A 256,854-nucleotide genomic window follows, 5' to 3' on the forward strand; every position below is an offset into this window, starting at 1 on the left:
TGAGGAAAGCCACTGCCACGCCATGAGGACTCAAGCAGCCCTGTGGGGAAGCCCGTGTGGAGAGGAATTGATCCCCTAGACCAACAGCCGGCAGCACCAGGTTCCAGTCACGGAAGTGAGACACCTTGAAAGCGGATCCTCCAGCCTCAGTCAGGCCTTCTGATGACCGGAGCCCTACACGACTACTGAGGGCCACCCCACGAGAGGCTGTGATCCAGGACCGCCCCGTTGGGCTGCTCCAAATTCCTGGCTCACAGAATCCATGAAAAATAACAAATGATTATTGTTGCTCTGGGTGACTTGTCATGCAGATACAGTAAGTGGAACAACAGTGGGTCCAGAGGAAAAGTGATTGCCTTCCTTTCTTCTCCCTGTTACTTCCAGACTCTTCTTCACTCGTCCCTAACACCCTAGCTTTGAATTTCATGTCAGAAAATTATGCCACCAACTTCCTTTCTTTATTATAGTCATCTGCCTATTCATAATTCACGTTCCTCTTTTTTAATATTGAAGATTTTTGCTCCTTGCTCAAGGTCACTTTTTTCTACACTACTCTTTCTCCCCCCACCTCCAACCCCTTAGGCCACCCTAGCCTCAGATACACTATTCTTTTTACACTTGGTGATTTCAGTAGCCACCAAGATTATACTTTCAATCCACCGCTTCTTAGTTCCCTGACTCTCCCCCAACAATCTTAACCATCACTCTAGTCAGCCACTCAGAGAGCCTCTGTCAGGCTCACATCAGAGAACTTATCATTATAACTACAACTTGTCTATAACCTCACTTTCAAGCACCATTTCTATCTTTCTAACTCATCACCTCTGTTTATGACCAACAATACTTCAACCCCAATTAGATTTACAAACCTTTGATCCTAATACTTTTCATTGTCCTTCATACTCTTATAACCTTATTTTGCTTCTTACCTGGCTTGGATTTCAGGTATAATGATTATTGCCGCATACCTGAATACATACTCATCTCCCTTGCTTCTCTTGTGCCATAGTTTACTCACCTGGTAAAAATCAACCATAAATAAATAGGACTCTGTCCATTCTGTGCTTGCACTTGTGCAACAGCAAAAAACAAAAACAAAAAACCCCCCAGAAACAAAAAATAAGACATCACACAACTGTGCAAGCTGGTTTCTCTTTCTTGTTTTTTTTTTTTTTTTTGATGGATTATAATAGTTTTTAATTCTTATAAAGAAGGTTACAAGAATAGCACAAAGGCTTCCCATATACCCTTTGCTCAGATTCTCCAATTATTAACATTTCCATGTTTGTTTTATTATTCTTTCTCTCTGCACATAATGTTTTTCTGAAACATTTGAGAGTGAGTTACTCCGAAATACATCAGTGTATACAGTCATGTGTCACTTAACAACGTGTCATTAGGCAATTTTGTTCTTGTTCCAACATCATAGAGTGTGCTTACAGGAACCCAGACAGTATAGCCCACTACACACCCAGGCTCTATGGTATTGCCTATTGCTCCCGTGCTATAAATGTGTGTAACATGTTACTGTGCTTAATACTGTGGGGAATTGTAACACAATGAGAAGTATTTGTGTATCTAAACATAGAAAAGGTACAGTAAAAATACAGTATTATGATTTTATGGGGTCACATTCATATATGTGGTTCATCATTGACCAGGACATCATTATGTGGTATGTGACTGTATTTTCTAAAACAAGAACATTCTTAGACCTAACCATAATATAATTATCAAAACCAGGAAATTAACATTGAATCAATACAATAATCAATCTGTACTTTATCCAGAGTTTTCCAGTTGTCTCAATAATGTCCTTTAGAATAAAAAATAAATTTTTTTTTTTCTGATTCAGGATCCAATCCAAGATCACACATTGCATTTAGTTGCCATATGTCTTTAGTCTTCTTTAATATGAAGCAATACTTCAGTCTTTGTCTTTAATAAACTTGACGTTTTTGAAGAGTTCAAGTCAATTATTTTCTATAATGTCTCTTAGTTTCAATTTGTCTGATGTTCCTCATGATTGGATTCAGATTATGCATTTTTGGCACTAGATGTAGTTTTGCACCTGCTTTTATTATTTGACAGTATTTCTTGTAGATATTTTTATATCAGTATATAAAGAGTTTCCTCATTCTTTTTTTGGCCATTGTTTCTTCAAATATTCTTTCTCTTCCTCTCTTTCTCTCCTCTCCTTCTGGAGCTCCCATTATGTGTATGTTGATACCCTTGATAGTGTCTCACAGATTTCTTAGGTTCTGTTCATTTTTCATTCTTTTTTTCTTTCTGCTCCTCAGACTGTATAGTCTCATTGACCCATCTTCAAGTTTAATGATTCTTTCTTCTGCCTGCTCAAATCTATTTGAATTCCTCTAGTGAATTATTCATATCAGTTCTTGTACTTTTTAACTCCAGAATTTCTATATTTTTTTTATAATTTCTGTCTTTTTATTGATATTCCCTATTTGGTGAGACATTGTTCTCATGATTTCTATTTTGTACATGGTTCCTTTTAGCTCCTTGAGCATATATAAAACAGATGATTTAAAGTTTTGTCTGTCCAATGTCCAGATTCATTAGTGACTGTTTCTATTATTTTTTTCCCTATATATGGACCATACTTTCTTGTTTGTTTACATGCCTTGTGATTTTTTTATTGAAAACTGGACATTTTTGTTTGTTTGTTTGTTTTTTATTTTTTCACCATATTCAATTTTTATTTTATTTATTTATTTATTTATTTTTTATTTCATCTTATTATTATGGGGGATACAGAATTTCAGGTTACATACGTTGCCCATGTACCACCTGTCCCCCCAAGTCAAAGCTCCAGGTATGTCCGTTCCCCAGACAGTGCGCGTTGCACCCATCATGTAGGTATCTATCCCTCCCTTCCCCACCCCCCCTTCCAGAGTCAGCACCTTCAAGTGTGACCATTCCCCAAATGGTGCGCAATGCACTCATTATGTAGGCATACACCCATCCCCTCCCCCCACCCCCCACCTCAGTCTGATATCTGATTGGTATCGTTCCCAGATGTGTATTTAGGTGATGATCAGGGAAACCAATTTTCTGGTGAGTACATGTGATGCTTGTTTTTCCATTCTTGGGATACTTCACTTAATAGAATGGGCTCCAACTCTCTCCAGGAGAACCATAGAGATATTGTATCTTCTTTTTTTTTTTTTTTTTTTTTGAGACAGAGTCTCACTCTGTTGCCCAGGCTAGAGTGAGTGCCGTGGCGTCAGTCTAGCTCACAGCAACCTCAAACTCCTGAGCTCAAGGGATCCTCCTGTCTCAGCCTCCCGAGTAGCTGGGACTACAGGCATGCGCCACCATGCCCGGCTAATTTTTTCTATATATATTTAGCTGTCTATATAATTTCTTTCTATTTTTAGTAGAGATGGGGTCTCACTCTTGCTCAGGCTGGTCTCGAACTCCTGAGCTCAAACGATCCGCCCACCTCGGCCTCCCAGAGTGCTAGGATTACAGGCGTGAGCCACCGCGCCCAGCCGAGATATTGTATCTTCATTATTTCTTATAGCTGAGTAATATTCCTACTAATCCTATTGGATTAGTAACAGCCTACTAATCCAATCATGTATGGATGGGCATTTGGGTTGTTTCCACATCTTTGCTATTGTGAATTGTGCTCCTATAAACAAACATTCGGGTACATGTGTCTTTGTTATAGAACAACCTTTTTTCCTTTGGGTATATGCCCAATAATGGGATTGCTGGATCAAATGGTAGGTCTACTTGAATCTGTTTAAGATACCTCCATAATGCTTTCCACAGGGGTTGCACTAGTTTGCAGTCCCACCAGCAGTGTATGAGTGTTCCTGTCTCTCCACATCCACGCCAACATGTGTTGTTTTGGGATTTTTTGATAAAGGCCATTCTCACTGGGGTTAAGTGATATCTCATTGTGGTTTTGATTTGCATTTCCCTGATGATTAGGGATGTTGAGCATTTTTTCATGTTTGTTAGCCATTCTTATATCTTCTTTTGAGAAATTTCTATTCATGTCATTTGCCCACTTTTTGATAGGGTTGTTTGATTTTTTCTTGCTGATTTTCCAGAGTTCTAAATAGATTCTTGTTATCAGTCCTTTATCTGATGTGTAGCACACAAAAATTTTTTCCCATTCTGTAGGTGGTCTGTTTATTCTCCTGACTGTTTCTTTGGCTGTGCAGAAGCTTTTTAATTTAATCATGTCCCATTCATTTATTTTTGTTGTTGCTGTGATTGCCTTAGGGGTCTTCTTCATAAATTCTTTGCCTAGGCCAATGTCTGTAAGAATCTTTCCTACATTTTCTTCTAGAATTCTAATCGTTTCATGCCTAAGGGAAAACTGGACATTTTGAATACCATAATGTGGCAACTCTGGAAATCAGATTGTCTCCCTCCCTAGGGTTTGTCGTTGCTACTTGTTCTAGTATTTACTGGTTGTTTGGTTAGTGATTTTTATGAACTATTTTTTATTATGGTGAAATATACACAAAAATTTACAGTTTTACCCATTTTAAATGTACAGTTCAGTTGCATTTAGGATATTTATATTGCTGTCCAACAGTCACATCTTCAGACCTTTTTCATCATCCCAGAGTGAAACTCTGAACCCATTAAAAAGTAACACCCCATTCTGTCCTCCCCATTGCCCATTGAAACCACCATTCTACTTTATTTCTCTATGAATTTCACCACTCTAGATACCTAACACATGATGAACTAATTTTGCAAAGTTTGTATTCTTTGTCATGTGTGGCCACAGAAGTCTCTGTTCTATTAGATTAGAAAAAAAGAAGGAAAAAAATAAAAGAAAAATAAAAAAATAAAGAGTGATCTTCTAGTCTTTGCAGATGGTCTCTGTGTGTTGGGCACGCTTTTAATACTCAGCCAGGGAGTTTGTAACTCTGCCTTAGCCTTCCTTCCTACATGAGCAGTGCAGAAAGTCAGCCAGAGGTGAGAGTTTAGGACCTTAAGTTTTTTCTCAACGTACTCCAAGGTCTGGGCATGGGTGTGGCCTTCTGGATTCCCAGGAATTTGTGGGAGGTTTTTGAAGTCCTTATGTTCCAAAGCATCTTATTCTCTAGGTTTTCCTTCTAAGCTTTTCAGATTGTCTGTTATTTGCCTTAACTCTAATCCCTTGTCCCAAGTGGCAGTGGCTAATCCATTTGCTTTCAAATGTTTTCAACAAAATGTCCCTCTCTCACCTCAAGGCAGTAGTCCCAGCCTTGAGAAAGTTCTGAGTTAGTGAAATAAAGGCAAGTATGTCCTTGAGCCTTCAGTCACCAAACAGGTCAAAGCAAACAGCCATGATGCTTTGAGAATAAAGTCTGTACTGCTGCTTCAGATACTGGGAACCAGTATTAGGAATGTGGGCTACTGTGGAGTGGGGGATGGTACCAGGGTAAGTTAGAATAAAATGTCACAAAGCTCTCTTACTGAGACTCAGCTGTTTTTTCTTAATTAAGAGTTCCTAAGGTTTTGGTTGGTTTCTAAAGTTCCAAATAAATTGGTTCTGACAGTTCTTGACAGCTTATTTGTTGCTTTTGTGGAAGTATGGACTTTTGGAGTTCCCTACTCTGCCATTTTTGTTGATGTAACTCCTTCTTTTTCTTTCTTTCTTTCTTTCTTTTTTTTTTTTTGAGACAGGGTCTCACTCTGTTGCCCAGGCTAGAGTGCTGTGGCGTCAGCCTAGCTCACAGCAACCTCAAACTCCTGGGCTCAAGTGATCCTCCTGCCTCAGCCTCCCCAGTAGCTGGGACTACAGGCATGTGCCACCATGCCCAGCTAATTTTTTCTATATATATTTTTAGTTGGCCAGATAATTTCTTTCTACTTTTAGTAGAGACAGGGTTCTCGCTCTTGCTCAGGCTAGTCTCAAACTCCTGAGCTCAAACAATCCACCCACCTTGGCCTCCCAGAGTGCTAGGATTACAGGCGTGAGCCACCGCGCCTGGTCTCTTTTTCTTTATTATTATTAAACTGCATAGAATTCCAAATTATGATGGATGGAGGTACATGATTTACTTAACCAGTCCCCCATTGATGATGATTTGTTTCCAACTTTTACTAATACAAACTATTCTTCAATGAATAACTTTGCACATTATTTTGCATGTGTGCAATTAAATCTATAGGAAAAATCCCAGAAGCTGGTATTGCTGCAAGAATATATGCATTTTAAATTTTTATAGCTATTGCCAAAGTTTCTGTATCACTTTACACTCCCATCATGAGAATTCCTGTATCCCCACAGTCTTATCAACAGAATGCATTATTCAACTTCTGTACTTTTGTCAACCTACTAGGGGAAAAATAGTATTTTAGTGTGGTTTTAATTTCTATTTTATTCTGAGTGCAATTGAGGATTTTTAATTTTTTCTTTTATATTTTTCTTTTTTAATTTAATAACTTTTTACTTATTTAAAAAAATTTTTTTAAAGTATGGAACTCTTCATGAATTTGCATGTCATCCTTGTGCATGGGCCATGCTAATCTTCTCTGTATCGTTCCAATTTTAGTATATGTGCTACCGAAGTGAGCATGAGGATTTTTAATTTTTTAAAGGAGACATTTTATTTCCATTTATGTGAACTTTCTGACATATACTTTATCAATTTTTTTACGTGACCTTGGTTTTTCCATATTGATTTCTAGGAGCTTTTTATATATGAGTGTGATGTCACTTTAGATACATGATCATTAATCTGTCTCAATTAGGTATTTGTGTTGCCTAGCAATCCTACTCTTTCCCTTATACACTAGTCAGTTCATTTTTTTATGCTCTTAATTATTTCATAATTTCTTCTTCCCTTAAAATTTCCAACACTTTTCCTCTATATTCACTTTCTTTCTTTAAGTTTTTTATAGTCTTTATAATTTTTTTTTGTGTGTATGAGACAGTGTCTTGTTCTGTCACCCAGGCTGGAGGACAGTAGCTTCATCATAGCTCACTACAACCTCAAACTCGTGGGCTCAAGCAGTCCTCCTATTTCAGCCTTCCGAATAGCTGGGACTACAGGCTTATGCTAAATTTTTCTATTTTTTGTCGAGACAGTGTCTTGTGCTTGCTCAGGCTGGTCTTGAACTCCTGGCCTCAAGTGATCAAAAAAATGCCCTTTAGCCAAAGACCATCAGAAACAACACCTATAGTTGACCAACATTGGATTTATTGACTTACTGCAATGAGAGTGAAAACACACCATGGAGGACCATGAGGACATCTCAGTGAAAGGGTGTTAGAAAGGATTTACTAAAGGATTTGGGTTTGTGTTTTGTGATTTTGGGGAGAGGATTCAAGAAGTGAAGCTTTGTCCTGGATTAGATGTTGTGAAGAAGCTGTGGCAATTCTATGATTGGGAGTATTAATAAATCTCCTCTAGAAGGTAGGAGGAATAAAGTGACACTAAAGCTGTGATTGGGAAAGCAGCAGCAGTCATCTTAGTCAACATCAGGAGATATTTAGTCATTTTTGTGGTTTGAATCATGACCATGTTTTTGTCTGTGTTTAGACATGATTACACAGTGACCTTGTTTTTGTCTTGCTTTAACGTGATCACAGAATGGCCATTTTTAATACTGGTGTTCTGTGAAATTTTTTATGTGGAACACAGTTTATGCAAAGTTTTGCAGGATGAGGGTAAAAACCTGTTTTTTATTGATTATCTTATTAGGTAATTTGTCCTTTAAAATGCAATATACATTTTGAAAATATACCCAATATCTGACTTTTTGTGGAACTGGATTCAACTCTTTCCCCTCTCCTCAACTTTATGTGAAGATTTTCAAATATACAGAAACAGTAAAAGAATCACTGAATAGTGTTATACTCTCCATTTTGATGCAATAATTGCCAACATTTTGCTCTCTCTGTATTTATCTGTCATTATTGAAGCATTTGAAAACAAGTTGCAGACATTATGCTACTTGATCTTTGATATACCCCAAATACTTCAGTACGAGTTTTCTACTAACAAAGACATTTTCCAATACAATGACAAATTATTAATTATCCGTAAATGAATATCCATAAATTTATCCATAAATCATTAATTATTCCATAACACACACTGTAATAGACACTTCACGTTGAATCTTTCCCAGTTCTTCTAGAACGTCTTTTTTATAGATCTTTTTTTGAGAATCAAGGATCCGCAAAACTCAGCGGCCTTTTATCAACATCAATCCCCTATTTGAAGGAACAAGACTTTCCCACGCAATTCACTTTTTCGCACATTTGGGCAGGGTATGCCATTTCACGGCAGGCATGGGAGTTTGAGGTCGGGAGGTAGGTGAGGCTCTTTAGGAGCCCTAGCAAAGAGTAGCCTCCGGGCTAAGAAATTAACCGCCATCCTTAGGAGTTCGCCAAAGGCAGGGGTCCCCAGTTGCCGCCAGAGGGCGCACGGCGCGCGGCAGGACCCTAGGTGGTACCCGGAGGGCCGGCGGACCAGGCGGCTGGGCCGGGAGCCCGGAGCGCGCGCGCCGGGCCGCCCCCTCCCCGCGGTGGGGGGCGCGGGGGCGCGCGTGCGCGGTACCGCGGCGGCGGAGGGAGCCGCGATGGAGGGCGCTCTGACTGGCCGCCAGGTAAGCGGGCCTCGCCGGCACGTTCCCAAGCGGCGGCTTTACACGGCAGTTTGCCTCACGATCGTTGCTTGAACTTTCTCAGATTACGACAGTCAGTTCCTTCCTTTCCTTTTCTCGGTGCTCTTTGCAGTAATTTGGCAAGCTGTTACCGAGGAAACGGGTTCCTGTGCTGCCTGCGAGCCTTCGCAGACGTCTGGGCGGTGGGGACGTCGCTCCCGGCGGGCGGGGAGCGCTGGGTCTGGTCCCGAAAAGTCCTCGTGCAGCTGTCTCAGCCTCAGGCCCCATGGAGTCAGGCTCCGTTGTCGTGATTCTGACACGGTGTCACGTTTTTCCAGTCTCACCCCCTTCCTTCAGTATCAGCCCTTGAAGAAAGGGCCCAGATGATTTAAATCACTGTGCTGCCAACCAAGTTTTTTTGTTTCAGTTACTTTTGTTGTTTGTTTACTACCTTAGGTGACAAAACTTAAAAACTTTCTTATTACACTTAAGGGGGAAGCCTACTTCTGTTGCAGGGGTAGCTGCATTTTTGAACACTATCCTCATTACTTTTACATTGGTTGTGTGTATATATTTTATTTTTAGAGAATTGCATTCAGTGTTATCCCTTTTGAAGAGCATTTTATAGTTTACGGATCAGTAGAGGCATGCAATTAATTGTTAAAGGAACAAATGAATATCATTTCAATTGATTCTCAAAACATTACTATGAAATAGGCAAGATAGATGTTCATGAACCCAATCATTCATTCCACTATGTTCCTGGCATTGAGTGTTCTAGAAAAGATGGTAACACAAACATGATCCCTGCTCTCACTAAGCTTATTGTCTAGACTAGAGAAAATTATTACCTCTACTGTAGAGTCAAGGATTTAGAGAGATTGAGTGACTTTGCTGAGCACCACAGAGTCAATAAGTTAGAGAGATAGGACTCTGTTGTAGCCACCCTAGAAAGCCAGAAAGGACCCCTGCCCCAAATTTGATTCAGGTGTAGAAACCGATCATGCCACACACACACCATGAGGGTATGAAAACGTCTGTTACTTACATACATACGTGAGGTCTCTGGGAAGAGCAGGGCAGGCCTCTAAAGCAGCATGGAAATGGCTTAACAGAGCAAGGAAGGGAGACTGGCTCCAGATTTTTATTGCAGTTAGGGAGTGGGCTGGGGTGAGGGTTCCTGTGTGTGGACAAGGGCTTGCTTGGTTTGAATCTCCCACCCATGACAATGCGAAGAGCACTCAGTCTTATCACCTTGCCCAGAGGAGGGAGAGGGAGTTGTGAGGGTTAAAAGTTGTCGGCAGGCAAACAAAAAAATTGAATCAGACTCCTTATTAATACTATTCACCCCAGATATTTGGTGGCTGAAATGTACCATTTTGCATTTAATTGAATTTGAACTTGTGTTAGTAAGCCATTGTAGCTCTTACTGAAACCAGGAAGGAAGGTGAAAGTTCCATTTTTCAATGTGTTCAAAAGCCCTAAGTTATATTTTGAGAAATAAAATGAGTGCCTTGGTCACTATCAGTAATGTTTGGAACTCTGAAGGGGATAGTGAGTGTCATGGTTAGGACTTGCATTATGGCTTTATTATGTGTAGAGACATATGTGACCTTGATCTATATTTTGGGTATCTGTGAACCAAGAAAGTCCTAGAGTTCTTTACCCTAAAGGCGCCAACTTCCAGGCAGTGGCCCAAGAGTCTAAAAATGTGCGAATGGAGCCAAATGTTGATCAGAGAATTCAATGTTAAGATGACTTCCTGAAGTTCAGCCAATTGTGCTTACCCTTGGGTCCTGTGCTTTATCAAGGACATCCTGGTTAAGGGATGAAAAGCAACAGGTTTACAGTGAACTCCGTCACATGTAATGGTGGTGATGCTCTCCACAAAGTATACAAACTGCCATTGCGGTTCACTCAGTTGACCCAAGTTGCTACCGAGGCAGATGAGGGGTCCAGGAGAGGAGTGACTTCTTCTAGCACCATGGCATCTGCCTAGACAATGAGGACAGAGGAGGCCATGCTGTCCTGCAGGTGGGAGATGCTGGAAGGCCCACATTTAACTTTATCTTCTAGTAAGGAGTTTTTGGTGGCTGTGTTGAGCTTGCAGGGTACTGCTTCCATGACCCAAGGCATGATGGGCAGGTGGGTATGGAGGGTCATGGGCTCAAGGCTTGTGAGAGCCTCTATTTTCAGAAGAGCCCAGCCTGCCAGCAGTTGCTGCTATAATGGCATATAGTGTGGGGCTGAGGAGATAGTTTCTTGCACCAGAAGCCTATGGACCTTATGTGTGGTCTAGAGACTCATGAGTCATGAGAAGAGATTGCTAAAGCCTCTACAGTGAAGGATTCTGTGTGTGTGTGTGTGTGTGTGTGTGTGTGTTTGTTTGTTTTGGGGATGGCATGGGAGGATAGTACCAATGGGAGTGTCTGTTTTACAATTTGGACAAATCTAGAACCTTTTCTTAGAGGGGGCTGCATTCAGGGTGGACTGATTTGAAAGTAACAGCATAAATGGGCTTAAGTAAAATTTGTAATTGAGGATGATGTTTCCTCCAGAACCCAAAAAAGTCTAAAAGATATTGGACTTGTCTTAATGTTGTGGGTGCTAAGAGGGTCAATAGCTGTTTCTTGACAGTGTCAGGGATGGAGTGGCCCTTGTTTTACCAGATAATTTTCAGAAATGTAACCAAATTGGCAGGCCATATACAACGTGTGGGGCAATGGCCCAACCCCCTTTTGTGAGCTCCTTTGTGAATGAGTCAAAAGACTGCCCTCAGAGGAGGATATCATCAATATAATGTCACTCCTGTACTTCTGGAGAAAATTGGATGCAGTTAAGATCTTGCCTGTAAAGGCTGCATATAATGTCAAGGCTGTTGAGGTATTCCATGGACAGTCAGGTAAAGGTATATTGTGTGCCTTTGAAGGTGAGGGCAGTAATTTCAATAGTACTGGGTATAGGGGCCTTCATGGGTTAGGTGGCAGCGTGAAGGGTGCAGTAATCAACCATGAGGCACCATTCATTCTTTCCAAGTTTAACATGCCAAACTGGGCTGTTCAATGGAGAAGTGGGGGTAATCACTCTTTCAGTAAGTAGGTCTTATAATGAGTTCCAATACTTGAAGGCCCTGTTTTATTTGGCATTGGGGTGTATTATTTTCACTAGGGGTTGAGGGTGGTGGTCCATGGGATCCTACTTTTTAAAAAGCCAATTTGTAAGCTCCAAAGACTTGATTTCAATTTAATTTATTACTCATTGGGTCAGAGTGACCATGGCCACTATGGGATATTTTAGGGCAATGTGTACCCTGACCATGGAGAATTTAGGCAAAGCAATCGTTCTGATGGTTAAGGTGAGGCATGCCTATTTGTTGTCTATTTTATGTTGAGTACCTCTTTTAAGGTTACAGGGGATACCTTGTTAAAATTTAGTGGGATCTTCAGCTATAACTGTACTTTGAGCCCCAGTGTTGATTAAAGCCATGAAGATTTTCCAGTGGATGCATTTTAGCAGATGTTGAAGTTAGTTCAGGACCTACATTGTAGAGGCACAAAAGCCAATCTTTTTTCTTTTGTTGTATAAATTATTTTAATAAATTTTATATGTCCAACTAGGTCAAATTATGGAATTCTGTTTCAGTGTTTTTGTTTGTTTGTTTATTTGTCTGTTTCCTCCCCCCTCTATCTAGGTTTGTTTGTTTCTCTCTCTTTGGAGAGTATTGGATATACCTCAGGTAGAGGAGGTTCTCTTTTTATATTTACAGATTTCTTCCAGAGAGCCTCAAATCAGTATCATCAGGGTTAAGGGCTTTCCTCAGGACAGTGGTTAGTTTACAGGGTTTAAGAACCCCAAGTTTAAGTTGGGTTTGACTTACCTTTCTGCTGCACCATGGGGGTGCCATGGGTGCTCTTCCCTATAACCCTGAGGATCAGGGTCTTTGTTATAACAGAGATACAGGTGATGATGGTGGCGGCGGCAGCAGCAGAGGCATTTAAACATCTTGGTGAGCCGTGTGCTCTTACAATGGCTCCTCCTCCCCAACTCCTCTTCTGTCTCTTCTTTTATTAACTTCCTAATGACTGCTCTTTCATGAGCAACACCTGACTGGGCATATATATCTTGCAGAGTATAATCATTGCCCTGAGTGCTCTACAGATTGGAGGCCAGTGCCTGGTTGAGACATCTGGTTCATTCATTTAAACTCCACTGTTTGTATAAATATGAACTTTTCTACTATTTTCTCTATTGGTGGATAATGAGGTTATTTTCACTTTCCTAGTATTGCAGACATCCTTGACTCCATGTGTACGTTAAATTGCTGTGTTGTAGTATATGTCTATCTTTGGCCCTACTGGGCATTGTAAATTGTTCTCCAAAGTGATTGTACCAACTGACACTCCCACTACATTGTGTCTTTACTATTTATTTATTTATTTATTTATTTTTGAGACAGAGTCTTGCTCTGTCCGGGCTAGAGGGCCGTGGCATCAGCCTTGGCACTCACAGCAACCTCAAACTCCTGGGCTCAAGCAATCCTCCTGCCTCAGCCTCCTGAGTAGCTGGGACTACAGGCATGTGCCACCATACCCAACTAATTTTTTCTATATATATTTTTAGTTGGCCAGATGATTTCTTTCTATTTTTAGTAGAGACGGGGGTCTCGCTCTTGCTCAGAGCTGGTCTCGAACTCCTGAGCTCAAACAATCCACCCACCTCGGCCTCCCAGAGTGTTAAGATTACAGGCGTGAGCCACCGTGCCCGGCTGTGTCATTACTATTTAATTATTCCTCTAGCAGACTGTGAACTTCTGGAGACTAAGGACTTTGTTTTATTCTTCTTTGCATCCCTAGTGCCAACTAAACTACCTAACAGATAATAGTAGTTGGAAAATCTTTGTTGCACATATAAATGTATGAGCTGTAGAAGCAAAAACATATTTATTACTGTCTTCTCAGTACTTAAATACTGTCTTTTTAAAATTATCTATTTTGAATATTAATTCTTTTATTTTTAAAATGGCCATTTCTCAATAGGCAATTTAAATGGTTTGATGTTTGTTTCTAGGTGATAAATGAAGGGGAGTCAAGCCTTGCCACTGAGTTACAGGAAGAAGTAGAGGAAAATCCTAGTCCAACTGTGGATGAAAATAATATAGTGTCCGCTAAAAAACAGGGACCAAATTTACACAATTGGAGTAGTGACTGGAGCTTTTGGGTAATAATCTTTCCTTTTTTATATCTTCATTTTAATCTTGCATGCAAATTTTAAATCTATAAAAATTCATATAATATTTATAATATTTTCTTCTTAGCATCTAGATTTTAGATGTTTAAGTTTTTGCCCAGAATCCCAGACATTGCTGATTATGCTCTCCTTTGGCCACTAGAATGCACTGTTGTCTGGTTTGATGGAGTGGAATTATCTGCTTCAATTTCCTCGTGAGAAAACCACACCAGAGAATTGGACTCCACTTACACTGTTGTTCACTGTATTGTCAAGAGACTAACATTACACAGAAACTGTATTTTTAAATGTTGCTGAGAAACCATAATTTATATAGTTTTTGATTTAAAAAATTAGTTCCTATACCTAAAAGGAAGTTTAACAATGTTTGACCTATAGTGTATCATGACTATATGATGAGTTTTAAAATCAGGAGTTTCATATTCTATTTGCATTGTGCTCACTTGGTTGCATAACCTGGATGTGCTTCAGGTTCCCACTGTAAAATGAGACTAGTGCTTGTTGATTAAGCACATTAAGATCTTAGAGTCTTCTTTGAGAACACTGTTTTTGTTATTGTATGAATGCTAACATTTGTTGTATCAAAGGGCTCACTCTAAATCTAGCAATTCCTATGAGAGTTATGAGCCATTTGATAAAATCTGGTATAATGCAACTATAAGTAAAGTTTATATAAGATTATAAGGCATATAGACTTCCAATTAGTTCATTAGAAAGCTGATCTCTTGAGGACTAGATATCCTTGGTAGCAGATTTTCTTACAATTTTAGAGTAGACTAAAGACATAAATTAGCAGCTTATAAAGATTAGGTACAAATACCATCATTTTTTTCATAATTAGCAGTTCAGTTCATTGGAATGTTATTTAATCTTGACATGACTGAAAAATTCTGACTTCCTAATAAGAAACTTAATATCATAAGGTTTTTGAACCATATCCTAAGGAAAATATTTAATTGCTGAGAAATATACCAAAATAACAACACATCCTATATTGACTATATTATTTTTGGTCACATTCAGGAAAAGTTTATGACTGTTATAGTGTTTTGACCCTTCTGTACTGTGAGTTTTATAGCTTATGTTATTGTTAACTAAAAAAAATTAAAAAGGTTTATATTCTGGAAAAAGGAGAGCTTTATTTCTCACAAAGGGCAGCAGCCTTTTGGGTGACCATTCCAACAGGTGGGGAAGCAGAGCCCCAGCCAGAAGCTAGGCTCATGTGCTTCAAAAGGAACAAGATTTTATACTGAGTGGGGTGGTCAACAAGCTATAGGAGGAGTCATGAATATTTATGAAGGAAAATCATGCCCATGTGTGATTGTGCTTTATCCTTCCCATCCCATCATGGCTGGGAACTCAGTTTTAAGGTGTGTCTGGGGTCCCCTTGGCTGAGAGGGGTCTATTCAGTTAGCAGAGGGCTTAGGATTTTGTGTTTAGTTCACATTGTAGATTGGGGAACCTTCATAGGTCCAAGGACTATCTACAGGGATAAGTAGTTACTGTGGTTACTCTTGGTAGACTTACGCAAGAAAAAATGTAGTGCAAGAAAAGGAAAAAGTGAAGGAATGAGAAAATTTAGAAATAGATTCTTGCTACTAAAAGTGTAGCATGTGGGGCCAGCAGACTTGTCATCACCTGCCAGATGATAGAAATGCAGAATGTTCGGCCCAACCTCAGACCTACTGATTAGATTTCCACAAGATTTCTAAGTGATTTGTATGAACATTAAAGTTTGAAAAGCACTAGTTTAGAGTGTCAAAGGTTTACTCTGGCTCAGTTTGTGTCAGTTTGCTGATTGCAAACACTTTAATGAACTTTTATATGAATTCACATAGAATAGACTTAAAGGCTAATACAGCATCTCAGAAGTTTTACAGACTTTTCCAGAGGTCCCTTACCCAGAAACTAAAACTATCAAGAACTCAGAAGCAAACAAAACCAAAAAGACTCTGAATAGCTAAATCAGGGTTTATGCTGATATATCTGGAGAATTCCTCAAATTTTCATTTGTATACATTTGTTTTTAAAAATTTATTTATTTATTTATTTATTTTTTGAGACAGAGTCTCACTTTGTCACCAGGCTAGAGGGCAATGGTGACATCAGAGCTCACTGCAACCTTAAACTCCTGGGCTCTAGCGATCCTTCTGCCTCAGCCTCCTGAGTAGCTGGGCTACATGTGCCACCACATGCAGTTAATTTTTCTATTTTTTGTAGAGATGGGGTCTTGGTCTTGCTCAGGCTGTTTTTTGAACTCCTGGCCTCAAGTGAACCTCCCGCCTTGGCCTCCCAGAGTGCTAGGATTGCAGGCGTGAGTCACTGCACCTAGCCCAAATTTTCATTTGAAGTTTCTTTAATGTATTTTTTCCATGTTTTTTTATAAGCTTAAATAAATTGAATATTGGAGTTAGGGGAATTAGTTGATAATAACACATGCATAGAAGCAAGAAATGATAACAGAAGGTCAAAAAGTTTAGCAACCTGGGCCTCTTAAAGTGGAGGCCAAAGGTCTATGCAGCTCTAACACAGTACTATAATTGGTAGAAATGATGTTTAAAAAGTGTGGAAACTAATTCATTTTTTTCTCTGCTATTTTAAATTCATGTGCATCTACCATGGACTCCACTATGTTGCTATTTTCTGTTTTTCATTCTCCCCACAATAAAGTAGGAATTGGATAAAAGCAATAAGATGGGGGAGTTCACTGAGGCATCCAAAGCGAACATGAGGAAGACAGATAGCATAACAAGCAAGTATTCGTAAGACACACAACCTGGTACTTAAGCAAATAATTAAGAATGTTAGAGCCATTTCAGTGGAACAATCCAAGGAGTCTGGAGTTTGCTTTTTCAGTTTAGGAAAGTTTCTACCAAAAGGATTGATAACTTTTTAAAGTTTTGGTATTTAAAGAGTCAAGCTATAGGGATCTAGAAAATTCACTAATGTAGAATAACTCATATATTCTAGTCTGACTAAATCAGTTGTTCCACAAGAGTGAATTTAGAGGGCAGCATGATATAATTGAACAAATTGGAGATTGGGGACAAAACATCTGAAACAGAATGTCTGCTCTGTCCCAGGTGAGTTCAGTGTGCAACGATCTTCAGTATGTTGCATAACCTGTCTGACGTCAGTTACCTCACCTATAAAATTAGACATCGGGTCATAGCATTAAAACACTGGCGTATCTTGAATCAGTAGTAATCTCATCCTGTTTAACAGACTGATTAATAAGTGTCTAGTAAGTGTCTTTCTGACAGTAAGAATTTAGTTTAAAGAATTATGATTAACTCTTCATAGCTATTGTTAGTGAGATCAACAGCTTGAGATTTTCTACATGAATCTTGTAATACAAAGATAAGAACATAATTGTGTGTTTTATTTTTAATTTAAAAATTAAAATACTTAATCCTAGTATGTGGGAAATGAGTTTTATTATTAACTTTCAAACCCCAATGAAACATTAAGCGTGTGAAATTAAGAAATGAAATTTAAAATAAAGTTAATGGCAAATAAATACTTACGCTTTTGCCCTTTAAGTGTTAGTGAAAATATATAGCAAAAGTTTAAAAAAACTTCAAAAGTCTTTTTTTCCTGACTAAAATAATGGTATATGCCAAGTGGATTAAAGTCCTGGAGGAAAAGCAGAGAGAAATCTGCAGCAGATGCATTTATTTAGTGCAACTTCTTTTAATGATGTAGAGTTAGCAACTATTGGGAGTAGAAAATAGCTTTTAACAGTTTTTATTGTATATATTTAGAAGATGACATACTTAATTGGATTTTCTGATAGAAGTAATGGTGCTTTGGATAGTTAATATAAAGTATTTTTGGCCGGGCGCGGTGGCTCACGCCTGTAATCCTAGCACTCTGGGAGGCGGAGGTGGGCGGATCGTTTGAGCTCAGGAGTTCGAGACCAGCCTGAGCAAGAGCGAGACCCCATCTCTACTAAAAATAGAAAGAAATTATATAGACCACTAAAAATATATATAGAAAAAATTAGCCGGGCATGGTGGCACTGCCTGTAGTCCCAGCTACTCGGGAGGCTGAGACAGGAGGATCCCTCGAACTCAGGAGTTTGAGGTTGCTGTGAGCTAGGCTGACGCCACGGTACTCACTCTAGCCTGGGCAACAGAGTGAGACTCTGTCTCAAAAAAAATAAATAAATAAATAAAATAAATAAAAAATATGAAGTATTCTTTTGTAATTTGTCTTCACTAATTTTAAGTTTCTCCTTTAAAAATATTTGTCATTTGTATATACTTATTTCTTTAATAGTTGGTTTAGTTAATAATTGTATTTTAAGAGGGGAGGGATTTATAAAGTTTTCTGAATTGTATAACTAAATTTGTTCAGGGGTCTTTTGTGTATTTTTTTTGAATAATTGTGTATTGGAAAATCTTGAAAAATATACACAGAATAAAGAAGATATGACATCCCAGATATATCTTTGATTTAGGAAGGGAAATAAAAAAAAAGATGAAATAGGAGAATTTTGGAAGAGGTTAGAGTTCACCAATCTGTCATTTCTTTTATTTTAAAAACATTTTAAGAATAAAAAAAGTCTAAATTTTCAAACATTATCTACATATATTCAAATAATAACTGGTGTAATTATGGTTTTTTTTTTTTTTTTTTTTTTTTTTGTTGAGACAGCGTCTCACTTTGTTGCCCAGGCTAGAGTGAGTGCCGTGGCGTCAGCTTAGCTCACAGCAACCTCAGACTCCTCGGCTTAAGCGATCCTACTGCCTCAGCCTCCCGAGTAGCTGGGACTACAGGCATGCGCCACTATGCCCGGCTAATTTTTTCTATATAGATTTTTGGTTGTCCATATAATGTCTTTCTATTTTTAGTAGAGACGGGGTCTCGCTCAGGCTGGTCTCGAACTCCTGACCTTGAGCAATCCACCCGCCTCGGCCTCCCAGAGTGCTAGGATTACAGGCGTGAGCCACCGCGCCCGGCCTGGTGTAATTATGTTTTAATGGAAAATATTTAGATTTGAATTTTTCTAGATCACAATCAAGTTTTCTTTAATTATATAAGAAATCAGAAGTCTTGATTCTGTACTTTATCATTGATTCAGATTTATAAAATGATCATAGTCACATTATTCACAGGTAAGTTTTTGTACTTATAAATGGAGGATAAAACTTACCACAAGCCTGATTTATAGGTACACCTTGAGGATTAATTAATGTTGTACTTTAAAATTTTTTTAAAAGCCCAAGGGGATTAATTAGCATGTTTGTAACATACTTTGGCAACTTTGGCGAAGAAGTTTCTTACAATCATATTGTCCTCCGGAACAACATATCTTGGATTTATTCAAGCTTGTAAAGGATATTTCAGATTTTCACTTTGGTGACTAATAAACGAGAACAAACTCATTTTCCAATTTATATTAGATTAAAAAACACATTTTATCCAATTTGAAAAATTTTAAGTATAGGTAGTTAGATACTGTTTGATAAACCTAGATAATCTTTTAACATTTTTACATTTACTTATAAAGGAATAGGAACCAACACTTCTGGCATTGTGGGGAGTGGACTATTTAACTTAAATGCTCTTCTGCTAAAAGTACCTAGAAATGCTGGATAAAATGTTTCAAACATCTTTTTATAATGTGTGTCTGGGCTCACAGAATAGCAAGGGAAATACCCAAGGGCTAAAAAAGAAGAGGGAACTGATTACCAGAGTTGTAAGCGCATGAGCTGCTGCTGAGGCAGCCTTGAGGAGTTTGCTCAGCTTTAGTGGCCACATGGGTATAGGAGACAGGAGATGATACCTTAGACTTATGTGGGTTGGAACTGAGAACTCTTCATACAGCCACGACTCTTGATGAGTTATACCCTCTGTGAAATGTAGACTAGGGAAAAAATCCACCCGAGTCTGCAGGTTTAAGACAAGGAAGCTTGTCTGTCTAAATCTAGGCTTCAGGTAAGGGGTAAGTTTCTCCTGAGAGTACATAATTATAGTGCATCTCTAACTATAGTCCACCTCTCATGAAATTTGGGGGCTTGAATTTAATACTCTGTGAGTGAACAAAAGGATTCAATAAACAGGATATTAGACCCTCTAAAACTTCAGATAATTAAACTACCAAGTAAAGACTATAAAAGTCATATGGTATTATTAAAGACTTCATAGAAGGAATTAAAAATATGATAAATAGATAAGAAATTCTTGAAAACACTAGGCAGATTTGAAAAACAACCAAATATAACTTCTAGAAATGAAAAATATGGTCATTAAAATAATAATAATTAAAAATGTCATAGACTTGGGAAAGAGAAGCTGAAGAGAGATCAGTAAACTGAAAGATACATACATATTAGGAAATTACTCACATTGTATCACTGAAAGATAAACATAGAAAGTGTGAAAGAGAACAGTTTAAGATATAAGGGGAATAGTAGAGAAGTCCATTATGAAACTAATAGGTGTTTCAGAAGATGAACATAGAGAATGAGCAAGAGGCAATATTCAAAGAGAATATGCATGAAAAATTTTCAGTCTTGATGAAAGACTTCAGAATCAGGAAGTACAGTGAGCTTCTCACAGGCTAATTAGAAGAGTATGTGAGTAGAGACAATATCTTAGAAGTGGCAAAGTGACATGAACTAAGATGGGAATGGTCTTATTAGCTGATTTATTTGAGTGTCTTCTATGCACCAGAATGTTTTAAGTGAACAGGACAATCTCTCTACCTTCTGGAACTGACAGTCCAGAATGGGAGATGAATAGTATACAAATAAATAAGTGTGCCATAGTATGTTCGGTAGTGATAGATGCTATGAAGATAATAAAAGTACGTGAGGGTACAGGGAATCACATGGGAGGGAGTATCATTTTTAGTTAGGATAATCAGGAAAAGCTGTTTTGAGGAAGTGCCATTTGAGAGAGAGAGGCACCTTAATGTTGGGGGTTGGAGTGGAGAAGAGAAAAAGAACATACGGAATCAAATGAGAGAGGAGAAAGGGAGTCCTGAGGCAGGAATGGGATTCGCTGGCTTGACAAACAACTTGCTGAAGGGATGGATGTGATGAGTGAGGGAATGAAAAAGATTAAGGATAATGATTCCTAGGTTTCCAGTCAATGCAACTGGGTGCATGGAAGTACCATTCAGGAGAAGAAAAAGACGGGAGAAGTAGTTTCTGGGGGTTGGGGAAATCAAGAAGTTAGAGCAGCCATACCCTTCTTGGGTGGTGGCAAATCCATCCTTTCACCTGCTCAGATTGATCCAAGCCCTCCTCATTTCCAGGAAACCCCATTCGCTCTGTCAAAATACATCGGGATCTGCCCACTTCCCTGCCTCGCTGGCCTGGATTACTGCAATAGGCTTACCTTTAGGCAATTGGCTTACCTTTAGGCCATTTTACTACTAATTCGTTTTATATATTGCTGGATTATATTTACCAATATTTTGTTAAGGATTTTTGCATCTATATTTATGAAGGATATTGTTCTGTAATTTTCCTTTTTTGTAATATCTTTATCTGGTTTGGGTATCAGGATTTTACTAACTTCATAAAATGAATTGGCAAGTGCTCCCTCTTGTTCTGTTTTTTGGAAGAGATTGTATAAGATTAGAGTTAATTTTTTACATGTTTATAGAATTATTCAGTAAAACCATCTGGGCCTGGAAATTTCTTTCTTAGGAAATTTTAAATTGTGAACTAAATTTCCTTAATCATTGTAGGTCTATTCAAATTATCTATTTCATATTGAGTGAGTTGTGGTAGTTTGTGTTTTTTTGAGGAATCAGCCTGTTTCATCTAAGTTGTCATATTTATATGTGCAGAGTTGTTTATAGTATTTCCTTATTTCCTATTGAGTATGTAGGGTCTATAGTGCTATCCCTGTTTTAGTCCTGATATTGGTTATTGGTAATTTGTGTCTTCTCTCTTTCTTCCTCCTTCTTCTTCTTCTTCTTCTTCTTCTTCTTTTTTTTTTTTTTTGGTTAGTCTTGCTAGAGATTTACCAATTTTATTATTTTTGAAGAATCTGCTCTTTATTTTATTGATATTCTCTATATTTCAGTTTCATTGGTTTCTACCCTTAACTTTATTATTTACTTATTTTTGCTTGCTTCAGTTTATTTTACTTTTTCTGTTCTAAATCCTTGAGTTGGACACTTAGATTATTGTTTCAGACTTTTCCTTTTTTTCTAATGTGGGCATTTAGTGCTATACATTTCTCTCTCAGTTTTAGCTGTGTCCCACAAATTTTAGTATGTTATATGTTCATTTTCATTAGTTCATTATGTTTTTTAATTTCCTTTGAGACTTTCTCTTTGACTCATGGATTATTCGGAAGTATGTTGTCTAGTTTCCAAGTATTTAGAGACTTTTGTGCTTTCTGTCATTGATTTCTAGTTTGATTCCATTGTGGTCAGAAAACACACACTGTGTGATTTCAGTTCTTTAAAATTTGTGGAAGTGTGGCTGAGCATATAGTCTATCTTGGTATATGTTCCCAAACAGTTGATATTATCAGATTTAAAAATTTTGGTGACCTTATGCATTTGAAATAATACCTTAGAGAACCTAAGTGAACTAGATAAATTTATAAAAAATACACAAACTACTGAAATTGACTCAAGAAGAAATAGAAAATCTGAATAGACCTATGACAAGGGAAGAGATTAAATTAGTAAAAAACCAAAAACCCAATCCCTCTAATCCCCAAACCAAAACAACAATAACAAAAAACTTTTCACAAAGAAAACCTCAGGACCAGATAGATTTACTGGTATATTTTACCAAATGTTTAAAGAAGAATTAACATAAATTCTTCAAAAACTCTTCTAAAAAAACAAAAAAGGAGGCAACACTGTCCAAATCATTCTGTGAGGCCAGTATTACCCAGATCTCAAAATCAAAAGATTAATTGTAATTCTATATACTAGTAGTGAACAACCTTAAAATGAAATTAAGAAAACAATTCCAGGAGCAATGGCATCAAAAGAGTAAAATAGTTAGGAATGAAATCAACAAAAGTTGTGTCATACTTGTACACTGAAAACTATAAAACTTCATTGAAAGACATTTAAAAAGAATAAATGGGAAGACATCCCATGTTCATGGATTGGAAGGCTTAATATTATTAAGATGGCAATACTACCAAAATTAATCTACTGATTCAGCACTATCCTATCAAAATCCAAATTGGCTGTAGAAATTGATAAGAAGAACCCAAGTTCATATGGGAATGCAAAGGACCAGAATAGCCAAAGTAATCTTGAAAAACAATGAAGTTAGAAGATGAACACTTCCTGATTTCAAGGCTTAGTATAAAGCTACAATAATCAAGATAGTATGCATTGGAATAAGAAGAGACTTGTATATTAATGGAATCGAATTGAGAGTCCAGAAATAATCCTCTAAATTTACGATCAGTTGATTTTTGAGAAGGATGCCAAAACAATTTAAAGGGGGAAAGAATAGTCTCTTCAGCAAATGGTGTTACGACAACTAGATATGCACATGCAAAAGAATGAATATGGACCTTTACTTTACACTATGTACAAATATTAACTCAAAGTGTATCATAGACCTAGATGTGAGAGCTAAAACTATAAAACTCTTAGAAGAAAACATAGGTTTAAATCTTCATGACTCTTAGATTAGGCAATAGTTTGTTAGATGTGATACCAAAATTCTCAGTGGCAAAAGAGGAAATAGATAAATTGGACTTCATTAAAATAAAAAATCACTGCTTTAAGGAATCCATTAAGAAAACGAAAAGATAACTCACAGAGTATGAGAATATATTTGCAAATCAAATATCTGATAAGGGACTTGTACTAGAATGTATAAAGAACCCTTACAGCTCAAAAATAAAAAGATAAATAAACCAATTAAAATGGGCAAAACTTGAATGACATTTCTCCAAAGATACTGAAATGGCCAATAAGCTCAAGAAAAGATATTCAGTATCAATAGTTATTAAGTAAGTGGAAATCAAAACTACAATGAGATGCCATTTTATACCCCATTAGGATGGCTATAAATAAAAGGATAGACATTAGAGATTGGTGAGGATGTGGAGAAATTAAAACTGTCATACATTGCTGGTGGGAATGTAAAGTGGTGCAGCCAATTTGGAAAATAGTTTGGCAGTTCCTCAAAATGTTAAAAACATAGAATTACCATATGACCTAGCAATTCTACTCTTAGGTATATACCCAAGAGAATTTAAAGGTATTCACACAAAAATTTGTACATGAATGTTCATAGTAGCATTATTTGTAATAAGCAAAAAGTCAAAATAACCCAAATGTTAATCAACTGATGTATGCATAAAGTAAGATAAAATGTTGTATATTCACACAATGGAATATTATCTATAAACTGGAATGAAGTAATGATTCATGCTACAACATGGATGAAACTTGAATACATAATGGTAAGTGTAAATGACAGATACAAAGAGCCACAATAGTGCATGGTTCCATTTATATGAAATTTCCAGAGTAAGCAAATCTATAGAGACAGAAAGTAGATTAGTGATTGATAGGGCCTGGGTGGAGGAGGAAATGGAGTGTCACTGCTAATGGGTATAAGGTTTCTTTAAAAAAAAATTTTTTTTTATTCTATTGTAGGTAATAGTTGTACATATTTATAGGGTACAGGTGATGTTTTGATACAAGCATACAATGTACATTAATCAAATCAGGGTAATTGGGCTGTCACATTTATCATTTCTTTATGTTAGGAACATTCCAATTCCATGCTTTTAGTTATTTTAAAGTATACCCTAACTTGTTGATTATAGTCACTTTGTTCAAATCAAATATTGTTCATTCTATCTAACTATCTCACTATATTTTTGTACCTATTAACCATCCCCACTTTATCCCCACTTCCCTGCTACCCTTCCCAGCCTCTGGGAACCATCATTTTACTCTCTGTCTCCATGAGATCAATTGTTTTAATATTTAGCTCTCACATATGTGTGAGAACATGCAAGATTTATCATTCTGTGCTTGGCTTATTCATTTAATATAATGTTCTCCAGTTCCATCCATGTTGTTGCAAATGGCAAGGTTTCATTCTATTTTATGGCTGCATAATATTACATTGTCTATATGTACCACAATTTCTTTATCCATTCATCCATTGATGGATACTTAGGTTGGTTCCATATCTGGGCTATTGTGAATAGTGCTGCAATAAATATGAGAGTGCAGATATCTTTTTGATATACTGATTTCCCTTTTGTGGATATATACCTAGCAGTGGGATTGCTGAGTCATATAGTACTATTTTTAGTTTTTGAGGAATCTCCACTGTTCTCCATAGTGGTTGTACTAATATATATTCCCACCAACAGGGTATGAGAGCTCCTCTTTCTGGTATGGGGTTTCTTTTTGGCATGATAAAAATTTTCTGGAATTAGATTGTGGTGAGGGCTCCACAGCTTTTTGAGTATACCAAAACCATGGAATTGTAAATTGCAAAAGAGTGAATTTTATAGTATGTGAATTTTATCTCAATTTTTAAAAGTGAGTGTATAGTTGGTATGGAACTCTAAGTAAATATTTTCTTCTGCATCTAATGGGTATTGGTTTGGGAGAAAGGGTCTCTCTGGACAGATTCATTGTAAGTCTAGTAGTGTAAAAACTCTTGATTCAACCAATTTGGTAAACTCAAGTAATCATTAATCATATTCATCAATATCTTTATTTCTTTTTATTCTGGGCCCATGGTTATTCTAGGTTCCTGAAGTGTAGCCACGTGACTATTTTTTGTCAATAAAATGTGAATAAAATGATGTGTCTCATTTCCCGTTGGAAGTCCTTAAGAGTTAGTACGCTATTTGTCATGTTCCTGTCTCCAGATTGTGTTGCCTTTATTAGCATATATTTCTGTGTTAGGACATTGTGGAACTAATACTTTAGCCAGCCCACATGGACATGTAGTATGAGTGAGGAATAAACCATTGTTATTGTAAGCACTGAGATTTTGGAATTGCTTATTACCAGGGTATAACCTAGCCTGTTTTGACTGGTGTACCATGTTAATTTATTTTAATGTTTTCATTTTCTTTTATTTCAAGTTTCTATGGTTTTCATCCATTTTCTGTTGCTATAGCGGAATATTTGAGACTGGGTAATTTATAAAGAGAAGAGGTTTATTTGGCTTACAGTTCTGGAGGCAGAGAAGTTCAAGATTGATTAGGGCAGATGCCATCATATGGCAGGAATACATGCAAAAAGGGCAAAATGTGAGGGACAACTTTGCTTTATAATAACCTCCTGTCTTGGTAAATAATCCAGTCTTGTGAGAGTGAGAATTTACTCACTTCCTCGAGATGACATAAATCCTTTCTTGAGGGTTGATCCTTCATGACGCAAAAGCCTTTTAAAAGTCCTGTCACCTCTCAACACCATTGCATTGGGGACCAAGCCTCAACATGAGTGTTGGTGGGGACAAACCATATTAAAACCATAGCATTCCACTTCTGGCCCCCCCAAAACTTATGTTCTTCTCATAACGCAAAATATAATCATTCCATTCCAGTAGTCCTGAAAGTCTTCGTTCATTCCAGCACCTGCTAAAAAGTCTAAACTCCAATGTCTCCTCTCTGAGACTCAAGGCAAACTCTTTCTAGCTGTGAACCTATAAAACCAAAATAAGTTATCTGTTTCCAAAATGCAATGGCAAATATCAAATGGCAATATGTGGATGGTTTTATATCTGGGTTCTCTGTTCTTGTTCCATTGGTCTGTCTCTATTTTTGTGCCGGTATTGTGTTGTTTTGGTTACTGTGGCCTTGCAGTATAGCTTAAAGTCTGGTAAAGTGATGCCTCCAGATTTATTCCTTTTGCTTAAGGTTGCTTTGGCTATTCAGGCTCTTTTCTGGTTCCAAATGAAGTGTAGAGTTATTTTTTCTAGAGAAATGATGTTGGTATTTTGATGGGGATTGCATTGAATCTGTGAAACACTTTGAGTAGTATGGACATTTTAACAGTGTTGATTCTGTCAATCCATGAGCATCATATGTTTTTCCATTTGTTTACATCATCTGCAATTTCAGTCCTCAGTGATTTGTAGTTCTCTTCATAGAGACCTTTCACCTCCTTGGTTAAATATATTCCTAGGTATTTTATTTTCTTTGTAGCTATTGTGATAGGTATTGAGTCTTTGATTTGATTCTCAGCTTGACTGTTGTTGGTGTATAGGAATGCTACTGATTTGTGTACATTGATTTTGTAACCTGAGACTTTGCTGAACTTATTTATCAATTCCAGGAGTCTCTTGGCAGAATCTTTGGGGCTTTCTAGATATAAGATCATATCGTCAGCAAAGAACAATAGATATTTTGACCTCCTCTTTCCCCATTTGGATACCCTTAATTTCCTTCTCTTGCCTGATTGCTCTGGCTAGGACTTCAGCACTATGTTGAATAGAAGTGGTAACAGTGGGCATCCTTTTCTTGTTCCAGTTCTGAGTGGGAATGCTTTCAATTTTTCCCCATTCAGTATGATGTTGGGTGTGGGTTTGTCATATATGTCTTTTATAATTTTGAGATATGTTTCATCTATACTTATTTTGTTAAGAGTTTTTATCATCAAAGCATACTGTATTTTGTCAAATGCTTTTTCTTTGTCTATTGAAATGATCATATGATCTTTGTTTTTGCTTTTGTTTATGTGGTGTGTCACATTTATGGATTTACATATGTTGAACTGCTTACATCCCTGGAATGAAGCCCACTTGGTCATGGTGGACAGCAATATACACCAGGGAAAAGAATCCCTATGGAATAAATGGTGCTGGGAATTGGGTAGCCACATGTAGAAGATTGAAACAGGATTCATATCTCTCACCACTCACAAAAATTAATTCAAGATGGATAACAGACTTAAATCTAAGACATGAAACCATAAGAATTCTTGAAGAAAATTTTGGAAAAACTCTTCTAGATATCAGCCTAGGGCTTAGAACCAGAATCTACAAAAAACTCAAGCAAATCAAGAAAAAAAATCAAACAACCCCATTAAAAAGTGAGCAAAAGACATGAACAGAATCTTTTCAAAAGAAGATAGACTAATGGCCAATAAACATATCAAAAAATGCTCAACGTCACTAATCATCAGAGAAATACAAATCAAAACCACAATGAGATATTACCTAACCCCAGTAAGAATGGCTTTTATCAAAAAGTCCCAAAACAATAGATGCTGACATGGATGGGAAGAGAAAGGAACACTTATACACTGTTGGTAGGACTGCAAACCAGTGCAACCTCTATGGAAAATAGTATGGAGAGTCCTCAAAGAACTAAAAGTAAACCTACCATTCGATCCCCAATCCCACGATTGGGTATTTACCCACAGGAAAAAAGTCATTTTATTAAAAAGACACTTGCATTAGAAAGTTTATTGCAGCACAATTTACAGTTGCAAAGATGTGGAATCAACGCAAGTGCCCATCAATTCATGAGTGGATTAATAAACTGTGCTGTATGGATACCATGGAATATGAGTCAGCCATTAAAAAAATAAATTAATACCTTTTGCAACTATCCGGATAGAACTGGAGACTATCCTCCTAAGTGAAGTATTGTAAGAATGGAAAAACAAACACCACATGTACTCACTATTAAACTGGAACTAACCGATCAGCACTCATGTGCACAGATGGAAGTAAAACTCAATGGAAATCATGCAGGTGGGAGGGGGGAGGAGGGGATGGATGAAATCATACCTAATGGATATAATGTATACTATCTGGGTGATGGGCACACTTATAACTTTGACTCAAGCAGTACAAAAGCGATCCGTGTAACCAAAACATTTCTACTCCCATAATATTCTGAAATTTAACAAAAAAAAGCAAGCACACACACATACACACAACAAAAAACCCAAAATGCAATGGCAGGACAAACAGGGTAAACATTCCCTTTCCAAAGGGAGAGAGAGGCAAAAAGAAAGGAGTAACCGGGTCAAAGCAAATCTGAAACCCAGCAGGGTAGACATTAAACCTTAAAGCTCCCAAATAATCTTTTACTCCATGGCCACCTCTGGACACACTGAAGTATGGGGTGGTGTGGGGGTCCCAAGGCCTTGGGCAGCCCCACTCCCATGGTTTTTCTGACTGTAAGCTGATGCCAGTGCTCTTACAAGTTAGAGCTGCACACTGGTACCTACGGCTTTCCCAGGCAGGCATTGCACACTGCCAGTGGCTCTGTCATTCTGGGGCCCCAGCAGTGACCCTGACCCCACATTTCTGCTGGACATTGCTCTAATGGAGGCTCTCTGCAGCTCTGCCCCTGCAGCAGGCTCCCTTTTAGCCATATTAATCTTCAAATAGTCTCTGGGTCACTTCTGTGGTTTCCTTTCCTGAAAATGCTCTTTCATTCTCTACAAGTTTTCCAAATTGTTATGCTCCATTTCCCTTTTAATTATAAATTCTGTCTGTAAATAAATTATTTTGTCTATCATTTTACTTTAAGTAGCTAAAAGCAGCCATGTAACATCTTGAATACCTTGCTAGTTAGGTATTTCTTCTGCCAGAAATTCTAGTTTGTCACTCTCAAGTTTGGCCTTCCACAAAGCCCGAGGGCATGAACACAATGCAACCAAGTTCTTTGCTGCTTTGTCTTAATAATAAAGATGGCCTATGCTCCTGTTCCCAATAAGATATTCCTTATTTCCATCTGAGACATCTTCAAAATGGCCTTTACTGTGGACATATCTTACATGGTTCACAACCATGTAAGTAATCTTTAAGAAGATCCAGACTTTCCCAAGTCTTGTTTTCTGAGCCCTCACCAGAATGGTTTTTAATCTTTTGTTTATAGTAATCTAGGCTTTTTCTAGCCTGCTACTCCAAATTCTTCCAGTCTCTACCTGTCACCCAGTTCCAAAGCTACTTTCACATTTTCAGGTATTATTGTATTGTTAGTAACAACCCTACTTCTTGCTACCAATTTTCTGTCTTAGTCCATTTTCTTTTGTTATAGCAAAATACCTGAGACTGGGTAATTTATAAAGAAAAAGGGTTTATTTGACTCATGGTCTAGAGGATGGGAAGTCCAAGATCAGGTGGCCTCATCTGGCAAGGGCCTCATGTTGCATCATAACATGGCAGGAGCATATGCAAAAGAGACACAACATGAGTGCTGACCTTGCTTTATAATAAGCTTCTCACTCGGTTATCAGTCCAGTCCCATCAGAGCAAGAATTTTCTCCCCTAAGATGGCATTAATACATTCCTGTGGGCCGATCCTTTATGCCCCAAGCACCTCTTAAAGTTCCTATCACTTCTCAACACTGTTACAGTGGGGACCAAGCCTCAATAATGAGTTTTAGTGTAGACAAACCATATTCAAACCATAGGAACTACCAAAACTCATTTCAGAATCTTCTTGTGAGGCTATGGAGTGGGCCACAGACACTGAGTCACTGAAACTCTCCAGATCATTTTTGATTAGATGCCAACTGTTAGGATTTTGGGATGGGAAGATGCTGGTTTATTGAATTTTACTGTATTCACATGTATAAATATGCACAAAAAGTGTTGGAATCACTTAGAATGAGAAGATTGTTATTTTGGAGAATGATTTTAGAGAACTACAAGCAAAGAAGAAATTGGAGTCTTTAAAGACAGAAACTTAAATGTTTAAATATTTTTTATTTTTATTGCTTCAAATATTGTCTCTACCTCATTTTTCTCTCTTTTCCTGGGACTTTGGTTATGGTTATTTTAGACTTTCTGCCTGTATCCTCAATCTCTTATCCTTTATTCTCCATTTTCTGTCATTTTTGTAGAAACATTTGAAGTGCCAGAGGGGTACCTTCTTCCAGAGAGGATTTTCTATATATATATCTGTCAAGCAATCTGGGATTATCCTATTCCATTTTTAAGGATTAAGATGATTTGAAGCTGGGCTCTTGTCTTTATGTTGTTGACCTCTGATATTATTCTGTTGTTCATAGAGAACACACTTTAAATGGTATCAGGCCTTTGAAATTTTTTTGAACTTGTTTTGTAGCCTAGCATATGTTCTATTCTGGAGAATGTTTCATGTGTGTTTGAAAAAAATGTGTATTCTTCAGTTGTTGGATAGAGTGTTTTATAAATGCCAGTTAGGTGTACTTGGTAGATAATGTTGTTCAAGTCTTCTATATTCTTTACGATTTTATATCAGTTATTAAGAATGAGATACTGGTATCTTCAACTTATGTTAAATGGTCTGCTCTTTCAATTCTGTCAGTTTTGCTTCATGCATTTTGGGGCTCTGTTGTTAGTTGTGTATACATTTATGATGGTTGTATCTTCCTGATATATTGACACGTTTATCATTATGAAATCTCTCTCCTACTCTAGTAATATTTCCTATAAAATATATTTTCGCTGACAGTAATATAGCCACTCAAATTCTCTTATGATTATTGTTTGTGTAGTATATCTTTTCCTCATCCTTTTACTTTCACCCATTTTGTGTTTTGGCAACTAAGGTGTGTGTCTCTTGTAGACAATATATAGTTGTTTCTGTTTTTATCCAGTTTGACAATTTCTGTGTTTAGTTCATTTATATTTAATATAGTTATGCTTGGATTTACAGATAGCCACTTTGCTATTTATTTTCTATATGTTTCATATCTCTTTTGTTCTTCTCTTCCCCCTTTGCTTCTTTATGTGTCAAATTAATATTTTTTAGGGTACAACTTTAATTCCTTTTGATTTTAAAAAAATATTTTTGAGGTTTTTTTTAGTGATTGTACAATAGATTACAGTGTCTATCTTCTCACAGTACACTTCAGATTTCTACTAATTTAATTTTGCTAAAATTTTAAACCTTTGCTCCAACCTAACTCTATTACTTCTCATAAACACAGCAATACAGTGGTATAATTATTGCTTTATAGACTCATGTCTTTAAAAGATGTTAAGAGAGAAATGAGAAAATAGATTTATATAGTCTTTTTTATATATCCATGTATTTATACTTCTGGTGCTCTTCATTTCTTCTTGTGAATTTGAGTTACCATATGATGTCATTTCCTTGCAGCTTGAAGGACTTTCTTTAGCATTTTTTTAATTTTTAAGTTTTTTATGAGACAATGTCTTGTTTTGTTGCCTGAGGTAGAGTGCAGTGACATTATCTTAGTTCACTGCAACCTCAAACTCCTGGAGTCAAGCAATGCTTCTGCCTCAGCCTCCCAAGTAACTGTGACTATAGGTGTGCACCACCATGCCTGGCTAATTTTTTTCTACTTTTTGTAGAGATGGGGTCTCACTATGTTGCTCAGGCTGATCTTTAACTCCTGGCCTCAAACGATCCTCCAGCCTTGGCCTCCCCAAAGTGCTAGGATTACAGGTGCAAGCCACTGCGCCTGGCCTCCTTTAGTATTCTTATAAAGCACATCTACTCTCTCCCTTGTTTGTGATGAGAAGTCACCTGTTGTTCACCTGTATGCAATGAGTCATTTTTTATTGCCACTTTCAAGATTTCTGCTTTGTCTTTCAACAATTTAACTATTTTGTGTCTAAGTGTGACTCTCTTTGTGTTTAGCCTACTTGGGATTCATTGAGTTTCTGTGATCCATAGATTACTGTTTTTAATCAAATTTGGAAAGTTTTGACTATTACTTCTTCAAATGTTTTTCTGCCTTCCCTTTTTTCCTTCCGATACTCCCATTACATGTATTTTGGTTCACTTGATGTTGTCCCACAGGTCTCTGAGAGTCTGCTCATTTTCTTCAATCTTTTTCCTCTTTCTTCTTCAAATTTGATACTGTCTACTGATCTGTCTTTAAGTTCACTGATTCTTTTTCTGCCATTTTAAATTTGCTTGTGAGCCTCTCTAGTGGATTTTTTTTATTTCGGTGATTATAGTTTTCAACTCCAGAATGTCCATTTATTTAAAAAGTATTTTTTTAGGCCGGGCGCGGTGGCTCACGCCTGTAATCCTAGCACTCTGGGAGGCCGAGGTGGGTGGATCGCTCGAGGTCAGGAGTTCGAGACCAGCCTGAGCAAGAGTGAGACCCCGTCTCTACTAAAAATAGAAAGAAATTATATGGACAACTAAAATATATATATATACAAAAAATTAGCCGGGCATGGTGGCGCATGCCTGTAGTCCCAGCTACTCGGGAGGCTGAGGCAGTAGGATCGCTTAAGTCCAGGAGTTTGAGGTTGCTGTGAGCTAGGCTGACGCCACGGCACTCACTCTAGCCCGGGCAACAAAGCGAGACTCTGTCTCAAAAAAAAAAAAGAATAAAAAGTATTTTTTTAAATCTATTAGTTTATAATCTCTACTTGTTGAGTTGTTGTTGTTATATTTTCTTGTAGTTCTTTAAGCATGGTTTTCTTTAGTTCTTTGAACATATTTATAATAACTGCTTTAGTATCTTTGCTAAATCCAGTCTCTGAGGACCCTCAAAGACTGTTTCTGTTGCCTGTTCTTTTTTCTTTCCTTAGTATGATTCATATTTTCCTGTTTCTTCACATGTCTTATAATTTTTGTTGCAAATTGGACAATTTAGATAATATATTGTAGCATCTCTGGTTTCTGATTGCTTTCCCCTTGCTGCCAGTGGTTGCCATTGCTGATTTTTGTTGGTTGGTTTGTTTAATAACTTGTATAAAGTAAATCTATGAAATGTTTGTCTTGTCCTGTGACATGTGAGAACTAATATCTTTGCTCAGTTTATTGTTGTTGTTATTATTTTTATTTTGAAGGCTGGATTCCTAGAAGTCACCTCTCGTGTCAGCCAGTGATTGCTCAATGAAGTGCTCAAATACATAGAGCCAATAAGGCTTTTCCCTTCTACTGACAGGTCTATGTGTAGATTGGGGAATATATTCAAAGTACTGGCTGTTTTCAAGTTTGTCCCAGTTTTAATGTTCTCTTGATACTTCCTGTGTCTCTAACCAGAAATGAGTAAATAGCCTCTCTCTAGTCTGTGCTATACAGCTTCTGTTCAGCCAGGTATACATAGAGAGTTTATCAAGCCCGTCGTGGCTGCCTCTCCTTCAAGATCTCTCTCTTAAGTCTCTTGCTAATCTGCCAATCTGCTTGTTCCGAATGGAACTATACCCTCACAATTGCCTGGATAGCTTCAGTGTTTTACATTTCACTTCTGGGCATAGATTTTCTGCTTTCCATTCCAAATCAGCTCCCCACTCTCTGTCAACATAGCAGTTAGTTTTCATGGTCTATTTCACCCTTGTAGAACCACTACACTGACTTAACTGGTGGAGGAGGAAGAGTAATGGGAGCAGGCCCAGGAAGGAGTGCCTCAGTCTTCCAATGTCCTTACTCAAGTTCAGTAGATTTTCTTGAACAGATAGTTATCAGTTTATTGTATGCCTTTAGTCAATTTCCAATCATTTAATATGATTATTTTGAACAGTCTTTTTCCAGCTATATATTTGTTTTTGCATAGAGGACTGACTGCCAAACTCCTTACCTCATCATGCTTCTTTTTGGTATTTTTTGAAATGTTTATGTGCCCCCTAAATCTATTTTTTTTAAAAAAAATGTTTATGTGGATTTTTTTCATATAAGAACATGCAAAATATTGGATAGAAAGCATATGATTTTAAATTTGTTTTCTAAGACACTACAATTATAATTAAACAGAAATTTAATCTTTTTATCATTGCAGACTTCAGGTTCCACCTATAAAGACAGGAATGAGGAATACAAAAGACAGTTCACGCATCTACCTGATACAGAGAAGCTGATAGCAGGTAAAAAAGACAGAAATTTGCAAAACAGTGTTTTATTACCTCATTATCAAAATAGGACTGATTAGTGACAGTGTATATAGAAAATTTAAGCCTTTGTGCTAGACAGAAAATAGTTTTCAAGATAAGCAACATTTTATTATTCACAATTAGACAATATAAAACTAAGTTGTAATTTGGGGATGAGTGATTTCTGACTTATGAGAATATTAAGTACTAAGAAAATAGAACTAAAAAGAAATGATTTGTCACAATTTATTCTGGTGCATGTTTCATATGGTTTTGGAGGGAAAATTTAAACTTGATATTCAATATATATTAACTTTCCCCAGAAAAAATATACTTTTTAGCAGTTATACTCATAGAGCAATTTAATAAAATGGTCTAGGGCTAAATAATTATTCATGTAATTGTTCATAAGGATTTTTTTGAAGTAGGCTTTAAGAGGAAAAATTTAGTCATTTTTTCTTACAAAAGTGATTTATTTTCATATAAGTTTAATATAGAGTCAAGAAAATAAAAATATAGAACTAGGTTTTCATATTAGTACATATTTTAAACATTTATCTATAGGAATTTCTCAGATTTTTGGTACTATTGGGGACTGTTTAATTCAATGTAACAATTTCTAGGCAGTTCAGCTCAATAAATATCATAATAATGAATTAAAACGATTTTTAAAAACATTGTTTATTGAAAGTAATATATTCTTATGAGGAAATTTTCAAATACTGTATAAGATCATACAGTGAAAAGTGAGTGGTCTTTCCAACCAAGGCCACTTTAATGTTCTTCCTAAGAGATTACTGTTGTTAGCAATTTCTTATGTATATTTCCCCAAAATTTCTGTATATATTTAAGAATATATATGCAAAAAAGAACTTAAATGGGAACAAACTGTGATTATTGGTTTGAATCTTTAGACTTTTTTTTTTTTTTGAGACAGGGTCTTGCTTTGTTGCCTGGGTGATAGTGCAGTGGCATCATCATAGCTCATTGAACTCCTGAGCTTGAGTGATCCTCCTGCTTCAGCCTCCTAAGTAGCTGTGACTACAGGCACACACCACTATGCCTAGCTAACTTTTCTATTTTTTGTAGACACAAAGTCTTATTATGTTGCTCAGGCTGGTCTCGAACTCCTGGCCTCAAGCAATCCTCCTGCCTTGGCCTCCCAAAGTTCTAGAATTACAGGCGTGAGCCACGGTGCAAAGCCTAGACTTCTTTTTTATTAGCACTACTTATAGTTCCACTTCATTGTTTTAATGGCTTCCTAGTGTTCATTTGAATGATTGTATCATAATTTATTTAACAAATCCTCTATTGATGGCCATTTTGGTTGCTTCTTGTCTTTTACACTAATGTCACGTTGAAACTTCTTGTACATTATTTCTACCCACATGTTCACACATATTGTAGGACAAATTCCATGAAGTGGAATTGTGAAACAGAAGGTAATGATCATTTAAAAGTTTTACACTGTTGTTAAGTTACCCTCCAAAGAGGCTATACTGATTTTCATTCTCGTCAACAATGTATGTTAGTACCTGTTTTGCCACACCTCAGGAACTCTGCTTTATCAAAGTTTGGTAGGTAGAAATGGTGTTTAATCATTGTTTAAATATGTATTTCTTTAAATATGTATTTCTTTAACTATGAGGAACATCCTTTGCCCATTTCTCTAATAGGCTATGTCTTTTTTGTGTACCAGACATCTTGTTAGATGTTTAAAAAATTAGGTCTTTTTTGCATGTGTTACAAATGTTTTTTGCCAGTCTGCCACTTAAAATTAAATACTTTTCATATAAACCTTTCCTAAATGTATCCTACCCATCACTGTATTCTTAAAAGAAATTAATCTGATTATACAGTGATATATATACTCTTCATAAAACATTAAAACTAAACAGAAAAGTATAAGGAAAAGAGTAAAAATCATTGGTAATCCTACTACCTATATATAATTTTGGTTAATATTTTTTGGCTATCTTTCTAGATGTTTTCCAGTATATATAATGGCTTTCAAAAATACACATTTTTGTATTTTTTTCTCACTGCTACAATAAACCTGTTCAGTATAGGACATTTGGAAAATATAGATATTTCCAAAGTATAAAATTGAAACCACCTGTAATTGCACCATCCAGAAATAATATCAGTCACACACATAACCATATACATAAAAAAATATAATTGGGATCATTCTGTGCAAATGGCTTTGAGCTCTAGATTTAACCACTATTTTCTAAATTTAATTTAACCTTTCAGTTTTTAAAACAACTCCCTGGCAGTATAAACCTATAATGTTGTACTTTATAGATTAGTTCAATAAATATTTATTGAGCACCTATTATGTGCCAAACACCATGCTGTTTTTGAAGAACTCAGAGTCTGGTGGGAGATATATAAACAAATCATTGTGACTCAGGGTGACATGAACAGCATTAACAAGGTACAGAAGTATAGTACAGAGGAAGCTATAACTTACCATCTTGGAGAAAGATAATTATTTTGATTTTGGGGGTTGATTTTGAGATGCCCAAAATACCCAGTATGTATATACAAAATATTATCTGAAAATAAAGATTTAGTATATATCACAATAGCCTTCTAACTGATCTCTTCCTCGGTCTTGCATGGCTTCAGTCTATACTGTAGCCATAGTGGTTTTTCAAAAATGCAAATCTGATCAGATTAAAACCGTTCATGGATGGCATTCCAATGACCTTAGAATAAAGCTCAACCTCCTAACTTATAAAGCCTTTCATAATGTGTTAAATATCCTCTCTCACCATAACTTTCGAGTTTCCTTCAATCTCTAGCCCTTCTAACGTCTAAATTCTTTAGACATGTAGTTTCTTTTTACTTCTAGGCCATTTTACTTTATTCTGCCTGGAACTGTTTTCCCTCCTTTGTACGTAGTTATCTTTTATTTATGCTTTAAATATTTAAATATCACTTATTTAGGGAAATTTTCATTCTTTATTTTTTTTTTCTTTTCTTTATTTCTCCGCTTTTGAAGGATAAAGGGAACCCTTTAACTTTAAGCTTGACTGGGTTCAGTTCAGGCCTGATATTAAGCTACCACCCACCAGAGCAGCAGTAGTGATTGTTAAAATACTGAAACACTGGCTGGTAAATAGCCATGGCTTTAAGCCTCTCATGTGACTCCTCCCACCTTGGCTCTGCTGGCCTCTTTTCTAGGATTTCCAGGATCTTCCCATGATCCAGCAACTAAAGAATTTATATTTGACATAGAAAAGTCCCTATAGAACTCCGTTTCAGCACTTTCCACTCTGATCCAGTCACTTTCCACTGTTGTTACTGTAAGCATCATCTCTGGATGGGTATCCCTGCTATGTGTTCCAATAAGTGCCTTGTGCTTTTTTCTATCATATATTTACACAACGATTATCTGTATTTGTTGTAACCCTGACATCTAGGCCAGTATTGGACTTATAATTAGGTACTTGAATAATGAATATAATTGTCATTTAAAATTAAGAGAATAGATGAGCTTGACCATGGATAACATGTAGAGTTAAAAGGACACTAAAAGAATCATGGCATCAGTAGAAAAGGAGAATCCAGTAAAAGGTTCAGAAGGAAAAATCAAGGAGTCTATGAAGATCCAGAAGAAAAGAGTATTCCAGTATTCAAGGGTACAGAGAGTTGTAAGAATTAGGATATAGTCAACAATGTGAAATGTGGTTGAACTAAATGAAAATGAAAATACAAAATAGCAATTTGTGGGATGTAGCTAAAGTAGTACACACAGGAAAATTTATAGCATTAGATGCCTATATTAGGAAATAAAATGGAAATAAAGTCAATAACCTAAGTTTACAATCTCATAAAACTTTATAGAAAGAAGAGGAAATTAAACCTAAAGCAAACAGAAGGAAAGAAATGATAAAGATTAAAGCATAATTCAATGCAACTTGAAAAAAATGCAACAGAAAAAAATACAGAAAAATCATTGAAACCAAAGCTGATTCTTTGAAAAGATCAACAAACTTGATAAACCAAGACCCTAGTTGACCAAGGAAAAAAGACAGAAAACACAGATTACCAATATCAGGAATGAAAGACAGATCATTGGCCAGGTGTGGTGGCTCATGCCTGTAGTACTAGCATTCTGGGAGGCTGAGGCAGGAGGATTGCTTGAACTCAAGAGTTCGAGACCAGCCTGGGCAAGAGTGAGACCTCATCTTTACTAAAAACAGAAAAATTAGTTTGGTGTTGTAGCACATGCCTATAGTCCTAGATACTCGGGAAGCTGAGGCAGGATGATTGCTTGAGCCTAGGAGTTTGAGGTTGCAGTGAGCTATGATGACACTACTGCACTCTACCTAGGGTGACATAGCAAGACTCTGTCTCAAAAAAAAAAAAAAAAAAAGAAAGAAAGAAAAAGAAAGAGGGATCATTACTACTAAGCTCATGGACATTAAAAGGATAATAAAGCTGGGCCTGGTGGCGCATCTGTGGTCCCAGGTACTTGGGAGGCTGAGTTAGGAGTATTGCTTGAGTCTAGGAGTTCAAATCCAGCTTGAGCAACAAAGTGAAACTCCATTTCAAAAAATAATTTAAAAAAGGATAATAAGGAATACTATGAACAATTCTATACCTGTAAATTCAATTACTTAGATAAAATGGACCAATTCTTTTTTTTTTTTTTTTTTTCGAGACAGAGTCTCGCTCTGTTGCCCAGGCTAGAGTGAGTGCCGTGGCATCAGCCTAGCTCACAGCAACCTCAAACTCCTGGGCTTAAGCGATCCTCCTGCCTCAGCCTCCCAAGTAGCTGGGACTATAGGCATGCACCACCATGCCCAGCTAATTTTTTCTATATATATTTTTAGTTCACCAGATAATTTCTTTCTATTTTTAGTAGAGACAGGGTCTCGCTTTTGCTCAGGCTGGTCTCGAATTCCTGACCTCGAGTGATCCACCCGCCTTGGCCTCCCAGAGGGCTAGGATTACAGGTGTGAGCCATCGCGCCCGGCCTGGACCAATTCTTTGAAAGACACAAACTACCAAAACTAACAGAAGAAGAAATAGATAGCCTGAGATAGTCCTATGCCTATTAAAGAAATTGAATTTGTAGTTAAAAACCTATCAAAAAAGAAAACTCTGGGTTTAGATGGTTTCAGTAGTGAATTCTACCAAACATTTGAGTAAGAAATAGTACATCTCTTCCAGAAAATAAGAAGGATCATATCTCATCTCATTTTATGAGACTAACGTCACCATAATACCCAAACCAGATATAAACATTACAAGGAAACTACAGGCCGATATCTCTTATAAACATAGACATGAAAAGCCTAAACTAAGTATTAGCAAATCAAATTTGCCAATATATAAAAAAGATAATGCATTATAACCTGGATCATTTACAGGAATACAAGGCTGGTTCATCTCTTAAAAATCAATCAGTATAGTTTATCATATTAACAAACTAAATATGAAAAACCATGTAGTCATCTCAATAGATGCAGAGAAAGTATTTGGCAAAATTTGTCATCCATTCATAATGAAAACTCTCAGCAAGCTGGGAATTTCTTCAACCTCCTTAAAGGCATCTATGAAAAACCTACAGCTAACATCATACTTTGTGACGAGAGAATGAATGCATTCCATGTAAAATTAGGAACAAGGCAAAGATGTCTTCTGTCACCACTCATACTCAACATTGTAATAGAAGTTTTAAGTGTAAAAAAGTAAAATAAGACTAGAAAAGGAAATAAAAGGCATACAGATTGAGAAAAAGAAAAAGGATAACTTTCTTGGCAGAAGATATGATTATTCATATAGACAATCTCATATAATCTACAAAAAAGCATCTGGAATTGATGAGTGAGTTTAGCAAGGTCACGGGATTAACGATTCATATAAAAGAAACAGTGAACAATGAAAACAAAAAATGAACAGTTTGAGTAAAAATACCATTTATACTGGACTCTCCCCCAAATGAAGTACTTTGGGTATAAATCTAACAAAAAAGTTGAGCCTTCTGCATGCTGAAGACTGTGAAAACACTGATAATATAAGTAAAGAAGACCTAAATAAATGTTCATGGATTGGGAGATTTAATGTTGTTAAGATTTCAACTCTCTGCAGTCAAAATCAAAGCAAGCTTTTTCATAGATACCGACAAGCTGATTCTAAAGTTTATACAGAAAAGCAAAGGAACTAGAATACTCAAATTCTGAAAAAGAACAAAGGTAGAGGACACACATTACTCAATTTCAAGACTTACTATAAACCTATAGTAATCAAGATAGTGTGGAATTTGCAAAAGGATATACAGGTCAATGGAACAGAAGAAAAAGCTCAGATGTAAATTCATACAATATGTAAAATGATTTTTGACAAAGGTGCAAAGACAATTCAATGGAGAAAGAATAGTCTTTTCAACAAATGATGTTGGAACTATATTAGATATCCATATACAAAAGAAATGAACTTTGATGCTTACTTCACACTTTATACAAAAATTAACTCAAAATAGGTCATAGATATAAATGTAAAACATAAAACTATAAAACTTCTACAAGAGTAACATCTATGTTTTTCTGCAGACTATCTCTGTAACTTTGGGTGTGGTGATGAGTTTTTAGATACAACACTAAAAGTATAATTGGTAAAATAAAATGTTGATAAATTGGACTTTATAAAAATTGAAGTTTTTTCTATGCAAAAGATATTAAGAGAATGAAAATACAAGCCACAGATGGGAGAAAATATTTGATAATCATATATCTGATTTAAAAAAAAGCTTGTATCTAAAATATAACTATTACTAAAAGTCAATAATAAGAATGTGAACAACCCATTACTAAAACAGGCAGATACCTTACCAGAGAAGAAATATGGATGGTAAATAGGCATAAAGATACTCGACATCAGTTACCATAAGGAAACATAAATTAAAAGCACAATTAAACACACTTCCTAGAATTGCTAACATGAAAAAATAAATAAAAACCTGACAACACCAAATGGTGATGAGGCTGGAAAGCAACAGGAACTCTCATCCATTAGTGGTAGGGATGCAAAATGATACAGCCACTTTGGATGGCAGGTTGGAGATAAGCAAGGTGTCATTGAACAGGCGAAACAAATTGTGGTACATTTATACAATGGAATACTATTGAGTGATAAAAAGGAACAGGCTATTGATATACATAGCAACATGGACAATTCTTAAATGAATTTTTCTAAGTGAAAAAACTAAAAAGCCCTAAATCTACATATTGTATAAATTCACTTATAGGACATCCTGGAAAAGGTAAAACCATAGGGATAGAAAACAGATCTGTGGTTGCTGAAGTGTGAAGGGGAGAGTGGCCACCCGGGAATTTTTAGGGTGATGTAATGGTTCTATACAGTACTTTGGTGGTGGTTACATAACTCTGTGCAATTGTCAAACCTTTACAGAGGGAACTTTGTTGTTTAAAAATTTCAAAATCAGCTTAGGATATCAGGAGATCCCAGGATGGAGTGCTGACCATATGAAAAGAAACTAAATGTATTACAAATGAGTGACATAACTGCACCCAAGGACAGGTTAGTTTATTTACATTTATTCCCTAGCTCTGTCTACTGAGAGGGTCTTGAAATGATAATGCCACAGTGGCAACAAGCATGTCCAGGGCCTAGATCTTATCTTGGTCTATGAATACCATTCCCCAACAAAACCAGGGCTCCTTGAAGGAATGGCCCAGTCTAGGGCTGGAGCAGTGAAAGTACAAGATGAGTGAGTTTGGAACATCTTATGGTAATAAAAAGTAAGGAAATGCTAAAAAAAAAAAAAAAAATACTGAAGTCAACTTGAAAGCGTTCCCAATAGTCAAAGTTGAAATAACTTGAGCAACAAGATAATAATAAGATTGGATTATAACCTGAAAAATAAAATAAATATCCTCAAGTCCATATTGATATAAATAAATGCTTGAAAAATAGTTAAATAAATGGGGAGAAGGCACAAATCTTCCAGAAGAATTCCAAGCATCCCCAGGTAATTTATAGGTACATTAAAGTTTGAGACTCTCTGATCTAGGGAATTAAACACACACCTAACTAAGTTTAAAAGCCTTACTAGGTTTTCATATGGTGTACAAGCAATAGTGAAAAGGGTCTCTAAAACATTTCAATCAATCCATGCATACTGGTAAAACTGGTTTCACCAATGTGACCCCCCTGTTGAGTACACAATATGCTGATGAACAAGCCACTTATTTCACCAATGAAAACCCTTTTCTAATGCATATATGCTAATTAATCAAACATTTGAATAGTGATAAATATATGAATAGTTGAAGGGCTTATAGTTCCCTCTGATGGAGTGTAGTCCTTTTAACTAAATTGTTAGCTGACCCATCCCAAGTGTGAATCTGTAATTAGGGCAACTATCCCCAGAATATTTCTAAAAATCTACTTTAGCACCAATATATATATCTACTTTTTCATTCCTAATATTTATTTATGCCTTCTCTTTTTTCTTGCTTAATCTTGGCCAAAGAAATATATATTAAAATAAAAAATACATTTGACTCAGCAATTCTACTTTTAGAAATATGGTATTAATGGGGATACATTAATTTGCTAAAACTTCTGGTCTACCATTAGGATGCGCAGAGTGAGGCTCTGATAGAGAAAGAGTTTTTGATTGAAATGCTGGTAGTTGGAAATTGGGCTGGAATATATTGAAATGCACTAGGAGGAGCATAGTGTGTTACTTAAAGAATCTATAATCCTTAAAAAAAAATTATTAGACAAAACTCTACCCAACAAAAAGACCGGTACCCACATGTTTTTTACAAATAATTTTATTCAACTTTCAAGGAATAGATGGTTCCTAATTATACAATGGGAAAATAGTACACTTTTTCTAATTTCTTCTTCTTTTTTTTTTTTTTGAGACAGAGTCTCACTCTGTTGCCCAGGCTAGAGTGAGTGCCGTGGCGTCAGCCTAGCTCACAGCAACCTCAAACTCCTGAGCTCAAGCGATCCTCCTGTCTCAGCCTCCCGAGTAGCTGGGACTACAGGCATGCACCACCATGCTCGGCTAATTTTTTCTATATATATTTTTAGCTGTCCATATAATTTCTTTCTATTTTTAGTAGAGATGGGGTCTCACTCTTGCTCAGGCTGGTCTCGAACTCCTGAGCTCAAACATCCGCCCACCTCGGCCTCCCAGAGTGCTAGGATTACAGGCGTGAGCCACCGCGCCCGGCCCATACCCAATCTTAAATGCCAAAATGAGACCTTTGTTCTGGGACATCAGTATTTATATTAGGAGCTGTAGCCTTTCCTAGGGCTCTGCTAACATTTTACTTTTTTCTTACGTTAGAGCTTGGAGGTAAATACTGGCACTGTGTTAGAGGAGGTGCTGAGTGTGGCTGACCTCTACCACAGGAAGCCTATCAGTCGGGTACCGATATCTGTCCCTATTCTAATCATCCCTCTTTGTACCTGCTGATTCTAAGTGTTCAGTCTTTGCTTATTCTAAGTGTACAGATGTGGGGAAGAATGGCTTTATCTCTGCTGCAGACTTTACCTATATGTTTTTTGGGCTCAGCCTTTCTCCACACTCTACTTTTTCCACTGGTATACACTTTCTGTCTTTCAAAAATTTATCAAAGCTTTTAATATGTAGTTATTTTTGTACTCACCCCTTATCACTGTTATGAATTTAATTTCTTATATGTCTTCCCTGTCACCTCAAAACATTTTTTGAGGAGGGGGAAATAAATACATGTCTAGTATTCCTCTCAACTTGTACTAGAAGTTCTGTGTACTGATTTTTTACTAAAATAACAGAATTCACACTTCTAAATTTGTTTATCCCTCTGAAAATGTTTGGCTTGGGAGACTATATACTTTCTTAGTGACGTCATTGCTCACATTTTTTAATTTCTCTGATTACCTAAGTGAACAAGGTGAATGTATAAGCTGGATAATGTTGAATTGGGGAAATATAAATAAGTATAAAATCTCCTACCAACTCAGAAAATCGCTCTACAAAAGTAGAAGAGAAAGAAAACAGATTATTATTGATTAAGCATTAAACCAGAATGTAATATGTATCATAGGCATTCTGCAAAAGAGATAGTGAAGACAGCAAGAAATCTCACCCTGTTATATAGCCAAACAGATACAACCCATTACATATAAGTTCTAAAGAACGATAACTCATCCTCAAATAAGAGGACCTGACATCACCATTTGTCACACATATGGTGTGAGTTCATCCAGAATTGACCTGGTAATTGGGGCGACCATCAGTGTTAATTAATTGGCTTAATCCAAAGGAAAAATAAGCTCAGATCTTTATGACAAGAGTTAGTTTTGCAATTTAGAGCAAGGCACCCACCAAAGTTAGGCTCCTACATTCTTAAAGAAATTGGGAGATTGGGGAGTTAATTCCCTTGATATTTACCTTTCAAAGAGATGGCTCTCAGGTCCTTAAGAAAACATCCCTCCATTGTAAAACTGACAAAAGGCCTATATAACTTTTAAAAAGATTCACATACATCTCAGAAAAGCAGAGTAAAATTTACAAGTTTTCTAAAGAAGATGCTCTAAGAAAAGGAAGGGGAGATGTCTCTTTACTTTTTTACATCAGGGAAAATTAATTTTTTTCTTTTTCGATTTGCATTTAATCTTACAGTTGTTTCAGGTAAAAAGCAAACAAAATAAAAACAACACAAAGTATAAAAAAAAGAATGGTTATCTCTTGTAATTTAATTATTAAATCTGAAAGCAATTCTAAAAATGTTGTTCCAAAGCATCTTTTTTATTTTTGTAATCAATGTCAGCATTATTGGGCTCCCAAAGATGACTGATGCTAGAAAGGAATACTTTGGGATATTTCCTGACATGATTGTTTAAAAAAACACATGCTCTTAATTTATTGTCACTTCCCTATGGGTAGATATGCCTATATTCTTGGTTAAAACACAATAGTACATCTTGTTTATGTAAATACATATATACTACTTATTGTGCAAGCTTATTCTAGAAGTATATGGTACTGATTCACTCCATCTGTATTCTCATAGCACTTTGTTCTGTATCCCTTGTTATATTTTAGTTACTAAAATACATCTTTAGGAGTTATGTATGGGTCATTCACTTGTACCAAAAATTGATCATGTTAAATAGCTAGTAAGTTGATGTTAATGTATGCATCAAAGGGACCTAAGTTACTTGGTTAATTTCTTTAATTTTAACTCTAACTTTCTAGTAACTTACAAAGTTATAAAATCCATAAAATAATTTTTATTAAGATTATTTTCTTATTCCATTCTAAATGAATCAGATTTTTAATATGATTCAAATCAGATAGAATACTGTATCCTGAAATGCTGATTATTATTATGGTACATGTTTGTTTATCAGTAGGTAAATTGGGAACAAAAAATAGAGTAAAATCCCTTGGCTTTTTAAAAAAAAATGTTCTATTTCTTACATAGGACACATTGCCAGGAAGCATTTTTTTATTTTTTTATTTTTTTTTCGTTTTTTTTATTTTTTTATTTTTTTATTTACTTGTGCTGCTATGAACATTCAAAGGAAGCATTTTTTTAAAAATCAGTTTTACTGAGGTATAAATTTATTATGATAAAACACACCCATTTTAGGGACACCATTTTTGAAACAACTGAAAAAAGTCTGCCAATATATATCAAATAGTCTTCAGTTAAAATAATCCAGGTGGTTACTATAGCTTTGTATATAGTTAATGTAAAATAACGCAGTGGTTCTCAAAGTACCAAAGCGTGGTTCACAGACTAGCAACACTGGCATCACCTGAGAGTTTGTTAGACATGCAGACTCTTGACCTCACCCCAGACCTATTTAATTCAAAACTGTTGGGGGAGCGGCCTTGCAATCTGTGTTTTATTAAGTCTGCCAGGCATTTCTGATCAGAAGTTTGAGAAGCACTGAATTGATAAAATGTTTTGGTAGTTTAGAAAAAACTTTGAGGAACCCTCAAGGTGACCTTTAGCCTAAACTCTGTTTTAAAGATGCATACTAGTTAATGAGTAACTTAATCTGCTTAATTATTTACTAGGAATTTTTGTTTTGTGGCATCTCAGTTTTGTTTTGCTGAAGGAAGCATTGTGAAACACTGAATTACTTTGCTCAGTTTTTAGTGTTTGCTTAGACATAAAAATTGCTAATTACTTTATAGAGCTTTGAATTTAGCTAAATCTCCTCACAGCAGCTCTTTATATTGTGCATTACTGATAATTTGACAATATGGTTTATACTAGCCACAGAGCCAGATCTTAACCTTGGAGGCATGGTGTTATGGTGTTAACTTGTTTCATAGGCAGGCTCTTGATTTGCTGGATTTCAGTGATGAGGTAGAAAGGATCAACTTTGAAACTGATTTAAAATGTATACAGTTTTCTGAGTCATCTTTGACCCCTCCCTTGTTCAACATCTAATCAGTCACCAATTCTCCGTGAGTACTACTGCCTAAATACCTCTGAATCTAACTACTCTGTCTCTTAATATTGTCACCTCCTAGTCTGAGCCACCATCAGCTTTTCCCTGGACTTCCAGCTGATTTATCAGAATCTATTCTCAATGTGAATAAAGTGGTCTTTAATAATACAGATCCCATCCTGTCCCTTCCACATAAAGCTCATCAGTGGCTTCTCATGAAGTCATGGCCTGTGAGACCATGCATGAACCAGCTTCTCCAGCTTCTGCAGCCCAGAGATCTATATTCTTATAGTTCCTCCAGTGTGCTCTGTTTTTTTCTATCCAAGGGCCTTTGCATGTGCCCTGATGAGCCTGCTGACCCGTTATTGATCTTTAGGTCTTAAAGACCACTTTTTCAGTGGAATCCTTCCTAGTGTACTCTCTTTCTGCCCTGCCCCCTGTACCTGCAGAGCCCTTGTTATAGGTTCTTATAGCTTTCTCCACACTTTGGTTATTATCATACTTATTTTTGTATTTATTTATTTTTTGCTTTTCCACTATGCTGGGTCCATGAGGGCAAGAGGCATTTCTGCTAACCCTAGTGTACTGCAGAACATCTGGTATATGGTGTCCAGAGTATATGAATGAATGAATGAACAAACTAGTCAGCAAAAAGTGATGACTTTCCATGTGTTGAAGTAGTATAATGTTTATTAAGTGCCAGATATTTGTGAATAAGCTGTTTCTCATTTTTTGTGTATATAGATTATGCTTGTGCTCTTCAGAGGGACATTTTGCTTCAGGGGCGACTATACCTTTCGGAAAACTGGCTATGTTTCTATAGCAATATCTTCAGATGGGAAACGACAGTAAGACATATTTTGCATTTGATTTGTTGATGCAAATAGATAGAAATATATACAGTTCTTCTAAAAACAATGTATTTTAGAAAATTCCAAAGTAAATTTACATGTTATATTTATATTTGTGCATCTATACTTATATATGCATAAATACATTTACGTGTTGTATGTATAAGTTTGTAATATATTTTTCTAACTGAATACATTGAGCTCCATTTGTACTTATTTAATATAGTTAGAGAAAGAGATTTCAGGTTGACAAAAGCTTGAACATATATCTGTTGGCTGCCAAAAACCGTGTCTTATGTGACAGACTGAATTTTGTTTGTGTGTTTGTGTGTTAATGTGGAACATGAACACTCACGTGTCTTTTCACACTTTGTTCTAATGTTAAATGTTGGAGTTGATGGGGGAGATCACTGAAAAAGAGAATGTCTGACTGCTTGCCCTGGTTTTCTCAGAGAGCTCAAGTATGTGCTTATTAACTCCTTCAGGTTTTTCAGTGGAATATTCTGGATTGGATTGATGTAATACTTCGCATTTTGTGTTATAAATGTGTCTGAAAAATACATTTTCTTTTTTATTCGTTTATGAATTTAGATTTCTATTGCTTTAAAGAATATAACCTTCATGACCAAGGAGAAAACTGCTCGACTCATCCCAAATGCTATCCAGATTGTTACAGAGGGTGAAAAGGTGAAAAACTTTTCTGCCTTTGCCTTATTTCTTAATGTGAAGAAAATCTACCTCATACCAAACATCAATGTTGGGAATATAGGCAATTCTTCTTGGAGTTAGGAATATCTGATAGAGATACAATCTATTTCATACTAGATTTCTGCATGCATAAATGGTTATTAGCGATAAAATTTAAATGACTGCTGACTTTTTTGTGCTTTATAGTTTGCAAAGAACTTTCACTCACATTTTTCATTTCTTTATTGTAAGAGGTAGGTAGGGTAAACATTAGCAAAATGTCCCTGTTATTTCTAAATACTCTAATAATAATAGAATTTGCACAATAGCAAGTAATAAAAACAAATGGTTCTGGTCAACAGAGATTTAGGTAGCATACCAATAAACACATAATAATTATAATCTTTTGGGGTTTTTTTTTAGAGTGGCAGTTATCTTTAATTGCCATCATTTTTGTTATTTATCTATAATATCTGCCATTTCCTAGTGGAGATATATGAAGAATATTTCTATACCCACCTGAGAAATTGGTTAGGGCTCTGTGTGTAACATTAGAAGCATAGTGCTGAGAAAGAAAAAGAAAGAAGGAAGGAAAAGCAGGAAATGAGGGAAATAAGAAAAGGAAAGAGAAAAAGGAGCAGGAGAAAGGGAGAGAGAGAAACAGTACCATGACATTAAATTTTTATAATTATACTTTTTAATCTTATAAAGTTTCTTTTGAATGTACTTTAATTTTTATTTTATTTTATTTTTTTAGAGACAGGTCTTGTTATGTTGGCAAGGCTGGCTCAAGCAGTCCTCTTGAGTAGCTAGGACCACAGGCATGTTGCACCTGGCTGGCTATTTTTATTTTTAAACAATCTCATCCCTATAGAACACTTCCAAGTGTCATACAAAGACCTTCTCCCTCTGAACTATTGAGAGTAAATTCTCACCCTCATCCCTCATCACCCTAGATATTCCAGCATGTATTTCTACCCAACAAAGACATTCTCCTATAAAACTACAATATAACCTTCAAGATCAAGAAATTAACACTAATCTGTTACCATTTTTCAATCCTTAGACCCTTCCAATTTCCACAGTTATTCCAATATTATTATTTATAGCAAATAGACTCAATTCAGAATTACACGTTACATTTAGTTATCATGCTCTTTACTTTCCTGGAAGAATTCCTTAGACCTTTCTTGACTTTATGCCCTTGATACTTTTAAAGATTGTGGGTCATTTTGTAGGATATCCCTCAATTTATGTTAATCCGATGTTTCCTTGTGATTAAATTTAGGTGTTGTAATTTTGGAAGAAATATATGGAAGTGATGTTCTGTTCTTTCCATTGCATCCTATCAGATGGCACATGATTTCAATTTCCATTACTGATGATATTTACTTTGATCATTTGATTAAGGTGGTGCCTGAAGGCTTTACTATAAAGTTAGTCTATATTCCTTTGTAATAATAAGTATTTTGTGGCAAAGTACTTTGACACTGTGTAAATATAACATTCTAGCCAAACTTTAAATGTATTCATTCATTTACTTATATCAGTATGAACTCATGGTTTCTTATTTTAGTCAGTGATTTTTAACCCATTACTATCATTATTTATTTTGTTGCTCAAATTGTTCCAAATTTGTCCTTCAAGCTGGCTGCAGTGTCCTTTTAACTGTTCTCAGTGTGTGCTTTTTGGCATAAGATGTTTTAGGCTTTCCCTGCCCTAGTTCTGGAATAGGCTACTTCTCCAAGGAGTCCTGGTTTCTTTTGGGGGAAATTGATATTTAGAAGACAATATATTCATGGCTTTTGGGGTGTCACTATTTCCAAACCCTCTAAGTGAGCAGAACAAAAGTATATATTATATGTAATCACACACCCATATACGTAATGCACACTCATATATATACCCACTTATACATCTGTTTATCTATCAAACCATCATCCATCCAACCATCCCAAACCATTAATTCATACCAATACTTTCAATTCCAGTCCAACATTCATTTTTATTTTCTCCCTTTCCATATTTATAGTTCCTTTCCCTGGCAGTGAGAAGCCAGGTTCCCGTTATCCTCAACCTAGTTACTTATTTGACCAGTTGGCCTGTATGACCAATATTCATCTCCGCTGCCGCCCCTCCCCGACATGGATACCCTTTTATCCAACTGTGTTTCTGCTGCCCATCCCACCACGACCTAGATGCTTTCTTTCACAGTGTGAAAACTCTCTTCACCCTGCTTGGGCCACCACCCCACTCCAAGCCCTTTCCATGTTCATTTTACCCTGCACTGGGTAGCTGTCTACAGAGACATCTTCCATTCCCTGCTTGTGTTCTAACATTCTGTGCCATTCTGCCACTAGGTGTGGTCACTGTCCCCACCCTGTTCAGACTCTGATACCTCAACACAAGACCACCCTCACGGACTCTGTCACACCATGCTGCCCTCACCTGGTCTGGCTCTGACATGCCTTTGTAGGTTGCCCTCATTCGTGGCCACACTCTGCACATGTTTGAGCTTTGACGCCCAGTACCGAGCTATCTCTTTACGTGGTCACCCTCCTTGGGCTTTGACTCATGCCTCTCTCACATAATTTTTTCACCCCATTCTTATTCTAATACTGCACTTCATGTCACCCCTGTATGTGGCAGCCTTTCTTACTTGGGTTCTGACACCTCATGCGCGGCAATATTTCTCTTCATTCTTTTCTGGTTCTGACACCCTGCTTTGGGCTACTGCAGCTTCTCTGCCCCTACCTGTACCCCTAATACGGAAGCCTACTTTTCTCTGTTCCAACAACAGGTTTAGGGCTGAACTGATCAGGAAGGGAAGGAGAAGAACTAAAATATACTTATTCTTAATTATACAATTCATACATTTCATTGTTTACCAAAATCATCAAACAATTCTAAAACTAACATCTTCATTCCATGCCCATAATCCTCAACTTGTTTTTCTTTCTAAAGGCAAATGCTGTTATCAGTTTGGTGTATATCTTTTCAGACCTTCTTCCTTTGTATTTACATCCATGTATGCATATACATAAACATATAGTTTTAATCTTTTTTTACAAAAGTAAATGCACTTTTATATGTGTTGTTCATCAGCTCTCCTTTTTGAAAAATAACAGTATGTCTTGGAGTTGCAGGTCAGCACATTTAGATAGGCCTACCTCTGTTATTTAAAGTGTGTATAGTATTTCATAGAATGGATGTACCATGGTTTCCTTGACCATTAGGTTATTTCTAATGTTTTGTTATTATAGACAATGCTGCAATGAACAGCCTGACCTTGCCTTCTTAAGCTCATATGTGACTGTTTCTCACATATATAATGGAAGTTCAGGGTCAAGAATTTTGATTTTAATAATGATAATAACAACTAGCATTTACTGAACACTTACTGTGTTCTAGATGCTATTTTAAATTCTTTATATATATTTTCTCATTTAATTCTTACAAAAATCTGCTACTGTAATCATTCCCATTCTGAAGGTAATGGAAATGACCCAAAGTCATAGAACTAATAGGTGATAAAGCCAGAACACGAACCCTCGCAGTTTAATTGCAGAGACCCTGGTCTTAACTTCCTCACTATGTTAACTCCATGATTTCTTTCTTTATAATCATGGGGAAAATCTTTGTACTACTAAATATTTATCCCTTTTATGTATTCTATGACTAAAGGGAGGTTAATCATGGTACTCGTAGTTGTTTTAGATTCTAGAATATGTTCTATCCTAGCTGCTTAGAGATATCATTATACAGAAGTCTTTCCCAAATTAAGAAGGCTATTATTGGATCAAGATTTATTAATACATTTTTGAAGATGGTTATCTAGCAAAGAGTAAGGGAAGGTAGTAATTTATGTAGATTATCCAAAAAGCTCAGGAGTTGGGAATGTGGTGGTTGTGTAGGAGAGTGGATGAAGTTAATAACAAGGTATTTAGTTTAAGAAGTGGGAATTAGCAAGCATAACGTGGTGAAAATGAGGTAGATGAAGAGATTTTTTAAATCTACATATCTGAACACAGGTTGTAAGATTATTACAATTAGGCAAAACAATTTGGCCTAAGAAAAGGGAATAGGTATAATAAGTAGTGATCGTTAGGTCATATATTATGTATAGAATTCTGTTTGGAAGAGCTCCTGGATATATCTTCTTTGTAAAAAGTTTGCTTATGAAGAATATATAGCAAGGTTTTAATTTAATGACTGGGAAAATAGCACTTTAAAGTCTTTCTACAAAAAGCATTAACACCCAAATTATTATTTTTTTTGACATCTTAATACATTTAGCATAGAACTGAACTTCTTCCTTTGTAAAGGAAACCACTCAGTCATGAAAGGTCACTAACTAGGGGGTGGAAGAAATGAAACACTGAAAGACTGTATTCAGGGCTGCCTCTTGTTACATTTTTCATAAAAGCCTATTTTAAAATATGACTTTGCAAAAATCAATTAAATGCAAACATAGAATTATAGATTGAAACATGCTACTTTTCTTCTATAACATTCAAAGAAAAGTTCAGTGTTAATATGGGTGACTTACATCTATAATTAGCAGAGATTATGTATTACTAGAGTTTTTAGAAGACTGAAAGCTAATGTAACTTAAGATCTTAAAATAAATCTATCTCTGAAATCCATATGTATTTTTTTATTCTTTGTGTATACTTGGCTCAAATAGTAACCAATTCATATCTCTTTGCAAAGTTCAGAATAAAATGAACTTTTCTTTTTTTCATAATTTTATTTAGATTGATTTTAATAGTTAAACAATGAACATAAATAGCTACCTATTTCAAGCCCCTTTTCCTAGTATATGATGACAAAATTGTATTTGTTGTAAGATACTATTTGTTGTAAGATATGATTTGTAAAGACACCTTATTCACACAATTATCTGTTTTTCTTCTATTGTAGCAAAAAGTTAAGTAAAAATAGTATGTAAGTAGGCAGTGGTGACCTACTAGTTTGCTTTGACCATAATAATAAGTCCCTGAAGACCTTCATGACAGCTACTTTCCCCTTATTTTCCATGACACTAAAATTGTCCTATTATTTTTCTTTGCAGTTTTTCTTTACATCTTTTGGTGCCAGGGATAGAAGTTACCTCAGTATCTTTAGGTTGTGGCAGAATGTATTATTAGATAAGGTAAGTATTCATAGAGGCAGTTGCTTATTATAATAAGAATCTCCTACTATGTACCTAGATAATATTTATGAATTGAAGAGCTCCTTTTTATTTTTCTGAACTTATTTTTTACTACATTCAAATTCCAAGTAAAAACTTCAAGCAAAATAATACCCATAGTTACAAGTTAAGATGTTAATTGTAATCTCCAGGGTAACCACCAAGAAAATAACTAAAAAAATATAAAGTAAAAGAAACATCAAAGGAATTAACATGCTACATTAGAAAATATCTTTTTAACATGTAAGAAGGCAGTGATGAAGGAATAGGGACAAAAAAGACACAAGACATAGAAAACAAATAGCAAAATGGTCGTTAAACATAAGTAGATTAAACATTTCAACCAAATAGCAAAGATAGGCAGAATGAAAAAATACACAATCCAACCATATGCACATTAGATTCAAAAGCACAAATAGGTTGAAAGTAAAAGGAAGAAAAATTATGTACCATACAAACAGTAGCCAAAACAGAACAGAAATGAATATAATAATATCAGACAAAATAGACTTTAAGACAAAAATTAATAGACACAGGGAAGAATATTTTATAATGATAATAGGGTCCATTCATCTGGAATTCATAACAATCATAAACATATATGCACCTAGTAACAGAACCCTAAAATATATGAAGCAAAAACTGGCAGAATTGAAGGGAAAAATAGTTCAACAATAATAGTTGGAGATTTCAATACCCCACTTCAATGATGGACATAACAACTAGACAGAAGATGAACAAGGAAATAGAAGACTATCAACACTGTAAACTAACTAGAACTGAAAGATGTCTATGAGACACTCCATCCAAAAACAGCAGAATGTACATCCTTCTCAAATGCACATGGAACATTTTGCAGAACAGATCATATGCTAGGTAATAAAACAAGGCTCAATACATTTAAAAGGTTTGAAATAGTACAAAATATATTCTCTGACCACAGTGGAATGAAATTAGAAAGCAAGAACATAAGGAAATATGGAAAATTTATAAAAAGGTAGAAATTAAATAGAACAGTTCTAAATAACCAAGGGTGAAGGAAGAAATCAAAGGGAAATTAGCAAATACTTAGAGTTAAATGAAAACAAAAGCACAGTGTACCAAAACCTATGGGATGCAGCTTAAGCAGTGTTTAGAGGAAAATTTATAACTATGAACACCTATGTTAAAAAGAAGAATTATCTTGAATTAATAACCTAACTTTTTGCCTTAAGAAATTAGAACAAGAAGAGCAAACTAAACTCAAAGCAAACAGAAGCAAGGATATAATAACGATTAGATTAGAGATAAATGAAATAGAGGCCGGGCGTGGTGGCTCACGCCTGTAATCCTAGCACTCTGGGAGGCCGAGGCGGGTGGATCGCTCGAGGTCAGGAGTTCGAGACCAGCCTCAACAAGAGCGAGACCCCGTCTCTACTAAAAATAGAAAGAAATTATATGGCCAACTAAAATATATATATAGAAAAAGTTAGCCGGGCATGGTGGCGCATGCCTGTAGTCCCAGCTACTCGGGAGGCTGAGGCAGTAGGATCGCTTGAGCCCAGGAGTTTGAGGTTGCTGTGAGCTAGGCTGACGCCACGGCACTCACTCTAGCCCGGGCAACAGAGTGAGACTCTGTCTCAAAAAAAAAAAAATGAAATAGAGAATAGAAAAATAGAAAGACAATCAACAGAATCAAAAGTTGTTTCTTTAAAAAAATCAATAAAATTAACAAATCTTTAGCTAGATTGACCAATAAAAAAAGAGAAGACTAAAATTATAAAATTCAGGCATGAAAGTAACATTACTACTGACCTTACAAAAATAAAAAGGTTATAAAGGGAATATTATGAACAATTGCATGCCAACAAATTAGTTACCCTAAATGAAATGGACAAATACCTAGACAGTCACATACTACCAAAACTGATTTAAGTAGAAATGGAAAATCTGAATAGACCCATAACAAGGAAAGAGATTGAATTAGTAATAAAAAAACCTCCCCACAAAGAAAACCCCAGGCCCAGGTGGCTTCATTAGTGAATTCTACCAAATGTTTACAGTAGAATTAACACCAATCCTTCACATAGTATTCCAAAAAATAGAGAAGGGAACATTTCACAGCTTATTCTATGAGTCCAGTATTATCTTGATACCAAAACCAAATAAAGAACACCACAAGAAAACTACAGACCCTGATGAACATAGACACAAAAGTCCTCAACAAAATGTTAGCAAATGAAATTTAGCAGCATATACAAAAGGTTAGATGCCAATATCAAGTGGGAGTTATATGAGTTGAACTCAAAGAAGCAGAGAGCAGAATGGTGATTGTCAGGGGCAGAGGTAGGTGGTAGGAGGAAATTGGGAGATGTTAGTTAAAGGGTATAAAGTTCCAGTTATGCAAAATGAATGAGTTCTGGAGATTTAATGTATAGCATGTACAGTTAACAATACTGTATTGTATACTTGAAATTTGATAAGAGCATAGCTCTTAAGTGTTCTCACCATGAAAAAAAATGAAAGAAATAAAATGAGGGCCGGGCGCGGTGGCTCACGCCTGTAATCCTAGCACTCTGGGAGGCCGAGGCGGGTGGATTGCTCAAGGTCAGGAGTTCGAGACCAGCCTGAGCGAGACCCCGTCTCTACTAAAAATAGAAAGACATTATATGGACAACTAAAAAATCTATATAGAAAAAATTAGCCGGGCATAGTGGCGCATGCCTGTAGTCCCAGCTACTCGGGAGGCTGAGGCAGTAGGATCGCTTAAGCCGAGGAGTCTGAGGTTGCTGTGAGCTAGGCTGACGCCACGGCACTCACTCTAGCCTGGGCAACAGAGTGAGACTCTGTCTCAACAAAAAAAAAAAAAAAAAAAAAAAAAAAAAAAAAGAAAAGAAATAAAATGAGAACTATGTGAGGGGATGGTTATGTTAATTATAGCTTAATTGTGGTTATCATTTCATAATGTATACATAAATCAAAACATCAAGTTGTATACCTTAAATATATACTATTCCTATTTGTTAATGATACCTCAGTAAAGCTGAACAAAATTTAAAAACAAACAGAAATGCTTTTGAGGATGCGGAGAAACTGAGGATGTGGAGCCCTCAAATATATTGCTGGTGGGATTGTAAAATGGTGCAGCCACTTTGACAAAGAGTTTGGCACTTCCTCAAAATGTTTAACAGAGTTATTACATGATCCAGCAATTCCACTCCTAGGTATTGAAAGCATATGTTCATATAAAAACTTGTACCCAAATATTCATAGCAGCATTTTCATAATAGCTGGAGACAACTCAAGTGTCCATGAACTGATGATGGCTAAATAAAATGCATATCCATACAATGGTATATTATACAGCAATAACAAGCAGGGAAGTACTGATATGCACTACAACATGGATGATCCTTGAAAACACACAATGTGAAAGAAGCCCATCACAAAAGAACACTTACTGTATGATTCTATTTTTATGAAATGTCCAGAATAGGGAAATTCATAGAAAGTACAGTTATTGCTGGGGGAGGGAGTAATAAGGAGTGACTTCCAACGCATTCAGGTGTCCTTCTGGGTTGATGAACATGTCCTAAAATTAGTGTTGATGGTTGTACAACTGTGGATATGCTAAAAACCACTCAATTGTACCCTTTAGAGGGGGTGAATTTTATAGTATGTCAATTAAAGCTCAGTGGAGCTGTTATTAAAAAAAAAATGGTTTACGGGGAAGAGTAGAGTTTTCCCTCGGAGGACTTACACTGCAGGGGGAACTTGGCCTCGTCTCCTCCCCACTCCCCAGCTAAGTCCCTCACTGAAGTGGACAAATTTTGGCCTCCAGAGCTCTTGGGGTTGAATGGCCTTTTGAACTCAACGGCTGAGGACAGGTTCTCTCAACCAGTGCCCTACTGGGATGCTTTCACTTTGCCAGAGTGAGGGGGATGCCTGGAGAAGTGGCCTGTAAGTTGGGAGATGGAGAGGGGAGAGGGGAGAGAGGAGAAGGAAGACAGGAGAGAAGCGGGTGGGGGTCGGGGAGCTTGCCAAGCCAAGCCCCTCCAACCCTCGGGAAGGGAACAGACACGCGACTAGCTGGGAAGTCCCAAGTCCAAGCCCCTGCATAAGTCTCTGGGCGTTTGGGCGCCCTGACTCCCCGGAGCCCTGTGTCCATGAACCTGGCCTGGGCGATGCTCGGGGCGTGGGAACGCGGACGGCAGGTCTTTCCGCAGCTCATGGCATCCACCTAGGAGGGCATGGAGAGGGTGCACAGAGGCGCGCTGCCCCCGGCCCCCACCCCGCGACTCTGTGCCGCCTTTCCGGGTCGTGCTTCGGGAAGGAAGCCTCCTTCACCCACGGCCTGTCGCGTTCAGAGCCATTTCATAATTACCGTGGGCTGCTCTTACTAGCACCCGTTGAAAACTCCAGTGTTGCCATAGGGACCTGGCTAAGCCCGCCCAAATACCAAGTTGGGTGCTCAGGGAATCCCCGAGGTGCGTTCCTTCATTCTAACAAGGCGAAAAGCCTACGCTCGGTCATACACTGGATACGAGTGTCCTCCCAAACTTGCATTTGCAGTGATTACACACGAGTGAGTTGGACACATACTTATAAAAACAAATACCTTCAGAGAAGTGATAAAGCTCAGATTTACAGAAGAGCGGAGGGAGAAACTGAGTGCTGGACTTTAATGGAAAAGAAAAGAGCTCTCTGAAGTGGGAGGAAGAAAGGGAATTCCAGGATACTTTGGAAGCCACCATACTGAGAAACCATGCACCTACTGGCTGGGAGTAAAATTTACCCCTCTTTGAAAAGATCCTGATATCTGTGTTTTTGATGAATGCATGTAGAGTTTGACCATCTTCCTGGTAGTTTTATCGTTTAAATCTTTGTATCATTTGGTTATCTTTAACACTGAACGTGCAACTCAATTTCAAGTGGACACTATACTCTCATTTTAATTAACATTTAATGTCTGTTTCTGCCCTATAAGACAAAAATAAATGTTTAAGCATGTATTATGTGTTAAGCACTATACAGAACTTAAAGTTGAAGTGAGATCTGAGTTTTAAAATTGTCCTAATTTGCTGACACCACAGCACCCTAGCCTGGGTGACAGAGTGAAAACTCTGTTTCAAAACAACAACAACAATAACAACAAAACTGTCCTAACTAGAATTTTAAGCACGTAGCATTCACTCATAAAAGGAACTAGAAAAATCAACCAAAAACCATGTCTCCTGTATTCTCCTAGTGATCTTTAAAGAATAATGTTTTTATTTTTTAAACATACTTCTGTCTATAACAACAATAATGGCAACTCCCATTTATAAAGTACTAAGTGCCAGGCACAATGCTAGGTGCTTGGTATAGTCTTGGTATTGTCTATAATTTTGTGAGCCTCATCTGCCTTCTAGTTTTTTAAAGTCATAATGCCACATTGGTTAGATTTCTTGATCTTGTATAATGTTGTATAAAAAATCCATGAAATACACAGCATAACTATAAGATTCTATTAAAACAACCTTATAAATAATTGAATAATGTATTTAATGTATATTCAAAATATTTTTAGACAATTTAAGAATATTCACATTTACGTGTAATTAGGGAATCTGACAGTAAAAGTAAATGTGTGTTACTTCTCACATTTTGCATGAGAAGGCCTTAAAAACAAAGCAAATTAATCCAGAAAAAAGATTATTTGATTAAATACTATAAAATGATAGTAAAATCGTATTTGTGTACGTGTGTTTTATTTATTTGTCCAGTAAAATAAATCCACAAAAGAGGGAAAGAACTGGAGCCAAATCTGTTGCCTTTGAAAAAGAATGTTTTTAAAAGAACCATTTTTTTTTTTTAATCATTCATAAGACTCCTTTGATGCATTGCTTCGGAAAAGACAGTTTATTTCCAATATTTGACATAGTGAAATATAAGTCCTCAATGTTTAGACATGTATTTAAACTGTCAGTGTGATCATTCATGAAGTAATTTATAGCACTTCTGCTGAGTTCACAACCTTTGAGTTTAGCACCGTTTTATAGACAGCACACTGAATATCTGGGGTCTGTAGGGCCAGGGGACAGTGGCAGCACCTTTCTTTAATACAAACAATTGATGTTTTCTCAGTCTTTTGTAAAGAACTGTGCAACCATGATTCATGGTAAGTTTTAGGCCCTTCCCCACCCCACCCCTTAGCTCTTTTGCTTGGTTTAAGCTAGCTATATCCCCTTCCGGGTTCTCTACCAGAGCCAAACACAGTCCTGCCTTGTTTTTGTATGGTCTGCATACAAGGAATAGTTTTACATTTTTAAATGGCTAAAAAAAAAAAAAAATGAAAAGAATAATATTTCATGACACGTGGCAATTATATGAAATTCAAATTTCAGTGTCCATAAATAAAGTTTTATTGGAATACAGCCATGCTCATTTGTTTATGTATTTCTATGGCTGCCTTTCACACAACAGCAGAGTTGAGTAGTTGCAATAGAGACCATATGGCCCACAAAGCCTAAAATATTTACTATATAGCCCTTTACAGAAACAGTTTGTTGAACCTTGGACAATACTACAGCCAAAGTTATCTTTTAAAAAAAATGCCTGCTTATTTTAGCTTCCTGCTTCATACCCATTGCCCTTGGAATAAAAATCTAAAATTTTATATAGCGATTGTATAATCTAGCCCACCACTCCAGCCACATCTCAATATACCCTCCCCTCTTGTCATCTTAAATGTTCTACATTTATTTTCTGCGCTAGGTCTTCAAACATGTTCTTTCTGCCTGGAAGCTGTGACCATCTTATTCCTACTCTATTTCTAACTGAAACTCTTAGTAAACTTGAAGTCTGGTCCATTCTTTCACCTTTCTATAGCATCTTGCACTTCTCTTTTATAATATTTATTATAATTTCAATTCTTTATTATACTTCTATTCTCCTTGCTTGACTAATAAACACTTTGAGGACAAGGACCATGTCTGTCTTGTTCATGTTGCTGTCCGTTGACAAGCTCAGTGTTTACCACATAGCTGGTTTGGCAGACATCTTGGTTTACCCAGTAGTCTGGAACTGTCTGGGTTTAAGCCTTGTCAGAGTTCATGTTAATTGTGCCCCCTTTACTCTCAAAAGTGTGCCATTTTGGACAATAAATTATATATTATATGTAGCAGATGCTCAATAAATGCTTTTTGATTGACTCAATTTAGTAGAAGTTCAAAGATTTAGAGTCCACTACTCTTAATTTAAAAGACATTTTAAATTCTTTTACCTCAGGGAAAAGGTAAAAGTTGGGAAGAAAACAGAAATTCAGTTTCAGAAACAGCATTCAGGGCATACCCTAAGTTCCATGTATATTTAACTCAATTTCTTTAACCTTCAGTACGTACAGTGAGACCTAATGATTATCTTGAAGCACTATAGTATCCTCAGTTGCCAAAAGAAAAGTTATTTTCTATAAACTTGAATTACAAAGAAAATAGGGTTTATAAGGTTATCAATAGTAACAAGGGTTAAAATTTAAAATATTTTTTTTTTTTGGTTAAAGCTCAATTCTTTCATATCCCTATTGATATTATTATATTTAGAATTACTGATATTAATAATACAGGCAGGATGTATATAGAATCATAATTTACTACTTGTTCTATTTTTGTGTCAGAGAGATAATAGTGGTCTCTTTTGCCAGTCATTGGGGGCTCTGGAAAAGCTAGCTCTCCTGAGAAACTTCAGAGTATGTTCTGAAAGTGAATATTTATAATCCAGAGCCTAATAGAGCAGAAATCTGCATGCATTTAAAATTTTAAGGTTTAAAGAGACAGGGCCGGGCGAGGTGGCTCACACCTGTAATCCTAGCACTCTGGGAGGCCGAGGCGGGTGGATTGTTTGAGCTCGGGAGTTCGAGACCAGCCTGAGCAAGAGCGAGACCCCGTCTCTACTAAAAATAGAAAGAAATTATAGGGACAGCTAAAAATATATATAGAAAAAATTAGCCGGGCATGGTGGCGCATGCCTGTAGTCCCAGCTACTTGGGAGGCTGAGGCAGAAGGATCGCTTGAGCCCAGGAGTTTGAGGTTGCTGTGAGCTAGGCTGACGCCACGGCACTCTAGCCTGGGCAACAGAGTGAAACTCTGTCTCAAAAAAAAAAAAAAAAAAAAAAGAGACAGAATGGCTTTCAGACTTATTCTCAAATGGCAGAAGAAGGTAGCATGTGTTAGGGTCAGAGATGAGGTGATGAGGGGAGCTTTTGTAATGTATGCAGACCTACCTTTCCAAATTCTGATGCATGTCACTGTAGCTTCTATTTGGGGAATCACTAAATAAAAGAGCGATGGAAGGGTGTCCTGTTCCTCAAGTGTGTTGGGGAAAAAAAAAAAGGTTTAAAACATTTGATTAAATATGTAGTATATATAAAGAAAGAATATGTTAGTCTGAAGAGGGCTTGGTCAGACTTAGGCCAAGAACTTAACATTTAGGACAGTAAAGTAGAACCACAGAGGCAGACTTTAATCAGTAGAGAAGTATATGGAGATGGGTCAGAGATGAAATCATGCCCCACCAGTCTCCCTTTGCTCTGATTTTATGTTTATCATGCAATTTTCTGATTACTAATCTGACTTCCAAGGTATTCAGGTATTGTGGGTAGTAGAATAAAAGATTACTCATCACTAGAAGGGGATACTCCCCACTATGCATTAGTGTGTTTCCAACTGAGTGAGTATGTGCAGCTTAAGAGTATGGCTTTTTAAAGTTAATCTCTCTGAGCCCAACTCTAGGACAGTGACAGCGCTGAGGCCATTCTCCAAATAGTGGTCAGTTTACAAAGCTGATGTCACCCTCTGAGACCTTTTAAAAGTGTGTCATCCAGGCCGGGCGTGGTGGCTCACGCCTGTAATCCTAGCACTCTGGGAGGCCGAGGCGGGTGGATCGCTCAAGGTCAGGAGTTCGAGACCAGCCTGAGTAAGAACGAGACCCCGTCTCTACTAAAAATAGAAAGAAATTATATGGACAACTAAAATATATATATAGAAAAAATTAGCCGGGTATGGTGGCGCATGCCTGTAGTCCCAGCTACTTGGGAGGCTGAGGCAGTAGGATTGCTTGAGCCCAGGAGTTTGAGGTTGCTGTGAGCTAGGCTGACGCCATGGCACTCACTCTAGCCAGGGCAACAAAGCGACACTCTGTCTCAAAAAAAAAAAAAAATAAAAAAATAAAAAAAATAAAAGTGTGTCATCCAGCCTTCTCCTGTAGACTACTCAACCTTATGAAATCCCCTTTTTCTTCCTCATGCCACTCTCCAAAGATCATTCTTTTTGGAGTTACTTGGAATTCTAGAAGTTTCCTAGTAGTGCTATAAATCTAATAAATGCAACCTTCAAACCTATGTGGAAGAAATAAATGTAAAATTGCTAACTATTTTAGTCACATGTGCTATAGAATAGCTTGGCAGTATAGAAGTGTTTGTATTCTTATATTGTTCCCTCGTTTTTACCTTGCTGATTAGCAGAACTCCTCCACCTATTTTCCTTTGGTTGGTGGGCCACACCACCTCCTACCCAGTCACCTAAGCTAGAAACTTGGACCTTTCCTGTTTCTTACCTCTTTGCCAACCATGTCTATCTAGTTGGTCACCAAGGCCCTCATCATGTCTAGCTTGAACCATCATGGTCTCCTAACCATCTCTTTTAAACACCCTAATCTGTTCTTGAGGTTGTTACCAAGTAGTAGTAATAGTTTTAAAATCATTGCTTTTAAAATCACAATTCTGAACTTGTTATTTTCTATGTGAAACCACTAGGTGGCTTTTTATATTTTGATAATTCTTTAGCATGGCATACAAGGCTCTTCAGGACCTGGCTGCTTCCTCCTTCCCCTCTCCCGCCTGCAACATATACATGCACACACTCAAGTCATGCTGAACTGGCTTGCCAGGCTGCTTCACCACTCTGGATGCTTGCATTTGCCACGCATGTGTTCATCATGTGCTCCTCTTACCTGACCTTTCAGCAGCATTTGACACCATTGTACACTTCCTGCATTTTGAAACAATGTCTTCCCTTGACTTCAGTGACATCGTTCTTTCTGGATTTTCCCCTTACCTCTTTGGTATTTCCCTTAATATTTTTTGCCGGCCACTGCTCTACTTACCCTTTGCATGTCAGACTTTCTTGGGGCCTCAGTTCTAGGTTCTGTTTTCCCTTGATACTCAATTGACCTCTCCTCCATGTAGCAGTGATTTAGTAGAAGCATTTTTATATTTAGAAAAAAAGTATATAAATATCAATTATAATACAGTTAATGCATATTTTTCTTATAGCTATTTGTTCACCATAGTGTAGAGTATGTTATGTATCTACAGTTTCAATGAAAACTACCATAATATGCTAAAAGCCCTAGTTTTTAGCCAGTGGAAGCTAGTTCCCATAGTGTGCTTTCTTCATTTGAGTGAGTGGTATTCCCTAGTGTTAACTCTGCTCTCTCATTCTGCCATTGTATAAAATAATTAGATTTTAGCAGCCCCCAAAAGGTTGATTCTTGTAGTTCATCAAGTAGCATTTAACCTGTCTACATACTTTACAAAAGTTAAGTGGAACAACTAGGTAAAAATTAGAACAAGTTCTGATTTTTTATTTAGAAGAAAACTTTTTTTCTGAGACATAAATTGGAATTGGTAGATGAGACTCTCTGTAGTGTTTATTATAGTCCAGGTGCCTGCCAGGAAATTATTCTGATCAAACTACAGTCAGAAATATTTTCAAAGGAAAGAATTATTGGGTAATCATGAGGTTACCTTAAATTTTTCAATGATGAAAGATTTGCCAAGTGCTTTTAGGAATTGCTCCATCCAAACCTCTGGCTCTTCCTGATGTTTCCTGATGTTCCACTTACAATACTCAAAGAGAATCCTTGGTAGTTACAAAGGGTTAATGCAGGAGTCTGAGGGGAATGCTGCATCAGTACTAGAGAAGTGGCATGTGAAAAAGTAAAAATGACATTGCCAGATTGAATAGAAGGTACTGGCATGGAGAAGAAAATTTAACCCTTAATCTAGTTCATTTTAAAAAGGAGATTAAAATAATATTGCAATAGGTGTTTTACATTAATTGAGCATAAGCAAGATATTTTCATTTGCATTTTGTTATTCCTAATCTCTGTGTGGAACAGAAAAAAATGGGAACTGTCCCTTTAATGAAACCCTGTTTACCTATCTTCTTCTTGTAGGAGTGGCTTAGGAACCTGTAGGGTGAGGTATAACTTCTAATTCTGCATTCTGACCTGAACCTTGGGGAGAGTGCTGATACTAAAAACCAGGAAGTGACAAATAATGTGCTTTAAACTACATTAGAGCATGTCTTTTATAAGGAAAAGTTTCTCATAACAAAATTAGAGATTGAAGCAGTGATTTTACATAGCTGTCATTAAATATTTGGAGCTCTGCTTCAAGTAAAGACTTTGCAACATACTTAGAATACAACGCTTTCTGGGCCAGAAATTGATCTTCTGACTTTTTAGCCTTATCTGATCACTGCTTGGTTCATCTTTATTTTGTTAAACTACGCTGTAGGCTGAAACGGAGAGACTTCTTTTGTTCTCAGGTAGGTGGTCAGTTTTTGTTTAAAAAATAGGTTCTTTTTTAAGGTTACTCAGATTGGTTCAGCTGCTGATTATTAAAAGAATTATGAATATCAGGCTGAGCATATGTTTTAATGCTTGAATGTTCGGCATGGCTGTAATTTTTATAGTGACTGAACAACTTTGTAGAAAAAAATCATTTTTAACAAATTAGTAAATCTACAAGATGAATTAAATGAGTTCACTTTGTTTTCCATTAACCTGTTGTATATATATTTAATAGATTTAAAAGTATATTAAAATTGCCCTGCTATTAACTTCTTAATAGTATTTGATAAAATATTGAAAACATTTATGTAGTTAAATAGAATTGCATTTTTGTTAGATTTTTCTTATAGTGTAAGTTTCATTTCTTTCACTGCTAGGAAGTTGTTTGAGTATTTATCATCGGTTTATCTAATTGCTTTAGTCTGTCTTGGGCATAGTTTGATACCTATTTTTCTGAAATGTTTTCATAAAAGATTAATCTCACACAATTGAAATATTGCTTGTTTCTCTTTATAAAACTAACCATCCTTTTATTACACTAAAAATATTTTAAAGATAATGTTTTTGGAAGATTGAATTTATTAGTAGTATGAGCTGTTATTGTAAAAAAAAGTTTACAGATGACTTTTCTGGAGTGGAAGTCAGAAAAGAAATGTGTGCATATGTTCCTTTGGGGTTAAGGACAGTTCTTTTAGGGTCTCTACCTATAATGGTCCTTTTATTTTTCTTCTATGAACACTATGCTTCAAAAGACTTTGTCTACCAAGTAAGTGATATGTATTAAATAATAAATATTAGAACATCACTATTTGTTAGACATACATTATTTCCAATGAGAGTTCTTACCCGCCTGAGATATCCACTGTAGGTTAGTATAATTCAGCTCAAAACAGAGGCTTGCCATTTTGCTTAGCTTGAATAGCTTTATTGTAAGTAACTATTTGAATATTTTTGACTTTTTGAAATAATATCCGAATTTTCATCACCTACTCTTGTGGAATCCTAATCTGAGCACTGCAGATTAAGTATTAGCAGTCTGAAATGCAGATATTTTGTTCTTAATCTCTTTAAGGTCCTATGAAATGTAATGAGGGTCATCTAGTATGACATAACAAACAAAAATACCATAGCTACTAGACAGAGAGAAGAAAGAAAGAAAAAGGAAAAAGGAAGTTGTATTTGTTGTAGGGAATATTGGGAAGGAATTCAAGGCATCTGTATGTTTTGGCCCCATCAAATCTATATTTATCTGTACTATTTCCCAACTTAAAATTTTTACTCCAATTAAGCTGATAAAATGTTAACTGACTTCAAAACAAATATTACTTATGTTCATGTATTTATTCTGTATTTTCAGTTGGTTTCCCTCTCCCCAACTTTTCTCATTTCTCCATTCCCTCATTCATGTCCTTCTTTCAGCTCAGTTGAAAACCCTTCTCCAATGTAAAGTCTTATCTGATTGCCTTTAATCCACAGTAGTATTTCCTTCCTTTAGATTTTCCTTTTTCATTCTACCACTACTTTAGTGCATAATCATATTATATCTTATCATGTAACTTAAGAGCATCCTCTATCTCTTTAAGTTGTTTGAGGGCCAGAAGTTTAACTTCTACATCATTTTTATCCCCCTTAGCATCCAGTGCAGTAATACACATTTGTTAGGTACTAAATAAATATCTGTTGAATGAATGGGAGAGATAAAGAATCTTGCCAACAGTTGCTTCAAGTGTTATGCTGCCTCCTTCTATCTTGCTTAATAATGTAATTAACTATCTATAATATTATTAGAACTCAGACCATTGGTTATCATAATATTGTTTTTGTTTTGCTATATAATGTATGAATTTGTTGTACTTGATGATTTTAATACTGATATGCTACCTACAAAGAAAGAACAAGCTGGATTTTATTAAAAATAAATCAAAGGAAATATTCTGAAGTCTAGCCTCTTGCATTTTATATTTTAGAAAAACATAATTTAAAGTTTATTGGCATATAAGGTTTTAAAAAGAGTTAAAGTATTCAGATACATTATGGATCAAGAGGATGAGCTGACATTTAGGACTGAATAGTGATGCAGTGATGATAGACTGGTTGTATTGCAGAATTTATACTGCAGATCAGTAACTGCCAGAAATTAGGAACAAATTATTTTATACAAAGAAAATTTTAAACATTTTTACTTCCCATTTATAGTTGTTATTATCATATGTATTTTAAAATTATTTTATCTATTCCTTGCATATTAACTCTGGAAGATAGGCTTTATTAGCTCATTTTTATAGATACTACGTAAAGCAGAGGATATAGATTGGTCAAATAACTACAGAAGCCACACATCTAGTAGCTGTACAACAGGTCATTTTGACTTCAAAATTCATACTTTGAATCACTATGCTGTATTATTTTTTATATTTTCCAATACTCAGTGTAATTTTTCTGTCATTTTAGAGCCTGACTAGGCAGGAATTCTGGCAGCTGCTCCAGCAGAACTATGGCTCTGAGCTAGGCTTAAATGCCGAAGAGATGGAAAATTTGTCACTGTCGATTGAGGATAATGTGCAGCCAAGGTACAACAACACGTTTTGAAATGTAAAGATTTATTAATCATTAATCAAAACAGAATTAGTTTAGATCCTACTAATTCTGAATTTTTATTAATTCATCCTTGGGTGCAGTTTGCCTCTTTGTTCTCTGTGGTTGAATGGGGTAAAAGGTGGACAGAAAATTTGCTAAATAGGTAAGCAAATACTGGACATACAAGGAAATGTTAACTGTGCAACTGTTTCACTTAGGATTTGCTTAAAGCCTAGTTTTAGTAAGCCTTTTTATTAAGGATCTGGAGAAGTACCTAGTGAAATCTCTGAGTTTAGAGGTAACAAGAAAGTAAATTAGATGGTAGGTGTTTAGAAAGATACAGTGATAACATGACTTTTCCTCGAGGATTCCCTAGCATAGTGCTTGGCTTGTAGTTGGCACTCAGTAAACATTGAATACATTAATGAAAGGAGTGTGTAGTACTGTGGGAATACAAATAATTATTATACAAGGTAGAAAATGGCAAGAGTCATAAAGGTGTAACAGATAATGTGATAAACAAAGTAAGAATAGGGAGAGATTATTTTTGACTGATGAAGATTCATTTAGAAGAGTAGACATTTTTATTAACCTGTACAAGTAAAAGTACATTTTGTTCATTGAAAATTGAGGCCATAACATTAAAAGCAATTAAGGATAATACATTAAAATTCTACAGTGAACATTATGTTGAGTGAAAGAAGCCAGTCACAAAGACCACATATTGTATAATTCCACATGATGTGAATGGAGTCTAGAATCAGTAAATTCAGAGAAAATAGGTTAGTAGTTGCCAAGAGCTGAGAAGAAGGGAGAATGGGGAATGACTGCTAATGGGTACAAGGTTTCTTTTTGGGGTGATGAAAATGTTCTAAAATTAGACAGTGGTGATAGTTGTACAACTCTGGAAACCACTGAATTGTACACTTTAAATAAGGTGAATTTTATGGTATGTGGATTATATCTTAAAGCTGTTATTAAAAAATTCTTTAGCAGATAAGTCTTAAAATGGAAATATTTTGAAAGTTTCAATGAGTGTACAGAAATTTTACTCATCTAGGTAGTCTTCTAGTTATTCTGATCCTATGTATACTGTTTCAGGTTAGCATCAATATTTCATAGTCTTTTAAATATGGTTGCACATGTATATTTTATTAGTTTTCTGGAAAGTTTAAAAATTTCTATTGTATTGCTCCCCTTGTAAAGTTTACTAGACTCTCAGGTACTGGCATTGGATAGAAAAGTGATTACTTTAATGCAAAGAGCCTTGGATTGTGGTAAACAAGATCTAGATTCTAGTCCGGGCCACCAAGTACCTAAGCAACCTCAGGAGCATCTTTTAACCTTCTTGATCCTTAGTTTATTCATCTATGAAATGAAGCAGTTGGATTAGATGATCTTTAAGGTCCCTGCCAACTTGAAAAGTTTCTAGTCTTCAAAGACGGAAAGAATAAATATTTTTGATTGCTTCATACACTCTTGGGACCAGCTTTTTGAAGTCACCAGCAAAGCTGCTGTTTTTTTCTTCTGGTGATTGAATGTTTTTTAAGAAAATATGTGGCAGGATCCTCATTCTCTCTTCGACTTCTGTTCTCATTTTTCCAATCTCTGAAAGAAGCATATCTGTCTCAAACCTTTATTTCCTCAGCTCTTCCATCTTCTTTCTCTGCATTCTTAATCTCTCTTTTCCTCTTCCTACTACTTTCCTCTCTATTTCTCCACACCTCACCTCTATCCTTAAAGTCCTAAAGTACAGACACTCAGCTAGTGGGCTAATCCCAAGGAGCCAGGTTTTTTAATTTGGTTCCCTCAGAGCCCTGTCATTCTGCCTGGCCAGGCTTGGTCGCAGACCTTCCTGTTACTGGGGCAGAGTTAAATAGGGTTGAAATACCCTTTAGCTTTTTTAATTCCTTCCTCAGGATAATATAACTTAAGACATCAGGCTGCTACTTTATTTTAGGAGAAGAGTTTTAAGTCTGTACATAGCAATGATTTTCTGGGAATAATAATTGTTCCATAAGGTTGAGCAGTGGAAATTAGATCAGTTGTGCTCCTTTTGTGTTTTATACACTTTTCTTTCTTTTTACTCCCTGAGAAAGGGAAAGCGGATCCCAGGACATTTATTGTAGTTTTGACCCTGTGATCATTTGAGCTGTTTTTTAAACCTTGTTCTTAGGGCTGAGAAGAATGAGAAGGGGGCAGGACTGGTTAATGCACTCTATGTGCAGACATGAGTTTCCACTTCTGGGAGGGATTTGCCATCTCAGCTGGGACTGGGTCACAAGGAAGATCTAAAACTGCCTTTTGGTGCAGACTGGTATCCAACTTACACATCCACTCTATTCCTTTTGAAGCTTTGTGGTTGTCCACAAATGAAATTTAAACAAGCAGTATTCATTTGATTAGTTGCTGTTGTGGCCACATGTACTTTGTTAATTTTTTAATGGTTTCTGAAATTTATAGAGTCTCATGTGAGCATATCTTAATTATTTTCAAAAATGAAGTCAATTTACATGTGATTTAAGAAGATAGCCTAATTATAAGTAGAGGCTTATTTGTTACGTTATAATAATCCATTTGTTGTCAGAATGCTTTATAATAGAAAAGGATCTCAATGAGGAAACCAAATCACTTATTTGTGTGGAGGTGACCTTACTTTCCTATGCTGATGTGTTTCTTACAGAAGTCCAGGACGAAGCAGCTTGGATAACTCTGGGGAGAGAGATGAAAAATTATCCAAGTCAATCAGTTTTACCCGTGAATCAATTAGTCGGGTTTCAGAGACAGAGTCACTTGATGGGAATTCAGCAAAAGGAGTTAGTATATAATATCTCTTTTAAAATATATTTTATACTGCTGTGTGTTAATCATGATATAAGATCAAATAAAAATACAATACATAAAATGTTTAAAAACTTGAGATGTCAGGCTGCTACTTTATTTTAGGAGAAGAATTTTAAGTCTATAGGTAGCAGAGGTACTGTTGGAAAAATGTGTGATTTTGTTCAGAGCTGGATCAAGTACAGCAGAGCTACCAGGCAGTTCCCTGAGCATCAGTCTATAGGAGGGATAAATATAATTTAAAAAATAGCAAAATGGAGAAATGTGTAGTTAGCAGAACTTTTCCCAGGGTGAGTAGTGTGTGTGGTGGAAAGAGTAAGCTGCCTAATAGAGCAGGCAGGTCCAGTTAAATACTGAGCTTTAGAGTCAGTTAGTTTCTTTCTTTAATTTTTCAAGTATCATTGTAAGTGTATCAATTTTTTATTTCAATAAGTTTTGATCGCTTGGAGTCATATTATTTTTTTTGGTATTCAGTTTGTCCCCTCTGCCACTGGGAGCCCCTTGAGGTTGGCTCCCTTGTCTTTTTGAAATGAACGATACCTTTGATGACCTCCTTTCTTTCAGGCACATTTTCTGCCCCAGATGTAGCATCAGCCATTTTCCTAGTGAGCCGTAGATTTTTCTTAGTGAAGAATGGTATTAGAGACCACATTCTGAATGCTCAGAGTGCTCCTACTGCACAGCTTTTGTTCTGTTGATTGGGGGTGCCAGTCTGGGGCCACAGCTGAAATTCTTGGTTTAGAGCAGGGCTTTGGCTTCGAATTCTACCTCTGCCACTTGCTAACTGTTTAATTTAGTTTAATTGCTTAACCTTTGCCTTTGTTTTCTCAACTATAAAATGAGGTAATACCTCGTAGGGTTTTTAATAAAAATTAAAAGAATTAATATATATGAAAGCACCACATAATGATGTTTCAGTTGGGGGCACTGCCTATACAACAGTGGTCCCATAAGATTATAATGGAGCTAAAAAATGCCTATTGCCTGATGACATCATAGCTATCGTAACATGGCAGCACAATGTATTACTTAAATGTTTGTGGCAATGCTGGTGTAACAGCCTACTACACTGCCCGTCACATAAAAATGTAGTACAGACAATTAGGTACAGTACACAATACTTAATAATAAATGACTATGTTACTGGTTTATGTATTTATTATATTATACTTTTTATTGTTATTTTAGAGTGTACTCATTCTACTTATTTAAAAAAGTTAACTGTAAAACAGCCTCAGGCAGGTCCTTTAGGAGGTATTCCAGAAGATGACATTGCTAACATAAGAGATGACAGCACCATGCATGTTATTGCCCTTTTAGTGGGACACAATGTGGAGGTGGAAGACAATTATATTGATGATCTTGACTCTGTGTAGGCCTAGACTAATGTATGTGTTTGTGTCTTAGTTTTTAACAAAAAAGTCTAAAAAGTAAAAAAGAAAATTAAAATATTTTAAAATAGAAAATAGCTTGTAGAATAAGGATATAAAGAAAGAAAATATTTTAATATTTTTGTACAGTTGTACAATGTATGTTTTAAGCTAAGTGTTATAAGAGTCAAAAATTTAAAGAAAAATTAAAAAGTTTATAAATTAAAAAAGTTACAGTAAGCTAAGTTTAACTTATTGATGAAAGAAAAATTTTATATAAGTTAAGTGTATCCTAGGTGTACGGTGTTTATAAAGTTTATGGTAGTGTACAGTAATGTCCTAGGCCTTCACATTCGCTCATTGACTCACCCAGAGAAACTTCCATTCCTGCAGACTCCATGCATGGTAAGTGCCCTATACTGGTGTACCATTTTTTATCTTTTATACTACATTTTTACTATACCTTTTCCATGTTTAGGTATGTTTAGATACACAGATACTTACCATCGTGTTACAGTTGACTACGGTATTCAGTACAGTGACATGTGGTCCAGGTTTGTAGCCTAGGAGCAATAGGCTATACCATATAGCCTAGGTGTGTAGTGGGCTATACTACCTAGGTTTGTGTAAGTACACTCTGTGATGTTGGCACAATGACAAAATTGGCTCATGACACATTTCTTAGAATGTATCCCTATTGTTAAACAATGCATGACTCTACTTAGAATAGTCCCTAACACACACTAAGTATCTAATAACCATGAACTGTTATAATTTGTGGCCACCAATGATCCTTTTCCACCCTCCCCAGGGAACTCCCAGCATCTCTTCTGTGTAAATGTTGGGAAAACCCTGAAAGAGAATATATTTAGGTGAAAGACTGCCAAGTTATCAACTTGTTTCAGGCAATAGTCATGCAACTACCTCAGCCTGTCTTTATGTTGTGGATTTCTTACAAAATGTATTCATCTAGAGACCTTAGTGACTTTCTACTGGTACAAAGGAGGTGAATTACTTAAAGTTTTAAGATAGATCATACATTTGTCAGTGTTTAGATTGGTGTTATAGATGTCTTCAGGTTATGGAAAACAGATAATATAGACGTTTTGGTCCTTTTTTCCACTGTTGCATTCAAGTGTAGTATGGTGAGATTCACAGATGTCAGCAAATATCAAGTATGTCTTACTTCGCTTCATTTTCACTCCAAGCAAAGTTGGAAATAAGAAAAAGTCAGAAATAACTTTTTTCCAAGATGAAAATGTTTGTTGTACTATTTGGAAAAATTCAGATAGAGATATAGAAGAGTATGTGAGAAAATAAAAATCATCTAGATGCCAACCACTAAAATATAGTGACTGCTATTTTTCTTATAAGTCTCTATCTATGTTTTTTATAATAGGAAATATAACTTAATTTGCAATAAGAGGAGAAACATTGTGGAGCTACAGAGAAACGTGCTCTACTTAGTACCTGTTAAAGAGGCCCTGGGTCAACTAAATAAGCATATGGCTTTATATAATAGTTGGAACTCCCAAATAAATCATCTTGATTTTAGCAGTGATCTCTGCTTGAAGAATCAGTCTTCTGACTAGGTTAATCCTCTAATAAATTGTCCTGGGTCCCAGTTGTTATTCTGCTTTCTGAGTGGCCAGTGGAAACCTATATCCTCCCTGGAGCTGCTGCTGCTGTTCAGTGCTGCTCAAGGATCTCATGGGACAGGAAGTATAAGGATTGTCTCTGTGCTTTTTGCTCTTTTTCATCTGTGCACACATAGACCATGCAAGAAAATATTTTGCTGTACAGTTTATGTAGACTTTTATACTGTTCTACTAAGCCTGATAATTACATCCTACTTAACTACTAACATTAACAGTAGCATTTGTACTTAATTCCTACCGTTAAATTTATTGTAGAAATGACATATCTTTAACAAACCATCCCAGAAAGTATAGACAGCATATGTTGAATATATTTTAATGCCTAATGCTTTAGTCCCTTTACAGCAAAGCCAATTGTGTTCTTGTGAATTTGCTGTGAAATTTAATTTCCCTTTTAATCTTCTCTCCCTCACTGTGCTCTTATGTGACTTTTATCTCTCCATTTTCTTTCCGTTTTCCTTTCAGGTCTTGAGATATGGGTGAGTTCTCTTCCTTGAGGTGATGGGGCAGACACTGGCTGGGGAAACTAACTGGGTTTGGCTCCTCTCTCTTGGCCACCCCAGAAAACTGAATGTTCCATTATTTTTGTCCACTGTCCCTTTTCCCTTCTGCTTAAGTGATTCACATGATGTTAACTATCTGTGAGTTCTTTTTATATGATTTGTAAAATAAATTTGTTGTTCATTACTGTGTAAGAAAAGGACTTCAGAATGATATATATTATTTACTAATATTTTATGGGTTGACATTTAGTAGCATTGGAAATGTGATGTAAGTATAACAAAAGGCTGTGAATATTTTTCAAAGAGCTATATTTAAAGCATCTTTAATATCTAAGTTCTCACTGTAAAATTTAAGCTTAAAGATTGTGTTTTTTTAAAATTTTTAAACTGGGTTGTTTGCCTTTTAGGGGTTAGGGAAAGAGGAGCCCCAAAGTGAGAAACAGATCAAAAAGAGTCCTTTACTAACTTCAGAAAAGAGGTTAAGTAGAGTGCCATCAAAATCACTGGACTTGAATAAAAATGAATATCTTTCTCTGGACAAAAGCAGCACTTCAGATTCTTTTGATGAAGGTAAAGGATTTCTTATAAATTTTAATAAAATTTCATTTATATCTTTAAATGCTTATCTTTGCATTTGGTATATGCAGATTGAGAATATAGTTGCATTAGATACAGTCTTACACTATAAAGAACCAAAAAAGGATTGGAAGTTTATAGGAAATAGGAGAAAGAGACTACTGAGTCTAACCTATCTCCACTTCCTTCTGAAGCCTGGAATTTAAAAATCCTCATCACATTTAGCTTTTAAAATTCCAAGCCTTAAGGCAACGGAGGTGGAACAGTGCCAATGGAAAAACCAACCTGTTAATAAAAATCTGCATGCCCACTCCTATACACCAGGCAGTGTAGTGTGCTCACATTTTATAGGTAGAGTTACCTGTTGCTCATTTAGGCCACCCCTCATTTTACTGGTAGGGAAAATGAGACCTGGAGGGGCTAAATCTGAAATCATGTAGCTTAACTCTGCAGAGCTAGGATTAGTTACCAGGTCTCTCAGTCCAGTCTCTTACTTCACCCCAATACTTCCCAAATTCTTTTTTCTTTTCCTCCTTTTTTAAAAAGACACCTTAGCAAAGGTTTCTCTAGGCCTGTTTTGTGTATAACTATGAGAGCAAGTAGTCACAGCAGGACACATTCTGAGATGAATATTAATTTAAATTATTGTATAGCTTCCAAAAAGGAATAAAGAAGATTCTCAAAATTTCTAGAAAAGGAATCATTCTATCAGTAAATGATTTTTAAAAAAAATTTACTCAGTGATGTTACTCTGAAGAATATTATTCAACTTTCTGTATCTGGAGATACAAGCTTTTGACAGTGGTTATATTTTAGAATAATGTGATAAATTTTTGAAAGCAGAAAGTCAGTTCATCATAATTGTTCTTGAATTTGATTTATTTTTATTATAGTCCTTCCATTTAATTTTTTAAACTTCCATTTAATTTCAATTCACTTTCTATAGGAACATTCTATAACTGAAATTTATTACAAAGACAAATGATAATAATATTCCATACGGCATTAAAAAGCAACTTATTTGGTTTTAGAAGGCCAAGAAAGATTTAGCCTAATTCTAATATAATGATAAATAATAATCAGAATCATGACCCAAAGGCCTTCTGAATTTCAAAAGCATTATATTCTGGATGATTTTTTTATTACATGTTTTGTATTATAATCCATGTATACATGAGGTCTTAAGTGGGCTCAACAAATAGCAGTCTTTCTTGACCACCCTGTTGTAACCAAATTGGGAAAGATAATAAAGACTAAGTCAGAGAGGGACCAAAATATCACCTCTGATACTAATAGTGATGAAGTTAGAGGATGTAGGTGTGCGTGAGAGATAAGCGGGCTGCTGATGGACTTGAAGAATGAGATAGACTTACCCATCAGTCAGAGGCCATATTCAGCCTCCTCCCCAGGTAGAGGGAGGGTTGTCCCTGGAGGAGCACCAGCTTCTATGGGTACTCACATCCCAGAAAGAAGGACAGAAGTTTGCCAAGCCTGCCCAGCCTACTCCTTCCATATTTACTAACTGTATTAATTAGCTCTGGCTGCCGTAACAAAATACCACGGACGGGTGGCTTAAACAATGGAAATTCATATTCTTATAATTCTAGGGAACAGAAGTCTCAGATCAAGGCTCAGCAGAGTTGGTTTCTGGTGAGCAGAAACCTCCCTTCCTGGCTTGCTTCCTTCTCACCATGTCCTCATATGGCCTTTCCTCAGTGCTTGCTCCCAGAGAGGGGGCGGGGGGGGGGGGGACAACAAGAGGGCAGGTGTTCTGGTGTCTCCTCTTATAAGGACACTAATTCTACCAGATCAAAGCCCCACCCTATGACCTCATTTAACTTTAATTACTTCCTTAGAGGCCCCATCTCCAATTACAGCCACACTAGGGGTTAGCTGCCCACCAGGCTTCAAGATAAGAATTTTGGGGGGGACACAAACATTCATTCCATAACACTAATCTACTTCCTATGGGTGCAGTGAGTAAAGGGGTAGAGAGAGGCCAGGAATTATACTAACTGAGCACCTTTAACTTGAAAGGAGTCAAGAATAGGCATCCCAAATGTATTACAATAATATTGAACTAGTCAATGTGAGCCATTTCCCAACTATTTGAACATAAACATAAGTTTACTATATTAATATGAGTTTCCCTTAACATAAAATTTAATTTTTCTAAACATATTTTTAAAACTTCCAAAACAAGAATGTTAGTTTGCATGTTATGCTTCTTTTAGGGCTGAGAAAGAGATCAAAGTTTCAGTATTTCTCATGTTTCAGGCTTAAGAATATGTTACGGGGGAGGGAGAGAGATGCAAAAGTAGAGAATATAATCAAAAGGAAAAGTAGATATTTAAAGGAAACTTTATAGCAAACCATGTGCTTTCTACTTTCTTTAAGTTAGTACCAATAACTTGGAACTTGTCATACTTATTAAGTAGGCATTTTAAGGATTTAAAAAAAAAACTGTAAGATTATTGACGTTGAAGTCAGTGCAGTGGGAGACATTTGGAGAGATTAAGGGTATCGACTGTTAGTGTCCTTTCCATTCGTGCTTTTAGTATGCAGCAGAGCATGAATTAGTCATACCCTGTCTGGCTGTAGGAAGATCTACTCTGGCCCCCAGTGGCCAAATAGGTAAGTGACACCAAAACAAGGAATTTTTGTTTTTTTTTCCTCTTTCTCACCTGCTGTTTTATAAGAATGGTCCTTAAAAAGTAGTTTCATTATTGAGTTCCTATAAAAATATCATTAATGATAAGTTACATAAAGAATACTATTAAAACTCATAAAATCCGTGTACATATCTAGAAATAAAGAAGGAATAATAGTAGCATAGTTTGTGTATTGCATGTGAGCTCTGATCACATTTTACTCCTTGCTGGTGCCCCTTTAAAGACCATTTGGCCTTGGAGAAGTATGGAAGGAAGAATTTACATCTAACATTCTGCCCTCTGTTTATAGAGGTTTTATTTAAGGTGAATGGGGTGATGATTTTTTTCTTACTGGATTATCGTTTGATAACAAATCAAGCACTCCATGTTTTCTCAGGCTTGTCATATATATTAAATGGGCATGATAATGAATCTATTTTTTATATTTTTAAAGTTGTGATGTTATAAAGATTCTTGAATTCAATGAACTGGAGAGACAATGGTAAAGGTCAAAAGAAGTAAACCATCCCAGGAGATTTGGAAATATGTGGGTGGGTTTAGAGGGAGCTGGGTGGGTGGCAGATCACTTTTTTTTTTTGAGACAGAGTCTTACTTTGTTGCTTGGGCTAGAGTGCCATGGTGCCAGCCTAGCTCACAGCAACCTCAAACTCCTGGGTTCAAGTGATCCTCCTGCCTCAGCCTCCTGAGTAGCTGGGACTATAGGCATGTGCCACCACACCCTGCTATTTTTTTCTATTTTTAGTTGTCTGGCTACTTTCTTTCTATTTTTAGTAGAGACAGGGCCTTGCTCTTGCTGAGGCTGGTCTCGAACTCCTGACCTCGAGTGATCCTCCCACCTCGGCCTCCCAGACTGCTAGGATTACAGGCGTGAGCCACCACGCCTGGCCTAAACATCATTTAAAATGATAGTATTTTGATCTATAGTGAACAGGCTGAGTGAGAAAATGAAAATATTTCTTTTTTCCCCTTTTCTACTACCTGTAGATTATAATTTTTGGGAGGAGGGGCACTGGGATGTTTTGATGTAGAGACTCCCTCTAGACCCATGTATCCCTGCCAGGGATTAACCAAGCAGAGCATCATGAAGTGTCTCATGAAGGGACTTGAAGGAACTTCCAGCCCAGTCCCTTTGATGTGGAGTTTAACTGAAGCCCAGACAGGGAAAGTTAGACTAGAATCTGCTTTAACTGGCTTCGTTTGTTAAAAGCTCTTACTCTATACTAAGCAGTTTAGAACCCACCAAGATTGAAGGGTGCCTTTTTAAGGAACATTTTGGTACTTCCAGAAATGGGCTGTGGGTGCCCAGCTGCTGAACAAAATGCTAAGCATTGTGTTTTAATATGTCAAACCATATTACTAATGTGAAACTCTGATATATAACAATTTACAGAAGAAGCCACAGAACTTCTTCATTTATCGAAAGGGTCATTGCTGATAGACTTTCCCCAGCCAGGGAAAGCTAACAGACTTGGCCAGTTTGGGGGAGGAGTTTAGAATATCTGAGTTTCCTGGCAAATGAAGACAAGTCGACACAATGTATTCATGTCCACAAGTACAAAGAAATTTATGGCTACATTTTAAAGTATATATTTCTGCTGCTGTCAGGATTTACTTCTTCCAACCTTCCCTCTTCTATCATGTTATGGGAAGCCTTGTGAAGCATCTGCCTAGGAGGTAGAGCCATGAGTGAAAGCTGACAAATTGTCTGAGCACATGAGATACCCGGCTATGTCATGGTGACAGAACTTGGTGTGACAGGATTTCCTAACCACAGTCACTGGTGCTGAGAATGGAAGCTAAGTCTGAAGCAAAGATTAGGCAGTGGGAGCGACACATGAGAATAGCAAAATTGAAATCCATGATCTATAGCTGACAGAACAAGATGAGTTAGAGGCAAAGCCAAGCAAAGAGTAACAGGAATAGGAATATCAGATGATACTTACTAATTAATAAAGGTGAGGACAAATAGACCTCTGGGGAAAGCCAGAGGAAAAGCCATGAGATAGGCTGGCATGTCAGGGCAGCAGCCATGAGGCTAAATCACGTAACTGTGACACCGTTACTTTAGTCGGATTTTTGAATAACACACTCCAGTTCAACTGGTTTTTCAGGTGTAAAGAATGCCCTGAGTCAAGAAGATAGCAGGTTACCAGTTTTTGGAAAATGGAAGATATAACAAATTATATGTCCTTAGTTACTAAGTTAAACTGCAAATCAATTGGTTTTCTGGCATACCTACCTGGTACATTTTTCATGCACCCTCAAAAGATTGTCAGCATGTTTTCAGTGTTTTTCATGTTCATGTATTTCTATGTTTATTTGTCTCACTTTACACTATTTCTGTTGGCCACTTTCAAACTGATATGTTTGAAATAGTATTTCCTGTTTATTGGAAATAATTAGTAATCTTCTACTGAGTTGAGCAGTATTCCTTTCCCCATTTTTAAAATACCACCTGCTATCTTAACATGTTACAGCAATACTATTGGTGATGTTATTTGGATAGGAGGCTTTTAAGTATCATGAATTTCATAAATTACTAATCCCAGATGGAAATAGTTTATTTCATATATTTATTACCTCGAACAAATTTATATATAAAAGATATTATTGTTAATGTCTGGTGGTGATATTATAAATTCTATTTTTATCAGTCATAATTCAGAATGTCTTATCTAACAATGGGGTTTAAAAATAGGAAAATATTGTACTGAGATACATATATATATGTGTAATTTGTTTCCTTTTAAGTATGAACAAGAAGCTTACTTTTGAAAAATTATAGTTCCAGGGCTCCATGGAGAAATGGCTGATTCTAGGGCTGAGTAGGGATGATATAAGATGAGACTGGAGCATGTTGTAGTGCTAGAAAGTAAGGAAGTGCTTAAAAAAAAAGAAAGAAGAAATGTTTCAAAAGAATTTAGAATATAGGAGTCAACCTGAAGGAGCTCCTAATGGCCAAATCAAATAATTTGAGCAACAAAATAGTGATAGTTTTGGATTATTACCTGAAGAATAAAATAACTTTTCATGAGTCCATACTGATAAAAATAAAGGATTGAATAAATGCACAAATAGAAGAGAAAGCACAAATCTTCCTTACAGAGTTCCAGATGTTGTATGTAGATACTCCCCCTTTCAGGAGCTGGAGCTTAGTTCTCCCCTCTTTAAGTATGGGCTGAACATGGTGACTCATTTCCAACGAATACAGTATGGAAAGGGACGAACATTAGCTTTACAGTGAAGAAATCTTCCAGATGCTACCTCAGCCAACCGATTACAGTTAACACTATCATAAATCATGTTGCTATCCTGTACTCCCTGAGTTTGATAATAAGAGCACTTTGCTTTTATGATATTCTTTCCAAAAATCCATAATCCTAGTCTAATCATGAAAAAACACGAGACAAACCTAAATTGAGGAGCCTTCTATAAAATACCTGACCAGTATTCTTCAAATGTTAAGATCATAAAAACAAGGAAAGAATGAGAAGTTGTCAGAGGTCAGAGAAGACTAAGGAGACATAACAACTAAATGCAACATGGTATGGTGGATTGGATCCTTGTACAGAAAAGGATGTTACTGGAAAGAAAAAAAAAAAAAAGATAAAACCTAGTTTAGTTAATTGTAAATCTCAAATTATTCCAAAATAAAAAAGTTTTCAAAAATTTGGTTGCAAATTCAAAGTTCTAGAAATAATGTAGACCCTAAGATATTTTTAGCATTTTCAGTAGTAATTTATTCACTCAAATATTGTTATTTAATACTTCCTATGTGCCAAGCACAGGATATACATAGGTGTTTAAAATCAACATGGTCCCTACTCACAAGGAACTTAAGAGTCCAGTGCAGGAGAGAGATAATAAGCAAGTCATCTAAAAACATAATTACAAATTGGGTTAGGTTCTGTGAAAGAAATGAGCAGGATCAATAGAATCACCTATAGTTTTTTGCTTTCTTTGTGAATATTTGAATTATTTTTACAGTGAACATATAATACTTCTATGTCAGAAAAACCTGTTTCCCAAGACTAATTGGGAAGTTACCTCACAAAACCTTAGCAAATTGCCCTACTTTCATGATCTATTTCTACACTAAAGGAGCCATTATTTGAAATTGCAGTGAATAGTTTTTGCCTACATATAGTATTGTTGCAGGGAGAAGGAAAATCAGTATCTACCCGATATCCCTAAGTTTTTTGTACCTGTAACAAAATAGAGAGAGACAAATCATTTAATGAGGGAGAAATAGAGATAGTTGGGGATGAAGCAAGAGCTAGAAGAGTTTTTCTGATCAATAGATTATTGCCCTTTTACTTAACCAAACTGAGTAATATTGACAGATGCTTTACATAGATAATTCTTAGGGCTTGATTTCTGTAATATGGGGAGCTTTGCCACAGTTTTCATTCTGTGTTGAGGGGGTCATAATTCTTGAAATAATAATAAATAATCCCAGCTCTGAAATCATTAAAATTTCATATTGGATTGCTTTATGCTACTTCTTTTATTATACTTCTATTCCTAGCTGTTTTTTTTCTTTTCTTTTCTTTTTGATTCTTCTAAGTTAAACTCCTTCTGGCAGTATAAAAAAGAGGTTAAGTTTGTGTGCTCTGGAACTAGAGTGGGTTTAAACTCCAGATTGGTTACTCACTAGCCATGGGGTCTTGCTGATCCTTTCTGTGCCTCAGTTTCCTCATCTGTACAACAGAGATGATGATGATAATACTACCACTTATCTTACAGGATTGCAATGAGGACAAGATGAGTCAATACTTGTAAGATGCTTAGCACAATGTCTAACGTATAGTAAGCACCGTATTAAATTTGGGCTATTTTACATAATGTTTCCAGGGAATATGAAAAGAGGTGTGCAGATATTGAGCTTCTTCCTTAGCTACCAGTAGATTTTGACGTAATTATCATTATCGAGTTTGCAGAATAAATGTAATATTCTATTTGGCATTTTTTAGCTTGGAAGAATACTTCTCAGAAGGATTCCTTCTTTTAATGTGTGGTATTGAGAATAAGTTGTGAATACAATGATTCTTGTCTTGGGGGAACCGACATTATTAAGTCAGGCTGAAATATAACTCAGACTGACAAGCTAGTGAGTGTAGCAGATATAGCCACTGGTGACTTGCTGAATGTATAAGCATTCAGAGATAAGACTTGCTAATTGTTGTGGTAGAAACCATCCTATGTGTCTCCATATTACCCTTGTAGCTTTTGAAATATTCTTTTGAGTGATATATGCTGGAGGTTTGATATCATTCAAGTTAAATATTTCTATATCTTTTGGGTTTTGGCAATTGAAATATTGATTATATGTACTTTAGTTAACTATATGTAGTTATGTATAGTTATATATAGTATATATGTATATAATTATAGTTTAGAGTTTTAATACCATCCTGGAATGTGGTGATCATTGTAATCACATTTAAAAACCATTTTGTGCCAAAAACAAAACAAAAACCCACAAAACCTTAAAATTACCTTTCTTTGATTTCATCTATTTTTGGTCTGTGTTTTTGTTCTTCTAGAAAATATTCCTGAGAAAGATCTTCATGGAAGACTTTATATCAACCGTATTTTTCACATCAGTGCTGAGAGAATGTTTGAGTTGCTGTTCACCAGTTCACACTTTATGCGGAAATTTGCCAATTCTAGAAATATAATAGGTTGGTTTTTGCGTTCTTACCTAATGATAAATTTGGGAGGATTTTATTATCCTTAGAGGGTTGAGCCTACTATGAAAACTGATTTGTGTTGCGAGGAGGAAAAAATAGACATGCATTGATTTTATTTTGTTGATATATAAACTGGTATTTACGTTTGGTTAAATTCACATGAGAACAGTATAATTGTTTAATTAGGCATATGCTACTCATAATTAAGTTCAGACCCTTTGAAAACTTAAACTAAATTTATTCATTAAGGTACCAGTTCAGTTAGGCTAAACCCAATTCACAAGGGTTCTATTGTGAGTTGTATTCTGTGTATTCAGATACAGCTGACTTCTGGTGGAGTATAAGTTGGAAGAACCACTGTGCTAAATGGTTTGGCGGTATCTACTAGAGCTGTGAATTCTGTAGGAATCAACAATTTTACTCCTAGGTATACACCTGTCAGAAATGGGTACCTGTGTACTCTGAATGACAGGTGCTACAGTGTTCATAGCAGCATTATTTATAATGGTTCAAAACACAGATCAGTCCAGATAGCCATCAGTAATAGAATGGATAAACAAATTGTATGTTCCCACAAAAGAATACTATATAGTAATGAAAAAAGAAACCACAACTATTTATAATGATATGAGTAAATTTCACAGACACAGTGTTAAGCAAAAGAAACCAGATACAAAAGAGTACATGCTATATAATTTCTTTATATAAAGTTAAAAACCAGGCAAAATAAATTTATGGACATGCAACAGTCAGCATAGTGATTACCACTGTGGAGAGTCAGGTAGGTAAAGACTGAGAGGGGACTTTTGGGATGCTGGTGTAAATTCTGTATCTTGATCTGAGTGGTGGTACATATGTGCATTTCCTTTGTGAAAATCATGGAGCTATATCCTTGAGATTACAGTATCTATGGTATACTTCAATGAAAATACAAAAAAAGTTCCATTTAGGAAACTGGTTGTATTCATAAATCAATTATGTGTTACATAGAAGCCTACAGATGAGCCAACTTTTATTTTACCTTCTAAAAAACAAGTATATTAATAGAAAACAATTTAGAAATAAATGGATCAGAGATGGGGAATATGTCATATACAAAAAGCGTGCCTAACATCTAATCTTTCTTTTCTTTAGTATTCAACTTATAACACATAGTTACAAGGAGGTTAGGACTGGTCAAAAAAAATTTAAATAATTCTAAAACTACCTCTTTGATTCCATTTAAAGTCATACCCTTCAAATTTCTAGACTAACTCATTTTAATTTGCTGTGATTAGATGTAGTATCTACCCCCTGGACTGCAGAACCTGGAGGTGATCAACTGAGAACCATGACGTACACCATCGTCCTTAATAATCCACTGACTGGAAAATGCACCACTGCCACTGAAAAGCAGGTACGTGTGCTCTGTCAGTGTTCCAAAAGAATCATGCGTGTGGAAAGAGAGAAGATGCCTGTCATATTCACCAATTTACAAGACAATTTCAACATATAAATGGCAAGAAAAAAAGGAGAAACTGTTACAGGTTAAAAGATACTTAAGAGGCAAATAAACCATATCAACCCAATCCTAATTCAAACATACCAACTGTGAAAGAGCTATTTATGAGATTTAAGGAATTGTTAATTTTTTATATGTAATAGTGGTATTGTAGCTATGTTTTAAAGAAAATCATATATTTTTAAGAGATATACTTAAGAATTAATTTATAAAGAGATATACTGAAGTATTTATGGATGAAATTACACTGATGTCTGGGATTTCCTTTAGAAGTAATCTAGCCAGGTAGAGAATGGTGGTGAAGGGAGGGGATGTAGGGGTGGGAAGAGATGAAACAAGACTGAGCAGGAGTTAATTTTATTCAGACTGTTTGATGAGCTCAGGAGGGTTCATTATACTTCATTTCTATTCGTATGTATGTTTAAAGCTTTTCATAATATAAGATTTAAAAAGAACACTACAGAAATCTGATTGACAGGATTCTGTCAAGGGTTAGGGCCAAATAACTAGATGGCTGCTGTGACATGGGGAAGAGATTAACTATTCGAAATTAAATACTGTATGAGCTATTTAATGCTCCTCCTCTGTGGCCAGTGTGACACTGTCATATGGTAGAGTGTGTTTTTGGCCAATTTGTGTTGAAATATCTGTTTTGCAAATAGTCTGAAAATATCTCTTAACATCTGATCTCGTTGTGCTCTTGTAGTTTTGTCCGTCAGTGTTAAAAAGAACTTATTTCCTTACCTTTTAAAAACACCTTAAAAATTGTAAAACGTTTAAGGAAAGTTTGGTATTTTGGTATTTGGGAATCTTTGATAACCTTGGAACCTCCCACCCCCCTTTTTTTTTCCTTAGAGGCTATTTAGAAAAGATATGGTTAAAATGAGAAAGGTTTGGCCAACAACCATTTTAAATTCTGTTTAGGGTAAGCAATATTTTGTTTGATTACCTCCCTCCTTCACTTTTTTGGTGAAGGGTGGTTTTGTCAAACTTTGGTGAATTTTGTGGTGGGGTCTTTACTGTGTTCAATTGATTTTTGAATTGTTCTCCTAACAAGAACATTTAAAACTCTTTATAAACTAATAACATAATGTACACAAGAAATTATATATGTTCCTTTCCCCTACTCATACCTAAAAGAAAGAAATAATCATACAATGAAATGACAGAGAAGCAGCCAATACTATTTCTGTAGGTCCCTTCTTAATTCACAGACAGCAGAGCCAACATGGAGGCTCTTCTAGCTTTGTATACAGGTTTCTCATTCTTGTGTAATTTCCCAGAAGGAATCCTAGTATATATGTTCTAAATTGGCAAGAAACTTCATACATGAAACATGTACATAGAAAATTTTTTAAATCTTATTTTGGCAGACACTGTGTAAAGAAAGTCGGGAAGCACGGTTTTATTTGGTAGATTCAGAAGTACTGGCACATGATGTCCCCTACCATGATTACTTCTATACCCTGAATAGATACTGTATCATCCGATCTTCAAAACAGAAATGCAGGCTAAGGTGAGCGTAAAGGAGTGTGTTAGAGGATAGGCTAGATTATGCCCTGTTAATTTATTAATCCTGAATTGTTAGTGGCAGCTTTAGACAGCAAAGCTTTATTTCTTGTTCAAATTATATATCCAGTAGTGGTCGGCAGAGAGGTGGGGCTTCTCCTTCAAGGCCCCAGCTGAAGAAGGGCTTTTGAGCTATATGTTCCAGAATATGTATTGTTTCAGTTGCCCTGGGAAAAGAGCTGTGGAATTGTGCTCACAATGCATTGGCCACAGCCAGTCATGTGACCCCGTGTAATGGCCAGGGGCCTGGCAGTTCTTGGGGAACACACAGTGAGCAGTAACTCACTTTGCTGCGGTGGGAAATGGAAATGTTGGTGCATTAAAGAGAGTGATGGCCTAGTCTTAGTTAATGTAGTTACTTTCAACTAATGTGTGACCATTAGAGGTTTTTATACAAGGAATTTAGAAAATTTAGCATGTATTTTGAGCCTTTATTTCTATTTAGGTAAAGAAAATTCAGGGCTAGAGAAAGAAAAGGGATAAAGTGGCAAGTACTTAGAAGGAAAATTTGATGGAATTATTAGCAGCACACATTAATTTTTAAAGAAGTCATTATCAATGAACACATTTTCTTTTATAATCTTAATGAATTTTAATCCTTTTGGCTTTCCACTGAATACAATCTTACATTTAATTGCAACATTAATATAACTAAGTCCTTTAAATAAATATTCTTCTTTCCTTCTTATTCTATTAGAGTTTCCACAGATTTGAAATACAGAAAACAACCATGGGGCCTTGTCAGATCTTTAATTGAGAAGAATTCCTGGAGTTCATTAGAGGACTATTTCAAGCAGCTTGGTTTGTAAATTTTTTGATTTATATATTTTTGTAAAGATAGTATTTATTAACAAAATGGATTGATTCTTCATTTGGACACAGAGCAGGAGCTGATAGATGATGTTGGAATGACTCCCACTGAAGTGGTTCCCACTATTCCACTTGCTCTACCACTTGTGGGATTTCAAAACGTTTAATTTTCGTTGGTCTAACAAACATTTATGGAATGCTTATTATATGCCAGACATATAAATAAAGTTCTATGTGCTTTATAAATATTAACTATTTCATATACATAACAACCCTGTTATGTAGGTACAATTATTTTTTTCCATTTTACTAAAGAGGAAATTGAAACACAGAGATGTTAAGTGACTTGTCAGGATCACACAGTTTAGAGCTGTCATACACCCTCTGCAAGGAGCCAAGGAGGCTGGCTGCAGTGAGGGCCTGCATAACCCGCTCATAGACGCACACTTGTGCTAAGATCTGGAGTCCTCAGGCCCACACCCCCTCGTCGGATGCAGCTTTCCTAGCCTTATGCAGGCCCATGTAGCAATGGTATTATATATATGTGTGGTTTGGTGGAGGTGAGCATGGGAGGCTCACTGGGGGAAGTGATACAGTTGTTCTAGTTGGGTATTTCTTAATATATATGTGAGAAAAAATGTGTATGTACATATGTGAGCATAATTAATTTTAGTTGAAGAAAAGCTGGTGGTCAGTCAACGCAAGGCAATTTAAGGCTTTATTCATCTGATTTGTTGATTATTTTCCTTGCCTTTTTTCCTTTGGCTATTTCATTATTAAATTCCTCATCAGGAGCAAAGAAAATGAAACTCAAAAATTAGCTTGGCCACTGAATAATGAGTTTCTAATAAAAAATCTGGCAAAGGAAAAGGTTGAAACAAATGACAAAAATAAGGTTTTTAGGTTATTTGCAGATTTTCTTTACTAGTATTCCTTTCTTGCAACCCCTCATTGAAAATGAGAACTATTGTATGCTACTCTTCCTTTAAATTTAACAAATACCACAACCTGTCTTGGAAATCTTTCTAATGATCCAGTGTGAGTAGCCTGTTGTTTCCCTAACTGAAATCATTACATTAATATTTAATATAGCACATGGCAAATTTGCCCTGATGAGCCCATCATTTATTAATATATATTCTTCCTGGAATAATAAAACCCCTCATTATGGGGTCATGGTGTTCTCTAAAGCTTTTCATTAAGAGTAAAGTTGAATCTAGGTCCTAAGAACCTAAGGAAGAGTTAAAGTTACCAAGGCTTAAACAAAAAAAAAAAAAAAAACAACTCCAAATCCCTGTATCTTATAGTTGAGAAGGTATCCACACTATATACACAATATCTAATGATTTTCTTTTTTTCCTTCTTAGAATCAGATTTGTTAGTAGAAGAATCTATATTAAATCAGTCCATTGAAGACCCTGGAAAACTTAGCAGCCTACGAAGGAGAAGGCGACCATTCAACCGAACAACAGAAACAGTTCCTAAACTTTCTTCTCAGCGTTCCTCTGGCAATGTGGACTTAGAGACCAAAATGGGTATTACAGGTAGCTGTCACCTGGTAAACAGAGATGAAAGATTCTAGTTCAGTTGTATGAAGCAGAATGTGCCTCTTGTTTGTAAGATATATCAGTTAGGAGGTTTCCCCTCGTTCTCTCCTTTTTTGATAATGTTTATCAAACTGAGTTTTTTAAAGGTAACTAATAAATAAATACAAAGGAGTGCTTGCAAATGGCAGACACACGACCAATAGAAGCATTTTATTTGGCCCACATGGCACTTTAAAAATTGGACATTTTTATATAAAAACTCAGATCTGACAACCCTGGACCCAAATCCTTCATAGCAGCAGTTGGCTGGAGCTTAGTATAATAGTAGCTGCCCCATCTGGCAGAGTGTGTGTGCCCCAGCTCACCGCAGCCCCCGACATAGTTACCACCCTCCTTGCTTCTGGACTGCTTTGCTCATTTATTTCCTGCCTACATTTAAAGACATTTGCTTTCTACCCTTGAATATGCTGCTCCTACTCCTTATGTACTGTCAGGGCCAGCCTAGCAAAATTGTAAAGATGGAATTTGACTTTTATTATCCCCACTCTCAATTTTGAAGACATCTTGTTTCTACTAACTGTTATTCCCTCCCTCTCAGAGTATAAAACTGTCATGCCTTCTCACCCACCTACCTTATCAAATCTTCTTCTGAGACTTATATCTTAGCGTGAACATGTTTATCTACTATTTAAGATTAATGGCTCTTTAATTTTGAAATCAAAAAGTTTGGGCACAGGAATGAATAGATGAGGATGATTTTTTTTTTTTTCTGAGGAGGGAAGCATTGTATATAAGCCCAGCTCAAATATTATTTGCAGAGATAGTACTTAGCTAGATATCATGCTTGATGTATAGAATTGCTTATTTAATTTTAGAGTAAATTAATTTGTAATATAAGCCAAATTTGAAGGACTGCTGTAGGTTTTCTCTTTGTAGATTTGTTTCATATTACTCAGGATATCAGAAATCAAAAAAGAGGTGCAGAGAATTCACCCTAAATCTTTTTGTCTTTACAAATAATTTAAAAAATTGTATTTTTAGCTCTTTTCAAATGAATATTAAATTGTTATCAGCTGTAATCACAATCTTTATTCTAATATAGTCTTTTTCTTGTGATCTGCAGGGAAGAAAAAGGAATTGGAAAGCTGCAGCATTGCTCTTATTGTGGTGATGAGTATTTTGTAAGTATTTGCTGTGAATTCATTATTTTGCTGTGTTTTCTTCTTTTAACTAATTTCTAAAAGAGTTTAAATGTATCTGTATATTATTGTATAGAAATTGCTACTATTTGACCAATGTTGGCCTACAAAAACAGCAGTTTTATAGGTTTCAGTCTGATAGTTTTTGATGTATGATTTTTCAGAAGAATTATTAAATTTGAGGAAATACAAAGTATACATTCATAAAATGTTTTTATTTTTTAACTAATCTGATTTATTTTCTACCATCATAGGTTTTTATGGGAAGTTCCATAAATTTAAAGGGAATATTTATGCATTCACACTGGTGAAGTCTCAAAAATACTAGTTTATTTGATTAGACCAGGGGTTCTTAATCCTTTAATGTGCATAAAAATCACTTGGGGAGATTGCTAAAATGCAGATTTCTCAGACCCAGTCCTAGAGATTGATTCAGTAGGTCTTGAGTAGGGATAAGGAATCAATATTTTTTTTATATATACATATATGGTACAAGTGGAGTTTTGTATGGATGAATTGTATAGTGGTGAAGTTAGGGCTTTTAGTGTACCCATCACCCTAATTGTACCTGATAGGTAATTTCTGATCCCTCCCCTCTTCCCACCAGCCCCCTTCTGAGTCTCCAAAGTCTGTTATACCACTTCATGTGGCCATGTAATATCCATGGTTTAGCTCCCACTTATAAGTGAGTACAGGCGATATTTGATTTTCTGTTCCTGAGATACTTCACTTGGGATGATGATGGCTTCCAGATCCACCCAAGTTGCTGCAAAAGACATTATTTCATTCTTTTTTTATGGCTGAATAGTAAGGAATCAGTATTTTAAAACACTCACCTCAGGTTATTCTGTTGCAAGTGATCCAAGCATCACATGGTGAGAAATACTGGGGCAACTGGTCTGAATCTCAGGATATTCGATAGGAATCTACTTAGCTAGTTTTATTGAGAGTACTAATATCCACATGGCTCTATATGAATCTTGATGTAGTCTCTTAGATTTATTTGAATTGGTTCTGACTCAGTGATATGCTCTAGGTGATAATTTTTTGGAATGAAACTCCTATATTAGCTGTTTTTTTTCCTAATTATAGGTTTTAGAACATAGAGAATGTTTGTTGTTCTTTTGAGTTTTATAAAAGGCTTTCATATTCTGTTCAAATCAGTTTGCTATGACAATTTTGAATAGAGGATATTATCAGTGTTTTTTTGCATCACTTTGTGGGAAATTTATACTCAAATGTTGAAATATTCACCTATATACTATTTCAATGCCATAATAGTTTGATAGATTTGATTTTCTTACTACTACCTTAAGTTTTTTTTTTTTAAATCCTCTTCTCAATGAATAAAGGTGAGTACTATGTATTTTTAAGGGCAAGTCAATATTTTAACAGAAAAAATAAGTAGAGAGATACGATGCCAACTATATATTTGCATATATGTATAATTAGGTATGTATCTATTCATTTGAAAGGCTGCTGAGAAAAACCAATACATTAAGTTCATTTAGCAGGGGATATTTCATATGTGACACCATTAATGTAAATCTGGGATTTGATACTTCCTTTGTCCAAGATGAATTAGAAGAAATTTTTGCTGAATGGTCTTTTTTTTTTTTTTGTTAGCTTCCACTGGGAATAAGAGATACATCATGATCTACCTACGATCAGCTCCATATTGATCTTCATTTCCTTTTTGAAATGCAGCATTATGGGTGTATAATTGCTTAAGCCAAAGGCACCCGAAAATAGATCCTGAAAGCTTACCTGATAGATTTCTAAGGTGGTAGTTGCACATCAACACTGACTGGGATTTTTAGCAGAGAGGAGAAAGGTCAGAGACAACCCCAACCTGTGAGTTGGAGTCATTCGAGGACTTCTATTGCCACTCTAGTTACTTTCCATCTTTTTCCTCAATACCCAGTAATACTTAAAAGTAATTATTTCATGTAATAAGATGGGGATAACTGATTTAAACAGTAACAATAACTGTAAAATAGTCTAGATAATATATATTTTTAAAGCTTTTGCATGTATATTCTGCATTAGTAATGCTTTAGGTCTTGATAAGTGTGGATTAACTAGTATGATTTGCTCTGCCTAGTGTGCTGTTGCTAGTTTTGTTGAATGTGTTGCTGTTTCTGAAGCTGTCAAAGATAGAGTATGCTGCTCAGTCCTTTTACCGTCTCCACCTCCAAGAAGAGAAATCTTTACGGTAAGTCATTCCCAGCCCCCCTGGCCTATATTCACCATCTTATTTCAATAATTCTTTAGTTGCAGAAAATTTAATTCTAGTTTCAGAGATTTGGGTCTGCTAACTATCCTGTAGTCATAAACGTCTTGTTTTTTGTTTGTTTAATTTTGTGCTTTGTTTGCCAATTTATGGAGTACTAATGATTTCTGGAAATGAAAGATCAGAAGGTATTCTCCAGATTTTGAAGATTATATTTTTCTTTCAGTTTAGCCTCTGATATGGTGTCAAGAGCAGAAAATATTCCAAAACACAAAGATCAGACCCATCGTTTAAAAGGAGTGCTCCAAGACTCCATAGTGATGCTTGAGCAGGTGGGCAACTCTATATATCAGAGTACTTAGTACCTTCACACCAGTATGAATCAGTTGCTCTTCTGATTATGAAAGAATGTTTACTATACCATTATTTGAAGAAATGCCCCTCCTAGAGGCAACTACACTTGCTATTTTCTGTATTATGCATATTATGTATATAGCCACTTGTGTGTTTTTTTCTCGAAATGGGAGTATGTAGTACACACTGTCGTATACCCTCGTTTTTCAATTAGTAATACATTTTGAAGATGTTTTTGAATTAGCATGTATACATCTATTTCATTTTTATTGATCCTTCTAGATCAAATTTGATCTTAATAAACTTTTTATAGACATGGTAGCTACTATGTACACTGTTCATTATTTTGCTTTTATTTATTAACTGTATATCTTGGAGATACTTCCATATCAGTATATAAAACACTTCCTCTTCTTTTGACAGCTGTGTTAAAAGATTCAACTGCATAAATGCATAATTATTTTGCTAGTATTTTTTCCAATATTATCAATTATTTTTACCAGTATTTACAAGTGTTTCATCCCCTAATTCTCTGCTTATAAATGTCCTCTCAAAATCTTCATCCACTCAGGTTTTCTGGCGATGGAGCCTTCCAGCGGGCTCCGTCAGGTCCGGGCCCTCCGTGCCTGGTGCACAGCTGTCATCCTGGGGATTCCTGATTCTGTCACCTTTGTTTTCTATATCCCATGTTTTCCTTTCTTAGTTTACTTCCTCCTAATGGAGCACATCAAATAGTAGCTTCCTGAGAAAGAGAATTTGGAGGTAAATATTTTAAGAGTTCACCCTATCAGAAAATTTTTTGTTCTACCATTTCCCTCAGTTAATTGTTTGGCTGGGGATAGAATTCTAGATTGGAAATAATGTTTTTTCAGAACTTTGAAGGCAGTGGTCTGTTGTCTTTTGGCTTCCAGTGCTACTACTGAGAATTCTGAGGCTATTATCCTTCCTGGTCCTTTAATCTGGAAACTTATGCCTGTAGTTCAGGAGACTTTCTCGTGTCATATAGTTGATGATTTCCATTTTCTCTCCTGACTTTCTACAGCTCCTAGTATTCTGATGTCAGCCTTTTATCAGATGGGCTGTCTAGCATTCTTATCTTTCGTTTCCAGCTTCTATCTCTTGGCTTTTTGTTCTACTTCTGGGAAATTTCCTCAACTTTATCTTCAAATTCTTCTGTTAGTTTTGCAATTTTTGCTAACAAGTTTGTAATTTTGAATAGCTATTATTTTTTTGATTTATTTCTTTGTGGTGTTGCAATCTTTTTTAAATGGCTACAGTATCTTTAGCTCTCTGAGGATATTACTGATAGTTACATTTTTTTTTTTTTCTTCTTGCATACTCATTTTCCATCAAGGGCCTTTCCCTCCATTTTAATTTCTATCTTTAGGGTTAGAGAATTTCTTTAGAAATCTGCCATCTGCCATCTGCTTGTGTGAATCTGAAGCTCTTAACATGTGAATCGGGCTGGTGTACCAGGAACTTTTCTATAGATCTGGCCAGGCTATTGGTTGAGAAGTCCTGATAGCAGTATCTTTAGGGCAGTTTGTCACGGGATTGATCAATCCCCACAGAGGAGACTCTTCCAGTCTCCCACCTGGAAGATTAAGGGCTAGCTGTAGGATTTTAGGAGCTGAGTGGAAGAAGAGGGATAGGAAGGGCAGGGAGAAGGGATGATTTCAGCATTCAATATATACTTTTTCATGTAATCCCCCTGTTTTTGCTATGTACCGCTGTCCTTATCAATGACTTGGTGTCCCCCCTGCCAAACAACCAAAGCCCCTCTGTTTTATCCTGTCCAGAACATAAAATTCCAGATGTCTGCCTAAATCTCCTCCAATCCTTTTTTGACCCCTTCCTCTTTATTCTCACGTTTAGAGATTCCTGGCCATCAATGCCTGAGCCTTGTGAGGTTTCTTTGGGGTTAATTTTGTTGGTTCTCAGCATTCATTACTGTTAGTTTAGGATTCCGCTTTTTCAGGCTTGCTAAGTAATCCATCTGCTTTCTAGTTTTCGAAGTTGTGTTGCTATTGTCTCCTTTTCTGTTCTCTCTCTCCTTATGGATTTATGCCTTAAAAAATCCTTTTACTGTATTTTTAATGGGGGTTTCAGGAGGGAGCAAAGCTGGATTCTTGTATTTAATCTACTTATTTGCTCTTCATCTCACTCCTGTGTGGTTTTCTTCACCCATAATTCCCTACACTAATATTGCTTGAGCTAAGGTCCCCAGGGACATCTGGCTTATAAAAATAATGTTCCTTTTTTTCAGTCTTCATCCTACAGTGTCAGCATTTGACAGAGCTGACCACTCCTTTTTTGAAATGTATCTAATCTTATGTTCTTTACAACTATTTTTTTTTAAAAACAAACCTTATTGTGATATAATTCCCATACTATAAACTTCAGCCTTTGAAAGAATTTTTAGTCTATTTACAAAGTTGTACAACTGTCACCACTAATTCCAGAGCGTTTACATCACCCCAGAAGAAACCCAGTACCCCTTAGCAATTTCTCTCCATCCATTCCTCCCCTCAACCCCTGGCACCCACTACTTTCTATTACTATGGGTTTGCCTATTGTGGACATTTCATATAAATGGAATCATACAATATATGGGCTTTTGTGATTGGCTTCTTTCACTTAGAATAATGTAAAACTACCTTTTGCTATTAATAGTTAAAACCGTCTCCTCTACCTGACTTCTTCCTGGCCCAAATGTTCCAGGGCTCTGTGTTAGATTCTCTTCCCTTCTCTACTACTTTTCCCTTAGGTGATCTCTTCCACACCCCTAACTGTAAATAACCACACGTGCCAATGACTCCTGTCTTAGTCTGTTTGTGCTCCTGTAACAAAATACCTGACCTTGGGTAAATTTATAAAGAATAGAAATTTATTGCTCACCATTCTGGAAGCTAGGAAGTCCAACATTAAGGTGTCAGTAGGTTCAGTATCTGGTTAGGGCCTGTTTCTCACAGATGGCACCATCTAGGTGTCCACACATAGTGGAGGGGACCAAAGGGCAAAAATGGGGTCTAGCTAGTTCCCTCCAGTCCTTTTATAAGGGCACTAAGCCATTCATGAGAGCAGAGCCCTCATGACCTAATCACCTCCCAAAGGCCATGCCACTTCATACTACTGCATTGGGGATTAAATTTCAACATGAATTTTGGAGAGGACACAAACATTCAAACCGTAGCAATTCCCAAATCCGTATCTCTCATCTCCACCTCTTCCCTGAGCTCTAGACTCATACAATCGCATGCCTACTTGGCATCTTCACCTGGGTGACTAACAGGCATCGCAGACTGATCACGTCCAAAAGAGAATTCAGCTTTCCTCCGAGCCAAAACTTAATTCTCCTCTAGTGGATCTCATTTCAGAAAATGACACTACCACCCTCCAATTGCTCAAGTAAAACACTTAAAACAATAACTAAGTATATATTTATGCATGTGATTATTTGTTTTAGTTTTGTTTCCCTCACTAGTCTATAAGCCCCAGGAAGGCAGGGCCAGTGCCTCTTTGCTTCACCATTGTATACCCAGTGCTTAGCACAGTGCCCAGCATGTAATAGGTGAGCAATAAGTATTTGTTGAATGAATGTCTGAATACAAGAAATAATAAGACATAATTCTTGATCTCAAGTTGCCTATAATTTTATTAGAGAAATCAGATATCCATGTGTATTGTTAAAGACTATAAAAAAAATACAAAATTCAGTGTCAAAGCATTAAGTAGTAAGGATAATGCTTTGGGATTTTCGAGGCAGGACGATTAGGAAAAACAACGTGGAGGCAGTGAGCATGAGTATGTTTTAGATAGGTGAAGAACACGAGCATAATAGCATGCAAAAGCCCAGAAGTAGAACTGGAGTTGTTTAGGGGATAGTGAGGAGACCACTGCAACTTCAGAAACCATTTTTGCTTTGGATAATCTGATTAAGGGACCTATTGGGAAGTAGAATATACTGTAGTAGGAAGAAGTATAATACTCCAACAAATGGGAAGAGCCCTGCAGGGGTGGGAAACCCGTGGCATTACGGCCACATGTGGCCTTTTAGGTCCTTAAGTGCGGCCTTTTGACCGAATCCAAATTTTACACAACAAATCCTTTTATTGAAAGGAGTGCAGCAGAGAAAGACAAAGTTTTTCTTGCTTTTCTTGCCTCGTTTGGTGCTTTAAAAAGAACAATCTTGAAATCAGAGGGCCACAGGTTCCCCACCCTTGTGAGGTGTTTTATATTCAGTGTTTAATTTGGATATCAATACAAACAAAATTATATTAAGTGTAATTGTAAACTTTTGGCACAAAAATGATCAGAAAAACGTAAATAATCTGATTTTGAAAATTAATCTTGTTTGCAGCTGAAGAGCTCACTCATTATGCTTCAGAAAACCTTTGATCTACTAAATAAGAATAAGACTGGCATGGCTGTTGAAAGCTCGTGATCCTAAGGACTGAAACTGTGGAGACACTTGGAACTAAAAGAAAACAATTGGAAGAAAACCAGAGGATGAAGGATTTTGTCATAGGAATATTTCCATTTTCTCATTATTAGGATTTCTAATGTGACCATTCTTCAATAACATTTATTTGGTAATTAGTTTCTGATGGCCTTAAGAATCCATCTTTTCACTTCTTATACATATTTTTAAGCTGTGAATTTCCCCAGTGAACCATGAAATATATTGTGGAATTAAATTTCTGTGATACAAAAAGAAAGTGAGACACTCTGAATTGAGTGGTACAGTCTCATTTCTACAGTGAGGTTTAAACTTTGATACTTTAAGTTTATCTGGTAGCACAAAATTAGTATGGGTCCAATAGGCTGCTTTCACAGTTGAGATAAGTTCAAGAGGCTAAAGTAGGCAATATAAGAAGAAACCTTGGCTGGTCAGAAGGTAGTGAGTTATCTCACTTGATTGTTCACAGTCAGTTACAGATTAAACTCCTGTTCTACTACTTTCCCCCCTTTTCACTACTGCACTTGACTAGTCTTAAAAAAAAAAAAAAGAAGAAACCTCTACATCATTACTAATTTTAAAGGATTAGTTTTCAGGCATTTATCATAACATTTCTAGGTTTGTATATGGTAAGTATTATAATGTCTTCGTTATTTAGCATGTAAATTCAATAGTCAAACTTTTTGAATCTGCGTGTTGATTTTTATCTGAAAGGTTCTTCAGCCATGTTGTTGTATCTTTATGAAAGAAATAGTTGTTTTTTCTTAAGGTAGCTACCACATAGCTATCAGAGGTGAGATTATCTTGCCTCTTCATACATCAAATGGCAAAAGAGTCAATTTAGGAGAAGGGAGACATGTAGGATACCAACATTCAAAAATGAAGAACCCTCCTCTGAGTTTTCAAAAGCAGATTATGTTAAAATCTGGGTATTTAGTGACAGATCAATAACATCTTTGAACTAAGCCTGGCTTCAGTTTAGCAATCTTTCAGGGTGGAAATAACCCATCAGATGGAAAATAATCTGTCTTTCCAATAGCTATGTATGGCTTCATTCTTTATATTTGTGCGTGGCTTGTTTTAGTTGGTAAGTTATAAGTCAGAGACAAACTTTAGCTCTCTAATAAAAACTTGTGGGCCATGTACGTCCCAATACAAGTGCACTGACTTTAAAGTTGTAAGTCAGACACAAACTTTGGCTCTTTCATGAAAAATTTTTAGACATATGTCTCAATACAAGTGGTTCATGAAAATAAGAACTTTGTAAACTGACTTGAAATCAATTTTTTTTTCAGGAGTTAGGAAAAGTTCACAAAGTGTTTTATTCTTTTGTCTCCTGAGCTCTTTCCCTGGAACACATATATAATGTGGTTATATTCTTACTGTTTGAACAACTATTACCTTTAGTTAAATGTTTCCTTTTTTCCCAGAGTCACCAAAGCTGCCTGGCATTGTTAAAGTCATTTTTGAGATGCAGGTAGATAATCAAGGTTATTGACTCCATTAGAGCGAAAATGGGTTTCTCTGGGTGAATTCCAGCTAACCTGGGGGTACCTTGTTTTCTTTTGGTAAGGATTTATGTAGTATCTGGTTGTGCACCGGAGTGACTGGATTAAAAACTTGAAACTTTCTCTGTTAAATTCACAAAAATGATCATTTACAAACAATATTTTTGTGATGTTTCCTTAACACTTGTACTTTATAACATACCTCAAAGATTACCGAAGTAAGTTGGTTTATAAATTAAAACTAAATATGTATGGATGCAGAATTCAGTTTATAAAACTTGAGCCTGTTATGTAAATTGAGTATCAATAAAACTGAAAATGTCTGAGTTGTAGTTTTTTTCTACTTAAAAAAAAAAACACACACCAAACTAGAAAGCCTTCCATAGTGAAAACAGGTACATGGGCCTAAACTCTATTAAAAATTTTATGCAAAAAATAAAACCCAAAGAGGACTCACATCTCAGCAATTTCATTTCAAATATGCAGACTAAGGGAACAAAAGTAGTAGAGAGGCCTGCTGGTCTAATGTAAAGACTGCTCTCTAGAAATCATGAAGGGGAACAAACTGCATAAATTAACAGATCTGGCAGCAGTGATGGGCCTTTAAGGGAAGGTCAGCGAATTTGGGGGAGGCACTTGGGTAACATGTTGCGGTGAAGATCTCTCCCGCAACGCCTGTTGCCGGCGTCCGCATGAAGGCTGGTTCGCCCACGGTCTCACGTAGTTCGGAAATCCTCCGGGTTCCCGGGTTTCCCGTATTTCCGTCTCCGCACTTCGCCCGCACCCGAGGGCTCAGGAGGCTGCCACGCTGACGCGCCGCCCCCAGGCACAGGCGGGGGCCGGGCCACCGCCTCTAGGGCGGGGCGGGGCGGGCTGGAGGTGCGCGGCCCGCCCTGGGCTCCCACCTCCCGGACCCGCTCCTGGGAACCCGTCCTTCTGGCCTCCCGGCTCCAGGGCCGAGGGCCGGGGGGAGGGGCCTGTCCGCGGGCTCCGCGGGGTGCAGGCGGCGCACGTGCGGGCGGGCGGGGATCCCCGGCGCCGGGGGCGGGGCACCCGGAAGCGCGCGTGGACCCGCCGCTCCGCGCCCGGCTGGTCGGGGGGCGGCGGGACGGCGCTGGGAGGTGGGCGTGCAGCTGGGGTCGCGGCGGGCTGTGGTCACAGGTGGGCGGCTGTGGCGAGGGCGCGGGGGCGGCGGCGAACGGAGCCGGGGTCCCTGAGACTCCAGCCGTCACACCCGGGGCCCCGCGGAGCAGAGATCTGAGACGCGTCCGCGCCCCTGAAGGACCCAACCCTTCTCCGCTCCGCCTCCACCTCTTCGGCTGCGGCTGCACCTCCGGCCGGAGGGCAGGTAACTTCCCTCCCAAGGTCATTCTCCTGGCGGGGCGGTGCTCAAGGCCCGCCCACGTCCTCCCGATTGGCAGGGGCGAGCGAGGCGCGCCCCGCGCGGGGCTGGAGAACCCGGGCTGGACGACAGCCCCGCGCGCTGCCCGGGAGCCTGTTGGCATTCCCGGAGCCGGGTCCCCAGCCGCGGCAACCGAGCGAGTCCGTCGGCGCCAGCGCTTAGCCTCTCCCCAGTGCCCAGGGTGAGTTTCCACCCGCGCCCAGGCTTGGGGCGGGGACCGCTCGGCTCGCCGCAGCTCGCACCCGCAGGTGAGCGCTGCCGCCCGCGCCCGGGCTGTCCTGGGCGCGTGGTCGGCTGTCGCTATGGGAACAGTTGGTGCCCAGACGGCGCCTACCCTGGAGGGGAAGGGACGGTGAAGGCAGCTCGGAGCCCCGAGAACCGTGGAGCCCCCTGCTTGGCCAAGCGGAGCCACAAAAGCCTGTGGAAACGAGACCCCCTCCCCCCGCCTTTCTTCTCATTTTTGATTGCTCTGGCGTTGGCGGTTAATCAGAGGAGTGGATGTGTTTACAAGATGTAAGTTGTGTTCTTTCCACCTTTACCTTCTGAGGGCTTCTTACGCCTCATGGTGACAGGTGCAAATCATGACACAGAAAGGCAGCATGAAGCCAGTGAAGAATAAGAAAACCGAAGAACCTGAGTTGGAGCCCCTGTGCTGCTGCGAGTACATAGATCGGAATGGGGAAAAGAACCACCTGGCTGCTTGTTTGTGTGATTGCGAAGATCTGGACGAAGGGTGTGATAGGTAAGAACGGAGCGCTTCCTGCGGCCGCCCCACCTTCCCTTCTGAGAACTGCCGTGTAGACTTTAAGCTTAGCCACCAGAATGCTAGAATTTGCTCTTGATTCTATTTCCAAGCATCTAGAATGAGAGTTGGCTTCTGTGTGAAGTGTGAGGATTTTGTAAAATGAATTACGCAGTAGTGCACAGCCGTCACTGTCCAGCTCAGTTTACTAGGAGATTATCATTTTTCATTTAAAGAGAGAAGATGACAGAACAGGCAGATAAAAGGATAGTCGGCAAGTTAGTATAAAAAAAAAACAAAGGCAAGCCAGTAGAATCTGTAAGTTTAAAATGAACAGATAGTTCCAGAAAGTTCCTGCATCCTCAGTGGTCTCAGCATTTAGAGACTGACTACTGGGGACTGAGTTGCACCTGGCCACAAAGGGCTTTGGGGATTGAAAGATCATTTTCGTTTTGTTGGTGCTGGTCTCACCCCTTGTTGCTGGGGAGAAACTCCAGCCAGAAGGCCTGTATCTCCCCTGGACTGACTGTTTTCAGTGTGACCAGCAACACTGTCTTGATTGATCACATTATATTAATATTTAGCTTTTATTTTCATCATGATCCCAGTGATGGAAATCACTATTTGAAAAGATTTTGTACCAAACAGTAATAACCTTGTTTTTATCCATTTTATAAATAATTACATATTTAAGAATTATTGTCATCTGGAAGGCATAATGTGAGGAGTATAGGGACGTTGGAAACTTGCTTTCCCATTAATAATTCTGATTAAAAAAAGTCATTGCAACTGCATATTGCTGACTTAGCGTTTGATGCATTAATACAGCCATAAAAAGCATCCCCTGAGGACCCCTGGAGTCTAGTACCAACCTTAACTCCTAAAGACCCCATTACCTCTTTGTAATTCTTCCTTTACAGTGTCTACTGTATAGTGTTTTTTACAGGTGTTTTGAAATATAGGTACTTTAGATTTAGTCTAAAATGTGTGCTGAGAAAATGGAACACTTTGCACTAATGAACGGAGAAATGACGGTGTTTCCATAACCACCATCACTCAAGACTGCAGCTCTTCCATTAACCTTGCTAACTCTTCCCCCCTCCTAGCCCTGGGCTGTCCCCCGAGTCCTCTCCTCTGCTCTCTCCATATCCTTCTCCTCTGGAGGTAGGTGTCCAGCGCTTCCACTGTTGCTGCTGCTCTGTATCACTCCCATATAGTTATCTCTGGCTCACTTCCAAGTTCTAGTCCTACTTTTTAAAATTGTCTGTCTAAAATCAAAGTTATCTTTCCTTAAACTCTACTTTTCCTTGCTAGCTTGTTTTAGTTCATTCAGGCTGCTATAATAAAATACCTTACACTGGGTATCTTATAAACAATATAAATTTATTGCTCACAGTTCCAGAGGCTGAGAAACTCAAGATCAAAGTGCTGGCAGATTCACTGTTTGGCAGGGCCTTCTTCCTCACAGATGGGGTCTTCTTGTGTCTTTGCACAGCAGAAGGGGTGAACAAGCTCCTTCAGTCCTCTTCTATGAGGGTACTGATATAGTTTCTATGTTTGTCCCCTCCAAATCTCATGTTGAAATTTGATCCCCAGTGTTGGAGGTGGGGCCAAGTGCAGGTGTTTGGGTCATGGGGCAGATCCCTCATGAATGGCCTGGTGCCCTCCCTTCTATTAGTTCACTGGAGACCTGGTTGTTTAAAGAGTGTGGCATCTCACCCCCACCTTGCTCCTCTCGCCATGTGACACCCCTGTTCCCCCTTGGCCTTCTGTCTTGGTTGGAACTCCCTGAAGCCCTCACCAGAAGCAGATGCTAATGCCGTGCTTCTTGTACAGTCTGCAGAACCATGAGCCAAATAAGTGTCTTTTCTTTACAAATTACCCAGTCTCAGGTATTTTCTTTTAGCAATGCAAACAGACTAACATAGGTACTAATCATGTTCATGGGACCTCCACTTTCATGATTTAATCATCTCTTAAGACCCCCATTGAGAATTAGGTTTCAACTTACAAATCTTGGGGGACACACATTCAGGCCATAATATTCCACCCTTGCTCCCTCAAATTCCCCAAAATCCTTGTGCTTATATGCAAAATACATTCATTCCGTACCAATAGCCCCAAAAGTCTTAACTCATTCTGGCATCAGTTCAGATGTCTAATATTCAGAATCTAGTCTGAATATCATGATCTAAATCAGATATGGGTGGGACTCAAGGTACGATTCACCCTGAGGCAAATTCTCCCCGAAATGTGAGCCTGTGAAATCAAACAAGGTATGTGCTTCCAAAATACAATGGTGGGACATGCACAGAATAGACATTCCCATTCCAAAAGGGAGCAACAGGAAAGAAGAAAGGAGTGATAGGTCCCAACCCTACGGGCAAACAACATTAAGTCTTAAAGGCTTGAGAATAATCTTTGACTCGATGTCCTGCCTTCTGGACATACTGGGATGGAGGTTGAGCCCCCAGATCTCCAGTTGTTGCCACCCCCACAGCTTTGCTGGGTGCAGCTGATGCTGTGGCTTTCCCAGGCTGGAGTTGCACACTGGAGGCTCTACCAGTCTAGGGTTTTGGGAACGACCCTGCCCCCACAGCTCCACTAGGCACTGCCTCAGTGGGAGCTCTCTGTAGTGGCCCCATACTCATGGATCCACTGGGCAGTGCCCTAGTGGGGGCTCTCTGTGGTGGCAGTTCTCTGCCTCAGCCCTGAGGCACTCCAGGGTATCCTTTGAAATCTAGGTGGAGGTAGCCATGTACTCTGTGTCTGCAGAGTTGGCACTATATGGATGCTGCTGATGCTGCTCTTCAGAGAGGTGGCCACTGTGGCCTGCACTCTACCTAGGCCCACTGGAGCCACACCCGGAGCTGCTATGGAGCACTGCAGCAGAATGTAGGGGGCGGAGACTTGAGGTGTGCCAAGCAGCAAGCCCTGAGGTCCCATGGGTGCCCTTAGCCCCTCCTATGAAACCATTCTGCCCTCAAGGCCTTGGCACTCTGGGCTTGTGATTGGAATGGTAGCCCCAACAAGCTCCACAATGCTTCAGGGTCGTTCTTCCATTGTCTTGATGAATAAATAGCACAGGGCTGATCCTTACTGATCTTATCCACAGCCTTGTCCTTCTCTCTCAAACACACTTTATTTGTTACTACATATACAGGTTGAGAAGGCTGAGAATTTTCTGCTTCCCTTTTGATTATAAATTGTCTTTCAGTCATTTCTCTCTTCTTGAATTCTACTGTAAGCATTCTAGAGAAGCCATGCAGCACCCTGAATACTTTGCTTAGAGATTTATTCTGCCACATACTCAGTTTTATGGCTCTTGAGTTCTACCTTATATGAACACTAGCACACAAACACAATTCCACCTAGTTCCTTGCCACTTTAAAACAAGGATGGCCTTTGCTCCAGTTTCCAATAGCACGTTCCTCATCTCCATCTGCGATCTCATCAGAATGCCTTTAGTGTTCGTATTTCTACCAACATTCTGCTCATGACCTCTTAGGTAATCTCAAAGATTGAGGCTTTCTCTGTACAGCCCTCCTCTTCTTCTGAGCCCTTACCAGAATCGCCTTTTATGGCTTATTCACAATGGTATAGGTTTTTTCCCAGCATATACTTCAAAACTCTTAGCCCCTACCCATTACCCAGTTCCAAAGCCGCTTCCATGTTTTTAGATATTTGTCATAGTAACACCCCACTTCTCAGTATCAATTTCTTAGTCCATTTGGGTTGCTATAACAAAATACCTTAGGCTGGAAAATTTATAAACAACAGAAATTTATTGCTCATGGTTCTGATATTTAAGATCAGGGCACCAGCAGATTCATTGTCTGGTGAGGGCTCACTCCCTGCTTCATAGATAGCACTTTCCTTGTATGGTGAAAGGGCTGAACAAGTTTCCGTGGGCCTCTTTTATACAGGCACTAATCCTATTTATGAGGCCTCTGCCCTTAAGACCTAATCACCTCCTAAAGGCCCTACCTCTTCGTACTATTGCCTTGGGGATTAGGTTTCAACATGAATTTTGGGAGGACACAAACATTTAGAACATTACATAGCCCAAGTGTCCAAAAAACGTGAACCAGCGCCGTTCTGTTCACCTATCTCAGTCGTTTGACTCATACTATTACTAGTTTGATCTTCATTCTTCCCTCTGCAGACCCCTGGCCCTGATAGACTTTTCTTCCCTGGGCCCAGGCCAGGTTTTGTGCGGCACACATTTCTTTCCATTGGAAAGCTGCCTTCCGTCCCTCTCCATCCATACAAATGCTGGCCGGTCATCAAAGTCGAGCACAAATCCCACCTTTTCCGCAAAGACCCTTCTGATGATTCCTCCCAGAAGTATTGACTCTCTCCTCCGAGCACACTTTGTAATGTTTGATCATAGGAATTCATTGATTATTGCTGCTTTGTCACTCAACTAATATTTCTTGAATTCCCATGTTGTCTTCACAACTAGATTGTGAATTTTTTTGAGACTCTTAGGACTGTACAGGTCATAAGATCTGAACATTACTTATATGGAGTATGGGTACATACCTATATATTTGATTAGTAGAGAATAATTTATTTAGTGGAGACTGTTAAGTTTGTAACATTATCTTCTCGTTCCTATTAACAAAATGACATGTGAATCAGAAAGGCTTGTGTTTAGCAGTAAGGAAGTAAAACACTTGGCTTTTCGTCTCTTTTATTGTTTATCCTGCTGTTTGGTATTCAGTGTTCTGTGGTTGATAATTCAGCAAACCCATACGAAGTCCTTTCTCTTTGTGCTCTTTCTGAATAGATGGATTACATGTAAATCTGTGCGGCCAGAGACTTGTGAAAGAATCATGGATACAATTTCTGATCGCCTCCGAATTCCTTGGCTTAGGGGAGCCAAAAAAGTTAACATCAGCATCATTCCTCCTCTCGTCCTCCTGCCTGTCTTCCTTCACGTGGCGTCCTGGCATTTCCTCCTGGGGGTGGTGGTTTTGACCTCCCTCCCTGTGCTGGCCCTGTGGTACTACTACCTCACTCACAGAAGGAAAGAGCAGACTCTGTTTTTCCTGAGCCTTGGCCTGTTCTCCCTGGGCTACATGTACTATGTGTTCCTGCAGGAAGTGGTCCCCAGAGGGCGTGTGGGGCCCACTCGGCTGGCTGTTCTCACCTGCGGGTTATTTCTGATACTCCTAGCCTTGTACAGAGCCAAGAAGAATCCAGGCTACCTCAGCAATCCAGCCAGCAGTGACGGATCTCTAGGTGGCAGCCACGTGGAATGCCTGCACAGAAAGGGGCAGGAGAAGACCAAAGGGTTCCCTGGAGCAGACACATCGGGAAGCCTCAACAACCGCGCGTTGAAGGATGACCTTAAGGGCTCCTGCAGGGTGTCAGCTGGAAGTCCCACCAAAGTGAAGGAGGACTGGTGTGCCAAGTGCCAGCTGGTGCGACCAGCCCGGGCATGGCATTGCCGGATCTGTGGCATCTGTGTGAGGAGAATGGATCATCATTGTGTCTGGTATGTTGGAAAAATTTGGAGGCTTCAGAAGTGTAAATTCATGTCAGACTCTAGCCATATTTGATCCTCCTTTGTGCTATGCTAAGATTTCTGTGCTTCCCAGCTTTACACCTTGTAGATATTTGTGGGCTGGTATGATGTTCCCACTTAGTCATCAGTTTTTCGAGTTTCACAAATTTAGTTTCTTCAGTCATTTCCTGAAGAAGAATAACAGAAAAGTGCAATTTTCTTTTGAATTGCACTTCATTTATCTTTTCCTTTCTAATAGAGAAGTATCTACAGTTGAATGATTTTTTTTTTTTTTTAAAAAGAATTTATCACAATCAGTATAGGCATATTTCCCTGGGCTATTCTTTTTGAACATAGATAGAGCTAAAAAAAAATACCCCTATTTTTAGGTGACTGTTTTGTCTTCTTGCCATACATCCTTGATCGTTTTTTTTTTTTAATGCTACCAGTGATTTCCACTCAAACATTATCGAATTGGGGCCCTACCAGATAAACGATAAACTCTCTATTTGGTTATTTGCGGCGAGAGGGGCTTCTTTCATACCTTCCATCTGGCCAGTGGCAAATGAAGACAGATAAGGCCCATAAGATGCAAAGTGCAATGTTTAAAGATAATGTTGCAGTTTTACTGAGTAAATCTAAACTAAAGGGGGTGTAATTAATTTGGGTGCGAATGCTCTAAGTAGCATGTTTGTAGGTTATTGCTCTTCGTGCAGTCATGGTCAGCGAATCATGCCTTTCGTGTCTAGGACTGTGCTCATGTAGCACACCTCCCCCTCAGAAGGGGGCACAGGAGAGGGTGAGTGTGCAGGAAGGGCCGAGAGGGCAGCAGAGTAGACTTAAGTGCATGGCTCAAGTACAAGGACAGCTTTTTTCTGGGACTTTGTCTTTAGAAGTAAACAGTTGTTTTCATTTTTAGGTATTCCACTTCTATGTCTTCATCATTTATTCCCGTGTGTGTGTGTGTGTTTGGGTCGGGGGAGGGCAGTTATTTACAAATGCTGGTTTGCAAAAGTCCTGAGAACCGCACCTAACAGCAGATCTCCCCTGCCGGCCTCAGCATCCCGGTGTGCAGTGGGCAGGAGGGACTGCCTGTACCGCCTGCCCTGCAAATGGCCGTGACACAGAACTATTTTTACCTGACAAACGGCTTGCATGTTATCAAGTTGTTCTCCACCTCACACCCTGTTCCTAACCTCTTTGGATCTTTTTATTACTCTTTACATATTTAACACGCCTTCCCATACTGTGGTGATGCTTCTGACTTATTAGCATGTTTTTAAGTTTTTATAATTCTGCTGTTTGTCTCCCTTTCCTTAGCATGGTAATGACAATGTTGACTCTCTTCATAGATGGGTAACAGACTTCTCTTACTAATATTTAGGAAGATTCGTTAGCCAGATTCTTCTTTTTTCCTTAGTCTTGTCCTTGAACTAATGGTAAAATTCCACTTTGCAACGAGCAGAGAATGTAAGATTGCATACCTCTGTGGACAAGTGTTTAATTCCTTAAAATTGAAAAATAAGAGAACATGCTTTTTAATAAGTGAAATGCAGACTGTCCCTATTTTTAAAGCTTTCTTATTTATTATGTGGGTTATATAGAGAACTTTTAAAAACATGTTTGCTTTTTTTCCCCCTCTGTGCTGTTTTGAGGATAAATAGCTGCGTTGGAGAATCCAATCATCAAGCATTTATACTTGCCCTTTTGATCTTCTTGCTCACCTCGGTGTACGGGATCACACTGACCTTGGACACCATTTGTAGAGACAGAAGTGTCTTCACGGCTCTCTTCTATTGTCCTGGAGTTTATGCAAATTATAGGTAAGTTGCGGATACCACAGTGTAGAGACCCCCAGAGGAAGTCATGGATGTTGCCAATAAAAGGGCCTGTCACTCACTACTGGGCTAGGAGTTCTCAACTAAAGCATAGGACAGGCAGTGGGGATGCTGGGTGTCCCTGAAATTGCAAACAAAATAGAGCAGTGGTTCTGTGTGTTTTTCTAAGGTCATGTCAAAAGGATTGTCGACCCTTAAAATGTGAAGAGCCAGTAGCCTACCAACAGAACCAGGCTTTAATCAGGGGCTTCCAGGGTTATGACCACTTACATGCCCAAGGTAGCAATAGTGAAACTAAAACAATAACTAGCGGTTCCAGGTATGTAATGGGGTATATTTTGCCATAAATATCAAGAATCTCTCCTCACTTCATTGTTGCTTTCTGGTGCTTTTTAGCCCGATCTTCATTTAGTACTTACTGATGACCCTTTTAAGAGGTGCTCACATCTCTGTAACCTTTCTTTTCTTTCTGATCTCCTCTTGGTTTTCCCTGTTCTACATTTTTTTTTTTTTTTTTAAATCACCACTCATGATTACTGTGGTATGTAGGTCAGAATTTCCTTAGGCATTGTTAGGTCGGGGCCCATTTATGTGTTGTGAAGATCCCCGGGCTGTGGCACAAGCGGGGATTCTTCAGCTTCAGCTCCGGTCCCGGCCGCCTCCCCTGAACGCCAGGGCGCCCTCGGCCCGTGTTCTTTCTTTCCTTTCCTCCACCCTTTTCCTCTGACATGACAGCTCTGTGGTTTGATCCTTTCCTTTCTTGTCACTCTTCATTGTCAGAACAATCCCTGCTTCCTCTAGACAGTACCCTGTGCGGCATTTGTTTTTATCAGCCTGTGGACAGATCTCCCATTGCCGTTCTAGATCTAGGCGTTTGTGGGCAATGTTAGGATAGATTGGTCCTCTTCTCCGGGTAAGTTTCTTTCCGAGCTGTGTGGTGCATCTTGCTAGGTTGTGAAATTCTTCACTAACACCATGGGTGAGGAATGTCCTAAAGCAGAGCAAGTCGCTACCCTCAGCGGGGTGACTTCAGTGACTGAGGAACACAGTCCTGCCATTGGTCCTCACCCCACTTTGCAGGGCATTCATATGCCCTCATCTTTATGGTTAGGTCCTTGGATTTAATCATTTCCAAGGCTCTTCAGCTTTCCCGATGAAGATTCTGAATGAGTTTATTTCCCACCAGCTCTTAATTGGCGATTGTTTGAATGACAGTAACCAAATGGCGGGCGCTCATGGGCAGCCCCTCCTTGCAGTCTTACTAATGAGCCTGAAGGGGCTCTCCTGCCCTGTGTGATTCAGTTTGGCTCTGGGAAGCCACGTTTGGAATGTTGTGCTGTTCCTGCATCTCTTGTAAGCGAGCAGAGGGCTACCAGTGTTGGGAGTTGTCTTCTTTGTGTTCCTCAGCATTTGATTGAAAAGAGTGGAGATTAATAACTTTAGCACTGTTCCTAGGTGCCCACTTGCAGCTTCTTTGAGGACATTTATAGCACTCTCATGCTGCCTTTGTTTTCTCATGCATTAGATACAATTTAGGAATTATTCATTCAGCAAACAAATGTTGAACACCATTATGTCAGGCACTCTGCTGGTTGTATGGAGCACACAAAATGCAAAAAAACCAGTTCTTGCTATTCTGGTCTAACATACTAGAAAAAGAGGCACCAATAATTTAGAAGAAAATAGAATATGTTAATTCTCCTAAGTTAGGTTATTGGCACTCTGAGTATCTTCCATAGGGTTGGGGAAGGTGCCAGAGTCCTTAGTAATAAGTAAAAAAAATGTATGAAATGTTAGCATGATGATGGGTTTCTCAATGTGACACAAACGGCAGCCCTGACTGGCCTTTCCTCCGTCCCAGCTCGGCTCTGTCCTTCACCTGCGTGTGGTACTCAGTGATCATCACAGCGGGTATGGCCTACATCTTCCTGATCCAGCTGATAAACATCAGCTACAACGTGACCGAGAGGGAAGTCCAGCAGGCCCTTCGCCAGAAGACCGGGCGCCGGCTCCTCTGCGGGCTCATCGTGGACACAGGCCAGTACAATCGGGGTTTCCTGCGGAACTGGCACCAGTTCTCCACCCTGGGCACACGCGCATTCCACCACCCTGCCGAGGACATTGTCTGAAGTGCCTTCCGTGGGCCTCGCTGAGGGGTGATGGCTCCTCCCTTCGTCTCCCTTCCATCTTACACTTCAGTGTCTACGCAGGATGTTCATTTTATCCCCAGTTTCTTAAAGGGATTATAGGGCCATGCTCAGGTTTAGAGACTGGACTGGGAAGAAGTTAATTTTTCTGACTTCACAACTTAAGAGATTTTTATATTGAAGCAGTAAAAGTGAGCCATTCCTTGCCAGTCACCTTATTAATTGACTCAATCACCGGAAATTAAAAAGGATGTGGATTGCTAACGCACAAATTGATAGAAGCAATTCTCGTCCATTAGTTTGGGGGAAAGAGTTTTGGATTAGGATGGTTTCTAGTCCCTCTTTCAATTCTTAATGGCCATGTGACCCTTAGTTGAGTCACTTCCCAAGTCTCAGGGTCATCTGTAGAGTGGGGTACCGATGCCTGCCCTGGCTACCTCACGGAGCTGTCATGAGGGTCACGTGAGGGATGAGGGATGAGGGATGTGGAAAGCACTAAAAAATAACTAAAGCACCACGAGGTATGAAGTATTATTAGGAAAATCCTAAGACTGAAGAAAAATGTAGGTCAGAATACTGAAGCCAATATTATTAGGGTAATCAGTTTTTAGCATATACTATATTGTACAATTATGAGAATTTCAATTTCTCCTTAAGTATTAGATATTAACTACTCAAACAGAGGAGAAGATGACCAGATGAATTCATGCTAGTCATCTGATCTTGAAAGGACAGTTGATAACAATTATAAAGATAATTATTGCTATTGTAACGTACAGTGGTCATGAGTTTCGGTGATGAGTTCTTACATTTTTTTATGTGTCTGTTTGGATTTCCTATAAGTAACTCCACTAGAAATTAATGTTTTTTCCTCCCTTTCCATGTTTTACTGGGTAAGGTGCTAGCACACTTTTGACGGTGGCTACAAGAGGAGAACAGACACTCCTATGGGAATACTTTACTCTCTTTCCTGGGTGGGGAGGTTGATTAGTATCAAGGGCTTGCATTTTTTGTTCTGATATTTCCAATGCTGTCACTTACAGCACTCGATCGCAAAAATCAGTCTTCTGGCATTAGCTTTATTCTGGCATGAACTTTCTGTGAGGAGTTGATTGACATCTTCCCACTTAACTTGCACATTACTTCTCATTCACCCTTCCCTAAATAAAAGTATCTCACTAGGAGAGAAAAAACAGGGTATATGTAATTTCCACTAATTAATGGATTACTATTCTTTCTTTCCGAAATACCAAGTTGTTCTTTTACTCATATCTCAAAACTGAAGATGTATAAAAGATTAAATATTTATATAGAATGGGTCATTCTGCCATAGAATTAAGTTGAGAGAATTTCAGATGGGAAAAATACCCTCCTGAAATGTTTGGTCTTATACATGTACTGTTTTGCAATCCCAAAGGTAATTCATGAGTCCTTATACTTTAATTTGCCTTGGCCTATAACTTGATTTAGGGAAAATAATGCCAGCTTTTTCAGTCACTCTGTGCATTTTGCTTTAGCAAGAGATTTATAGATGTTAAGAGGAAATATTGCTGCTTCCTGCAATTCTACCCTCTGCAGCTGGCACCATCCCTAGTCTTGCCATTAATTGGTGCTGTCCCTAAGATGGTCACTGCGTTTTTATTCAGGCTTGTCGGTGCTCTCTCCAGAGATGGATTGTTTAACGAATGATAGGCCCTATATTCCATTGGGATGAACCAAAGAGCAAGCCTGGGGATGTTAGCAGACGCTGTGGTTTCTACAGTGATGGCCTCTCTCTGGCCCAGAATGGAATATTCATTTAGAATGAAAGTTGGATCTAAAATAACTAATTTCCTTCTATATAGGTTTTGGTAAGAGAGATAGTAATAATGTCAAGGACAGCACGTAGGGGCAGAAATTGGTAGTTGTGTCTCTTGAATGCCGGCTGCACAGCCAACTCAGATTGTCTAGCAGTTGAAAAAATAATAAAAATTCATAGAAACATTAGTATAGTCAGTATTTTAGCTTCTTGCCAAATCTTTAACAACAATCAAAATGTGATGTGATGAAGATGAGTAGTTCAAAAAGACCAGGGTCATTGGGAAGCATTAGGAATGATCACCATCTTTATAACAACTCACCCCTAATAGGGTTGAGGTGACTCAGTCTTCCTCATTTGGGTAGGGACTCCCTGTATATTATTCTGGCTTATTGGAATTAAGAAGCTTGTTTTAAGTTTCTTGAGACTTATGATTGGCAGTTTACAGAAGAAAAGTTCAAACCTGTGAAAAGATCGGTGGTTTTGTGTGGTAAAAGCCATCTGAAGTATTTGTACCAAAAGGAGCAGCAAATAAGGGGCCTGCCAAGAGCAGTGTTTCTATAGGCCCTGGGACATCATTGTTCTACACTCTTAGACTGTTGAGCCTCTTTATGACCCGGAACTATTTGAGTGATTTTATTATAGGTCTTGGTTGTCTCCAGAGGGCAGAAGAGTTTAATGTGAAGTCTTTGAAAGGATAAGGCCTTTGCAAGTGACTTAGTCCCAGAAAAACATTTGGTGGGGTGCAGTGGACAACTGCCCCGCAACCTGTAAACCAGCAGTCTTGGCCAGAGGAGCAAGTCCCCCGAATGTGATTCCAACAAGCAGGTCCCCTTCTGTACTGCACATCCTCATGCTCTGTTAATAAACATACTGGATGTGGAGCTTAATAAATTACCTGCTATATTCTCACCACTTACATTATTATCACACCACCGTGTACTATTCCTGGGGGAGACAAATTTGAAAGATTCACGGGAGAAATAGTTAAGGATCAGAATTACATGAAAGGAGACAATCCTTCAATATTTAAAAATGTTTCTTATGATACTCACAGAGTACTTTTGTGGTTCTATCTGGGCCCTCCTGAAATGAACTGACCATTAACAATGCCTTTTTGGTAGGTTACTCTGATGCTGCTCAAGTAAAGCCTTAAGTGTGTTTTGGGGACAGTGCTGTTTATTTCACTTCAGCCACATGTGCTTGTGTTTAGGATACTGTAAATCTTTGGTATCCAAGTAGCGTTTTCCTTGGTGAATGGAGTAATTGTTGTCTTCCACTGTACCATCTGCCTAAGCAGAAAGATTGCTTACAAACTTCTCTTATGCAATAGTCCTTGGTACTTCTAATATTTTTAGCAAGAGAAAATTTTCTATACCAGACTCTTCCACTGCCAGAAAAAACAATGCCAGTAAGATTCTACATAATATTGACCATCTGCTTAACAGACTATATTTCCTTTAAATAGGACCATAACTTTTTATTATGAAGCTCAACTAATATAAGCAAAAAAATGACGTCTAGGAGCACACTTTTATCCAGGATGTTTAAAAATTAATGTTTTGTGAGGTGTAAGGGTCTCTTTCAACTAGGGAAGTAGGTTTATATGACTTAACTTCATTTTAGCCATGTTTTGGTACCCTGCATTTTGGGAGAATTTTTTTAAACAAGCAACAGATGATGAGAGACACTTGCTTGAGGCACCAAACAAGAACCTGGTTTTCCCAGCAGCACCGTGACATGTGTGCCATTTTATCTTAAACACTGCAAAGGTCACACAGGGAGAATGAAAGCCATGCTAAACTTACTACGAATACAATTCATATGTTCGCATAGGTGTTTGCTGTGATTAATATAAACTCTTTGCAGAATCAGCTAAGTGTCATCCTGTTGCTAATGGACTAGTACCCACACTTCAGCTGGCACTGAGTGTTTCACTGCATTAGCAGCAGCAGGCCAAAGACTGTGTGAATGCTTAGTGGAGACAAATTTCTTAGGGGCTGTGGCCATCACCGAGTTGGGCTTGTGACTTACTGGAACTCTAGCCCTCCCGATGGCACCTTTCACCTCTAGAAATTCATACTTAAAAGGCAAAGCTTTAAAACCAGAGCTAGTCTGTTCTAGTTATTGATGCAGCTAAAATTCTGTATTTCTTCAGATGGAGCCACTGACAAAATACCATGTTATAGAGCTTGCGAGCTCAACCTGTTGTGATCCTTTGGTCTGGGCGATTTGATGGTTAGAATTGTTAGAGCTCTTGAGCCTTTTCATTTGATTACATTTCTGGGTCTGATGTTAGACTAAAGGAAACCCAGGAATATTTATTTAATATTTAATGTAACTGGCCCAGCCAGCAGCATTAAAGTGGACTTCCAAAGCCAACCCTGGAGGCTGTGGGCTAAGCATTTTGCACTGTTTTTATACTTGTATTCCTATCCTCTTATCGCCTCAGACTCAAGACACAAGGCCTTTTAAATGGAGATTTTACAGATTACTGCCATTTATGTAAAATAATGTCCTGTGACCAAGTTGTTTAAATGGAAAATAAAGTGCTTTCTTTAAGGAAAATAGCCAGTGTTTCTTGGTGTGTCTCTTGAACTCTTTTGCTTTAAGAAAACCCTGCATTAGATCTGTGCTGCCTCTTTGGCTACCTGGATATCCCATCCTGTGGACCTGTCTCTAACCCTAAACTGTCATTTTCCTGGGGGTTATTTTTCCAGTTTTGCAGGTCAGAGATACTGCTTATTCAGGCATTATGTTAGCAGTAACATTTTAAATCGTGTTTGCATGATGGTCCAGCAAGAAACAACATGAAAATTATTTTCCTTATATCCCTTCAGAAGGGGGTAAGTAGGTAAAAAGGCTAGCTGGCCCAGTCAGAATATGGGCTGCTAAAGGCTCAATTTCTAGTTGATGCTTAAGGAGAGGCAAAAATAAGAGAAAGCTTAAGAAAGAAAACGTAAGCTTTATGGTTTTATTTAGGCCCCTGGCATGTATATACTTAAGGAATTCACCCTTCCCTACCTACAGACTTAGCATTAAAATCAAATGGGTATTTGGCTTGTTTGTGGATGCTAATATCAGCCAATATTCTGTAACTGTAATGTAGTTAAGTAAGTATAAACAGCAATTTAGATGGAAAGAGATTAAGGGAAATTACTTTTATTTTTTTTTTAGTGGCCATTAGTCTTAAAAACACTTTTGAATTTTTAGATGACAACTGTACAATCATAGTAAAGGAAAACGTGTGGGAACAGGGACATTGCAGAGGAAATAAAGTTCAATTCGGATATTTTGTCTTAGTCACACATCTTCCATGAAAAAAGGATATAAATCATTTTGCAGGTAGAGTAGCTAGATATCCCTTCTCATAAGTGTTAATACAAGACAATAACAGGAATATTCATTTGAAAAAAACCACAGAATTTTATTTTGCCAACTCAAATTTTCAACATACCGAATAATAGTAGTTACCTCAGGGCTACAAAGCACATTCTCATTTTACTGTGTGCATTTATGGACTACTTGAATTTGTTATAATAAACATGTATTTTGTAATGAAAATTTTTTTCTAGCAGGTAATTCTCTAAGACAATTCTCAGAAGAGAGCATTTTATCAGTCTTTATAGCACCTTAAAGATTAAAACATTCTTTGAATTCAAGATAGGTATCTCAATATCCAGATCAAACTAACCAGAGGACTAGAAGACAAATTGAGTATATAATCCGGCAGTTGCAATTGGGAGTGTGAACAGATGTTTTAATGACTTGCTGGGCTGTCTTTGATAGAGTTTGGAGTTTCCTTCGTGCTTATCAAGGTGCACTGAAGAGAAGTATCTTTGGTGCCCCAGTTTCTCTGAAATCAGGATAAGCTACTGCCCTCTGTGTGGAATGCCTTTTGGTCAAAAAGGACAGGGTCTGGTAGATGCCTGTCACTGCAGCTTGGGCACCAGAAGACTGACCACTCATGCTTCCTTTTGTAAGTATTCATTACTTTTTATTTCTATTTAATTAAAGTTACATTTATCAACAACTCATGTTAAGCTATGAGGACACATTTTTCTTCACAGGCTCAGGCAGGCAAACACTTGTCCTTTGTAAAGATTACTATGCTAAAAATATATAGGATACAGTTGAACAGTGGAGCTCTATACTGTCCCTTTGGATGATCCCACTGTGATAAATGCTGTAGTGAATGACCAGCAGTCCAGGAAAAAAATCAAAGAAGGAAATAAAAATTCCCCAAATAATTCTTTTGATATAAGAACTCTCTCATAGAAGATAAACCAGGTATCTGTAGGTGTGTGGGTGGGTGGAGAAAACACTAGTCTGCGTTCACGGGCACACCAAAGACTTATCTTACACAGGGGCCAATCATCTGATTGCTGATATATAACTAATAGTCACTTCTGGCTGCCCGCACTTGGAAGTCTGGAAGAATCTCAGCTACCTTCCTACGGAGCTGCTCTCGCCGTTCTTCTTTTACTCTTTCCTCTTTCATGAGTTTTGCAAACCTTTTCCACGTCCGAAATGTGATCCAGAGAATCCTCCTTTAAGAATAAAGAAGAAAAGTGAAATAACTAAGGAAAAGTTGACTTTTCATCTGAAATACATTAAAAACTTTATAAAAATAATTCTTACGTGAATAAAATATTTTGTAAAATGTGTGGAAATCACAACTGGGATTCAGACAGTGAAGTGCTATGAAGAACATAAAGCAACAAAAGCGGATGAGAGTGACTAAGAAGTTATTTTTATTTTCGATTGAATGGTCAGGGAAACTCTCTGAGGAGGTGACACATTTGAGCAAAGCACCCAGTGGCCTCTGATAATGCAGGTTGTGAGACGCGTGCCTCCACTGATCTGATCACAGCCTGTATGTTGTACCCAAGCAAGGGATCCCTCTTGCAGCCGCAGCCCTGGGAGCAAAGAAAACTGCAGGCAGAATGTGTCATCGTTACAAGCATCAAGGCCCCAGTGCATAGACTTATTTTAAAAGCCTGCTGGTAACCTCACCTCCAACAACAACAAAAAAGAACAAGTCTTGAATTTCAGTTGAGAAAAAGTACGGTAAGGTCACCTTCTGGAAACATGGTCGTGAAGGGTCGCATGTGGAAGCCGAGGGTTTCTGTGGTCACGGGGAAGCATGCAGTGGCCTCATGCAGTGGCCTTTCAGGATGTATTAGAGCCCACTCCAGCTGAACCCAAGGGCCATCAAGGTAAGCTGGAGTAGCGGCTGCCCCAGGAGGGAGTGAGACTGGAGAACAGTTTCGAGACAGTGGGAGGGTGCGGTGCGGGGGGTAAGCACAGGGCACTTCCCGGCCTGGTGCTGAGGAGCGGGAGTTTTTGAAGGAGATGTCTGAATTTTTGCCAGGCAAAGAAAAGGCTTTCTAGGAGAGGGCATGTCTTGAGTAAAGGCAAAGAGGCAAGAATAGCATGATGTGTGTGTGTGGAATTACAAGTGGAGTTACGTCGTTGAAACAAAGTACTGACTAGTTCATCTTTTTATAACTAGAGGCAGAGATGGGATTTGTTCTGGCCTTTTGACCATCTAATGAAGCCCTAGAATGCGTGTCAGTCTTCATTAATTTTATGACTGTTGGTTGTTTCATGTTTTTGATGATGTTGATTTTTGTTGGTTGAGGTACTAGTTTTAAAAAAAAGTCTCCTGGGAGTGGAACTGCTTCATTGATTTCTTCTTTTATCCATTCAGTCCACCATTGACAGCTTCCTGTGCTTGGCTGCATGGGCCACTCCCAGCCCTGGACCCTGTCTCCCACTCTTCCCTGCTGTTCACATCGTCTCTCTCCTGGCTACACTACGGTTTTCTGACTTCTACATTTTAGCTTCTACTGTTCAACCCTAATTGACATGCTCTGCCTTTGGGGGAAGTCTTCCTCCCAGCATCCTTGCCTACATTTTTCTTTCTTTGCTCTGAACTCCTAAAACATGATTATGATCACTGGTTTGGCACTTATTTAGTCTATGTACAGCTATCTTTTTAAAATAATTTTTTATTGATATGTATGTATTTTTGGGGTACATGTGATAATTTGATACATTCATATAATGTGTAAAGATCAAATTAGGGAAATTAGGATATTCATCACCTTAAATATTTATCTTTATTCTAGGAACATTCAAATTATTCTAGATATTTTAAAATGTATAATTGTTAACAATAGTCACCCTAATGATCTACAGAACACTGTCTTATTTCTTCCAACTGTATATTTATACCCATTAATCAACCTCTCTTCATCTTCCTCTCCTCCCTACCTTTCCTGGCCTCTGGCAATCACCAATGTATTATACTCTCTATCTTTATGAGGTCTCCGTTGTTAGCTCCCCCATATGAGTGAGAACATGGGATATTTGTCTTTTTGTGCTTAGCTTATTTCACTTAATGTAATGACCGCCAGTTCCATTCATGTTGCTGCAAATGACAGGATTTTATTCTTTATTGTGTATATACTACATTTTGTTTATCCATTCATCCATTGATGGGTACCTTGGTTGATTCCGTATTTTGGCTATGGTGAATAGTGCTGCAATAAACATGGAAGTGCAGATATCTCTTTGATATACCGATTTCGTTTCTTTGGGATATATACCTACTAGTGGAATTGTTGGATCATATGGGACTTCTAACTTTAGTTTTTTTTTGAGGAACTTCCATAGTGTTTTCCATAGTGAGTGCATCCTCACCAAAAGTGTACGAGGATTCCCCTTTCTCTACATACTCATCAGCATCTGCTATTCTTTTTTGGATAAAAGCAACTTTAACTAGTGTGAGGTGGTATCTCACCGTGGTTTTGATTTCCATTTCTCTGATAATTAGTGATGTTGAGCATTTTTTCATGTATCTGTTGGTCATTTATATGTCTTCTTTTGAGAAATGTCTATTCATTTTGCCCATTTTTAACTTGGATTATTTGGTGTTTTGCTATTGAGTTGTTTAACCTCCTTATATATTTTGGTTATTAATCCCTTGTCAGATGGATAATTTGCAACTATTTTCTCTCATTCTGTGGATTGTCCCTTCACTTTGTTGATTATTTCCATTGCTGTGCAGAAGCTCTTTAGCTTGATGTAATCCATTAGTCTATTTTTGCTTTTGTTGCCTATGCTTTTTGAGATCTTCCACACAAAAAAATCTTTGACTAGACAATGTCCTGGAAGGTGTCCCCAATGTTTTCTTCCAGTAGTTTCATAGTTTCAGGTCTTAGATTTAAGTCTTTAATCCGTTTTGATTTGATTTTTGTATATGGTGAGATATAGGAGTCTAGTTTCATTCTTCTGCATATGGATATCCAGTATTGCCAGCACCACTTATTGAGTAGACTGTGCTTTCCCCATTGCATGCCATTAGTCCCTTTGTTGAAAATGAGTTGGCTATAAGTGTATGGATTTATATGTGGATTCTCTATTCTGTTCCATTGGTCTATGAGTCTACTGTTATGCCAATACCATGTTTATTTGATTACCAGAGCTTTGTAGTATATTTTGAAGTCATATAGTATTGTGCCTCGAGCTTTTTTTTTTTTTTTTCGCTTGGGATTGCTTTGGCTAGTCAGTCTTTTGTGGTTCCATATAAATTTTAGGATTAAATTTTCTATTTCTGTGAAGAATGTCGTTGGTATTTTGATAAGGATTTCGTTGAATCTGTAAATTGCTTTGGGTAGTATTATCATTTTAACAATATTAATTCTTCCAGTCCATGAGCATGGAATATCTTTCCATTTTTTTGTGTCCTCTTCAATTTCTTTAATCAATGTTTTATAGTTTTCCTTATATAGATCTTTCACTTCTTTGGTTAAAATTTATTCCAAGGTATTTTATATTCTTGTGCCTATTATAAATGGGATTGCTTTCTTGATTTCTTTTTCAGATTATTCTGTTGGCATCTATAAATGCTACTGATTTTTGTATGTTGATTTTGTATCCTGCAACTTTACTGAATTCCTTTATCAGTTCTAACAGTTTTTTGGTGGAGTCTTTAGGTTTTCTAAATATAAGATCATGTCATCTGTGAACAAGGCTTAATTTGGCTTCTTCCTTTTTAAATTTGGATTCCTTTTTTTTTTTCCCTCTTGACTAACTACTCTGGCTAGGATTCCTAGTATTATGTTGAATAAAAGTGGTGAAAGTGGGCATTCTTGTCTTGCTCCAGCTCTTAGAGGAAAGGTTGTCAATTGTTCCCTGTTCACAATGATGTTCACTGTGGGTTTGTCATATATGGCCTTTATTATTTTGAGGTATGTTCCTTCTATACCCAGTTTGTTGAGGGTTTTTATTGTGAAAGGATGTTGAATTTTATTGACAGCTTTTTTGGCATCTGTTAATATGGTTTTTGGTTTTGGCTCCATTAATGTAATGTATCATATTTATTGATTTGAATATGTTGAACCATCTTTGGATCCCTGGGATGAATCTCACTGGATCGTGGTGAATAACTTATTCAATGTGTTGTTGAATTTGGTTCGCTGGTATTTTGTTGAGGACTTTTGCATCTATGTTCATCGGTGATATTGGCCTGTAGTTTTCTTTTTTTGTTGTGTCCTTGTGTCTGATTTTGGTATTAGGGTAATGCTGGCCTTACAGAATGAGTTTGGAAGTATTCCCTCCTCTTTAATTTCATCAATGTTTTTGAACATTTTGAGTAAAGTTGGTATTAGTTCTTTAAATATTTGGTAGAATTCAGCAGTAAAGTCATCAGGTCCTGGACTTTTCTTTGATGGAAGACTTTAGTTATCACAGCTTTGATCTCATTACTTGTTATTGGTTTTTTGGGGTTTTCTGTTCTTTCATGGTTCAATACTGGTAGGCTATATGTGTCCAGTAGTTTACCCATTTCTTCTAGGTTTTCCAGTTTGTTGGTATATAGTGTTATTCATATTAGTATCTAATGAGTCTTTGTATTTCTGTGGTCTCAGCTGTTATGTCTCCTTTTCATTTCTGATTTTAGGTCTTCTTTCTTTTTTTCTTAGATTTTGCTTATCTTTTCAAAAAACCAACTTTTGTTTCATGGATTTTCTGTATTTTTTTAGTCTAAATTTCATTTATTTCGGCTCTGATCTTTATTATTAATATTTCTTTCCTTCCAGTAATTTTATGTTTAGTTTGTTCTTTTCTGGTTCCTTGAGGTACATCATTAGGTTGCTTATTTGAAGCTTTTCCTTTTTTTTTTTTTTTTTTGAGACAAAGTCTCACTGTGTCACACAGGCTGGAATGCAGTGGCCTGATCTTCTCTCTCTATAACCTCGACCTCCTGGGCTGAAGGCATCCTCTAATCTCAGCATCCTGAGTAGCTGGGACTATGGCATGTGCCACCATGCCCATCTAATGTTTGGTAAAAGAAATGTTTATGGAGATGGGGGGGCCTTGCTGTGTTGCTCAGGCTGGTTTCAAACCCTGGCCTCAAGAAATCCTCCCTCTTCAGCCTTCTAAAGTGCTAGAATTACAGGTGTGAACCACTGTGCCTGGCCTCAGCCTTTTTGATATAGGTGCTTATGGTATAAATTTCTCTTTTAGGGCTGCTTTTGCCATCTAAGATTTTGGTATGTTGTATTTCCATTTTCATTTGTTTTAAGCAATTTTAAAATTTCCTTCTTAATTTCTTCATTGACCCATTGGTTGTTCAGGAGCATGTTGTTTAATTTCCTTCTGTTTGTGTATTTTCTGAGGTTTCTCTTGTTATTAATATCTAGTGTTATTCCATTGTGGTCAGAAAAGATACTAGATATGATTTCTACTTTTTGAATTTGTTGAGACTTGTTTTGTGGCCTCGGATATAGTCTATTCTGGAGAATGTTCCATGTGCCGATGAAAAAGAATGTGCATTCTGCATCAGTTGGGTAAAATGTTCTGTTACTATCAGTTAGACCTATTTTGTCTAGTGTGTGGTTTAACTCTGATGTTTCTTTGTTGATTTTCTGCCTGGATGATCTGTCCATTACTGAGAGTGGATGTTGAAGTCCCCCACAATTATTGTATTGCAGCATATCTCTCCCTTTAGATCTATTAAAGCTTGCTTTATATACTTGGGTGCTCTGGTGTTGGTATAGATATTTATAATTGTTATATACTCTTGCTGAACTGACCCCTTTATCATTATATAGTGGCCTTCTTTATTTCTTTTTGTAGTCTTTGACTTGTAGTCTATTTTATCTATGTATAGCTATTCCTACTTTTTGGTTTCCACTTTCATGGAATATCTTTTTCCATCCCTTCTCTTTCAGTCTATATGTGTCTTTATAGGTGAATTGGATTTCTTATAGGAACCATATAGTTGGATCTTGTTTCTTTATCCATCCAGCCACTTTGTGTCTTTTAACTGGAGAATTGAGTCCATTTACATTCACTATTATTGAATAAGTAAGGACTTACTACTGCCATTTTATTGCTTATTTTCTGGTTATTTTGTAACTCTTCCTTTCTTTTTGTCTTCCTTTGTTGTTATTTTCTCCGGTAGTATGTTTTAATTTGTTGCTTTTATTTTTAGTGTACTATAGGTTGTGATTATCATGAGGGTTACAAAAATCATCTTATAGACATAAGTTATTTTAAAGGGGGTGACAACTTATCTTAGATCACACACAAAAAATAGAAACAAAGACAAAACAAAAAAAACCCTCTGTACTTCAACTTCATCCCCACACTTTTGACTTTTTGTTGTCTCAATACACATATTTTTTGTATTGACTATCTCTTAACAGGTTGCTGTAGCTATTAGCGTTTTTGATAGATTTGTCTTTGGGGCTTCATACTAGTGATATCAGTGGATTGTACACCACCAATTACAATTTTAGAGTATTCTGGGTTTGTCCATGTACTTAATTTTACCAGTGGGCTTTATATCTTCATATATTTTCTGTTTGCATGTTGGCATTTCTTTTCTTTCAGACTGAAGAACTCCCGTTAGCACTTCTTGTAAGATGGATCGGGTTGTGGTAAATTTTCTCAGCTTTTGTTTGTTTGGGAAAGACTTTTATCTCCTCTTCATATTTAAAGGATAGCTTTGCTGGATATAATGTTCTTGGATGGCAGTTCTTTTCCTTTCAGCACTTTGAAAATGTTGTCTCACCTGCTCCTGGACTGTATGGTTTCCTTTGAGAAGTCTGTTGCCAGATGAGTTAAAGCTCCTTTATATATCATTTGCTTCTTTTCTCTTGCTACTTTTAGGATCCTCTCTTTGTCCCTGACCTTTGACAGTGTTGTTATTACATGCCTTGGGGTAGTCTTATTTGGGTTGAGTCTGGTGTTCCCTGACCTTCCTGTACCTGGATATTTATATCTGTCTCAAGTTTTGGAAAGTTTTCTGTTATTATTTGCTTGAATAAGCTTTTTACCCCTTGTTCTTGCTCAACTCCTTCTTGAACACCAATGATTCTTTTGTTCTAATTTGTTCTTTCGAGGTAATTGTCTCTATCTTGTAGGTCATCTTCCTCCCTTTTCATTCTTTTTTCTCCTCTGTGTATTTTCAAGTAAACTGTCTTTGAGATTGCCGAATGTTTACTCTGATTGATCTAGTCTGCTATTGAGAGTGTCTAATGATTTTTCAGTTCAGCAGATGTACTTCTCAGTTCCAACATTTTTTTTTAAATTATTTTAATCTCTTAAATTTCTCTGATAAATTTCTGAATTGCTTTTCTATGTTATCTTAGAGATCACTGAGTTTCATTTTTAAAACTTCTGTTTTGAATTCTTTGTCAGAGAGCTCACATGTTGCTGCTTCATTAGGGTTATTCACTGGTTCCTTACTTTGTATTTTTGGGGAGGTCATGGTTCCCTGTTTGATATTGTTTCTTATGGATGTATGTCTATGTCTTTGCATTGAAGTGTTGGTTATTTCTTCCAGTCTTCTCTCTCTGGCTTGTTTTTTATTGGATATATTTGCTTACAGATTCTTTGTAATTTGCCTATTTTGTTCCCCCTCTCCCCACCAATAGATTGCAGCCTCCTTTTGGGCACTATATGGTGCCTTAAGCCTAGGTTTGCCTTAGCTGTAGTAAACAGAGTGCTGCCCATCCCTAATGGGAGAGATCCCCAAAAGGATATCCCAGTAGTGTGGGATGGCTGGCTTAGGGTTTGTGCCCAGTGGACCTGTGGAATCAACCTGCTATAGTGTGGTACTGCTGAACAGCCACTATGATTTGGCATCTCCTTTGCTAAGTTACATAGCAGAATTTTCAGGGCTAGGGATAGTAGTCCTGTCTCCCTACTTTGTCTCTGGCTGTCCTTAGGGATATTTTTCCCTTTAGGCACTTGTGATGCTTCCTATAAGGTTGAGGCAGGGACAGGTCTCCTGCTAGGGAGCCCAAGATGCTGGGGAAGCTGGTTGTCCACCTTTATCTCACTCTTCCAATGTAGAAACTATGAGTTGGGGGAAATTTTTCCATGCACTTTGTGCTAGGCAGATTGGGGGTTGGGGTGCTGTGGATATGGAAGTCTGATTCTCTTACCATCTGCTCAGAGTTTTTTTCATTTCTCTGTGGCCCCAGGAACTGTCTCATCCACATATTTGAGTCCTGGCATATTGCTGGTGATAATCTCAGTGCTACATATTTGTTTTGGGTTTGCTGTGATGGGGAGTGAAGCCAGATTGCTTCTATACCACCATTCTGGAACCAGAAACCTGTATGTATGTACATATGTATATATGTATCTCTCTGATATGTTTTCTGCCAAATCATGCGAGCCAGGCATCATGTTATTAGGTATTTTTTATGCTTGGCAAATATGTCATGATAAATGTGAGTCTATTGTATAATAAATATGATTTAAGTCACCAAGATAAGGGTTATTAACCTGGGGTCCACAAACTCCTTGACATTTTGTGTAAACTTGTACGTGATGTGTATGTGTGCATTTTCTGGGGTCCAGGTCAGTGATTTTCATTACTACCTACTTCATGGTGGTACTGTGGTTAAGGACCACCACAACAAGCAATATCAGAAATACTGATCCAGCTGAGATTGAGACAAGTGCATAACCAAGCTCTGTCTGTCTGCAAAACTGCAAAATAACTGCTGATAACAAGAGACTGGTGACATCTGTTAGTCCCACCATTTATAAATGCCAGATTTATAAAATTATGTAGAAGTGATATAGATATATAAAATTAAACTTCATGTTCTTAGGTGGGAATCATCTTTCTAAATATTATTGCAATTTAAAGGTCAGGCCTAAGACCAACAGACATCTCGCCTTTCTTCCCTTTTACCAACAGCTCTTCTATACAGCAAGAAGACAATGTTTTAGAGTCATTTCATTCATATAAAATTGAGTAATAACTTTGAATATCAATTTTTTAATGTTAAAGGTTTTAAAGGTCCTGTGACTTTAAATATTATGGCCTCCTGCAATAAAATCCATCTATTCATTCATTTACCAAATACTTACTGCAAACCTATGTATTAAGCACTGTCATGCAGTGAGAACACAAGTACTGAGCAAGATGTGGCACTTCCACTCTATTGAAAGGGACAGATAATAAACATGTAAACAGTTTACAGAGAGCCTTAAGTGCTGAGGAGGAAATAGGGCAGGTTAATGGATAGACAGTGATGGAGTTAGTTAGGGTGGTCAGGGAGGGGACATTTGAGCAGAGAGCTGCATGATGAGAAGATCAGGTCAAGTGAAAGCTTTGAAGCATGAGTGAGCTTTGTTGCCTGAAGAACATTATAGGAGGCCAGTGGGGCTGGAACATGGTAAACAAGAAGCAAAATGGGAAGAGATGAAGTCACAACAATGCTTTTATGTCAAGTAGACACTGGCTGAGAATTTCTTTCTCGCTGACTGCATGGATTCCTGTATTGATTTCATAACTTCAAACTCTAAATAGGACCACTACCTTACTATTATATTTTATGGTTTACAAATAAGGGTGAATTAGAAAAATGGGGAGAAAGACTGAGGCAGCAAGAAGACAGTGTTTTAGAGTCAGAAAACCTGGTTTGGAGGCCAGGGAACTGCCATTTGTTATTTGCGTACCTTAGGCAATTCACCTACCCATTTGTAGCTTGTTTCTTTGCCTGAAAATGGAAATCATGACATCTGTCCGCCACCCCCACTACACTGCAAACAGACAAGATGGTTTGTGTGAAAGCCCCAAATGAATCTCTAAGCCTGTATACAGTGGCTGAGAGACAGAAAAAGGACAATTAATAACACATTCCCAAAGACACTAAGCCAAAAAAGTATTAGCTATTATTTTGGGATAAGCAGTGCATTTAGTGAGTTACTATGTTACCTCATTTTGTCTTCAAAATAACTCCTTAAGATGGGTTCTTTTGTCATCCTCATTTTATAAAAGAGGAACGGGGATTTCAAAACGTTAAATTATTTCTCCAGAGTACACAGATATTGAGTCCTAACTTCAAACTCTAGAGCGCAAGCATTTTATTCAAAGGGAAGTCCTCTGAATACCCTCACTTGTTGCATATTTATTTTAGACAAAACTATAATCAACTTAGCTGTTTTCCCAGCCCACTGATTTCCAGTTACTATAAATGAAACAAAGACGAGCAGGTTTTGGTGGAGGTGGGCACCCTAGTGGCAGTAAGATGGGAAAACAATTATAAGGAACAGAGACACACACACAGACACACACACACACACACACACACACACAGGTGCGCGCACATATACACAAATGAAAACAAAGCAACCAAAAATGAATCTGAGGGTAGTGAGAAAAGGGGCACTTTTCTACATGTACACAACAGTCTGAGAACCTGGAGGCATCACTGAATATGCCCACTGCATTAACTGATGCTCATAAAGAATGACACCAAAAAAGAATAGATCGTTTGTTTAGTCTCAAAGGGAAGTGCATAATGAAATTAAGAACATTTCTGTTCAAAATGCTTAAAATTAGAACTTACTTATATGGAATACCTTATTTCCCAAAGACACGGGATTAAATAAGACATGTTGTATTTTAAATATTAATATAGCCTAAGAATGATTCCATATATATAAAGTTCCAACCAGGCAAAACCAAACTATAGCACTGAAGGCTGCACGCTTAGGAGGTAAAAGTAAAAAGAATAGGAGGGAGGTGTCCATTGTAAATGTCAGGAGAGTAGTTTATCTTTAGGAGAGACCTGTGATTGGGAAGGAGCCAGGGGTCAGCAATGTTTTACGTTTTCACCTCACTGGTGACATGGGTGTCTACTTTATAGTAATTCATTACGCTGTATTTGTATGATTTAAGCACTTTTCCATATTTGTATAATATTTCACAATAAATGTTCAAAAAGAATTTGAACATAAAAAGTGAAACTGTATGACTAATAAAGAACATAGTACATTTGCTTAAGTGTGTTTCACATCTTTCACGTCATTTTAGTCTCTTGCCAGCCCCTGTGAGGGAAAGAGGGCAGGCCTCTTCCTCCTCCTCATTTAAAAGATGGGGATCCTGGAGTCCCAGGGGGCTTGCTATCTTGTCTTCACTCGTGTGCTCAGTGGGTGAGCCGAGACTCCCACTCCTGCCCGGTGTCTCTGAGTGCCCTGCTCTCCTGGCCTCGACCCCTTCTTTTCAGACACATTCCAGAAGCAGAATATATTGTTGAGCAATTGTGAAGTCAGAGAGTGAATTTTCATGGAGATCAAAACCTCACCTGTCGCTGTGCTCTGCCGCAGTCTTGTGCTTGCTCTGATAATCGATCTTTGCCTCCCTTGCCATGTTAAACCAGGCCCTGAAAATCTTCTTCTGAAGAAAATGTACACAAAGTTTTCTTACTTCTTCCTCCAGATGAGTCAGGTGCTGGGGATGAGGACAGGAATAGAAGTGAGACAAATATCTTCAGTGGACAAAGAATTAGAGCAAATAAACAGTACAAATAAGACAGAATTGAAACAGAAACAAAACAGGAACAAAGGACACTATAGGAATAAAGAGGAAAGAATAACATAGCAGCCAAGACAATATCCTCTGCAATGTATTATAAAAATAACAACAGAACCAGTTACAAGATTGAAGGGGTAGGTTTCTAATAAAATCACTCGAGCACTGTGAGACAAGAAACAAGAAATAAGAAATGAGGCCGGGCATGGTGGCTCACGCCTGTAATCCTAGCACTCTGGGAGGCCGAGGCGGGTGGATCGCTCGAAGTCAAGAGTTCGAGACCAGCCTGAGCAAGAACGAGACCCCCATCTTTACTAAAAATAGAAAGAAATTATCTGGCCAATTAAAAAATATATATAGAAAAAATTAGCCGGGCATGGTGGCACATGCCTGTAGTCCCAGCTACTCGGGAGACTGAGGCAGTAGGATTGCTTAAGCCCAGGAGTTTGAGGTTGCTGTGAGCTAGGCTGACGCCACGGCACTCACTCTAGCCAGGGCAACAAAGCGACACTGTCTCAGGAAAAAAAAAAAAAAAAAAACCCCCACAAGAAATGAGTATAATAACAAGAGCTGATGTAATGATATGTTACAGTTTATATACACACACACTCTGTGCAAAAAGAAATGTGCTTAAGAATTTATACTAACAAAATCGATTTGAGATTTTCAAATTTATTTCAAAGCAATGAATTGGACTGTCTACTCCTTTGTTCTTGAAAAAACATAATGACCATGGAAATTCTAGATTCCATTTAGTTTTCTTTCATAGGATTGAGCAATCAGATGTATTTAAAGCACCTTCCCCTGTGGCCTTACCTGTAGCCAGCTCTGGATGACTCTCCTAAGCAATATTTGGGAAAAAAATTGATCAGCCTGGGCCGTCTTCCTAGCCAGACTTTCCTGACTATACTGGAACCAGGTCAGCAGGCATTTCCTCTGTAAGGCCAAAGAGTGATGTTCTTCTGCCACCTGGACAATTTTTTAAATGAGAAAAGGAAATTATTCCTTAAATGTTATATCATTTAAAGAAACACACATTACCTTGGTGGATAATGCTGTAAACCACATTTAGGCAGTTACTAGAGAAGAATAATTTTAAGATACATATAGCTTATGTCATAAAAGCTCTAATGACACTATCATATGGAGGTTATAGATTCACATCATACATGGCTTCTCAATGCTGACTCCCTGAAGATCAAGGTGACTGGCTGGTTATGGAAATGGAATAAACAGCCTCCAAAGCCATCACTTCATGTCCACTGAATTTTGCAGTGGGTGGCTGGCAGCACTCTCAGTTTGCTTTCCTGGAGCTTAGATGGCAACCCCATAACAAACCTTTCTGTATTACGTACTTAACCACTGTCTAATTGAGGAAATGCCAATACTTTCAATTAGTTTTGTAGAATAAGCTGTCACTAGCATTGAAATTTAGACATTATCAATAAACCACAAAGCCATTTGATAGAAAACTAACATGAATATTTTAATGTCTTATCAATTTTAAAAGGCTCAGAGTATCATTCTATCAAAATAAACAGACAACAGAGTTTATAGATTTTTAAAAGTACTGTTGTATTCTTTTAAGAGGCAGCGGGAAAACCCTTCCTTCTTAGTCCTCTCCAAACTATCACACATTTTTCTAAGCCTTGTCTAGACATCTGGCACTGTGAATGTGACTGATACAAGTGAGTCTCTCGGCAGTCATTCTTATTGGCCAAAATGACCACCTCAGGAGGTCTCTGTGGCACCGGAGAGTTATGCCTGTCCTGATTCATCCAGCCTGGGAGCCAAAAGCCAGGCTATCATTTGATCTGTTTTAAACTTCTTGATCATTTAGTTGAATGCCCTTTTCTACGCACTGGATAAATTTGTTAGGGAAATTACATAAATTTCAGTGGTGTTTGATTTCATATATCTCTGTGTGATAGAGTGGATTACTGTTCCCTGTAATAGAATTCTACACCCATATCATTTCCTTGTGCCTCCATCCCTGGACTGGATGGAGCTGCCTTCTCCCTTCAATGATACTGAGCTTGGCCCTCTGACTTGCTTTGACCAGTGGAATGTCACTGGACACAATATAAGCAGAGGTTTCATATGGGTTTACATAATTTGTTTTGGCCTTTTGTACCTCTGACAATTGCCAGGTGAAAAACATGCCCTGAGTAGCTGCTAGAACCAGAATGAGAGGCTTGCAGGGGACACCCAAACCCAATCTACAACTGGTCCACAGACATGTGCATGAGAAATAAATATTTGAGTTTAAGTCGCTGATATTGGAAGGTGTTTGTTATGCAACTTTATCATAGCAGAAATCTAACCATACCTTATGGTAATAACATTTTTCTTTCCTAAACTCTGCTAAAATTGAGAGAAGCCTCTATTCTGCTTACCTTGGAGCTCTCTAATCAAAAATGTACTCTAGATTTTTCCAACCTGTTCAATTACAAGTCTTTCTCTACCTTAGAAGACCGTTTTTTTTTTTTTTTTTTTTGAGACAGAGTCTCACTCAGCTGCTCTGACTAGACTACAGTGGCACAATCTAGCTCACTGCAACCTCCAACTCCTGGGCTCAAGCAGTCCTCCTGCCTCAGCCTCCTGAGTAGCTGGGACTACAGGTGTGCACCACCATGCCTGGCTAACTTTTTCTGTTTTTAGTAGAGATGGGGCCTTGCTCTTGCTCAGGCTGGTCTCGAACTACTGACCTCAAGTGATCCTCCCACCTCAGCCTCCTAGGGTGCTAGGATTACAGTCGTGAGCTGCTGTTCCTGGCCCCAAATCTAAACTCTTATCCAAAACAAATAAATATACACATTGAATTCATTTATCTTTCTGGCATTAAATCACCAAACTCCCCCAAAGCCTAACTGGGCATTTATCATATTTGGAAAAGCCCATTTTCTAATTTTGGGGGGTAGCAGTGTGACACTGTACCTGCATGTTTTGCTTGCTTTGCATTCTCAATCTCTTCCAAGGCTCTAGACCTTTTTTTCTTAGCAAGACCTTTTTATAGTGTTCTTTGGCTACTGCTTCCAGCTGCTGGTTCCTCTTAATTCTCTTCTGCTTCTCTAGTTCTTTCTGGGAAAAATAAAGAAGTAAAATGCCATGACCAAATAGCTCATGAGTGTGATTTCAATAAAAAGCTAATGACTTTAATTTGAACATGTAACTACTAAACAGTATGTTAATCATGATAACAGAGCTCTGGAACATTAAAAAAGAAAAGGAAACAGTTCTGCTAAGAGGATTAGGAGAAGTTGGTCATGAGTCCTTCAGGAATCAGGGGTATGCATATTCTTGGGTTTATTCAGTATTGTTCACATAAATGACTCACCTCTCACCAGGTTACTAAAAAGTAAAACATCGATTTAGGAGAGTGATCAGGAGTTTTTCCTCTTTATGAAAAACCCAGCAATGCAGCCCCTTCATTTAAATTATGGGAGATTAGACATAAATAACCCTATTCAGATGTAAAGATCTTCCATTAAGAGTCTAGAAAAATATTCTTACTACTGAGCTGTTTTCTTTTTAAGTGATGAACAATAGGTTGAGAGGCAAGATAAAAGTATTTGATCATCATTAAGCAGCCCTCCCCCCTGAGGAGGAGAAAGATTATCCCTGGCGGTGCACTGAGAAAAGACACCCCGTGCCCCTCAAAGAACTGCATCCTGAGGAGTGTGCCTGAGAAAGATGACAGAGACTTAATGGTCTACCTTACAGGTATCATTATTTCTTTTTTCTCTTTTAATAAAACTAGCCTATAAGAAAGGTGAGAAAGGAAAAAAAACCTACCTAAAAATGGTGAGTGGTGGCAAGTGACACCTGCTGTGAAAGATACAAGAGCAACAAAGACTGCAGACTGCCTTCACAGTTGTCATCTTTGCGGTATAAATGCAAAAACATTTAATTTAAGCTTATTTTTCTTTGCTCCCCATAATTTCTTGTCAGGAAAAGGGCAGTAGTGAATTGTCTGGTTCTGAAAAGCTAGTGTGCCTGAGCCTCCTGTGAGGAAAACATTACAGAGACAGCACTGGAATATCGCTAACATGGAAGGGAGAATTGCTCTGATCTTCCTATGCAAACTACCTATTTCTGTACAAATTCCTAAAAATGAAATGTCCATATTCTCTAAAGCAGTAAACCCAAATAAACCTTATAATCTTTACTTTAGGAACTTGAGGTACTTGTGAATGAAACAGCCAGAAAAAGAAATTATTCACAACAATTTTCTCATGAGTAGTAATAGGAAGCTGAGGGTTCAGTGAAAAGGAAAACAGAGAAACTGACCATTTCCACATCCACTGAAATGTCCCTGTGGCATAAAGGCAGCAGCTGCAACTTGCAGACAGAAGTCTACCCCAGACAATAACCCTTTGGAAAAGCCCTCAAGCTTGGCCAAAAGAACCTGTTCACATGTGCATATAAGTCATGGTGTAACTGTCCTCCGAGAATTATAACTCTATGGCTATGTTCTGGGCTCCCCAAAAAATTATCTTCAGACTTTAAAAAAAATCTACATTTACATGGAAAATTATAAAGAAAAACATTTACTAAGAGTTCTGTTTGAGTCAGAATTTTGTATTCTTACACAGTGATTTAATTCCTCCCTCAATTAAGGATTCCTCAATAGAGCTGGTTGTATTTCATCACTATCACATTTCCCATTCCCTTTTATATAAAATATCTATAATAGCACCTGTATGTACGATCTGCTGTGAGGATGACATATGATGCTGTTTTGAGACAGCACTTCACTTATATTGGGGATATATGCAGCTAGGGTTTCATAGAGCACATAGTTCATTCAGGCTAAAAAGGGATACAAAATCTGGGTTTCTGACTTAAATTATGTTTTACATAATTACAAATGACATTCAAAAAATAAGACTCATTTAAATGTGTATCTTTATCAGCCACTATGCTTTGAGAGAAAGATCAGGAGTTACAGCTACGTAAAGGAAAGTACAGGGCAGGTGACACTGCCCCCAAACTGTCTGCCTTCCATGCATTATAAGCTACCTTCCATCTGCTCCGGAATGTATTCCTGTTACCTACTCTTGTAATTTATACCCTTTGCTCTCTTGTATCATGCATTTCTCTCTCATTGCTGGGGGCATTCCATCCATATGCCAACATATGCTTGTATCTCCCATCTTTAAAAAACGAACAAAACAAAAAAATAATCACCAATTAAAAAATCCTTCTTTGAACCCATGTGACTCCATCTGTACTCTCAGTATCTATTTCCTCACCTATTCTCTCCTCTGGAATGAGGCTCCCTTCCCAGCACACCACTAAAAGCACTCTTGACTAGGTCATGAATGATCTCCAGGGTCCCAAGTCTAAGAGTCGCTTGTCTGTGCTTTTAATTGAACTTGGTAGCATTTAGCTGGGTTCTCCAACACCCGTTCTCCCCTAACAGAAGTACTTTTTTCTCTCAGTGTTTTGATTGTAAACTCCGCTGTTGTCCTAATACCTTACTAGCTCCTACAATCCCCTGAATAATTATTCGTATCCTTTAGGACTTGGTCCAGGACTCTCATCTCTTCTCTATCCAGTCTCCCAAGTTGATCTCAGCTTCTTCCAGAGCACTAAAAACATTGACATGTTTTTGATTTCCAGATTCCTTACTACAGTCTATTATTCAGGCTTACAGATCCAACCACATATTTGATATGTTCATTTGGATGTCTAATAGGCATCTCACATTTAACATGTCCGTATATTGCAGGGACAGGAGGACACTGCAGAGGCCTCCTCAGCATCCAGCAGCTCAAATATCACCTCTTCAGAGAGGTCTTTCCCATCCTACTTTCCCATTATACCTTTCTCTCCCTACTTCTTTTATTAACATATCTTTTGCCCCAACTAGCATATAAGCTTTCAGAGGGCAGGGCTGTTGTCTGGGTCCTTCAATGCTTTATTCAAACACTTAGAACAATGGTTAGCACACAGTAGAAGCTTTACAGATAATTGTTCAATGGGCAAATATACTTGTTAAGCAATTATGGAAGGCTTCAAATCTTGCCTCGTCTTCTCTGATAAAATTATCTTTTCAACCACCAACGTCAACTATCCACCAATCAAAAGCATATTTATACAGCCACAAAAGTTATTGCCCGGTAGGTATAAGCATTTAATTAAAAAATATAGCAATGGGATGTTAAAAGGAGGTCAGATCTTTATTTTCAGAAGGTCACTGAATGAAACCCCTGAGTGGCCATCTTACTGCTACACCTGACAGCTCCTCCAGGTTCTCCGCCCAGGTCACAGGGACACTAAACTGTAGCCATGTCTTGCCCCTGTACCATCTCTTCCTGAATAGAGAAGACAAGTTTGTCAAAGGGTTTTTCCTGAGGAATTCTTCCTGTTCCTTTAGGATAAAGGAGCAGGACCCTGCATACACATAACTGGGCCTGTATTTTCTATCCAAAGAAATACACATAATTGCCCCAGAGGCCTTCTCTATGGCATTAACAGTGGGGTTGCTCATCTATGTAATTAGAAAATTACACAGAGGTTGGACAACTTTTTGGTAAAGTCAGTGAGCAAAAAAACTGCTCAACTAGAAGAGGTAAAGCAGACTTTGATCAAACACATCTAAGATGCAACTGATTCAGAGAAATCACCGTAGGCACTGGTTTGGAAGCGCCATTATCACGTCCAGAGGAATCACATTGTTATGGCCCGGGAGGTTGTTTATTGGGAATGGCTATATAAAGCATATAAGGAAGTAAAGAATTGCCTGGCAGAATATGGTGCATCAAAAGGAGTAAGATCACAAGATAAATTGGGTGGAGAAGCACAATGTGCAGAGCATCTTTGCCCAGAAGGAGACAACTGCCATGTGCATTTTAGATCTAAAACTGCTCTTAAAGAAGGCCCAAGCACAGCCAGTTTATAAATGTATCTATCTCAATTTAGATAGCTACAGTTGACTAACTAAATGGAAACTAGACTATGTAACAAAATCTTTTTGTCCACTGCTATGGACAAATGTTTCTAAAAAGAAAAGTTTGGGGTTTGGTATAATGAGAGAAATAAAATAATCTCTTAGCAGTAATGTATTTTTCATCATTCTTGATCTGCATAAACAGTCTACTTCCAACAAGAAAATAGCTGGACAGACAGCACATTAATGACTTTTTGTGAACTGATCAGAGACCTGAAGCTATCCCCAAATTCAGGAAGGCACATGACCCAAGCATTTAGTCACCCAAGCCACAAGCCACCAAGACAATTAAACTAGAAATTTTGGTGAATTGCTGGAGGCTGAGAGTGGGCCAGCATGAGCTGGGTGGAGCTCCTGGGGATCACAGTCGTGGGGGTAGTTCCCGTGGTTTTGTAAGCCTTTCCTCTACGAACCCTACTAAGGTTTCAAAGAGAGGATCAGGGAGAATACAGAGAAAGTTCTCACCATGGTTTTGGCTGGGGAAAAGGAGAAGCAGCAACTGTAAAATCTGTCCAGAGCATCCTCCCTTAGGAAACAAAAGGCTTCATGTGCAGTAACACCATTCGGCTGGGAGAAGGGCATGCAAGGAACTCTTCCCAGACAAGTCCTCCTTTTCTCACCTAAGAGTGGGAGGAGCCTTATGCTCCCGAGGGAAGGGCTTTAAGGTCCCAGGCTGAGACAGTGGTGGGTACTCTCTGCAGCTGAAAGAAGGGAAAGGGGGAGGGCAAAAATGCTCTACCTTTAGAGCAGGAAAAAAAATTCTTGTGAGTGCCCAGTGCTGTGTGCTCCAAAGACTAAGACTTAGAACAGAGAATGCTGCCCCTTGGACCCTATCACCACACTTATACAAATGTCCAATAATAAGAGTGGGCTATAGCTGGGAGAACTGTAAGAGACAGATTCTCTCTGGGGAAGACCCAAAGCCTGGTGCCCACAGGAACAACAAACCTCAATAGTGGTAACCGCAGCAGTAACAAACTTGAAATGTAGCCCAATTCCTGGCTAGATTAACACAAATCTCCACACTCCAGGCCTATTTATCTCAGTTTCTATTGCCCTGAACAACAAATCTAGCTTTCAACAGCAACACAAAAAAGCCATACCAAATGACAAGAAATAAACACAGCCTGAAAAGATAATCAATCATCAGAACAAGATTCAGATATGACAGAGATGTTGGAATTATCAGAGAGAGAAGATTAAATAACTTATAATAACAATGTTAGAGGCTCTAATGGAAAAAGTAGACATCATTCCAGATCAGATAGGCAATTTTAGCAGAGACATGGAAACTATAAAAAAGATTCAAAATAAAAAACATGGAACAGAAACGAAGAGGGACTTCAACAGGCTTATCTCTAGACGAAACAGCTGAGGAAAGAATCAGGTAACTTCAAGGTAAAGCAATGGAAATTACACAAGCCGAAAGGCAAAAGAAAAGAGTGAAAAACACAATAGCACGTCCAAAAGCTTTGGGACAACATGAAACGATGTAACACTGACATAACTAGAATCCCAGAAGGAGAAGAAAAAGAATAGGGCAGGTGAAATATATGAAGAAATAATGGGTAAACATATTCCAAAATTAGTGACAAAACACAAAACCATATATCCAAGAAACTTAAGACCACTGAAGCAAGATCAACCAACCAACCAACTAACCATACCTAGATATATCATATTCAAACCGTTAAAAACCAAAGACAAACTCTTGAAGGTAGCTGGGTGGGGGCAGGGGGAGACCTATGTTACCTACTGTCCATGGACTGAATGCCTGTGTCCCCCCAGATTCATATGTTGAAGCCTCAAACCCTGAGGCAGTTGTATTTGGACATGAGGCTACTAAGGAAGTAATTAAGATTAAATGAGGTCCTAAAGGTAGTGCCCTTATTGAATAGGATTAACGTTGTTATAAAAAGAGGTATCAGAGAGCCCCCTCCTCTTCATACATACGCACCAAAGAAAGGTTATGTGAGGACACAGTAAGAAGGAGCCTGTCTGCAAGCCAAGAGCCCTAACCAAAACCCAACCATGTTTGTGCCCTGATCTTGGACTCTTCAGCCTTCAGAACTATGAGAAAACAAATTTCAGTTGTTAAGCCACCTAGTCTATGGTATTTTGTTATGGCAGCCTGAGCAGAATAGACACTTACAAGGGAACAAAGATAAGAATTATAGCAGACTTTTTGTCAGAAACCAGGCAAGCAAGAAAGCAAGAAGACAATAATGTCTTTAGAATGTCGGGGAAAAACAAAAAAAAGCCTGTCAACCCAGAATTCTATATCCTTCAAAAGTGAAGGAGAAATAGAGATTCCCAGACAAATAAAAACAGGGAATTCACTGCCAGCAGATCTACCCTACAAGAAATGTTAAAGGATGTTCTTTAGGCGTAAAGAATATAATATAGGTTAAGAACTTAGATCTATGTGAAGAAATGAAGGTAATGTATAATTACTTTTAATTACACTAAAAGAAAACTAATTGTATAAAGCAGTTACTTTAACAAGGTATTAGGTATTTATAGTAAAAATAAAAGTAAAATATGACATATATGATGATGGCAAAAGCAATGGGGGGAGGCAATGGAAATATACTGATATAAGGTTCTTTCATTATATGTAAAGTATTATAATATTATTTGAAGGTAGAAGAAAATTCTTTTTTAAAATGTATTGTAAACATTAGGCCAACCACTAATAATGTTTTTAAAAGAGATGTAAATAATAACTTCATGGATAATATAAAACAGAATCATAAAGTTGCTAATTAAAACCACGGAAGGTGGGGGAAAAAAGAGAATCAAAGAACAAATACAACAAATAGAAAATAGCTAACAAGATGGTATGTTTTAATCGAATTATATCAACAAGCACTTTAAATGTTAATGGCCTAAACATAACAGTTAAAAGATAGAGATTATCAGACTAGATTCTACATCAAGACACAGCTATACGATGTCTACAAGAAATTCAATTTTACAAAGACTTAGATATGTAAATCTTTTCTAAACATATATGCACCTAATAATAGATCTTCAAAATATATGAGGTAAAATCAGATAAATATGAAAGGAGAAACAGACAAATGCCCAATTTTAGTCAGAGATTTCAACATTCCCCTCTCAATAGCTAATAGAACAAGTGGGCACAAAATCAGTAAGAATACAGATGACCCAAACAACACAATCAAACCACATGATTTGATATTTACATAGCAGGACCAACAAGAGCACATGGAACATTCACTAAAATAGACCATAAAACAAAACTTTACAAATTCATATGATGTACAATACATTCTTAGAATATAATGAAATTAAACTAGAAATCAATAACAGAATGTTACCTGGAAAAATTCCCAAATATTTAAAATTTAAAGACTACACTTCTTAATAATCCATGGGACAATGAGGAAGTCTCAGGGAAATTAAAAATATTTTGAACTAATGAAGATAAAAGTAAAAGAGAACTTAGAGGGAAATTTATAGTCCTAAATTCATTTTTTTTTTTTTTTTTTTTTTTTTTTTTTTTTTTGAGACAGAGTCTCACTCTGTTGCCCAGGCTAGAGTGAGTGCCGTGGCGTCAGCCTAGCTCACAGCAACCTCAAACTCCTGAGCTCAAGCGATCCTCCTGTCTCAGCCTCCCGAGTAGCTGGGACTACAGGCAGGCGCCACCATGCCCGGCTAATTTTTTCTATATATATTTTTAGCTGTCCATATAATTTCTTTCTATTTTTTTAGTAGAGGTGGGGTCTCGCTCTTGCTCAGGCTGGTCTCGAACTCCTGAGCTCAAACGATCCGCCCACCTCGGCCTCCCAGAGTGCTAGGATTACAGGCGTGAGCCACCGCGCCCGGCCTATAGTCCTAAATTCATATATTAGAAAAGGAGAATGATCTGAAATCAATAATTTAAGCTTATATCTTAGGAAACTAGAAGAAGAGAGCAAAATCTTAAGGAAGAGGAAGGAAATAAAAATTAGGGTAGAAATCATTGAAACTGAAAATAGGGAAACAACAAAGAAAATTGATGAAAACAAAAGTTAGTTTTTTAAAAGGAAATAAAATTGAAAAAACTATGAGGTCATTAAATATGAAATGTCTGATTTCAAATCAAAAGTATAGTTTATTATATCTCAAATAAGAAACAGTACAATTAATCAAAGTATGCGCCTAAACTATCGACACAGTTTTGCCATGTTAAGGGTAGCTTATTTACAACAGCTGCAAAGAAGCCTGGAGAGCAAGTGGCGATGAAATTGTAAAAGGCGTTTTCCACAGCATGTTGAGAATTGAATATTTTTCCTAGCAAGATGTGGGCCAAAGCCTGGAAGAAGTGGTAGTCGGTGCAAGGTCTGGTGAATATGGTGGATGACAGAGTTTCCAAGTCCAGCTTCTGTAGTTAAAGCAGTGTTGTTTCTGGTGCATGTGGTCTTACAAGAGGATCGGCCTGTTTCTATTGACCAATCTTGGCTGGTTACTCACAAGCATCCTCATCAATTCCTCCACTTGTTGCAGTAGACATCCCCTGTAATCGATTGACCAGGTTTCATGAAGCTGTAGTGGATAATACTGGACCACCAAGCAGACATCATTAGCTTTTCTTGATGAATATTTGGTTTTAGACTGTGTTTCGGCACTTCGTCTTTATCCAACCATTGTGCTAAATGCTTGTGATTGTCAAGAAGTATCCATTTTTCATTGCACATAATAAAACGATGTAGAAATGGTTCGCTTTTATGTCGTGACAGCAAAGAAAGGCAAGCTTCAAGACGATTTCTCTTCTGATGCTTGTTTCATTCATGCAGTACCTGTCTATTCAGCTTCTTTACCTTGCCCATTTGTTCCAAATGGTCCAATATTGTTGGAATAGTAATGTCAATCCTTGCTGCTAATGCACGTGTAGGTTGAGGTGGATTCGATTCCACTACAGCTTTCAGCTCATGATTATCCACCTTGGTCTCAGGTCACCCACATGGCTCATTTTCAAGACTAAAATCACCAGAAAGGAACTTCTCAAACCATCAATGTATCGTGTATTCATTAGCCACATCCTTCCAAAGCACCTCATTGATATTTTAACCTGTCTGCATTGCACTGGTTCCACAACAAAACTCATATTATCAAAAATAACATGAATTTGACTTACCCATGGTTTCACAAAAATTGCTCTAAAATAAATTTGAAAGATAATCACGAGCCAAAACATGTGTTTGAAAGAATGAGGATGTACCTTCACAATAGAAAAAAAAAACAAAAAACAAAAAACCCAAGAAGTGTCAAAGTGAAATGTCAGCGATATCAACTGTCAAACTTAGTACTTAAGGAAATCAAACATTCCATACTTAATAACCTAATATATCCAAGCAAACCAAGAACAAAAAGAAAAGACACAAATTGCCACTATCAGACTTTAAAGAAGGGACATCAATATACTGATCTCACAGACTTTAAAAGGTCATAAGAAAATACTATGAAAAATATTCCAAGAAACTTGAAAACTTAGAAAAAATGCTCAAATTCCTTGAAATATACAAACTAACAAGGTTCACTCAAAAAGAAAGAAAACATAAATACCCCTGTATGTATTAAAGAAATAGAGTATGTTATTTAAAATCCTCTAATAAAGAAAATTCCAACCCAAATGTCTTCACCAGTGAATTCTACCAAACATTTAAGGAAGAAGTAACACCAATTTTATATACTTTCTTCCAGAAAATAGAAAAAGGAACACTTCCCCATTTGTTTTATGAGGTTGCCATTATCCTAATGCCATAAGATGAATACAGTATCAAACTGCAGACAAATATCTCTCAAGATATAATATTCTTAACAGAATATTAGTAAATCAAACCAACAATATATTAAAAAGATAATACACCATGACCAAGTGGAACACATCTCAGGAAAGCAAGGCTGATCATATTAGTAGATGAATTAAGAAAACTATACGAACATCAGATGCAGAAAAAGCTTTCAGTGAAATTCAGAATAAACACCCTCAGTAGTCTAGGAATAAATGGGAATTTCCTTACTCTACTAAAAGGCACCCATGAAAACTCCACAGCTATCCTTATTCTTAATGGTGAGAGACTGAATGCTTTCCCTCTAAGATCTGGAACAAGGCAAGGATGTCCTCTCTCACCACTCCTATTTAACCTTGCCCTGGAAGTCCTAGCTAGTGTGATAAGGCAAGAAAAAGAGCAACAGGCATACATATTGGAAAGGAAGAAATAAAACTGCATTTATTGCCAGATAACATGGTTTTCTATGTAGAAAACTCCAAAGAATCTACAAAAACACTCCTGGAACTAAAAAGTGAGTATAGAGGGGTTGCAGGATACAATATCAACATACAAAAATGATTGTGAGGCCAGGTGCAGTGGCTCATGCCTATAATCCCAGCACTCTGGGAGGCTGAGGTGGGAGCATTGTTTGAGGCCACAAGTTCAAGACCATCCTGGGCAACATAGAGAGACCTCATCTCTACAAAAGTTTTAAAAATTAGCTGGGCGGGAGGGCACATGCTTGTAGTCTCAGGTACTCAGGAGGCTGAGGTAGGAGGACAATTGCGTGAGCCCAGGAGTTTGAGGTTGCAGTGAGCTATGTTGATGTCACTGTACTCTAGCCTGGGAGACAAAGCAAGACTTTGTCTCAAAAAAAAAAAAAAAAAAAAAAAAAAAGACACAAAGATCAATGGAACAGAACAGAAAGCTCAGAAATAAATGCACTCGTATATGGTCAATAAATCTTTGACACAGGTGCCAAGCATACACAATGGAGAAAGGGTAATCTCTTCAATAAATGGTGCTAGGAAAACTGGGTATCTAGATTTATAAAAAAAAAAAAAAGAAAGAAAGAAAGAAAAAAAGAAATGGCATCTGTATCTTACACTATACACAAAAAATCAACTCAAAATGTATTAAAGACTTTAATGAAATGTAAATTGCTAGAAGAAAACATAGGGAGAAAGCTCCATGACACTGGTCTTGGCAATGATTTTTTGGATAAGACACCAAAAGCATAGGCAAAAATAAACATCAAACCTAAAAAGTTTCTGCACAGCAAAGAAAACAATCCAGAAAATATTTGTGAGTCATATACCCGATAAGGGGATAAGATTCAAAATACGTAAGGAACTCACCCAACTCAATAAAAAAAAAAACCTGATTAAAGAATGGGCAAAGGACCTGAATAGATATTTTTCCAAAGAAGACATACAAATGGCCAACAGGTATACGAAAAGGTGCTCAGCATCACTAATTATCAGGGAAATGTGAATCAAAACCACAATAAGGTATTACCTCACATCTGTTAGGATGGCTATTATCAAAAAGTCAAAAGAAAACAAGTGATGGCAAGGATATGGAGAAAAAAGAGCCCTTGTACACTGCTGATGGGAATGTAAATTAGTATAGCCATAATGAAAAACAGTATGAAGGTTCTACAAAAACTTAAAACTACCATATAATCTAGCAATCCCATTTCTAGGTATATCCAAAGGAAATAAAATCACTATCTTGAAGAGTTATCTCCACTCCCATGTTCACTGCAGCATTATTCACAATAGCCAAGATATGAAAACAAATTAATTGTCCACAGATGGATGAATAGGTTGAATGGATAAAGAAATGGTGATAGACACATACACACAAAATGGGATATTGTTCAGCCTTTAAAAGGAAGGAAATCCTGTCATTTGCAACATGGGTGAATCTGGAAGACATTATGCTAAGTAAAATAAGCCAGACACAGTAAGACAAATACTTCATGGTTTCACTTACATGTGCAATCTAAAATATTCAAACTCATAGAAACAGAGTGTAGAAGGGTGGTTACCAGGGGTCAGGGGGTGAGGGAAGTGGGGAGATGTTGGTCAAAGGATAAAAACTTTCAGTTATAAGGTAAGTTCTTAAGACCTAAGGTACAGCATGGTGACTACAGTTAATAATAACGTATACTTGAAATTCACAGAGTGGATCTAAGTATTCCTACCACATGTATGCACACAAAAGTAACTATGTGAAGTGATGGATATGTTAATTAGGTTGATTGTTGTAACTATTTCACAGTGTATACATATATCAAAACATCACATTGTACATCCTAAATACATTCAATTTTTATTTGTCAATTATACCTCAATAAAGATGGGAAATAAATAAACAAAAAGATATACTGTGTTCATGGATTAAAGACTCAATGTTGTTAAGGTGTCAATTCTCCCTGATTTGCTCTATAGATTCAATACAATCCCAATCAAAATCCTAGGAAGCTTTTTTGTACATATCAACAAGATTAGTCTAAAATTTATATGGAAAGGCAAATGAACTATTAATATAATAGCCAAAACATTCTGAAAAAGAAAAATAGTGTAGGAAAATTCACATTGCCTATGATACCACAGCAATCAAAGACTGTACGGTACTTGCAAAAGAACAGACATAAAGACCAATAGAACAGAATAGAAAGCCCAAAAATACATCCACACAAATATAGTAAACTGGCCGGGCGCGGTGGCTCACACCTGTAATCCTAGCACTCTGGGAGGTCGAGGTGGGTGGTTTGTTGGAGCTCAGGAGTTCAAGACCAGCCTGAGCAAGAATGAGACCCCGTCTCTACTAAAAATAGAAAGAAATTAGCTGGACAACTAAAAATACATATAGAAAAAATTACCTGGGCATAGTGGCGCATGCCTGTAGTCCCAGCTACTTGGGAGGCTGAGGCAGTAGGATCGCTTGAGCCCAGGAGTTTGAGGTTGCTGTGAGCTAGGCTGATGCCACAGCACTCACTCTAGCCCGGGCAACAGAGTGAGACTCTGTCTCAAAAACAAAACAAAACAAAAACAAATATAGTAAACTGATTTTTGACAAAGATATGAAAATAATTCAATGGAAAAAATGATACTAGAACAACTGGATGTCTACATCAAAATAAAAAATGAATTTGCCACATACTTTATACCTTATATAAAAATTAATTCCAAATGGACCTAAATGTAAAATGTAAAAATATAAAAGTTTCTTTAGAGGGATAAGAGAAATTCTGATTGATCCTGGGTTTGGTGATTAGTTTTGGATATAACACTAAAAGCACAATTCATGAAAGAAAAAACTGATAAACTGGACTGTACCAAAATTTAAAACTTTTCTCTGTGAAGCACACTGTTAAGTGAATTAAACTATGAGCTACAGACTGGCAGAAATATCTGCAAGTCACAAATCTAATAAAGGACTTGGTCTAGAACATATAAAGAACTTGTGGGGGCCAGGTGAGGTAGCTCAGGTCTATAATCTTAGTACTTTGGGAGGCTTAGACGGCAGAATTGCTTGAGGCCCAGAGTTCAAGACCTGCCTGAGCAACATAATGAGGCTTCATTTCTCCAAAAAATAGAAGAATATCGGGGCATGGTGGTGCAGGCCTACAGTTCCAGCAACCTGAGAGGTTGAGGCAGGAAGATCTCTTGAGCCCAGTAGTTTGAGACTGCGGTGAGCTATATTGACGGCACTGTACTCTAGACCGGGCAACAGAGTAAGACCCTATCTCCAAGAAAAAAAAAGAACTCTTAAAACCCAACAGTAAGTAAACAATTCAATTAAAAAATGGACAAAAGGGCTATGATGTTTGTACAATGAAATCACATAATGATGCATTTCTCAGAATATATCGCTGTCATTAAGTGACACACGACTGTACATGAGTCCATACTTGAATAAAGTAGTAAATGAAGGAAGAGAAACAAATTTTCCTCACAGAACTCCAGATAATATATGTAGATACTCCTCCCTTCAGGACATGGAGTGAACTTACTTTTCCCTCCTGCCTACTTTGAGAGTACACTGGACTTAATGAATTACTTCCAAAGAATAGGGTATGAAAAGAGAAAAACAGTAACTTCACAATGGAGAAACTTGTCAAACACTGCCTTAACCAAGTCATCAAGATTAACGTCACCAGACATAAGTCATCTTGATATTACACACCCCCTGCTATGATGCAATTAGGAGGGCACTGACACCTTGGTGGCATGCTTCCAAAAGAACCCCATGGCACCAGAATAATTACAAGAAAAACATCAGACAAACACCAATTAAGGGATATTCTACAAAACACCTGACTAGTAACCTCAAAATTGTCAACATCCTCAAAAAATTCATGAAAAACAAGAAAAGACTGAGAAATTGTCACAGATCAGAGGACGCTAAGGAGACATGACAAATATGTGGAACGTGGTACCTTGGATTAGATCTGAACATTAATGGGAAAACTGGTGAAATCCAAATAAAATCTGGAGTTAACAGTAACGTATAATGTTGGTTTCTTAATTTTAATACATGTACCATAATAATATAAGATGAGAACATGAGGCGAAATAAATGGAATGAGGGTAGGTACACAGAAATTCTCTGTACTACTTTGTAACTTTTTGTAAACCTAATTATTCCAAAATAAAAAGTTAATTAAAAAAAATGAGGCCAGGCACAGTGGCTCACTCCTGTAATCCCAGCAGTCTGGGAGGCCGAGGCGGGGAGGATCGCTTGAGGTCAGGAGTTCGAGACCAGCCTGAGCAAGAGCAAGACCCCTGTCTCTACTAAAAATAGAAAGAAATTAGCCAGACAACTAAAAGTACGTAGAAAAGATAGCCAGGCATGGTGGCGCATTCGGGAGACTAAGGCAGAAGGATTGCGTGAGCCCAGGAATTTGAGGTTGCTGTTAGCTAGGCTGACGCCATGGCACTCTAGCCCAAGCAACAGAGCAATACTCTGTCTCAGACAAAAAAATAAAATAAAATAAATAAATAAATTTAAAAAATGACAGTCTTCATATAAAATAAAAGGCCTTGAAGAATTCTGGATGGCAAGTGAATACACTCATGACAGAATCTTAAATGAAAGAAGCAGCTTAAAAACTATATACACCTACATACATACAAATGATGAACCTAACTATTAAAAGAGAGAAATGTGCAGAGAAGACCAGAAGTAGATACACTGAGATTTTAAGAGTAGTTAATTCTTAGTGCTGAGCTCAGAGATTTTTACCTATTATTTTTTTCTCAAATTTTCTACAGTGAACATGTATGAGAGGGGAAATTTTTTATACTGTATATTTTTAAAATCGTTTCACTGAGTTACAGCAGCATGACCCCAAATTGTTCTATGAGGTGTTACTGGGTACTAAATAAAAAAAGGGTTCTGTGGTCAGATATATGTGACTACCTGGCACGCTGTGTCCCTCCTCTGGGGACTCATAATGCCTGGTAGCATCTTAAAGGTTCCGAGAAGTCAACTATTTAGTAATAAAGAAACTTATTTTACTTTATTTTAACTGGCATTTACCAAACTTATTTGACAACTTATTCTCGGACAACTTAGTATCTCAGAAACCACTAGGGTCATATGGAACACATTTTGGAGAAATGCTATTATAGAGCCCCTCACCATAGTTTTTAAGGGAGGAAACTGAGCTGTTCTTAGAGATTTCTTAGGCTGACTTAGAAAAGGATGAATTATATATGCCTTGACATTTTTGCTCCACGGACAGGATGACCTGGGTACCAGTCAGCCTCTTCCCTAGCCACCCCTGTCATCGCCCAATGGGCTCATGAACAAAGTGGCTATGGTGGCAGGGCTGAAGGTTACACAAAGGCTCAGCAACATGGACTTCAACTCGCCAATGCTGGCCTGGCTAAGGGCACTGCTGAGTGTCCAACCTGCCAGCAGCAGAGGCCAACACTGAGTCCCTGATCTGGCACCATTCCCCAGGGTCATCAGCCAGCTACCTGGTGGCAGGTTGATTACACTGGACCATTTCCATTACGGAAGGGGCAGTGTTTTGATCTTACGAGAATAGATACTTACTCTCTATCTAGATACGGATTTGCCTTTCCTGCACACAATGGTTCTGCCAAAACCATGATTTGTGGATTTACAGATTTGCCTTATCCACCATCAAGGTATTATACACAGCATTGCTTCTGACAAAGGAACTCACTTAACAGCAAAGAAGTGTGACAATGGGCCATGCTCATGGAATTCACTGTGATTACCATATTTCCCACCATCCAGAAGCAGCCGGCTTGGTAGAACAGCAGAATGGCCTTTTGAAGACTCAGTTACAGCACCAGCTAGGTGGCAATACCTTACAGGGCTGGGGCAAGGTTCTCCAGAAGGCTGTACATGTTCTGAATCAGTGTTCAATAGATGGTCTGGTTTCTCTGACAGCGAGGATTCATGGGTCCAGGAATCAAGGGATGGAAATGGAAGTGGCAACACTCACCATTACCTCTAGTAACCCACAAGCAAAATTTTTGCTTCCTGTTCCCATGCCTTTATGCTCTACTGGCCTGGAGGTCTTGGCTGCAGAGGGAGAATACTTCCACCAGGAGACAAAACAATTCCACTGAACTGGAAGTTAAGACTGCCACCTGACCATTCTGGGCTTCCTGTGTCACTGAATCAACAAAGAAGGGAGTGACTGCCAAGGAAAAATTGAACTACTACTCCACAATGGAGGTGAGAAAGAATGTGTCTGGAATACAGGCGATCCCTTAGGGTGTCTCTTATATTACCATGCCCTGTGATCAAGGTCAATGGGAAACTACGACAACTCAATCCAGGTAGGACTACATAGCAGCTGAGGTGCTAGCTGAAGGCAAAGGAAATACAGAGTGGGTAGTGGAAGAAAGTAGTTATAAATATCAGCAGTGACCATGTATTAAGTTTTAGAAACAAAAACTGTAATTGTCATGAGTATATTATCATTTTGCTATGAATAAATTTGTGCATTTTCTTTCCTCTTATTCCCTTATCATGTAACGGAAGATGTACTGACTTTACGTCATAGTATTTAAGTATTGCTAATTTTACATCATAGTATTTAAGTTATGGGATATCAAGGAGAAGAGTAAACAATACTCAAGGACTTTACTTCCTCTTCTGAGGGAGGGGTTAGTACGTTTTCAGTCGTGCATGGGATAGTTGTATCATTTTAGGTAAGATTATGGTCTTGCTGTTGTCCTTATTTGCAGATTAAGTAAGGTTTAAGAAGATGTGTGTAGGTGCCAAGTTGACAAAGGGTAAACTTGTGATGGCTAATTTTATGTGTCAACTTGACTGTACCACAGGGTTGCAGATTAAACATTATTTCTGCGTGTGTCTGCAGGGTGTTTCTGGATGAGATTAGCATTGGTGGATTTAGTAGATTGTCTTCCCTAATATTGGTGGGCATCATCCAATCCATTGAGGGCTTTAATAGACTAAAAGGAGGAAGAAGGAGGAATTTGCCCCTTTTTGCTTCCTGCCTGCCAGCTTGAGCTGGGATATTAGTCTTCTTCTGCCCTGAGGCTGGATTTACACCATCAACTCCCCTGATCTCCCCCAACTTCAGACTTGGACTGGAATTACACCCCTGGTTTTCCTGGGTCTCCAGAAGGAAGATGGAAGACCATGGGACTTCTCAGCTTCCATAATTGCATGAGCCAATTCCTTATAATAAATCTTTTCCTATATGTATGTCCTACTGGTTCTATTTCTCTGGACAATCCTGACTAACACAATTCCCCATTCAAATTTTCTTTTCATGAAAATGCCTCTAATTTCTCCAAAATCTTCATGGATCTTGCCTTGTATGACTCCCTTGATCTCTTTTGGTCTGTGTAGCACATGATAGCAAATGCTCTACTGTACTATTAATATATTGTCTCTGACAGGTGAGTGTGTTTTTTGTTTTTTTGTTTTTTTTTTTAGAGATGATGTCTCACTCTGTAGCCTAGGCTGGAGTGCAGTTGCACAATCATAGCTCACTGCAACTTTGAACATCTGGGTTCAAGCAATCCTCCAGTCTTAGCCTTCCATATGGCTAGGACTATAAGCACGTGCCAGCGTGCCTGGCTAATTTTTAAACTTTTTTGTAGAGACAAGGTTTCACTATGTTGTCCAGGTTGGTCTTGAACTCCTTGCCTTAAGCAATCCTCCTGCCTCAGCCTCCTAAAGTGCTGGGATTACAGGCATGAGCCCCCACACCTGGCAAGGTGTGTAATTTTAGACCTTATCTTCTCAACTAGTGTTTAATAACCTTGAAAGTAAGATCTTTGTCTCTTATTTCTTCTATATGTTATTTTCATTTGTTTATTCACTTGTTCATTCATATATTTGCTCATTTAACATATATTTGCTGAGTGCCTACTATATTCCAGGCACACTGCTAGCCAATGCAATAATGATCAACACCAGACTGCTCTCTTTATTCTTAGAATTACAGTTTGGTTGGGGATGTAGAAATCAATAAAACAGCCATAAAACAGATGTACAATTATAAGCATCAGTAAGGGTCGTGAAGGAAAGATACTTTATAAGAATCTACGAAGGGGATCTAAGCTGACCTTGAGTGGAGAGGAGGCTGTGCAGGGCAAGAAAGGCTAATCTGGAAGAAGTCACGTTTGAGCTAAGATCTGAAGAATGAGTAGCTTTCCACTAAATAAGATAGAAAAAGAGTTGGAAATGAGAGAAGAGTATTTCAGAATCAAGTTCTGGGTTGGGGAAGGTGACAGGACCACAGTGTCACACACAGCAGGCCTCAAGAGACAGGGACTGACCAACCAGATACAACTAACCATTTTCCTCAGTCTCTTCTCTTCTCGTTTTCTCTCAAGTTCTGCCTTCTTTTCTTCTGCCTCCCTTTTCTGACGCTCCTCCTCTTGGGCCTTCAACTGGGCCTGATTAAGATTAGAACGCACAAAAATCAGAACCCTTGAGTTGTATAGGAATATGATCTTTTATGTTCAGGATAGTCAAGTGTCTACCAAAGTGCCTGCCCTGTCTCTGGAAAGCGTCTGCACTTTCTGATAAAAGTAGAAAACCCAACTAATATGTTATCAGTTATATAACTTAGAAATTTCTCTAAAAGGATTCTTTTCTACTTGAATAATAGACTGAGCATGAATAAGACCATTAATTTTCATCATAAGATGATTACTTTTTAGTTCTTACTTTCATTTGTGAAAAGCTAGGTCTAAATTGTAAACAATATGGGGGAAAAAAAACCTTTCATTTCATTTTACCAAAAAAACCCCAAAACTCAAACTGTTAGAACTGTTTATTTTTTCTTGGTAGGTGCAAAATTAACTTCTGACAGTCTAGGTCAAAACTTTGGAAGACAAGAACTATCCCCCTTTGCAAATTTATTAGGTTGGACATTTACCTACAATGTGCTAATCTGATTATGTATAAATCTTCCAATCTGTTAGCGTCCATCAACTTTTGTAACATTTCCTTCCTGCTATGCTAATGATATTGATGTGTTTTCCCTCTTTTTCCCTGCTAAAATTGTCACAGAATTCAGGCAAGTAGGCCAACAGCCATTTCTAAAGTTGATATAACTCTATTGTCTCAAGAGGCTTGAACGAGCAAGGTTTAATTTTTTAAGAAAGACCTAGACAAATCCTTTTTCTTGACTCAGTTTGCAGTCTGAATTTATTACCAATTTCTCTTCTTCTTGTTTTTTCTTCCTTTCTGCCAAGATTCGCCTACGTTCAGCTCGTTGAATTGCTCTCTCTTCCATAGCTAGAAAATAGTAACAGAGTTCCAATATTTTTAATATTTCAAAAATATAAGGAACATTGCAAAGAAATGTCTCCATTTCATAGTAAAATTTAGTATTATTGTTAGAGTTTTCTTGCAACTTGAGTGTTTACAATCTCAGAAAATATATACAGAGATAGATCATATTATATACACTCTATCCATTAAAGACCTACAGTCTCATCCTCAGCAATGATGAACAATTTATTATGTTTTTATTTACATTTTTATTAAAAGAATTGTTTACTGGTTTAAATAAGGTAATGAGCCTTAATGATAGACTTTTATGTGAAACGCAGAAATCAGAATTTTAATTTGATTATACCTTTGATGAACGTAGAAAACTTTAATTACATCTAACAAATACTTTGAGAATAGACTCATTCCCCAAATCCCATTAAATGAGTCTGTTAATTTTTCTTAAGTCACTATACATATGTCTGTATATGTAAGAACAACAACAAACAAACTAAAGTTTGGGGTCACGATGAATATATTTTAATCTAGTTTTAAGGCCTAGAGATACAGATGGGCAGGAAATGGAATTGTACCAGGCATTTGGAGAACTGGCATCTGAACAAATTTGAGTGTCAGACTCCTGTTCTTGACAGTCTATTAAATATCAATCCAAAAGAAACAAATGTGCAAGATGGTCTGATAATATGACTCTATAATCAGTTGGGGCTTTCATAGGAAGAGGGGCACGGGTGGGAGGAGATTCAAGTTCTGCTCACCTAAGCCAGCCAATTGTTACTTTCAGTTCCTTGTGCCATATTATAGAGAAGAGAATGTAAGTCCAACTTTTAAGAATTAATAAACATCTCCCTGCATATCCTTTGGGGATAAAAAAAGGAAAAAAGAAAAAAAAAAAAGAATTAATAAACAAAAAACTCACCAGGCTATTTCTTATGATATTAAGTATCTGCTTTGCTGCAAAAGAATGGTGGTACCACAGACGGTGGGAGTGAGACTATCTCTAAGAAAGCAGAAATAGATTAGGGGATTAAAGTGAGAGACTCCTGAGAAGCAGAGTCTCTGGTAATAAGCCCCTTCCCCATGCATTCTAGATCTAATCATTAAAGACTACTTGAAAAGTAGACTGGTATCCTAAAATAGCAAACTCTTTGATCAAACAATTTTTTAAAATAATCACAGCTAACTGGGCATTTCTTCATCAGCGTCAGTGGTAGGCAAAGTCAGCATAGGCTGCTGTCCTAGCAGATAGTTAGTGCAAAGACTGCCAATTTCTTTACTAGTAGAAATTGACTGCAGGCACAGTGTCTTTCAGATGTCATTACTTCTTGTTAGAGCAGCGATCTTGCCACAGGTAAAAAATCAAATTTATAAACCACAATATAACTGTCAAAGGGCTGACCACTACATGCAAACATATGTATAGTGAGTGACTAAGTACACAGTAAAAACAATTAGCAGATTCACTAGGTGTGGTCCGAGGAATGCTTCTCATAGTATTGTTCAGTTTAAATAAAGGTTTCTATGTGCATCAAAAATGTTATCAAATTAAAATATCTGGTTTGTAGATTTCATTATTAAAATCCTATCACCAAGGCATAACTCCTTATAAAATGGTATAATAACTTGCCTTGCATTGCTGGAAACTGATGGATATTTGAACATTAACAAAGTACAATGATAGGTGATCTTTATCAGGGTTTAGCCTTAGCACCTATTCAGTTTTCTCATTTGTATAATTATCCCCCCCCCTTTTTTTTTTTGCCACAATCCAAATCTTGAATTACAAAAAAATGATACACCTTTCAGCAATGTTTTCTTGTGTTGGCTGGGAAGGCCAAAAAGTTTGGCAAGAAGGGCAGGAAAAAAGTAGTGGAGCTTTCTGGCATGTTCTGTTCCACTCCTCACATGTCTATTCATTTGAGATTTTGACCAGGTCTACCAAGTCTCAAGACCTTAGAGTTGCCCGGATTCAATCCCAGCATCTTCTATTCTAGAAAGAAAGATCACCACCACCAAGACAGCCCTGCCTTTCAGTATGGGATGCGTTGCCATCAGCTGCTTCGGGCTCCTTCTGGGTCCAGAAAGAGAATTGCAGGAGTCACTTCTACTGCCTTCAGTCCCAGCGGAAGCAACAAGCGAACTGAGGGAAAAATAAAGGAAAAGAATTCAATCATCAGGGAAATGCAAAATAAAACCACAGTGAGATTTCCCCTTTCCCCAGTCAGAATGGCCTTTATTAGAAGGTCCACAAACAACAGATGCTGGTGTGGATGCAGAGAAAAAGGAATGCTTATACACTGTTGTTGGGATTGTAAATTAGTACAACCTCTATGGTAAACAGTATGGCAATTCCTCAAAGAGATAAAAGTAGACCTGCCATTTGATCCAGCAATCCCACTACTGGGTATCCACCCAAAGGAAAAGAAGTCATTTTATCAAAAAGACACTTGCACTCAAATGTTTATCACAGCACAATTCACAATTGGTAAGATGTGGAATCAATCCAGATGCCCATTAATTGTACAACCTAGCTTCTCAGCATTAAACATAATCAGAAACCCAGAAATCTGAGGGTTACCCAGAGCAAGTAAACATTTTTCTCTTTAACTGGCATAGTAACAGAGCTCCTCAGACAAAGACAGCCATGACCCAAATGCTAACTGTGTAACTGGATCCTTACAGGCAGCCACTTGCCTTAAATATCTATTTATACCTGTCATATGCCAGTCATAACATATGGGGCTTCTTTGCTTTGAGAGTGTAAAATAAAAGAAAAGATCATGGATTTTAGAAGCAGGGCAAAGCAGTTCAGGAGCCTCTCTATCTCAAAGTGAAAACCCCCTCAAAACGAGTCCAAAGAGAGTTCTGATACAATTGACATACTTTGGAAGCATCTGGCAGGTTCCCTTTGGTTCCTCTTCTCCTCTGGGATTTGACAGCAGGCGCCTGTGTTTGTCTGTGACTGCTGTGGCATGCTCTGCTGCCCACTGAGCCTCTGTCAGCCGCTGGTTTTCCTTCAGCTCGAGAATTGTTTTCTGCTGTTCCTTAAGTTTCTTCTTTTGCTTTTCAATCAGCTGTTGCTGGAAGACAAGGCGGTTGTGGAAATGACCTATGCAGATAGGTTCTGCTTTCTGGCATGTAGTTCTGAGCTCCTCACTGTTGCCAGACTGTTGGGAGGGCTCCACACCCAGGATCTTGTGCTGCTTATTGTCAGGTGTGTTCAGAGGGACATTCTGAAGGAGACCCTGCAAGTTGCCCTTTGTTGTTGTTCTTAGGGGAGGGCTGAACATACAACCATTGCTCTCCAAGGTAGGCTTTTCCCACAAAGAGGGCACGGCAGTCACCTGAGAGAGAAGGAACATGTTATAGCTCAACTATTTAAAGGATGTGCTGATGAGATCCAACGTTCGTCTAGTTGGTATTGTTTTGTTCTTCCCTGCACTGCAGCTAGAGTTGCTCTGTGCTCCTGGCCTGGCTAACTCATAGGCCACCAACCTTAGCTCTCTGAGCTACTCTTAAAATGTGGACTGCTGCTTACCATGAAAACTGGGTAGGAGAGTGGCTACAGCTGCATGAACCAGTGCCATAGGCCGGGACAGTTGCGACAGGAAAAATGTTCTCTTATAAATTTCTAATTTGGACAGTTCATTTGTGAATTGGACAAGATTACTTCACATATATACATATAATAGGAATTTTAAAATGCAGGAATTCTAAATTTTGCAGAAATTTGAAAATGTTGTGTTAAAGGATATATCCTTTCTTAAGAATGTTTGAAAACTAAAGAATACCTTTACAAATCAATAATTGCTCTGTTCTTTCAATGCCTCTCCTGCCAATGGTAAGTTAATCAATCATTTGCCGCAGTACAGGGTATTTATTTTAGTATCATGGCCTGGTTTAAAGCCTACCTTATAGTCTCCAGCTATTCCTGAACTATCTAATGGTAGAAGATATTTGAAAGCCCAGGATCATTGGGAAAATATCTGCATTATGTGAGCAATGTTACCTATTAATATTTTGTATTAGCATATGACTTAATAGTTTTCAAAGCTTTAGCATATAAATCCCATCTAATTAATAGACTAAGGTATCATACTCAATTACAAATTCTATACAGAGGAGAAAGAAACAAGAATTCTTATTTGGAAAAGCTTACCCTGGCCAAGGTAATGTCAAGTTAAAATGTCTCTTCTAGAATGGTTTGATTCCATGGTCTAAGATCTGACCAGTTTTTGATTCTGCCATTTGCAGTGGCATAAAGAGAAATATACTCAAAGCTATCTAATATCAGAAGCCTCTAGCTCTAACAGGATGCCACCTTCAAAGTACTCAAAAATATTTTTCATGATGATGGAAATGCTTTCTACAGACTGAGCTGAAGTGAAAGATGTGATATATGGAAACTCTGACATGTTAAAGACTTTTGAAAATAACCTTTTATTTCAGAAATGTCAGTGAACACTTATTCATGAGAACACCTGCTTAAGTAATTTAGCATCAAGCCAGGTATGTGTTTTAGGCTCTTTTAAACTTTGTGGTAATGACACGTTATTAACCCAGCAAGACTGTGTAAAAAGCCTTGAGTAAAGCAACAGGATTTCTTTTAGATCAGGGTAACTTTTTAAGGTGAAAATAAGAGAATGAAAGAAAAGCTTAACGGTACAGATTGTACTCAATAGAACAAGAGTGAACAGTCTGGCTTAATTAGAGAAAATCACCTATTAGCTAACTGGTAATTTTGAAAAATTTCAAGGTACAATGTGTGTGTTCTTGGTACATGGTACATGGCTTTCTATGATTGTATAATTAATGAACATCTAACTAAAGATTTTATATTTTTATTTGTTCATATTTTACTGTATACTCTGGAAAATATTGGTTTATTTAATAACCTGCAGAGTCTATTGAAGCTCTCTGCTTTCATTTGCTCTATTTTTTAAAATATTATCCTTTCTTGAAAAAATCTTTTGTTCTTGATTTTGGAGATTTGGAGGCTTTTTTCCTTGAGTCTAAATATACACACACACACACACACACACACACACAGAGTGATTTTTTTGTTTTGTACAGGTTAAAAAATACTTTCTGCTAACTTTTCTTCATTTAAGGATAATAGCTGTGGAACTTTGTAAGGTAACATGTTCCATACAGCTATTTCTTAAGATAGACGTCTCTTTTGGGTCTCAATGGAGATAAAATTATCTAACTGACATAAAGGTAGATTAATTGCCTAGGGGAAGGGACCAAAATGTTACATAAGTCCCAATAAGCATCCTCATGATGCCCCTTTGCTGAGAGAATAAGCTTAAATTAAAATCAGCCTACTTACTAGCAATAATCAGGATAAAAAGCAAGGCTGGGGACCCTCCAGTGCCCTATTTAATTTTAAGTATTTAACAGCATTACATGGAGGGTAGAGGGGAGCAGGTAAAGGATCTTCTCCAAGAGCCTTTCTAAACATGACAAGTGAAATGATGAAAGAAAACACTGACAGGAGTGACTTTATAAAAACTTAACAGCTGTGTATAGTACCAAATACCATAACTAAGCCAAAAAGACAAATGAAAAAGTGGAAAAATTGTTTGTAACATATGTAAAGGCATTAATAGTCTTAAAAAATATAAAGAGCTCCTATAAATAAGAAAAAGATATGTAACCAAATAGAAAAATGGACAAAGGCATGAAGAGAGAAGTCACTATGCACCTGTATCTATCTTTCTATATCCATATATAGATATATACATATAGTCATGCATTGCTTAACGATGGGGATATGTTCTGAGAAGTGTACTGTTAGGCAATTTTGTTGTTGTGCCAACATCATAGCATGTACATACACAAACCTAGATGGTATAGCCTACTACATACCTAGGCCATATGGTATAGCCTATTGTGCCTAGGCTACAAACTAGATAGCATGTTACTGTACTGAATACTGTAGGCAATTGTAACATAGTGGTAAGATCTGTGGTTTAGATTTGTATGTCTAAACATATCTAAACATAGAAAAGATACAGTAAAAGTACAGTATAAAAGATAAAAAATGGTACACCCTGTATAGGGTACCTACTATGAATGGAGTTTGCAGGACTGGAAGTTGCTCTGGGTGAGTGAGTGAGTGGTGAGTGAATGTGAAGGCCCAGGACATTACCATATACTACTGCAGACTTTGTAACCACTGTACACTTAGGTTTCACTAAATTTATTTTTTAAATATTTTTTCATCAATAATAAATTAACCTTAGCTTAGTATATCTTTTTTTACTTTATAAACTTTAAAATTTTTTTTAACTTTTTGACTCTCTTGTGGTAACACTTAGCTTAAAACACAAACACACTGTATGCTGTACAAAAATATTTTTTCTATTTTTAAAATGTTATTGTGGGTTTTTTTTTTTTAATTTTTAAGCTTTTTTGTCAAAAACTAAGATACAGACACACACATTCGCCTAGGCCTACACAGGGTCAGGATCATCAGGAAGTCACTAGGTGACAGGAAGTTTTCAGCTCCATTATAATCTTACAGGACCACCAGCAAATATACAGTCAGTTGTTGACCAGACCATCATTATGCTGTGCATGACTGTATACCCAATATAAAAATGTTTAACCTCACTAGTTATCAAGGAAATGCAAACATTGAAGCAATATTAAGATGAAAATAGAACACATATTCTATTTTTAGGTATCATCCTAATAAAGCATCATGGATATGTACAAAGATTTAGCTACTAGGATATTCACTGAAACATTGTTTATAATAGTGGCAAACATGAAACAACTTAAACTCCGACAATAGAAGAGTTAAACAGATTCTAGTTTATGGTTCATTACAGAATATCATGTAGTCATTACAAAATGATGGCACAGAATGGTAGTCCTTAACCAGGGGATATGTCTTAGGTTCACCTGTGAAAATTTAAAAAAAATACAGCAACCACACACCCAGAAGTTCTGATTCAGTATGTCTGATTCTGACGTACATTGTCAGTTGAGAACTACTGTTGCAGAAGTATATGTAGTGATACAGAAAATTCTCATGTTATATTGTGAAAATGCAAAAAATTTTCACAAACAGAATAATCACATTAATATTAAAAAGAAAAAATCATGGCCTTCCTTTTCCTGAATTACAACAGACTAGATATCCTCAAAGACCTGACTAAAGAAAATTTAAAAGCTAAATAAAATATTAAAAGAGACAAATTTTCATGTTCTTGAAAAGAAAAGAGACTAAAAGACTATACTTTAACATATTATTAGTGGTTATCTACAGATGACAGAATTTCTATCCTCTGGGATTTTTTCCCTACCAAATTGTTACAATTGGTACATATGACTTTTCTTATTAGAAAAATAAAAATTCTAAAATTCTTATAAGTCACAAGCTCATTTAGAAAGGAAATGTCCAAAGATCAAAAGAGAGGAGTTCAAGAGTTGTAAACAGTGCTTTATCTATCCGTGCCTAAAGGAGAATTTCACTTAGTTGTTTTAAGTCCCCTCTCTGTATTACGTCCCTACTAACTTCCAAAGTTTATATGTGATTATAAAAAGAAGATTCTGTTCAAGAAAATAAATACTGCCCGAAAGGTAAGCTTTGTGCATGGTAGCAGCTCTAATATTTTGATAGCCTAGACAACGCAATCTGACAATGGCTGACTCATACTAGCTATAAAGGTGCAAAGGGCAAATGCAAGTGCTTAATAAGCAGGATGATCAAACAAAGGAAAAACAACGTACCTCTCCATTTCTCACCAGTGGACCCACCGTGGCTGTTGCCTCCTCAGGTAGACTGATGCCTGATGACCCATTTGCACTGAGTTTCCCTAGTGACACTGCCTTCAGCAGCTCATCCATTTTCTTCCTAGTTTCCTCCTTTGTTTGAGCGAGCTCTCTCTTCAGGAGCTCTGCACCATGCCAATGCTGCCATTCCGTAAAGCAGTGTCGGAGAACTCGTTTCTGGTTATACTCAGTGGCCAGTTGCTGTTTTCTAAGTAACAAAGCACTTTCATTAAAATAAAGAAGCCATTTACATTTTGTTAATTGACAATATGAATAAAGCACAAGTCCAAAGTAGTACCAGAAATGTTCCCATTTAGCTCTAGCTTATCCTTCTGTATTAAACTAACTGGAATTACTTTAGAAATTCCCCAGTGCAAAGGGTCTCCTCATAGATGGTATTGGTACCTCAAGACATTACCTTGAAAAAGAAAAACTAACTGCTCTGTTCTATCATGTCACAAAGACATATTAAAGTTTTTGATTACCATAACATAATTTCTGACAGCTTCTGGAGCGGAAAGAGCAAAAAGAATAGGTATATAAATAATTACTTTTAAAAGATAAATGCATAATTGGGAGAGATTCAGCTATGCATGGAAATCCAAGAAAAGCAGAGGTTTGGGGAAAAAGAGAAAGGAACAAAACTATACTAATTAACAAATGAATTGTCAATAATTAAATGTAAGACTTATAAAAGTCAAAGTAAAACCATAAGAGTGGATCTTGTCAAAGGACTTGGTCAGAGAAAAGACTGCTAAAGAGAAGGACTCATCTAGCAAACCCTTGAGCTGAATGCACAACTGCCTTGCGCAGATACTTGCTAGACACTAGATGTGTGAAAGACAAAGGGAAGGCACTTGCTCTCATGGAACTTACTTATCATCTATACCTTCCTAAGGAACAGCTCCCTTTGATTCCTGGAAACCTTATAAACATTAGGGGACAAGACTGAGCGGAGTTGGGAAGTGGTGTTACTGCCAGGCACAGTCCATTCCCAATGGGAACCTCCATTAGGAGACAGTTTGGTGGCAGCCAGTCGAGAATTCAAGCATAGAAGTCTCTGAGATACATCGTTAAGTGGATGGTTATTATCCCTGAAGAAGTGGGTTGTGAGCTTGGAACTTGTTATGTGGCATCAGGGATCAGTTTTGAGGTTTAAAATCTAATATTATTTAGACACACACTTGATTTTATCTTGTAAAGGTGACTTGTATCAAGTTCTCCATAACACTCTTTGCATATTTATTTCTGTTAAACATATATAATGCTTAAAGCTCCTCATGGACTCTTTGGGGTCATATCAAGAAAATCATAAAGTTCTTAATGAGTTAGGAGAACATTTCTATGGTTCTTAAACATTTACATGACTTTTAAACCTTTTCTGACTTCCACCTACAGTAAAAAAAAAAAAACAAAAAACAAAACAATGTTACACTGTGACTTAATATACAAGTTTAAGTATATATGAAACAAAAGTATATATAATGGAAACAAAATTTCACCAAACAGTATTTACCCTTACTACTAGAGATATACTCAGATATTTCTGTTCTATTTTATATTTGTTTTAAAAATAAGCAACTCTGCTAACAGCATATTTCATTATTTTTAATTGCTTCCTACTAATGCATTGATAGGTACTCAAAAAATACTTGATAGGCTTGCTAATGGTTTTTGTAATAAAAGTATAATAAAGGTGATAATATTTATACATAATATTTCACTTTTATGGAAATAAATAACATGTCTAATATGAGACTGAATAACCTTGAAATAAAAATTTTAGAATAATAATTAGGTAGCAACACAGGTAAGAACAAAGCTTCCCAGCCTGAGCAAGAGCGAGACCCCATCTCTACTAAAAATAGAAAGAAATTATATGGACAGCTAAAAATATATATAGGCCGGGCGCGGTGGCTCACGCCTGTAATCCTAGCACTCTGGGAGGCCGAGGCGGGTGGATCGCTCGAGGTCGGGAGTTTGAGACCAGCCTGAGCAAGAGCGAGACCCCGTCTCTACTAAAAATAGAAAGAAATTATCTGGCCAACTAAAAATATAAAAAAAAAAAAAAAAAATTAGCCGGGCATGGTGGTGCATGCCTGTAGTCCCAGCTACTCGGGAGGCTGAGGCAGTAGGATCGCTTAAGCCCAGGAGTTTGAGGTTGCTGTGAGTGAGGCTGATGCCACGGCACTCACTCTAGCCAGGGCAACAAAGTGACACTCTGTCTCAAAAAAAAAATAAAATAAAATAAAAATAAAAAAATAATAATATATATAGAAAAAATTAGCCGGGCATGGTGGTGCATGCCTGTAGTCCCAGCTAATCGGGAGGCTGAGACAGGAGGATCGCTTGAGCTCAGGAGTTTGAGGTTGCTGTGAGCTAGGCTGACGCCACGGCACTCACTCTAGCCTGGGCAACAGAGTGAGACTCTGTCTCAAAAAAAAAAAAAAAAAAAAAAGAACAAAGCTCCAAAAATATCAATGTGTTAACAGTGAAACAAACAAAAAACCCTGTGACACTTCATTCAAGTGAGTAAAAATCATAAATTTCCACAGGATAGAAGATGTATGTTGCTCTGTCTGATTAATGTGAAATTCAATTTACATCAATCTGCTCAGGAAGGAGGAGTGTGAAATTTACCTGATACATTAATTTCGTATTTTACGGCATAAACAGCCAAACCCAGAAATCAGGAGTACAGGAAATTGGAATATCTGACAGTCTATTTTCAATTCAGCCTCGCTTCCCTGCTGCACCTCCGGGCAAGCCTGGCAGGTTCCCCCGACCTGTTCCCACACGAGCCTGCTTATGTACTAGTTTACCAGTTTTTCCTCAAACTGAAAACTACACTCTTCTACTTAGCTACATTCTGCCTCTCTCAGAGGTGGGCCCATGAATTTCTATTTATAAAAAGTTCCTGAGCAGATTATAATGCATGATAGCCAAGTCTATTTCACTCCTAAGTATTTATCTTATGGTGTCTTCTGTTGCAATTATTTTTAATATTTAGGTACAATCTTTAACTTCCTTACTTAGATTGAAAACTTCTAGAAGGCAAGATTGTTTAATACTTTTTTTGTCCCATTCCTAGTACCTAGGAGAGGGTCTAGTATACAGTAAGCATCAGTAAAGCTGGTTGACTGAATGAATTCACTCCATCAAACAGAATGAATGAACGAATAAATGACATCGTTTGAGGCATGTCAAAGGGCCACTTGTTTCACTGGCATGCCACAGTACTCTCAAATTACTGTAAATTATGTTTTAGGCACTATTTTCAGACAATGCCTGTTAAAGTATAAATAAGTTTCCTGGAAGGGATAACGTATCAATTGAGGATTGCAGTAACAAAGAGTGAGGGGCTTAAGGGACAGAAGGAAGCGATAAAAGTATGTTCTGGGAAAGTCGCAAAGCACTGGTGCAAGAGGGGGCAAGACAGAAAATGTGAAGGGCAGAGGCGCTTCCTAGGAAAGAACTGAGAAATCAGGGAAGCAGGGCTCAGAAAGGGTTGGCAGAAGACTTTGAATTTTGTCTTCCCAATTTTGTCTGGGGCTGGCCATAAATTCAAGGAGGAAGGGAGAGAGAAGGAGTGGAAAGTCTGGAACCAACTTTCAAAAGTGAACATGCTAAGGAAATAGAAAACACAGTTCATATTTCAATAACTACTATGTCAAAAGGTCTAACTTAGCGTATGTACTAGAATGTTGTCGCATTACCCAAGTAAGCAAATCCTCAGAATTTGGAAATATTTGTTAATGTTGAAACTGTATCACAATATTATATTGAAATTTTATAACATCATTACCATTACTTCTTTAAAAAGAAGAGAAGGACAAAAGGAGAGTGATCACAATTCCTATTAGGGAAAGCAAGATGCATTTTTAGAAGAAATAAGTAGATAAATCCTTGGAGTGAAGGTGAAACTCCGAGCACAGGGTCAGTAAGAAAAGGTGGTTGCAAAATTTTAAATAATAAGAAGAGAGGGATTTGTTACTGCTCCAAAGAGAAGGTGTGGAGAACAGAAAGGGAAAAGGAAAAAGAAAAAAAGCCCAGCATGGGGCACAAGCCAGTATGTGGAAACCCCAGATGGCAAAACAAATGTGGATGCAGGAGCTGGAGGATGAGGTCACAGCTGACATCTGAATAAGGGACCTAACAAATCATTTCAATGTCCAGGTGAATGGGCCACAGAATCACCTGTGTTTTGTCAATCTGTGTGAGAGTTAAGTTTCAACAATGAGTAACCTCTTATAATAAATGCCGTTTTCCATCCCTTGAGCTCACTATTTAGAAAGAATGTTTGAAAACCCAATCAAGTTAAATAATGAGAGAGGAGGCAACTGAGTTCTTCATTCATCACAGACTCGCTTATTTTTCAAGTGTTTTTGGTGTCCATTGAGGCACTGGGAGAAACCCTGATGAGCACAGCAAAGAGGGTGCTGGCTCTCTTGACACTCTTAAGCCCATGAAATTTCTTGGTTTCTGCTTGTAGCAGCTACCTGTGAGCTTTTTTCTCCTCCTTTAATATCCTAACCATTTTTAAACAAAACCCCCCAACTTAATTTCCTAAAACAATCTCTAGAACAAAGTACAACATACAGAGAGCCAGGGATTTGTAGGAAACCAACACAAAGGAAAGTTTGTTTTTAATAACTCCTTTTTCCTCATACGTTTCTAGTATGACTTGCCGTTTGTTAACTGCCACTTTTATTTTCCATCTGCAACAGTCTAAAGTAAATTGCAGTATAACTGAAAAACATGGCTGTCTTAGGGAACCATGACCTAGATGCTATTTGTTTTAACAGATTGAGCAGTGTGGTATAGGAAAAAGTATCTGACTCAGAATCAGACAGACAAGGCTATAGTCCTGGTCTAGCTTCTCTTATCTCCATGACCTTGAGAGAGTCATTTATTATCTCTGGGCCTTACTTTTATCATCTGGAAAATGAGGGGCTGAATCAGACAATCTTTGAGGTGCTTTCTTGCTCTAGGATTTTTTTGCTCTAAGGCTTTATAGTAAAAACTTATTATAAGTTAAATATTTTCTAACTGTGGCAGTTTAAAAAAGTTTAGTACTCATTCCGAACATTTAAAAATAGACACCTGAAAATAATTCACAGATACGAGACAAAAAGTTCTGAGAAGATCTTTTTTAAAAAAATTGGCACATCATGCTATTATGAAATCCCCATTTAGTGCTTTTATATTTAAACAGTTTAATTGGAATGGCATCTTAAATTCTCCAGATTTTTCTTATACAAGTTTCTTCTAGCATGTAAATCTCACAGGCCACTTAACTTCAACATCTTAATTTCCACTCACCTATGCCCTCACTCACATTGCTTCCACTTTACAACAATTCCAGTTTCCCTTCTTTATCCAAAAAATCCTGCCAGCTATTCCTTTTTCAGTAAGCTATCATCCCAATTCCTTATATCAATCACTAGGTCCTCAGATTTTGGAAACAAACTACAGGAGAGTTTTTTATATTGGCCTCTTTTTTTCTTTCCATTGAAGATCTCTCCCAGCATACTGTAGGAAAGGGAAATTGACTAGGTCACCCTGCTCCTTAAAAACCTTCAAATATTCACCTTTAATTACCAAAGAATATCTAAACTTCTTGTCCTGGCATTCAAGGGTTTCCAGAAGCTGATGAACTTGACAACCATATGCCTGATGATCTCCAGCCAATCCAGATGGCCATACTTCATGCCATCACCTCCATCTCCCCATCTCTACCTAGCAACATCCTATTTACTGTGCAGACCCCAGATCAAGACCCCTCATCTTGATAAAGGCTTTCCTGGCACTCTTTAGGAGCCTCCTGGGCCACAGCAACACTTCCCTCTCCCACGTCCTCAGCAGCAGATGGGAATGTATTACTCAGTTCGCAATACTGCTCAACACCTGTACTGTCTCTAATTCCTGTTTTCCCATACAACTGTGAGTTCTTTGAGGACAGGAAGCCATGTATCAGTCTCCAGGGCCTGATGCTGTCACAGGATCACACAGCTCCAGGGAGTGCCATACCCTTCTACGTAATAACACTTCCATACGCCATTCACTCAATTTTTCACCCGGAATGAATGATAGAATTGTCAGTAGGGAACTGATTACACATAAGAACATGAATCCCCCTACCCAAAATAAACAAATGGTTCCTTCTATATCTATGATTTTGATTCAAGAAAGCAAAGTTAAATTTGAAAATGGGAAAAAGAAATGTATTTAATTTTAAGATGATGGAATAAAGCAAGCTTCATTTGAAGATAAAATTCTGTGTCATTCACAAGCATAAGAGGAAGCTGATATAAAGACGTCAAAAACCTCTAAATAAGGTGTGGAACAAAAGAGAGCATAGTGGGAGGAATCACTCCTGGCAGGTCGGCCCTCCCAGATGGATGCTCCCTGTGTACTTAATTAACATTCTATGTGCAGACAGTGATTTCTATCAATGAGAATTATTGGCATATAAACCAAACTCCCTCTTTTGAATTGTAAGATGGTCCAAAGTACAATGCTGCTACACCAGAAGGCAAGGGAAAAGCCTAATACTTGTTTCCTTTAAAGAAAGAAAATCATGTGCGTTAGTATATTTTAATCAAATAATTTTGTTTGCTTATAATTTTCAGTGAAAATTTTCTAGTTTGAGATGTAACATAGAAAAACTGTGATTACTATATTTCGTAAGTAGATAAGATGATTCCAGGCAACAGCATTTTTAAAGTTTATTTCTGGATTCTTCAGGAGGAAAATGTACCAGATAAACATACTATAGGTATTTATAAATAATAATGGTACAAGTAATGGTACCTGTTTTCTTCTCTAAGATCATGTTCCAAGGCTTGAGTCTCCCGCTGCAACTTCTGGGATCTTGTGTGGTTTCTCCAGGCCCGCAGGACCTTCAGTTGAATCTTCCAGTCGGACAGAGTCCCAGCTTTCCCCAGCTTCATCCTATGATCGAGAATCAGCTTGTGCCAGGCAGAGAAATACCGCTTTTGACACTGCAGTGGAAACATTTGGAATATCACCACCCATCAGCGATAGTGTTTCTAATACCTAATATTGAGAGCCCTCTCCTCAGATTTTCCCCACATGCTTTTTTAACCTAATCTAGGAAGTGTTGTCTTGATGGAAGACAACAGACAAAGCACAATTCCTTGATGCTAATAGTGACAAGAAATATTCAAGTCATGCAACTGAGGGATTGTCAGCCTCATGACTTAAAGTAAAATACTTAATTTTCATTGTAAGACATCAGTCCTGTGGGGAGCCGGAATAACAACTTACATCTAAGACATGAAGTAAAGGGCTTGTTTGAGAAGCTTGAAACACTTGCTTCCGATATGACTTCCCCTGCCAGGCTGTTTTGGAGCTTAAAATACCAACGATTTAATTCATTCCTGTTACTGACAACACTGATGTCCTACACAAGTAAGCATGGGAGATCCCAAGAGGATAGAATGGGGTCTCTGGCACTTGAGAATAAAACAGCTAAAAAGCAATAAATTCAGCTCAGCTGCTATTGACCACATCAAAGCATGAGTGAGCCTTGAGAGAAGAGATGTTCAGGCTGCCTGCAATCTTCCACTATATGCAACTGACAGCAAATTAGACAAAGTCTACTGACCGTAAGGATGTCCCCAGAGTAGTACTTTACTCATAATCCTAGTCTAAGAAAATCCCTGAGACCTAGTCCTTGCCTATATCTTCTACTTTCTCAGCAAGTTTTATGCACCTTCTAGATGAAATTACTTTCAGCTTTCAGCTTTAACACCAAACATGCTGTTTCACACTTTCCTATCAACGTTCATACTAATTTCTCTGTCCTTCTTTTCTGCTCTCTCTCTGTCTGACTACTACTTCAGGAGTCACCTCTCTCAAGAAGCTCTCCTATTCCTTTTAAAGTATAAAAATAAAAAAAATATAAAAAAAAAAAGAGAAAGAAAAAAAAAAAAAAGAAGAAGCTCTCCTACGACCAACTCCTCTCCCCAAATGTAAGCCCCTAATCCACTGTGTTCCCAGAGCAATCTATGCTTTCTTAAGTCAATCACTCATCATACTATGCCATAATCACTGGTTTACTGACTTCCACAACACTGTGAGTCTCCTGAGAGAAGGGAATAGGTCCCACAAATGGGATGGCAAATCTAAGAGCGGCACAGAGTGTGGGAGCACAAAAACAGAAAGTAACCACACAGGAAGTGACTTTGTGAGAAGTATGGGGGATGCCTGACAGCCAGCTTCAAGAACTTGGCAGCTTTATCAGGGTCAGCTCCATTTACTGCTTCCTCCTCTGTAAAAATATTTAACTTTCACCATTTCAACTTTTACTAAGCACCTACCACTGTGTTTGAATTTGCGAACTCTGAACACAATCGTTTAAGATATAATCTCTACTTTTGGTAGGTTACAGGAAGAGAGGATATATAAATAAAAAGACCAATAACATAAGAAAGGATATGCTAGAATTCTTAGCAATAGCCCATTTGGCCAGAATGGAGATCAGTTATATTCCCATTTAGACAAACTACACAATATTCTTTATTATAATTTCTCACTAGGAGAAACGATGGTAAATTTTAAAAAGCCCTTATTCCCTTTCCTTTATGTCAAAGGAGGACACATTTTCCAGACCTTCACTTTAGATCCCTGAAAGGAAGGAAGAATGGAAGAAAGGAAGGAAGGAAGGGAGGAAGGAAAGGAGATATACTATTGGGTAAGCCTTCAGTCATAACAAGAAGCTGCCAGGTTGAGGGGGTATGCTTTTTCCATTATTTATCTGCTCCATAAAATATGACATAGAAAAAAATGGTGTTAACTTGTGTGCCATAGTCAAAGGAAAATATCTGGCTTCTATTTGCCAGATTCATTAAGAGATTCTTCTTTAATGCCTTGGTGAAATATTCTATGCATAACTATTTCTAATTTTAACTCTTGGATTATTTCTAATGATGAAACAGTACAAACATAATCCACCTTGACAATAACAATACTATAAATAGTGTCCTTGAATTTCTATGGTCCTTTTCTCTGTAAAGTTCAAAGCAATTTACATGTACCATTTTATTAATTTTGAGACCATAATTACAAAATAGAAATTGTAGATATTATTATGATTTATCTTACCAAACTAAAACTTTAAGTACAGGAAGGTATAATGGCTAAATTCACAAAGTAAAGAGTTAGTGATACACCTAAGGAATTAGGCACCCTGATGACTCTAATATATTAGGCAAAAAGTCTCTCCCAAAAAGGAAGGGCAAATTTTTTGCTCCTTTTATAATGGAAAACAAACAAACAAACAAAAAAAAAACAACCCCTACATATAACTTAACCATGGTAAAAAAAGCATTGGTTAGGAACATATCTGAGTTTAGGTAGGAAAATTTTGAGTTGAGATGTTGAGAGTAAAATGCCTGGTTTTAAAGGTATAATGCCATTTTACCACTCAGAAGTTAACAACAGCAAAGTGACAGACTCATACAGCAACTGCTTTCTTGAAATTGACTTGCTATTGGTTTTTTCCTGCCTATTCAAAAAAGCAATCCCATTAAAATTTTTTTGATTTTTATTTTTTATTGATACATATTTTACATATTTATGGGGTATATATAGATATTTTGTTACATTTATTGAATGTATAATGATCAAGTCAAGGTATCTGAGATGTCCATCACTTTGAATATTATCATTTCTATGTGTTGGAAACAATTCAAGTTCTCTCTTCTAGCTACTTTGAAATATACTATAGTCACTCTACATTGTTAACTATAAATTTGAAATGTACTACAGTCTACATTGTTAACTATAGTCACTCTACTCTGCCGTTGAACAACAGAATTTACACCTTGTATCTAACTGTATGTTTTTAACTGTTAACCTACATCTCATTCACTGCTCCCTGCCACCCGCCCACCCTTCCCAGCCTCTAATATCTATCATTCTACTCTCTACCTTTATGAGATCAACTCTTTTAGCTCTCACATATGAATAAGAACATGTAATATTTGTCTTTCTGTGCCTGGCTTATTTCATTTAACATAATGACCTCCAGTTCCATCCATGTTACTGCAAATTATATGATATCATTTTTTTTTATGGCCAAATAGTATTCCATGCAGTATACACACTACATTTTCTTGACCCATTTGTCTGCTGATGAACACTTAGGTTGATTCCATATGTTTGTGAATAGTGTTGCAATAAACAATGTGAGAGAGGTATCTCTTTGATATACTGATTTCTTTTCCTTTGAATAAATACCTAACAGTGGGAGCAATCCCATTAAAATTTAAATAAAAAAGCAAAGCATGAATCAAGAAAAGCTGCTTAGTTATTCTTGATTCGTAGCAAACATTATTCAGGTAAACACGAGTCCCATAAATATGCTCGGAAGAAAATATTTGGGAAAGGAACATACTCTCAGTCCTGTCTCCTCTGGAAGAAGATGCTAGCTCTCTGTTTTTATTTAGAAGGGCGGAGAAGTGGCACATTTCCACAGACATGATCTATTTATTCTCTCTACTCCTCCCGCCCCCTGCTGCTCCCAGGCCTGCTTCTCCTCTTCAGTTCTACATTCTGGAACTACAATAATGCTCTATCTTTTTGCTCTTTGAACAAGAACTATTATTTAAAACCGTAACTGGGTTGGAAGAGGATTACTTTTTTTCTTTTAAGCCAAGAGAACTTAAAGTTTTAACTAGCCAGGTAACTATTCTGACTCCCCTCCAGTTCTCTCCTAGTTCATTTATTTTTGTACCATGTTTTTATTCTGGTAGATTTTCAAATATAGCATTCTCTTCCTAACTTCTACCATCTCTTTATCATTATTGTGGTGATAATTCAAGTTTGATATAAGTAAATAAAATACAGAAAATCACTGTGGGAAGAACTGTTCCTAAGTATATGCCTATAATAATTTCTAAAATAAAATACTACAAGGTGAAATTTAGAAAGTTTTAAAATGAAATGGTTTCCTCCCCTCAAAATCTTCCACAAGACATCATTTGGTTGTTAAGGATTCCACTGAAGAGAAGAAATGACAGCTTGCCCTGCTAAATTTATTACCTGCACTGGAGTTGCCCTTGTTCTGTTGGCAAGAAAAGCTCTTTCCTGAAGTGTAATCACACTGCTGTCACCGGGAATGATTGACACTAGGTGGAACAGCAATTTGCTATCTAATCTTCATTGTAATTCTAACCCTGTCACTAGAGATGCTTGTTCTGATTAATGAAGTGGGTAACTCATCAAAATTTCTTAGCTATTTCCCTTTTGTCAGAAAGCTCAGTGATAATTGCATCAAAATTCTCTGTCACAGAAAAATAAACAATGAATTGTAAAGAGGACAAAAATGTCAACAAGTTTACAAGTTATTTTTGCTGAATGGAACTAACTGTGGTACAACTAGTGGTCTAGGGGAGTTGGCCAAGGCTTGAATGTCAGGCAGAAAGCTTCATTCCCTCTCAGCCCCCACCCCCACCCCCCAAGTAACTCCTTGCTGTTCCCAGGCCAAAAGGAAAAGAAACCCTACGGCTACAAAAGGAAGTAATAATCTCCAACTTTTGTTTTCTTTTTGGGGACAACTATAGCTGGGCAAAATACTCTACAGACACCATGAAGTGCCTGGGGGCTGGAGAGAGGAGGATCTTTATCATGGCAAAATAAATCTTCAGTGGGAAGGAGAAGCACTGAATTTTGCCATGGAAAAGCAGTATCCTATGACCCATTCTATTCCTGATTTTCATAATAATCTTGCCCCAAAGAAAAGAGAGGAAATCACAGCACCCCTGTAGCCCCCAACCATATACACTCCTATAACTAATTACATTAGAGGAAATACATTCAGTTCCCAGAACACAGTGCTAAGACTTGCTGCTGGGTTCCACACAAAAGCCTAGAGGTCTTAACTTTGATGACCACGGCTGTGCAAAATGCTACTACTGGCTATGGACAAAAATTACTTCTGTTATATCCCAGAAGATGTGATGCCCACTTTACTTCTGTATTTAAAATTTTTTTCTTTCCTCTTTTAAACTTTTTTTAAAAAAGACTCTTATTTCAGAAATTTAACAAACACACCTAACAATAGAACAGAAGAATAAACCTTCACCCAGCTTCAAAAATTATCAACATTTGCCAATCTTGTTTTGTCTCTTCCCTACCAACTTTTTTCTTCTGTCATAGACATCCAAATATTACATCATTTTACCTATAACTGTGTCAACATGTACCACTAACATAAGAAAGTTTTGTAAATTCTGCTAAAAAGTTTCAATCAATAATATTGCTGTAATTATCTAATGGTTATTCTGTTTCACTCTAGAATAAGTAGAATTTCTGGAAGCAATCACTTAGTCTCACCACATAGTAAATTCTTAATGAGTAAAACTCTCTGGGCTCTTTTAAAGAAAAAAGACTGTAATGCAGCCTATAACCTGATTACTCATTAGGATAGGGCTCCTTTCCCAACACAGTCTGGAACCGTTCTCATGATCTCATGATTTTAGGAAAGGAAGATCTACTGTCTCCCATCGTCTTCTCTTTCCCTTTCTCTTTACTTCCTTTGACACTTTCTTCCCCTTCTCCACCCAAATCCCTATTCCCTGCCCACTCTTCTCCACCCTTGGCCACAGACACAAACTATGCCAAGAACACAGCTTACCTCAGAATATATCAGACAAATACCTGGTTTACCTCTAGAGTAATCTGACAGTAAGACAATGATGGGATGTCATTTGTTCCTCACCCACATGGCTCTCAAGATCCTTATAAATATTCACCTGAAACATCTAGTATTTAGGAGAAAAGATACTCTACTCTGTAAAATTTTAGAGAATGGGCTTCATTTATACCAAAGACCCTTTTCTCAGTTTTTTAATTTAGTAAGCATTTTATTAAATAGTAATACCACAACATTACATTTGTGTAGTTTCCTATGAGTTTTACAAACATTATTTCCTTTGAGTCTCACCATCATCCTCAAATTTGAGGTCAAATAGGAAAAAATCTCATTACACTTAATTTTGAACAGTAATTTTTGCTTCCATTTCTCTCTGCAAAGTGTATACATACACACATGCACTGTTCGTGACACTGTACCTATGTCAATGTTGTTTCCTATTCCTAAAAAACCTTTTCTCTGCTAGACCATCCTTTTCTCAATTTTTTAAAAGAAAGATTTAATTGCTACTTTTAAGAAATTTGCTACTTTTTTTTTCCAGAAAAAATCATATGTCTAAAAATAAGAACCTCTGGGATCAAAAAAAGCTTCACAGCACTTTGAAAAGCAAAACACCAGCCCAGTATTTTGGTAACTTAGCCATCACTGCCCACTCTGTGAGAATGGGAAATCTGGGTTACTCGTAGGGTGAGAGAAGAAAGAACATAATAAGACAATAAATAAAAAACCTCCTTAATAAATGGATACAACTGTAGATGAAAAATTTCTATACAGTTGGATACAGAAAATAAAATAAAATGCTTCAAACCCCTCCTAAAATGTATACCATACATTGTCCTTGGCAGTAAACCTAGAGAGGAGAGTTATATGAATCCCAATATTCTTCTCATGGGTATGCTGGCATTTCTCTTTCTTTGCAGTTTTCTTTGTGAAGAGGCTTTTTTCCTTCATCTCCCTCTTCAAACATAAGATAACATTGCTGAGAGGATGGTTGTTGCTATGTGTCAGCTCAGAAATGGTTTTGCTTCAGTGGTGTGCAGGCAGTCCTGATAAAACTAAGATCTTTTGAGAGGAATCATGGGCTATAAATGAGGTGTTTAACTACAGTTTCCATCATCCTCAGAAAAAAAAATACAGGCCTCTTTTCCATACACAGTATCTCCACATTTCCTTGGTTTAGTTTGAGGTGGACTTTGGAAGGTGCTATGCCACAAGCATAACTTTTAAGAATGAATGATTCCTTTGGGTCATTACTATCCTGCTCTGTAATAGAAAAACTCAACCAAATAAGGAAACCAAAACCTTCCCCCAGAGAACTAAGATGTAGGTTATTGTCACCCATCTTTCGTTGTTCCCTTCACTTTTCACAAGCAGGAAAGATCATGGAGTTTCTAATCTTATTAAGAAAACAAAAAATGTATTTCAAAATAAAATGAGAATTAAGAAGGCCATTTTCCAAATAGTGTATGAATTTCATAGTTAATCCCTTGTTGTTTCTGCTAATTAGCAGAGACACGTGGAATGCTGAATCTCCCCAAGAGATTTCAGTGCAAGATCAAAGAGAAAATAGGATAGGCTGGAAGCAGAAAGTTTCTATACAAAACACAGATGTTTTTGATAAAGCAAAGAGACTTGACAATTAAGTATGTAGGAAAGATGCCTGAATAGTGCTGCACCTGAACTTGTGTTTTGGTAAGACAGCCTGTTTCTCTCAGAAAGTCTCCTATTAAAATAACATGGCCCAAATGAGATGTTAAGAGATTGTTTTGAGGAACAAATAAAATCCAGAGTCAAAGCACAAAGAATTACAGGAATTAAAGGAATCTGAGCTAGAGCAATTCCTAAAAACAGATTTTGTAAAGTCTTCCTGCAACTACTCTATACAGCTGTTTCTGGAGGGTTAATGTCAGCAAAACATTTTGAAGGTGCTGACAAGAGCTTCCAGTTATCTAGCTACTCACTGCTCACTGCATTTTCCTCCTTCTTATCCCATGGTCATAGCTAGGCTCCTGAGTATCCAAGTTTCACTATACAAGGGCAGCTTCAGGCTCCTTTAGAGCCAGGTTAGGAGTGTGGACTGGGACCAAGACAATGAGCCCAGAAGGCCTGACTATTCCTGTAGCCTTTACCAGAGGACTGTCCTGTCTCCAACCAAGTCTATGTAAAAGCCTGCTAGGTAGATTTTTATCATGTCTCAGTTATACCCATATACACTGGGGAAATCTAAATTAGAGGTTCACAACCACATTACAAATGAATAGCAATCACACTGAAAGAGGAGGGGAAGAAAAGAGCTAACCTCAGTAACTTTGGAAAACAATATTTTGACTGAATACTGTAAGGTCAAAACCAAAAATAACTGTACAAATATTAAGCTTTAGTTAGTACATTTGTTTCGATAGTGGTATGGGTTAGCAATTCTGAAACTACTTTTACAGTATACTAGGATTGAACTAATAAGTAAATATAGTGTAGACAATGACAGCCAGGTTTCTTACTGTCAGAGGAGGAAGTTACAAATGAGAAAGAGGGAAAAGGGACACTGAAACCTCTGATGCTGGATTATTGAAAATATCATTATGAATTCACAATTGCTTTTATACACACACACACACACACACACACACACACACATACGGACACAGAACTAAGTTACAAATAAGGAAAGGAGGAAGAATAACAAGACCTTTGTGTTGCTGTACTGGAATTGCAGTTACCAGTATGAATTTGTTGATTTTAATAGGTATACAGATGGACAAACAGAAATGTTAATAAATCTAATATGTATATGTGTGGGTTAATATACATACATATATAATATTTTCTAGCTCTGTCTGCTGAGAGGGCCTAGTAACAATGACACCCCAGTAACAGTGATCACACCTACTGCCCAGATCTTGGTTTCTAAAGACCATTCTCCAATAAAAGGGCGTTGGTGGTATAGTGGTGAGCATAGCTGCCTCCAATAAAAGGAACCAAGGTTCCATACAGACAGGTTGATTCCAGGGCTAGGACAGGGAAAACACAAGATGAGCCTGGTGTATCTTGTAGTGCCACAAAAAAAAAAGGATGGAAGCATAATGAAAGGGCAAAGGAGCCAACCGGAAAGATTTCCCAATGTCCAAAGTTGGAACAATTTGAATAACAATGTAAACAACCAAAATACTAGATTATGAGCCATAGAACAAAATAAATATCGATGAGCCCATACTGAATAAATAATTGCATAAATAAATGAATAAATAAATAAATAGGGGAATAGTTCTTTCTAGAAGAATTTCAGTTAACAAATATAGAAGAATGAGAAATATACAAAAATCACCATTAGACAAATACCACATTAATAATTGCTGTGGGCAAGACCCATCAATGTATGCTAAAGTTAATGGCTGACAGTTTAAGGAGAAACAAGATATTTACACAGTTTCACAATATCTCCCACAAGACATGAAAAAAGAAAAATAGCAACTTTACAGTGGAGAAACCCAGCACACACATACTTAACCAAGTGATTGAAGTTGACGCCAACAATTATGTACTCTTTAATAGGATATACAGAGAAGGGTCACTTATTATAGCATTCTTATCAAAATTGCAAAATCTCAATCAAAGCAGGAGAAAACACCAGAAAACTCAAATTGAGAGACATTCTACAAAATACCTCACCAGTTCTCTTAAAAATGTCAAGCTCATAGAAGACAAGGAATAACTGAGGAAATGTCATAGACTGGACAAGGCTACGACAATGCAATGCGAAATTATGGATCGAGTCTGGAACAGGAAAAGGACTTCAGTGGAAAAACTGGCAATATTCTCATAGGGTCTACAGTTTAGTTAATGGTATTTAATGATATTGTACCAATGTTAATTTCCTAGTTTTGATAATTATACTATGCTTATGTAAAATGTTAACATTGGGAAAAGAAGGGTGAAGGGTATTCTGGAACTCTCTGCACTATTTTTGCAACTTTTCTGCATATCAAAAATTATTTTGAAATAAAAAATAATAAAGCATAGGTGCAAATCAAGCAAAAACTGTGGCAGAGTAGGGGTACTTTATTCATTATATCTCATTTCCCCTTTTTAAATACACTGACTGGTCCTTATAAAACCAAGTAATCTGTTTTTAGATGTGTCACTAATTTTGTAAAACTCTGTTTATGGAACTAACATTTGTATCTAGCAGTTTCATCGAAAACTTATATAATTGTACAGTAGACTTCAGTATACTTAAAAATTAATTTTTAAGAGAACACATGTTGTAGTTACCTCTCATTCATATCATGGTACTTTTTCCTTATGCCTTCTCAAGATGGCCCCCTGAATACTCATTTCTCTTCCTATTTTCTCTTAAAAATCTAAACTGTTATTATAGGAGGATATACTAACTCCATCTGTTTCATGAAGGATGCAGAATCTAAGAGTCCTTGCTAATCTTTCTCAAAATGTTAATTCCAACTCCTAATATTTCCTCCTACCACATTTCCTTCTCTTTTCCTGAAGCCAAAACTCTGACCAAATTTTGTTGTTTAATGTCTGAATAATTACAACTACCTGCCTATCAGTCCAAAATGCTGCCATCAAATGTGTCTATCTTTTTTAAAAATATTGTCTTGACCATCTTATTTTTTTCTCATATCTTAGTTTTCCAAATCATATTCTGTTATTGATTTCCAGGGCCTTTATAAGTCTATCCCTACATTTATCAAGCACCCTCAATATCTTCCTAACATTTTCTTTTCCCTTGTTAAATCCATTCATTCATGTATTTATTTCATTAACTTTCACTGAATTTCAGCAATGCCTAAGGCACTGGGGTGGGTATTGTAGGATATAAAATACACATATTTATTTTTTCTCATTCAACCTTTTCATTTACAAATCTGCCAAGTAGTTACTTTTACCTGAAATGTTATAAGCCCCTAATTCACACCTTTAGCAAACACACTTCATCAAAAAAAACTGCTTTAAGTAGCCTGAGGTGAATATCTCTCTATGAAAAATTGGCCAGTTATTTTTACAAAAAGAGAAAGAAAAAGAAAGGGAAAAAGGGTAAAATAAAATGTAGACCATTATAAAGAGAAGAGCAGACATAAGTATATTATTGGTTTAGGATCTGAGCTACCAAAAGGCAAGTAACTCGTTCTTATATCTTCTGAATAATTCAGAACACAATGGTCCTTAAGACTATCAAAGTAGAACCCAAGCTTTGAAAAATTGTCAGAGAGCTACCTTAGTATTACAGTTAAATGCTATTCTGAAGAGGGTAATTTAGGAATTACCCCCCTAAATTTATCCCCCCAATTTTCAGGATCTCATGAGAATATATAAAGAATAGTCTTAGATTGGTATACTGCCCTGTGTACCAGCTCAGCTGGGCAGCACAGAACAAATGGTGTGGGAAGTTTTGGTATATGTGATGAGGCTCAGTTGGGCTTAGTGTTTACTTTATCCCATCTCTGATGGAGCTCCTCGTCATTTATACTACAGAACACTGAATAAAGAGACATTACAAATCTCACCTGTTGATTTTCCTTGAAAGTTTGGATTAATAACTCTTTCAGTTTCCTTTTTTTTTCTTTTGCCATTTTTTCTTCATCCAGAAGAATGTGAGCACTTTGAAACGTGCCTTTTTCTAGAATCTTTTGAGAATTTTCTTCTTGCCTTTTCTTCTCTCTATTAATAACAATTTAAAAATACATGTATGTACAATAGATTTAAAAATGAGTAATTACTACCTACTATAGTGGAATGAATACTGAATTTTCCATCAGAAGACACAGATTTTTAGATCTGGCTCTAAAACTATGTGGTAGGGTGTTTTGGAGTGCAGGGAAGCCTTAGTTTATTTCTTCATAAAATACAGATTAAATGAAATAAAATTGTTATAAAGTACATTGAAAAGTAGAAGGTCCTATAGATACTTTAGTATTTTAATTGCGTTTAACAATGAGCCATACTCTGATCAAAACTTGAGAGTTAACAACTACTAGGTATTCTCTAATGTAGAGAATAATAAATTCTCTCTCTTCTTATAGTGGGGAAGAAAAAAGGATCTTCAAGTAAGAAAAGAAGATTTATACCACAAAGCAAGGTTTCTAGGAAGAAAAATAATAGAATAATCAAGTGTTATTGACTAAGGAGAGAATGGAATCTAGAATAATTTTAAAATAGCTGAAAAGAGAAAAAAAATAGAACTTAATGAGGAAAAGGCACTTAGACAAGTAATCAGAATCGCTTACTAACTCTATTGCTCATCTTTCTGGTAATCCCCTCTCCCACCCACCTGTCTATTCTTCCTCATCCAGGCCATCCCTCCTTCACTCACCAATTCAAGCAAGCTCATAGCTATGGCCTTCTTACTGGGGTATATTTACTACATAGGTATGTGTATGTCTATAAAGTATATACTATTAATGATGTGGCAAACATAGATCCTAGCCAGAAATCAGAATTCATAAGCTCTGGCCACAAAGCAGCTGTGAAAACTCAGACAAGTCACCTAGTCTTTCTAGAACTTCACTTTATAGTTGTGGAGACTCAGATTGAGAGGGATGCCAGAATACTGTATGGATATTCCATCATTCATTCTCATATATCATACAGAGGCATACAATGTTATGTTTTATTACCAGTGATGTTAACCATCATTTGGTTAAGTTGGTTCAGCATAAACTTATTATCTTTCCCTTCATAATTAATAAGTACCTTCAAAGAGATACTTTAAAACTATGCAATAAAGCAGATTTAAGATAGCTTACAAATAAGTTAAAAGGCCCTACCAACAATAAAATTTTACTGACTCTTTCCAATCTACTAATGCTATAACAATATTATATTAGATAGTGATAGGCAGGTCATGGAGAGCATTAAAGAAATATAGTTCTAATACCATGAATCTGATTTTTAAAAATAACATTAGAATATACATATATGTGATGAAAGTAGTATCTGCTCATTGTGAAAAACTAGGGAGGAATAAAAGCCATCCCTATTTCCACCCGGAAAAAAAATGTCATTCCTGTTTTATTATACAATCATTATTTAATAATTTCCCTAATATTTATTAATGTCTGCTATTATAAATAATGTTATTTTAAATATCTTTGTGTACAAATCTTTAAAGGTCTGCTTTTCTGATCATTTTCTGAGAGCAGTTTTCCTAGCACTGGAATTCCCAGGTCAAGGGATAATCCATTTTATGACTCTTGCTTGTTGCTAAATTGCTTTCTGAAAAGTTTAAATCAGTATATCCACAAGAAGTACAACATATTATCTGTTCTCACTGTAACCACAGATAAGATTTTAACTTCTAAAAGAAATGACTGGTCAGTGAACATCTGTTGAGTGCCCACTGTGAGCAGAACATTCTGCTACCATCAAATGTTACTTGTTTTCACAATTCATTTTAGGTCAGCCTAGTTTTTCCAGGGCTTGGGATCAATCTGAAAAGCAAGGTTGACTTTAGAAAGAACTCACTAAAACACTGGCGACTGCTTTCTGAAAGGAACAGCAATCTGGAGGAGGCCTGAGCCTGGTACTTGAAGGAATGAAGTACATCCACTGCTGGGCTGTCTTAAATTGGGTAGAATATGAGCAATCAAAATCATGGGGGAAAAGCTGATGACAGTGGGAAGGATTATCTAATAAGTCTTTCTGGCCTCTCAGTTTGAGTGTTCAGACACTTTAGTCACATTGTTTCAAGATTTTTGCAGTTCATGCATCAGTGCTGTTTCTGAGAATAAATACATTAGTTATTTTCCTTATAAAGCTGATTTTCTGCATGAGAACGGATAACAGTACTGCATCCTATGAGGATTGTTTTCATTTTCCTCTTATGTCTAATATTCTTTTTGTCAGTGGCAGTAAGGCAATGGTGACTTTCCATATGATTATCAGAAAATAAGACGTGCAATTCACAATAAGACAAAGCACAATTACCAAACACACATAGGAAACATGTTCAACCTTAAAAATAATACGCAGCCATGTAAATATAAACTAATTAATGATACCTATTAAAAGTGTACAAATATTGAAAATGATGATACTTCCCAATGCTGAGAAAAGTGTGGTAAACAGGCCCGTTGCTGGCAATAGATTAAGTGTACAACCCACTTTGAGAGCAATTTGGCAATGTTTTAGGAGTCATAAAAAGGGCTTTATCCATTTAATTCAATAATTACACTCTTAAGAATTTATCCTAAGAATATAATTCAGAAGAATGAAAAAGCTCTATGCTTAAGGATGCTCATTGCAATAATATAATGGTAAAAAATCTGAAATGTTTACCAGTATGGGGATGAATTCATTACATAAATTATGGTATAGGAACTCAATGGAATAATATGCAGACCTCAGGACTCCAGGCAATGTGTTATTAATAATTACAACAAGCAGGATAACAAATTAAATGTACTTTATGGTTGTAATTAAGTATGCAAAGGGACCAAGACCAGGAAGAAACATGGAAAAATGAAATTAGTTAACTTGTTAAGATGGTGGAATGGTAGGTGATTTTGCTTTTGTTTTTTGTTGTTGCAATGTTTGCGCATTTTAAAAACTTTAGAGCCCTTCCAAGATGACTGCTTAAACCAAAAAACTCCACGCTGCTTATCATGCTGGCTTACATTTTCCATGCTTCTTCCACAGTGCGCCTCCTCTCAATTATCTCCCTCCGCAGCTTTACCATCTCCCTTTGAATCTCCTCTTCTTCTTTCTTGGCCTCCAGAGCCTTCCTTTTCTTCTCTTCTTGCACCAGACACTGAGCCTCCAAGAAGGCTGATTTTTTCAGGGCCTTCTCAATTCTCTGGCACTCCCGTTCTTTTTCACGTCTTAAGCGATTTTCTTTTACCTTAAAGAGAATATAACAGGGGTGAAATGCAGCCTTTCAAGCAGGGAGGGACATGCAAAACTTTAGAATACATTCTGAAGTCTTGAACACAACCAGTTTGAAATATTGTGGCTCAGACCCCCACTGTTTACCAGTAGAATAGGGGGAATTCATTTGTTTACTGGGTAAGTGCCAATACAACATTTTAGATGAAGTCAGATGAAGATGATTCAAACCATCAAGGAGTGATCTGTATCATAGAAAAACTGATAATCTAATGGGGCAAATCCCAAGTTCTGGATTCTTATTTAGTAATGATTTCCCACCCATAAGATTGTCCAAGGTATACACTACTGCTTTTACTTAGGCCCTGTCTCCATTCTAAGTTAAGAAAGAATAGGGATACTTTTTGGAGGCTCCATTGTGAAGGACAGAACAGTGATTTACTGCCTTAAGGAACACCACAACTCTTTATTCATTTCTATCATTATTTAAATATACCAGGGATTCTGGATCATATTTGGAAACCAAAAACACGAATAAGCACATTCACTTTTTTCAAATCTGTTAATTCTTTAGAGAGCTTGCGAGCTAGGTATGAATTAAGGAATAGTCCTTTCCTTCCTGCTTCACTTAACTTTACCCTTATCTTATGCTCTAGTTGTGATAAGACTTCTGATAAGACTTCTAACAATGGCAACATATCTTATTGAATCTTCTCCCCTCCCTGTTGTCAAAAGTCCAAACTAGAATCATACTTCTACCCGTTTCTCCAACATCCTCAGTGCTGAGACATACCTGAATGATTTAATGATTTAAAGCAGTAGTTTTCAAATTTAGCAATCAGAAATTCAGTGTTATAAAAGAGATGGCATACACATATACAGACATTAATGCCAGTTTAGTCTTAGTTCTGGACATATGGTAAAGACATGGTCATTCTGATTCTCTGAGGCTCCTTTACAAAGTGTTGAGATACCAGTCTTTTTTCCTATGACCTACTATTCCCTTTGGAGAAAAAAAAAGTTCCCACATGCCTTTCTAATTCAAAACAGATGAACTAGATTAAATTCAGATCTTTCCTCCTTTTTAAATTATAATCGCAAAATGAGTGAATTTCAGTTGTCTAGAAAAGAATTATTCTTATAACATTGACCAGAATATTCATAATATTAATATACTGATGTCCTAATTCAAAACCAAATTCAAGCAATCTACACACTTATAATAGGAAGTACCACATTCAGAGTCCAGAGAGCTCGCCACTACACTAGGGAGCCAGAAGTACCACATTCAAACAAAGTTTACCTCTATACTCTTGGGCAAAAATCAATTAATCTTTTTTTGGTTATTTCTTGAATAAATTATTTCCTACCCTCAGTTTATGAGAATTATTTTTCTTCTGAAGTTCTTATATTTTATTTTTATTCTTTCTAACCAAACCACAGATGGCACCCTTTTTCATAATAAAGCCTATGTCTTTATTTAAGCTTATTAAATGTGTTACACAAAGACTGCTTCCTGTTATCCATTTTAATTTTGTTTTTCCCTCCCACCTGCTTATGTCTCATCTCCATGGTAAGACGAGGATCCTTCTGCTGTCTCTTGTCTTGGTTTTCCTTCCTTCCAAGATCTTCCAACATCCCAGAATCCACCACATCTTTATGGAGCAGATGGTCTATAAATTTTTGAACTGTGGTACTTTCCTCTTCTTCCTCCAAATAGCCACATAAATCTGGGGGAAACAGAACAACAACAAAAAAAGGGAAATTTTTTAAAAACGTAATTTCAGTATAATATTCATATTTACATAAAGAATCCTGGTACAGTAAAAATACAAAGCTGTGAGTGTTCGAAAAATAGTAACTGATAATGCCAATTGGATGAGTGTAGCTCTGAGCAATTACCTTCAACTAAGAGGAAAAAAGCTCCACTTCTCAGGAACTGCCCTCACCCAAGTCACCGAAAACTCCGTCACTGCCAAATCTAAAAGATATTACTTCAGTCTCAAAATTTGAGACCCCTACTGCTTTTTTTAAAAAAAAGCTATACTGTGGTATCATTGATATTGAATAACCTGCAAATGTTATTTCAAATCTACAATAAATTTTGACATATGTATATGCCACTAAAACCATCACCCTAGTCAAGATAATGAATATACCCATTAACCCCCAAAGTCTCCTCCTGCTGCTCTGTAGTCTCTTCCTCTCCCTCTACGCCATTCTCTCTGCCCTGCTTCAAGTAAGCACAGATACGCTTTCTGTCACTACAGATTAATTTGCATTTTCTAGAATTTCACATCAATTAAATCATATACTATGTACTCTTTTTTTGGTCTGGCTTCTTTTACTCAGCACAATTATTTTGAGATTCATTCACGTTGTAGGTATCAATAGTTTATTGTTTTTCATTGCTGAGTAGTATCCCACGGTATGGATATACTACATTTGTCTATTCACTCATCTGTTGATGAACATTTGAATTGCTTCCAGATTTTGGCTATTACAAATAAAACTGTTAGAAACATTTGTGTACAGTCGGTGGTATCTCTGGGGGATTCATTCCAGGACCTCCCAAGAATACCAAAATCTGAGGATGCTCAAGTCCCTGATATAAAATGGCACAGTATGTGCATATAACTTACCCATATTGTCTTTTATGCTTTAAATCATCTCTAGTTTACTTATAATATACCTAATAATGTAAATGTTATATAAATAGCTGTTATATTGTACTTTTTATGGTATAATGGCAAGAAAAAAGTCTGTGCAGATACAGTACAGATGCAATTTTTTTCCCAAATATTTTCAATCTGCAGTTGGTTGAATCCACAAATGCAAAACCGACGGAACACAGGATTTCCTTTCTGTTGGGAAAATGCCTAGGAGTGTAATGGTTGGATCATATGATAATTATATGCTTCACTTTTTAAGAAACTGTCAAACTGTTGTCCAAAGTGGTTATGCAATTTTACATTCCCACCAGCAGTTTGAAAGTGTTCCAGTTCCTCTGCATCATTACTAATACTTGGTATGGTCAGTCTTTCAAATTTAAGCCCTTTTAATAGATACGTAGTGGTAACTCATTGTAGTTTTAATTCACATTTCCCTAATGACTAATGATATTGAACATCTTCCTTGCTGATGTTTTTTAGTTCTTCTATAGATTTTTGAAAGTGGGGTACTGAAGTCTCCAACTAAAGTTATGTGTCGAATAATAACATTTCAGTCAATGATGGACAGCACATATGAAGGTGGCCACATAAGACTATAATGGAGCTGAAAAATTCCTATTGTCTCATGATGCTGCCATCATAACATTGGAGCGCAATGTATTATTACTCATGAGTTTGTGGTGATGCTGGTGTAAACAAATCTACTGAGCTGCCAATCACATAAAAGTATAGCACATACAATTATGTACAGTACATAATACTTGATAATAAATGACTATGTTACTGGTTTATGTGTTTACCATAATATACTTTTTATCGTTATTTTAGAGTGTACTCCTATTGATATATAAAAAAAGGCAACTGTAAAACAGCAGGTCTTTCAGGAGGTATTCCAGAAGATGGCATTATTATCAGAGGAGAACATAGCTCCATGTGTGTTTTTCCCCCTGAAGACCTCCCAGTTGGACAAGATGTGGAGGTGGAAGACAGTGATACTCATGATCCTGACTCTGTGTAGGCCTAGACGAATGTGTGTGTGTGTGTGTGTGTTTTAGTTTCTAACAAAATAGATTAAAAAGTAAAAGAAAATTAAAAACTTTAAAAATAAAAAAAAAGGATATAAAGAAAGAAAATATTTTTTGTACAGTTGTCCAAGTGTTTGTGTTTTAAGCTAAGTGTTACTATAAAAGAGTCAAAAAGTTAAAAAAATTAAAAAGTTTATAAAGTCAGAAAGTTATGGTAAGCTAAGATTAATTTATTATTAAAGAAAGAAATGTGTTTTTATAAATTTAGTATAGCCTAAGTATATAGTGTTTATAAAGTCTACAGTAACATATAGTAAGTAATGTCTTAGGCCTTCACATTCACTCACCGCTCACTCACTGACTCACCCAGAGCAACTTCCTATCCTACAAATTCCATTCATGGTAAGGGTCCTATACAGGTGTACCATCTTTTATACACTGTATTTTTACTCTACCTTTTCTATGTTTAGATATGTTTAGATACCCAAATACTTCCCATTGTGTTACAACTGCCTACAGTATTCAGTGCAATAATGTGCTGTACAAGTTTGTAGCCCAGGAGCAATAGTCTATACTATATAGCTTGGGTGTATAATAGGCTCTACCATCTAGGTTTTTGTAAGTACAATCACAAAATTGCCTAGCAATGCATTTCTCAGAACTTATCTCCCTGTTTAAGTGACATATGACTGTATTATTGTTGAATTATTTATTCCTTTCTTCAATATTGTCAGTTTTTGCTTTATGTATTTTGCAACTCTTCTGTCAAGCATATATGTGTTTATAATTATTATGTTTCTTGATGAATTGACCCTTTTAATTATATTTAGTAAGTGCACTTTTTGTCTCTAATAACAGTATTTTTATCTTAAAAAGTCTATTTTTTTCTGGTATAAATATAGCCGCTCCAGCTCTCTTTTGGTTTGCATGGTATATCTCTTTTCACCCTTTTACTTTCAATCTATTTATGTCTTAAATCACAAGTATGTCACTTGCAGATAGCATATAGGTAGGTCATGTATTTTTAATCCATTCTGCCAATCTCTGCCTTTGGATTGGACTGTTTAACTAAATCCATTTATACTTAATGTAATTCTTGATAAGGTAAGGTTCATGTTTATCATTTTGGTACTTGTTTTCAAGATGTCTTTATAAATCCCCTTTATCAAATTGAGGAATTTCTCTTCTATTACCAGTTTGCAGAAAGTTTTTATCAGAAATGAATGCTGGATTTTGTCAAGTGCTTTTTCTATGTCTATTGAGATAATCATATGTTAATTAATATTTTGGTAAAAATCCTTTTTAATGATTACATAATATTTTTGTTCAATATTTTGATTTAAAAAAACCTTAACTCTACCAGCATAACATGATTGAGTCCTGGTATGATACTAGATAATAACAGCCAATCTAAGTAAAGGGATGTAACTACATCTATTAGCACCATATCAAGAAAAGTAACAATTTCACTGTTTCACAGTTCCATATATTTGCTTTAGAACAAATATGAAGTATTGACATATCCCACTGCAATAATGACACTAATAAACTAGAAAATATCCAAAAGGCAGCACCAGGATGCGAAGACCTAGGAACCATGTTATAAAGAATTGTTGAGAATACTGGTGCTATTTAATCTGGAAACATCAAAGCACATAAGTGATCAGATATGATTACAACTCCCACAAAAAATGAAAAAGACTGTTCTTCAGAGAGAACATGTTATTTTCTGTTGCACTAAAGGGTTAAAGGTTACTAAGGACAAAATATTAGTTCCCCTAACCAAGAAATTCTGTAAGGATTAGGGCCTCACAGCAACTGAATGGGCTCCTCCCAAGTGTAGGCTCCTCATCCTGGGAGGTGTTCAGGTAGAGATTACATCACCACGTGTTAGGTTAGAGACACTGCAGAAGGATTTCTATCTGAGTAGGGAGGGAAGGTGAATCAGACGAGGTGATCTGAAGGATTCTAAACTTTAAGAGATCATGATTTTGTCATCCCCCGGCTGGGGATTGATTTTGTAGAGCCCTAAATAAGAGGGATGATGCCAGGTGTGTTCACTAAGGGTGTTTAAGTCATGCAGGGGGAGCTGCCCCATGCTTACCCCTATGCTTAGAAGTAAAAACCTCAGACTCTCGAGTGCATTTGAGAAACCCTCGCAAGTTAGCCATCTAACTTGTCTATCACTAGCTCTGCACACAATAGTGTTTTTTTTTCTCCTCTGGAAAAACAAACCTAGAAAAATAATAACCTCCCTTATAAGTGATAACTAATAAAGAAATAGGAAGCATTTTGTAAATATAAAAATGATATATGGGCCAGCCACGGTGGCTCACACCTGGAATCCTAGTACGCTGGGAGGCCGAGGTGGGTGGATCGTTTGAGCTCAGGAGTTCGAGACCAGCCTGAGTGAGAGCGAGACTCCGTCTCTACTAAAAAAAATATATTTTTGTTGTTGCTGTGATTGCCTTAGGGGTCTTCTTCATAAATTCTTTGCCTAGGCCAATGTCAGTAAGAGTCTTTCCTACGTTTTCTTCTAGAATTCTAATAGTTTCCGATCTAAGGTTTAAGTCTGTTATCCACTGTGATTTGATTTTTGTGAGAGGTGAAAGCTGTGTGTCCTGTTTTAGTCTTCTACATGTGGCTATCCAGTTTTCCCAGCACCATTTATTAAGTAAGGAATCTTTTCCCCAGAGTATGTTTGGTTTCCCTGAGTGCACATTTGGGAATAACACCAACTGGGTATCGGACAGAGGTGGGGGCTGGGGGGAAGGGATGGATGTATACCTACTTGATGAGTGCGATGCGCACTGCCTGGGGAATGGACACGCTTGAAGTTCTGACTAGGGGGATGGGAGTGGCGGGAGGGGATGGGTGCATACCTACATGATGAGTGCAATGTGCACTGTCTAGGGAATGGACACACTTGAAGCTCAGACTCGGGGGGATGGGGAGGCATGGGCAATATATATAACTTGAACTTTTGTACCCCCATAATGAGCTGAAAAAAAAATATAGAAAGAAATTAGCTAGACAAGTAAAAATATATAGAGAAAAAATTAGCCGGGCATGGTGGCGCATGCCTGTAGTCCCAGCTACTTGGGAGGCTGAGGCAGGAGGGTTGCTTGAGCCCAGGAGTTTGAGGTTGCTGTGAGCTATACTGACGCCACGGCACTCACTCTAGCCTGGGCAATAGAGCGAGACTCTGTCTCAAAAAAAAAAAAAAAAAAAATGATATATGAATGCTCAAATGTAGTCTCTATCAAAGTAAATAGTCCAATGATATATACGGAAGGGGCACTCTTAAACAGCATTAATTGCTATTATAATCATAAGCAGTATTACAAATATACCCAGGCTTCCCCACCCATGGGTCCTGCATCCCCAGATTCAACCAAGGGTTGAAAATATTCTAAAGAAAATAAAAAAGTAACAATAGAACAATAAAAAATTACAAATAAAAAATACAGCATAGCAACTATTTACATGGCCTTTACAATGTATTAGGTATTATAAGTAAACTAGAGATGATTTAAAGTACATGGGAGGATGTGTATAGAGCAACCAAGGATTTTGGAATCTGAGGGGGAATCCTAGAACCAATCATCCCTCACAGATACCAAGGGACAACTGTAATAGAATATTTTAATTTAAAAAAGCACCATGAATTTACTGAAGATATAGCAAAAGTAATCTACATTCAATCACAACAAATTAAAACCAATAATAAAACTAAGCAAAACACAGAAAAATAAAATATATATCATTTATCATTCAAAACAATTACAAAGACTTCTTAGACACATTCATTAGATATTAAAGCTTAGAACAATCAGATGAGTTCTTACCATCAAACTTATCATATTTCAAATGGCCATCGGCTTCTGGCATAAGAGTAATACTTGACACAGTGTTTTCAGCATCACCTTCTCCATCACTTGCTAATTCTTGCTTAAATTTGGTGTCTAACCAGTCATTGACCAACTCCTGAGCTATCAATAAAACAGAAACATCTTTTAAATATTTCAATTACTTCACAGACTTTCTTCATTCACTGTTTTCATTCATTCAATAAATATTAATTGAGCACCTATCATGTGTCAAGTACTATTCCTAGATGCTAGAAATATAGCAGTGAACAAAACTGGAAAAATAAACCCTACCACTATGAAGCTTACATTTTAATTGGGGAAGAGAGACAATAAATATATAAGGGAAAAACAAAGCAGGGAAAGGAGAAATGGAATGCAGGAAATGGAAGATGGGTGTCGTAGTTTTAAGATACTGGAGCGAAGATGGGAAGGCAGTGAGGGAGTAAGCCATGTGCATATATAAGGGAATATTCTATGCAGAGGGAAAGCAAGTACAAAGGCCCTAAGCAGGAGTATGTAGAGTGCTGGAAAAACAGCAAGGAAGCCAGTGTGGCTAGAGATGAGTGAGTGAGAGGGAGAATAGTAGATGAGGTGGAATCAAGTGTGGATCAGATTTGGAGCAGTGGTTATAAACTGGGGGCAACCTTGCCCTCCAGCGGATATAGCACAGTGTCTGGAGCCATTTTTCCTTGTCCCATCTGGAGGATGTGATACTAGCATCTAGTGGGTAGTAGCCAGGGATGCTGCTAAACATCCTACAGTTCACAGGACAGCACCCTCCACAACAAAATTTCTCTAGTCCCAAATGTCAGTAGTCCTGTGGTTGAAATCTCCTTGTTTAGAAACTATTCTAGGTACTTGAGCTTTTCTACTCTGACTGCAATGGGAATCTACAGGAGGGCTGTGAGCAAAGAGGTGACTTATATTTTAAGAGGATCACTTTGACCACAATGTTAAAATGAACTATAGGGGACAAGCACTTAAGCAGGGAACACTAACTGGGAGACAAACACAATAATCCAGGTGAGAGGTGATGGTGACCTAGATGTGGAGTGGAGATATTAAAAATGATTAGATTCTAGAAAAAAAATGTCTGGAGACAGAGTTGACATGATTTGCTGATAGACTAGACATGGGATGCCAGAAAGAAATCTACAAGTCTTTTGGCTTAAGCAACTGCAAAGATGCTGTTTACTTGGAGGTGGAAGGCCAAGGAAGCAGTGAGTTTGGGGGGAAAGATTTTAGACATATTAGGTTTGAGATGTTTATGAAACATCCAAAGAGGGGTGTCAAATATGGTATTGGTTACAATATTCTGAATTTCAGGGAGTAGGTCCAAGCTGAAGAAATAAATGAGGGAGTTGTTAGCACACACACACGGCATCTAAAGCCATAAAAATGGATGAGATTACCAAAGGAAGAAAGAAGATAGAAAAGAGGTTCGAGGACTGAGCCTTGGGGAACTCTAGCATTTAGGAGCTGAAGAGATAAGGTAGAACCAAGAAAGATGCCTAAGAAGGAGAAGTAGGAGGAAAATCAAATTGTGAAACCCTGAAAGCTAACTTCCATTTGGATTTCTTTCTTAATAATACTGAGAAAATTTTCTTAAATTATATAGGTATGGGGGAAAATGCCCACTTTAACATGACCTTCATTGCTATCATTATGAAACAGCTCTTATGTGTGGGGCATGGCGATTTCAAAGAAGAAAAACATCTGTTTTAGCATTACCTTCATCATAGTTATCATTATTGCACAGCTCTTAGGGAATGGGGTATTTATATCTGATGATTCCAAGAGGCATTTAAAATAAGAAAAAAATAATCAGAATAATAGAAACTAAATGTAAAAAGTATACACAATTGGCTTTCAGAGGAAGGTGGAGAGAGGGAGCAAAGATTTATTGATTAATCCTTGTATACAATAATTCAGACATTTATGTGTATAATAATTTATATGTAAAAAAATTCAGACCTACTAAGTGCCAATCATTAGTAAATGGGGATTTACTGTAAAATGTTCCCTCAAAACAAAGGAAACTTCCCTTGGAGGGTTAAACTGTAGAAACACCTCACATTGGATCAGAGTAATATACAAGCTATCTTAAAGCAGTTTTTCAAAGTACATTCCTCAGAACACTAGCTCTTATAGAATATTAATATCGTTATGAGAGGAGAAAAAATGATATAAATCTTTGCAAACCGTTTTCTATCCATACACTAGCACTTCCTAATGTGGATCACTAGTCTCTCAGGATATTAATAGGTATTTCAGGATAAAAAGAGGTTCATGGTCTAGGAAGTTTGGGAAATGGGGTAAGTAAACATTTCTTTTTAACTGCAGGACTTCTCAGAACCCTTAATGGGCAAAGTATATTGTGTATTCCTATTGGTAGGGTGGGAGGTAGGGAGGGCAAGATCAGCCTAGCCAATTTCAGAATCAATTTCATTTCTTTATCTCCAGTACTGCCAACCACTTGAGACCAATGGCCATTACTGCTCACCCAGACTACTGCACTAGCCTTCCAGTGGTTGCCCCTTTCCCTCTTTTTCTTCCCTATAATCTGTTCTTCATATATTTAAAAAATTGTCCTATTAATATTACACATCTGCTTAAAACCCTTTGATGCCATCCTATCATACTCAAAGTAAAATCTAAATTCTTTCCCCAGGCCTGCAAAGGCCCTATGTGACGTGTCTTCTGCTCACTCCTGCGAGCTCATCTCTACTGTGAAGGTCCAGTCACGTGGGTCTTCCTCCAGTTCCTCAAGCACACCAGGCTTGTCTGTACATTAGTTCTTGACACCACCTTTCACTCTGCCTAAAATGCTCTCTACCACCACTGGTCAGCTGCCTCGCTGTTATTCAGGTTCAAACTGGAATGACATATCACTACCTCATAGTTTGTTTTCAATTTTCTTTATTTCTACTCTAGAAGATATACTTCATGAAAGCAAGGGCTTTGCCTCTCTCATTCATGACCAGTACTTCCAATGTCTAAAATTGTACCTGACACAGAGTAAGAATTAAGAATATATGTGTTGAATAAATAAAAGGAATAATGGGAGACATATATATAATACAAAAGGAAGCTGGCTTGCAGGACACCACCTTCTGACTTTCCTCCTACCTCAGTGGCCTCCGCTTCTCAGTCTCCTTTGCTGGTACCTCCTGATCCCCTCAATCCCTAAATGGCAGAGTTCCTCAGGGGATCAGTAACTAATACACTGAATTCCAGAAGAGTAAATGCTTTTGAGAGATAGGGAGGTTAGACTGGTTTTAGTACCTCTTCATCGGGAACAAAATTGATTCATCACCTGTGGTCAAAGTATCTGTATAATACCAGACAAAATTAACATGCCACCATCTATGCCACAGGACTGATACCTTACTCACCAGTTAACTAGTTACCTCAAACTGCCCCTGGTTGTGGTTCTATTTCAGGAAATAAAATGGGCCTTAAATATAGCCTTACTTAAAATATTAGAGTTAACTCCAGAGTAAATTAGCTTCAGGGAAGTAGAAAGAAAGGAAAATTAAGAACAAGATTTTAAAAAAGCTTCCATTCCCTACTTTGAAATGCATTAAGAGTTATGCTTTAAGAATTGTTAACATCACAGCAAAAAATACATTCTCTCACCTTCTGCATAGACTTCGTCATGATCTTCTATATGTTCAGATGTTTCCAAATCTCTGATTTGGCTCCAAAGTCTTTCAGGTAAATCTGAATTTCTGGCAGGAAATCCGTTCAAAACTGCAAGTTCTGAGGCTTTTTCCACTCTCTTCAATATAACAGAAGAAAATCCATTAAGATGACGATGACTTTCTTCTTTCTTTTTTTTCTTGAGACAGAGTCTCGCTCTGTTGCCTGGGCTAGAGTGAGTGCTGTGGTATCAGCCTCTTTCACAGAAACCTCAAACTCCTGAGCTTAAGCGATCCTACAGCCTCAGCCTCCCGAGTAGCTGGGACTACAGGCATGCGCCACCATGCCCGGCTAATTTTTTCTATATATATTTTTAGTTGGCCAGATAATTTGTTTCTATTTTTTAGTAGAGATGGGGTCTCGCTCTTGCTCAGGCTGGTCTCGAACTCCTGACCTTGAGCGATCCACCCGCCTCGGCCTCCCAGAGTGCTAGGATTACAGGCGTGAGCCACCACGCCCGGCCAGACGACGACTTTCTTCAGGGTTAGAGAATTTGTCCTATTCAAGAATCTGATTTTCTGCCAACTACTAAGATTCTTTCATTTTCCATTTTTGAAGGACCTCTGAGGTTTAAACATCCACTCCAAATAATTTTTTGGTTTCGTATATAATATTAAATTACTTGCAGAGTTTTAACAAGTTCTAATAGGTATTTACAATGTTTATATTTGAACAAAAGGTTATTTAAACTTTAGATAACTTTTGTTTAGGGCATTAGTAATGGGATCCTGAGACCTGGATATTTTATTTTAAATAAAAATTTAATATTTATGAGTTTCCATGCCACTAGGACTTGCATATATGAACAAGAGGCAGAGTAATTACAACTTCCTCAAATTACTACTCCTGAAAGGAGCCTCCCATCATATATTAGGCAAACTATAGGTTCAATAAAATTGGGCTAAACAGAGTCACTGAACTGTAGTCATCCAGAATGTTTCAGCTCAACAGTAAGAGTCCAGTAAAAACATGACCAAATCAACAGGATTGGGCAAGGGAATGGAGGAGGTGGGCAAACTGCCTTAGCATTTTGCTTTACCTGCACAGTATAAAAAACCTGATTTTACAACTAAACCCCTGACTTTCCCCCTCCCCACAAACCTGCTTTCCCCCATGCTTGCTGTGTCCCTAGTCTTCCAACTCAGGTAGTGACAACTCTGTTCTTTCAGTTGCTCAAACTTTGGACAAAAACTTTGGAGTCCTTCTTAATCCAATCTCTCTCCCTCACCCAACATACAATCTGTCAGGAACTCTGTTAACTCTACCTTCAAAATATATATAGAATCTGACCCCTTCCCATCACCTCCACTGCTATCACTTTGGTCCAAAGCACAATTTCCTCAACAGGCTTTCTGGCATAGCCTCTCACCATAGCAGTGAGAGATGTCTTTAAAATGGAAGCCATATCATGTTATAATTCCACTCAAAATGCTTCAATGGCTCCTGATTTCAATCAGAACAAAAGTCAAAGTCCTTACAATGAGCTTCAAGGTCCTATGCCACCAGGTCCTTTGTGAGCTCTTCAACCTCCTCGCCTGTTGCTTGTCCCTTTGCTCACTCTACTTCAGCCACACTGACCTCCTCGTTTGTTCCTCCTCAAATATGCCAACTGTGTGCCGCAGGGCCTTTGCCCTTACTTCCCCTCTGCCGGAACTGCTGCCCACAGGTATCCATATGACGCCCTCACTTCCTCAAATGTCACTTTCTCAGTAAGGCCTTCTCTGACTACCCTATGTGAAACTGTAACCACTCTCCTATGGCTCACCTTCTCCTCCTTCTCTGCTCTTTCTCCATAGCACTTATCACCCTATATTTTATCATTTATTGTCTCCCTCAAGTAGTATGTTAGCAGGGATTGTTGTCTTCCTCACAATTGAACTCCTAGTATCTAGAACAGTGCCAGGCACTTAACAGGTGCCCAATAAACCTTAAAAGAATACATAAATGAAACATATTCAAAAAAGGTATACTTTTCCGTATTTATATTGTCACCTGATCTATTTGGAAAATGACTTTTTCTTTTGCCCTTTGTGGAAAGACTGGTAGTATCTCTGCCAAAAGTTGCCATGGGCTTTACTGTCCAAGTGCTCATGGGTTTCATATTATTAGGTTTAAGTCAGACAGAAACGGAGGAATAAAGTTGAAAAGTCAAGGGTCATTTGAAAAAGATGTAGAAAATATAATACACAGGAAAAGATATGGACCAGAAGAAAACATGACGTTATTAGAGTCAAGAAAAATATCATTTACTCCTTATGAGGTCACTCTGCAAAGACCTGTTTTCCTATATTATTTCTCATAGTCTCTGTCTGATATGACCAAATTTATATTGGTGGTATATGACATTTATTGGATTTATGGTTGGTTGACACATAGTCTTTCCTTTAGGTTCTTAAATTCTAAGACAGCAAGATGAATTTTACATATACCACATATATACACATATATGTAAATAATACACAAATAAATTGATCAACTTTAATTTTTTAAACTAACACCCACAAACAAAAAATAGATAACAAAAATAGATATGTAGATTTAGTTCCTCAGGCTATGAGTGAAAGAAATAATTATGTATGATGTGTCATCCTACCTGAGTTGGAATTTATACAGGTTCTTAACAGAAGAGGGTAGAGAGCTTGGGAGATAAGAGGAAGAAGATCGAAGGATAAAGGAGGATAGAGTCCAGCACTGACAAATAAGGGAGTAAAGAGAAATGTCTGGCTTTAACAAGGCAAGTGTTTGGGACATCATTTAAAATGAAGATTTGGGCCAAGTGTGGTGGTTCACACCTGTAATCCTAGCACTCTGGGAAGCCAAGGAAGGAGGATCACCTGAGATCAGGAGTTCCAGACTAGCAAAAGCAAGAGCGAGACTCCATCTCTACTAAAAATAGAAAAAATTAGCTGGGCGTGGTAGTGCATGTCTATAGTCCTAGCTACTCGGGAGGCTCAGGCAGGAGGAACATTTGAGCCGAGGAATTTGAGGTTGCAGTGAGCTACGATGATGACACTGCGCTCTAGCCCAGGTGAAAGAGTGAGACTCTGTCTCAAATAAATAAATAAATAAAATGAAGGGAGGAACTACTAGATGATACTAAGGATTATAAATAATCACTATATTTCTTTGTCTTAAAATATTACATCCTTACCATTTTTTCCAAAATAAATATGTAAGAGACCAGAGAGGTCTATTCTGTATTTCAATAAAACATTGTGTCAATTTAACAATTTATTCTTTCAGCAAGTCCTGATTGAAGGTTAGCTCTGTTCCAGTATTGTTATAGACATTAAGAGGAAACACAAGTAAAAGTTTCTGTTCTTAAAAAGTTCACTTTTTTAATATTTGGTTCCATATGTCATGTGTGCAATAAACAACTCAACAGTTCTAAAGCAATGAGGGGGATTTAAAAAGAACTGAACACCTTCAAAAGTTTATTGCTCAGTAACTATGTAATATATAGGCATGTAATTTGTAAAGGAACTATCTCAGTTATTCCCATGATCTGGTAAGTGCTCAGTATGTGCTGCTTGTGTCCCATAGCACACATCAATTTCATGGTCCACTCCAGATCCTTTGTAGCCTGTCACCATGGATGACGGAAACTGAAGTTACAATGTAACCCTTCATTTCCTCAAAACCAAGGGATATGAACCTGAGTTTCTTGACACACCCTCATGTGCACACTGTATGTCATATATAACAATGCTGTGATATTAATATATTTATGAAAGTGCCCAATTATTTTGTAACCACTTTGTTTAAAAGCAAATGTTTGATGCTTTATCTGTGAGTACATACCAAAATAATTCCAAGGGGAAGAGTATTAGAGGATGGGATTAGGTGGTTTAGGTGGCTGAGGAGGATTCATTCACTGAGGGGCATCTCAAGTTGAGCTATAAGGGAAGGGTCTGGATTGTCCTCTCAGAGAGGATAGGTATTCCAGGCTGAAGGATAAGCATGAGTCAAAGCAGTGGGAACTGCTATATGATGGAGGAGAAGATTAGCCTGACAGGAGTCACATAGAGTATCACTATAGGGGCTCCTACAGGTAACTTGATATTACAGGTTGATTCATAGAAGGCCTTAAATGCCCGTCTGGAATTTACAAAGTTTCATCTGACAGCACACAGAATCACTGAAGGTTCAAGAGGAAAGAACTGACTTGATGAAAATGTTTAGAAAGCTCAATTAAGTCACAGAATACACTGGAGTAAGATGAGTCAGTCTGTCTAATCAGGATGAGGATGAATCACATATCACTGTGGACTGTTGCATTTTGGGTGAGCTGCTACAGGACTCACAGTTTTACCCAAGCATCTGCCTGATTCTAAGTGACTTCAACATCTTTGAGGATGACTCACCAACATGTCAGCCTGATCTTCTGTATTCCAACTGCTTTCCCCTCAATTCCACTTCAGCAACCCCCTGACATGGTCACCCTGAACCATGTCACACAGCATGGTTCACAGCATTCTCCATAGCTCAAATCAAACTGTGATAACACCCTCTCCAACATCAACCTCCTATCCATCTCCTTGTCTTATTCTCCCTATTCCCACAACATTGATGTTGGATCAACCCAGGTCCTCCAGTTACCGTATGCCTCCCTCTTCTGACCGATGAGTCCTTTAAAGGATCTCCTTCCTTTCCTATTCAGTATGAATATTCAACTACTATCTTACATTATCCTCAAACTCCTGTTGCTTTCCCTTTCTGATGAAAACCTCCAAGCATGGATCAATCCAATCTACCAATTTTGGGGACCATGAAAAATTATGGTTACTTGCTTCAGCCAGGTCTTCAGTGGTACTGGGCAATCTTCCTTTTCCGTTCTGAAGAGAGGCCTTTCTCACCTTTCACTATCCTCCACACCCTTTCCACACACTCCCTTCTCCTTCCACATAACAAGGTATCAGCTGATTTTGAGAGGGTGGTCCACTTGAGTGGATTTGGAAGTCTTAACTGTAGTTCCGAGGTCTTAACTGTTTAGGGTGCACCCAGAGTTGGGATATATTAGGGAGAAAAATCAGAAAACAGAGACGTGAACAGAGAGGTAGTAGGAGAATCAGGAGAAAACAGCGGTAAAAAAGATAATGGAAAGGATTTCTAGAATAAAAATGTGATAATTATATTCAATGTAACTTGAAGAAGTTTGAGGACTATCAAGAGAGTACTGGATTTGGTCAGGAAGTCATTCATAACAAGTTTCTCTGGAATGGTAAGAAATCAAAACTATAGGAAAATAATTGTGGACACAAAAGGACAATAAAAATACAAAGGTAAAGGAATCCAGGTTATACATCCAAAGACATTGGATAAGAAAATGAAATCATTCAGCAATAAGAAAGGACTGCTGGGTCAAGTAAGGACTTACTGATTTTTTTTTTCAAGATGGGAGATTTGAGGGCATAATGGAGGAACAGCTACTGCAGAAGTTTTAGAGGTATGATAAAAGAAATGATAAAAATCTGAGTCAAGCTGGCTGAAAACTATCTGAAAGAGGAAAATGGTATAGACAAGTTAGAGCAGAATTTTATCCTCCTGTTTTAGTTAAATCTTTCCCGCTGGAAGAGATGGTAACGAGCTGTGTGACTAAGCCCTGCAGGAGCTTGGCACGGAGACTCTCAACACTGACATGCAAGCTAGACTTACTAAATGTTGAGGAGTGGTCTTCTCAGAGGCTAGCTTCCATGATGGTAGATCCATTTTAGTGGTTGTCTTCTAAGTGAGGTCTTCTGCAGTAGCCAGGAAGCCATCCCTGGCTCCATCTAGATTAGTGCCTCCCATCATGTGTTTCAGTTGCCTCTCTAATTCTCCCATCAGCTTTACATAAATCGTTTATGCCCTACTGGAGTATAAACTCTGGGAAGGCAGGGATTTTCCCTGCCCTGTGGCTTGTTTTAGCTCTAAGGCCCCTAGTGGGCTAGTACTCAGTAGGCACTTAATAAATACCAGCTGAATGAATAAATGGTTAAAGATTATTACATCTGGCCCAGGTTCTATCTGACTTGGTGCTCATGATGGATATCAATTTAGATAGGTAATAACTCTTCAAAATATTGTCAGTCAGATATTTGCCTGGGAAAATGCCACATGATTTTGAAATATGTGGTACACCATGAATTGGGTATGGCAAGTTGCCAAATTGACACTCAGAGGCACACACCTGAAATGGTTTAATGGGCACTTTCAACTTAAATCATACTTGGACTCAAAAATGTACATCTTAGGCCTGGAAGAGATCTCGGAGATTACCTAAATCTAAGCCAATCCTGCCCCCACCCTTTACTGAATGCTCAAATACATTCTTCATTAGCCTGATATTAAGTGACCATTTATTTAGAGTCCACTTGAGTACCTCCAGCAATAGAAAACACATCTCTTTATGAGACTGTCCTCTCCATTTCTGGATCCCTCTAGTCATTAGAAAATTAGTCCTTGTAATCCATATGTAGCTTTTACCCATTGGTTCCCTGTACAGTCATTCCAACATCTGAGGTAGGCCACCACATCCTTTCCTAAGGCTTCTCCTTCCCTGTTCCTTTAATCCTCTTCATGTGATACTCATGGCATTCAAAAGAGCATGTCTACACACCTGTTTTCTTGTCATTCATACTTAAATGCTTTCATAAGAAGCAACAGAATAATGAAAAAATACTAAAAAGTATAAAATTAAGGCAAATACATAGTCACATGGGAATAAAAATAGCAAAATATATGCAAAGTGGAGACCTATTAATATTTCTTCTCAATCTGAATATGGCTGACTCTCATTTCTCTGTTTTAATTTTAAAATATTCTTACCTTAATCCAGGGTTCTACATTGTAAGGGTCAAAAGCAAGCTGTGTGGATAATATACACAGAATATTAATACACAGTGATATCTTTATCATCATTGTCATTTTAATCTATCCTTCTAAGCATACGGAAAAGTGTCCTTTATCATTTCCCCAAAGAATTTCATTGGAAAGTTCAGCATTGATTAGCAATAATTGATGTAATTATTAACTACAACATGAACCCTTCCCTGGGACATTGTCTGACTTTTTATTTCTTGTCTAGCCCCACCCTGAGATTCAGATTTAATTGGTCTGGGATAGGACCCAGGCATCAGCATTTTTCTAAAGCTCCCCAGGGTTAAGAGCCAAGATATAAAAATGCTAAATATAAAAACCATAAAAATGATTTTAAAAATCATAAAAACCCTAATTAGCCAAACAGGCACTGATTAGTTAGCCAAATTATCCAACTAATCTTCTGCCTGGAGAAGTGTATGTTCCTCTCCTTACCCTTTTAGGAGAAGCCTGGAGCAAGAGGCTTTCTTATTTTACCTAGGTCAGGGATATCGTTTGGTTCAGTAAGAACTGGGGGGTGGGGTGAGGGTTAATCAATCTGACTTCTGTTTTACAAAGCAGAAAATGAGGTGGAAGACAAGTAAATTTCCACCCAGATCAGTCAGACATTACTCTGAAATTAGAAATCAGATCATTAGGACATCTCCTTTCTTCACTCTAACTGCCAGAAGCTAGCAGAATTCCCTTCGATCTTCAATTAACAAATAGAGGTATTTGCTTTGCTAAAAATTAGGTAGGTTTTAAAAATAAGGAGATATCTAAACTAGCATAAGGACACATGGAGGTGGGTAAAGTATAATACTCTTTCATTTACCTAACATTTCCCCTTCAAAGCACCTTACGGATAACTAATTAATGCAGTCGTTCTGCTGAATCATTTTTTCATTGCAACAAAGAAAGAGCTGATCCTATTAAAACACAACTGAACTTCAAGGAGCTCTGTGTTTTTACCTTTTCATCCTCTAGGCAGTAACAACCAGCAGCAAAAATTTTTCCTTTTGGAGTCCTAAGAAATTGTCCCAAATTTTTACCTTTCATTATCAAGTCTGTATCTATCCATAACCTATTTCGGATCCAATCCATTATGCAACTGATGCTTTGCAGTAGGAGCAGCCTCAGTTTCCAAGTCTCGAATGCTCCATTCTGCACCCTCCAGTATCTGGGGCAAAATGATTACCAAGTGCAGTATGTCCAGCGCATATTTAGTGGGTAAATTTAGAATAAACCACAAGAACAATTGCCTGGGGCCCTCACGAAGGCCACACATCTACAGAACATTTTTTTGGAAAGTGTAATGTAAGGGTGAAAACAGCTGGTGAAACTGCTCTGGAGTTGAAAGCTGAGAAGCCTCTCCATTTTAGTATTCTTACATTTAAAGCATTTATTTTTGTGACTGTTAAAAAGGTAGCTTGTGGAAAGCACATACCCTGTGACTGGGACTTTGCGTCGACTTTGCACATGTCACTTACATATGTTATCAGTTTTTTTCTTGTCCTCAGGTGCTAATGTATCAAAAGGGGTAACAGATATGAAGAGGATCTATTTTTTAAATGCTGGTTAAATTTAGAAATTCCCATGTGAATCAAGTATTGCTATATTCAATATTCACTTGCATACTTGAGTACATTTTAGATACTTTATGTAAAACTGGAAGGGTAGAAACATAGGCAGAGCATTTAATGTGAAGATCTCCCCCTCCCCCATTCAATAAAGATCAGTTCCCCGAGATTGCAAAACATGAAAGAAAGAAAGAAAGGAAAGGAAAAAAAGGAAAGGAAGGGAGGGAGGGAGAAAGGGAGAGAAAGAGAGAGAGAGAAAGAAAAAAAGAGAGGAAGAAAAGAAGGAAGGAAAAAGAAAAGAGAAAAGGAAAGAAAGAAAGATGTGTGGGAAGTTTCCTAAAATTGGCGGTGCGGGGAAGCGAGGTCGCAAATTCCCTTCACTCAGATAGGCATTAAGCAGACCTCTCTTGTTTGACAAGAGCGTTAGATGAAAACAGTTCTTCCACGATGCTGCCCACCAAAGCCGTAAGGTGCCCAGACCCCAGAAAGCTCCGAAAATCACTTCACTCAAGTCAATGCTGTCTCCCGGGCGGTCAAGGCAGGGGCGTGTCAGGTAAGAAAGCCGGGTGGGGAAGAGGGAGGAAGCACAGTAGGTGCTGCCCCTGGCTTCGGGACTGGGCAGCGTCTTTGGTAGGTCCCCGCCCCCCAAAGCTCTCGATTGGGATCACCTTGGGATTCGGCTTCTTTGTGAGCTGTTTCCAGCGATTCAGCCCCATCCTCTTCTTTGAGGAGGACCTTTCCTGGGGCGTCAGCAGCATTTTCGAAGTTCAGGCCCGGACCTCGGCCAAAGCGGCAACAACCGCTTTTTCTGCGCGGGCTGCTTCCGGGTCGCTCTGGGAGTTGTAGTTTCTCCGCCCGCAAAGAAAGCCTGTATACGACACCGTCGAACCACCACTCCCAGGAGGCTTTGCGCAGGCGGATCGCGTCGGCTCAGTTACCATAGCCACGGCAGAGCTTCGTGGGCCTCGCGGGCCTAGCGGTCGCCAGGGCTCGCTTTGATCTCGCCCTTGACTCTTTCTGGCGTCCGGTGATGACGCAATGCTCCCTGATTGGCTCTGCAGTGGAGGCGGTGGTTTAGGGGACCCAGAATTCTGCAACCCGGACACGTGGTAGTGAACTGTGAGGAGTTTGAGAGGTTTGAAGGCCAAAAGAGTTGGCAGTTTGCGCGTAAGTACCCCCTTGGCCTGCTGTGGGAGTTGCCAGGGATGGATGAGTTGCGTCGCGCCCAGACGCATCCTGGTTGTGTTGCAGTAACTGTAATTGCATTCCCTCCATGTCTCCCCTTCCCGTTTCTGGTCGCCTGGTGCATCTTGGCCTCTGTTAAGTTCGGATTCTGCCAAATAATGTGAGCGTCGCCAACATCTCTGAGAGAAAAGGGTTCCTTTTCGACCGGCCTCTGCTCAAGGATCAATTTCTAGGAAAGTTTTTTTCCCAGAACTGCCCAGGATACTTGGGAGGATGGGACGATCTCCAATCCCTGATCTAGGCGCCTAACGAGGGCTGGGACCCCGGATATGGCCAATGCAGCGAAGATAAATCCAACCTTATTGGCCGACACTAGATGTTTCCAGGGAGCGTTTACTCTTGGAGGCTACATGGGTTTATAAAGCAGAGTAGAGATTTAGAGTGAGAGCTTTGGACCCAGCTACTTTGTGGCTGTATGACCTTAGGCAATTTGTTTGATAACTCTCGGAACCTCAGTTTTTTCACTGGCAAAATGGGAGGATAATACCTAAATCGTTGTGGGTGTTGTAATGATTCAAAACCAATGTATGTAAAGCGTTCTGCCAGGATATGTAAACCAAAGTTGACTTGAAATTGGTGAAAATGAGGTCAGGGAAGCCGAACCCTCAGACTATTGTAGCGATCCTAGAACCAGCTCTGTAACTTGAGCGTCCATCAGAAAGGGGATGGTTGAATAAGTTGTGTTCATACAAACTATGCAGTATCACGAAGTAGTTTTTTTAAAAGGATAAGTTAGTTCTATGTCTCTTCTTTGGTAAAGCTCAATTGTGTATTCCTGAGAGAAAAGCAGATTGCAGAGAAGTGCATATAGTATAGTATGTTAACATTTTTGTAAAAGTAAACCATGGCCTGAAACACCCCCTCTTATATACAAGTATATTTAAATATTTGTATGAGTTTGGAGAAAGGTTGTAGAAGCTGGGAGGATGGAGTAAAGGCGGAGGGAGAGGAAAAGGGTAGAGAACAACCAGAACGCTGTAGCAAAATGGAAACTATGATTATAAAATTTTATCTTAATATTACAATTAATATGTAAACATTGCCTGTGTTTATGGGCACGATAAAACTTCTAATAAGCTGCTGGCCTGTTACAGTAAACTTCTAAAGCTAGACTTCTATAATTTAAGTCCTAGCTCTGCCACTTACCAGCTGGTGACTATCAGCCTCAGTTTCCTCATCTGTAAAATGTAGATAATAATAGCATCTGTATTATGCATTTGATATGAGGATTAATGAAGTTAGTATCTAAAGAACGGTGCTTGATACATAATAAATACCCAATAAATATTAGTTGCTACTATTGTTATATCTTTCAGTAGGTGAAATTAATTTAACTTTTATTGTGATTACTGACATTTGGACTTGTGCCATCTTATTTTGTAATTTTCTATTTTTCTATTTTTGATGTACTTTTTTGGTCTGTTTTCCTCTTTTTTGCCTTTTATAGGATTGAGCAATTTTTCTTTGTCTTCCCCCATCCCTCTCCAGTGGGTTTGGAAATTATGCATTCTTATCATTCATCTTTTACTTGTTACTTCTGAACTTTTAACATACATATTTGATAAAGTTTAACATTATTCAGTATCTCTCTCCACCTACCAAATATCGTAAGGATTTCATAATAACTCTATCTCTGAAAAGTCTTCTTCTGTTACTGTTTTTTAGAATTTTAGCATTTCTGAGTCAGCAGAGTGCACCATATTGTTTCGAAGTCCTTCAGACTTTTCTCTATGCATAGACAAACATTATAGATAGAGTGTGAATGGGGTTGGGAGTGGATATGTAGATGTGTACTTCTAAATACACATAGTTTTTCTTACGGCAAAAAAATGTGGTCACCCAAGCTTGCTCTTTCCCCTTAGGAAATTCGGACATTTTCTTTAGTGTATGTAGAGAATCCATCTAAGAAACATTTAAAAATTCCCTCTCTCCTGATAGATGAGGGGTGGGGTTTGGGGGTAGCACTAGAGGTATTAGGATAGGTACAGTGTTGCCAAAGGTGCAGGGAATCTGTGTTAGTCCTTATAAAGGTACAGATTCACTGACAGCTTATCATTTTTCCTTGTACTCTAATGGTTTTTCCTTAATACTTTCGTAGGAACTCCGTCTATAGGAATGAAGTGTGAAGTTTTGAATATTTAGAAAAGCACAACACCAGAAATATTAGAAGAGACCCACAACAAATGAAAAGGGAAAGAATGATGATAAAGGCAAATAAAAATCAGTTGATATTTTGGATACTATTGATCTGTACTGACAGTCAATGGAGACAGCTACTAAGTGACTAACAGGCAGGAAGTGTGGACAGTTGGACAAAGGGATGATCCATGTCCCAGGTGGGATGGAGCAGGACAGCTTGAGATTCCACCACGCTATTCAGAAGGGCGTGGAATTTCAAACTTATAAATTGTTTCTTTCTGGAATTTTCCATTAAATATTTTTGGACTTCAGGTGACGTCAGGTAACTGAAACCATGGAAAGTAAAACTGTGTGAAAGGGGGCTACTGTATTAAGAGAACCAGTGGGGTTCCTTTTAGTTGCCTTTATGTGTATGATTATGATTTATTCCTATGCTGATTCTATGCTTACATGGCATATTTGGCTTCCTGTATGCCATTCTATAGGGCAAAAATGCACTGACTGGTCCACTTTCCTTTCTTCAGTTCTCAGAGTAATAATTGTGTGGTCTGATTTTGTTGTTTAATCTTGGAGATTAGTTGGTTTGAGCTTGACCCTGAGTGATGGATCTGTGCTGTGTGTATGGACAAGATCAGGCTCAGAGCTTACCAGGCAGAAGGCTGACTAGTAGCTAGCCCACCAAGCATAGCAGGTGACCATTCTTTGAGCATGTGTGTCATTCTGTTGACATAGGTCGAATGGCTTGAGAGTTACTTTCTTTTTTCTTTTTTCTTTCTTTTTTTATTTTGTTGGAGACAGAGTCTTGCTCTGTCACCCTGGCTAGAGTACAGTTGCATCATTGTAGCTCACTGCAACTTCCAGTTCCTGGGCTCAAGCAGTCCTCCTGCCTGGGCCTTCCCAGTAGCTGGGACTACAGGCGTGCATCACCACATCTGGCTAATTTTTTCTGTTTTTGGTAGAGATAGGGTGTCGCTCTTGCTCAGGCTGGTCTCAAACTCCTGACCTTCCGCAATCCTCCCAGAGTGCTAGGATTACAGGTGTGAGCCACCATGCCTAGCTGAGAGTTCCTTTCTTTTTATGACCCTCCACATGTGTTCTAGAGAGGAAAAAGATATTTTATGGATTTCCTATACAATTTTGAAAAATCTTCTCTTTCTTTGAATGGCTGTGGTATGCTGCAGGATATTCTAAAAAAAAAAAAAAAAGTCAGAATGCTTCTTGTAGCATGTTAGATTTGCTCCCATTTAAAAGGCATAATAAAGAGAGCACAGGCCTCTGCAGGAGGCCTGGGTTCTAGACTGTGCCTATAATTAATCTTGCTGAGCTTCAGATTCGTTACAGTAAAATGGCAGAGGGGGTGATGGTGGTGATGCGGAGTTCCCAGGTTGGGGTCTCTGGTGGTAATGATGGAACTCAGTAAACTACTTTCAGCATTTCTAAAGTCTAGTGGCAATCATACATATTGGGATATTCAGCACAGCTTTACTAAAGCATTGGGGTTTGTCATTTTTACCTGGAATTGAGTTAACTTAGCGTGGAAAAGCAGATTATCTCTTGCTCATCAGTTGCATTGTTGGTCATTTATGTCATTTATTAATAAATTGCAGAAATGAGAGCATTGGTTTGTGGGGAGAGAAAATGAAAGTTGGTAACATTCTAGAATCCTAAACTTGATTTTTCAAACATACTAGTTTTACTATATGAAGGCTCTCCCTTCCTTAATATGAATTTAATTTCAAAAATACAGCTCATGTTGGTACATTTAAACTCATTACATACCTCAGACAAGACAGAATTTTTGGAGTAAGGAGAGGTGCCAGTGAGTTCTTGTCTCTAGCCCTTTCTGAGATAGCTACAGACGATACAGTTTCTTCCATTCTCAGATATGTGTGAGCATAGGAAGTGTTTAAGTTATTTCAGTATTAATAATCCTGGTCCATTATATTTTCATTAGTTCTTATATAGGTTTCAAAAATCTAGTGTTCCATATTGGTTGATTTCAATATTCAGTCAAAGTAACAGGTGTTGATGCATTAGCTTTGAAGTACATTTCTTGTCTTTGTGCTTTGCTTGCCCTGCTTCAATTCTCCAGAGTTACTTAGATTGCAAAATACTGTCTTTAATTTTGCTTTAGAGTTCTGTTGGTTTAAAATATAAAAAATACTTTTATCACTTGAAATCAGTATTATCTGATAAATAAAGAATATGATTCTTCTCTTATGTTTTCTAGATTACATTTTGATTAGCCTGTAATTATATTTTTCTAATGTTTTTGAAATAAACTTTCTCTTTTAGCAATTTTAATGTGTAACAATAGTGAATCAAACAGCTTTTGTACTATTTTTGTTAAAATATAACTTTTTTCCCTTAACAGTCTCCATTTCAATGGGTTCTAATAACATTTATTTTTGTGTTTCTATCTTTGTGATAACTTGAAATAATGATGTTATAGTCATAGAAAATTGACCAGGCTTTCCTCAAACAGTTATACTAGCTTTTATAATGTATGGTAAACATGAAATCTCTTATTTGACCATATAGAAAGTACTTATTCTTATCTAATGACTATACTGGCTATTTTATTTAAATAGAAGAATTTATACCTCTCAAAAAAGTAATGTTTGCATTTCTGCATATTTTTAACTAATGATAGATAAGGCTTATTTGTTTGGCAGCATCTTAAACAATGGTTGACTTTCAGACTATGACTATCTCTGACTCTGACTATCATCAGAGTATGATATAGTATAACACTTAAGAGCACGGGCTGTAAAGTTGAAGCCTGTCAGATAGCTGTAATAATTTATCAACGAACAAAACTGGGCCTGGCTAAATTGGTAAGAATTCCAGAGGGTATGGTACTTGCTGTAGAGATGTAATGAAGTATTTGTAAAATGTTGGTATGTCTGGTGACATTTTACAAATGATCTGCCATGCATACTTATCAAGTTCTGTAGTGCATTTTAAAAGTGGAACTCAGTATTTTGCTTCACTGAATACTAAATTATTTAAGAGCAGCCAACAAATAATTGATGTTTTCTGATTTTTTCCCCTGTTATTATCTATAGAAGTTAGAAAGTATATCTTTATTTTTTATAACATAATAATATATAAAAGTAATAATAAATTACTTATAGATCACATGTATACTACACAATTTCTTACCTGTTTGGATGCCATATAAGAACAATTGGAAAATAATCCTACCTCAGAGATAATCTCTGTTTATCTTTTGTTGTATATTCTTCCATATATTTTAATACACACCAGAATGCTATTTTGAAACTGTTTACTTAACAACATTGTTAGGAAAAATTGCCATATTGCTTAGTATTCTCTCAAACTGGAGAAAGAAAAAAATAATCAGTATGGCCTAAGCAGTGTGACTGTTCTCTATATACATTTTCAAGGCTGAGAGTGAACCTTGGCTTCATGGCATCCTTTTCATGATTAGTATTTCTCCTTCTGTCCTTTCATTTATTTGGGTTTCATCAGCTCAGACAAAAATTCCAATTAATTTAAAAGTAGTTGATGTCATCATATTGCTCTGGAACCTTGGGGAAAGTATTTTATTTTCTTTGTGTCTTTTTCTATTCTCCTTTTCCTGATATCTAAGACAATTGTAGACTGGAAGTAGTAATGAACATGCTATCATTCTTCTGTGGGTTGCTTTCTTTGCAAAATGTTTAGCCTTTAGATGTTGTGATGGTCCTACTAAATTTAATGTTCTTTTCTTGTCAGGACCTAGAGGAATCCCTTAGGATGAAGCTGAGTCTTACCAAGGTAGTTAATGGCTGTCGCCTGGGAAAAATAAAGAACCTGGGCAAAACAGGGGACCGCACCATGGACATTCCAGGCTGCCTTCTGTACACCAAGACTGGCTCTGCCCCACACCTCACCCATCAAACGCTGCATAATATTCATGGGCTTCCTGCCATGGCTCAGCTTACACTGTCATCGCTGTAAGTGTTAGAACCAATCATTCAAGTATTGACTCTGGCTGCAGCTTAGTTACCTTAACTGGGTACAACAAAGAGAAAGATTTCTTTTGCTCATATGTATAATTTGTAGATTTTCAGCATGAAATCAGAAAGAAACGTATCAGATATTGTATATCATCTGGCCCTAATCTGGAAGCCACAGGCCAGACCTACCTGTTAGAGGTGCTTCACTTTTCCTCCAAACCTACAGTCTCATACTGGCCTCATTGCCACTGCACCCAGGGGTGACAGGGCAGGGAATGCTCTATGAGAGCTAAACGTGGAGTTCAGGGGCTGTCATCATGCACCAGCCTCAAAATTTTTTCTGCCTCTACAGGTACATGCTAGTACTGCTTTATGTAAACACAATTAATGAAGTTAGGTCATTCTGTGCAATGTACATACTAACTATATACTTAATTAAAGAAGCTGCTATATGACTAAATACCTCTGCAGTATTGTGTTAATAACAGTGATTTTAAAGGGGTAAGAGGAGAAAGAAATTCCAAGTATTCCAAAGCAGCTGAGCTTTGCCAGTTTCTCTTCTCACAGAACGACTTGCCAATTGAAGACCTTTACTGTGGTTAATGAACCTTGCCTAGTTATTTGTGACTGTTGAATAATGGTGTACTTGTTATTTAAGACTGCATTTACTATCACATAACTTATTTGTGAGGAGAAGAGGGGTTCAGTTTTTTTATGGAGTATCTGCAAAATGATTCATTATTATGTTATGTATTTTTCTGTTTTGTTTATAGGGCAGAACATCATGAAGTCTTGGCAGAATATAAGGAAGGAGTTGGAAAGTTTATAGGTAAAAATTAAGTTATTTGTGTGTGCTTTGTGATGTGTTAGTTTGGAGTTTGGAGGTACTGTTGAATGTTGACTGTAAGACCAACTTACATTCATACATGTATTTATTCATTATTTTCATATGCATTCTTTGAAAATACTGGGAATACAAAGTTGAATAGGAAACAGTTGCTGCTGTCATGGGACTTGGAGCCTAGCTGACATAAAGATAAATAGGTGATTCTAGTAAGAATGTAATGATTGCTTTGCAGGATTGGGGATATGTAACATATATCATGACAGGCCAGAGGCAGGAGAATGTAACCTGCTCTTGGGTATATGTGGAAGGTGTCAGAATAAAGAAAGGATTCTTGAGAGAGAAGATGGGGGGGTCATCTTAGCTGGGTCAAGGAAGAGCAGGCATTAGCAGCATCTGGTAATATACAGGTGTTAGGCAGACACTCCAGGCAATGAGTAAAAACCCAAGGGTGAGAACTTGCATGGGGCATACGTGAGATCCAAAGCAGTCTCATTATGCTTAAGCCTCAAACAGACAGGAGAGGATGAAGAGTTTATATACAGCTATATTCTGATATGTTGATGGTACCTTTTGTTCCAGAAATAGGATTTTATATGCAGATGTGTGTGTCCATTTATTTATAGGAAAAGCTTAGCAGTGACAGGTAGAGAACCAATTCTTCTATAAACTACTTTCTCCTGAAGCTTTTTCCCAATATCTAGGACTCACCTAACTGAATGAAAGTCCTGTTTCTGTTAATTACTAAGTCCTCTGCTTCTGATAGCAGCTGCATGATGACTCGTTGGTTGTCACAAGGCCCTGTATTTCAGTAGAGGAATTTACATAGTATCATTCCCCTTGATCTGAGGCCAATGTTAATAACCAGCTTTAAAGTGTACAAGCATACAGTTAAATGAAAATAATGTAAGCTTTGTAGAGATAATTGTAATAATTGAAATTGTAGAAAATAAGGTGGAGAACTGCAGAGGTTTTTAGCATGATTTATTTATTTATTTTTCTCTTTTTTAGTGGAATCTTATTTTTTTCTTATGGAAAATGTGGGGTAGCATATATGATTTACTAAATGTTTTTTTTGGTTCTTTTCTTTAATGATTGCCTTTTTGACTAAAGAACCTAAGAAACTGTCTCCTCGAGTCGCTGAGATTTACTGAGAATGAGATCTCTTTGCAGGATTCTACACCTTCTCTAAAATTCTGCCCTTAGGGACCCATGGTATTATTAATGAATTTTGTTATTAATGAGATTACCTTATGACCATATCATTTCATCTTTCCAGAAACTAGTTCCCCTTGGATGGTACCTAGAATGAGCATACTTGATATTAATTTTTTTAAATCAAATCAGGTGGGATCAACATGTCACTAAATACCTTCCTTATGTCTCATACTTTGAGATACACCTTTCCTTTGTAACAACTCACTACATATTAGACATAAACATTTAAATTTAATTCTTTTTTTAGATTAGTAGGTTTCAAAGTAATCTTTTCATTCATGTTGATAGACCTCCCACAATTCGAAGATTAGATACCAACTATTTACTGTCTTTAGAGTTGCTTTATCCAGCAGTACACATTGTGAAGCTGTTCCCTGTTACCACACGGTGTCATTGGTAATGTGAGCACTTTCAAGCGTTCTTTTTTCTGTTTATATAGGCATGCCAGAATCACTCTTGTACTGCTCCCTGCATGATCCGGTCAGCCACTGCCCAGCTGGTTATGTAACAAACAAGGTGTGTTTTCAGAAGGGCCTCCAAGGTTACAGCTTTGTCCCGGAAGTCAGCCTTTGGTATCCCTCAGATGCTAGGATCCTGCTGTCTGGGATGATCCTTTTATGCCTTCTCTTTATTTTGATGATTATAGTGGGATGGGATGGTTTATAAGAATTAGAGTAGGGCTGTCTAAGGATGAGGTTAAGGTGAGGAATGTATCCTCAGCGTTTTCATTGTTGCAAAAAATTTGATGGTGAACAAGGGTCAAGTATATGCCAAAAACAGAAATTGCTGTGATAGGAGAAAACAATAGTCTTTTGACTCCATGCTTTATTTGTAATTTTAACAACTTCAGGAAGAGTGGAGAAAGTTGCTGAGGAGTATTATCACATGGACTGCTATATATAATAGAACTTCAATATATTATAATACTACCTGCTAGTAGAACAGAATTTGAAAAAGCAGGGTCCACAGCCAGAGATTTTATCTGGTGAAGAACCGTAATAAAAAGGACTTCATTAAAAGTTTTCATCTGAGAGGTGGCCCCCATTGGCATGATCCCTGAGGACAGCATCCTGGCAAGGCTCCAGTGTGTACTGCTGCTTTACAAACACACTTTTCCTGTGCTCACTTTATTAACGTCAGCAATACTTACTAATTGTACCTAAGAACACTATTTTTAATTATTCTTCTGTTTTAAGCTTCTTTTTATTTTGTAATTTGAATTCTAAAGAAAATATTTTGGAAGGGCATGGTGGTGGCTAATGTCTGTAATCCTAGTACTCCAGGAAGCCGAGGCAGGAGGATCACTTGAGGTCAGGGGTTCAAGACCAGCCTGAGCAAGAGCAAGACCCTGTCTCTACTAAAAATAGAAAACAATAGCCAGGCATGGTAGTGGGCACCTGTAGTCCTAGCTACTCAGGAGACTGAGGCAGGAGGATCACTTGAGCCCAGGAGTTTGAGGCTGCAGTGAGCTATGATGACCCCACTGCACTCTAGCCAGGGCGACAGAGCAAGATTCTGTCAAAAAAGAAAAAACAAAAAGCAAGTATTTTGACCTCCATTATCTACTCCAATTGTAAGAGAGAGAGGATTCATTTAAGCAGTAATTCTCATGCCTTAGTGCAGAATAAAAAGACTGCATATGGCCTCTCCATCTATGTCTTTGTTGATCTCTGCTAAGAAGACAGATGCTGTAGTGGAAGAAGTAGCCAAAGAATGGAATATTATATAGAGATTCTCTTTAAATATGGGATTTTTGCACATAATTCTGTATTTAACTCAATCTAGTAATCACTTACCAAACATTAATAATATGTGGGGCCCTAGACTGTGTTTTTGGGACACAAACATGAATTGGGATACTCTAGTCAGACAAATATACAGTGGTGTGATAAGTGGTATCTTTTACATAAAATAAATAAGTCTAAATTTCTGTAAGAGCTTAGGGGAGTGAGTGACTGATTATGCCCAGGAACGTTTGGGGGACACATTAGAGTAGGTGATATGTGAACTTAGTGTCTTAAATGATGTATAGTATTTTGCTAGGCAAAGAAGTGGGAGAAGTCCCAACACATAGAAATGCTAAATACTTGAGGTGATGGATGCCCTGAACACCCTGACTTTATTACCTATTTTATGCATGTAATAAAATATTACATATACCCTATAAAAATGTACACATACTATGTATCAATAAAAAGAAGTAAGAGGTGGTCATTTCAGTCAAAAGGAACAATGTGATAAAAGGCAGAGAAGAATCAAAGTCTGTAGTGTATTCAGGAGCAGCAAGGGTGGGATGTGGGTGGGGCAGGTGGGATGGGGAGAATGGAAGACTAAGCTAGAGAAGTGTAACAAAGGATTCTTGGCTAGCTCAGAAGTTGGCTTGCATGGCCATTGAAGGATTCTCTATAAACTGTAAAGTCTCTAGAGAATTTGGAATATAGTACAACTCTTTTACCTACCATGTCTAAGATATTGAGTTGTCACCGTCTCTTCAGTTGTAAAGAAGAATTATTACTTTATCATTTTATTCCTTCCCTTTTATTTGCATTTTACTTTTGCTAATTCTTCATTGTCTTACTCTGTGGCAGTCTGTGTCTGTGTGGGGTGTTGGAGGACGAGTGGAAATGACTGTTTCCAAGTTCATGGCAATTCAGCAGGCCCTTCAGCCAGACTGGTTCCAGTGCCTCTCAGATGGAGAGGCGTCTTGTGAGGAAGCAACTTCCATGAAAAGGGCGAGAAAGTCTGTTGACCGATCACTTCTATTCCTAGATAACTGTCTGCGGCTCCAGGAAGAGTCAGAGGTAAGGCTGCACCACTAACCACTCCTTTCTCTTGAAACTCTCACCTCCCTTACATTCCATAATACCACCTTTTCTGTTCCTCCTCCTGCTTCTCTGCTCCTGCCTTCTTGGTCTGTTTTACTCTCCCCTAGTTTTAATTGCTGAATAGTTCTAAAATTGTATATACTATCAAGATCATTCTATGTAGCTTCAGAATTACATAACTACTGGGCTATAACTAGGTTATATCACTAGACTGTCCCTCAGACTCAGAGGTAACCAGCTCATTGTCTTACCTCCACAAACCTGTGCTTCCTTGTGCTCTTCCTGGACACTTTATCTCACTTTATGGTATCTACCAACTTCCTCAGTCCATAAATTTGAGCTTTTCAAGACTTTTTTTTTCACTCACATTTAATATCCAGTTGTTCGCTCTTCCTTAATTCCATCTCCCTAAATATGTCTAGAAACTGCCCCCTCTTTATCACCACCTTAAGCCATAACCACATTATCTCTTCATAAACGATTACCTTTGAATTGTTCTTTCTGCCTCCATTCTCATTTTTATCCAATCCATTTTCAGCTCTTTTATCTGAGAGATCTTTGTAACAAGATGGAGAAGAAAAGAAAGCCAAAAATAGAATCTTGGGGAGCTTCAGTATTGAAGGGCATTCAGAATAAGAGGATCTAGTGAACAAGATGGGGAAGGAATCATGGTAAAAGGAAAAGGTGTATGCAGACATACAAAACAGTCACACAGGCCTGCGCCTTACATAACTAGCCAGCCCTTTTTAGTAAACTCCCTTTCCTAGGTATAAGAAGTATGATTCCCTTGCTCCTTGCCCACTTCCCTAAAAGAATTTAATGACTCTCCACTTGAGCTCTTACATGGCATGGAGAGCCTGCTGTGACATGGGCCTCTGCCCACTCCTTTAGCTCATTGTGGAACACTTTCTCCTGTGGCCTGCACTCTGGCCTTTCTGAGTTATTTGCAATTCTTTGAGGCATTAGCCTATTTCATTATGGTGCTGCTGTATACAAATTTCTTTCTGGACTGTGTCTTATCTCCAGTCATACTCCTTCTCTTGCTTCCACATTGGGCTCATTTCATTCCATTCGTCATTCTACGAAAGTGGCCATTGACACTTCCAGGAACTTCAGTTCATTCTTTGCTACCCTTTTAATTTGGTGCAGCTATATTACAGCCCAAATCATGTTGTATTGCAGCGATTTCTGATGTGTTTGTCTTTATTAAAACTGTGGCCTCCTTAAGCTCAATTTCTGTGTGTCATTTTTGTATCTCCATCATGTAGAAGAATGCCTGACACATAGTAAGCCCTCAGTAAATGTTTGCTGATGGTGAATGGTTATGATGGGGTGAGGAAGATGGAGCTGTAGCAGTAAATAAGGGATCACGATAGCAGAGTTAATGAAATTGGAAAAGAATGCATTTACCAGCAGAGAGCAGAGGAAGTAGGGGAACAGAAGATAACGATCAGAGGGGAGAATTTCAGTGTCTGAGATCATGTATGTGGAATAATCCTGAGCAACGATCATGTCTTGCTATGGCAAAGCATATTGAGTCTGAAGAACATTGTTATTTTGAATTTAGCAATAAAAATATAATTTGGTGCCAGCAATGATGGCTCATACCTGTAATCCTAGCACTTGGGAGGCTGAGGCAGGAGGATCGCTTGAGGTGAAGAGTTTGAGGCCAGCTTGACCATCATACATAGTGAGACCCAGTCTCTACAAAAACTAAGAAAAAACTTAGCTGGGCATGGTGGCACACCTATAGCCCCAGCTATGTGGGAGGCTGAGGGAGGAGGATCATGTGAGCCCATGAATTTGAGGTTTCAGTGAGCTATGATGATGCCACTGCACTCTAGCCTGGACAATAGAGTGAGACCCTATCTCAAAAAAATATATATATATGATATATATAAAAAAATTTGAGTAATAAAGTTAATATACATGAAATAAGTAGAGGAAACTTAGTTTTTGTTCTGAATAGAACTCACAGTATCTGCCATTGAAGTTCAGTGTGGGGACATTGCTAGGGGTCTGGGTAGTGTTGGCGGCTTCCTAGCAATTGTTTTGAGCCAGTAATTATCCTTATAGGACCAGTAATATTTGGGTAAGTAAAAAGCAGAACAGGAAGTATAACAAAGATGATTATTAGAAAAGGCCTAGTGAGTATCAAGTCCCTCATCTATGTTGTTACAATCAGCCTCATCATTTCATGTTACTTCTGTGTATTGGTCAAATGCTGGAGTCCCTCTATATCCCTAATGTTTATACTCTTCTTGGTATGATCATAAATATTGCCCCCTTTATTTTTAAGTGTTCCCTTTTAGACAATAATTTTATGATCATTCTTATACCCATGAAAGGGAGTTTTCCAAATAGGGCTGTGCTAGTCAGGTAAGGGGGCAGGCCTGTGTAAATATCTGCTTTATATATCTGCATACATCTTTTCCATTTTGCATGATTCTTTCCCTCTCTTAATCACTGGATCCATTTATTTTAAATGCCCTCCAATATTGAAGCTTCCCAAAGTTCCGTTTTTGGATTTCTTTTCTTCTCCATGTATTCCCTAGGTCAAGAATGGCAAATGGTTTTCCTCCAAGGTGCTTAGAGCCATGCCTGGGTGTAGCAGGAAGAGAATCTTCTGTTAGCCAAGTCTACCATGGAAGCAGGAGTGGGGAGTTGTAGCATTGTGTCAAGTGTTCGCCATTTTAGCCTGGGCAATCTCATTTGTGTCACACATAGCCATCACTTTAGGTTCATATATTCAGTGTCTGAATTAAGATTGCCATTTGTACATCCCACTGATACTTCAAATTCAGAATGCATAAAATAACCATAAGAAAACCAGAATGCATAAGAATAACCATCTTGCCTCATCCTATACTGTTTTTCTAGGAGTCTCTGCCTTTCTCACCATCTCCCTGGACTTCCAAAACAGGAGCCAGGAGTCATTCTAGACTTTGTCTTTATCTTCTCCTTGAACAACTATTCAGTCAAGTTATGTTGATCCTACCTCCTGAGGAGGTTTCAAGTTTTATCTTTCATCTTCATCCCCACTGCCACTGCCTTAGTCCAGGTCATCTTGTCTTTTGTGTGGATTATTAAAGTTGTCTCCTGTGGCATCCTTCAGTCATACTTACCCTTACTTTATTCACACAAAGTATTCTCTCTATAGGAATAGTCTGACTGTGTCCCTCCTGCTTAAACTAACAAGTGAAATTCCTTCTTCACAGTGTTCCAGGCTTCCTCCCCATCTCTCTTATACCAGAGAGCCACTGTTGATTTGTGTATTTTCTTACAAACCTTATTTTTTGCAATTACATACACATAATTAATACATAGATATTCATGTCTGTATTAATGAATATCATCACATGTTCATCAATTTGCTTGTTTTTCATTTAGCAATATTCTGAAACTCTTTCCCTGTCAGTGCATGTATTGCTATATCTACTGTGTTCTTTTTAAAACAGCTGCGTAGGGAGCCATACTGTGAATATATCATAATTTATTTAAGCCTTTACTCTATTGATGGATATTTAGATTGTTTCCAGTTTTTCATTATTCTAAATGTCTTTGTAAATATACCTTGATGCATATGAATGAGTTTATAGGAGAGATTGTTAGAAGTAGAATTTTAGAATCTAAAGGTAAAAGCATTGACATTTTGATAAATGTTGTCCACTTGCTCCCTCCTAAGAGGCTGAACTCACTTATACTTTCTGGTTATCAGGGTATACAAGTGCCATTTCCCTTACACTTTCACCTGCACTATGTTGTTATCTGCATTTTAACTTTTTTGTTATTGTGATGGGCAAAAATGGCATCTCATCGTTTCCAATTTGCATTTCCTTACTGGTGAGGTTTAGTTGCTCTCTATGTGTGTATAGGGCATTCACATTTATTTTTCTGAATTTCATATTCACATGTTCTACCTAGACTTCTATGGGGTTGTCATTACCTCAGAGGATTTTTGGTGCTCTTTTTATGGTGTAGATATTTATCTGTTCCTCCAAAAATAAGTTCTCCTTTGCCTTTGTTGATTATATATTTTACTAGAGAAGTTTTAATGTTTTTGTACTCAAACATGTCAACCTTTTCCTTTAAGTTTTAGCATGCTTAGGATGGCCTTCCTCCCCCCAAGATTATAAAAATATTTAATGTATTCTTCTAATACTTGTATAGCTATATTTTAATGTTTAGATATTAGGCCTGAGTTTGTTTTTGAAGTTATGCACTAGTGGTCTTTGTTATATTTTTTTCCAAATGGATAGTCAATTGTCTCAACTAAACAGTTTCTAAGTTTCTGAAGTTATCTCTAGCTAAGAGACTTGGAGGCAGCCTAAAGCAGACCTGGATAGTCATTTAAACAAATTAAAACTCTTTCTTTTATCCTTTTTCTCTTGTACTTGCTCAGTGTACATTTAATTTAAGCCAGAACAAAACTATGAATACGTATGTTGATTACCTCTTTTTCCTCGGTCGTTTCTTACCTGTTTGGTGTTTCTCAAAATGTGTTCCTTGAAGCCCTAAAGGTTCTTTGGAGGAAGCACCATCCCCCTTACATGCTTCACCTGCAGCAGCTCCACTGAGATCTCTTCTGTCCATTGAGCTTGTAGTCAAAGGTCTTTGTTACTGAAAATGGTTAAAAACATTTAATCCTTTCTTACCTCAGGTCCTTCAGAAAAGTGTGATCATTGGAGTGATTGAAGGTGGAGACGTGATGGAGGAGAGGCTGAGGTCAGCACGAGAAACAGCCAAGCGGCCCGTAGGTGGCTTCCTTCTGGATGGCTTTCAGGGGAATCCAACAACGCTGGATACTAGACTGCACTTGCTGGCATCAGTCACTGCAGAGCTGCCGGAGGACAAACCGAGGCTAGTGTTCAGTTGGGATGCAGGCTGGCCTCCTGGAGTGGAGGGCAGGAGTGCTGGCTGATTGTGTGTTATTATGTATAGAGTCTGTACAGAGCCGTGTCTTTGGATGTGTTGATTATGTCCTTTCTGGGCTGAGTCTGCTGAGGCTGACTATGAGAGGAGTTTCCATCAACGCTGTCCTGCCCTTGATTGCAGAATGTAGAACAGAAGATAATTACCATCTGAGTTATTTTATTTGATCTTCATAAGAAAGAGCAAGTATTGTATTATTTCTCCTCATTCTTATGCCAATACAAATACTATTCTTTATTCATTATAACATGGAACCTAGAGACGTAAACCTTGATTATAAAGTCATGTGGAACTCTGGTTTAAATTGAGGAAAGTTGAGACAGATCTGGGATGCCTAGTGGAATGAAGATGGGCTCTATTAATACAGACCTTTAAGAAGTTCTTAGATTGAGTAGTGAGTGGTGTCATTTTTTGAAATTGTGGGGACTGGCAATACTAGTCAGGCTAGTTCTCATGTTTCCGTAAGTCACAAGATTCACTATGTACTGGTGAGAAGAGATCATCTGCAAGATACAAAACTACGAATTCCAAGTTTCTGAATGCAGCTGATGTCATATGAAGCCACCCAAATTTTTCTTCATCATCTTTTATCCAACTTAGTGTGAATATTCATGCTTTTTATTTTCCTGAATATATATTAAGAAGTTTGGTTATCTCTAGGGCTGTTGGATAGTATATATGTAATTTTACCACTTTTTAAAAAATCCAGGTATAACTTTAGTAAAGTGCATGAATCTTACGTACAGCTCAATGAATTTTTATACATTTGTACATGTGTGTAAACACCACCTAGAACAAGAAATTTCCATCACCCCAGCCAGCCTTTGCCCCCTAATTTTAACCTAGTTCTCTTAAGTGCATTGCTCTCCCTCCTGTACTTGTTTCCTTCTAGTACACATAACAATTCAGCACTAGTATTTCTAGTCACTTTCTGGACTTCTTTGCGTTAAGTGCTCACAGATGTCTGTTAACTGAATTCGAAAGCTGGGATTGTTTTTCTTTTTATAAATGTGTAGAAATGCCAGCTTCAGTTGGAGAGGAGTTCTAAAACATTACATTACTTGAAGGAAACTGTAGTCAGGAAAACTGGCATATATTTAAGAGTTCTGCTTATTTAATATTACATAAGCCTCTTTTTGAACTTCTTTTAGAAATCAGGGAGTCTGTAAGCTTTTCTCTGCCAGTTCATGAACAGGGGCTATGGGTAGAAAAACAAACATATCGTTGTATCAGCCAGCCAGCCCACTCTGATATAGTGGATCTCCACATCTTGTTTTAGTCGCCAAACCTGGGTGAGTGTCATTAACACTCTCAGAATGCCTTACCCATTACAGGTTGAGTATCCCTTTTCTGAAACACTTGGGGCCAGAAGTGTTTCAGATTGAGGATATTTTTGGATTTTGGAATATTTGCATTATACTTGCTGGCTGAGTATCCTTGCTCCAAAATCAGAAATTCTCCAATGAGCATTTCCTTTGAGTGTCATGTTGGCCCTCAAAAAGTTTGAGATTCTGAAGCATTTCACATTTTCAGATTAGGGATGTTCCACCTGTACCTTGAAAAACACCATCTCATTCTACAGTGCAGACATTTTATTAATGGAGAAAATATAAAGAAAGTCAACCAGATTCTTAGAGCCTATGACCAGAGTTGAAATTCTAACAGCAAGAGTTGCTTTGTAAATGAACCAAGAGGAATATAGTAGATAAAATGTCCTTTTTGAACCAATTATGAACAATAGGCAAAATACAGTTACAATGAGCAGAGTATTTGAAGGGAAAATAAAGCACACAGCTTTGTCTTAAAAAATCTATACAATGTATATAGATAGGCTATAAAGTTCAGTCTGACACCAGGAGGTTGTTCAGAAAGCATAAGAGTGGAAAGGAAGGAAACTAACCTTTATTGAGCTTCTCTCTGTGGTCAGTGACTATATATATTTACATATCTTTTATATATATATAAATATAATTGCTCTTGTTTTTAAAATGAAAAAACTAAAACTCAGAGAGGTTAAGAAATTTTCCCAAAGTGACAGCAAGTACATAAATGGCAGAGCTAGGATTCAAGCCCAGGTCTCTGCCTCCAAAGCCCTGTGTTCTTTCTACCATACTTTGCTGTCCACTCCGTGCCACTCTAACCATGATTGGTGTTTTTCCTTACTATTGTTTTTAGTGCCCTGTTCATTGGGAAGACTCTGATTTCATTCCTGGCTTTGTCCTCATGTCACTCTTCTTATTGTTATTTTTACAGGCTCGTCTCTGGTGTTAGCCGGCCAGATGAGGTGCTCGAGTGTATTGAAAGAGGAGTGGACTTATTTGAGAGTTTTTTCCCTTATCAAGTGACAGAACGGGGCTGTGCCCTGACTTTCAGCTTTGATTACCAGCCGAATCCTGAAGAGACATGTAGGTCTTTTGAACTTAATCTCTGCCTTATTCTTAAGTTTCTTCTATTTCTTACTAATTTTTGGCTGGAGTCACAAGACAGAAATATGTACATATAAAGCCAGTCTTTTATAAAACTACATCTTTATTTCTCATCTGTGTGCTGTGGCATATTGGCACACAAAACCAGGTACTTAATACTATACATGTAGCTCATCAATATTAGGATGTGATTTTGTAGTGAGCAGAACCAAGAAAAACAAAACCTCTTTTGTTAACAACCTGAAAAAAACATTCAGAGTGAATTGTGAGGAAAATCATAAGAAAATAAAACCTTTGAACTACTTGGTAAAAAGTTAATTTTTTTTTTCACAAAAGAATTCTTATCTGCTTTTTACAAACCCCATGCTATTAAAAATACAGGGAGACTCACCATGCTCTGATCCTAGTGTTACTTTTTGCTTTTTTGGTTTTTTTAATACACTGAGATGTGAAAGCTGTTTTTCTCTGCTAATGTTGCTTTGCAGCACTACCTTTTTTGTGTTCTTCATTGTTCAGCTATTTAGAAGTCAAGAAAATCAGTTTCAGATTCTAACACTTAACTGGAAGTAGCAAAGGAACTGGGAAGCAGACATGGGGGGGGGGGTCTCTTGAAGCAGTTCCGCAGGAGAGTGTTACATGCCCAGTTTTCCCTTTGGCTTTTAGAAATGGGCTTTCCTTACCCTTTCCCTGCTGTCCTTTGACCTCTTCCTCCACCTCACCAACCTTAAATTTGAATAGGGCCAGAAACTTCATTAAAGTTTTTTATTCCCTACAAGTAATTAAAACTTCATTCAAAAGAAGTTATACTTTTATAATGCAACTTAAACACTAATCTAAATCGGATTACTTGTAGAAACAAAATAAATCAGGTTGATCAAATTCTTATTTATAGGAGGTCAATTTTACTATCCTTTTAGACATGCTAGAACTTAATGTAAGTGGATAGACGTACCATTAACACTTTATAAATTTTTATGACTTCATTTACAAACTAAATTATTTCTACCAGGGCAGAGGTAACTGTTAGTCATTCAGTACCATGAATATGCAGAGCTCTAAAAACCTGATTCTGAGTTCTCTGTAATGAACAAGTTCCTTTTTGGCCAGAGAAAGCCAAGTTTCTTTGTTGATTAGGAAAACTGAAATATTTTGAACATTTTTATTAAAGTATTAATCATATTTGTATGTGTGCTTGTGTGTGTATGTGTGTAGAAAAGTCCTTTGCCAACTACATAGTGAAATTTCCAAAGAAATAAGCTGTCACCAATTCCCCTACATGACAAAAATTTTTTAAAATATCGGGGCTTTATTATGGTTTCCCACATCAGCATACAAATTCATGGGAACAAAATTATAACAGCTCTGTGCCCGGTGTTCAGATCACTTCTCTTCTTCCTTTCACCTTAACAAAATTACCTTCCTAACACCATCTGTCCTTCTCTTAGGGCTAACACTAAGATTCTTATCATTTGTTCCCAAAATACCTCTTATCTACTTGCCCCTGCTCAAAGCAGCTGGCTTTTTGTAGAGTAGCTAGTGTTTCTTCTGCAAAGCCAGGAATGTTCCTTCTTAAAGAGTTCAAGGGAACAACTCAGGTTCCCATATAATTCTGGACAGTCTGAGTTTCTTGGAGGGCCAGAGTCTCCATACAGAATACATAAATTAAAACTACGTTCTACTTTAATCTATTTGGAACACAGGCAGTTATAAAGCCCAGTTTATTGGCATGTACATTGTGACAAGAAATAGGAATGAGCCCAGTGTGCACGTACACATACACCCCCACAACTCTTTTTTTCATCATTCTTTGATGGTAAGGTTTTATGTTATTAATATATACTAGTAAGCATAATTTGCTTAGATGTTATCGAATCTCTAAATTGTTTTGGTGTTGTAGATAAAGGGTCAGTGACCATCTTGGAGCATATTGCTGTTTTTTTTCTTTTTTCTTTTTCTTATGTTTGAGACAGAGTCTTGCTCTGTTGCCTGTGCTAGAGTGCCGTGGGATCAGCCTAGCTCACAGCAACCTCAAAGTCCTGGGCTCAAGTTATCCTCCTGCCTCAGCCTCTAGAGTAGCTGGGACTACAGGCACACCACTATGCCTGGCTAATTTTTTCCATTTTTAGTAGAGACTGAGTTTCGCTCTTGCTCAGGTTGGTCTCGAACTTTTTACCTCAAGCAATCCTCCAGCCTCGGCCTCCCAGAGTACTATGCTATTCTTTTCTTATGCAATTTCCTTAGGATAAATTCTCAGGAGTGGAATTATAGGGTCAAAGGACATGAAATAATAACGGAAATAAAATTCTCCTAGTGGCCACTTATCTTCACTCAAGGCTTTTTATTGGTTTGTCTTTCAGTATTACAGCAGAATGGGCCACAAGAAGAAATAAAATGTGTGGATCAAATAAAGAAAATTAAAACAACTGGTTGCAACCAAGAAATGACATCATTTGAAATTAATCTCAAGGAAAAAAAGTAAGAAATTTTTTAAAGTTTGGATTTTGATTTCAGACTTTTTAATTTTAGTCTGTTTTTAAAGTTTATTCCTTTTTCAGTTTTTGACTTCATAAAATATTTATAGTTGGATATTATTTAGGCCTTCTCAAATATGGTTCCAGAAAAACTTTTTTTTTATTCTGCAGATGAATTTGTTTATGTACTTTTTCTTGTCAGAAAACTAAGGCTAGATGACTATTGCTTTAGAAAAGCTGTCAGAAATATTAGACCAAATCCATTTGTTTACTGTCTTTTATCCTTCCGATACTTTAGATAATGACTGCGCAATAAGGATTTCAAGATAAAACACAACAAATTGGGATATAGGTTATAAGTCTTAAATAAAATGTTTGCCTCTATAAAGAATGAACTAAGATACAAATTGAGTATCCCTTATCTGCCATACTTGGGACCAGAAGTTTCAGATTTCAGGTTTTTTTGGATTTTGGAATATTTGCATCATACTTCCTGGCTTAGCATCCCTGACCTGAAATGCTCCAATGAGCATTTCCTTTTAGCGTCACGTTGGTGCTCAAAAAATTTCGGGTATTTGAGCATTTCAGATTTCAGATTTTTGGATTAGAGATACTCAACCTAAATCTTGTAACTTTGTATTTGGCCAAAAGTGGTAATCATCAATGAACCAATGAGTGGTTTTGAGTCTGGTGACTTGAGAATTCATGAAAGAATGTGAAAATTATAGTTCTTCCCTGTAATTCTATTGGGCTTCTTGATTGTAGGTCTGAAATGGTGATGTCTGCCACATTTAACTTCTTGAAAAATAGCCAAGGAGATTTATTTCTGTTCTTAAAATGTTACGGTAATATAGATGGTTATTACTAAAATTATTTTCATATTATAGATTTAATTAGAAATTGTAGTATTCTTATTATGAGCACTAGACTTGAAGTTTTAGAGATTTGGAGACTGTAGGGGTGAGGGGAAACTTGCCCTTTTCCCTAAAAGTTCACTGAAAGATCAACTCACAATTAAGGTAGATTAATAAGAGAAATGTTTATTTACTAATACCATGTGCATGGGAAAATCACATAGTGATTACCCAGTATCCCAATGAAGTTCAGATATGTTTATACACACCTTTTAGAGGGGAGGGAGGAAAATGAGGAGTATAGGTAATTCTTTTAGGGGCCGTTAGCCAGTAGCTAGGGAGGATGAATAGATGGGAGACACAGATTGACTTGTATTAATATGTTAACCTGAGAGGTATTATGTTTCCAATGATTTGGGCCAGGTCTGGTTGCATTCTTGATCTTTTCTGCAATATATTGAGATAACAGGGAGAGGAAGGGAAGTCCATTGTCCCCTTTGATCTTTTGCTCAGTTCAGTCCGGTTTATGCAGATAGAGGGAAAGCCTCTTCCAAGGGCCTGTTAGTCTCTAAGAGCCTTTAATTCAAAATATTCTTTATACTAAGGAGTCATATTTTGGGGTGAAATTTCCATAGCTCCTTCAAGACAAATCCTAGCTCTGTTCTTGACTATGTGACCTTGGTCAAGTCACTTAATTTCTCTTTAATAGCTGATAAAAAAAATAACATCTATGTAACACTTAGTATGCACCCAGCAGGGATCAAGCCCTTTTACTGTATTAACTCATTTAATCCTTGCAAAGGTTCTCTGAGGTAGGCACTGTTATTATCTTTGGTTCATGGATGAGAAATAAAGGCACCAGGAGAGGTTAAGCGACTTGTCCAAGTGAGCTGTACAGCCAGAAATCAAACCCAGGCTAGATCCAGAGTCCTCCCTCTCAACTCCCATAGTAGCCTTCATCTGTAAAATGACAGAAGTGGGTTGTCTCCAAGAGTGGATGCAGAAATTAAATGACACAGTATGTGTGAAAGTGCTTTGTAAACTGCAAAAAAGCTATACAAGAAGAAGGTCATACTGTGTCTTCTGTTACTAGTTCTGGCAGCAAGTGGGAGAGAAGTGTCACTAGAACAGCATTTCCTAACATTATGGTCCTTTACCCTGTGACTAGTAATTCTCAACATGAGTAAATGACCATGTGAATTTCTTCTGATGCTCCTTTGAAACCCCCAGACTAGGAGGTTCCATCAGTCAGAGGAAAACTCCTGAGTCTCCCTGACTTGTGTTCTTTCTTAACTTTTAACCATATTGCCATCCTAAGTAGATGTGCAGCACTGAACATTTGCTGGTGATGTTATTAACCATTGGTAACTTCACCAGCAGAACAGATAGCCTAGGTTGTGGATCTCTTATACTCCTCACTTTCTGGAATGTCATTGTGACTTCCTTTCTCAGGTACCAGGAAGACTTTAACCCACTGGTGAGGGAATGTTCCTGCTACTGCTGTAAGAATCACACTCGTGCATATATCCACCATCTGCTGGTGACCAATGAGCTGCTGGCCGGGGTGCTGCTTATGATGCACAACTTTGAACACTATTTTGGATTTTTCCACTCCATCCGGGAAGCACTAAAAAGTGACAGGCTGGGGCAGTTGAAAGAGCTTATCCACAGGCAAGTATCTTGAGACCTTGCAAATACAAGTTTGACTCTTCACATTGAGCTTGCACCGCTGTTAAAACATGGGATGAAATGAAGAAGAAATGATCTTAGCTTTATTTATTTATGTTTGGGAATAAGGTTTGCTGAAATCAAGAATGTATGTATCAAACTGCCCACATGAGGGTGAAGAGATTTCTTCTGAAGACTTAAATGACCTGAACTGATGAGAGAATTGAACTATGACCTTTAAAATTTCTAGGCTAGGCCAGGCATGGTGGCTCACGCCTGTAATCCTAGCACTCTAGGAGGCCGAGGCGGGTGGATCATTTGAACTCAGGAGTTTGAGACCAGCCTGAGCAAGAGCGAGACTCTGTCTCTACTAAAAAATAGAAAGAAATTAGCTAGACAACTAAAAATATGTAGAAAAAATAGCCAGGCATGGTGGTGCTACTTGGAAGGCTGAGGCAGGAGGATCGCTTTAGCCCAGGAGTATGAGGTTGCCATGAGCTAGGCTGACACTATGGCACTCTAGCCCCGGCAACAGAATAAGACTCTGTCTCAAAAAAACAAAAATTTCTAGGCTAACTTTTTAAATCGATAGAGACTCATTTATTCAAAGGCGTAAGCTTTAGATGTGAGTGGACAGCCTTAAAGTAGGGGGGATGAGATTCTGAGGGACCACTGAGTTGTACTGAGGCTTCAGGGAAGATGACTGTGAGTAGCATTGACCTCTGTGGTCACGTGCCTGTTGACTGGAGAAGGAATCTGGCTGATTTTCATCCTCATACTCAGGAGGCTCTTTGGGATACATTTGCCTTCCATGCTGCCGTTGCCATTTCAATCAGAAATGGGTCTGGTGACATAACCGGCCTCGAATCTTCCTGGAATTTTGGGCTCTAACATTGCTCCTGTGATTGGTTGGCCCAGGTCATACTCTTTCATCTGGCCACATGGTGTATTTGTGACTTGTCTTTCTAGAGCCAAGGCAATTGCCTGTTAGGAGCCAAAAGTTTGCCTGGCTTTCATCTGGTAGTACAGATCTCCTGTGATCTGCCTTCCAGGCTCATTAATAGTCTAACCACATAACTGTAGTCCCATCACTTGTGAAGATTCATTTGCAGTGTGTTCACTTGGATGGAGCCCTGGCCTGGCAGTTAGAGCGTCGGTTTCAGTCCTGCTCAGCTGTGGCACCTGGGCAAATCACTTAAGCTCTCTATGCCTGTTTCCTTCTAAATAAATGGAAACAGGCATAGTGGATAGGACTAAATGAACTTCTAACATTCTTTTTAGCTCTAAAATTTCAGGAACAAAAAGTTTTAGATAAAGTTAAAGCCTTACTTGTTGTCCTTGTTTATTAATCACCATTGGCCTGATAAAAAATGTAGCAGTGCCAGAGATAGGCAACAGTGGAGACATTTGAGAGCCTAAAAAGAGGTTTGGCCTATGGATTTTAAAGTGGTTGGTGAACTGGGATCAGCGTCTCCTGAGGCTGGGGTTGGGAGTGGGTGGGGGGGTTCTTCCTAAGTCATTTCTGTATTTGTCAAGTTTTTAATAAGGAATACATATACATGCACATGTACACATATAGTTTTTGTAAAAACAACAACAAAACCAAAATGATGCACCTTTTTTTGTAGGGGTAAGAAATATATTTGTTTTATACTTGTGTGCTCTATTTTGCTGTTTGTTTAAAATTTAGTGGGCATTACTAAATATTGTGTCTGATTATTATGCAGCTACTGTTTGTTTTATGTGTTGGGGGCCCTTTTATGTGGTTTTCTTTCTAGAAGTACAGGAATATCCATAAATTTCAAAAATTCATGAACACTCCTATAACTTCTCCTCCATGAATGGCAAGGGGTACTTATGGAAGACAGTTTCCTTTCTCAAGGATCTGGTTGTTTTGAAATGTATTGGATTGGACATATTCATATGTTCGTGTTTCTGTTCAGTGCCAAACCCATTGTTGGAGGAGTATTGGTAAATATCCCAGAATCCATATAAAATTTATGAGTTTTATTTATGTCCAGAACACTGAAAATTGTGTCCAGTTGTTCAGTTTGCTGGGTCTTTTTCTTATTATCACATTTGAAAAAATGTTCCTTTTCTTTAATGTAGTAAATCTATTAAAGGCAATAGCCAATAAAACATTTTTAATTAAAAAAATTTACTGTGTTTTGCTTTCTGTAAGTCATAGGGAGTCTATTAAACAAAATATTAAATTTCCATGGTACCAGAAATGTCCTAGAGATTTCTTATTGGAAAAAAATTTTTTTCTGTATTTCATCTATATTCATTGTTTTAAGAGTATTTGCACTAAATGCAGAATCCAAAAAGGAGATATTCAAAGGTAAACATTATGAAGATTTTGTTACCTTTTTCTTTATAATTAGGGATGTTAAGGCCATGCTAGCACATAATAAAAATAATAATAACCACAATTTGTGGAGCATTTTTAATGTGCCAGGCACCTTAGTAAGTGATTTTCATACTTATTGACCCTTAGAGCATGGCTGTGAGGTGTTGGTATCATTATTCCTATGTTGAGAACTGAGTTTCAGGAAGGTTGACTCACCTGCTTCAGGGCCTACCAGAAATTTCAGGAAGTTGAGTAGTTTGCCTAAGGGCCTATCACTATTCAGCTCCAGGTAGTCTCTAGCTCCATCTGACTAAAACTCAACAGTTAACCCTTACAGAAAATAGATTCTTATTTTACTTGCTCCTGGATTAAAAGGGACTAAGAGAATCAAGGACTGATATAGGGGGCCTCCTAGCCTTGGGGTATTGGGTGTTTTAGAAGCTTTGCTGCAACTCAGCCCTGGCTCCAACTCTTCCAGTGGGGAATAGCTGCCCCTGGCACCTGTAGCCCACGGTACCATGCTGGCACCTATAGAGTTATCTATAACACTCCATGTCCCCAAATCTTGTCCTCCCTCCCAGTGTGAGACTAACCACATCCTAAATGGTGTAGAATGGATTCGGGGGCTATGATTCTTTCAAGTGGACTCGGGTGATCAATAGGAGTCTGAGGTTTCCTATATATTAATATCTTGGGGGAGGAATATTTTGTTATTCCCTGGAATGAAGTAAAGGGAAAATATTCTAAAACATTTTTAAACCAAATATTTGTGTAATTAAAGCATTTTAATAAAAAGTTCAAACAAAGACCATCAAAAGGTCAAGGCTAGAGTGGGAAGCAACTATCTTATCCAGGATGTTATTTTCTGTAGAGGCAGCATGGAGCTCACTGAGAAACCACAGAGTTAAATGATGATACTGTGCTTTCCTGATTAGGAACAGGCTGCTCTCTGCAGTTTGATTAGTCTTGCTTGTAACTACGGGATTACAGCTTATTAAAACTGACAGTGCTGCATAGGGCAGGGAGCCTGGAAGGTCAAACTTACATGCTGAGCCAGCCTCTGCCTTTACCTAAAGGTTTGGTATAATTGGCATTCATTTTAATATTCCTTTGAATTTCTTCGCTTTCTTTCCAACCTTCATGTCTCTTCCTCATTTTACACCTTTTCTCTGACTTTTTTCTCATGAGACTCCCTGATTTGTGAGCACAAAACCCAAATAACAGTGGGCAAAGAAAAATGAAGCAAGCCCAATGCAAGCAATGTGAATTAGTATAATCATACATTCTCATAGTTTATAAAAATCCCAGTTTATGCCTGTGGTTCAGGTATAATTACTAACAGCCCCACCCCTTTTATTCTCCAAAGTGCCCTGGTTTGGACAAGTTATAATGTGAGTGGTAGAAACAATCAAACTAGAGAACAGGTGCCCCATCTAAATAAGACAGCTGCTACCCACTTCTAGCTAATTGCTGCTGTGGGTCCAGTGCTGCCAGATATTTCGGTCTTTCAAGAGCAGCCAGAAATCTGGGTTTTCAGGTGAAATTTCACAATCTTTAGATGATCAATTTTTTAAAAATATTCTGTTAGCCAAACAAAACTTAGGGGTGCCTAGCTTGCAACTTTTGGCTTAGAATCTGGAAGGAAGCCTTTAACATCTTTAGCATTAAAAATTTCTCAACAACTGGATCAAAATATACAGAAAATGTACCTATAGTTTCTAGTTCCTGCAGCTGTTTACAGATTCCCACATTAAGAGAATCCATGTTGTCCATCTCCATTGCATGATCCCCAGATAACTCCCAGAACCATTCTAAATCTGCCAAAAGGGAAGGTATGCATTTCTTGTTCAACCATCTATTTTATGGATAAGAAATTTTACGCCTAGAGAGGAAAAACTAGCAGTGAGTTGCATCTTTCTTCTTAAGGAGTGTCTTAGTTCAGGCTGCTATAACCTAATACCATAGACTGGTGGCTTACAAACAAAAGAAATTTAGGCCAGGTGCTGTGGTTCATGCCCATAATCCCAGCACTGTGGGAGGCCAAGGCGGGAGGATTGCTTGAGGCCAAGAGTTAGAGACCAGCCTGAGCAAGAGTGAGACCCCCTCTGTACAAAAAAAAAAAAAAGAAAAATTAGCTGGGTGTGGTGGCACATGTCTGTAGTTCATTACTTGGGAGGCTGAGGCAATGTAACAGAGGGAAGGACCTGAGGAACAAAATAAAAGATTTTCTGTCTCTTTAAAACTTCTCCCACTCTTTTTGGTAACTGTAGCTTGGCCTGCATCCCTGAGGCATGTTAAGTCCTTTGTTAAAAGAGATAACTCCCAGGTGGCACCAGCTATTGGCTGCTGAATTCATGGGCATTGTCTTTGGCAGAGATGGGATGATTAGAATACTTAACCACAATAGCCTAGAACTGAGGAGCCCTCGCCATAAAAGCTCTGTATTTCTGCCTATGTTCGGGAAATTTGGATTTTGAGACAAGAAGGTCTGCCATTTTTCCTCCTTTGCCAGCAAAGTAATAAATAATCTCTTTCCTTCTTTTCAGCTACTTGTCCTTGTTCTGATTAAGCCTCGTGGACAAGTGCTAAGCTTTCATTAACAGCAGGAGGATTGCTTGAGCCCAGGAGTTTGAGGTTGTAGTGAACTATGATGACACCACTTTACCCTAGCCTGGATGATGGAGTGAGAACCTGTTTCCAAAAAAAAAAAAAAAATTATATCTCACAATTCTGGAGGCTGGAAGTCTGAGATCAGGGTGCCAGCATGGTTGGCCCTCTTCCCAGTTGCAGACTGCTTTCTTCTTTTTATATCTTCACATGGTGGAAAGGGGGCTAGAGAGCTCTCTGGGGTCTCTTTTACTAGGGCACTAATCGCATTCATGAGGACTCAACCCTTATGGCCTCAGTTACCTCCCAAAGGCCCCACCTCTGAATACCATCACATTGAGGGTTAGGATTTCAACATATGCATTTTGGGGAAACATAACATTTGGTCCATCACAAAGAGTTTAAATGTGAACACATTTCTTTCTAGTTACCACTTTGGCTCGCCTAGATCTCATCCCTATTTTCTGCTGGGCCTGTACCCTTCCAGGGTCAGCATCAATTTCCCAGTACTCACTTTCCAGTGATGCTTTCTGGCCTCACAAAACCAGCTGGTACAGGACTTATGGACACACTTCAAGCTCTGATTCCGGGAGGGGGGGGGGCGGCAAGGGCAATATACGTAACCTAAACTTTTGTACCCCCATAATATGCTGAAATAAAATAAAAAAGAGCTCCTAATGCACCTTCCAGCATTAATAGCAATAGTCCTGGCTAACACAGTGAAATTTCAATTACTGTTTGTCAAATGAACGAATATTCTCAGAGTAGTTGAAGCATTATCTTCAGATTTTTGCCAGCTAAGTGCTGGTTAGAAGTGACTTACACGGCAGTATGAGGTAGGACCTATGCTGAACATCTTGTCAGTGGTGGTTTTATCTCACTTTGTGCTAGGCAAGCTCCCAGTGTCCTGACACAGTTTTTTATTTTTTATTTTTGTCTGTTACTCGGTTCTACTTTCTACCATTACCATCTTTGAGTGCTGGCCTCAAAGCACTTTCCCCTGCTCTGTCAAGAGGAACTCAGAGTGAACTTTTCTTTTGTTCTCATTTCTCACAATCCACTTTGAGACCAGGCCGAAGTTGCCAAGGAGTTCAAACAGCCCCCGTGCTTCCCCCACTACGATTCAGAGGGATTAGCACATCCTCTCTGCACACTCTTCCTAATGTTCTTTCTCCCTGAGCTGCTCTCCCCTGCTGTCTACTCCTTTGTCTGCGAAACACATTTTCTCTTATTATCACCTTGTTCCCTGCCTGCTTTGGATGGCTTCAGCTTGTCTCTTAACAAAATCAAGATGTTGCTATTAATGGTTGTCTCTTTAACAGCTTAGAGTCACTTCTTTTTTATTTAGTCCTTCTCCCCTTTCCCTCCCAAACCACATGATCATCTCTGCTTCAAGCAAAAGTTGTATAACCGTTTCATAACCACTGCTTTATAGTTGCTATCAAAAAGGCACACGAGGGAGGAGATAAAAGTAAGGGGAGAGAAACCAAAAGGAGAGGGGGAAAGGGATACCCCAATAACTGAGAAACAGGGCAAGCATCTTCAGGACTCTTCCTTTATGAAGAAATTTGGGCAGGATTAGCCCTCAAGACTGAACATTGCAAGCTCTGTGGTCTGGTAAAGTTTTCCTCTAGTTTTTATGGACGGATGAGAAAATGGTCTCCCCTCTGAAGATCTGTTTTCCTTCCAAAGCGTTAAAATATTGTCTTAGAACTCTCCCAGCATCATTTATGTTGGTCGTAAATCCTTCGTAGAATCCAGTTACGTAGTAGATACCAGTTTTTCACATCCTCCCAAAGCTAAAATATTTACCCACATTTTCCATTTCCTACTCATTTATTTTTTAATTTAACAAACTTAAATAACCTTTCCATCACAATTCTATTTATTGTTCCCCATAATGCTGACTAAAGAAAACACAAACTATGCAAATATACTCAGTTCCCACATAGTGATTACACATCAAACGAGAAGAGAGTGACAGAGTATGTTCAATTTTTTTTTTTTTTAGACTCTCCCAATTTCATGGGGTTTTTTTTGTTGTTGTTTTTTTTTTTTTTTGGTAAAACGTCCCTTCCAGTCATGTTGAAAAAAATGAGTTCTACTTTACTTTTCCACCTGAACATTCAGCTATTACTGCAAATCCAACATGTCAAAAACCAAATTTATTGTCTATCTTCCTTCTGTCAGACTAATTTCCACTTGAACTTCCTTGTCTATATGTCAATGGCACCTGTCTTCCAGTCAAATCCAGCTGGAAAACTTATTCCTTGGATGAATGATGTAGTACATGGAAATGGAAAGGATGGGCATAAGATATATCAGGGAGGATCTACAAGACTTGGTGACTGGCTCAGGGGAGACAGTCAAGGCCTGATTCAAGGAAGATTACCACCCATCCTGCCTTCACCCCTGTCCTCCCCAACTACACTCTCCACCCCCTATCCTTCTACCATTCACTGCTACCAAGCTAAGCTTTCCTGAATATTATCTTCATTGGGATACTCCCTTACTAAACACCTTCAGTGGCTCCCCAATACCATCCAGACCAAGGTTAAGTTGGCAGCCTGAATTTCTAAGCCTGCCATAATCTGACCCGTCCAATTGCCATTGGCTTTCCTACTTTTTGCAAATGGTCATATTCTAATCCTACCCCTTCTCCAAGGTCCAGCCCAAGAACCAATTGTTAGGGTGGAAAGCCTAGTAGGTGCTCACAGTGCAGGTGGAGAGATTTTGCACACAGAGATTAATGTATATAAAAGTAAAAAAAAAAAAAAATGTTCTTGGAGAGAGAATGAGAGAGGAAAGAGAGGGAGAGCAGGGAGATGGCCCATGGCAACCCGAAGAAAGAGAAGGGGATGCCAGCAGTGAGGCCAAGTGGCTTGCTGATTTTAAGGGGGATGAAGAGAAAGGGAAAAATAGTGATTGTTGTCAGTTGAAACAGAAATGGCTGAGTAATTAGGAGGCAGCTGTGAGACTCTGAAATGTAGTCAGGCTTATTGCAGGAGATGTGATTTTGCCCCTGAGATATGGTTTGGGGTAGGAAACTGAGGCCTGGCCTTTGCTCCCCTGCTGTCCTTCCAGGGGCTTCTCTGGAACACCTTGAAGCTGTAAAATTCTGAAAGCAGTTACTGGTGAAAGTAAAGAGATTTACATTTCCTTTCTATTGGACTCCTTTCAGATGTTTGTGAAAACAGAGTCCCTGCAGGGTGCCTGTTAGCTAGGGAGAGAAAGAGCTGGGAGAGCTCATGATTGATCTGTAGCTGTTATTAGAAATTGCAGGGTTAGATATTTTCCTATTATTTCAGCAAAGCTGCCCCTTTCACCAATCTCCCATAAAAACTTGAAATGCTTTTCTAGAATCCTAGACTCTCAAGATTGAAAGAGTAGGGCTTCTTTCTATTCTGGCTTCCCTTGTTCATGAAGGCATCAACAACCAGTGCTCTAGGGATTTGGTTTCCTGAGGGCTTCAATTCTGTGAGTCCCATCTTCCAACCAAACTATCAGCTCTGGAAGGGATGGATAATTCCTCAGTATTCTCCCTGTCTGCATCCCCACCCCTGCCCCAGCTTGCAACATATTTGTCCACTGGAATAATTAAAGTGGGAATGTGTAACTGATTTTCTTCTCACCACATGCCTACAGTAGGCCCTCTGCCTCTCCCTCTTTATTTAACACATCACTAGTCACATTTCTCTTTTCATTACAATTTGCTCAATACTTTCTGTACTTTAGCATATTCCCTTCTTTATTGCTCAGGGCAACCCTCTCAGGTCGATGTTATGTTCTGCAATTTATAGAGGGGAAACTAGGCTCAGAGAGGTTGAATCACTCAAGGATACGAAGCAGGGTATCAGGATTTGAACTCAATACTATCACCCAGCAGCCCACGATTTTCCCTCATCTCACTCCCTGACTTCCCTAAATTGTGTTTTTCTTATACAGAGCATCTGTTCTCCTTCAAGAACAAGGCCAGAGTTAGGTGGAAGCCTATGCCAAGCTGAACTTCCTTGTGCCATCACCTCTCCTGGTGCCCTCTGGGCCACTCCCCTAATGACTCCCTGCTGCTGTAGGACTGGTCTATGGGGATGACTTAATAACTCTTCCCGTTTCCTTTTTTTGGCTCCAGAAATCTGCACTGCATTTTAATGATGAGAGGGCTGAGGAGTGACCCAGAGATGGTAATTTTATTTTGGTCAAAGGCTCATACATTTACATATAAATGAAAAGCAAAAGGACATTTAAATTGTAGAAAGGGGGGAAAAAATAGCTTAGTCTTTCTCCTTGTCAGAAAGAGGCTTCATTGGTGACACTTGGAATATGATTTTACAGCCATAAGTAATGTTACAGATCATCTATCCAACCCCCTCGTTTTATAGACGCAGAACCCGGCCCAGACAGAGTGTGACTAATGCAAGGCCCAACAGCAAATGAGAGGCAAGGCTGGAGTGGGAGTCTAGCTTTCCTTTCTCAGCCCTGGCCCTTCTCTACGTTCTTATCTATCTCTTGTTCTGCCTCAATGCGGCCTCAGTACTCTAACATGGCTCCTACCTCACACACTAGGTGCTGCATAGAATTTTTTTTTTTTGTTTTGAGACAAGATCTCGCTCTGTCACCCAGGCTAGAGTGCAGTGATATCATCATGGTGAAAGGGGTGGCCTTGCAAAAATAACAGGAAAATTCCTAATCCCACCATTTCCCCAATAACGTTAAAGAACAATCCTATGAGTTCTCTCACTAACAGGTACCCTGCAGGTGTTCTGTTTTGAACAACTTCTGAAAAGAGCTGAATGGAGGAAAAAGAGATGTCAAACTCTCTCTTTCAAAATCTTTTTTTTTTTTTTTTTTGAGACTCTGCTTTTACAGAGTTCCTGAGTAAACAGCAGGAGAACAAGCTCCAAGCCTCAACCATATCTTGAGGACAGAGTCACATCTCCCGTGATAATCAATTCTCTAAGGAAAGGCCGGAAACCACATCTTGAACTTTGACATCGGCTTTTGTTACCAACTGCCATCACTATTTTTTTCTCTCTTGTCCCCTTTATACTCAGCAAGCCACCTGGCCTTGCTGCTGGCCCCCCCTTCTCTGTCTTTGGGATGCCACGCCATCTCCCTGCTCTCTTCCCCCTTTCCCCTATATCTTTCACTCTATCTCTCTTTCCTCTAAGAAGATAAAACAAATTTTACTTTTACATATCTTAGCTCTGTGTGAGAAATCTTTCTCCACCCACACCGGTGAGCACCTACTAGGCTTTCTACCCTAACACATAGCTCACTGCAACCTCAAACTCCTGGGCTCAAGAGATCCTCCTGCCTCAGCCTCCTAAGTAGCTGGGACTACAGGTGTGCAGCACTATGCCGGGCTAATTTTTCTGTTTTTTTTGCAGAGATGGGGTCTTCCTCTTGCTCCTGGCCTCAAGTAATCCTCCTGCCTCAAGTCTCCCAAAGTGCTGGGATTACAGTGGTGAGACACCAAGCCCGGCCTGTATAGACATTATTATTGTTGCCACTCTAGTAGTGGCTGTAGCCTCTCCAGCTGCTGGGATGACAGTGATTCTTGAATACAGAGACCACTCTATTTGTAGATACAAGTTAGGAGGCTTCATTGATCTCATTATTATAATCATGGGCATGATGGGATGTGGCAAAAGATGTCTCAAGCCCAGCTCAGGAAGATCATATAGACCAAACCCTTTCCCATGGACTATGCCATTTATAATCTCCTCCCTGGTCTATGCGCCTCCCATAATTATACCTTTCTAATTTTTATGGGTTGCTGGTTTTTATCAGAAGAGAAGGAGTAAGCTTTGGTGTTCATTTTCCAGGGCCCCATCAGTTGATCCTTTTTTTCTCATGGGTCCTTGATGGGCTATGGCATTTGTTCCAGCCAATCAGCACCTAAAAACCAACATCTTGATCAGGGACTTCCCAATATCTTGGCACCAGGGGTATGACTCAATCATACACATGTTCTTCATCCTAACTCTCTTATACCTAGCATTTGTTCATTCATCTAGTCAAGAAAAATGTATTCACTTCCAACTCTCTAGACACTTGTGTCCAAATGACAAAAACCCCACAGACATCACCTGCCTTCTTGCAATTTAAAGACCAGGAGCAAACCGGAAAATTACATATATTCTACATAGAGTTAAAAAGCTCACTTTACTCATATAGTCTATGAAATCATATTCCAACCACAAAAGAACTATCCTCAGAGATGAGAGAAGGTAGAAAATCACCAGATGATAATATCTATAGATAAAAAAAATTCAAATTGTTAATGTCTATTCATTATTTGTCTATTCATTATCAAGACATGGAACCACAGGCCAAATCAGTGAGTGGAGTTTGCCGCTTAGCCGACTGCCTAGATCAGCTCACTTTGTTTGTTCATCATTTTAAGGTTCCCAACAAATCTATAATCCCTCCCCAAAGTATGACTTTGTTCATTTTATATTTGAGGAAAAAGGACTGGAAAAGTCAAATAAATGTTTAAAATTACTTTTGATTTCAGGACTATCTGGGTCCAGAGCCTATGCCATCGCTGGTACTTAGGGGCTGGGGTAAGACATTGCAGTGGATAGAAAAACAGTATAACCTGGCTACTCTCAATAAATGTGTTTCTATAGAGTCATGTCTCTGATTTTTTTTTAACAGAATTTTGAAAAAGGTGATTTAATCTGGATGTCTAAGAAGATAATCACAGGAGGTAGAGATCTTTTCTAATGACACTGCATTTGCTCTAAACCTTTTTGGAACAACATTGGAAACAGTTCAGAGTGGGCAACACATTCAGTTGAGTGTTCATAATGATAGCATTGTATATGCACTTTAAATTTTAGAAATAACAAAAAGTCATTTAAATCCATGTCTCATGAGGAGGTCAAACTAAGTAGTTTTGGTTATGAATTTTTCAAAGTTGAGGCCATATGAGTTAGAGTGACTGTAAAATAACTTACTGGGGTTTTTTGTGTGTGTGATTTTGAAGTCAGTGATAAGATCCTAGCTAAGCAGGCACAACTGGAGTGTTCATTGGGAGGTAAAAAGATTTTAAAAGTTGCCATTTCATACTGTTAATATATTTGGATGTTCAATAATATTTGTTGAATGGATGATCTGTTCATTTAAACATGTATTGCCTCTTACTGTGTCTTACATTTTCTGGATGGTGGAGATTCAAAGGTGAAAATGTCAGGGTTTTTGCTTTTGAAGTCACAGCTCAATGGAGGAAATAAATACTTCATTACAAAACAGCATAGTAATCACTTTGCTAGTGGGATATACAAAGTGCCATGGTATGAAAAGTGTGAAAGTCTTTCTCACCTTGTTTTCTCAACTATAATAAAATAAGAACATGCATTTTGATGAATATGAATCTATTGTACTTATGGGAACAACAGGGATAATAGTTGACTTAGTAATTTTAAGAAGGATGTGTAGAATTTTACTAAGGGAAGAATATGCCAGGCTACTAATAAAATGACCTGAGAAGTCCTCCCAGATTTGACTGTGTTCTTCCCACAATGCCACATTGCCTCTGATTACATTTCTGTCATTCATTCTATTATTCACAATTTGCTGACTGACTAGGCTATGTGAGTGACACAAAAGAAAGGATCATTGCCTTCTTTGATAAAACAAAACCCAGACCTCCAAAGTTTAGTACCAGAGGGAATGGCTAACTCATCATATCAGCTCCAGTCTTCTCACTCTGAGTTTTAACTTCCCTTTGGAGGTTTCATTTTAGGTGAGTGCTGTCTCCACCATGCTAGATTCTCCTCCAGGAGCACTGTCTCTCAAGCTGGGTTGGAAACATTAGTTTTCTTCCCTGAAAGCAGCTGAAATTGCTTCATTTTTTTTTTCCATATAACTGAGCAGATTTAGAGCCACAATCTTTGTATTTTTCTTCAGCAGTGGGGGTGATAGTGTAGGGTGGCCCACAATTGCATGTCTGCTTCAAAGTCAGAAGAGGCATTCTGGCCATTGTTATAACCTCCCCTGGGGTCAGAAGTGATTGACAGTAATAACAGCTAATCCTAATTCCATTATCTCATTTGCAGTGGGTTCAATGAACAAGACCCTCTCTATTTTTTGACACAACATTAAACAGCAAGCTGGTACCATTTTCTTAGTGTCAACCAATCGGCTCATGACCAATCTGGTGTCTTCTACATTCTTATTCACTCCCCCTACTGACACGGCTGGATTATTTTGAAGCAAATCCCAGGCGTTTTATAATTTCAATCATAAATCTTTCAATATGTATCTAAAAGATAAGGACTCCCTTAAAATATTTAAACACAGTACTATTATTACACCTAATAAGTCCTCACTATAACCAAATACCTAGACAGTACTTACATTGGCTCCATTATCTCATTACTTTTCTCCCATTGGTTTGTCTGAATCAGAATCCATGTGGCTATTGAGCACTTGAAATGTGGCTAGTCTCATTGTGATATGCTCTAAATGTAAAGTGCACAACAGATTTCTAAAAGTTAGAAAACAGTACCAAAAATGATGTAAAACATTAATTATTGATTATAATTAATGATTATATATTTCAGTGATAATTTCAATGATTTTTGGTATATTGGGCTAAATAAGATATTAAAATTATTTTCACCTATTTATTTTTACTTTTTTAATGTGGCTGGTAGAAAATTTAAAATTATATATGTGGTTTGCACTATATTTTATTGGATAGTGTTGATCTAAAGGATTAATCAGGTTCAAGCTTGATTTTTTGGCAAGGTGATTTCATAGGCAGTGGCGTGTTTTTCCATCTGGAGATAGACAACAGTTGGCCCTCTTCTTGTGCTAAGATTTTATTTATTTTTTGTTTATTTATTTATTATTTTCTATTTTAAAATATTAAGGGGGTACAAATGTTTTTGTTACATGGACACCTTATATAATGCTTGAGTCAGGGCTTTTAGTGTGTCCATCACCAGAATAGTGTTCATTATACCTAATAGGCAAGTTTTTATCCCTCACTCCCTTCCATCTTCCCCTCTTCTTGGTTTCCAATATCCTTTACATTTCTTTGTGCCCATGTGTACCTATTGTTTAGCCCCTACTTACTAGTGAGAATATGTGGTGTTTGTTCTTCCATTCTGAAATACTTCACTTAGGATAATCGTCTCCAGTTCCACCTAAGTTGCTGCAAAAGACACTATTTCATTCCTTTTTATGGCTGAGTAGTATTCCATGGTGTATGTATACCACATTTTCTTTATCCACTCATGAATTGATAGGCATGTAGGTTGATTCCACATCTTTGCAATTGTGAATTGTGCTGTAATAAACATTTGAGTGCAGTTGTCTTTTTTATAAAATGACTTTTTTTCCTTTGGGTAGATACTCAGTAGTTGGATTGCTGGATGGAATGGTAAGTCTACATTTATTTCTTCAAGGAATCTCCATACTGTTTTCCATAGAGGTTGTACTATTAGATTATTAAGTATGAAATGTCTGATTTCCTTAAATGCTAAGTTTGACAGTTATATCTCTGACATGTAACTTTGATATTTCTTGTTCTATATTTATTGTGAAGGTACATCCTCAGTCTTTCAAACGCATGTTTTGACTTGTGATTATCTTTCAAATTTTTTTTTAGAACAATTTTTGTGAAACCATGGGTAAGTCAAAAATTCGTTATTTTTGAATATGAGTTCCGTCATGGAACCAATGCAGTGCAGGCAGCTTGAAATATCAACAAAGTGCTTGGGAAGGACGTGGCTAATGAACACACAGTACGTCAGTGGTTTGAAAAGTTCCATTGTGGTGATTTTAATCTTGAGAATGAACCACATGGGGGACCTGCGATCAAGGTGGATAATTGTTCGGTAGGGATAAGGAGGGAGGAAGAGGGACAGATGGCACTAGCAGATGCTTTGTCTACAACAGGGAAGAACAAATTGACCAGAGGGAGCTTCCAAGAAGGGACAGATGCTTTGTCAAGGGGGTCTCCAAGGACAGAACAGATATTTGGTCTACGATAGGGGGCTTCCAAGGACTGACCAACCAGAAAGAGGCAGAGAAACCATAAAATAGAGATATGATCAAGGCCACAAAAAGGGGTCTTTGGAGCATGCGTACAAGCAAGGTGACAGTGTCCTCAAGTGACCTACCCTCATTAGCATAGTAAAAATCACTCCCACCTGCGCCATGACAGTTTACAAATGCCGTGGTAACCCTTGGAAATTGCCTTACAGGGTTAGAAAAGGGGAGGACTTGCCATTCTGGGAACTCTCTGCCCCTTTCCAAGAAAATCCATGAATATTCAGCCTTAACTTAACAGAATTAAAACCTTAGTATAAAGGAGAGAGTCCTATTCAATCTCAGAGTCTTCACTTGTAGAGATAAACCTGTTCCCTCTTTGGGCTTCAGTAAATCTTGGTGCTTTGCCCACTTGCTTTTGCTTGGCTTGCTCACTTATTCCCTCAACTCAGTCAACCATTCTTTGGTACTGGGAACCAAGAACCAGGGACTCGAACCTGACATAATGATGAGCTGAAAGCTGTAGTGGAAGCGAATCCATCTCAACCTACACGTGAATTAGCAGCAAGGTTTGACGTTACTATTCCAACAATATTGGACCATTTGAAACAAATTGGCAAGGTAAAGAAGCTGGATAGATGGGTTCCACATACATTAAATGAGTGTCAGAAGAAAAATTGTCTCGAAGCTTGCCTTTCTTTGCTGTCACAACATAAAGGCAAACAATTTCTATACCGTATTGTTACGTGTGATGAAAAATGGATGATTTTTGACAATTACAGGTGTTCGGCACAATGGTTGGATAAAGATAAAGTGCCAAAACACAGTCCAAAACTGAATATCCATCCAGAAAGCTAATGATGTGTGTTTGGTGATCCAGCGCTGATATTATCCACTATAGCTTCATGAAACCTGGTCAATCCATTGCAGCAAATGTCTACTGCAACCAATCGTATGAAATGAAGAGGATGTTTCAATGAAGCAGCAGAGATTGGTCAATAGAGACAGGCCAATCCTCTTGCAAGACAATGCTCGACCACATGTCACACAAACAACAGTGCTTAAACTACAGAAGCTGGACTTGGAAACTGTCTGTCATCCACTGTATTCACCAATCCTTGCACCAACTGACTACTACTTCTTCCAGGCTTTGGCCCACTTCTTGCCAGGAAAAATATTCAATTCTCAACAAGCTGTGGAAAACGCCTTTTGCAATTTCATTGCCACTTGCTCTCCAGGCTTATTTACTGCTGGCATAAACAAGCTACCCTTAAGATGGCAAAACTGTGTCAATTGTTTAGGTGCATACTCTGATTAATTGTACTGCTTCTTATTTGAGATATGATAAACTAAATTTTTAATTCGAAATCAGACATTTCATATTTAATTACTTAATAATTTGTAGTCCCACCTTATTGTGCTAAGATTGATCAGTGGTTCAGGTATTACAGCTGGATTCCATCAGCTAATGGTTTTAGCAGCAATTAATGATCATTTCTCAGATCCACTATTTCATTAGAGGGTGCTATGAGCTGAATATTTGTTTCTTCCCACAATTTATATGTTTAAATCCTAACCCCAATGTGATGGCATTAGGAGGTAAGGCCTTTGGGAGGTAATTAGGTTTAGCTGAGGTCATGATGGTAAGGCCCTATTGATGGGATTAGTACCCTTATAAGAAGAGATCAGAGTGCTTGCTCTCTGCTCTCTGCCATGTAAAGATACAGCAAGAAGGCAGCTGCAGCTGTCTGCAAACTTGGAAGTGTCCCCTCACTAGCCTCTAAATTTGCAGGCTCGTTGATTTTGGACTTCCTAGTATCCAGAACTGTGAGAAATAAATGTATGTTGTTTAAGCCACTCAGTCTATGCTACAGAGTGGAGAGAGAGCAAAAGAAGAGAAGCAGCATGTGTCAGCCCAGTCCACCCCAAGCAGCACCCCTCATTCTGGCCCTAAGCAGAGGCCCAGAGGCTGGTTCACTTCTGGTTCTTCCACAGCCTTACCTGGCCCCAATCCTTGCACCATGGGTTCTGGAAGGGGAGATAAGGACAGAAACCCATCACATAAATTGAGCCTCTTTGGACGAAGATCGTTCCAGAAGTGTGATTCAGGAGGTTCTGCCACCCAGGCCTACGGAGGAGCCCAGAAACCCTCTCCAGTTGAACTGATCCCAGCCCAGGTCACCCACATGATTGAAGATCCAGCCACCTTCAAGCCACCCAAGTTGGACACCCCAATGATAGAAGGGAAGAAACAATCCCCACAGACCCACTATCTCAAACTCTGTGACTTGAAAGTGATCATGCCACTGGCTGCTAGAGCTCTTTCTATTCCAGGGACTCTAGATAGGGGATTTCTTGTGCCCGACTTCCCTTTTACCTTTGTTCCTACATAGAAAAGGTATATTTTTAGAACACCTCTTAAGCTGAGGCTATAGATGGAGACATAATTGGTTTTTGAGAAACATTAAGGCAAAGTTTGCCCTTGTTATGTGGAAGAAGACATTTTTCATTGCTTTAAAGTTAGATTAAATCTCAGTAGTGGTGTATGTGGGACCTCGTTACCTATTTTTGTATCATTTACCCAAGACACAAACTTGATCGTTTCTTACTAGATAATAAATGTTTGTGCTGTTCCAAAAACTCAGGCTTCTTGATTCTATTACCGCTGTCAATGTGAGTGCTGACGAATCATGGCATAGAGGTGCTCACTGACTGGTTTAGACAATTTTGGGCCTCTTGACTATGCTGGTGCTGTGTGCCAGCCTTGTCAGGTAGGTGGGCCTGAGATCTGTTTGAGACCTGGGTATAGTTAAAAGCCAGACCTGGCAAGGACCACCTTTTCCAGGCTTAAACTGGAGTTTTTTGCATTTTAATAGACTTAATGGATCACTTTGTCCTGCAGCCAGTTCTTCATGTGGTACTTCTTGGGCCAGTGCTGTGGAGGGATACTGCTTTTTTATGCCACAGAACAAACACTGGTCTTGCATATCCTGTCTTACACTTTAATGTGAGATTAATTTAACTTCAATTTGGTTGAAAATTTCCTAAGGGAGAAAATTCAGTATGCTGATTTCGTATAGATAAATAGATGTTAACGTTTTTAAGTAAAGATGGTAACTACAGTTAGATTATAGCCTTGAGTTCATGTGAACGTAGTGTCACCTTATTTTGATTTCCTTGTTTATCATCAGGTCAGGGCCTGAAACTTTTTTAGGTGGTGGAGATGGAAGAATTCAACATTTTCTGTATGAAAACATTTGTCACCAAAATGAGCCTCATACCTTTATGCAACACATTCTTTACTGAGGAAAGAAAATAGGGAAACAGCCTTTTTATTCGTTCTCACTGTGCACATGTTCAATCATTGTCTTGAACACTGTCTCAAATACTTGCTTTTTGTTTTGGATAGTATTTTATTCTATTTATGTATTTATTTATTTATTTATTTATTTTGAGACAGAGTTTCACTCTGTTGCATGTGCTAGAGTGCCGTGGCATCAGCCTAGCTCACTGCAACCTCTAACTCCTGACCTCAAGGGATCCTCCCACCTCAGCCTCCCAGAGTGCTAGGATTATAGGCATGAGCCACCACGCCTGGCCATGTTTTAGATAATATTTTATCTATCAGTACATAAAGAGCTGACCCTTCCATAGAGATGCCCTAGAGTCTAAAATTATCAGAACAATTCATTGATTTGTATCTTCTGTTATGATCTCTCGTTTTGACAATAAAAATCCTTATTACTTTCTAAAAATAAATTTCAAAAGTGAAATAAATCATCTCATGATATGATATTTTACTCTCATGAACCACATTCAGGTTGCAGAATTTAGTGTTTCTGCTAGTCGGATGCTCCAGTTCTCCTCTCTTGGTTCTCTATCTCCTCTGCAAATTAGTATGATGTCTTTTGTGTGTAATCACCAGGGGAGCCCAACAAAAACAACTATTTATTTGTTCTTCCTATTTTTTTCCTGACAGAAAATAAAACTCATATTGTGATTTCTGCCCCCGTGATGTTGCTCAATTGACATTATGAAATGAATAGTTCAAGAATGTTGAAATTTCTCCTGCACATCCTCAGGGTGAAGCCTGATAAAGGTTGGAATGTGGTGGCGGGTGTGAGTGGAGAGATAGTGCCATGGAGTTACAGGCCAGCTTTTGTTTTCATCTGGATCGAAAGGATTTACTCTTCTTTCTAGCTTCTTACTGAATTCTTTTCTTTGTCATTAACAGGTATCTCCGAGTTTCTCTCTCTTTTTTCTAAAGCGTAATTTAATGTATTTTCTCTCGTCAGGGCATTTTTTTACTTCCTTTCTATTTCGACTCTACATAGGACAACTTTACTTATCTCAAAGAACCTCTGCTCTCCCAGTTTACCTCCCTGTGCAAATCCTGAGCAAGCCCTGCCCTTCTTTCCATTCTCCTCCATCTCAGTCGTCTAGATGGCTTTGTCTTTATAGTATTTTCAACAGCAAAATAAGTCAGTTAGGAGGACAGTTACATTTTTATCTCATGAAGCACGCCCACTTACCTGGCCTTTCCTTTCTCCCCGTGTGGGTGGGAATAGGGCAGTTCTTGATTTAAAAAACTGAGTGTTCTTGGCTCAAAATCCTCCTTAAAGACAATTTTTTATCTGTTCAGTTTCATGTTCAAAAATTCTGCCTTTGATATTTTCAGGCGACATGCCTATGATGAAGCATAAGTAGTGGACATTTTTTTATATATGAATCATGCTTTCCGATTTATACTTTATTACCTATTTTCTCCCAACAACTCTGTAAAGTTGACAGGACAGAGATCATTGCCCTCATTTTACTTCTAAGAAAGCTGGGATATAGAGAGATTTACTCCTTCGAATTTGTCAACTAAAGAAGCTGGACTTTAATTGAAGTTCATAAAAGCAGGACTGTTGGGAAACGGAAATGCCCAGCTGTCAGGGTTACAACACAGCCAATGCGCAGCAGAAGTGCTTTCTTCCTTTGGCTCCACTCATGGAGTTCTCTGGAGGCAGGTGGTAGGTGAGTTTGCCTAGTATGACAAAGGTTCACTCCAATCCATGAACAGAAAGGATTTCAGCTCAGTAAATGCAGAGCCTGAGAGAGAGACCCAGAGGGTTTATACCAATGTTGGAAGGAGGCAGGAAACAACCAGAGGGGGAAAGGACAGAAGGAAAGTGGGAGGGGGAAGGAGAGTAAGTGACAAAGAAGGAAAAGGTGTGAAATAATTTGCCCCTAATTTATCTTTATGAAAATTTGATATATGAAAATTCCTACTTGAAAATGAGATAAAGAGGTAATTATTTGCATTACAAATTAACTCTTCACTTCAAAAGAGTGTTTACCACAGGTGTGATGCTGTGATGTGAGACCGTTAGAAAAGAACATGACTTGGGAGAGGTGGGAGATTTAAACAATAAAATCCTGATTATAATATAATAGGAAATAATTCCAGTGATAAAGGGGGAGACAGCTAAAGGAGGTTGTACAGGGAGCTCTCTGCAGAGCTTAGGCTTTTAAAAGGACATGAACAAAAGGCAAAGGGAGGGGATTATAGATAAGCTTGAACACAAAAGACTGTCATGAACCTTCAAGAACAGAATAAAGGAAGCTAAAGTCAGGAATGAGCTGAGCTATACAAAAAGTGCTAAAGGCTTAGAGTAAGGAGAAGCACAAACATGGAGCCCCCTGCTCTTTGAGTAAGGGAGGTAGTGATATGTTAACAGAAGTACTTCTTACTTTCTTCTATTGTTTATTTTGCTTCTGTCTTCTCCAACGTGCAAAAAGATTGTAACAAGATGGAGAAAATGGTATTTCTCCCAGAGAGACAGTGTATTTGTGTGGAAGGAGTCCATTGGTATTAGCCCACTTGGGAAAGGGATGGAGATCCCCAGAGCTTGGGCACTAAGAACTGGAGAAGACTTACGAGCTCCCAGGCCACATTTGGGAGAAAGATAGTGAGGAGCACAGATAGGAGAGAGACAAAACCAGCAAGATAATGACCTGCTACCCCCCTTCCCCACTCTGCTCAAATCTTGGGTAATTCTTTTTCTTCTCTTTTTTTTTCTTTCAGCCACAGAACTGTGAAAATCTTGGATATTGTACTAAGACTTATTAATTGCTTGGTGTGAGTAGATTTCTTATTGCAACAGACGATGGAACTCAGCTTGGCTCTGTAGGGGATGTGGGGAAAATGAAAGCCAACTTTCAGATGCAGGAGCCAGAGGAAAGAGACACAGGGTGTACCACCTTCAATTTTGAAAGGAAGGTGCAGCGAGACTTGAAGTCCCACATAGGTGAGAAAGTAAGAAAATAGGAAACCTCTCTAAGTGGATTTAAGTTTATTAAATGCTAGGAAATTGAAATAATATGCAATGTAGAGGGGTTCTCAGAGCTTCTATCAATAATCTGTTGGGAATTACAGCAAATGGGAGGAGAGGTGCCTGAAGGCTAAAGGTTTTTCACAAAGGGGATCAGATTAGATTCTATCAACTAGAGATCAGTAAGCAAACCTCGATGTCAATTTCACTGCAAATGATTAATTTAGTGCTAATCCAATGGAATGGTATTCCATTCATCTTGCCAGGATGGATTGCTGCTGTGCTTTAATCCTGGTTAATGGGCCACAGGGGGAAGTCTTCTGGGGTTATCAGGCAAAGAAATGACATGGGAAGAGTGGTTCTGCTGCTGCTGAACGTTCTTGTGTCAGACCTGACTCCTGGAACTGCTCCATCATTACACGTACCCATGGAGGTGTGGGCTGGGGGCCAGCCTGAGAGTGAAGCAGTCCTCTGAGGTTAGCAGACAGGGGAGGTGGGAAGAACTTAAATCCATGATGACATTGCTAAACCACTGAATTTACCAGCCTGAAGCTCATATTTCCTATAGACTTCTTCACAGGTGATAATAAACTTTCTCATTGTTTAAGAAGATTTGAGTCAGGATTTTCTGATATTTGGGGCAAAGACATTCTAACTGATATAATGGTAAATTTTGAATTTGACAAAACATTTCATGGATCTTTTTATATTGTCCTTGATAGGAAAGTAACTTGTGGGCCAGATGATAATAACTGTATTTGTGAATGCTGAAAGAGTGTGTGATATAGCCTGTGCAAGTCCTACAAATATCATACGACTTTGACTCTAAGGATTCAGGCCTCAATGGTCGATCAATAATATCACAGCATTCCCTTTCATGTCATCTTCCATTTGAAGATAATTTAAATATCAAAGGAATTCTAAGACAGTAGACATCATGGTTAAAATTCAAAGTGACTTAACAGGATGGAATGCTAGGATAAAACCAACTAGTTGAATAGATGACAAATACAAGATCCGCATTGGCTCCAAAAATCTACTTCAAAAGTTCAAGATGAATGAGACTTAGTTCATAAAACTTCAATAGAAAACACCTGGGAATTTTAGTTGCACCTATGTGGTGGATGCTATGGTCCACTGCCTATAGTCCCCTGTCAGAACTCAGGCAGTAACTTCCCCAGCTATGGCGAGTATTGGCAGTTAATGGCCAATGGCTCTCAGCTGAGTTCTTCTCCAGGCCTGCTCCTCAGCTGAAGAGAACCATCAGCCCAAGGCTGTGGCTTCTTCCTGGAGACAGATGCTTTTTATAATTCATCACTATGGGCATATAAAAGCCTGGTCCACATGCCTAAAGGCAGACAAGTCTGAAGGATCATCCCAGGTTCTGAAACCCCCCTTGGGATCTGCTGAAGCCTTTGTTATGATGGAATCAGAGTTCTGCTTCTCCTCTGCCCGATCGTCCTTTGTCCCACACAAGTATTGATCCTAAAGTTCCAACAAACTTTCCATGTGTGAATCTCCAACCCAGAGTCTGTATTTGTTAGAAATTCAAGAGTGCCATCATGGTCTCCCATTAGAAGGGGGTCCATATAGGAGCCAGGTAGTAAATGTAACACTGGCCTAGGTATGACTCACAGTGGGTCATTTCCTTAGTTCCCAAATATGTACATTCCAATTTATAATTGGAATGGACATATGTTGTAGTTGGCAAAACCATCCATTATTTTCTTGACTTGTGGAGGGAGAGCTGGTGTAGTGGGGAAGACTATGTAGAAGCTTCTGAAACTTTCCCTCAAGGCAAGATAATAAATTAAAAAATGGGGGAAGGGTGGGATCACAGAGATTAGAGTGACCTTGGATCTAAAGGATGCAGGGGTGATGGTCTTTAATAATTCATAAGTCTAGCCCCTACAAAAACCTGGAGGATGACAGTGGACTACCACTCAACTAAGCAGTAGTCCTAATGGCAGCTGCTGTGCCAGGTGTGATGTCTTTAATGTGGCCTCAAGAACTCGGTATGAAGCCATTTATCTGGTGTGTTGATGTGTTCATTTCCATCTCTGTCAGTAAAGAAGATCAGAAAACATATTCACTTGGGAGGAATAAAACTTTACATTTACAGTCTTGCCTCAGGACTATGTAGATTCTCCCATCTGCGGACATAGTAGAGTCCAATGGGAGCTGGACTATCTGAACATTTTGTAGAACTTCTCATTGGTTTGCTGCATCTATGACATCATGCTAATCAGACCAAACAAAAAAGATGCAGCAAATACACTGGAGGTCTTGGCTAGGCACATATACTCTGAAGGTAGAAGATAAAAACCACTGAAGATTCAGAGACTTGCTGATCAGAGAAGTTTTTAGAGGTCTACTGGGCTGGGGTATGCTGGGACATGCCCTTCAAAGTAAAGGACAAATTATTGTAACTTGCATTTCCCATCACTAAGAAGGAAGTACACACCCAATAAGCCTCTTCTGGTTCTGGAAACAGCATATTTCACACTTGAAATACTGCTCCAACCCATGTACCAGGTAAAGCAAAAGTCAACCAGCTTTGGGCAGGGTCCAGAGCAGGAAACGGCTATGCATCAGGACCAGGTTGTAGTGCAAGCTGCTTTGTGATTTGGATCACATGATGTGGTGGAGCCTGTGGTATAGGAGGTGTCATTGATAGGAAAAATGCTGTGTAGATTTTATGGCAAGCTTCCATAGGAAAACTCAATAGACCCCTAGGATTTGGAAGCAAGGCAAACTATCTGCAGCAGAGAACTATACACCTTTAGACAAAATAGCTTCTGGTTCATGGTAGAAACAGAGCATCTGACTATGGAATGCCAGATGTCCATTCTGCCAGAACTGCCCATCATAAGTCATAAGACCCCCTGATCCCAAGTCATGAAGTCAGGCAGGCCTACCAACAATAATAAGGGGGAAAAAAAATGGCATATCTGGGATCAAGCATTGGCAGAGCCAGGGAGCACAAATAAGCTGTGTGAGTAGATGGCCCAGACTCCTCTGTCACCTACCAGTCTTGCACTGATGCCTCACCCTTAGCTCACATGTGTGGCAGTGTGGGGTGAGGGGAAAAGCTGATTTAGTTTATGGATAGGTAAGATCTGAATGTAGTAGCAAGCCAAAAATATACTATTAGTACAGTACAAGAGTGCAGTCCCACTCAGGAGTGTCCCTGAAAGATAGGGATGAGGGTAATTCTTCCTAATGAATAAAGCACCAGGCAGTGCACCTGTCAAGAGAAATGCTCTGAGATAAGAATATATTAATATATCGCTTATGCATAGCAAATGATTTGGCCAGTTGACCCTACACAATCTAGGAAACAGAGTATCTTAGCTAGTTGATGTCAGCCAGCTTCTATCACTTTAATATGATGCAGGAAATTAGACCCCAGAACTGGCATCCGTTTGAAGGTCAAGTGGGTTCTTGGCTTCACATAGGAAAGAATTCAAGAGTGAGCCAACAAAGTAAAGCAAAAGCAAGTTTATTAAAGTAAGAAAAATAAGGAGGCTGCTGCAGAGACAGGGCAGCTGCTATCTCTCAGAGCAACAGAGAATAGCACTTTGTGAGTTTCTGGGGTCCTATTTTATACCTTCTATTTAATTTTATGTTAAGCAAAGGGAAGATTATTCATATGATTACTGGTAATGGGGTGGAGAGTTCCTGGAATTGAGGGTTCCTTGTCTTTTAAACTATAAGCAGTAACTTTTGAGAGTTGCCATGGCTGTCATGGCACTGGAGGGAGTTTCTTTTAATATGCTAATATATTATAAGCAGGGTATAATGTGCAGTGAGGGTAACCTGAGGCTGTTTCTCGTGGCCATCTGGGTTCTAGCTGGTTTTGGCCGGTTTCTCCAGCATCTCTTGTTTTATCAGAGACCTTGGTTCAGGCCGTGTGGCTCTTTATCTAACAGGACCTGCTTGTTCCCTATCTCGAATAGGACTAACAGGTAAGGAATGGGGTCACCATCCTAGCCAGGTTAACTGACCTTCATAATCAAGAGAAGATAGTTCTTCTATTACATTATGGGGGCAGAATTTTGATGGTAAATGGGTAAGTATAACAACCATGGCTGAGCAATGGTGGCTAAGGTGGAAGATGTGAATAGGCCCAACAACAAGGTCTCTCCCTTGCTAAGGTGGATCTAATTATTGCCACTGATGCATATTGGGCCTGCCAGCAACAGCATTGTCTTCATCCTTCAAGGAGACCAACCAGCTTCTTAATGGCAAGTTTATTATAATGGGCTCTTTCCACCTTGTGATTCATTTTGATAGGAATTGGCACTTATCTTTCCTATTCATACAACTTCAGCCAGACAGTGCTTATGTGGCATTTGATCCACTGAAAACAGGACCCTGCCAAACACTGCATCAGGCTAAAGTAATTGCTTAGATGGATGGAGGTGGGGCTGTGTGCACATGACTATGGGACCTACTGCTCCTATCACATATCACATCTCCCGGAAGTTTCCAGCCTAATGGAATGTAGAATAGCTTTTCGAATGCACAGCTGAGGCATCAGCTTGGAGATGATACCTTCTGATGATGAGACACCAGCTTCCAGACAAAAGTATACTTTCTAAATCAATGACTGTTACATGTGCTGACCCAATCAATAGAATACATGGATCTGGGAAGTAACCTCCCTAATGTCTCTTCTTATAAGGACACTAATCCAATCATATCAGGGCCCCACTCTTATGATCTCATTTAACCTTAATTATCTCCATATAGGCCCTATCTCCAAATCATAGTCACACTGGGGATTAGGGCTTCAACAGATGGATTTTGGAGAGACACAAATCAGTGCATAACAAGATCCCTCATGCTTATTTGCTGATCATTCCCTTTTGTGCCCTCTGCCCTAGTCAACCACTAATCCATTATATGTCTCTATATATTTGCCTTTTTTGGACATTTTGTACAAATGGAATAATATTAATACAATATGTAATCTCTTGTATCTTACTTCTTTCACTTAGTATAAATTCATCTTTTGTCACGTTAATATCTAATCATCCCAGCACCATTTGTTTAAAAGTCTCTTTTTTCTCTATAGATTGACTTTGTTGAAAAGCAATTGATCATAAATATAAAAATTTGTTTCTGGACTCTCAAGTTTCTTCCAGTCTATATGTCTATCCTTATGCCAATACCATACTGTTTTGATAACTGTAGCTTTACAGTTAAAGTTAGGGAGTAAACATTTTCCAAACCCTTTTTTCCCACCTTTAGAAACCACCAACCTTTCTGTCTTTATGAATTTACCTATTCTGGACATTTTTTCTTTTAAAAAATTATTTTGGCTATTCTAGGTCTTTTGTATGTCTACATACATTTTACAATCTGTTTGCAAGCTCCTGAAAAAAAATCCTGTTGGGATTTTGAGAGGGATTGCATTAAGTCTATGTACAAATTTGGAGAAAATTGCCATCTTAACATATTAAGTCTTCCAGTCCCAGAACATGAAAGGTTAGCAGTTCCTGCTCTTTTTTATTTTTAAATTTCTTTTCATAACTTAAACATTTTTTTAATTGAGGTGAAATTCACATAAGATAAAATTAACCATTTTATTATTTATTTATTTATTTTTTGAGATAGAGTCTCACTCTGTTGCCCAGGCTAGAGTGCCATGGCGTCAGCCTAGCTCACAGCAACCTCAAACTCCTGGGCTCAAGTGATCCTCCTGCCTCAGCCTCCCAAGTAGCTGGGACTACAGGCATGCACCACCATGCCCGGCTAATTTTTTCTCTCTATATTTTTTTAGTTGTCTAGACAATTTCTTTCCATTTTTAGTAGAGACGGGATCTCGTTCTTCTTCAGGCTGATCTCCAATTCCTGAGCTCAAATGATCCACCCGCCTAGGCCTCCCAGAGTGCTAGGATTACAGGCGTGAGCCACCGCGCCTGGCCAAAATTAACCATTTTAAAGTGAACAGTTCAGTGGCATTTAGTATATTCTCAATATTGTGCAACCACTACCTCTATCTAGTTCTAAAACATTTTCATCTCCACAGAAGAAAACTGTGTACCCATCAAGCAGTTACTCCTCATTCCCCTTTCTTCCTACCCTTAGAAACCACCAATCTTCTTTCTGTCTCTATGGAATTACCTATTCTGGATATTTCATATAAATAAAATCATATAATATGTGACCTTTGTGCCTGGCTGCTTCATTAGCATAGTGTCTTTTAGCTTTATCCACATTGCAGCTTGTATCAACTTCATTTCTTTTTATGGCTGAATGATATTCCACTGGCTTCTCTGGTTTATCAGCTTGCAGATAGCATGTTGTGGCACTTCCTGGCCTCCAGAATTGTGTGAGCTAATTGCCATAATAAATCCACTCTCATGTATCTATATCTACCTTCACACTACTGGTTCTGTTTCTCTGTAGAACCCTAACTAACACAACCACCGAGACTAGGAGAGTGCTAATCAATAGTGAGAGGAAATCTGGAATAGATAGTGAAAGAGGGTGATAAAGAGAGTTACTTTTGGCTTTGAGATCAGTTGCTGTGGCAGAGATTATAGTTCATCCCACTAACCTTCCATAGGAAGAAAGACCTACAAGATTTTTGATGAAGCTGTTTTTGGAATTTACTATATGAAGAAAGTGACATAAAGGATGGACTGTAGTGAATGCTGTGATGTGACACCCAGATCCTCTTGAGGAATTTGTTCCCCCACTTGCCAGGGGTGTTAAAAGCTGAGAGCTTTCGGTTGAAGAGAGCCTCTTTGCCTGAGCATGCCTTCTCCCAGAGGTAGCCCCCATCCCATGACTGGCTGGGGCCATAAATGCTCTGCCTCTTCGGAGCTTCCTTTGGGGTTGTCTGAGTTCTTTGTATGACTGCAATACAGTTCAACTTCTTCTCCTGGTGGATCCTACTCCCTTCACTCTCGTATAGGTGTTGATCCCTAAGGCATATATCCCGTTAAACTTATCCATTCTGCATGCAAACCTCCTTCTTAGAGTTTCAATATGAGTCCATAAAGTCAATGCAATTTGAGTTGGGTCATTAAAAATTGAATATCCGGATCATGGGAAATAAAGAGTTCATGGCACTCTGAACTGTTAAACAACACTGAGAGGATTATGTTCCATTTGGGGTCTTGTATTTTAAGAGAAACTAATAACATGGCTACATCCAAAGGAAAGCAACCAAGATGAATAGTGTAAGAAAATGTTACTTGAAGTAGTGATAAAGCAATTGCAACTTTGGAGAACTGTCTTAATCTCACAAAGGCTGTCATGGGAAAAGATGGAATAGAGGTTTCTGTGCTAGAGAAGAGAAGAGGAACTAAAAAGTAGATTTTATAAGGCAGCAGATTTTGGCTTAATGAGGGAGGAATTTTCTAAAGGACAAACTGTCACATGTCTTGAGATGAAGTGAGCCAGCTCCTTAATATAGCTGGATGATCATGGGTCGGAGATGTTTGAGAGAGAATTTCTGCAATTACTAAGGAATTGGAATCAAGTCCCTTCCAACTCTCAAATCCCATGATTATAGGTTGTGATAAATTACATGCTTCCTAAGGGTCTTTAATATCAGTCTTATGGAATTTGTGTAAGCAATTATATCAGTTTTTCTTAAAGGGAAAAACACCTTCTACCACCTTTAGTCAGAACGGAATAGGATATTCTATCCCACATGGAATAAGATAAATACATGATATACCCTTTTAGCTTTCCCCAACCCCAGTGAGTTTTCGGTTGATTTCCTCTTTTACGACACAGAGAATGATTGTCTTTGGACAGTTTTGACTTTTTATTAATAAGCATGTTTATAGGTTTTTAGGATTCAGAAGATAATTTATATACTTCTAGTATTATTGTTAGCCTCATTTTATCATAGTCTTAGGAATCTAGACTTGTCACTTTTACTGATAAGAAAGTTAAGCTCCAGGAATTTTACAGACTTGACCCAGGCCACCAGAAGTTCTACACTCTGGAATAGTATAAGTAGTGTAATAATATAAGGCTAGAATCTGACATTTTGCATTCTGAATGAAACAGCTTTTGTACCTTTCCCCAAATCATCCAAATTCCAAGTCCTCTTGCATTTCAGACTACTCTCACCATATTTTATGGGTTAAATTGTGTCCCCCAAAAAGGTATATGGAAGTCCTACCTGCTGAACTGTGATCCTATGTTGAAATAGGGTCTTTGCAGATGCAATCAACTTACGATAAGGTCATACTGGGTTAAGGGGCTCTAATCCAGTGCTCTGTAAGAAGAAGATTTGAACACAGGCACACTGGGGGGAATGCCATGTGAAGATGTAGGCAGAGATAGGCGTTATGCTGCCACATGCTAAAGAACATCGAAGATTTCCTGCAACCACCAGAAGCTAGGAAGAGGCAAAGGGCATCCTCCCCTAGAGACTTTAGGGAGAGCATGGCCCTGTAAACACCTTAATTTCAGACTTCTAGCCTCCAGAACTGTGAGAGAATAAGTCGCTGTTGTTTTAAGCCACCTAGTTTGTGGTGCTTTGTTATGGCAGCCCTAGGAAAGTAATACACTATGTCCAAGGCACTTCTCCCAGGCAGGAAGAGATGGAGTAAGAGAAAGGGGTGTCAGCTCAGACACCATAAGGAACAAAGATACACAGTCTTGAAGAATCGATGTATTCTGCTCCTTATTCCGTGACCAGGAGAGGAACAGTGGACCCAAGGAGCCTTCACCAAGCATCTGCCATCATCAGCTTGGGTGTTAGATCATAACATACTTGTGCACTTGGCTGTGCAAGCAGGAAAGGGTCCCCTGTAGGTGCTATCCATTCGTCTAACAATTAGATGACAAAATCAACCAAGTATCCTGGGCATGTGTAGGGATTAAAAGACAAGAGAAAAATCAGATTTCATGTGGGAGGTTGAAAAGACTATGCCAAATAACTTGAGAAAGAGGCTCTGGGTGAGTTGTGAACCAGATAGAAAGTATGACAGAAACAGCTGCTTAGGGGTATAATAATAATAATAGCAATGATAACAATAATCACTTACATTTGTTAGGGCTTTATAGTTGACAAAGCACTTCTGCTATGGTTTAAATGTTTGTGTCCCCTCCAGAATTCATGTTGAAACTTAATCCCAAATGCAACGGTATTAAGAGGTGGGACCTTTAGGAGGTGATTAGGTCATGAGGGCTCTGCCCGTATGGATGGGATTAGTGCCTTGTCAAAGTGCTAGAGGGAACTAGCTAGGCCTTCGCCCTTCTGCCCTTCTGCCATGTGACAACACAGTGTTTGTCTCCTCAGGAGGATGCAACAACAAAGTGCCATCTTAAAAGTAGAAATGAGGCCCTCACCAGACACTGAACCTGCTGGTGCCCTGCTCTAGGACTTCCCAGCCTCCAGGACTGTGAGAAAATAAACTTCTATTATTTGTAAATTATCCAGGCTGAGTTATTTTGTCATAGCAGCAGGAACATACTAAGACAACTTCTAATACATGATTTTGTCTATCTTCAAATGGTCTAGTAAGGAAGTCCAGGCCTTCAGGTTCCTCATTTTATTCACAAGGAAATGGAGGCACATAGAGGTTAAACCCTTTGCCTAGGGTCACTTGTCTGTGCTAGAACTCCAGTTTTTGGGCTCATTTCTGTCCGTTGTCTTTCCCATAAGGTGGCAGAGCCACCTTGGGCATAGCCCAGTACCCTCTCTGGGGCATATTTGTCCTCAGAGGTCTACAGCCACTGTTCCTCTCCTCCTGGTGCTCAGCAGACCCTACACAAAGCAGGAACTCAATGCACAATGATGGAGACAGGGTGATTAATTGATGTGAGGGTGGGTGCAGCAAGAGGTCCCAGGTCTTGTGCTTGGCATGGACTCTTGGCTTGTGCCTCTGCCGGTGTGTGCTACAGAGCTGAGCTGACAATGGCATCACCCACAATGAGTCTCTGTGTCAGGAGGTAGCCATGGAAACTCACTCCCTTCCTAAGCTGATGAGGAGACAATTAGGTAGAAAGGAGGAATCAAGTTAATTGCCTGTCATCCCTCTCGGCTCTCTGTGTATTAATTCAAATTAAGCTTTTTTAGTTTTCTAGTGTCAGCAGATATTGAATGATTGGAGCACAGGCCTGGTAGTCAGGACCTCCAGGAAAGAGCCAGTCTTAAGCGTATCCCTTAACCTTTCTGCCTCTCTGTGTAGTTCTGACACACGCATTCAGGAAAACAAATCTCTTTGCCTGACCTCCCTTGGTTTCTGTCCTGAAGTCTCAGAACTGCCTTAATTTTAACCATCTCTGATTCCACAGTCATTCAACAAGCCATTCCTCCTCTTTTAGAGAAAAGAGTGAGGAATTCAAATTAAATTCTGCATTTGTTGAAATTCAGTGTAGCTCAGAGAGAAGCAGTTAAATACATCTGCGGTGGATGTTCTGTGATGTGACAGAGAGGGGCATAAGGAGGGCTGAGGAAGCAAGATCTAGAGGCAATCTGCAAGAAGTGTCACCATCGGCTCAGCTGCCACCTGAGCAGAGCTGGAGGAGTTCTTAAAAAATGAGGCCCTTTCCTTTCCCATCCTATCCCTAGGGCCTCTTCTCTACAGCCAGATGGAATTATTTGAAATTTCTTGCATGTTCCTTGCTTCTTACCTTTAGCTTTTCAGGGGTCTACTCTGCCTGCAACACCTTTCTTACTTTTTTTTTTTTTTAATTATGTCTCAATCCTGATGATACTTGTCCAGGAAGCTTTCTCTAGGATGAATATAAGGCTTCCAAACACCATGAATACTCTTTATTGTCGGCAACAGACAGGTCCTTCACTACACACATATATTCTACCTCTCTGCTAGACTTTAAGTTTCTGGGGACAGGGACTGTGTTTTCCTTGTTTACTTTCCCCAGCACCAGCACAGCGTCTGGTGCATGGAAGGTGATCAATAAATATTTATTGAATAACTGATTGATTTAGTAAATGAGGAATGGATGGAGTTTTAGAGGATGGTGTCCTAGAAGAGGGAAATATTTATTTAAGGTCTAGAGTTGAATGTTGGTTGTAATCTGTTTGTATTTCCATACTACTTGCATTTTACCCAAGGAGTGTGAGCAACTATGAGACTTCTTTGGGATCCAGAACAGATTTGCTACAAGAACTCTGCTCTGCATCATTTAGGCCAATATGTCTCCTGGGATTTTTGGCCACTCTGGCTCTGAAAGTAGAGCCCTGAGGTTAAGTGTGCTGGTTCATGGTAGCAACTGTAGAAGTAGAGGAGGTAGAATGAAGAAGAGGTTGAAGCAATAGCTTGGGAGATGTGTTTGGGATTTCTCTGGGAAGCTCTTCTTTGATCAGAAGAAAATTCTGGGAAGAAGATGTGTCTAGGATTAACGGAAGAGGTGCCTCTCAGTTTAATGATGGCGGTGACAATATGACTTTCACCTTTTGTCTGTATGGAGTTGGTAGTTTTTATGGGGCTCTTGGGGAGTGTGGCAAAGTAGAAAGCATGCTGAACTAGGATTCAGCACATTTGAATGCTTGTCTGTCATCAAGCAACTAGGAGAAAATCATTCTGGGCTTTAGTTCCCTTTAGGAGAGGGTAGAACCAAATACTCTCTAAAAACTGTTCCGTGATTCTATAAAAATAGATATGGATTTCCCATGTACTGTTTTAGAAATTAGACGTGGCAGGAGAGTGAGATTAATGTCTTGGGCTGGGTTCTTAGGAAAGGTCTTAGTGCAAGTGGATAGGGTAGGGTGAAATACCCCCAGGAATGTTTGTTCCATCTTTCTCTTCCCACCTTTTCCTCCCCTCCCCTTTACCTGTCTGGG

The 256,854-nt window shown here is 37.9% G+C and overlaps 4 protein-coding genes and 1 non-coding gene across 7 annotated transcripts; 3 read left to right on the forward strand and 2 right to left on the reverse strand.

The window, feature by feature from the left end:
- Positions 1–6,450: 6,450 nt before the first annotated feature.
- On the reverse strand, positions 6,451–6,557 carry LOC138388769 (U6 spliceosomal RNA). Its single transcript, XR_011234259.1, has one exon. It is a non-coding gene; the product is annotated as a U6 spliceosomal RNA (small nuclear RNA).
- A 2,011-nt stretch (positions 6,558–8,568) lies between these two features.
- On the forward strand, positions 8,569–98,699 carry GRAMD1C (GRAM domain containing 1C). 2 transcript variants are annotated; one of them, XM_069472635.1, is made up of 18 exons: positions 8,569–8,595; positions 13,660–13,809; positions 34,475–34,559; positions 47,760–47,863; positions 48,458–48,553; positions 53,628–53,708; positions 67,791–67,909; positions 70,600–70,732; positions 74,696–74,858; positions 83,083–83,220; positions 84,507–84,625; positions 86,104–86,246; positions 86,997–87,100; positions 88,477–88,653; positions 89,780–89,837; positions 91,960–92,070; positions 92,315–92,420; positions 96,803–98,699. In XM_069472635.1, the coding sequence occupies exons 1-18, from the start codon at positions 8,569–8,571 to the stop codon at positions 96,884–96,886; spliced, it is 1,998 nt and encodes a 665-aa protein (XP_069328736.1). In that variant the 3' UTR covers positions 96,887–98,699. The 2 variants fall into 2 exon arrangements, with proteins under 2 accessions (XP_069328736.1, XP_069328737.1); XM_069472636.1 differs by lacking the exons at positions 8,569–8,595; positions 13,660–13,809; positions 34,475–34,559; ... (1 more) ...; positions 48,458–48,553; positions 53,628–53,708 and adding an exon at positions 65,236–65,314.
- Positions 98,700–100,390: 1,691 nt separating this feature from the next.
- On the forward strand, positions 100,391–110,032 carry ZDHHC23 (zinc finger DHHC-type palmitoyltransferase 23). Of its 2 annotated transcripts, none has more exons than XM_069472630.1 (4): positions 100,391–100,553; positions 105,346–106,056; positions 107,721–107,888; positions 109,765–110,032. In XM_069472630.1, exons 1-4 carry the CDS (start codon positions 100,393–100,395, stop codon positions 110,030–110,032), a joined length of 1,308 nt encoding a protein of 435 aa, XP_069328731.1. In that variant the 5' UTR covers positions 100,391–100,392. The 2 variants fall into 2 exon arrangements, with proteins under 2 accessions (XP_069328731.1, XP_069328732.1); XM_069472631.1 differs by having other exon boundaries at positions 107,730–107,888.
- Positions 110,033–116,054: 6,022 nt separating this feature from the next.
- CCDC191 (coiled-coil domain containing 191) lies at positions 116,055–199,958 on the reverse strand. The gene is made up of 17 exons (XM_069472633.1): positions 199,869–199,958; positions 197,591–197,629; positions 190,721–190,862; positions 187,058–187,201; positions 181,064–181,242; positions 179,305–179,528; positions 176,197–176,350; positions 164,806–164,996; positions 157,951–158,200; positions 153,091–153,551; positions 152,235–152,347; positions 150,131–150,213; positions 149,265–149,366; positions 130,639–130,782; positions 128,518–128,670; positions 127,475–127,620; positions 116,055–116,398 (listed from the first exon to the last, which is right to left on the reverse strand). The coding sequence occupies exons 1-17, from the start codon at positions 199,956–199,958 to the stop codon at positions 116,245–116,247; spliced, it is 2,769 nt and encodes a 922-aa protein (XP_069328734.1). The 3' UTR covers positions 116,055–116,244.
- A 386-nt stretch (positions 199,959–200,344) lies between these two features.
- QTRT2 (queuine tRNA-ribosyltransferase accessory subunit 2) lies at positions 200,345–225,250 on the forward strand. Its single transcript, XM_069472634.1, has 9 exons — positions 200,345–200,367; positions 206,326–206,546; positions 207,323–207,378; positions 209,051–209,127; positions 211,200–211,412; positions 216,097–216,296; positions 218,622–218,773; positions 221,152–221,269; positions 223,572–225,250. The coding sequence occupies exons 2-9, from the start codon at positions 206,347–206,349 to the stop codon at positions 223,801–223,803; spliced, it is 1,248 nt and encodes a 415-aa protein (XP_069328735.1). The 5' UTR covers positions 200,345–200,367; positions 206,326–206,346; the 3' UTR covers positions 223,804–225,250.
- Positions 225,251–256,854: the final 31,604 nt, after the last annotated feature.

Source organism: Eulemur rufifrons, chromosome 7, assembly GCF_041146395.1.
Source record: "Eulemur rufifrons isolate Redbay chromosome 7, OSU_ERuf_1, whole genome shotgun sequence".
NCBI lineage: Eukaryota > Metazoa > Chordata > Mammalia > Primates > Lemuridae > Eulemur > Eulemur rufifrons.

Coding starts and splice junctions, on each gene's coding strand:
- GRAMD1C (XM_069472635.1), top strand. CDS start 8,569: ATGGAGGGCGCTCTGACTGGCCGCCAG. Junction 8,596..13,659: donor GCGCTCTGACTGGCCGCCAG/GTAAGCGGGCCT, acceptor GTTTGTTTCTAG/GTGATAAATGAAGGGGAGTC. Junction 89,838..91,959: donor ATTGTGGTGATGAGTATTTT/GTAAGTATTTGC, acceptor TGCTCTGCCTAG/TGTGCTGTTGCTAGTTTTGT.
- ZDHHC23 (XM_069472630.1), top strand. CDS start 100,393: ATGACACAGAAAGGCAGCATGAAGCCAGTGAAGAATAAGAAAACCGAA. Junction 100,554..105,345: donor CTGGACGAAGGGTGTGATAG/GTAAGAACGGAG, acceptor CTTTCTGAATAG/ATGGATTACATGTAAATCTG. Junction 107,889..109,764: donor GGAGTTTATGCAAATTATAG/GTAAGTTGCGGA, acceptor CCTCCGTCCCAG/CTCGGCTCTGTCCTTCACCT.
- CCDC191 (XM_069472633.1), bottom strand. CDS start 199,958: ATGCTGCTGACGCCCCAGGAAAGGTCCTCCTCAAAGAAGAGGATGGGG. Junction 190,863..197,590: donor ATGTAGAACCCTGGATTAAG/GTAAGAATATTT, acceptor GTTATATTGAAG/AGAGTGGAAAAAGCCTCAGA. Junction 158,201..164,805: donor GATCTTAGAGAAGAAAACAG/GTACCATTACTT, acceptor TTTGTTACTTAG/AAAACAGCAACTGGCCACTG.
- QTRT2 (XM_069472634.1), top strand. CDS start 206,347: ATGAAGCTGAGTCTTACCAAGGTAGTTAATGGCTGTCGCCTGGGAAAA. Junction 207,379..209,050: donor AGGAGTTGGAAAGTTTATAG/GTAAAAATTAAG, acceptor CTGTTTATATAG/GCATGCCAGAATCACTCTTG. Junction 221,270..223,571: donor ATTAATCTCAAGGAAAAAAA/GTAAGAAATTTT, acceptor TTCCTTTCTCAG/GTACCAGGAAGACTTTAACC.